Source organism: Drosophila kikkawai, chromosome 3L (assembly GCF_030179895.1).
Source record: "Drosophila kikkawai strain 14028-0561.14 chromosome 3L, DkikHiC1v2, whole genome shotgun sequence".
Lineage (NCBI taxonomy): Eukaryota > Metazoa > Arthropoda > Insecta > Diptera > Drosophilidae > Drosophila > Drosophila kikkawai.
Window position 1 is genome coordinate 2233943 of NC_091730.1, and position 286257 is coordinate 2520199.

Genomic DNA, 286257 nt, shown 5'->3' on the forward strand with positions numbered 1-286257 from the left:
TCCTTTTCTCATCTCTTTTTTTCACTTTGCTTTCGCCATTCTGATCTACTCTTTATTCCTTTTCTCTTTGCTCTTGTCGGCTGCGGAACTAGTTCCGCACTTACGATCCAATGCGATCCAATGCAAATGGCGAAGAGAGCGTAAACTTTACTGGATTTTTTAGGGGGAAATTTCAACTTTTTGAGATTTTTTAGGGAGAAATTTCAGCTTTTTGGGATTTTTTAGGGAGAGAGTCAAAATTTTCATCTGGTAACACTGGCGAAGAGAGCGTAAAGAAACAGAAGAAACAGAAGAAGAAGAAGAGAAACGAACACGCCAAAGTGAAAATTGACGCGCTGCTGCTAAAAAACGTTTTTCGTCCTATAAAAACGTTTAATAAAAGGCAAAAAACCAACGAATCATTAAAACTAAGTGCGTTTTATGTGAAAACAATAAAAAATTCATAAAAAACTTGGAATTTTCAACAGTAAACTGAAAATTAAATGCTGCGTCTCCTTTCCTCCAATTACAGGTGCCGAAATAAACGGGTGTCTTCCGAAAAATAACCATTGCTAACGGATTAAGCTAATGCAAATCAAATTAAAACTTAAATTTGCGATTAAAAAACTTGAGACTCCCGTGGACATGGAAGGCCGCAGGAGCCGCAGCCGCGATATTGTCTTGGCCAACAGGATCGTAAGTACAGTATGCAAAAGTGGAACGATTTCCAGTGGCGAAGGAGAGCGCAAAGTGAAAAAGGAAAACAAAGTGGTAAAGTGAATAACTGACGCGTGCTGCTGCTAAAAAACGTTTTTCGTCCTATAAAAACGTTTGATAATACCCAAAAAACAAACAAATCAATAAAACTAAGTGCATTTTATATGAAAACAATCAAAAATGCATAAATAACATGGATTTTTCTACATTCGACTAAAAATTAAGTGCTGCGTCTCCTTTCCCCCAAGTGCAAGTGCCAAAATAAACGGATGTCTCGGTAAAAACTAAATTCAGAACTACGTCATCAACAAATAACCATTGTTAAAGCATTTGACCAATGCAAATCAAATGAATGCAATTAAAACTGCGATTAAAAGAGTTGAGACTCCCGTGGACATGGAAGGCCGCAGCAGCCGCAGCCGCTATGACGTATTGTCCAATTGGATCATACTGGAACGATTTCCAGTGGCGAAGGAGAGGGCAAAGTAGAAAAAACAAGAGTCATCGTGAATATTCAGACGTCCTGTCGCTAAAAAAAACGTTTTAAGTGCGATTATATTAATAAAACTTACTGTTTTATGTGGGAACACTTAATAAAGTATTAAAAAAGTAAATGCAATTAATAAATGTGACTCCCGTAGACAACGGAGAGCAGAGCAGCAGCCGCTCCCCATTTTTTCATGTGTGGTTTGCTTGGCGAGTAACCTCTCTAAAAACTAGAAAAGTAAATGTTTTCTTTAAGTGTTTCGAATTAACATATTTAAAAACAATAAATGTAAATAAACCAAACTAATGTAAAAGTTAAATGCTTATGAAATATGCCAGAAATGGCAATGGATTGATGTGCGGTTCGCGTGTGTTTTAACGGGCTTTCCATTCCTTTCCCCTTTTTTTTTTATATTTTATTTTTTATTTTTTTTTTTAAGTGATTAATAAAATAATACATAAAGTAAATATGTATTTTTGTTCTTTTTTTTTTAAGTGTTTCGCTAATTAATGCGAAAAATGTGTAAAGTATTTTGTTAATTTTTTTTTTAAGTGTTTCATTAGTTAAAAGAAAAGTGTGTGTGAGTTAAAAAAGTGCCTCAAAATGGAAAGGAAGGAAAGAAACAAAATCGTAATCGTTGTCGAAATTAATTGTATGCTGTTTGTAATCTATTATGGAATTTGATAAGCAAAAGACGAAGAAGAAACGAAAATAAGAGTATCGGTAAGTGAGAAATTAATAATTTTTTAATATTGAATCCAGAATTAACTAAATATATTTATTTAATAATTTCCTGACATATATAAAAGTTGAAGAACTCTTATTTATATTATTTTATTAATTATTTATTATTATTTTTTATTTTGAATGTATTCTGGAAAAACAGTTTCTCAACTTATTATTTTTGTCTAAGAATTATTTATCATACCAAAGATATATTGAACCATTAATCTATATTTGGGCTAAACTTTGTTTAATATATATTCCCTCTCTTTGTTATTTTCCTGTTTTCCTTGACCTTAACCCCCAAACCACCTTCACCTTTCACTTTCGGCAATCAAATAGCAATTATATCCGCCCATAGTTCAAATATTTAACACCATTGCCTGTCAGGATATACTTCCCCAAACCCAGTAACCAACCGATTATGCAAATTTGTCTGGGTTAACGATTTCATTAAATGCCAAAACCGGCCACGCCTTATCGCCCTAACCCAACACCGACTACCCCTGTGTGGTCTGGCCAACTAATTTCAATATCATCCTTCGCCTCCAGGAGCCTGCATTAATTCTCGCATTTAGCATTTAGCCCAGAAAGCCGCAGGAGGCGTGGCATTGTTGATAAACAGCCACAGCAGAGCTTCCGCTTAGTCTGCCAACAGACTCGACTCGGCTCTCGGCTCATAACAAATCCCCCAGCCAGGGCCAGTGACACAGGATGTCCTGGATTCGGTATCCTGGTTGGGAGAGCTAGAGAGGTAGATATATGAACGACATCACACAGCCAAGGGGTCAATTTGGAGCGTATCAAAAGGGGGAGACAACAGTTTTATAAACTAGACTTTGGCCAGGCCTCTGGGAGTAGGAGGTGTGTGTGTGTAGGACGAAGGACTTCGTCTGGCCGGCATATTTATAAACACATTAAAAACGCTTCACTGGCAGGCTTGGGCAAGGATATGGAAACTTGATGAGTTATCAGTTGAAGTCACTGGGAAAAAATTATAAGAAAGAGGTAGGAAAGAATATTATTGGAACTAAAAAGCAAAGGATATAGGTATGTATATTATATAAAATGTTATTTTCAAGGAAATCAAAAATCTCTAAAAAAAAATCTTAAGCTTGCATTTCTCTCCTTATATTATTATAATAATATAAATAAAATGTTATTTTCAAGGAAATAAAAAATCTGTAAAAAATCTTAAGCTTGCATTTCTCTCCTATCAAGTTCTAACGTTATACCTTACTTACTATTAAAAGTAATGTTCCTCTCTAAAAAATAAGTCATTATTCTTGATTAAAGTCCTTGACTTTCCCCCAGTGTGTGTTCATTCGGGCCGCTCTGCCCCCTAAAAATTCAGAGGGAACTAGTCAAAGTCAATGTTTGTAGATGTGATGTGCTGCTGGTTGCGGGCGAAATCCCACAGCTTGTTGAAAAATGTCAGTTGCACATGAGACTGGCGGCGGGTGGCAAGGACCTCAGACCCCAAAAACCTCAAGAACCTCAGCAGTCAAGCCACCAGGGGGAATGTGGGATAGGTTCTATACATGCACACGATTTGATGTGTGAGCCAGTGATGAGGAGTTGCAGCAACTTGCAGCTGACGGTTGTTAAGCTTGTCAACATGAAGCGACAGTAAGTCGCAAAGGGGGTTTGGAGGAGGGAAAAGCGAAGGACATGTAACAATTGGAGCTACCCTTTAGCCTTTCTTTTTCCCCCACTACCCCTGGCCCGGTATCTCCTTTAGTTTCTCTCCCTCACCAGGTCAAGCCACACAGTTGACCCGGTTTTATCTAAAAGTCAACAGCTTAAATGCCATTTAACATTTTATGGGTGGAGGCGGAGCTGGAGGATCTGGGCGATTTGTAACCTTCATGTTAATACTCCGCGCCAACTTATTTATGTAAATTACTGGCAACTGCACTGGCACTGGCAATGCCAACTTTACGGAGGCTGCTGGCCGGGCTAAGATCCCCCAGTTGCAGCAGCAACAGCAGCGTTCATGTTTTATAATTAAGTCAGTAATTTAAGAGTGTCGTCCGGGCGTAGGGAAACTTTTTTCGCCAGCAGCTTTACTTGACTGCATTCCTTGTGGCTTGCAATTCGCTTTCTGGTTGCAACCAAAAGTTTTTCCCAACTCCAAAAAATACAGAAGGGTTCTGAGAGGGGTAGGGGGACCAGAGGTCCAAAGAAAAGCCGTGCGAAAAAGCGGAAATGTTAACAACTACTTTGACATTTGGTATGGCTCCCGCTCCGGGAGCTAGACATCCGGGGTGTTTGTTTGCAAGTTGAAATTACTTAAGTGCCAGCGCGACGAGGCGTGTGAATGCCAAACCGAGGAGTCCTCCTCCGTGTAACCAGTTCCGGTCCCCCGTTAGCCCGGCTTTGCCAGTGAATAAATGAGTTAGAGAGCGACTCAAATGGCTGAAACGGAGCTTGGCTTCAACTCGGGCAGCAGCTCATAAATTAATGTCATTGCATTAAAGCGTATTGGGGCCGGGAAGTCGGCAGGCGGACTGGTTTTCCGAAACGAAATAAAAACTGTGTTGCTGCTGCTGCTGCAGTGTCGAGAGTAACGAAAGTAACTCTGGCCCTGATGCAGCCAACTGTGAAGGACAACAGTGCAGAGTTAGAAAAAAAAAAAACAAATATATATGTGGCAAGGAGCAACACAGCAAGGACTCGGGTATACCCTGCATGCTCACTTTAAATGTATGTTTCAAAATCTGTTTAAAAAAAGTCTATACATTTTCTTACTTTCACTTTAAAGGCTTTTATGAATTTTTTCAGCAAAGAGGACTTTCTAAAGTCACCTATTCCACTTTATCTACATGCAATACCACATATTCATAGGCTCCAGGATTCAGAAAAACTAAAAAATAAAACAGAAAAAAGGGATTTAAACTACAAATAGAAAACTCTCTCAAGAAGCCTGCATATCTTAAAATCTTTATATTTTTTGGGCTTCACAAAATATTTTCTTTGTAGGAAATACTTTCAAAAATGAAATCCTTTTAAAGGTCAGCTGCCATCCACACTTACACACACAGCTTCCAAAAGGCTGCAAAAAACTCAGCCTGTGTGAATGTCAGGATGCACAAAAATGTTAGTTAAATTTCGTAGTTACATTTGTTGTGTGCCGCCAGCCTGGCAAAGAGATAGGAACACGAGCTGGCAACTTGACTGCATGCATAACATAGTGCATAAGTCAGTCAGCTTTCAAGGGGGACGAGGGCAAAGAAGTGGGGACTTGGCAGTCCTGGCATGACTTTAAGACTTATTGTTCGTTGACTATTTGGCACACAGAGTCGAGGAGTTGGCTTTCACACACAGTCTAAAAGCAAATGAAAAGCCCCGGCAATTTCGATTTTCTCTAGGATAGGAAAAATGCTGCACAAAACTGTTGCGAGTTATTAAAATGTCAGTCACACTCGGTTTTGATATTCTTTTGTTTTCCCCCACGCCGCTTCAGTTTCAGTTTCAGTTTGAGTTTATCTTTGGCCAGACTTCGGCCAGACCAGGGCTCCTATTATATCCTTAAGGTATGCATTAATTACAAGGATCATAAAGGCGGTGAGACTAGCACGAACTGCGAATCCCGAAGGTACACAAGTCCTCTTACTTTGTGTTACTTTCTGCATTTTACGGCCAGACAGGCTTGGGGTTCTTGGAGTCCGTATATATGCTGAGTATATATATTCTACCCACTCGCTGCCTTTATGGCATTTCCATTGTTGTTAGCCCTGTAATCAGGCGGCAAAATTTCGAGTGCATAGTTTATGCGAGCACAAGAAATATTTTTGTCTACGAAAGGCAAAAGGCTTTTCATAAATGGCAGCTGCCGCCTTAAAATTTCCCAGTGCGACGACGACACAGGGTGGCAAACAAATGACGAACTCATGTTGAAGGCTCATTTGTTTTATGGCCGACGCTTAGGCAGGCAGCTGATGTCCCTATCTACTTGCCAACTCGCATGCTGGCCCAGTTATTTGACACGCTTTTTAGCAGCCTTAACGGAAACCAAGACAGACAGCTGAGGAGTTGCCGTTGCTGCCATTCATTACCAGGATGGTGGAATGCAGGAGGAATGGGGGATTTATTGTAAAGACCACATACACAGCAAGGAATACCCTTGTACAGTCTAACTTCCCTAAGCCGAGACACTATTTGCCACTTGAGAAATTCCTGAGAGGTTTTCCACAGGCTCAGTGGGTCTTAACTGTGAAATATTTTAGTTTAAATTTGGGTTAAAGGAAGGGAAATGAATTTTAAAATGTAATATCTCACCAAGAAATCTATTTAATTGTGTGAAGAAAAAGCTTTTATTATATTTAAAAAATTCTATTAAAAATATATAAATTCTCTGATCATATTTTGTACTATTCTAAATATAACATTTATGTCGTTTTTGCTAAAGTCTTCCTGTTTTAGCCTTTTTATGCAAAATATAATTGCCTACTTTTTAGCGTTGCCCAAATACGAACTCTCTTCAAAGGCAGCATTGCGGCTGCTTTATCAACTTTATTATGCCCGCGCGAAAAGTGGCGAAATTAACAACAACGGAGTGTGGGTTCAAGGGGGAGGTAAGGGGCTGTAGCCAGAGGGGTGATGGCCATAAAGCTGCCGCTCCTGCGACCCCTTAAGACAGGACTCAACTGCAGGCCGCGACCGTTTTATGAGGCACACAAGAAAAAAAGAACAGAAAACACATACAAAACTGTTTCAATGTCTGTCTACCACGTTACTGTGCATGTGTGTGTGTGCAGGCACTGAGAGAAAACTGTTTATTTAATAAATTTGTTTCTAAAATAAATTGGTGTGGTAAAACCCCTTCAAATTCTACATAATGGTATATAGTTTCATCTGATTTACTTTAAGAATGACTTTTTTATTCATATTTCTATTGTCCTACTAAAGCTATATATCCTATATATCCCGAACTTTCTCCCTGTGTTTGTTTTTCGCTGTTCTCCTTGTTTATCTCGCTTTTGTTTGGCCTCGTTCAGCCAGACTCCAGCCCCTCATCCTTATAACCCCCCTCGGTCCAACTCGCAAAAGAGTGTCTTACTTTGCTCGGCTTTTTCGCCGTTTTCGCTGCTTTCGCAACTTCCAGGACGATTTTGTGTGCCTGCTTAGTGGTGTGCGCGGCGAGTGTGTGCCTGTGTGCGTTATGTTATGCATTGTGTGTGCATGTGTCTGGGTGAGTATCTGTGTGGCGATGCGTATTTCGTATTTTCCATTTCGAACCGCCATCTTTCGCCGCTGAGCGCCTGTTCCGAAATATTCCCAGTGTGTGGGTGTATCGCACACGGACACGTGCCCACGAAGGACACGGTGTGCGTGAGTGTGTCTCTGTGTGAGCCATGTTGCTGGCAACATATCCTATCTCATATTGGAGCAAAAATGTTGCAGAATGAAGAAGTGCTGCCTGCCGGCGGCCTGCCAAGTGTTTTCAAGTGTTTTGATAGCGGGACCCCCTAAGCCTCGGAGATTTTACTCATATGCACACATCATCTCGGCAATTTTAAGCCGCTTACTGCGACGATGATGCCGTGGCTGAATTTTCATTACAAAGCCAAAGGTGAATACAACTCGTACTCCTCGAAGCTAACACTCCTCCTTCCATTTTGAAAGTATATCCTTCGTTGCCGGCAAGTGCACAACTCAACTCAACTTCAAAAGGCAGACGAATTTCTATGGCGACTCAAAATGAGTCGCAGGGCAAACACAGATCATATCTTATCGGCAATCATTTTATGAGCAAAATTAATACGCTTCCAGCCAACTCGACTGGCAAATTTCTAGACGTTTTGTTCGTTCCCCAGGCAACCAACGGACGGAACGACGTCCCCGTCGACAGGCAACAATATATATGTATATAATGAGCCTGGGCAGGTGGTGGCAGGCGTGGTATCAAAAGATATACACGAATAGATACTTTTACACAAGGGGAAAATAAGTGAGACATGTAATATGAGTAAGCAATTATTAATTTGAATTTTCTCATATTTTGTATATTTTTTTTATTAATTAATTCAGGAGAATGATTTTTGATTTTTAGATTAATATTTTACTTAAAGATATATATTGTTTCAAAAGATATTTAATTTATGCTAATAATATGCAATATAAGAAATATTTTATTTATTTTTAGTTATAATTCAACGCTATTCACTTTAAAAGTATTTTACAAACTTTATCTAATAAGTTTTATTCAAGAAACTAAAAAATATTTGCATTCTAATATATTAATATATTAAATATATTACTAAATATTTTAAACCACCTTCTCCTAGTTTAAGCCACCTTTTCCACCTAAATTACCCTTTTCTCCCTGTGTAATGGCTGGCTCACGGCCAACGACATCGTCATGGAAATTCTTCATTAACTCAACTCTCGGGCGCTGAGAGAAAAGAAGTTTATGTTATTAAGAACATCGAGGCTTGTGGGCGTCGAATGATGGCTATATGGGGGCGTGGCAGCGCTAGGCTGTGTTGAAGTGGCAGCAGCTGTTGTTGTAGTAAAATGTGTGTTTTACTTGACAAGAAAGAGATAACGGTAAATGAATATGCAGCAATTTGCACGCCCACATAATGAGCAGGCTGAGGCCAAGGGGGCTCTCTAGCGGGGGGTGGAGGGGATATTCCGCCGACGGGCAGAGACTGAAATAATAACAGTAGCAGTGGAAAAAGCAACAGCCTCAGCCGCTAAACAAAAGTCGATAAACATAAACCAGGCGCGAGAGCCTGCAGACGAGCCCCGATAAGTGTGCTACACACTTTCCACAGGAAACGGAAATAGGGAGGGGGGCTTTACATTCAGAAAAATATAGATGTCGTCATAGACTTGATTCAACAGGAAGCTGGCTTAATTTAAGGCAAGGATTTTAAAGGAACCTAGGAGTAAATTGTAAAAAAAAAATCAAAAACATGCATTTTAATATCAGTTAATAATATATAAAGGTATTTTAAATATTAAAAGGGGACGTTAAATTGTAAAAAGAAAAAAAAAAACACAAGCAAGAAAAGATTTGAAAATATAAGTAAATCTATTTTTAAAATATTTATATTTTTGAAAAGGCACTAAATCCATTTTAATCCCAAAATATCTTAAAATTTCACAGTATTTCCTTGAATTCTTAAAAGTTTTTAAAAGAGAATTTAATCTTGTTTAAAGATTAGATTTAGAAAATATATTTTTATATTTTGAAAATATTTCTATAATTCTCAGTGCACTTCCAGAGTGTTTGAGGCAAAAAGTAAATTAAAACGATTTTAATTACGGTTGCCAAGACGATGAATGAAAATGTCAACGATACCGGGACGACAGCAGGTGGGCGTAGCGCCGTCGGGGGCGTGCCAAAGGAGTTTGCTTTGCAAAAGGAGTGAAAGAGAGCGGAAAAAGCGGAGACAACTCCTAAAAGCCTTTCGCTGTACCGCTTGCTGTGCCAGCAGTGTGTGAATTATCGCACATGTACGAACACAACACACACACATATCCACACACACTGCCTCCTGTATCCTGGCGAATAAAAGAGGGATTTTCATTTAGACACCGCTCTCTGTTGTTGTCTTTAGCTACTCGAGGAAAGTCACTGCCAAGAGCAACGGCAGCGAACTTAAACAAATAAAAGTGTTTACAGCGGATGGCAAAAAAGGGGGAGACAAAATACGAGGGAGCCTCTAACTTAGACAAACAAGCTCCATTTCTTTTTTATGAGCCCCTTTTGTCTCTGGCCGCTTTTCCGGCTTTTCGCCTCCTCAACCTATGCTTCTCTTTTTTTGTATACCTTATTAACGCCGGCTCACTCGCTCCGTTAAAATGAAAAGTTTTCGCGGCGAGCGTGAAATTTTTTTTAACCCACCAAAAAAAATATAAAAGAGATGGAAGCCTGAAAAGCCACCGAAAAAATGCAAAAAAAAAGGAGCACGCTCGCTGATTAACTTGACACGGCCAGAAGAGCGGCAAGGGAAATGCCGGTGAAAAGCAGGAGAAACTGGTGAAAAATTCGCGGTTTTCGAATGCAGCTGACAGGCAGCACCTGTCGCCGCTGCGGAAGTGTCGACTGCGAATTCAGAAATGCGAAACTGCGACAGCGGCCAGCAAACCACCGCCGCCGCTTGACATTTCCTTGGCGACGACGGAAAAGTCTTTTCGGGAAATGTTTTCGGTTGTGTCCTTGTGTCTCTTATACGGCGACTGCATTTAAGTGCGCTTTTTATGGCACAGCTTCAAGCTTGATCCCGCAGATAGCCAAAGTTTGTCCAGGGACTTATCTTCATTAATTTCCGCTACACTTTTTTAATGCCGTTTAACTCGGGTTTAACCCCGAAAGTATGCTCTGCGGTGAGTAATTCGATTTGTGAAGGGGAATGAAAGCGGTTTTCTTGAGGAAAACTTGTGCCCTAAATTAGACAATGGTTTTCTTCGGGGGATGTTTTTCTAATTGGAATTTTTGATAAGGAAAAACCTTAAATTGGGAAAATCTTAACTTGATTTAAGTAAAGTAATTAAAATTGAAATACAGTATTAATTAAATATAGTTAAAAATAATTTAAAAAGAGCATACTTTGGCAGCTTTTACTAAATTTTGAAAAAAAATTAAAATACGAATATACTATTTTAAAAATTTATAAAGAGGCTTCTTTGATTAATTACCTTCTCCAAAAACACTTCTTATTTATAGCCTTCTCCAAATTAACTTCTTATATCAGGGCTTGAAAACTGTGTTAAACTTGCAACACTTGTCGGAGATTTCACACCACAGGACGGGGATTATTTTGCATATTTTTATGAGCCACGAATATTGTTCACAAGCGACCTCGCATGCATTTCAACTCCCCAAAGTATTTAAACTTTTGCGCGAAAGCTGAAACACTTCACTCCAAACATGTTGACAGCTTAACAGGAAGTCTGCCTCAAGAAGGGAGCAGCAAGGAGGACATGCCCAAAAAAAGTTGATTCCTATAGCAAGTATTCCTCAGCATTTGCTTTCCCCCCACCGCTGACGCTTTTCCGCTGATAACTTTAAGGCAGAACAGAACAGAACAGGCCCAGAAAGTGTAACAGCTTTCGTGGCAAAAGTTTGCAATGCATTTTGATGTGCAACGCAGGGCCAAAGTGCCAAAAGGTGGCAAAGAACGAAACAGAGGGAGCGCAGACCCTGGTGTTTGAATAATTATATAGAGAAGATGAAAGGACGACCAAGGAAAGCGAAGCGAAACAAGAGCCTATGCAATCCTTTCACCTCAAGGCCAGTGACCTTTTTTTTTCTCGCACAGACACTGTTTAACAAGGACACAAAGGTCCGTACTTTGATCTTAAAAATCAAGCCCCAAAATTGACTCGTAAAAGGTATATATTAAGTGCAATTTTCTCACCTTTATCTGGAATGATTTTCTTGTTTGTTTTTTTCTTTTTGGCGGCAATTTTCGTTATGACCACAACTGGAGGTCCTTTTGTTCGCGTGCGTGTTTGTTTTATTGCCACAATAATCCCAAGAAAAACTCGACACCAAGTTTTCGCATAAAATTCAATTACGATTGTGAACTCATAAATTCCAACACTTGGCCGCCTTTTACGATTTTGCCCTTTGATTTCGCCGAAAAATGGCAACGGAATCGGAGTGAGAGAAAGTGTGCAACTTTTTGTCGGCTGACGCGGCTACTTTGTTAACACTGTTATCAGGCCACGACCATGGCAATAAAATTACCCCGTCGCGTCATTAAAAGTTAAGCGTCGTCCTTTTGTGCTAAACTGGCGGATTTGTTAAGTTTTTATGGCTTTCGTCTTCTCTTTTAGGAATTTCTCGCGTTGAGATACTTTTGCTTTTGGGCGCCTTTTCGGGTCAACCTTTGCAGTTGAAAGCGCGCAAGGAACTGTTTATCCTGGCGTTGTGTGCTGGCATTTTAGTCCTGGCCATGAAACTTGGTAAACGAATACGAAACTTGGCATCCACAAAGGCGCCTGCGCTGGATTTCCCCGTGTTTGGAACAGAATGTTTTGGGTGACTTTATGGACAGAGAGGGGGTTGGACTCAGGCTTCCAGTGGACATGCAACTGGTGGTCGTCCTGCCAATCGAATCCTCAGCGGACAACAACAGTCATGTGTAGCAGTTGTCGTGACAACTTGATTTTGATTTTGATGAGATACCAAGAAAGGCATCCCCCTTACGCACTTAATAACATTTTATTTTCCGAATTTTGGATGCTAAAGGCAACCTTTGAATCCTGATTCCTCACCATTTAGTTTGAAATCCGACTCTGATCTAATTATGCCATCGTTTAGCATTGCATACTTCTCAGGGGTCGGTGAACATCAGAAAAAAAAGAAGGGAAAAGGGAGAAACATTAAGGCAAATCCGCTTACAGGGACACAAGTTCGTAACTAACAGATACGGATGCGGCGGTGAGATGAAGATGATACCCGAGGGCGGCGCCCATTGTTTATGCAAGCGCATTAAGTCGAGGCTCAGCCCTGAGATACGTCTCTACGCCGACAGTTTGGCATGCAGATGCACTCATATAGATACAGATACAGATACGGATGCGGATTTAGATACAGTAGTCGGTCCTGCGGCTCACACCCACAGGCTGGAGTAACATGTTGCGGTTTTGTGAGCTCCAGATTGACCTGACCCTTGCATAAACAAGGTGAATCAACCGCAACTTGAAGGCGGTTCCAGCAGCTGCAACAGTTGAAACCCGAAACGAGCAGTCCTTAATTATAAACACAAAGAGAATTAAGATTTAAGAATATTTTTGGAGTAGAAAATGTTTATTTATTTATAAAAGGATTTATGTGAATATGTTAATTTATAATATTTTTATAAGTAGTTTAATAAATAACAAAATATTAAAATGACACAAAATCATGTTATTTCTTTAGCAAATTTTAAATTAAAGTTTTATAATCTTAAGAAATAATTTTCCAAATAGGAATTTTAATAATAATCCAAACAAAAATTACAAAAATACTTTAAAATTATCGGGAGGCCTCGCAAAAGTAACTTAACGATTTAAAATATTTTATTTCAGTTCAAAACAAGAAAGGAAACTAACTTCGGGAAGCCGAAATTTGTATACCCTTGCAGTTTGCCATAGGATCTTTCATTCAATCAAAAATCGATCATAACTAAGCCAAAAAAGCATCAAATTCGATTCGGAAAGCTTTTCTGTGCTTGTTTTTTCTAGGGTAACAAAACTGCATACAAAATTTCTAATTTTAAGATATTACAATTTTTCTTAATTTTTTCTGTGACAATAAAACATTTTAAGACCCCAAAAATACAAAAAAAAAAAATGAAAAATGTTTTTCTTCTAAACATGGCTAGATCGACTCCGCTTTTTGTGCTGATCAAGAATATATATGATTTATAGGGTCGGAAACGACTCCTTCGCTGACAAAAATCATAAAACCACTCAAGAAGATCTAAAATATTCACTTTCTTTAAATGAATATTTTTAAATATTTTATATGGTAATTTTTTTATAAAAAATAATCATAACTAAGCCAAAAAAGCATCAAATTCAATTCGGAAAGTTTTTCTGTGCTAGTTTTTGCCAGATAAACAAATCTGCATACTAAATTTCAAACTTTAAGATATTACAATTTTTGCTAATTTTTTCTGTGACAATAAACCATTTTAAGACCCCAAAAATACAAAAAAAAATGAGGAAAAATGTTTTTCTTCTAAACATGGCTAAATCGACTCCGCTTTTTGTGCTGATCAAGAATATATATGATTTATAGGGTCGGAAATGACTCTTTCACTATGTAACACACTTTTGACTAAAATTATAATACCCTGCAAGGGTATAATATTCCCTGAAAAATCCCAAAATCAATTTAAAGGTTAAATTTATGTTTTCATAATTAATACCTTTTAATTTCTTCCTGTGCAACCAAAAGTCATCGAGGCGAGAGTTGAACTCATTAACAGCACACCAAGGGCAAGTCGTTGTCATGTAATCCAATACCAGCTTCCAAATTGGTATCTCGTATCTCATAGATACGCGCCAAAATACGTGCACACGTATAAAAAGGGCTAATAAAAAAGAAGAACGAAAAATATATAAAAACCCGACTATAGAAAATTGAAACTCGCATGGATTTTTCGTGATTTTCCATCCACCGCCATGCAATCCCTATCCTTTTTATATGCCATCCATTTTATTGTTTATTTAGAGCATTGTTTAGCAGCATATAACCCGTGTCTATATATAGATAGCTATATATATTCTGCAGTCAGCGCTGATTTAATGGCTGTAAATTGAAATGGAATACGCGAAATGGAAAAAATGTTGGCCCAGGTGAAAAAATCCGTTGAGTTGATTTGCCAAAAAATATATATATGTTAAAAAAAAAATACTTATTGAAAAAGTTCTCGCAAAGAATTTAATGGAATAAAAGTTGGCAAAACGGATTTTGCATTTCATGGTTGTTGGCTGAAAATCCCCAAAGCTTAGCTCATCAGTTTTCTAGGTTTTCCCAATCATTTGATTATCCTTTTGACAATCCTTTTTTCCATATTTTTCTTTTGGGAGGAAAATTTAAAGGAAACACAAATGGGAAACATCTGGTTAGGAGCAATATTCCCTAAATTTATCTATCATCTCATATCCTTAAAGGATGCCCATGCCCCTCCTACCATTGCCTTCGTTTCGCCATCTTCTGTTTATCTTTCTTGTATCTTTTCCTCGTTTTTGCTTACATTACAAGCGGAAATTTGATTTGTTTCTGATAAATGCCATTTATTTTACTTGTTTAAGTCGAATGCCGAGTAGCGGCGAGAGGGACCCTAACTTGCCGTGAAATTCAATTGCCAAATTGATTCAGCTTTTGCGCTTCCATCGGAAAGCTCTTCTCCGCTTCCTCACTTCCCCGGCTGAGCCACAGATAATTGAATGATTTGAATTTTTATATTGAATTTGGTTTTATACATAGCTGAGCACACGCCCACTTTTCGGTTAACAGCGGACGTTTCATCATATTTGGCATTTGTGTGAAGTTCTTTTTTTATGCTGCGTGGGATTTTTCTATTAAAATGGAAATTGTAGGCAAATTGGAAAATTGCTTATCAATTGGCGGCGGGGCATATGCTTCAAGGATCAAACGGAGGCTAAAAATTGATTTCACACAAAAGCCCCCATAAACATATATATATTTTTTTGTTAGCCTCCCCCCCGCTGATATTTATGCTGCAATTAAGCCTTAAATTAAGTTTTTCGCTCTGCAACCAACTTAATTGAGTTGTATGTGTGAATTTCATTCCCATGGCAAGTCGGGGGTGAAGGTCTCCCCTTCGTTTGGAATTTAATTTAATCCACTGAAGCGTTACGCCGCCAGAAAATGCATAGCGAATTCTTCGTTCTTTTAATTGCTTGTCCAAGGGAATTATAGACAACTGCCCGCCCGCCCGCATGATGATGTAACATCTTATGGAAACAGAACCCTCCTTCATCTGCCATATACTTAATGATCTATCTGCCAAGGCAGACACAATGTCTGAGAGCTAACTCTACTCTACTGTTATCGAAAAGGAAAACTAATGGCAAGGTGCACTCGAGAGAACCTTTTGTGGCCAAACTGAAGAACAAAGCGCAACTATTACTTATTGGTTCGGGGAAGGCAACTGGAACGGCGCAGAAGGAAACCCTCTCAAGTGCCACCTTTGTTTCGCAATCGAGTTTCGATTCAAAAGCAATACAAACACGCACTGCGGGTGCCACTTCAGCCATACAAAATGGTAATGGAAATCGAAATGAGAATGGAAAATGGAACCGCTTGAGAAACTGCGTCACCATAAATTGTAATTACCCAGAATTCACGCGACCCGGAGAGTCTAGGAAGAATAATACCGAAAATAAAGTGTCAAGGGGCGTATGCAGCGACACTTTTCGAGCTCCTCCTTCTAGCTCAGCGCCCGCTGGCACCAGGTACTACCGCCTGCTGGTTAACGGTCTTTTGGAGTTACTAGGGATGGGTGAGTGGGAGGCGATAGTTGTTGGTTATATTTATATTTTCTCTAAGGAATGTTTTATCTCAGGATTAAATATATTTATATTATGTCTTGGAATTAATTTATAAGAAAGTTTATTATAATTTCAGACTAAATACTTTTCTTAATAATATGTTAAACTTGTTTATGTATTACAAAAAGTACTTTTTACAACATTATAGTCTAAGAAATCAAAGGTTCTTATGATTTTAAATAGCTAAAGAGGATAATCAATCCCCTAATCATCTAGTCTTCCCCCTTTATCCCCAGACTTATTTAGGTTAATATCTCCCGCTCCCATCCCTAATCCCTCGACACATGTGTCACATGACCTGAAGACGTTTACAAATGAATTAAGCCAGTCCATTGGTGGCTGCTCAGAGCGCAGGCGCACAGCTTGAGGTCGTGTCGTGTCGTGGCAGAAACATAAAGCGAAAAACTTCATGCCAGACACACTGACGCAAACCACATGCTGACTTTTTCCAATTTTCCACGGCTGCCCCCATACACCAAAACCCGGAATGTGAAAGAAAATACACCCAAGTCGAAGGGAAGAGCATTCCAAATGCAAAACGTGTGGCGACGGCGACCCTTGCACACGTTCGCATGTGTTTGTCAGCTGTCCCAGAACGAGACTCACTCATCACCAGTTCCATATCATCCAAGAGGGAAACTGCCTTCGAGGAGAGCAACAAATGGTTTAAAATTAATAACAAAATACAGTCGCTGACAGTAATTGAAGTGTGACATACTTTTAATGTGATTACGAGAGTCAAAACTTGCCTCGAATACTGATGAGATTACAAAGCGGAATGATGTGTCAACGCCACCAAAAGCTAATTAGTTTTTCCCCCATACAAAACCAGCGATGAAGGAATTACAATGTTGAAAAACACAAAAGAAGATCTTGTATTAAATTTAACAAGCTAATTTTGTAGTGAGAAGGAAGTTAAATGATTAACTCTGGTTCCTGAGCAGAAAGAAACCAAAAATTGCAGTAAAATCTCTCTAAAAACTATTCCCCAAATGCAATTCCTTAAACAACTGTCACTTTCAGCTCTCTCACATCGTTAAACCAAATCGCACCTTTTGCCTTGTTTTACCTGGAGGGAAAAACTCGGTTAGCAAAGGCCATATCAATAATTCGGAACTTGCGGTGAACATAAAAGTCAAGAACTTAATTTCCACCTGCTGTCATTTTGTAAAAACAATATTCTGTTTTATGACTTTTTTCGAGAGTAAAGTGGAGAGTGGAGAGTGGAGAGAGTGCCATGAACAACTTTTCGATATCCGTGGCTATATCCGGTCTCATGCATACACACACAGATGGGCAGGCGGCTGCCACTTTGTTGGCTTTGTGTGTAAAGTTGCAGCTTAAAGCAAATAAAATGCGAATGAAAATGTATTTTATGCATGTTGATGCTGTCGTCGTAGTGCATTGTTTTTGCAGGGAAAACAGACACACACACAAACATATATATAGTTTCACCTGCACACACAAGGGGCACACGTGATGTTTGCCTGCCAACAAAGGAAACAAAAAGGGAAAATGCTTCTGCTGTAAACTGCTTAGCTCTCAAGGAAGTAGCCAGAGACAAAGAGACAGTGTCCCCGAAGAGCTAAAGCCCAAGGATTGTATTTGGATTAATTCGGTGAAGGACCTAAGAGGGCTACAAGCTAGTTAAACAGATCAAGGCATTAGTCAAAATATTTACTTGGCATTTCCGGTGGCTAAGAAAAACAAATAAACAACTTTTAACATTTTATAAAATATATTCTTTCAGTTTCTTTTTCATTTTCTATAATTTAAATTATTTCCCTCCAAATGAAAACTCTTTCAACCACTGTTCTCATCTCGTAACTGAGGCTTATCAGGTATCTGAAAGATCTATTTGCGGTTATCTTGGTCTTGGGTTTGGTTTGGTTTAGTTTCTGTTTGGTTTCGTGTGCTGTTTATTTGTTTGCATGTCGGAGCAACCGAGACGTGGACGGGAACCGTTGTTCCAGCATCAGCGTTTACCCTGGAGTTGGGCAAATAAAGTCGTTAAGCGGAAGCTGGAACTCCAACTGAACTCGGGGATCTGGAACAGATCCGTGGGTGGGGGTAAGAGAGATACATATACAGGCGGCAGACCAAGTAGCAACTTGCATTATCTTGATGGCCACGTTGTTGTGTCGCCTGCTCCTGCTCCTGGCCTTGCTGTTTTCCTTCAGTTAATGCTGCCAATTCCGGGAGCAGAAGCATACCAACTGACATGATAAACAAGCTAAACATGCCCAAAAGCTGTCCCGGCTACTGGGGCAACTACTGTTAGGAGCACGGTGAGAAATTGTCATTTAAATAGGGGTTTTAATGAGAGATATAGGGGATTTTTTTGGGTAGTAAATTGGGTTAGTTTTAGGGTGCATCTTAAGGATCTATGGATTTTTTTATGTCTCATATCCATTTCCTCTTTTAATAGCTATTCTTTCTCTCTTAAAAACTTCTAGTATTATTTCTTTTATAATTAATTTAATTACAACTACATAAACTTGTACTAATTTTAAGCTCTCACCCTGATGTTAACTTTATTTTCGCTCTGTGAGCAAGGACCTGCTTATACTTGCTCCATTCTCAACTGACAGCTCTTTTTTCCTGTCTGTCTGTCGCTGGTTTGCACATTTATCCTGTTCCTGTTAGTGACACCTCCTTTGTCGCCCCCTGTTTTGTCTGCATGTCACTCTTCATTCGCTGCTACTCCCCTCCCCCCTTCTCCAGGTTTGCCCTCCTCCGATTTTCCCTCTCCAATTTTCCCTATGTGAAATTCAAAGCAACTGCTTGCATGTCCCCCCATTTTCCCTCTCACACACATTTGCTTAAAACGTGGAAATTGATTTTCTATTTTGTTGTTGGCGAGTTTTCCTGCTAGTTATATTTTTTTTTTTGTTCCTTCCTCGGTTTTCCTTCTGCGCGATTGTCAGTGTCAGCTACACGTGATTGAGTCTTATCTTTAGTTTTGTCACTACAATGCTGGCAGCTACTTTAAATGTCAGCACTCGATGGCGCAGACCAGGAGCCACCAACCACCTCTCCCTTCTTCCTCGGCGACCCTCATTCGAATCCATTTACCAACACGTGCTGTTTGGCGAATTTTCCGTTTTCCAGATGAAAACCAGGAGCGTGATGAAGGGGGTGAGAAAGGAAGGTGACGGTGGTATCTGGGTATCCCCTACTGCAGTGTCAAAAGGGGCTTAAAGGCACTCCCCTCTCTCTTTTTGTTAAGTGCAACACATGTCGGCACTTTGTGTTGGGATTTGCTTTAGAGCTTGTTTTAAACATTCCCGATAATTTCCAAAGGGAGTGCATAAAATTAGTAAGAGATGAAGAGAATGAGGGAATTCTTGAGCCAAAAGTTAGAACCCTTTAAAAAATGCCTTTAAATTTTATATTATGATAATAATTATTGCTTCAATTTCAAGGTTTTTGAAATATTTAATGAAATATTTGAACATCTTGAAGAACCTTTTCAATAAGTGTTTATTGTTTTTTCTTTCTAAAAGCAAAACCTTCACTCTAGTTTCCCCTTAAATTACCTAAAAGCACCTGCCCTTAAGTTTCCCCTCCTTTTTGTTGATTGAGAGTGTCCTCCCCCCTGGAAAAAAAAATCACTTTCAAACAATTTGCCTGAAAAATATTTGCTTACACATCAACAGGAAGTGCTTTTCCTTCCGGCCTATGATTTTCCATTTTTTTTTTCTGCCACCACAAAGTTTGTTTAAGCCTGAAAAAAGAAACCTGGCCAAGACGCAAATATGCAAAGACATTGCGACGTAGAAGTTTGCTGTCCCCCTAACACAATTTTTATGCTGCGTCCGTCGTTTTTTGGCGCTCTTGGGAGCCATTAACGAGGACCGACTGTTGGCCCACTCACGCACATTATGCCTCAAATTTATGTGATTAATAAATTTCCATAATTTTCGTATACAACGCGGACGAATGTCCTGTCTGTCAGCAATTTCAGAGCCACAACCTTCGCTTCGCTTCCTTCGTTAATGGCCGCCGAGATTGTCCCAGATGAAAATTAAAGATTTTTCTGTTAAATGCCGTGGCACATTTTTTTTTTGTTCGTGAGGGGTATTAAAATAAATATGCATGCTTAGTTCTTCTTGGTGGCTGAGCAAATGAATAAAAATTAGTTTGCAGACCATAAAAAATTAGGCCAGCTTAAGGGAGATCCCACAAGGAGAGGCGAGGCGAGCACTCAGTGAAATTTATGACAGCTTACGCACAATGCATAAATCCTGGCAATTGTGTGCGATTTTTAATGCTAGTTAAATCGACTGAAAATGACAGTTTAATGATTGACATGCGCCGCGGTTGCCACTGTACAGTGAACCCCGTTCGGGGACATCCTTTGTCTGCCCAGTAGCAGTGGTGGTTAGGCTAGGGTATGTTGGGATTTGGATTAAGATTGGTGAAATAGGACATTTTAGTGTATAAATTTCTATAATTCTTAAACGTTAGTATCGGATTATAATAAAATATTTAAAATTTTTTGTTTATTTATTTTATATTTATGTATATTTATTTTCGTATAAATATATACAATATTATTTATACCCCTGGGTATTTCACAGTCGTAACATTTCATGGTAATTGTTTTATTTTTTGCCTCCTCCGGGTTCATGAAACATTTCAAATGAATGTCAACTGTCTGTCTGTCCGCCCGAATGACGAATACACTCGTTAAAGGGCATACGCCGGAATGAGTCCGGCGATTCCGCAATTTGTGGAGCGGAACGCTCTACGTCAGGGGGTTAGTCGGGCAGCTCGGTATCCCGTTGCCCGGTGCCTGGTGCCCGGGTTTCTGGGTTCTTCTTCGCATAGTTGGACTGTCGGAGACCCCAGCACGCCCACTTGTCAGTTGTCAATGGCACAAAAGCAGCTCCGTACATCGTCATCGTCATCAGCATCGTCATCGGCATCAGCATCAGCATCGGAATCAACATCAACATCAATGTCAATGTTTATGACAGGCGCAGAGGATTAGCGGGTTACCCATTCGGAACCGTTTTAACCCTCCGTGCGGATGTTTCTGGGAAGGGTGGAGCTTGAAGTTATGCAAAATGCGCATAGTTGGAATATGTACACTCGGAGAAATTAGCATACGATGCGGTTCAGTAAGCCGGAAGCGTTCGGCTCTGTTAAATTCAATTTATGATGCATCGCGGGGATATTTGATAGATATATGTGTGGGATAGTGTGTCAAAAAAGGGATAGGTTTTCATGGAAAACTATGGTATATTTCAAGTTTTTGTATTTTTGTAAAAATTCAGAATATTGATCGAGTGTTTTTACAGGAAAATTACGTAAAATAATAATAGATATCTACAAAAAAAAAATGTTGAAATCCTTCTGAGCTTTTCTTTACAACTTATTAAAGCCTTTTCTAGTGTTCTTTATATTTATTATTATTTTCCTCAGGCATTAATTTACAATATTCCCTTGTTTTTACAAATTTTAACAACTTTTTTAAATGATTTACGATCAAATTTACATTTTCTCGACCTGTAACTTCAAGGTTCTCCTCTGCCTCATTTACTGTCTCGATTTCGAGCTCCCCCCGACTGAATTGCGCTTGTCAATCAGCGGCCCCTTGTTGAGAATGACGAAAAGTGCATAATGTGGGGGTCACATACAACTACCATAGTCAGAGGAGAAGGAGGAGGAGGAGGTATCCCAATGGGTGTGGGGTGTGCGATGTGTTCAAGTGGCCTGCGGAATAAATCATGCGTGCTGACCGAACGACCTCCCACTGCCGAATTCCAACTTCAGTGGACTGCGGACTACAGACGACAAATGCGACCACACTTGAAGCTACATTAAGCGAGGAAGTAACGAGAGTTCAGGACCCACAGAGAAAGAAATAATTGTTAAAAAATATATAATATAAAATTTATTAGAAGAAATATTTACAGAGTTCAAGTTTATAGTTTCCTGAGGGTTAACATAGTCAACAATAAAAACGCTTGTGAAAATAGGAAATATTACCTTTTTAAATATATTTCTTAAAATATTCCTTACATTTAAAATTCTATTAAAATGTTTAGCTACGAAAACTATATCTAATTTAACAGCAAAACATTTTTATAATATTTTTTAATTATTTAAAAGTTACACTTTAAGTTTATGTATGAAACCCAGTCTTAAATAATTTTCCCCGTGCACTCTGCTTTATATTCTCCCTCCAATCCCCGCCTCAATTATAGCTGACTGATCTTATTGTTGATAAATGCAGCATTTCATTCTCTGTACAACCGCAGTCTCAGCCAGAATGCTCAATTGTTGTCTGTATGTGGCATTAAAATTCGACAAAAACTCACTTGAGACAAATTGTGAATATGTTTCGAGAGGCGGGGGGAAGCAGCGTCTTGAAGTGCGCTTAGCACAAATTTCTGTTTTGTTATGGAAAATGTTTTATTAGCAGTTGGAGGAGGAGGCAGAGGAAGACTACTCTCTTGGGGAGGTTGCATGGAAACGAAACTGTCGCGTAGGCGTTTGATTCGAGCCGCTAGATGAAGATTAATTGCGTTCCACACAAAAAGAGGCCAACTGGGGGGGAGGTCACTCCACCTCATCATCATCATTCCCTCTGATCTGTTCTTCTTTGTATATAGGAGCCATAATAGTATCGAGTTGCAAAGCCTGTTAACTGGAGCGGAATAAGCTTGCAACATTTTAGAGAGCTGCACACGGGGTTACCTTTGACGACAGCGATGACATAATCTCATCGCGATATGGCGACCGTGAGATAAACATCGCCGAGGTATCATTACAAGGCCCAGCAAGAGAGATTTGCAGTCATGGCAACCGAACGGGGGGAGTATCTACTTTGAGGGTTGGAAAAGTCAGCCAAGTGTAAAACAAGCCGACAAGCACACGTGGACAGGACACACGCCGGTTTCTGGGGGAGAGACTAGCACTCACCATCCCAGCAGTCAACAGAAATTATAATAACAGTAATTACCAGCAAACCAACAGACCATCAGGGTCCCCGAACCGAAGGAAGGATCATAGAATGGGGGGAAAACGAAAGTACTCCGGGAAAACTTACGTGTTTCCTACAATCAAATTTATAACTCAAGTGCAGGACACCAACCCCACGACACTAAAGCAACAGGAAGTGGATGTGGCAACCACAAATACACTTGACAACGGAAATTTGATAAAAAATATCAATCTTATAATTCTCAAGTGGGTTTTTGGAAGATTTTAAATGAAAACCAGGACTACTTTAAGCATTTAAATTAATTCATTGAATTAATATTAAGGTTATTTGTATAAGAGAATTAGTTATATGGACTTAAAAAATGATTGTTTACAGTTTATAAATCCCAACTTATTATTCAAGAACCCTTTTACAGACTTTCCACTATTAAGAATTCGGTTTAAATATATGTTTATTTTATTTTAAGTTCTTTAAACATTGTTTCACTTAAAACTCTATAAATTATAATTAATGTTCCTTCACCTGAAATACATTATAGTTTTACAATGTGATTATTTTTATCTCTGTACAATATCAACCCCAAAAGGAAAGGATTCGAATCGAACTAGGAATTGAAATTGGAGTCTATATAAAAGTTAGTTGCATGTTTCGCTTGTTGCAGTCGCCGTTGATAAATGAGGCCACGTGCCTTATCAGCCGGGAATATAACAAGCAGCGGACGTAGGATATGTAAAAATAGAGCAGCCCTTCCTAGGGATAGAGAAGAGGAGAGTGAGATCACGTAGCCCCCCCTCGAAAAGCCGTCGAACCATACCCCTGATTATGCAGCCGGGCAAAATAGATGCGAGCTGAACACGAAAAGCAATTTGTAAACGACAAATGCAGACGAGGGGCGAGTCACGGGTCGGCCACTAATGTGGCATGCAAACACACAAATGCATTCAAAATAACGCCAATAATAATAAACTCGAATCGAAAGTGCAAACAGTGAACTTTTCAAGGAGACAAATTGGCAGAAAAGATAGAAGTAACCCTCATCTTTGAAGGCACTGAGGGAAAAGTCTTGACAAATGGAAAAAATTTTCGTAATAAAAATATTTAAATGTAAATATTTAACTAAAATCTACATTTTAATACATTAAAAATATTTTACAGTTCAAAATGATTTTTAAAACATGAACATGAATTTTTCTTTTAATAAATTAGTCCTGAAATATATTTTCTTAGAAGATAAAATCAAGTTGGAACTAAAAAACATCCTCTAAAAAATATTTACAAATTTTTCCAAGAGCTCTTTGTTATTTTTTTCAACAGTGAAGTCCTTGAAGAAGCCCTTGTAAGCTGCGGGCATCCTTATCCCCAGGGACTTTTGGTTACTGTACCGCAGGAAATTCTATCCTGTCTGCTCTTCTCCCTCACAGGACTCACCTTTTATCGGGCTTTCATCAATTTGATGGTCTTCTGCTTCTATTTTTTCCCTACTTTTACCAATCGAACAAAGCGCGTGTCCTGAGAACGTTTTGAATTAATTTAATGCCCCGTGCCCGCCGCCAGATGATGGCCCAAAAGACCATGTCGCGTCAACATCATAATTCAAAAACTTCATTCGAAAACATGACGTTTTCATTTCGGCACGCGTCTCACCCAGAAAAAAAAGTTCCTTTCATTCATTCATTTGCCGGAGGGTTGAAAAAGTTATGAAACGGTGTGAAACTCGCCAGCGGCGCTTGCATAATCATAATTTCATTTCGCCTTTAAGTGCTGAGAAATTGTGTTTATGTTTAGTTTAATTTGCAGTTTTCAGCCGAGACGAGGGTGAAGTCTAAATGGGGTTCTGACATGCAAAAAAATAAGGAATAACAGAACTGAGAAGGTTAAGAAGGCACTTGAAACTATTTTTAATGAGGCCTCGAAATATAAAACTAAAAAAAGAAAAAAGAAATGGAAGGCAAGAAAATAGTGAATAGTAAGTCTCATTTTATTTATACTAATTAATGTCTGAAGTGGTTGCTACTAGAATTTAATATTTTTAAATATTCTAAATATTTTAAATTCAAAAATAAATATTCTAATAATTTCGTAAGTGTAAAAACTGCAACAAAGACCCCCTTCCTTTTCCAAGACCGTGGCTTTTAGTGTCCTTTTGGCTTAGTCCTCTGTCAGGCATGAAATTGCTGGCCAAAGCCACCGCCACCACATAGGGTGGAACCAGACAGAGTGCTGTCTAGTTTGGTGGTTTCTAATAGACCTGATTGATGACTCAGCCGGTTGGCATATGTTCTGCCAAAAGTTTAAGCCCGGTAGCAGCTGCTAAAAGCCGCTTCTCCCCTGGGACCTTAAGCTTTAAACTTAAAACCCAAAAAAAGAAGAGAAAAAGTTGAGGCTCTAATGCCACATAAGCTGCCATTAAGGCGTAGCCTGTCAGATCCACACGCTCACCTTCCCCAGGATATAGCCATTAAAAGTGAATAAAAATCAATTTAATAATTTAAGCTAAAGACTTTTTCAATTAAAGGCAGTGACAGGAGACCGCAGACGCAGACTTAAGCCGCTGCAGGACATCATAGTCGGCAGGACACCTTTTATGGATGTGTGGCGGGACGGGGGTGTGGTCAGTCGGCAGAGATGAGGCAATGGAGCGGAAATCGAAACCAATAAATTTCACAAGTCTGGGAAATTATGAAAATCCTAATTGAAGCGAAGAGGAGGAGAGTATATAAATTTCAAGGATGTGCAGGTTGCCGCGTCTTTCTTTCTGTACCTGCAAAGAGGATATTCTATTTTTATGAAGGCGTTGGCTGCTAATGGCATTGCTAATTGGTGGGCAGGCGGCTATTTTTTCCTGGTACAATAATGCGGGTTTCCTTTGATGAGATCTTGGAACAGGACACACACGATTAAGGTTTTCAATAAATGCTAACCTTGAGTGAAATTATGGCAACTACAAGGTTAAATATAATCAAAAATTAAATAGTTTTAAATATTTTCAAATATTTTAAGTATTTTGAAATATTTTAAATATATTTTAACACTTTTTTAAATATTTTTAAGTATTTTTAAATATTTTTAAGTATTTTTAACTATTTTTAAATATTTTTGAAATATTTTTGGAGTATTTTAAAATATTTTTAGTTACTTTTAAATGTTTTTAAATATTTTTTAATACTTTTAAATATTTTAAAATACTTTTAAATGTTTTTAACTACCTTAAAATATTGTTTAACATTTTTAAATATATATATAAATATTTAAAAATCGTTTTAAACCTTCTTATCCTTCAACTTTAGTTCAATAAATATTATAAAAAATATTTTCATATAAATAAATCACAAATTACAATTTAAATCTACCATAAATCAAACAATATTTTCCACTCAAATAAAAAGGAATAAAATATTTTTTGAACCCTATTCACAGGCTCCCTTCAATATATATTTGCCTACCGCTTCAAATTGGAGCTGTCAATTTTTTAAACACCAAAATCTAGATATAATACCCCAGCCATAGAAAACTTTTATCGAAAAAGGCTGAGGAAAAAAATGCAGAGGAAAATCAGCAAATAATAAGCAAAGTGTCGCGCTTGATTTATGTGATTTGTTTGGCGCTGGTTTTCGGAGTGTAGGTGCCAGGACAGCCAGGACTCGTGTGGGTGTGTAAATGTGCCTTTAATGGCGCTTTGTCATCATCAACATTTGTCCTTGCGCCGAGTGCGTAGCCGGCAGGCAACAGGATATGATTTATGTCCTCCATTTCTAGGCGCCTCCACACATATGTGTGTGTAGTTTGCTGTGTGTATGCTTTTTTCTTTTGTAGAAAAAACCACAGAAAAGCCGCAGCTAACTTGGCTTACTGCCTGAACTTTTTCCGCCTTCTCCTAACACTGGCCTAATGACAATTTTTCATATGATTTGCTGGTTCACGGACTTGCCCCATTTTCCAGATAAAGTCCCAGCTCCTAATCATAATTTATATACACTTTTTGCTTACACTTATTTTTGTGTCTTGATTTATGCGATTGCTGAACTGAATGTTCATCTGATTCGATTTTAATGTGGTCTCCTAATGATGTTGAAGTTTTTCGTGATGGACTTTGATTTGGACCCTTGAGTGCATCGATGATTGATTCGATGGCATTGCTTCAATTGCAGTCAGCTTAGAAATGCATTTTTCTTTATTCCCTCGACTCGTAAATCATATTTCTCTTGACATTTCAACCCAGTCTCAATTGCCATCTTCTCGAAGGAGAGATTTTACTTTGTCTCATTGTTTACATAAGCCAATTTGATTACGCTCCGTTGACGATTGAATGGCAAGCCAATCAATCACAACTATTTCCGACTTGGCCCAGAAAAACAATGAAAACTGAATAGTTTTTGCAATTGAAATGCAATCTGCGAAGGCGACAGAGGAGGAATCTCTGTTTGGGTCAATAAAGTAATTGAGACTGGCGTCGCGCTGGCGGAGTGTGAAGAGCAGAGAATGAAGGATGAAGGGCGGCAGGATAAGCAAACAAACCCAAAAGGGTTGCAAATGGATGCGGGCTCTGTCTGCATTTATGCAAATGATATGGAGCAAGTATACACAATCAGATACAGTTAGCTGCTCACAATTAAGTGGGAAAGCGGTGGGAGATAAGAGCGTGATAAAAATATTTTTAAAATGAATAAAAATGGGGTTTAAAGGTCCTGGAAATATGCGAATAAAGAAGAAATTCTTCCTAAATTTAAATAAAACTTTACTATATTTAATTCCTAACTTTTTGATATTTTTAAACCTATTCTTATAGTTTTTTATATATTATTCCTTGTTGCCCATATAATCTGCTCTCTGCTCACGCTGCCACCTCTATCTGATGTTATTTCATTTGCGGTGCCATTGGGCTGACTGAGTGACAGAGAAGTAAACAAAATATTTACACAGGGGCTGAAACCAGCTCGCATTTAAAAGACATCAACACGAAAAAGGGTTAAAACGATGCATTTGAATTACCAAAATAAACAAGAAATACGAAAATACTTTAGAGAGCTGCGATTGTTGGACTAAAGGGGTTAATTGGACCGCTTGCCATCCAGCAAAGAGATACAGGGACAGGCTGACTGACTGACAAGTCCCTCTGCCTGCTTATGACAGCTGTCTGAAAGTTTTCTCGTGTTCCGAATTTCAAGAGGAATTATGATTGGGGCGTCGGTTCATTAAACCTATGACGCTTCATATTTTCTTTTAATTTACTTGCCAGGAGCAGCAGGCAGCAGCATTGTTTGGGCCCGCCTGCTGACGGAACCATTTAAATTGGCCATTGTGCCAAAGGATATGGTTGATATATGTATGTATGAAATACAGGTAGTCAGTCCCGTATCCTGCAGCTGCCCTGGAGAGAGAGGCTTGAAAATTGACTTTTCTGACTCTGATTGTGTTTTGGGCTGCATGTTGCGGTTGATACAAAGGGAAAACTCATTATTTCTCGTTTTGTTTTCCATTGCAACGTCATTAACGGTTGGTGTTCCTAGCCTGCTCCTATAAATTCCCCTCGGGCTGTGCCAAAAAACATTTCATTTCGGGTCTATGTCGTTGAGTCCTTGAATGTGCGACAATGGAAACCAGCCAGGACTCACCCATCATCCCAGACAGCGGCGCTCTCAAAATGTCCAGACAGTCAGGCACTTCTTTTTGTTCCCTAGATCCCTTGTCTTCTTTTTATTTTTTGCATTGTTCCAGTTTTTGGCATTGTTTCCTAATTTTTTCCACTCGTCGGGCAGCCTTGAAAAATTTGAGAAAAATAGTAAGGAATAGGAAAGTAAAGGAGTCTGCAATAGCAAGGACACTCTCATTGCTTTCCACTTGAAAATAGCATTAAGCGGATTTCGCTGAGCATCGTAGGTTTATTTTTTGTTGTTCCTTCAAAGGAGACTTACAACAAATCTGGGATACATGTGACATTTTGCTGGGGATAGGTGAATCTGATGAGATAACAAGAGGCGTGGAGGAGGAGAAACTAAGAACTTTCTATACACAAAAACATCTTGCAAATCCGGGAAAACCTAGAGGAAACTTTTCCTTTTGCTTGGCAAACAAATCCAAGTTCACTTAATTTCACTAAAATGTCCAGTCCATATGCTGTGGGGTCCTTGAAGATAACTCAATTTCCACTGATTACCCTCATGACTCACATCAAAAAGGGGGATTATCTATTGCTGCATCTTCTTTGTTTTTTTTTGTTTCTGGAAATTTATATGTATATATTTTTATGTCTAAATTTCATTAATTCCAAACAAACAGGAGGCGCCCATATCGAAAATTACAAGTCGCACTTCCTGCAAATGGGAATGAAGGAAAATATCAAATTACATCCTCATCTCTCCTCATATTCAAATGTTCCGAAAAGGGACAAGTCTGGCCCTGGCAGCTGCTCCGAGTTTCCGAGACGGGGCCATTAATTTCCCGGGGAAACGGACGACAAGGCGACTGCCTAAGTAAAGGATAACAAGCCTAACGACTGCACATGTCTTCATCTTGATTATGGCAAACGCACACGTACCTCTCCAGGACTCTCAGCCTCTTGTAAATGCACCTTTAAGGGTCGCGCCCGAAAGTCGCGACAAGAGAGGAAGGGTGTCGTGTCCCGTCTCGGTTTCAGGTTTTCCGAAAGGAACCCAACCCGAGTTCAGGGCATAGAGGTATATTTTTTATGCTTAAGCTGCAAGTGTGACATTCTCACTTGGCCATGACACCTACTGCGAGTGGAGTCCTCGCATCCTTTTCGTTTCCTTTTTGAGAAATTGTCACACATTTGTTTTTTCTCTGGGAAATATTACACGAGTCCCCCCCCAGCCTTTTCTCCTACTCTCTCTCATTTCTATTTCTTTTGATTTGTGTTCCCATCTTTTGTAGTTCATTAATCTTGGCTGGGTTTTCCTTTAGTTAAATGAAATTTCCAAGTTCATGCGGGAAAATTGGGTCACTAAGGCAGTCGTTACTTGGCTAGTGGCGGTCATTAAGAGGCAACAATCAAGCCCGAGGGGAGAAAACTATTTAAAAAAGAGGGAAAACTAAAGATTAAAAAATGAATTAGGAAAGGTGATATAAGGAAAATGTTTTCTATAACCTTAAATGAATGGAAGTTAAAGAAAATCTTTAAAAATCTGTAATTAACAATGTTACTTCATGGTTCCTGCCAAAATCAACTACAATTTTCTATGGTAGAACTACCATTAATTTTCAAAATTTTAAACCATAAAACTTATTCAGAAAATGTACACCCCTCTTGGCTTTGACATTCGAATAATGATTTGTAACCTCTGAGCGCTATCATCCAATTTGAAATCTGCTTTGTGTTCCTATCGTTCCGTAATAATCGCAAAAATTCGGCAAACCCTCTCGAGAGTCCTTAAAGCATCCAGCAGGCAGCTGTTGGCACTCTCGGGATGCTATCTCCTACCGTATCTCTTGACAACCCAAAACAAAGGAAAACGGCACCTTCAGGGTGCTGGCTCTCTATCATCTATCAGATTTTCCGATCGCGATAACGCTTCACTACTTCCGGGCTGGGAAAAAATGGAAAACTGGGAAGAGAGGGACTCTATAAAAAAAAGGTTCACAACCGCAGAACGCCACTTGGGCCGTTCTTCACGCTACGAGTTTTCCAGTTTACCATTTTAATGGGCATGAAAAACCCAACCACTCGGAGTCCTCGTCCTCGTCCTATCAAAAATACACATAATAAAAAAAAATAAAATAAAAAAGAAACCCTCGTACGCCAATTACGATTTATTTGTCTGTTCTGAAGTGCTGAGGTAAATAAAACCCCGATCCTACCTCCATAATGCGGCGATCCGAGGTCGTGTTCCACCTTATCGAGCACTCTGTGCTCTCTCTAGTTTTGTGGTTGATTTCTGTAATGCGGTTGCTCTGCATAAATTTATTCGTTCTGCTTCGGATAAAACAGGGTCACACTTTGCTATCAGAAACTGGCATTTTGTCACGTTTTTTATGGGTTCCTGGCTATGGGTTTCCACAGTGCTCCGGCACTTTTCCAGCGATTAAATGTATCGTGCATCCAAATATGCTCATTTGAGGAGCACTTGGAATCTGCCTCTCTCTTCTTTTTAGTAATTGCCGTACAGGAAATTAGTTATTCATGTTGGGTTTGCGCTTAATTTATGCATCGCTATAATTGTTTGTGCTGCTGGAAAATCGTTTTCATTGTTCGGAACGGAAAGTTCTCGTTAATGTGGGCGTTATCGGAATCATTACGTAGAAGTGAAAAGAAAACAAACACCATCGTCTAAGGGGGGAAAAAACTACACATTTGATATGTAACGAAACGTGTGAGAAATTCCCAAAAAATGCAGCGGGCTTTAGTCTTGTATTTTTTTTTTTTTATCATAAGAAATATGGTAGACTCCGCCCCATTTTGGGTGAAAGAAACTTTGGCTGACGTTTGATAAATGACTGATTGATCGGGAAGCGCCGGTATGAAAAACTAAGGAGAATCGGAGATTTCTTCGGTGGGCAGACACCCAAAGCCATGTCAAATAAAATTATCGGCGGGACAAGTTAATGTCCTATAAAATATGAATACCAAAAACTTGAAGCTAAATCAAAACACAAATTAACAATGAAAATTATTCAAAATGCTTCATGTTAACTCCCTTACTCCAAAGAAAAATAAACCCAAAATGATTTATGACAATGGGGCGGGCGTAAAAATAAAAGGGGAGAAAGAAAAACCGAAACGTATAAAACGAGAACACAAAACATTGAAAATCAACCAAAACGCAAAGCGAAGCAATTAAAAGAAATCCGTTGAACTTGCCGGCAGTCGTAAACCCAAAAACTGGAGAAGGAAAAATGGAAAATGGACAAGCCCCGAAGGCTTTGACAAGAGCAGAAAACAATTAAACTAACATTTAATGGTTTTCACACATAATTCTACGAGTCTTGTATAAAATAAAGGATTATCTAAGAGACCCGAAACCGAAACACTTGGAAACCACATAGACCAGACCACCCCTAACAAATCATTTATAAAACATAATTGCTCCAAGTCACTTGAGAATCAGAGTTCAGAGATAAAAGAAAAAAAATGTGGAAAATCTTAACAAAGATCCCCCAAAGCCACACAAAGACACCGCAGGCGATGGAATATTATTTTAGAATAATGATGGGAGATGCTTTCCCGATCCAAAGCATCTATAACTACGTTTTTAACACTTGCCCAGCGACCGCCTGTCGAGCCCAAGACCTGTGTCGTCCCAGTCAATAAATATACATTTACGAGTATTTTCCTTACGCGCTGCGACTATAAATTAAATCAGGGGAAAACCCAACAGCAATAACAAACAGAGAAATCCGAGACAGAGACTTCTCCCATTTATATTGCTACCAATAATGAAGCCATTACTGCAGTCAATGCCTAAGTGCAAATGGCCATTAAAAACAATTTAAGGGGCGGATCGGCCCATTTTCCCCAGCGAAAGCATTTAGAAATATTGCAAATTACTGCAAATAATTGACAAACATTAAGAGTGCCCAACAGCTGGGAAAATTTACACAACATTCACTTAGGAAAAATCAAATGCAGGAAAAATCCCAGACAGCGGCCCAAAATTGATGTTATTGTGATGACAAATCAACCTCGGGAGCCAGGGAAAGCTTTCTATCTAATGAAACTGCAATTCACAACGGAGACGCAGGACTTTCCCAGCTGCTCATGTCGTGGAGGGTGGGAGGAAGGGGGTTGCACTTGATTTATGTGCGAGGTTTCGCCCATTGAAAGTGCTTTCTCATCGATGCCGTGGGATGCTTTATTAAATGCTGCAACTCAAATTCAATTTTCGCAACTGTTGCCAAAATATCAGCTTAGCTAAGTGGAAGGTCAATTGCACGAGGGGGTGGAGTGCCTTTGCGGGGCGGAAAATTTGAACATTTGTTAAAGCGACTTATTAATGTTATAATCTAATTATAAATGGCAGTTCTGGCTCTGATTTCGGGGTACACATAAAAAATAATTTGCAGATGAGGGTGCAAAGTGCGGGTAATATTTCTATAGTTTTCCTTTTTTTTCGAGGGGTAAAATATAACCAAATATGGGATTAATTGCAAGCTGGCTATAGGTTTCACATAAAAAAGGGATTTTAGTTTTTTTTAGTCTAGAATGATTTATAGAGGTATACGATCAGGTATTAGCTGCAGCTGTTCTAAAAGTTACTAGTTTTATGTTAAATAAAACTAAAAAGTATGTCTTATTTTTATATATTTTTTATTTAGGATACAAATAAATATTAGCTAGATTAATTAAGGATTTTCTTTCTGTTTAACTAATCCCAATAATGTCAAACAATATTTAGACTATTTTCGTTTGTAAATTTAATTACAATACTTACAATATTCTAATGTTTTGCTTACCTAAACTACTTATTAATTAAAAGAAAAATACCAGTTCTTCATTTCTTTCATCTTAAAACCCCAATTTAATAACAATTATTCTCTACAAAACCCAAAAACTTTTCACCACTCACCGAAAACAGTTTCAATTAAGTCGAAACTCGAAACTGAAGCTGATTTTGGTCAAGCCACAGAAACTCCTGGCGACAGGACTCCGCCAGGCCACGTCTATTGATGCCAGTTTCCTTCATCCTTCCGACGAGCTAATTAAGTAAACAAAAGTTGGGGAAAACCAACCTCTGAAGCCAAACCGGAGCAGCTCAATTAATAATAAAATGCGAAAATGGGAAAAACGGGAGCTCGTAAACAAGCCACAAAAAAAGAAAGAAAAACTTGAACTCATAATTTCCGGAGGTGCTAATAAGTTGCAAAATTATTTTCAATGAAAATGCAGGCTAGGAAAATGGGCGGGTGCGTTGCAGTGCAACTTGCCGGGGCAGCCGCAAAGTATAAAAAATTGACTTCAATTAAAGTGCCATAGTTGCCTGTATAAACAGCACACGGAAAAATGAAAAGCGCAAAACGAGAGTCGAAAGGATAATGATAATTACGGCCAGCCAAGGCGGGGGGCAGCGGCGGGTAGGTGGTGCTTTTCCGACTGCGCTGGTGAATGAGACTGTAAAGTTTTTGTGTTTATTTTATGCTCGTGAAAAAAAAAGAGACCGAAAAAGCGAAGCCAAGAGGATGAAAGTTTCAATGTAGTGCGGCTGATAAAGAGGAGAAAGCAGAACAGGGAGCGGAAAATCGGTGAAGAGGGGAGACCGGGACCTATGATAGTGGAAAATGCAGCAGCCCCAGTGGGTGGGGTGGGGAAACATACGATTACGAGGACGTTAAACAAATAAGCAAAAGGCAATGTGTAAAAACAGCACAGAGAACACAGAGGCAAATGAAGAAGCCAAAAGTAGAACGCGCATCATGGACGCACATACTCGAGTATGGGCAAGGACTCATTCAGGACATACGATCAGGATCAGAATAATAGGACTTATAAGAAGTATATATGTCTATGATAAATATAGAAATTAAATAAGATTTTTTGAATAAGTTTTCCTAAAAATTATGAAAATTTAACTTCTTAGAGAACTTTACGGTTTTCTTCAGAGACTCCAAGCTATTTATATTTTACAATATTAATGTTGATTATTATATTTCTTCAATAACTTATATTTTACATGATTGTAATCTTTCCCTTAATAAACTCTTTAACCTTTGTTAATAAAAATCTAACCATAACTATGCCCACGCCTTCTGTCAATACAGAAATGAAAAGTCAAAACTTGGCTAGGGCTTCTGTCGCTGCTACTAGCTGCCCTTTCTGATTCTGATTCAGATTCAGATTCAGTTGCTGCTGCTGCTGATTCTGCTCCTTTGCTGTCCATACTGAATGACTCGCCAGCGGGCCAAGTTCTTCGCTTCCCTTCACCCCGTGTGCAACCACCACCCACTGGGGACTCAACTTGTTGAGGAGTGACGGATTCACTCACTCACTCGCTCAGAGACTTTTCTACCCCCGGGTTCATCGTCAGTCTGTCAGTCACTCAAACTCGCATTTCATTCCATTTCCATTTCATTCACTTTGCCTCCGCACTGCCCAAAACAGCAATGTCTTTTGCCTTTCGCTGCTCCCTTTTGTTTCAGTGTAGTTTCCGTTGGTTGTAGTAAATTTTTCTCATTTCGCTTTTTGTTGGAGTGGTTTTTATACCTTGGAGTCGTAAGAGGTAAGGGGTATGCCTAACTTGATGGGTTTATGGGTGAATGAAGATGTAAATAAGTAAGAATTGTAATTTAATAAATTTTAGAACTTGATATTAAGTCAATTACTGAAATATTTATTAAAATAATCATGGTTTCTATTGATCGCCATATTAATTTTAAAATATATATTTATCTCAGGATCTATTAAATTTAGAGCTGCTAATTTTAGGATGCAGTTTATTTACAGGCTGAGAAAACTATAAAAACTATAAAATCTTAAAAATTTTAATTTATCACAAAAAGTTTTAATAAATAATTTGAACTATTATTTCCTAAAATATTTTAATATATCCTATTCATATCTCGGGATCTCTTTAACCTAGAGCTATGAATTTAGGGATAGAGATTCGTTGTATCCTAAACGAACAAATTCATATTACATTTATTTGAAATTAATATTTTCCTTAAACAATCTTTTTATAAAGCCTTTTTATTTTCTAAATTAAGTAAGTATTTATAAGATCATAATAGATCAGTAAATATCACTTGTTTAATCATAGCTAAAAACCTTTAAAAAGTATCTTTCAAGACGCCTAAAAGTAGGCAACACTCTTTATTTTAAGAGGTATCTCCTAGTCGCTTATTCCATTACATCTCGTTCCTACTTCTATTTGTGCTGTTGCTGTTTTGAGTGTTCCACAGTTCGCACGTGTGTGTGTTGGTGTGGTTTGAGCAAGGCAAATGAAGAAAAACGAACTCAACACACACACACAGAGGCAGAGACACCAACAGGGGAAGAGAGAGAGGAAAGGCATAGAAAGAACTAGCGGTAAATACATGAACAACGCCGGCTCGCCTGCCTGCCTGTCATGAAATTTGTATCTCAGCGACTGTTGCTGCTGCTGCTCTATCCTCCCCTTGCCGCTTTTCCAGCGCTCGCTCTCTCTCACCTCACCCCCGCCACTGCCTATTCCGCCTCTGCCTCTCCTTGGCTCTCCGCCTCGTGCTCATTTTCCGTTGTATTTTTTCGATGCACTCGCTCCGTGGAATTCATTCCCTCTGCGCACTTCGAACCGATCGCTCGCATAGCTCCCGGGACTCGAACGCCGGACTTCGACTTAGTTTTTCGACTTCGACACCGATTCGAAATTCCTTTTACGCGCTAAGTTATTGAACACACTTGAAGGGCGTCCATAAAGTTGTGGAAATTACGACTTTAGCATATTGTGTTTTGTGTTTGTTGTCCAAAGACCAAAGTGTAAACAATCGAAAGAATTACGAGGAATTCTTAAAACTCACAAAAACAATAGCAACGAAAAAATGGGTCGCCTGTTCCAGTACAATCGCTTTGGCGCCATGGATAATATCCAGAAAAATATTAGCAAAAAGGATACCCAGCAAAAAAACAAGATGGTAAGTTTACCTTGGTTTTAATAAGGTCTAAGGGATCGTATTTTTTAAGACCTACAAAAAATATCTTAGGGGATCTGTGAAAATATTTTTATAGATATTTTTTAGGAAATATACGGGAAAAATAATAAATATTATTTTAGGAAATATATCTCTTAATTTGTACCAAAAGTATCTATAGAAAGATATTATTAATGACAAAATATAATAAAATATTTTAGATCTATCAATCCTTGACATAAACGCGCTTAAATCTATTTTAGAGAACTATAAACCCTCTAAAAGGATTTAATGGATCTTTTACGATCTTCATTTTAAGCTTTTTCACAAAGATTTTACATAATCCGCTTTACAGTCTTTCCCAAAAACTTAAGAACATTATTTTTGAAAGAACTCTCTTAAGGAGTTTAATGAATAAGACCTTTAGGCCTCAGAATAATTGATTTCCCATCAAGTTTTTCAATCTTCAGCTTATAAAGGATGCCTTTGTAAAGCCTTTTAGAAGACAATAGAAATTTAAATGAAATAAAAGAAGAATAAACTACAATAAATTCCACTCCTGAGGCATCTTCACAAACATTCAAACACTCTTTTCTGTAGTTCCCCAAAAGCCTATGTCACACACTCCCCACACAACACCCACGCACACACTTGGCACTATCTACAGTGAACTCTAGCCGAATTCAAAACACGAACGACAACAATTAAAATGATTTAGTGTCACAGATAGCATAGACAAAGCCCAAGCGCAGCATAATAAACTCGACTGTCGCCGTAAATCAGTGGGACACTAAATCACGCTGAACCAAATAAATATGATTTGCATAAATATATATAAAACTAAATACGATCAGAGGGTGGGACTCGCAGTACTGTAAGCCGAAATCAGAATTCAAATAAATCAAATTGTAAATGCAGCCAGATTTGCCAAGTCTAGATAAGCCGAGTAAACAAACCCAAAACCGAACCGAGTTGGGAATTGAAATCGAAACATATGTTTGGGCCTCATAAAGATAATGATTGATTTGACACAAAATGCATTTCTATTTACCAACAAGGCGCATATGTTATTTGTTTTAGATATGAGATAAGCGCTAACTAGGCTTTATCGTCTAGCCGCGATGCCCGACTGTTGATATCCCCTCAAAATTTAGCTTAATTAAGACAAACTACCTGGTTTACCATGGCTACCTGTATGCAAAGTCAACTTTCTTTGGCTAATCTCCTCTTTATTTGAGAAGCTGCAGTTATAAAAAAAAACAATAAGCAGCAGCAGCATTTATCAAAATATTTGTTTAAAAGGAATCTCGGAGTTTGTAATTTCAAACGACAGTTTTTGCCGTTTTGCCTCCTCTGCATTTTTCATTTTGTCATTTTTCACTGGAATTGACACCCATCTCTCGCCTTCTGTATTTCCCGACTCTCTGGATTCTTTTTCCCTTTGTTTTGATCTATGAAAATCTGTCTGCCTTGACGTTCTTTGGCCTTTTTGAATAGAATTTTTCATGGTGTAAGTGTAGGTGTTGGCTGTTTTGGCTCCCAAAAGGATTGTTTCTATTGAAGCTGGAAGAGTGGGTGTGGTCGCAACGGGAGTTGTTTTTAACCAGAAGTCTTGAGTTGTACAAAAGACTGAAAATTACCAAAAATGTGCATTCAGAAGTCTTTTATTCAAGGGTCCAAGTGGGGAGTTAGTTATTTGTATCTGAAAGATACTTAACAGATAAAACTGCAGTTATGTCTGGGATATTCTTTTATAAATTGCTCGTAAACACCATTATTTTAGGAGCCACTTCCTTTGGTATCTGCTTTATAAAAAGCTAGTTCTTCTGGCATAAATCGCTCGACACCTCCCTCTTACAATCCCCCCTCTAATATCCGCTTTCGTTATCAAAATCTATTACCAGACTTCGAGTGTTTACACAGCGAACTGCATGTGCTGACAAACGATTTCAATTAGCCGGTTCGTTCGCAGCAGATAAAAGGCATCATCTCGTCTAGCTCGGGTCAAAGATACAAAACGGAATCGTCACGAACTGCAGAACTCAGACAAGGACCGAGTGAGTGAGAGTTCTGGCAGCAGAACTAATAAAATTGTCACACAACTGTTGTCTGCAGTGACCATATGCTGTCTCTGGTCTGTAGGGTCTAAAGAGAGGGAGGGGCCTGGAAACGAGGGAACTCGGACTGCAACCATATTGCTAGATTAAAATCGGAGGCAATTAAGCCCAGGCCAAGATAAACATGACTTTGCAGCGGTCTTATTAAAGGGAAACTGCACTCATGGGGTATAACTTCAGTTGAAGTTTTTATGATTAACCTAATTTAATTTGCTGGGTTAATTATGTGTGGTTTATTAATTAATAAAAAGGAAATATAGTTGAAAAATTCAAAAAAAATTCTAAATATATATATAAAATATAAATTATTTTATACTAAATTCTTTTAAATTGTATAAAATCATTAATTTATTACAATTTTGTTGTTGCTTATATTAATCATAATTTTACAATCATTAGTTAAACCACTTTGACAGCTAAATATAAGCAAAACTGATACATCATTTCATTTCCACTGAAGTATAATTTACACAAATTAAATTCCCAAAAGCGTGGGCTCAACACCCATTAATTACCAGAAATTTATGAATATTTTAAGCTAAAACTAAGCACTCATTAGTTTCAAGTATTTAATTAAAAAAACCCAGACAAAAAATGTTAAGCTTTCTATTTTTGCTAAATTCAAGATAAATTGAAGCCAATAAATTTCCGCATAAACTGCACTTTTGCCTAGACAATGCATACAGGCAATTTTAGATTTTGAAAAGTCAGAAAGGCCTGAAAGCATTTTCATCTCCTCTCCTATAGCTCGTGGTGCCATGCTCTGGTGCCTTCAACGCCCCGTCTAAGTGGATTTCCTCGCCCAGAGATCCCCTTTTGATGGGCCTCATAATTCTCGATGAGGAGATGCGCAGCTAAAATTAAATCAACTGCTGGCGACGATTAGCAGCAATGAGCTGAGGCATTTAAAATTCGTAGAGATTTTAATGCACTTTTCTCCAGCGGAGAGAGCAGCCTCCCCTTTCAAGGGCAGTGATTAATGTCCATGTGCTTGCCGTGTTTGTGTTCTACACATGTATCTACATGGTGTGGAGGCTCTCTTTGATTTTTGGTTTCTGGCTATTCTAAGGATAGAAAATTAATTGCAAGGCTTTTAAGTGCATTTAATTAGGAATTCACAGGGCCCAGAGACGAGGCCTCTTGTTGACTAAACCAAAGATTTATCGGGGAAAACCGCACTGTACAATATGTATATATAATCTGCAATCTGCAGCCGGGACAATTGATGAGCATAATTAAATGGCATGGCATGCATGGCCGTAATTTATGCTCCATATTTTGGGGCCCTGATGCTCTGCTCGCCTCGCCTTTTTAAGTAAACAACAATTTCACTTATTTTCATGCCGTCTGCCGCCTCGACCATCAACTGTCTGCATTGTTATTTTTACGCTCGACTCGATATAAATTTCGCCCCTCTTCGACGCATGCCACGCCATGAAAATGTAATGCAAATATGCAAAAAAGCTTTCAACGGGATCCCTCTCTCTCTGCCCTTGTTTCCTTCTATATTTTCTTTTTTTCCCTTTAGTTTTTCCGCCCCAACCCTTTTGCTTTTTCCGACTACAAATAGTTTTTGGTTTTGGTTTAGGAGAGAGAGGCTAGCCAACATCATCGTTATCACCAGCACGTTGTCCGTGTTTGAGTTTCATATGGCTTCCCGGCGAGGATTTGTGTGCATTAGACTAGACTAGACTCGGTGAAAACTATTTACTAGAGTCTTCCGGCTCACCCTGGACAGAGGGAAAAACTTTTCAGAGAGTCTCTACGTATCTCTCTAATTAAATTGTTGGCCAGTGATAAATTCCTCAAGTTTCGAATAAGGAAAAACCCCATAAAATACAATTAAAATTTCAACAATTTTCATTTGCATTTAATAAACCCATCAAAATGGTTTTTTAAACACGCATAAAAACCCATATCCCAGAGAAACAACTCAATTCGTTTCACATTTCAATAACTTTTTATGTGACCCAATTTTTTACACCTATAAAAATGCCACAGAGGCGGCCATAAAAAATGCCAGAGCCCGAGTGAGTCAATGCCACACGCCACATGTGTCTAAACAAAGGATTTTCCAAAAGTTAATTGTAATAAAACAGAATTTACAAAACTCACCGAAAAAAAGCTGAAACTATAAACATTTTTCCAGGCATATAAAACTAAATTAGTGAGAAAATCATTTTACGAGGCCTCAAAAAATCGAGGGAAAACTTTGGGGGGAGAAGAAACGTGTGTGTGTGCGGGACGTGTTTTAAAAAATGTCATAAACTACTCACAAGTCCATGTATCTCTGACATTTTGAAAGCCCCGACACGTGTGTCCGTGCCTGGGATCACTTTGACTAGCGTTTCTGCTGTCAAATTAGCTGGAACTAAAAGCCATATATATTCAAAAAGCCCTAAGAAATATTACTAATTCTTGTTCCAAAAATGTCTAAAGGAATTTTTGAAAATTTCATAGATATTTAGAGAGGGTGGATATGAGAGTCTTAGCACAACAGCTGTCTCGGCAATTGCCCAATTTGAGTATTATTATTATTATTGCGGTTGCAATTTAAAAGCCATGAACCAGTAACCAGTAACCACTGTTTCCAAGGTGGAAGCTTGTGGTGGTGGGGTGGTTTCCTCTCAAGCAGCTGCTTGAATTTTCCATTTTCAGCTCTCGAAAATTCAGGCATATGTCGATACAGGGACCTCAAGTGGCGCACAAAGGAAAATATATTTCAATAAATTCATCAACTCACTTCGGGCACTTCAACTAATTTCTGTGCCCTCCTCCACCCGCGCTCTAAATGCACAATAAATGAAAATTTAACAACTGTTTTTATAAGACAGAACCGACCTCTTTCCCCCGAAGGGTCTGCTTCTCTCCACTTTTGTGTCTGTCTGTCAGCTGTCGAAGGTACCCCGAGTTACCTGAGTTTTTATTGTAACACATTTTGATTACGAAAATATGCTAACACCTCGCTGGCCAAACAAAGAGCCAGCCAGCTCTGGGGTGCTGTTTCATCATCAATTAGAGCTCAACCTTTCCGCAGGGCAGGATCAGAATATATCAGAATGTAAAAGGTATCAGAAGGTAAAGGTAGAGAGAGGGAGATACCAAAAATGGAGGCCCATGATTATTGCATTAGCAGTCACGCCATCAAAAAGAACAGGGCCAAGAGCAACCAACACACAGACACCTTTTGGGTCACTACTACCGTATGCTTGGATTTCATTGGGATTTGGGATTTTTCGGGGCTCCATTATCATTGAAATTACTGTTGATTCCTCTCTTTTTTTTCTTGCATAAATTAAAACCCATGTAGCCATTAAACGCTTGTTGGCCCATTGTGTTTGATTTAAGCCGATAAAAGGTACACTTTGGGGCATTTTCACGCCGCCTTTTCCCCCCAGATTTATGCGTGGCCACCACATCAAAGAAAACTCTTTCGACCACGGCTCGTTGGCTTTGAATTAATGGTCAGTGGCCAAGTAGATGTGGCAACATATAAACAAGATTTTCAATTGTTAATGCAAATCAGAGAGAGTGTAGGTTGCTGCAACGGAAGTTCTGCCTTTGCACTTCCTTTGTTTTCCTTCCACGCCAAATTCTAATTTATGGAATGTGTTGAATTATGAGGCCCCCAGCCACTAGCCATCGAATTCAATTTGGTTAAAGAGAGAGCTCTACCTGGTTCCTTTGTCCATTTTCCATTGAATGCTCATTATTTTCGGTATTGCTCACTGAAGTGCTTATGCGTGCCAGAGGATCCTGGGGGTTTTTATCCTTTAGCAGGGGTTGTGTGTGAATTGCAGGGAATTTGCTGCACTCAAAAAACAGGAGGATGTGTCACATTATTACAGGATGAATTTATTAAATAAGATGACAAAAATATAAAAAACTATATGGTTTATGAGAAAATATAGTGATAATACCCTTTATTCGAGGAATTTATAGAGAAATCCTTAAAAATCAACTAATTTGTAAGCAAAGATCCTCTTCAAAAGTGTTAAAATTACACCCACCAAAATCAGGATTTATTTAAATATTTTTAAAGTTGACAAGGATAGGTGTTGAAAAAAAAACCAACCCCTCCACAGTAGCTGCATATGAATATTTTATGGGCGAAATGAAAGGCAAATACGAGCAGGGAAAACAACGCGCTGGCAAATTGTACAACAATGAACAAGTAGAGCAAGCGCATTACAAGGATATCACAGCAGCAGTGACCCAAAAGCATTAGCTGAAAAAAGGAGGAGAAGGAGGAGAAGTCGGGTCTAGAATGAGATTGGCCTAACAAAGGGAAAAAGCAGAACAAAGCCAGGATAATGGACCACCTCTCACTCTCTCTCTGTGTGTGTGTTATCTGTGTGGTTGTATTGCATAAGAGCATCCTTGGTCCTTCGCGTTAAATGGGATTCCCCGGGACCGAGATAAGATTTATAGGGACACTTTTTACAAATTTTCCAAAACCAAAAAACTAACACAGAAATTGTTCCTGTTTTGTTTAGCTACGCAATGCCATCAAATGTCCAGGATACTCGGACATCTATGGCCAGTACAATGAGGACTTGTCCTTCGAGAAGAAGTGCCAACAATGGAGCCACAAGCTGCAGTTCCCAACCGCCGCCGCCGAACAAGAGCCAAACCAGAGTCGCACGCATAAGGTCTACGATAGCATGAAGAATTTTCTGCAGCGCAAACTGTTTGCTCAGCCCAGCTCGCACAAGGAGAGGGAGATCCTGAGCGAGGAAGCCACCAGCGATTATGATGAGGTGTGTATTTATAGATACCATATCTTTAAGCATAAATTTCTCTCAGAAAAGGGTTTATAATTGCCCTGGCCGTGACTTTGAGAACTCCTTTTCTTACTCTTTCGTTTTGAATATTATTTTAATGAGTTATTTTCCTTTTCTTTTTAGCAGGACCTTCTCGACTCCTCGTACCAAGCCGACGCGGAGGAAGAAGAGGAGGAGGAACGCGATGCCGATTGCAGCTGCAGCTCCACATCCGGCAGCTCGGCGAGCAGTAACCCAGCCACGCCTAAGAGATCGCCCCAAAAGTCCCTGCTCTCACTCAACTGCTGGCAGAGCAGTCACCCAAGCAGTGACTCCAATCCAGAGGAGGAGGAGGATGATGACCAAGAGGACTCTGATGCCGGAATCTCCGACTGCTGTCAGTTGCTAGCCGAGAACTCGTCGAGTCGCCACAGGACACCGCTGCCTCGGTATAGCAACGCCAATCAAAACTCCGATGAGGATGAAGATGATGATGAGGAGCCGGAGCTGCTGCAGTGTGCTTGGTATCAGCCCAGGATTACGCCCAAGGCAGCGATAGATCATCTACAAAAGGCCACGCCCGGCAGCTTCCTTCTGCGTCGCAGCACTCCCCGGCACTTTGAGCTTCTCCTGCGCCTGGAGAAGAGCAGCAAGGTCAAGACCTACCCGGTGCAGTCCACCCGGAATCAGATGTACCGCCTGAAAGGAGCCAAGAAGCAGTTCACCAGCCTAAAAGCCCTCATCACCCACCATTCTGTAATGGCGGAGCAGCTGCCTCTGATCCTGGACATGCCACGCGAGCGCCATGTAGTGAAGCCGCCGTCAGTGCGCTATGCCGATGACTTTGAGCCACTGGAATCGCTGCAGCTGCTGGGCATCCTGAAGAGCCTGCAGGCCAGGAGCATCGAGATATAGGAGTTAGTCAATAAGCGGGGTCTACCGGGGCGGGCTAAGTAATATCGAACTGCAAAGGGAACGATAGGTGAAATTAGGGATTTGTTTTTCTATGTCTAAGTACGTTGTGATATGGCCGAGCAACCCTCGGTCCTAGTTGTTAGCTATCATCATAGGGCCACTACCGACTAAGCGACATATGTATATTGTGTGTAGAGGTATAAGTTTTCTATTACGAATAAAAATCAAACAAAGGCATTCTGCAAAAACGCAACCCTCGAGTTTATTATTGTGTCCACACCCCCCGTCAATCGATGCACTTCCTGCATCCTAGTGGAGGGTTGTCCTGGCGAGGAAACAGAGGCTTCACTTACATGTGATTAGCGATTCGAGTGGCTCTCATTAATTTTTCAAGTGCGGCTCGTGGAGCACTCGACGCAATGCGACCGGCAACATGTTGCTGGCAACACACTCTTTTGGTGGCATAAATAATTACAGTGCTTACATTTAGTTAGTTTACAGCAGTGACAGGATGGGGAGAATGCCTTTCAGCATGGTTAAGTGATGACATTACAGGCAATTGAATAAGTTATGGTGCTCCACAGAGAGAGATTAGCTAACTGTTATCGAGTGATATAAATTCGGAGGGGAAGTGAGTGATAAATATTTGTTTAGTGGGTCTAAAAGTATGCAATGCATTTTAAGCGGCATTATTTGTGTAATCGGAGAAGGGCTAATGATACCCTGCAATAATAAAACTAACAAAAATCTAAATCTAAAAATCTATAACTAATTATTTAACAAATGTATCTAATTAAAATTAACACACTTAATTTAAATATCACTTACCACATTTGTTCTTCAAAGTTATTTCCAAGGTTAATTAAAATTTTTTAAATATTTTATTTATTTCTCTTTTATAGGGTATTATTTTAATTTTCATTTTACACAAGATAATAAAATAACCACCAATGACTCAGATCCTGTTATGTTGAATACAAAAGTTATTTGCTGAATATTTTTTTTTCTTTACGAGAAATAAAAACACAATTTTAAGTTAGTTATTCAGAAATCCATATTGAAGGACGACCATGACCCCGATCTATAAGAAAACATAAAAATAAAAACATTAAAATACTATACATCAGATTTCTTAGCATACCTAAACCTGTGATACAATCACCATGGGGGCAATTAAGGACCAGAAAGCAAACCAAAGTCTTTATTAAACAATTCTTGACATCAGATTTATTGCATACCCTGGTATGACGATGCCATAGCAAGACTTGCTAATATAAGAAGAACACAAACTAGTAACTAATTGTTTAACATTTTTATCAAATTAAATTAAGCACAGATCTTTTTAATTTTATTTGTCACATTAATTCTTACAAGCTATTTCCAAGGTTAATAAGTTTAACCCAAAAGGTTTATAATTAACAACGGTATTTATACATTTTTAAATTTATTTTTTATGATTCATATACATACATAAAGAAACATAATTATTGTTATTCTTGTTTTTAACCTTAACGAGGGAAAAAAGGATGTAAATCGCATATTGCAGGGGGACAGCGTCTCGGGCACACAGTAGGATTCCCATTGGTGTCTACGCACTCTATACAGATAATATGATTAACTTTTAATTAATAATAATATAAATAATATGTTATACTTACTCTTAGGTGCTCCCATGGCAACACTAAGCCATATAACAAATGTACAAAATAGGACAACACACTTCATGACGATCTTGGCGACAACTGTTTTTCAATTTGAAAAACCATAAGCCAAGTAAACTTGAAACCTTAGTACAGATTTTAACTGTAACTAATGGTTTAACATTTGTATCTAAATAATTTAAGCATACATCTTACCAGCTCACGTTTTGTCCATGTCAAAACTATGTACCATTTACAAGAGGTAAAAGATAAAAGTTACTGAAAAAGACAAAAAGTATGCTTTTATTTTTCACAACAACCTCGCTGCATAGTAATCCCCAAAAGCAGGCATCAATTTAAAGTGCAAGAAATCCTTAAAAAAAATATAAAAACAAAATAAATATGGAAACCCAACTTAATTAATCCCGTTTTAATAAAAAACATATCCAGTATCTGTCCACCAATATTCCCAAATGTCAACAAGACCGCTAAATAATTTCCGGGTTAATTGCGCTGGGAAAAAGCGAACCAGTTTTTCAACGACTGCAAATGATATTCGATATTGTTGGCTCAAGCCAAATAAAGGGGCAAACAATTGGCAGGCAAGTGAATAAAATATATATATTTCAATATAAACTACAAATATTCGCAATGACAGGCGGACAGAGACGGGGTCATAACCCCAGGGGCATAAAACAAAAGGCCATTAACAATAACGAGAGTCCGGGTTAAAAACATTTGCAAACAAATTACAAATAAATGGAAATGCTGACAGCATTAATAACGTTACAACATTAATAAGCGAATCGAAATGAATACAATGAATTAAAATGGAAAATGTTATAATTATGACAATAAATTAAGCCACGGGGATTGGTTTGCCCTTAGTTTATTTATTTATTTATATATTTATATAAGCGGTTATCGTTTCATTTCGATTTAAATCGTTAATTGGCTGGAAATTGGAGAGACTGAGAAATGGGGGAATATTTCAATGAAGCTATCGATTGCATTTTCCATTTTGGAAGATAATATTGTATAGAATATTGACCGCCCTGAATGGGAAATATATATCTTCCATAATATTATTGTGTCCTAAAACCACATCTCAGTTTGTATTAATCTTGAGTTCCTACCCAGCAAACAAAAACGTTCGTTTATGATATTGAAAACGATAGTTTTGCGGGTTTCAAGCGGACAAAACATCCGATTCAGGCTCATAAACGATAATAAAGTTTATCACCTGTCATGGATTTTGTGCCAGAAAATGATATAATTTTCGGAATCCGAATAAGATTTCGATTGCGGACCTTTTACGATATTATTATCGGGTGTAATCCTGAGAAATCGCCATACTATTCCGCTATTCGTCCGTTTGCGGTCCGTTTTTGAGCATTTAATATTTTTAGCTGACATTTTCCGATTCTAACCGCACTAAGTCCACTCTTTGTCCCTTTCGAAACCTTTTCCCCCTTTTCACTTTTCCAACTTTCAAGTAATGAAATTCCCATTTAAAGTAAAAAAATGATGCTATAGCTCTCTATGTCCAGGCATATGTGAAAAATAAACATTCAGCATTCTCGCTAATGAAGTGCTTTCATCTGCAATGTATGCTACCTTTTTTCATTTTATTTCTATTCCCCACCTTTCACTTGAACTGTTTGCATAATTTTTACACCCGTTTGTTTAGCTTTTCAATGCTGACAGTTGAAAAAGGAGCGAATGGGAGTGTGTGTGTGTGTGTCTGTCGCCCTGTAAATTTCATTTTCATTTGTGTGTATGCCTCACTAATTACGAAATGGTTGCAATAACTCCAGAGTAAGCATTCGAAAATGGTGTCCGGGGAAAAAGTAAAAGCAAACAATGAGTCCATGCGGTAGGTAAATTAATTAAATGGAAATTAGTCTGGGGTTAAACAGCTAAACAAAACAATTTAGAATTTTAGAGAATTTAAATTGGAAAGTGAGGGTAAAATTAAAGTGCTTATAGAGGTGAGAAGAGAGGAAATTTCATATATCTAACAATATTTAAAATAGATTTTAATATTTTTAAAATATTCTATAACTTTATATTTATGTCTAAGGGGTTTTACGAATAAAATAGTTAAATATTCGCTAAATAATATAAACCTTTTACAATATTTTAAGCTTTCTTTTAGCCCAAAGAACATATTTTTATTAATTAAATATTTCTTTAACCTTCAATTCTTTTTTGGTATTAATAATATTATTAATTTTAAAGTCTGTTCTTCTATGAGTACACAATATATAATTTGTTTATCCTGTCAGTTTGAATGGCAACTCCTTTGATCCCTGCAATTTGATTACATTTGCCTTTGGACCGACCTCATTAACCAGCCATTCATTTGGCCCTATTCACATCCTCAGCCACCTTTTACCACCTTATTTAACCCGCAGCTAATTACAAAAAGAGCTCTTCTATTTGAATACCCCAAACCCGAACTCAAATCCGAATCGAAATCGGAATCGGGAATCGGGAATCCTGGGGGAAAATCAATAATCGAGGACGAGTGCATCCATGAATGGTCAATCATTCAGGATGCACAGAGGAAAGAGATTCAAAGGAGCTGAGGGATAGGAAGAGACACAGAGAAAGAGGAGCAACAGCAGGAAAGCAGGACAGGACAGGACCCCCAGCGATGAATGGCATTTGCAATGATGTTGCCTGGATTATCTTCTGTTTATATGGGATTTATTCAGGGAAAAAGGGGAAAATGTACGGGTAGCTGGGAGCTGGTAGCTGGGAGCATGTGTTGCCATGACGGCCGCCGTTGCCTTTGTACTCCTTTTGTTGCTCCGGATGCCGGCAGTCTGGCATTGCATAAATGTTTTGCCTTTTAATTAGCACGCATTTCCGATTCGACATTCTGCATTGGCCTGCGTTTGCCTCTTAATGCGCTTAAAGCAGATCCCACAGATCCACATCAACAGCCGCATATCCCTATCCCCCAGCCACATCCTTTGGCTGCCCCGATAATGATGGAAAATAGTGGCCAAGCTGAGGAGAAAATTCAATCAGGCACAGCTTCGAACTTGCAGTCGTTGGTAATGCAATCAGAACAAGGCAAGACGGAGAGCTAGAATATAGAAGAATGCACTGAGGGAAAATAGAGGAATTTTTTAGACTTGAAGTTAGAATTAAAGTTGGAATTTGTTTCTATTAAAAGATGAGCTTTGTTTAGGATATGAATTATAAAGTTTGAACAAAGAAACATTTAAGAGTTTATATAATAAATTACTTCTATTTTCTTGAAGTGCCTCTTGTTAAACCACCAGCTTCTAGCAGTATGGCGGAAATTATGTGGCACTCGAGTGTCCAACGAGCCGTGACCCGAGTATGATGCAAGTCCCAGAAAGAAGTGTAAAAAATTGTGTCAGCAGGGGCACGCACAAGGAAAAGGGATAACGCAGTGCCTGTGGCTGACTGACTGCCCGACTTAGCCTTATCCTTATCCTGTTCTGTTCTACGTGATCCTGCGACGACAGCAAAGCCAGAAAGTATGCAACAAGCAGTGCAAAGTGCACTCAATTGTTTAGCTGCCCCAGGGTTCTAAAAAGGGTATGGAACGCAGGGTTTTCCCTTCTTTCCTTTCTTTCTTTTTTTTTAGATTTTTTTTTTAGAGCGGTAAGTGGGTGGCTTTGTGGCACACAAACTGTATAAAACAGAAAATCAGTTGGCTTTCGCCCAAGTGCATATTAAATGCAGCAGGGAAATCACCTTTTAGGGGAATTTACTTTAATACATTTTCTTGAAATTAATTCTATATATTTGCACACTTATTGTATGGGTTTTGTGTAAATATTGACCTGTAAACAAATGCTGCTTGTGTCACAATAATTACCCCAACTCTCTCTCAAACTATTTAGGAAAACAAACAGAAGCAATTAAAGAGATAATTGACCTAAATTGTAAAGGCTTTTTTGTGGAAAGCACTTTAGTATTTAAATGAATAGAAAATTATAACAAAATTGGATTTTATTGAAAGCTTAAATACACATTTTAACTTTAAGCAGCATTTAGTATTCAGAAGTTTTTGATTTTAATTAAAATTTATAATTAAATAACGTACCAAGAGTTAAGCTTTACTTCAAGCTTGCTCAAAATTCATTGTAATTGCTTTACAAATTCCTATCTCAAGAAGTTTATACATCTTAATGAATTCCAAATTTAAATCTATTGTTCAATTTCTACTTGACATACTCCCTCATACATAATAATCCTCTTATAATATGATTTTCAGCAAAAGCTTTCTGAATTTAAATTCCTTTTCTAATTGCTGGGCAAATATTTCCTTCTCAACTTGAATTTCGTATGGTTTCTGGCAAGAGTTTTCTCGGAATTAATTAATTATAATGCCACCCCTGTTTGCTGGCGAAATATTATCTTTAACCGATAATGAGGCTTTCATGATTTGCATCCCCAAAAATAATTGTCCGTTTCCCTTTTGTTGCCGTTGAAATAAATCAAAATCCTCGCATACACATGCCTAATGACATGTGCCTGGGCTCTAAACTTTTATCTTTTAATTTTGTTAATTTATCGATATGTTCTCTGCTCCAGCAGCAGCTGCCCCTGTGGCCAGGCAAACAATTAGTGGAAAGGAGCAGCCTCCTCCTCCTACTCCTCGTACTCCTCAAAGCAACAGTAACACATGGCATTGACTTCACCCACACCTCCCCTCACATGATTTACAGTCTCAAAGGCCGCCGGCAAAAGTTAAGAAATGAAATTTCAAGAAAATTGCACAAACAACAGGAAGCTCGAAGCTCCAAGGCTGGAAAAGAGCGAAAAAGGTGGAAGGAGGGGATGCTTCGAGGGCATTGAGCCAAAAAAGGAAATATTGTAAAACTCTGGCTATAAAGCAAATACACGATACATATCATCCCAGTGATCAGGGGGTTGGGTATGGCACAAAAGTCGTTATCTTAATTACTTTTATAGCTTCGATTTGGGGGGCGAATGGAGCAGCAACAGTGGCGAGATGCCCCAAAAAATAAGAAAAACAAACAACAGAGACATGGCAACCAAGAGGGAAAAATGTGTGTAAAGAGCCACAGGAGTTTAAGGATACCCTGGAAATTAAGTTAATGAAGGAAACTTTAGAAAAAACTTAAGAAAAAATAACTAAAAACAGGTCTTTAACTATATTTAAATTCCTTATAAAGTTAATTTGTATTTAGAGAAGGAAAATTGTGTGTGAGAGCCACAGGAGTTTAAGGATACCCTGGAAAATAGGTTGATGAAGGAAACTTTAGAATAAAACACGAATGTTTCTCTTAATTTAAATTCCTTATAAAGTTAATTCGTATTTAAAGAGATTTTCTAGCCAAAAGTCCTAGAACTTTGCCTCTTTAAAACCACTTGAAGCACTCAGTCAGCCTTAAAGCAGCAGCCAGGATATCCCCTACCCACCCGATATGAGCCACAAGGATGTTATGACACACATCAGATATGCTAGATGCTGCTGCCTCATTACCCCATAGAAATCTACACATATTTCGCACTTCATTAAGTCACATTTTTCAACCGTTATCGTTGGTGGTGTGTGTGTGTGCCTGTGTGTTTGCCTAGTTTCAACACCAGTTAATTAACTACTCGCGCACATATGTGGGTGGGTGGGGATATATACTATATATATGTGGTAGATATACATAGACCTTTATTCAGGTTACTAGAGCCTGTCCTTGAGTAGAAAGCGAATATCCTCTGTGATGAGCTGGCGGCCTGCTTAATATTTCATAGCCAACTCTGGTTCTTCGCTCTTAAACTAGACACTTAATTAACATTTTGAATGGTTTTCCCCCTAAGCCAGAGCCAAAATCAATTTCCCTTTTCGTTAACGGAAGCTCGAGTCCGGATATGAAAGACGAATGCCCGCGGCGACAATCGCGGCAACTTCACGGGGGGCGGGGAGAGGCAACATCACGACCTTTTAGTGGAAATTATTTTGCCATTTTCCATTTGCCTTTCGGAAAAGCTTTTCGCCTTTGATTATTTATGTCGCCTTTTGTGGCTTGCACAGGGAATAAAAAGGGGGTTTTTTCTAGCTAAAATTTAAAGTTATCAAATCAAATCAATTCTACATTATTTTACTATATTCCGAGACATATTTTTTTGCAGTGCAACATCAATAAACTGTTGACAACTTGAAAACAACAGCGAAATAACTGTTTGAAGGTGGCTAAACGGGGTCTGAGAGGTGTCTGGCACTTTGTTTATGGCAGAAAGCTAAACTTTTAAGTCGCCATCGCCATCACCATCACCGTCACCGTGGCTTGTTAATATTGAGCAGCGCATTATTTATGGAAAACTTTTCACCAAAACACTTTCGTTCCCACCTAACTTTTAACGAGTTCTCTTCAGTTTGGTCGAGTTACTTTTCCATAAATCACCGGCAATTTTCTCACTTCAATTCCTTGAAGCTATAATTGGGGTAGAGTGGAGTAGAGAAACCCACGTTCTTGGCCACGAGCAGACCAACCATAAGCATTTCATTATTAGAACACAAAAATGTTTAAAATTTCATTAAATGGCTGCGTTGTCCAGCACCAAACAAACATGGCCAACTGGGTCCCAGAGCGTAGTCCGTAAAAGCAGGGGGAAAAGGTTGTTAAAAGGACCTATGAAAGAGGGGATACTCTTTGAAAATATAAGAAATATGTTTAAAATTTTAAAATAATGTAGTAAATTATAAGAACAAAGGCTTTTATAAACTCCCTAAAAGCACTTTGATTTCTGTATTCAAGAAATAATAAGTTATTAAACTACTTTTGTAACAAAACTCTTGATAAAATCAATACTCTCCCCCCCAGAGGTAGTGTATAACCAACGCATTGTTGACCGCTCTCACACCCTCTGCTTCCTCCTGACCTTTGGCCCACAGCTAGTTTCAGCCCCTGACCGCATAATAACAATACCCAAGACCAACAACAATGGCAACGAGAACAACAACAGCAGGAGGAGGACCAGCAGACGGACAAACAATTCATAAAAACGTTTAACACAAAACGCAAAAGTGAAAAGCGCCCCACAGCACAGCCATTGCCCAGAAATGAAATTCCCAGACGAGCAGGAGAGAGCACACAGGATACAGGATACAGAATGCGGCGGGATACGAAACGATACGATACGATGCTGATGATGGGGAATATCCCTGGTTGCAATCATAATGAGCAGCAGCAATTCGAAGGCCCCACCGCCACCCCAAACCGCCAGGAGCAACCACCGCCAAAGTGGTCAGCAGCAAACATTGCAATTTCATTTAATAACAAAATATTTGAACAGGAAAAGAAATACCCTCCAGAGGTAGCAAAGAGTTGAGGCAAATTATTACGTCTTTATGCAGAAATTATTTATGATTGCTTTGTCTAGACTTGGCGGCGGCGGCGGCGACGCTGGAAGCCACACAATGCACCGGAATTCCGGGACCGGGTGAGTCCTTGCAAAGTTAGCTGGGTAATTTATGTGCCGATTGCTCATACGACCTGTGCGCACCAAGGCTAAGGTGAGAGGTGGCTTACCGACAAGGAGGTGAACACCGGGGTTGTTACTGGAAAAAGATCTTAGAAATACAAGGATACTTTTAAAAGTTCCTGAAGGACAACCAGAATAATTTTATTAGCTTTAGATATTCCAAAATTAGTTACAAATCAAATGTGAACTATGGTTTCAAGGTCACTCTCTCTCTCTTTGACATTCCGAAATTCGTAAGTGTAAAAATAAGCATGATAATTTTAGTTACAGTTACAGATCAAATCTGTACTACGGTTTCAAGTTTACCTTGTTTTAAAGTTTTTCAAATTGAAAAACAGTTGTCCCCAAGATCGCCATGAAGTGTGTTGTCCTATTTTGCACATTTGTTGCATTTCTTAGTATTGCCATGCCACCTTATGGTAAGCGTAACATATTATTTAATTAAAAATAAATGATTTAAAAGCTAATTATATTATCTATAGATTGCGATCCTGAAAGGTTCCGGTGCTCCTGAAATCCGAATCTATCAAATTAAAGGATTTTCTTACTTAAAATAAAATATTTTGTTTCCTTAAACCAATAAATAAATTAGAAAAGGGAATAAAATATAAATGAGTATGAATATACTGTAATATCAATAAACATTTTGGTTTAAATAGCACTGCGTAGCAAACTTCTGACTAAGAATATAATACTTATATTATAATTATAATAATACAAATTATAAATGTCTTATATCTAATACACATATCAGTTTATGCTAGTTAAGTAAATCAAAGACCCATGCTAAATTTAATTCGATACATATTTTAAACAATTAGTTACAGTTAAAATCTATACAATGGTCTTTTAGGAGACTTCGGATTAAAAAATCAATCCTTACAAGGCAGCTGAAAAGTAAAGTCAACTTAACGCAAAAATCAAGATCGCGATGAAGTGTCTTGTCCTATTTTGCACATTTGTTGCATTTCTTAGTATTGCCATGGAAAAACCTTATGGTAAGCATAACATATTATTTATTTATAAATAAATGATTTAAAAGCTAATTATATTATCGTATATTATATAGGTTGCCCAGGAGAAGGGTTCCGTTGCAATTATGTCTTAATTTAAAAATTTAAATGAATAAAGAATTAAAGCAAATAAACTTCTTTGTTTCTTTCAAGAAATATATGAATTAGAAAAGAGAAATTGACGAAGATATATATTATTCTTCGATACTCTAGATTTTTATTTTTCGTTAATAAAAACAATGCAGCAATCAACATTTCTACCTAACATAACAGGATCCAAGTCTTCGGTGCTTATTTTATAACCCAAAGCCTTGTGTAAATTTTTAAAATTAAGAGACAGAATCCAACACTTTAAGGCTAACTACTTTAAATGAAGCCACCGAAGCTATGGAAAAAGTGACTGGCAATTGCATTGGGTAAATTTAATTAACGTCGCATTGAATTTTAATCAAGTTCATTCAGCGAATGCGACACAACACGTGACATTATTTGCATGCGAAATTAACCTGTGACGGGACAACGGCTGTCGCTACTTTTTCACGCGTTATCCAAAGGATTCGATGGCAGGACTGGGGACTGGGGACTGGGAGGTGTTTTTAATCAAGCTTTCCGACTGGTGAGTCTCTGTGTCTGTTAATAGATTGAAAATGTGATATTGAGGGCCACCGAACTTTACTATTTTCGAGGGACAAACCATTGTTCAGGGCCAATCAGTGGCAAATTGTATATACACCCTGGGAGAGGGTCTCTGTGTAATCATTTCGTTTATTACGGGTGTTCAATTTTCTGTTTTCGAACATTAACATTAATTAATTGACATTAACATTAATTGAAATATGATTTCGGTGACAGACAGACAGAAAGAGTGATTTGCAAGGGTGTGTGCCCATGATGATGATGCCAAAGCAAATTTGATCCCTGACTGGCAATGTATGCAAAATGCAAAATGCAAAATGAATTCATGACACGTCCTTGCCAACCCCCCTGGAAAACTGTCCGGAAACTGTCACTTGAAATACAGTTGCTGTGGCAGAAAGTCAAAAAGTTTCTCTGGCTCTCCTCTCCGGACCAATATGCAAAATATCAGAGAGATATGCAAAATGCTCAAGCCCCTCTAACTCCAGTGTCAAACATTTTTCGAAAACACTTGAAAACAAATTCAAAATAAAATGAACATGTGCATTTTGTGGCAGAAAGTGTACACTGAAGGGAAAAATTTCATGAAAATGTAGCAACAATAACTTTATAAATGCTTTTAAAAAGGTTAACTTTATTTTTATGGTTCATATAAAGCATATTTTATATAAAATCTAATTGATATTTAATTTAAATATTTTTTTCCCTTACTTTTTATTTTTGAAACTGGTAAAAACTATATATTTTGCTCACTGCACACATGCGTGTAAAGTTTTTGAGCTGTGTGGCAAAATTCAATTAACTTGTCCGGCTTGATTGAAGTTGCAGCTTTAGTATCTGACAGATTGTAAAAGTTTCCTCCTGTGTGTGTTGTTTGCCACACAAATTTTTCTCACTTCTCTAAGAGAGGTGGCATAATTTTAAACAGATTTTAGATTTGCATCATTTAAGTGTCAGGGGAGGGGATTTCTACCCTGCTCTCATTTTGAAACCTGTAAGAGCTGCACTTCTTTGCTTTACGGTCCAGTTAACCGTTTGACATATGACCGTCATCATTTAGCGCATATATCTCTCCTGGAAGTCTCTCTCTGCTCTGTTCTGCTCTTAAAAACCATTTTAAATCACGCATTTTTCCCCCCTTTTTCCATCATCTCTTCTGGCCGGCTTTTAAGCCCTTTCCCCCTCAAGTGGCCTCCGTTGGCAGCCCATTGAGGGGGCGTGTCAATAGCCCAATGCTGCATTTAAATTGTCCATTCCATTCCATTCCATTTGAGCGTTTACGAGATGCGGACGATGTGCAGCAATTTCTGAAGCTTTGCGGTGGCCGCACAGTGGGTTGAAATATGACTGAAACCCAATAACATAGAAAAATGTCAAGAATATTATATTTTTAATTCCAAAAGGAATTCCCTTGGCTTGCAACCATTACAAAGATCCTTTATACTCCATCTTACCAATTTAAAAACCTATTTCTTAACCCTTTTTTTCCATTTCTAACCACTGTACTCCAGTTGTCCTTCCACCCGCTAGCATTGCAGTGCATCTCCCCTCCTTTTGGCCACAAGCAAATGCACTTTCCTGGCCACGACTAATTTTATGGCCCCCATTCTCGACAGAAGAAACTTTGTGTGCGTCTCCGGGCTGCTCATTTCTTTTTTTAATGGGCCCCAGCCTGGTCCGGGTCTGGACTGGTCTGGCGGAGTGATTCCTCTTAACTCTTAACTCATAATTGCCAGCTTGGCCAGCGCCGTCTCGGCCATTATGACAATTGGCAATGCACCAAAAACTGCAAGCGGGAAGGCAGAGGGCCAGCTCCTCCTTTGATGCGTGGCCATGAAAGCCAGAAGAAGAACAATTAAATGACAAGCCAATTTAATGAGCAGACTTTGGGGATGGGGTAGGTAGGGTGGATGTCTTGTCTCAGTTAGCGGCTTAATGGCCAAATTATTGTCACTTTGAAGTTGGCGCCATTAAAGGTTAAAGCCCCAAGACGGAATTGAGGAGTTAAACTATAATTTAGTGAATTTTAAGGGTTAATAAAGGGTTTTATTTAATATTGAAAAAATTAAATATTAAAGTCTAAGTGGGTTGAACTATAAATATATCTTCAAATAAACCCTAGAGTTGCTTCTAGCAATATTCTGGGTATTCTATGGTCTGTTTCCCCTTTTTAATGCGATTATTCAGCTGGCGATGCGTTGCTAATTCCCCAACGAACCCAAAACAAAGGCCACTCACGCGTGTTTCCCCAAAAAAACCGCTGCAAAAGCTCACCGAAAAACCATACTGCGCTTAAATTGTGACTTTAAAATGCCAGCAAATATGTGGAAACAAATAAATACTTTATATATAGTTGACTAGGTTTTGTTTGGCCGCGTATTTTATTTGGTGATTTTATTTACACAACACTTTGGCACATTAATCGATTCATGGACTGGCCTCCGGCATTGACTTTTCACATCATTTCGTTGAAATTATTTTGCATTATTTGTTGGCTATTTTTTGGGCGGTTGGCCAGCCAATCAATGATGGTTAATTGCATTCCGAGCCGTGCTAAAATTGCAATTAGTTGTTTAATTAAGTTGGCAGCTTCTATGAGAGGAGATAATCAGTATCCACACATTCAGTGGGTTATGAAATAAGCCGGCATTTGATTAATTCATTGCCTAAACGGATCAGCATTATCCAATCATCTGCTCCGTCTAGCGGCAATTTATTCAAATGATAACAACCAGCCAGCAGCAGCAGCAGACAGACACCCAGAAAAAAATTCACACAAGATTTCCTTCCACAAAATCCCAAAAAGGGGAAGCCCCAAAACATAAAAAATCTCGGCTATAGAGTTGGGTAAATGTTGTTAACATGGTAACCTGCGCACACACACAGACACACAGTCAGATTCTGGAACGTGAAGCTTTTTTAATTTGCGTATTTTAGTCACGTTCAGGTAAATCTCAATTGAATCGAATGTGACACCGGATGTGAAAATTGTGCACATTTTCCAAGCATTTTGCAAGGGGAAATCCAAAAACTGGGCAACTGTGGAAAGGAGGGAAAATGCTCCTGCTATTTTCCTCTGGATGGATGGAAGGCAAAGCACGAGACACAAACAAAGATCGCATCAGTAAGCATGCTGCGAAATGTTCCATGCCGAACACTAGGGGGAAAACACGTCGTCAAATCTATCTTATGGCCAAGCCATGGACAGCAGTCGATGAATGACTGGCATGACTCGGGCTCTGGGCCCTTGCTTTCCCCCAAAAACACTCGAAAAAATGGGTGAGATTTTAAGAAATATATACAAAATATATGTATAAATTGTTTATTTGTGCGAAGATATAATGGGGTTACTGATATTTAGTTGTTTCACAAGGGTGAACAGGTGTTCAGGTCATCACACATGATGGTCAGGACGTCCGCGAATTTGCAGGTTGATGCTCTGGCCTTTGACATATGGAGTGCGTTCTTCCTTGGTCATTAGCTGCAAGAACACCGCCTGAAATCCCGCGAATCCAGCATATCCTTGGGAGCTTAGCTTCCAAATTTCACCAGAACGATCAACAGACTCCGGCAAGGACATGCCCGGCGCTCGGGGTTGGTCAGACGCCTCTCGTGGACGAATTCCATAAATGCGTTGGCCTTTTTCGGTGGCATTTTCAAGAGATTATAAAAGGTTTAATGGAATAAAATAGAAAAATAATAATAATAAAATTATTATTATTTAACTTTCCCTTAAAAGTGCATCTTTTCTCTCAGTGCAAAGAGAAATCATGGATATCGTTGTAAACAAAGCGTTTACAGGACACAGCATTTCGCTCTAGATTTTGCCATTTTCAAATTCCCATTGACGTGCTCCATGGGTACTTTGTGTCCATGTCCATGTCCACCTGGCTGTCCCCTAATATGCCGCACCTGATTTTTATGACGACGCTGTCTGCCGCCAGGTTGAAGCATTGAAAAAGGTGTTAAAATGGGGGAATACATATCTCGGCACGCACTTTGCGAGGCCGTTGTTGACCCAGGACAGGTGGCAGGAGCAAGGATACACACACACACACACATCCTGTAGCCTCTTTGCTTTTGCTTTGATGTCGGAGTGTTGGCAAATATTGACTTGGCACATTAACGGCAATTTGACCCGGGGCCAGACATGCAGATACAGCTCCAGCTCCAGCTCCTTTTGTTGCTTTCCTGTGACGACGATAACTACCGGATCCTGGAATCGAGTTAGCAACTTGGCCTGGGTCCTGTATATAATTACATTGTTATTTATTGAATTTTCGCCCCAAAAACATCGGCATCAGCATCTGAACATAAACAACCACGTCAACTTTTGGCCGTCCGCAAAAATTGTTTAGCGACAAATTGTCACAGGCGCTGACAAGAGTTCACATCCAGTTCGAAACTCGCTCTTTGGCCAGAGGGACAGGCGGGCTGACGCACTCGCTCACTCACTGACTGACTGACTGACAGCCCAGACATGATGCGCTGCTGCCGCAAAATATTCCACAAAGTCAACAGCGGCAACACAAAATGAGGTCAACCATGAAAATTGCACCAGCGGCAGCAATTTCTCATTTTGAGTTTAGCAGGAAGACCAACAAAAACCAAAGTACGAGAGTGGAGCTCTGAAACAACCGAAAAAAAAAAATAAATAAAGAAAAGAATTTTGCGATGCAGTTCACCAGGGACGGAGTCACTGAGAAAGGGGGGTTTTTGAAACTATTTTAAAAAATTTATTCAAAGAAAAATTAAGGTTTAGGAGCTTTGCCATTTATATGAACTAATTTTAAACGATATTTTGTGTTATATTTGAAAATTCTTTTAATTTGTGAAAAAAAAACAAGAAAGGAAGCTAACTTCGGCACGCCGAAGTTTGTATACCCTTGCAGATATTATTTCATTACATTTCAACTATACTTATAATGTTTACAGTTTGACAGTTACAGTTTTACATTCACACCTTTACATTTTCTCTACATCTACCGATCGCTCCTATGGCCGCTATATGATATAGTTGTCCGATTTTCATGAAATTTATACCAAAATTCTACAATAATAAAATAAGCTTATATCTCAGAGTAGATGAAAATACGTTGAAAAACAACGAAGTTATAATTTGTTTCCTATTAATTTCCCGATCGTTTCAATGGCAGCTATAAGATATAGTCGTCCGATTTTCATAAAATTTTTACCAAAATTCAGAAATAATATAGAATGGCCATATCTAAAAAATGGTGCAAAAATGTTAAAAAACAGCAAAGTTATCATTTTTTTTCGAAAAATTTATCGAACATTTGTATGGCAGCTATATGATATAGTCGTCCGATCCGGCCCGTTCCGACATATATAGCAGTGAGAGTATATAGAAGACTCTATGCAAAGTTTCATTCAGATAGCTTTAAAACTGAGGGACTAGTTTGCGTAGAAACAGACAGACGGACAGACGGACAGACGGACAGATGGACAGACGGACAGACGGACATGGCTATATCGACTCGGCTGTTGATGCTGATCAAGAATATATATACTTTATAGGGTCGGAAACGTCTCCTTCACTGCGTTGCAAACTTCTGACTGAAATTATAATACCCTGCAAGGGTATAAAAATAATAATAATTCAGGGTTGCCACAGAAATTTCTTTGGATTTGAAATTAATGAACAAGGCATTTAATAATACCATTTTATTTTAAATAAATCATTGTGTTAAGTTTTCTGTAAAGAATATAAATTTCTAGAATATTTTTGCACACACTTTTGAATAATATTTAATAATTGTAAGGTTAGACCAATTTCTGTGTTACCGTTTCTCGTTTATAATTATTTTCTAAATTATTGTTTTCTGTTTTCTTTGAGATTTATTTTATAGAATATTTTTACACACCTTCTTTGAATATAATTTAATAATTTTAAGCCTAAACCTATTTTTGTGTTACTCTTTTTCGTATTTAATTGTTCTGTAAATTATCTGTTTTATATTTAACCCCCAAAATATCCCCTTAAATCCGCCCCTGCTTTTCACTGAGTGGCAATGTTGCTGCCGTTCTTGTTGCTGTTGCTTGTTCCTGCGGTCGATCAGTTGCTGTTGCCGCATGTTTTTGGTGTAGTTACCGCTCTGCTGCTGCTGCTGATGCTGATGCTGATGTTGCTGCTGCTGCTGGTGTCATGTCGTTCATCAGCGTAACAATTTTTATTGCCGTTCGGACCGCAACTTTGTTGTCGATAAAATTTTAATTCGCTTTGGCTTATATTTTCTTATTATTTCTTTTATGTGATTTCAATTTTGGCTTTAGCGAGAGAGAGAGTAAAAGTTTTAGTGAAAATATAAAGCAGATTTTGTAATTAAAGCTTTTAAACTATAAAAAAAAGTAATAATTGACCTCTTATTACTTTTTTTTATAGTTTAAAAGCTTGAATTAGAATAAAGAATATATATTAAATTACATGAATTAAAGGCTGAACATTTAGATAATAGATATTATATTGTCATCTTCTGTGTTTATCATTATAGTTTTTGTAGGTTTTCCTTTTTTGAATCCTTGAATAAACCAAATTCCCTGGTTAAAAACTTAAACCCTTAACATTCCTGGGCTTTAAGGGCATTCTTCATTCGATTCGGACTCATTTTTGCATGCATCCTTCGACGTCCCTGTGCCAAATTGATTTATAGCGTTCAAACACGTTTCCCCCAAAAAACCATAAAGAATAAAAAAAGGGAAGAGGTCCCACAGCCGCAAGGGGAAAACGACACCACAGCAATCACGTCCCCAATTATAAACACAGCTAATTGTTGCCCCGGCAAATGTTGCATGAAAGCGTTGCAAATTCTTAATAACATGGCATACAAATTTTGTGCTAAATTGTCAACATTAGCAAAGGGGCAGCCTCATCCAGTCTCAGCCAAAGATGCAACAAGGGACAGGGACAGCAGCAGCATCAACAATACACACAGCAACAACTTTTGACACCGAAGCAACAATGTGTGGCACAAGTAGATGTTGGTTGATTCTAGGGGCCACATTTATCATGGCTACCGATTTTAGCTGTGCACGCTTTTGACCTGCCCAAAAGCCTAGTGGCAACGCGCGTGCCACTAACAGCAGCAACACAAAAAGCGCAGCAGCAGCAGCAACACCAGAAGCAGCAGCAGCAGCAGCCACAACAACAGCAGCAACACAATGGCAACACGAAACCCTCGGCGAGTTGAACTTGCTCAGTGATCTTTGATCTTATCTTGGCCAACAAGCAGCAGGTAAAAGTGTTATATTGAAGATAACCTGAGCAAGGCACTGAAAATAATATAATAATATAAAGAATAAAATTAACAATATTAAAAAAAAAGGAAAAAAAATATATTAATAATAACAAAATAATAAAAATATCAATAATAAAATATTAAACAAGGGAAAAATAAAAGATTAAATTATTAAATTTTTATTTATTAATAATAATAATAGAAACAAATAGTTATAATAAAAATAAGAATAATATAATATTTAAAAAGGGGAAAAATATAAGACTAAAATTTATTTGAAAAAAATAATATAAAAAATTTATCAAATTAAAGCTATTTTAATATTAAAACTTCAAACAATTATTTACCATTTCTTAAATTTGTAAAGACTATGTAACCATTCCAACAACTAATACTTGTTTTCCTATTAATTCCTTCGAACAAATACTTATTTTCTTTGTTTTTTCAATAATTTTCTATATGTTTTCGAGTGCCGTTGCCTCTGCTGATTAATTGAATTTTCACATTTTTCAAGCCCTGCTTCCACTATCCTCATTAATCGTTTGCCCCGGCCTTAAACTGCGTCTCCAGATGCATAATATGGTCACGCCCCAAGCATGTTTGCAAGTGCCACTTTTGGGTTGCACTTCCTCCCTCTGTATGCCCTGCCTTCCCCTCAATTTATTGTTGCCTTTTTTTAATGCGTTTTTAAAGTGCACGAGCCACGCCCACGGGGCGTATGAAACGTTTGCAGTTATTCAGCATCTCAGTGTGGCAGTGGCAGTGCCAGCAATTAGCCAGCGAATGTCATAAATGAACCAGCAAGAGCACACACACACACAGTACCCAAACCCACTCTAGGGCCACTTTCTGCGGCTGTCAAAAAGCTGCGCCAACTAATGACAGTGCGATTGGAACTGGAATTGGACTGGGACTGGGACTGTGTCTGTAACTGGGACTTGGAGTGGCAATGGGAATGAGCTGTGGTATCGGGGGATGGGACTTGGACTTGCTTGCTGGCCAAGATGTAAATGTAAGCTGGGGCAAAATCGAGGCAATTACACATGCAAATTGCCGGAGAGCTCCAAACCTCAAAACTGGAGTCACACCGCGAAAGCGAAGTGAACACCATAAATCAGTTGTCAGTTGCCAGCAGATCTCAGTTTGTCTAAGCACACGTCAAAATTGCAGTCGAGGGGGGAGGGATTAGGAGAGGGAAATGGAAGTCTGCTGGCCGGGGAGCTACTTCATTAGCAAGAGAATCATTAGCATCTATTTTTTTGGGAGGTAATTATCAATTGTTGAAAGCTAGGTTTTTGGAAAGAATTTAAACGAGGCGTTGTTAAAAAAAAGGAAAATATTAATTAGGAAGAGGGTTAAGAGGTGTTTTTAATGATTATTAAAATTTAAATTAATTTAATTTATTAATTATTTAATTCTATAGAAATTAAACTTATAATTCTTACTAAAAAAGAAAGAATATTTTAAACTCAGCTTTGGTTTTAAGAGGAAATATTAATTAAAGGTAGTTTTAAACAATGTTTAATCACTAATATATAAAATATTTAATTAATTAGAAATTAAATACAAATTAAATTATAATATGCAAAACAACAATTTATATTTTCAGGTTTAGAATTATTTCTAAGAATCCCCAAATGTAGGCCTCTAAGTAAAAAACTTTATTTCCATTTTTAAAAAACTGGTTCATCCTCCCTCTACCCTTCACTCCCACTTATCCCCCCTTCCACTTATCCCCCCTCCCAATGCCATCTCTTGGCAACACACTCAGTAACCGCGGAATCCATTCCATTGCGGCTTTTGGGCCCAGCGACATGTTGCCGGTGTCCAGGAATTGCTGCTGACGTCGACGCGGCGACAAAAAACACGCTGCCAAGTGATGCGGCGCCCAGCAGCAGCAGCAGCAGCATCTAAAGAATCAGCAACACCAGCAACAATAGCAACATTAGCAGCAGCAGCAGCAGCAACTAGAATCCAACTTCGTGCTTGTTTCCGGCTCGTGTTCGTGTTTGGCTTCGGCTGCTGTTGCTCGTGAGCTAAAGATGTTGCCATAGTTTTTTTTATACATTTTTTTTAGATATTTTTTATGCTGACTTAGGAAACCCCTTCGAGTGGCGGAAAAGTCCGCTGGTTTGGACTCGTTAAAGTGCCAACATGTCCAGTTTGCTTATCAGTCAACCTCGCTTTTTTTTTCCGCTTGTCATAAATTATGAAAAACTGTTGCAGTTTTATGGACGCCTTTTGTTTACACAGCAGGCGGCACACAGACGCAGTCAAGCACTGTGAGAAAAAAGTACTAAATGTAGCAGGATAATAAGAAAAAAACAAGATTTAATTTGTAAGCTTGGGTTTTCCTGGGGCTTATCTTTTCAACCTTTTTTAAATTTTCTAAAAATTTTTTTAGTCGTAATTTAATATTTTTAGGCTTAATTAAAGAATTTTCCCTCAGTGCACTCGAATATTTAGTGTTCAAACGGAAGAATCACGCGTGGTCGCGACGATAACTCATCCAAGTCACGCCGTCTGCCGCGGTCTCCGGATCGTTCCGCTCGCCTGGCCCTTGGAGTTCATCTCGCGGCTAGTAGGAGCCTCAAAACCAAAAACCGCCTGCCACTTCCTGCCCAACGCTTTCCCCGGGTTTCAGCTCCACCCACTCTCACTCCCACTCGCACCACGCATTGCAAATCATTTTTGAAATGCAGCAACGCACGCTAGCAATGAGCTACGTTGGAAATCCAAACATTTTCCCTGGGCTCCTCTCCTCCACCTCCCGGAAAAGTATTTCTATTTTCCTTCTCCTCCTACTGCTGCTGCTGCTGCTCCTCCTGCTGCTGATTCAGTGGTGCGTGTTGGCAGATGCCAAACATTTTTAGATGCGACTGCGAACTGAGGCTTGTAAATACTTTTGCCAAAGTGGAGACGCGGGATTTTCTCAGTTTTCAGTTCTCGTATTCGCGGTATTTACTGTGTTCTGTGTTTGCTGCGATTGGCATTTCTCCGGCTGGAGCAGCAGGGGGGATGGGGAGTTTTCCTCACTCAAGACGGAAATGAGCAGGGCAAACATTTTTAATGCATTTTTAATTAATTTTCTGCCGCGTCAATGGGTGGGTTTTGGGTGTGTGTGGTGTTGGTACAAGACAAAGTTGCCACTTTAGTTAACAGTAACTGCGGGGAAGTACTTAACTTTTAAGCAGTGGGAGGGTAACTTAATTTATTTTATTTAAATTAAGGTTTTTTAATATTTAAAGAGGTATTTTTCAAAACTATTGTTACCTGTTTCTTAGAGTTTTTTAGATGCTAATTTGTAGGTTTTTATGTTGTGTTTAAAAGGAAATATTTCAAGAAAAGTGGGAGTTAAAGAAATTACAATTTAATCTATAAAATAAATATTATTTATAATGCAATAATTTACATTTTCTTGCATATTCCTCTTCTCTCATCTTAACTTGTTTTAAAGGCAAACCCCCTCCTGAATCATAATTGCAATAAGACGTTTGCCAAACACTCGTTAACAAACGTAAAAATCAACTTGTGATTGGTCTGTTGGCCACTAACCCTAATTGAGCCATCAATTAATTAGTTGGGGCGAGGCATAAGCATTTGAGGGAATAGTGGGAATTATCAATTTCAGGCCAGAAGTGCGCATTAAAAATTATGAAGCCTCGACGCGGATCGTAAAAAGCGGGTCTTAGCCTTATCATAAAAGATAACAAACCGCTGCTGGCAGGTCGTAAACGCAATGTGCCTGTGGAAGCTGGAAAGTGGAACGCATTGTGCCGCCTTCCCACATGCGTTCCACAAACAATGTCCGTGTGAATGGAAGGAAACTGGTTGCCGCTGACGGAGTGTATGTGTGTTGTGTATGTTGCTAGTGTGTGTGTGAATGTCGGTTGTTGTTGCTGAGGCACAATGGCGGTGAAAATAATAAGAGCTTAAGAAAAACAAAAAAAAAAATATTTTTTTGTAAATAATAATTATTATTAACTAATAATTACATTTATAAAAAAAAGTGGAAAAATCATTTCGTACCTTAACTTTTAAATTAAATATGCAGATTTTTTAATCCTATGAAAACTTTTAAGAAAAAACTTTCCAAATTGCAATTACTTATTTCTTGACTTTATTATAGGTTTTCGAATATTATTATTTTTTTCAAGACCCTCTTAAAATTCTTTTATTTCTTATTCCCTTAAAAATATGTACCCTTTAACATTCCCTTTTTCTAATTGCTACTTTATTGCTACTATTTTGCCCTCAACTGTATATGTACGACTCCTGCTGCTGCTGCTGCCTGGCCTATTGAATGTGCATCAAAATTTATGTGGCCTTTTTTAGTCGTTTGCGTCAAGTCAGCGGAAGCGAACGTCGTCGTCGGAGCAGCAGCAGCAGCAACATTCGCGGCAGCAACGGCAACATCCAGCAGCAGCAGCAGCAACAGTCGTCGTGTCGCATGTTGCCATTCGCGTTGTGTTTGCGCGTTTCGGTGTAAAGTCGCATTGAGAGACAGGTTGCCAGGCGGATTAATGTTGCAGCCTATTTCGTAACAAATGACAACAAAAAGTAAATAAAATAAAGTGTGTGCTTGTGCCTAGTTTAAGCCATTGCGAAACAAGTGGATGAAAAAAAAAACAAACAACAACTTTTGTGGTTTCAAATTGGTGGCAAGAAATTAAAGAGAATTAATTGATTTATGCCTGTGACCTTTGAAAGTGAAGTGCCACCTGTGGAGTCACAAGGAGTTGCGGACAAAAAATACACAATAAAAGGTAAATTTTGAAGGTATAATAATTTTTATTTTAAATTAATAAATATACTTTATAAGTTTAATTAGAAATCAAGTTCTAGGCAGGAGAAAACTTCAAAAAAGAATTTTTTTTAAGGGGAAAGGAAAAGGAATTTAACTAGAAACCTATAAAATATTTTATGATCAAAGCATAAAGTTCTGAAATATTATTTTTTTACTTTTACTCTAACCATCTACATACCATTAAACATAGTTAAATCTGATTATTAATTATATTGCACATAATTATTTGTGTATATATTTTATGTTGTTTTGCTAGTGCTTACCTGTGTCATTAAATAATTATGCAATCATCTCAATGCTAGCGCCGAAGTTACCTGTTGTAAATTAATCAACTCGTGGGCCGGCATAAAATATGCAAATTAAATTGAGGAAGCCGGAGATTGTTACACTTTGTTGGTCAGCAGCCTGCAGCAAACGTGTTTTGTGGTTTTTTCTTGATTTTATTATGTCAAGTTACCCGTTCCTTTTGTTCCCAAGCGTGAGAATATTCACTGGGCATTAATTAGTTGTAGGAAATCAACGGAAAGCCATCGGCTTGCATGTGATTGTGGCCAACTAATTGCTGGCGATCCTGTGGAGAACTATAAACACGCGAAAAATAGAAACTATTCTAGGAACCGATTTGCCCAGGTATGTGCGAGTGAGTGTGTGTTTTGTGGAGTGTAAGTAGTCGGGAACAGCATAAATCACACCCCCGCCACTCGACAGGCTTTAGCCATGTTTGCACAGCGTGGTACGAGGGTCCACCTCTCAGACTCATTCCACAGACTCATTAAGGTTTTAATTTACAAGTTTAACTCGAGATTTAAACACTGAGATTTATATGCGTGCCGCGAGAGGCAATAATCAACGGCAACAACCCGCAATCACGTACAACAACGAAGCGAAGGAACGAGTGTCCACCTACGCAAATTGGTTAAACAAACCCTCAATGAGGAGGCCCGTGTCGGAATTGTGTCGGTTCGTAATCGAATATGCAACTCATGAGGGGAAACTTTAAGACAAAACATGACAACAACAGCAACAGGGCAACAACTGCAGCAACAACAGAGATGAAGATTTGCGCAAACAAACAGACATTAAAATCATTTAGTCGGGTCTGGAGGATGTTGGCTTTGGGAATTAATTAAACTGCAGAGCAGCGAATGGGATAATACACCGTTTGGAAGAGGGAAAATCTTAAGAAATGTTTGATTTTTAATTCAAGAGCCTGCAATTCCTCTCTTAGGATGCTCTAGGCTTCTCCAACAACCAACAATGCCCCTTCAAAGGGTACAAAATACCCCAAAATTACAAAGTTGATTAAGCTTGCAGGCCTGATCTAACACCACAGCAGCAACATCAGCAGCACCTGCAAACTAGCAACTAGCAACAGTAACTATCGACCAGCAACCTGCAACTGGCGAGGACTGGAGCAACACGTGCATGTGATTTGGAAGACAAAAACCGTTCTAATTTCTCAACTGTCAGCTGAGAGAGGTCTCCACTTGGCCCGCGGCAACGGGCAACTTGCAACTTGGGACTCTTGCAACTTGCAACCCCTCTCGTTAGCCTGGCTGTTGCCATAGCAATTATGCAGCTGGGCCTCACAAAAGAAGGTCGACATTGCTGTTGCTGTGTTGGTGTTCCGGCTCTCTTGGCTTTTGGTTCATGTCTTCATTTTGGACTTTTTTGCAGCAACTACACATGTTGCTGGTGGTGTGCTCGAGCAGCAACAGCAGCAGCAACACCAAGAGCAACATGAACGCTTTTTGTTTGTTTGTTTGCATTGGCCAGCACTTTTGGCCCTTGGCGCTGCGATGTTAACCCTAAACCTAAACCTGGCCGCCTTTATTAAGCCAAGTCACTTGCTGCAACGCCAGCAACAGCCACTGCAATCTGGGCGCTCTTTTTTCTTAATAGTTTTTTAGCTGCAAACTAGTTTTTGCCACGGCCCTCTGGTGTTGACGTCGCCTCTGGTTGGCTCGCTCGATTTGGTTTTCCATCGTGTTTCCCTGCACTGAGAGGAAAATGTAATTTCTATAATTGAAATCAGAATATTTCAGCGTTTATTTGTATTATTTTTTATATAAAATGTATAAAATTAAATAATTTCTTTTGTATTTTTTGGAAAATGTATTATATTTCAGTCTCTAAATAATAGAAACAAATAATTTTCAACTTAATTCTTAATTCTAGTTAAATACTTCTTTCTGTGTACTGTCCCCCTCCTCCATAATTTGCAGCGCTTTAATTTTTCCTTTTTATTTGCAACACTTGTCGTTTAAATGCAGCAGCAGCAGCACCAAAGTGTGGCCAATAAATTAAGCGCAGAGCCAAAAAAAAAGACCAAGAATCGAGACACACGAACAGAAATATCATCAAAAGCCCAGGTTGTTGGGGGAAATTATCTATGTGGTTCTCAGCCAAAGTAAGGAAGGTCTCGTCCGAGTCCCCAGACCCAGCTCCCGGCTCCCAGCTCCCTGCTCCCGGGCCTCCTCTGCAGTTGCCAAGTTCCGTGCACAATCGCAACAAATGGCATTTTTATTGATATTTCGGTCGGTTGGCCTGGCAGCCGCATGTTGAAATATGCGCGCCACCTGTTGATTTTGTTTGGCGATTGCCAGAGGAGTAGGTGAACCTATACCTGAAGATATATATATATGTATATAGTTGGAGCTGGCGGGGCTGCTCGTGATTTGCGCTGCAAATTAAAAGCGAGGGCGATGCATATAAATAGCAATTTGGACAGGCGAATTAAGGTAAACGACTGCAGTGCACAGCAAATCTCTTGCAGAAATACCAACCGAGGAGGCGGTAAAGCAGAGCTTGGAGTGCTTGGAACGCTGAGTTGCCCTGTCACATAATGGCTTCGAATTATATCAACAGCGGCGTGACTTTAATTTTCAACAAATTAAACAGAGGTTGGATGCCGGGCAAGTGCAATAAGCAATCAACTAACTCAAACAGAAGAATAATTTAGTGGGCAAAATGGGGATAAAATTGTACACGGAAAAAGTAGAGGATGCTTTTTAAAAATTAATGAAAAATGTTAATAAAAAAAGTAGAGAAATGTTTATTAAAGGGAAAGTTGATTAAAAAGTTTATTTTTATATAAAATATTTGAACTTCTATTATAAAAGGGAGTATATACCTTTTACTTTCACAATTTAAATTAAAGAACCCTTGAAACTTGCACTAAAATATTTTAAAATATATCCTTTATTACAATCAATTAAAACCCCATTTAAATAGTAACTCCTAATGTGTAATAAAATGTAAATATTTCCTAAGAATACCCTTTAATAGCCTCACTTTTTATTAAGGTTCTCCGGAACCATCAGAGTGCAGCCCTCTGCACCCCTCGAAAACTGGAAACTTTTAACTAACGAAACTAGCGACTAAGTAAATTCCAAGTTTATCAGCTGCTCTGCCTGCCTGCCCACTCAAAAAGTAACTTTATCTGCATCAATTAAAGGTTTTTCCAAGTATTTACTGGATAGTGGATTGCATTTTCGTTTGCTCTAATAAGATAAGCCCGGAAAATGCATCGTATATAATGTCGTGGCTGTTGACAGACGTAGATCTAGATAAAGAGCTGATAAGCAGCAAATTTGACAGCCATAAAGCAAACGATTCCAATGGACAGGTAGATATATATAACCTTATATATATATAGTGCAATGGGAACTCAACTCGGGAGCGGGGCAATGAAATTAATGAAACCTGTTCTTCGAACGAGGCTTCTTTATTGTTCGCCTGTCGTTTAATTAAAAGACAATCAAAAGCGGCAGCCGCAGCTGGATGGCTCAGAGACAAAGGTGAAGTGGAAAAACGTATCCAGCGGATGCCAAGAGTTCATCAAAATCAGGAGCAAAGTATCGCCAGAAACCAGATGCACTGGAAATAAAAGGTTAGAATATTAAGTAATTAATTAAGAGAGGATTTTTGTTTATATTTTGTAATTGTAAAGTCTTTAAAATCCTAGGAAATAGTTTTCTAATATTCAAGATCTCTTTAGAAATTTTCAATATATTTTTTATAAACAGAATATTATTTCTAAAGCCTAGCAGAACCCCTTCTATTTTCTTTGTGTAAAAGATCTGCGATCTTGAGATCCCAGATCCCAGAGATTCAAACCCAAAGGGGAGCAGTTGATGATGATGATGGGGGGACAGGAGTGCAGAGAACCTGCTGGGGGGATTTTTCTCTCTCTCATTTTTTTTTATCGACATGTTTATGCGTTTCGTATGCCCCCGAACAAGAAGTCCAACAAATGTATAAATATTTACACGAAATATTTACGATTAGGAGCGGAGGGACGACCGCAATATAGCCGCCTCTTAATGAAATGCTAACGATATTCATTGGAAAAATCACAAGCGTAACGGGGCCCGAGGTAGGGGGAGTCAAAACCAAACCGCAGATGCCAGTTATCCAGCCATCCAGCCAGCTATCCCAGATATCCAGCCAGTCGGCCAGAGTTTACATTTCAGAGCGTTGCAACAAAGGAAAATTATGTAAATGCTGGGAAATTGTTTCGAGGGGTTTCACCTCCTCCTCCTCCCGGCGGCGGCAACCCGGCAATTTTCACCGAGCATTTTCGGCAAATCAATTTCAATTGCCAGGCCATCGGCCTCCGGGGGCGTTTTAGCCAACGCGCTGCTGGGGGCGTGGCGCAAGCCGTGGCTTATAATAATAATTGAATACATTGGGGCCTGCAATTGAATCGGGGCCATACCAGGCCAGGCCAGGCCAGTAAGCCATTCGCATTCGGGCAGGTGTAACTTGGCCAAGTGGAAATGCTTCGGTTTAATGAAAATGCTACTTTGTTGGCAGCAGCCTGAGGGTTATGGCCAGGCCATAAATGCAATTGGGTTTGCTTTGAGTCTTGACTGGAGATCGCGACTGGAGATGTATTGGTTTAATCAGTTTTATATTGGAGATATCAGATGGAGATTATTAATTTTTGATTTATTAATTAAAGTGCTAAAATTTCTAAATAAAACTGACGATAATTGTGAAAGATTTCCCTTAATGATTAATAAATAAATTCATAGTTAAAGAAATGTAATAATTATATTAAAATCTGGTTCAAAGTTGCTAAATTCCTGATATACATCAAAAAACTTTATAGTTAGCAACAATATTCATTCTCAATTTCCTTCACAATATCACTACGATATCTTTGTCTTGATGGCAGACCTTGTATTTCATCCAATTAAGGCTTCTCTCAGCTTTAAGATTGCGTTCCCTTTCCGAATCAGGGTTAAGTACTCGGCTCATTTGCATGCCGTGCAATCCTGCAATTATCCCATCGCCATCTCATATCCCATCATGAAAGCGACCACACAGCGATTTCATTGGATGCTCGGCAGCTCATCACCGGATCCTCCAACCGGATTCCGTTGTTTCCTCCCTCCTCCTGGGCCACCGTAATAACTGTAACTCTTCATCAAAATAATGTAATTATCCAAATTGTATTCCTTGAAATTTGTTTACATCATTTCTGTAGGAAAAGAACTAAACGAAGGCTGTCAAGGGGAACTGTGAAATACCCTAAGATTAAATATTTCCAGAATTCTATTTATATTTTTATAAAGTTTTATCAAATATATATGTTTTCTTGTATATAAAGTTGGTCTCTTATTGTTATTAAAATATTTAAATAAATAGAAATAATGTAATGATAATTATTTGAATACTACAATTTGGTCATTGATGGCCCTAAAAAATGAGTGTAGATATTACCTAAAATAATCCCCCCTCAAAGTTAGGGTATTTCTAGTGGAAAAAATTCCATCAGCATCAAGCAATGCTAAGCGGTTCCCGTTAAGAGCCACTTGAAGTGGGGCTAACACACACTGACGGACATAAAGTAACACACATGCATATTCCATGGCTTGCGGATGCAGCAAAGCTTCTGCTTCTGCTTCTGCTTTTCTTCTTTTTTGCTTTTTTCTGCACTTTTCCGAACCGACGCTTTGGCAACAATTTCATTTTAGCGCCAGCAGCAGCAGCAGCATTATCATCATGCAACCTCAGCCCGGCAACACATCATCTGCATCCCTGAGTTTTGTGGCATAATCTTCATTATCATTAAAGCAGAGGAGCAGAGGAAAGCGTCGCTAAACTGTTTAACGTTCTCCCCGCTTTTTAACAATTTTTACCCGAAGCTTCCGCTTTTGCTTTTATCCCCCTTTCTGGGCTAAGGACTTGGCAGGAGCAGATCTGAATATATGTGCATATATGTTTACATTTTAATTGCATTGCATTGAAGCAGTTTCTTCTTTGCTTTATTTTTCTCACTCAGCATAGTAACATATTCTGTTAAACACCTCAAGCTGTCACTGAAAAGTGGCATTTGACGGTGCGGGAAAAATTGAGCCGGAAGAGCTCTTAGCTCTGAAGTGAGTGACCCATTAGAGTAAAGTGTGTGCCTCCGTTTCGAAGAGCTTCAAATCGATTGGGTAGTTTACAAGGTCCATGTGTACTTGGGAGAGTGAGGAAAATATATATAAAACATATAAGAAAAAATTAAGATAGTTATATTAAAATATCATCCTAAACCTTTCTGATTATATAAACTTTTTCCAGCTTAACCTTAAAAACTCATTATAAATTGTGTGGCGAATTAGTAAAGCTAGTTAATTTGTATTAGCTACAGATATCAGGTAACAATTTATATATTTTCCATGGTAATATGGTTAAAAGAGTATATGAATAAGTTCGCATCGGCGTAAAAGTCAGTAATTGCGAGTCAGCAGAACAGTAAAGACATACTTACAACCCAAACACGAGATCGATATGAAGCTACTTGTCCAAGTTTTCACACTTCTGATCTTAGCTAATTTTGCTATGGGGGAAAAATGGGCTGGTATGTAATATTTATATATAGTCAAGTGTTCTTAAGTAAAAGGAAACTATTTTCGTTACAGAGGATTGCGGTTTTAGTAATAGTAAGAGATGTGGAGGACGAAAAGATGGGATTAAAAATAGTAATTAAAATACTAATGTCGCATTCAATAAATTTTGATAACAACATTACACAGAAAAAAAATCCGGGATAAAGTCGCCAAAATCAATCCCAAGTGGGCATGATTTCGAGCTAAGGTCGGATTTTCTTAATATAAGAACGAACATACTTAATTTTTTCAATCTCGAAAATTCTTGATTCAATCCCGCTAACCTTAAAAATTTCAATCCCAATTTTTCTTAATATAATCTCAAACATTCTTAAATTTTAATTTAAAAATTTAAATTTAAATTTAATTAAAAAAAAAAAAATTTTTTTTCTCGATTTAGTCCCCGAAATTATTAATTATTTTAATCCCAAAAATCCTTGATTTAATCCCTCTAAAGTTCTTAGTGAGAAGTTTTTATTTAAATCTGTAATTATAAAGCTACAAATGGTTATTAAATTAATTATATTAATGTATAAATCTTATTAAAAGCCACTTAAAACTTACTTTTCCTAGTTCCCGGTCGGGATTCGAACCCATGTCTCAGAAATCACAGACCGTCCGCTTACCAACTGGGCCACTGAGTCAAATCAAAAGCTAATGTCGGGAACGCGAATACATACAGTTTCAAGGAAAGAGCAAAAATGTTATCTCTCTCTCTGAGCTAAAAATAGATTTGCTGCTCTCACCAAATTTTTAAGAATATTTAGGCTTAATTCAAGAATGTTTGGGCTTATTATGCCTCTATAATCCCAAAATGAGATTAATTCAAGAATTTTTACGCTCATTTTGTCATTTTAATCCCGAAACGGGATTGATTCAAGAATTTTTAGGCTTAATTTGTCATTTAATCCCGAAACGGGATTGATTCAAGAATTTTTAGGCTTAATTTGTCATTTAATCCCGAAACGGGATTAACTCGACTGTCTAACCCCGAATCGTACTTAAAAATTTTAATCCACCACATCGAAAAAATCAAGAAAAATATTCTTGATTTTTTCGTTCTACCATTTTTTCTGTGTAGTTTTGATTACATTTTCACCAGCTCAAAAATCTCTAATTAAAGTGTGTTAAAGTGACTTTTTGGTTTTTCTTTTTCTTTTCAATATCAACTTATTCCATTTATAAAATTGACTTGTTTAATGTGCGACTGCTTTTCCGATCACTTTTCCCATCGTCTGTCGGTCTAATTGCTTTGAACAATTTTCGGACTCTGCTTTCTGCCACTTTGGGAATACTATTTTCCATTTTCCGACTCCATTTACCCCTCTTCATGGCCCGTCCAGCAAGACCGGCTGATTCTATAAACTTTTTGCCAGTTTGACCTTGAAAACTCATTATAAATTGTGTGTCAAATTAGTAAAGCTTGTTAATTTGTATTAGCTTCAGATATCAGGTAACAATTTATATAAATTCCATGGTAATATGGTTAAAAGTTTAATTAAATAAGTTTGTATCGGCGTAAAAGTCAGTAATTGCGAGTCAGCAGAACAGTAAAGACATCATTACAACCCAAAGACAAGATCGATATGAAGCTACTTGTCCAAGTTTTCACACTTCTGATCCTAGCTAATTTTGCTATGGGGAGGATAGTGGGATGGCCTGGTATGTAATATTTATATAAAGTCAAGTATTCTTAAGTAAAAGGAAACTATTTTCGTTACAGAGGATTGCAGTCTTAGTAAAAGAGGATGTAAAGGAGGAAAATATTGGGGTTAAAAATAGTAATTAAAAAACTAATGTCGCATGCAATAAATTTAGATAACAACGCTAGTTTTTAGTAAATTTTCACAGGTGAAATATCTGTAATTAAAGTGTGTTAAAGTGACTTTTATGTTTTTCTTTTCAATATCAACTTATTCCATTTATAAAATTGACTTGTTTAATGTTTCTGCTACTTTTCAGCATTATAAATTGTGTGGCAAATTAGAAAAGCTTATTAATTTGTATTAGCTACAGATATCAGGTAACAATTAATATAAATTCCGTGGTAATATGGTTAAAAGTTTATGTGAATAAGTTCCCATCGGCGTAAAAGTCAGTAATTGCGAGTCAGCAGAACAGTAAACACATCATTACAACCCAAAGACAAGATCGATATGAAGCTACTTGTCCAAGTTTTCACACTTCTGATCTTAGCTAGTTTTGCTATGGGGAGGAGGAAATGGGAAAGTATGTAATAATTTTATATAGTCAAGTATTCTGAGGTAAAAGGAAACTATTTTCGTTCCAGAGGATTGCAGAGTTAGTAAAAGAGGATGTAAAGCACGAAGGGACTGGGGTTATAATTTGGATAACCTTAGTTTTTAGTACATTTTCACAGGTACAAAAATCTGTAATTAAAGTGTGTTAAAGTGACTTTTTTGTTTTTCTTTTCAATAAGTTGTAAGTCCATTTATAAAATTGACTTGTTTAATGTGCGACTGCTTTTCCGAACACTTTTCCCATCGCCTGTCGGTCTAATTGCTTTGAACAATTTTCGGACTCTGCTTGCTGCCACTTTGGGAATACAATTTTCCATTTTCCGACTCCATTTACCCCCTCTTCATGGCCCGTCCAGCGAGAGCGGCTTGTCAACAACAATAATAATTGTAATAACCAACCCGGCGACGAGTATGAGCCAATATATACATGGCCGACTATTAAGGCCATGTTCTGCCAGGGAAACAGCCTGACAGCCAGGCCAAGTTAACAGAGGGTTCAGAGATAGGAGGAGCAGCAGGGGCAGGTGAGGCAATCAAGGCACAAAACTTTGCTGCCAACGATTTACTTGGCGAAACGTCGTGTGGGGCGCCGTGTTGGCCGCGAACTCGTCTCGGCTTAAACTGGATATTGTCCGCCAAGAATAGAGTCCCAAACTGTGGACTGAACTTTCGAGGGCGGCCTGTGGGCCAATGGAGAATGTGTGGCTATTAAAGGGTAGGTAAGAATGAGGGTAATTCAGGAGGGAAAATTAACAAACAAATGTAAATTTGTTACAAAATACGAATTTTTTATTTAGCTTTGGTAATAAATACTTCAGTAATTATAGAAAAACACTCCCCGAAGAAGGCATACTCACTCTCCTTTCACTTAATCTCACTTTATTTTCAATTCATGTTCGAAAATCCTACAATATCGATTCTGTGATCGCTTCCACTTAACCCACTTAGTGAGATCCAAAGAGATCCAGGCAGGGCAGATATATAGGCGAGAGAGTGGCATTACCCAGAGCAATCGACCGAAAATTGCCCGACTTGATTAGCAATTCCAATTAGAAGTTTTCTCATTTCTGACAGGCTGAGCGACAGGCATGGAATAAGCCCTCCTTCCCCCCTGAGCCCCTGGCTGGGGTAATCATCATTATGATGTTCATCTGGCATGCACAATAAAAATAAACAGATCATAAATAATATATGAATTCAATTCATATCTAAAAGGATTTGCGGTTAAGACGCCGCCACGCACAAATATGGCCAGGAAAACGAGTTTTCTCGCAAGGCATGAGAGAGAAGGAGCTCAAATTGGTAGTAAGAAGGGGTTAAGAAGAGATCACAAACGACGAAAAAAAAAAGGAAGAAAAAGAAAACAAGAAAAACACGAACTCACTTTTTGCCCCGTCGCATCATCATCGTCGTCGTAGTTGTTCCTCTCTGCCGGCGATTTTCCAATGCCGGTTGTGAAATTTCTGGCCGGGCTGCGAATGTTTCATGGCCAAGTTAACAGGCGCTCAGCATAGCCAACCAGCTCCGCAGCTCCGATCTAGCCAAGTTGAGAGATAGAGAGAGAGAAAAAGCAAGGCAGAGACCGGAATGAAAACCATCATTAAGTTGTGTTTGCGGCAACATGCAACATGCAACGTGCAACTAGCAACAGCAGCAGCAGCCGCCGAAGTTCAAGTTCAAAGCCGGGCCACAACGAGTTATTGTTTCCCGACAAGATTCTTTCCACTTATTACACAAGTCATCAGTCGTTTCCCAGTCTCTCCACCATCATCTTCCTGGCTGTCATCTTTGACATTAGCCGGGATCTGGGCCCCCCCGTCCCTCTTAACGGTCCAAATTGCAGGAGGCGGAGTCGCATCATTATCAACTGATTGTGTGCACTGAGCACCACCAGCTACCGTATCCTGTCCGGGACACAGACCCAATTCCACCGGAAAGCAATGCCTCTGAAAGAGAAAAAATTTTATATAAATACAGAAAAGAAACGGAGAAGTAGTACCGGGGCAGACCCCTTCTTGACGGCACTAATTGTTAATTAATGGAATGCAGGCGTGCCGAGAGCCTGCCCCTGGCATTTCGGTTTTCTTGTCTGGAAATTATTGCCACACTTTTTCATGGTCTGCCAGTCATGTTTGGCGATCAGATAGCACAAGATTATGACTCTGGGGGAATGAAATGACTAAATCTTTGGGATATTTTTAGAGTTTCCGGCTAAAAGGGATAATTGAAGGGAAAGTACTTGAAGAAATATCAAGGTTATAAAGTTATCATTACTTAAGAATGGTTATCTTTTTATGTTTTTATATACCTTAATTTAAGGCTTCATCTCAAGTCAGAAACATGTCACTTTAAATCCATTTTTCTTAAACAATCTCTTAAAACTTTAAGCCAGAAATTCAGCTGGCTGCATTTTTGCATTCTTTGCATTTCCCTGAGATGTATCTCAAGGATGACTGTCAAAAAAGTAACTTGGAAAATTCCCAGAACAATTCGGAAAGTCATTCCTGAAAGCTTTCTCCCCCGCTTCGCTCATTGATACAGTTCTAGCAATTTTTTTCCTTTCAACCGGAAAGAGAATGAAGATGCATTCTCCTGTAAGGCAGACAAACATATTTCATTTTCACAGTCAACGAGGCAAAAGTTTTTCAATCTACCCGGAAAATGTGTGGCACCTTTTGCCCCTTTTGCCCCTTTAACCCCGGTGGCAAACTGTGTCATCAGACGCGCATAACTTTTATTGAACTGTCACCTGGAGAGAGGAGTGGCAACTATCCACGTCTATATACGAGATATGCACATTTATATGCATCTGGTTTGGGCAACCCAAAAGGTGACAAGTGCCGAGTCGAAAGCCGCAGACGGAGTTCGACTCGTTCACATAAATTATTACACTCGCCCCACGGCGACGATCAAAGTGTTTGGCTGTGTGTCGATATGCATTTATGATTGCTCTGTGACATTTGCATAGGACACGCCCGCCTGCGCCTTTCACCTTTCACCTGTTGAATAAGAGAGGGGTTTACTTTGATTCTCTTAAGTTGGAGCTTGGGATGGATGGTTTTCTTCCGTGGCTTTTTGGTATTTGCACGACACAATCATTAAATAGCCATGGCCAAGTGCTGACAACCACAAGTACGGCAAAAACACAGACTCGAGAACTGAAACGGAATCAGAAACAGAAACAAAAACAACAAATTACAAGCTCACATTGTCAGAGTTGCACTTTAGGCGACATAAATTTCATGTACGTCGCCATGACAGAGCAAAGCAGGAGGCAAAAAAAAAAAAGAAAAGAAAGCAGCCAAAGAAGAAGACTAAGGGGAGATCTATCCCAAATAGGACGAATATGAATACTCTTTTTTACAAAATTAATACTTGGGGAAAAATCTACAAAATTGGAATTTAATATTATAATATATTTATTATAAACTTTCTAATGTTTTCAAAGCGATTTAAGAAGCGCTTTTTAAGATATAAACTTATTTTATTCAAAATAAAGTTTATTTTCTATTTCTTTATTTATTTTGAATTCAACTTTCTCTAGAATTTCTAATATTTTTCCTTTTTTAACAACCTCTTGGTTAAAATTGCAATATTTATTATGTAAGAGTATGAAAATAAGAAGACCAAAGGCTGTCACAGCTGCAAAGGCAACAATAACAGCAGTTGCAACCAGAAGGTGTCAATGTACAATTGCAGCAACAACAACAAATACAACAACAACAATGGCAATGGCAACAAGGAGCTGGCACAACAAAGAAGCCATTGTTGCTGTTGTTGCTGCTGTGCTTTTTGTTGCTGTTGCTGTTGCACATGCCAAATGTGGACAAAGACACGACGCCAAGGAGCTCGCCTTGGACACAAAGGTCTGCAGGCTATCTCAGACACTGCAAAAATAAAAGGACTTTATTCAAATTATAACGAAAAATCTATTTAAAGTTTAGAAAATTAAAATTTTCAATATAAAACACATGCCTTACCATGCTTTATTTATGTTTGGTTTCAAAATGAATTATTATTTACTTTTCAAATATATTTTTCTTAAATAGAAATACCTCTAAACATAACCCTTAATAATCCATCTCCTTTTCCGAGATCGACTACAAAGCATTTCTCACCGTTCTATTGACACACGCAACGCTCGCCTTGGAATGTTGCCGCCGCCGTCGTCGACGTCGCCATCGCGGTGTCGCAGGCTTGTGTAATTACGCGAGTCGCATTAGCACAACAAATCGACCCCACAGAGTTGCATTTAATTAGTGGCTCCTGAAGCTTCCTTTGTTAGGGAAAGGGGAGAGTGGGTTCGAAAGGAACGCCAACATGTCAAGCGAAATTGTTGGCATAATTCATAATTGAACTGCATTCGTGGCTGCCACACGTTCACCATGCCCCGCACGTCCCAATGCCAAGTCGCATCCTTCCGTTGGTCCGTCCTCTGTCCTTCGCTTTGATGGCTACATAAATTTTGTGATAGGTTGTGGCGCCCAACGTCGGGCCCCTGTTGGTCTCTGTCGTGCCCCGGTGATGCACTATACCACTGCTTACCCCTTTTCCCAGGAGCTCTTTGCTCTTTAAACTGCTAGTTTTATACTCTATCGGAAGGAGGGTATTATGGGTTTATGAAAGAAAGTTGTAGAAGAATAGGAGGAAGAAGTTTTAGGAAGTTAGGTGATTATTATTTAGTAACCAGTTAGAAAAACTACACAGAAATCTTATCTGTTTTTAGAGGTATATTTATATTAATAGATTTATCATTTAACAGATTTATTATCTATCAGAAGGGTATTAATTATTTCCCTTCTTTCATTTTCTACCAACTTTAAAGAGTATTTAAAACTTTATTACCCTCTCCCAGGTTTTGCTTGACTTTAAAGCACCATTGTTAGAGGAGTCTTTTAAATATTTTGCTGGCTTTTGTCCAAAGGGGCGCACCTACAACGTCGTAGGTTGTATAAGTGGCGGTACCGTTATTTCCTCGCTCCTCACAGTTGTTAGCCGAGTATTCCATTACCACAACTCACATGTCGCGCAGCCCAAAAGCAGCCCACCCAAGTTATTGTTTCTGTTCGGCGTGGTTTGTTGAGTATCTTTAACTGTGACTGTGTTTTGGCCGGGTTCAAAGACTGTTGACATTCGCTGGCTATATATTGTTATTGCGATTGATGCGGCAACCACATCCGTTTTAGCTGCATGTTGGCTGTCCATTGATTGACATAAGCGCTTTAAAGACTTTGCCCAGTGAGTGTCCATAAGGTAAGCGACTTTGGCAGCAACGCTGGATTAGAGATGTTGCAAAGGGATTGAAAAATTTGATATCTGAGAATGATTTTCTGATTCCTTTATACCCTTTGTGCTCTAAAAAAAACTGTAAAACTATAACCAAGCCAAATGGGAAACTGAAAACACTTTACACGGCAATCAAACTTTGAAGACTAGAACTATTCCAAACGATTTAACAATGAATTCTGCAACAAAATCTCCTTGAAAAGGGATATACACACAGAGGAGTAGAGGTAATGGTGGGAAGTAGCGCATAACCATAATATCAATTTCAATAAACTAACAAGAAAATGTGCGAGATGTGAGCGGAAGCTGACTACAGTATATGGGAACTTATGGAGCGCACAGAGGAAGTCGAGGATATGAAGGTTGTCATATGCCAAGAGACACACACACACACACTGTAAACGAAGGCAATAAAGGTGGCTTTCAATTCCCAGCAAAGCCAAGAAATAACAGACTGTGGCTGGGAATATTGAAAAGATAGCGGGTAAGACACACACTTGCCAGTAATATTTGCCAAAATTCAGGGCAAAGAGGGTTTCAATGTTTGGCAGAAGGTTGTCAAGGATATAAGCATTTTATTCGGAAAGTAATAAGAGATTTGAAAAATATAAAATAATTTTTTATGGCTTTTCAAAAAAGAAAAGCATTTAAAAATATGTTCTTAAGTCAAAGTTTATAAATAAGAAACTATTTAAATAATCTAGTAAACAATTGCCTTGAACTATTGTATCTAAAACTAAGTAAAAGTTCAACTTTTCTTTTTCTAAAAAAGAAAATATAACTTTAACAAACTTCTGCCTGCATTTTCCTATATTTTTTTCCACTCGGTTTCCAATTTCTTGCATAGATAAAATACCTTTGTTTACCACAAAACAAGTAGCAATAAAATGTAAACTTTTTGTATAAAATTTATTGAGCAAAACTTTAACTCGATTTCTGTCTTTGACTAGTAACTAACTTCTCGTTTGAAAATGCAAAAGGAGTGTGTGTGTGTGTGGCAATCTGCAGATATTTTGCAGCTTATTATCCATGTAGCCAGTGGCTTCGACTTGTGGATAGATGCATTTGGGTGTATGACAAGCTGAATTAACATGTGAGACACAATGCTCACACTCGGTCCAGGCCAGTCACTTCTTGTTGTCACTTGACACTTGGCAGAACTTTGTCGGCGTACATTTGTGGCTGCTCCTCCCGGCCAGCATGGCGTATACTTGTTAAATGCAGAGCAGCAACACAGAACAGGCCAGAGAACATCTCGCCAGCAGCAGCAGCACCACCACCAGCTGCCCCAATGATTGTCCTACCCCTCATGCTCTCGGCACCCTTCAATGTGGCAAGTTCCTTTGTTGCAAAGACGGCTTTGTGCATTGTTTAAAACTGGGTAAAGTGATGCAGCAACGGCTGGAGAATAATAGAAAAAAACTGATGCAGGACAAGCAGACCTTTGGGGCAAAGTTAAGGTTCATTCTTCTACGATTCAACCTTAACCCACATTCGGTTTTCAATTAACAGGCCCGTAAAAGCTTTGAAAATTAATATGCTGAAAATCTGGAAACAATTTGCCAACTAATAGGAAAGGGTTTAAAATCGCATTAAAAGTTTCTTTGCCCAAGAACTATGGACACACACAAACATATAGTGTATATATGAATATTCTTACATGTAGAGAAAGATTCAATGAGCGCCAAGTTGTGGCTAGAAACTTTGCAGTCAGAAAGGCTTAAAGCCCTTTTCAAAAGTGGCAGCAGCTTAAAGTGGAAACTTTTTGGGGAGCCAAGGCGAAAAATGTTGCACTGGAAAAATAAGTCAAGAAATCATCAAGGATGCTATTAGCATAGGAGACCAGAAGTGACCGAAGTTTGTGCCCTCAAAGAGCGGCTAAAAGTTTAACTGGAATTTTTTGAAAGGGTTTCAGAGAACTTTTAACAAGCTCCTTATGGTTTTTACACAAAGGAAATAGGGTTTTTTTTTTATAGTAAATATTTCTATATTAGAGAGATTTATCCCAAAGTCTCCTAATATAAAAAAGTAAGTAAAGTGATAAATAGTTAATAAATATATTTTCTAGAATAAAGAAACCTTCAATTAATTCTCTTTTTTGTGCCACCTTTTTAGATGCTCTAAATAGTTGTGAAAAAAAAAACTTTAAAGAATTAACAAAACACGCACCACACCCATGGCCATGCAGGATATACGCCTACGCCTGGAACCGCAGCACAGTACAGTCACATTTTTAGCCTCTGCCTCGTCCTGTTCCGCCTCCACATCCTCCTCCAACTCGTCATCCCAAACAGCTGAGACCACGCTGATTGAGACAGCTGAGAAGTCACCACCATCAGCAGGCGGCAGGTAAAAAGAACTAGAGTATCCCTTAATCATCGTCTCAAAGTTTGCACCCCCGTTAAGCCCTGATATCATTTGTTAACCGCAGTGAACCAGCTGCTGCTACTGCTGGAGCAGTGACAACGACGACATCGCCGCAGCATTACTTCCATCATCATCATCATCATCCACCGGCACAGCAGCAGCTTCGTCCCCCAGTAACTCCGCCTTTGCATCCGCAGCACACACATCCGCATTCGCATCCGCATCCTTACCAGCAGCGCCGCCCTGTGGAGCAGCTGCAGCTGCTGCACAGCCACCACGATGCCCAGGAGCTGTCCGGACAGGAGCCATCGCCCTTGCATCCACATCCGCATCACCTGCGCTCGCCCAGCTCCGAGGAGGATAATTCGCCCACTGAAATGAATAATTGCCGTCGTTTGGTTGATAAACCGCCGCTGGTAAGTCCTGAAAAAAAAACACTGGGGGAAAATAAGGCCTGGGAATAATTTTTAGATGTTTAAAAATAGTTAAACTATAAGCTAAAAAGCTTTAAATATATATTTAGTGAAAGAAAATAACCAAAAATATATTTAAAACTTGGAAAATACTAGAAATTCTTAGAGTTTCAATAGGATAGAGAGTTTTCTTCAGTGTTTTCCTCCTCGCTCTCCTTTCGCTTATCAATCCCGCTACTTAATATTAACTATTAGCTCAGGTATTGAAGCCAGGAGAGGGCGGCGGAGCAGGTGGGCGAGACAGTAGTCCGGAGAGCAATCATTTTTTGTATTGTGGCCAGGTTCCTTTGAAGCCCAGCCTCCCAGAGCTCGCAAATTACTTTGCACAGAGCATAAATCTGCTTACGCTGATGATTTGCCAGGGAAATGGAGAAAATGGTTGAAAATGAATGAAAATGGATGAAAATGGTGCCTATTGAGGCATAGGGTCGGTCTGGGCTCCACTTAATGGCAAAGCAATGCAAAGTAGCGGCTGAAAAAAAAGAGGAAAACTTCAAATTGAGACAACATTAAGGGGGGGTGTGGGGAATATAAGTGGAAAATCCTTTGCCTGGCAAAAACTAAAATTAAGTGTAATATTTCAGTTTTGCCTTTCTGCAGTTGCATCTTCAATTTTCGACTTTCTTTTGGCTAAAATCGCTACTTTCAATGAATTGAAAGGCTAGTTGGGCCTCCACAATGATTGAAGTCCACCTGAAATGGAGTGTTGTTGTGCCCACTAAAGCCTGCAGCCGAAAAGAGTTCATTAAATTAATTTGCACAAATGCAAATTTGCGACTAACGGCACTTTGGCACGCGCCACTAACAGAAAAGCACTAACTGCACACAACTAAAATTGGACAAAAAGGGAAAGAGCACTGGGAGAAATGTTTGAAACTATTTTGGAAGAGAAATATCATAAAAATTAATCATATTTTTCTTTCAAAAAATTTCAAACATTTTTGGAAGGTTAAAGGTTGGCTTATTTCTAGAAAAACTCTTTTAAAGATTCACTTTTATAATGTCTTTCTTTAAAAATTTAAATTGATTATTAATTTTTCTGATAAATAGGCAAAATCTTAACCTTAAATATATGTAATTTAATTTTAAAAATTAAAATTCCTTTTGTTTAAAATTAATTAAATATATTGTCTTCATTTTCAATGCCTTTCCTTTCTTCAAATTATTTCCACTATGATTTAAATACCTTCTCTGCTCAAGATTTGCTTTAAGATGAACCCAAAGAAGATGCCAAAATTAATCTAAAAACTTTTAATTGGACGCATTAATTAGTTGCCTTAAAAAATATATAAAACCCTCCTCACTATACTCCAACCTCCAGCGTGAAGGCTCTTCCCTATTACCATTTACAACTCGCAACTTAAATAGTTTAATGACAGCCCGTCAAGGCGCAGCCATTTTCCTTTAAGTGCAGTGCGAGGAGTCCTGCCCAGGATGTGAGGCAAATGGCAGTCAAATGCCGTTAACTTACTGACTTTATGACACATAAATCGCAGCAAAAGGCGGCAACTGCAAATGCAAATGCATCCGACAGCTACGTGTTTTTAGGCCTAGGCAGAAGGCTCCTTTCTCCTACTCCTCCTGCCCCCCGAAGGACAATGGAAAACTTTTCCCTGAAAGTAGGCAACCTGCAAAAGTTTTCCACAGATAACGAAGCAGCACTCCTCCTCGCAGGGAAAATCGAGGAGAGACAGAAGGAAATGCGAGAGAAAATCAAATGGCTGCTGCCGCTGTGAATGCTGCTTAGACACGTCTATTGTGCCTTTTGTCTGGGAAATACCTGGGAAAATCCAAAGCGAATCCCAGCAGCCCCCGCCCTCTTGTTTTATGCATACTTTATAGTCGGGATTTGTCTGCCCGAAGGGAGTAGTAGTGGTAGTAGTGCTGGCAACTTGTCCTTTTTCTCGAGGAAATTTGTCTTGAAAGTGGGTTTAATAAGAACAGAAGAGTGTCCTTTAGGAGGATAATTTTCAATCCATGTTTACTTATTTTCTGGAAATATATCTTGAAACAAAATTCGTATTAACTTTGAATTTAATAATTTTATTTTTCAACCAAATTCATGTCATCTCTGGCTTATTGCTCTCGTTCTGTCTGAGTCCCTTTCGATGCCATTAGCATAATGGGGGCATTAGGTTGGCCCCAACGCTCTGATTGCATACTTAACAACGGCCAAGTGGCGAGAATGCGCCAATTTAATTAGCTGCAATTGGAAATTCACTTGAACGAACCTCCCGGGCAGGCAGCATCTCAATAATCGACCGGGCAAAGAATTTCCAACTTCAATTCCAGGCCAGGCGATTTCGCTTTCATCTCTCTTTCTCTCTCCATAAAATCCACATAATTATCGCAAATTACGCGGAAATAACCAAGTCCAATTTACGTTTAGGCTGTTGGCTAATTGCGAAACGCAATGGGAAAGCATTTGAGCGAAGAAGGAAACCCCAAAGGCAGTAGAATTAGCCCCAAAGTTTCCCTTTTCAGCTTCAACTCGACTCCTTTCAAAGTAATTTGCCGCAGAAGCCAATGGTTTTGGGGGGGCGTGGCAGCAAGCCCCTCCTCTGTTTAACATTTTATTGGTAACCAAAAATTTTACACATCAATCTCGGTTGTTGTTGTTTGTTGTTTGTTGGAGGCGAGAAAAGTGGGTAGAAGGGAGGGACGTTGTTGCGGTTCTTCTGGTTGTGAGGGAAAGAGCTAAAGTGTGTTTGATGTTCGCCGGATTTTCCGGGGGGTGGGGAGCTAAAAGGGGGTTGGTAGTAGGGAGTGGACACTCACAAATCCCTGAACAACTGCACCTGACCTACCAATACTGGTCAGACACACAATGCCAGAGTACCGAATTCGCCATTATCGCAATGCAAAAACTTTGCCAAATTGGCAGACAACATGCAACATGCAAAATGTACGACTAGCAGCGGTTACACTGAAAAAAAAACAAGAGGGTTAATAAATAAAAACAGAAAGAAATTTTGTGAAATTTCTTTAAAAAGTTTTCCAGCTTTAAGAGACGAGGAATAATTTGGGAATATTCTTAATATTTATCATTTAACCTACCTATATTTTCTCTCCCTGCATTTGCAATCCTTTCACAGGTGAAACGCCTCACCATGGGCATCGGCCTGCTGCGAGGCACCGAGGACAGTCGTCCATTGGTACACAGCACCTGCGGCTCCTCCCTCAACTCTGGCTCTGGCTCCGGCTCAGGCTGCGGCTCTACACAGACCATCTCGGATGGCTATGTGAACGAGGCCATCTGCGATGGAACGCCGGAGAAGTATGTGGCCAGCAAGTTTGGTGACTCCTGCCGCCAGTCGCTATCCGCCCTCGAGAGTGCCACGCAGCGCCTGCAGGTGGAGCTGCCTGCCAGCAACAAGAAGTATTTGAGGGAGACGTGCAGCGGTAAAATCACTGAGAAAAATATTTAAAACATTAACTAAGAAGTACAAATATTTCCCTTATCTTACAGCCAACTCCAGTCCAAAACTGTTTCCCGCCCATGGCTCTCTGCGTTTGGATAACCTCAGCCTGGCCGAGCAGCAGGAGCTGAAGGGAGCTGCTTGGTTTCAGGCGGGCATACCAAGAGAAATCTCTTTAGAGGTCCTTTCGAGGCAGAGTCCTGGCGCCTTTTTGGTGCGTCAGAGCAGCACCAAGCCAGGATGCTTTGCCCTGTCGCTGAGGGTGCCACCACCTTCGCCAAGAGTGGCTCATTATCTGATCTTAAGGACACAAAGGGGCTACAAGATCAAGGTGCAACTGGGGTTCTATGTATAATATAAGAAATAAGATGCATAATGTCTTAATATTACTAAGCGTTACGCATCTTATTAAGCTTTGATGTTAACTCTCTTTACTCTCTTCTTATCTTCCTTCTCTCTTATATCAGGGCTTCACCAAGGAGTTTAGCTCCCTGAAATCCCTGATCACCCACCACTCGGTGATGCCGGAGCTCCTGCCAGTGCCACTGACGCTGCCACGCCCGCCCAGTGCTCGTTCCCAGCGAGCCTACGATCAGGATCGGGATCGAGGCGGCAGCATCCAGAACGGAAACGGAGGCGGAGGGGATTTTGAGATGTACGGCTCGCTGAATGACTTTCGGAAAATGATGGCCGATTTGAATGTGTGACCGCCGCCGGGCGCCGGGCACTGTATACTGGACACTGGACACTTAATTAATTAAGTAATTATGTCACGTTGATTGAATTAAGCGGCGCGGCTTGTCACATTGTCCGGGTCGAGACAGGATAACAATCTGTTTAATTTGCGTAATTGGCTGTGCGGACGACGGTTGACGTGGCTACCGATGAATAGGCTCCATCCCGCCCCTGTGTGTGCACCTGTCCACCCATTGCTGTGTCCACCTGTCCACCTGCCCCGTCAGGTGCTACAAAAATTGCACAAATTTTTTTATGAAAATTGATAATAAAATCAGCATGGAATCGCGCACGAATGTGCTCAAAATCATTTTTGCAAAACTGATTAAAAAGGTGGAAAAATACGCAAACACAGACACCCAGAACGAGCTGATTATTATTTTTCTGCGTTTTCATCATGATTTTTCCATGATTTTTTTTCGCAAGAGAGAGAGAGAGTGGCAGGTGCAGCAGACACAGACATCTGAATGGGGCAGCCGGATTAAATGTTAATGTTTTTTTTTCGGGAGTGCATTTGATGCCCACAAAATAAAGGAATACAACTAGATAGATAGACTTGAATACATATATGAACTTGATGATATCAATCCATGTACTTTGTGTAATAAAGAACAAGAAAAAGAAAAAAACTGACTTTTATTATATTTATTTTAAAATATAAGATATTGAATTTATTCTAGAATTTCTGTTATATATTTTATTACATTTGTTTTATTTTTAATATTTGTAAAAACCTTTTATAATCTCTTGAAAATGCCACCGAAAAAGGCCAACGCCTTCATGGAATTCGTCCACGAGTGGCGTCTTACCAACCCCAAGGGTCTGGGCATGTCCTTGCCGGAGGCTGTAGATCGTTCTGGTGAAATTTGGAAGGTAAGCTCCCAAGGATATGCTGGATTCACGGGATTTCAGGCGGTGTTCTTGTAAATAATGACCCAGGAAGAGCACACTCGGTACGTTGAGAAAGCCAAGAGCATCAACCTGCAAATTCGCGGGCATCCCGACCATCCATTGGTACGAATGGATCTGGCTAGACGCGAGGTTGAGGATCGCCAGAAGGAGATGAGGTCGAGCACAGAACGGATGGTATTAGAGGCTCTTAAGAAGCTTTGCGTTGCCAAATGTTAAAAGAAAACGCTTGTTTTAAACACTTTATTCTGGTGTCAAACCATCTGGGGTTCGTGCGGAGTGCTTTTAGAGAGCTTTCTCACTGGAAAAACTTCGGAAAATTCTTGAAAGGACCTTAATAAACCTATAAACAGCATTTTCACACTTGACAAGCATGTCAAACATTTATTTTCCCGTTGATGTTACCTTTTAGTTTCCATTTTGGTTGCATAGTGGCGTTTTTGTATGAAACAGGACATGTTTGATGACGAAGAGGGTATTTCGATGTCGAATTTAGTTCGAACTGTTATACTTACGATATAAAATTGGTTGGTCTAAATCGAAATCGAAAATTGTCAATGGAAAACCTGTTTTCCTCTGCTGGAGTTTTCATGAAGCACTGAGCTCTCTGAAATAACAGTAGAGGGTGCTTTATACAGCAGAAAAAGTTATTTACATATGTAAAAATTATAAGTAAAATATTTTTTGCTTTTAAATTAATTAAGCAAAATAATAAAATAATAATTTTAAGTCTTAGAAAATCAGAATTATTTTCATAAACCAAAAATTGGGTTTTACCTAAAATATAGTTCATATTTTCTTTGCTAAATCATTAGCTTTTGTCTAAAATTTCATAAACTAAAATTTAAAAATATTTATATTTATAATTAAATTTAAAAAATCAACAAAAATCCTTCTTAAAATCACAATCAATATCAACAATTAATCAGAAGACCACCCTTTCCCACGACCATTCACCTAATTCGATGACATCTCGATTACGAAAGCAAAGCCACTTGGCAGCTATCCTAGATTAGGTCACAATTTGACTTCGGAATGACTGTATTCCGTTCGTCTGACTTGGCCAGGAGGAAACGCAGCGGGCTGCAAAATAATTGTCTTGTCAACTTATGGATTTCGCATTGTTTGGCCATTTCGCCGGGACATCATCAATCAGGCGGACAAAGGCGTGCAACCTAAACACACACACACACACACCGACACAAGAGGTCGCACAAGGACCAAGGACCCTCACGCACACACACATGCCACTTACGAGTGGCACGACCATCATCAGAGTGACGGACAACTTCCAGTTTTCGGGGCTTACTTCATGAAAACGAATAAAAAAAAAAAGAAAAAAAGAAAACGTCGATCAACTCCCGAGACATGACCAATAAAAAAGGGTTTGCTGGAGGCCAAAAGACGTTCGTTTCTTCGTTGGCAACAAAAATTTGGCAAACTTGAGCCTAATTAAAATGCAAAACAGTTTCCTCTAATTTTAATTTTCACCCTTCGCTCTCAAGAATCTATTTTTATATTTCACCACCAAGGGAAATGTTGGCAGTGAAACAATTTTTATTAAAATTAAAGCAAATCTGTTATTGCCGGAAAGGTAGGGCAGTAAGGACTGGTGGGTGAGGATTGCTATGCCCTATTTTGTGAATGATTTCCTGTAGCCAGTGTCCACTGTACTCGGACTTGTATCTATTGGCATATTGGAAAAGTGCCATGCCACGGCGACCTTTTTTTTCGGTCCCTTTTTGCCGGCATCTTTTTGCGCCAGAAATTTTCCTTGGCTTCGTTTTTATTTTTGTTGCTTTAGCGCCTGCTGGATACGTCTTTTTAGTTTTTTTATTATTTTTGCTGGGGACCAGGACCTGGTCAGTTTGCCATTTTTACATATCCCAAAGATATAAACTGGGAGAAAAATATTTAAATTTATTGGAATTTGAAGGGAAATATACTTTAAAATTGTATTTAATTTTACTACATTTTATTTAATTTTTTTTTATAAATAAAAATTAGTGATAATTAGGGGATTCAACTAAAAAATAAAATTTAAAAATTATATTTAATGCAACATAATTTTATTTATTATTTTTTTTATTGATTAGAATAAGAATTAGAATGAATTTACAATTTATAAATTTATTTAAAAATTTGATAAATTTAAAGTTAGGTTTATTTATTATTTTATTTTAATTTTTTTAATTTAAAAATTAAGTTTTTAATGGGTTTTAAATTTGACTAAATTTGATTTATGATTACATTATTGCTTAGAACTAAAATTACCGTAAATTAAACATTTAAAAAAAGTATTTTAATATTTCTAGAATATAAACAAATATTTAAAATACATTACTTAAAAAAAATATTAAAGATAATTTGATAGAAAATATTTATTATTAACATTTTTATCATATATAAAATATCTAATCTAATAATATATATTTTTTTTTGTAAAAGCTATATTAGTTAATAAATAACCTTGGGAAATGTTTAATAAATGCTTAAAAATTTCTTAATATATTTTTTAATATTTTAAGCATCCCAATTTCTCTCTCTTTCCATATACGAATACATTTCGGACATACTTATAAACGCACGTGACCATAAAAGTGCGTCTGTCTGCCGCCCCAAAGGATATTTTGTGTATTTCGGTCATGTAACGGTAAAAATTGTTTGCATATTGTTTCGGCCAGGCCAACACGGCCATTGTGATTGTGCGTCCCGCTCTCAATATATCAATATATATATCCCAGAGTTCCGGTGTCCAGTGTCCTCGTGTCCCTGTGTCGCTGTATCGGAACGTGTGCCAGATTGAATGAGGCAAATGAAGCGATCGTGATGACGACCAAGAGCCAAGGCGAAGAAGGCGGCAGCAGCAAACTTTCGTTTGTTAAACAAATTAAAATAAAATATATGTGCGAGAGCAGGTCACGCACGTGCGCCTGTGGCTATGCAACGATTTCTGCACACCAACACACACAAACACACAGGAACACACACACTAAAATACTCAAATTAATGGCCGGCAGCACCATAAGTTATGCAGCTGCATATTAAACGTCCGATTGCGAGCCTGATTTCGATTCCAAGTCGCAGGAGCAGCGGGGCCTAGCTTTGTGGCATTTACACCAATTATCGCACACACACACAGGGAGGTCCTGCATGTTATATCATAGCTGGTCGGGAGAATATATGGCATTGCTAATGGCCGATTTTCACACGCCGGCTTGAGCAGGTCCAGGAGTAAGAGTCAGAGTGAGTGTGAGTGTGAGTGTGCGTGGTGTGGTGTATGTGTGTGGGCATAAACAAACAACCAACTGGATAGATAGATAGATGGTCGGATAGAGATGCGAATGGGGACGGACAGGATATAGATGGGCCCCTCGGCGTCCCTGCATTTGCATTGAGTGCGGCCATAAATCAGTTTCATTCAATTCACTTAAGGACATTTTAGGTGCTAATTTCAAGCAAGAGTCAGTGACAAGCAGGTCAGATAAATATTTCTCGGATAGGAATCGATGGGGCTAAGGCCATAAATACGGATTTTAAGAAATACTTTCTCCTGTTTTAGGCTGTTTAAATAGTTTATTTCCCTTAAAACCCCTTTGAAAATGTTCTCCCATATTAAAAGCTTCTTTCTACATTCCCCCAGGATATATACTCCCTCAAGACTTTCCACTGTAAACAAGGACATGGGAATGCAAACTTTTCCAAGGGAAACCACACACCAATAGCTCTCACTCGGACAGAAATCTATGTGTATCTTTTGGCCTCCGGTACTGATTGCACTCAAATTGATTCTTGAATACATATTTGCATTTGATTATTTGTTGCTGGTGATTTCTATGCAAAATTAGACCAGGCTTTTTGCCAGTCTCTTTGAGCGTTTTGTCTGCCTCTCTGATTTCGACTCTTGAGTATGAGTTTGAGTGCTGGTGGCACATTTCATTTGATTACATTTCCGTTTCCAAATTGTTGGGCAAACACACCATCAGAAGGGGGAGACCCACAACAGGTGCGGTTGAGGCTCATCTTGCTACTCCAATGAAGCTTCTGATATGCAAATGCCTTCATTTTGTCGCTATAACGCGTAAAAATCTGCTAGATTCAACACAGACAACCAACCTCACTTCCTGTTCTCGTGTTTGTGGTCTGCAAGTGTCTGTGTGTGTGCAACCAAAAAATAAAGCAAAAAAAAATGGTACCAAAAAAGTGAGAGACGGGGTGAGCACGTAAAGCAAAGTTGCACTTGCGTAAAAGTTTCCTCACCCGTTTGTTGCAAATAAATTAAGTGCAGGCGACGTTGAGGCTTATTGGCACAGCTTTCGCTTATTTTGTAAACAGCACACAAATACACAAGTATCTGTGATGGGTGCCAGGAGAGGGGGTGGTTAGGGGGCAGCAGGAAAAGCGAAGCAGGTGGAAAAACCTCCCACTGGAAGCGACGTTTCCGCTGTCAGTTAAGTCAAATAACGGCAAGAAGACACGTAGCTGTTGCCGCTGCAGTTGGGGAAAAATTCTTAGAAATAGTTTTTAAAATAAAATAAATATTAGTTTATCAATTTGTTAATATTTAATATTTAAAATAAACATTACAAAGATTAATTCAATATTTTTTAGATTAAAAACAGTGTTTGGCCCGTAAATTGGGCTTGAAAAATATATAAAATTAGTCTAGAAAATAATAAATAAATATTAATAAATAAATAAAGTATAATAATAGATTTATTATATTTTCTGTGCCATAAATATAGAATATAATCATAAATTGTATATAAATGTCATTGATTTCACTTTTTCTTTGGGAAAAAATATCTGAAAAACATAAAATATCAAACCAAAAAATACTTATAATTTTTTTTTAGATTTATTTCCCACACTATATTCTCTCAGTGCACTATTACAGCTAGCTGTGTTGAGGTAGGTCTCCGGTTTCAGGTTGCTGCTTGCATTCGCAGCAGTTGTCAATGGCCGCATGGCAGACTTTATCAGAACTTCCTCAACCTTATTCCAATACGGGGAAAGCCCCGGGAAAGTGGGCGTGCCAGCGGAACTTTGCCGAACAAAACGGAAGTGAATTGTTTCGTGTTTTCCTCACTCTGAATCCGTTTCCATTTTCAGTGCATTGCCTTTCAGGTTCAATCAGGCTTCTTGTTTTTCTTGTTTTTTTCCTCCTTTGGAGTAACTGAAATGAGCTGATGGAATCGATCCAGGGAACCTACTGTTCTGTAAGCAAAATGATGAAAAATCAGCCATAAATAATGCAACAGTCACTCATGCAAAATGCATAAATATATGCCGTAGTTAATTAGCGCTCACAGATTTTTAATGGCGTTAATTGCACGGCATAAATGACACTCCCAGGCAAACAATATAAACGAAGCAGCAGCAGCTCGCATTTTGTTGTGTTAATAATATTGGGGGGGATACTGTCGGAAAAAAGAGAATTTAATTAGCCACAGTTGCAGACGACCACCGGGACAGGCTTAAAGTTCAATATTAAATTGAAAGAAAAAACTGTTGTCGCCGCATTTTTTGCTCAGCTGAATGAAACTTCAGCTTAAAATCCCATCAGAAGTTTTTTCCACCTATTTTTTTGTGGAGTGTGCTTTTGTATTAAACTTTATATATAAATATATAAATGTATGTTTGTAGGTGGTGAAAAATTGCATTGGTTTTTTTAAAGGAAAATACTTTTGATTTCTGTCAGTCTTTTCAGGAAAATAATTGAAAGTATATGAATGTGAAGGGGATTTCTATAATTAGATTTATTTTTATGAAATTGTAGAGACTTTTGTATAAAGTTTTTATTGTTTAATAGGAAAAATAGCATAACAAAAGAGAGTTTTAAATGAAAAAAAAATATTTTAAAACTGTTAAATTTGCAGGAATTGTAAAAGATTAAAACGTTTTAAGATAAGACAATGTAAAATTAAACTTATAAAAAATTTAAGCAAGGGAAAATTAATTTTTAAAAAGGTTTAACCTTAAGAAAAGTATTTTTATTTCAAGAATATAGTAATTAAAGCTTCCAAAAAAAGGTATAAAGGTATAAAGAAAATATTTCTGTAATTAACAAAAAATAAATAAGAAAGGAAATGGTGTAATAAATAACTTTTATTACAAATTTTCTCAAACTTCCCCTAGTAAAAATAAATATTTCCATGAATACTTTCTCCCCCCAGCAAATTGGCCCGAACTACTTGCCCCATTTCCCGCACATTGTCACGCTTTTCCCGATTTATTTTCCTCTGTGACATTTTCAGCGCAGTTAGCTGTTAAGTAAATTGTTGAAACGCATGCAGCTATCATAACTTGAATTCCACTGAGAGAGAGAGGGTTCCTTGCAGGACAAACTTTGCCAAGAGGAAGCGACAGTTGATTTAACACAAAGTCACAGACACACACACACACACACGGCCTGCACCTGTCGTCAAAAGTTGCATAAGTCATGAAAGCCAAGGAAAATGGGGGAAAAAGGCCAGAGAAAACCCGGACCAACCTGCATTAAAAATGTCAACTCGAGTGATTCTCTTTCTCTCTCTGGGAGATTCTAAATCCGAACATCCTCGAACTGCAGATTTATGTGAGCTAATTAAATTTAATGCGCTTTGTGTGCTCGCTCTTTAATTTTTGATCAACTTTTTGGTGCAGGGAGAGCGGCCTTTCAATTTAAGAAAAAGTTACAGTCCGGAAAGGAAGGAAGGCGAGCTGGGAAAAGTTTATAGGCTTGTTAGGGAAAAGTTTCGCTGTGTGGCGTTTATTTTCGGCAACTGCCAACGCAGAGCAGAGCAGAGCAGGACTTGGGGCAGGACTACACGCAGCCAGCAACAAATGAAATGAAAACGTGTCAATTTACTTTCTGACAGGCCAGACACAGAAACAAAAAACCCCTCCAGAAGATCGTTGAATTTTGGTCTCTCTCTCGATTTAATTTCCAATTAATTTGTGAGGTCTTGAGGCTCTAAGTCTCAGCTGCAGCTTAAAGTTTTGTCTTTTTTGCAATTGATTTGACTTTGTCTGTTTATGATCGCAACCCTTCACGGTCTTATTTATTATTTCGCTTTTATATACACATACATTTCTTTGTGGCTTTGGATTTGCGGTCCCTTCTCACATTTTTTTTATGGCCATTTGACTCGCTTTTATTGTCACTCGGCCGAGGAGTGGGGTATAGCTGGTAACTGGGAGTCACTTGGCCACTTTTGGAGTTGTCTTTCGGCATCATAAATTGCGCCACGTCGGCCATTTTGCGGCTTGCTGAGACATTAATTTGATGCCATTGCTAAAATGGCCTGCTCACCGCGTTTCCGTTTCCGCTCTCGTTTCCTTTTTGAGAACATAATTTATTTGCCATTATGGAAACTTCACTCCCTGTTGATTGGAAACTTGTAACCCATATGGTTATATATATATACTTTTCAATTTCAGGCGAGGCGGCAGAGCATAATTCCAAGTGCAGCTCAAGTTATGGCACAGCCAAAGGAGCAGCATCTTGTATATATGTTTGTGTGTGTGTTTGCGTGTGAAGGACGCAGGAAAATGCCAAACGCAAATGTCGCCAATATCCCAATGGCAATCGATGAAAATTTATAGAAAATTGCGCACAAATAAAATTTTACGTTTGTTTGCTTTTTTCATTTACGATGCCGGCTAGCTGAGCGGAAAAGTGAGAGAGAGAGATCTACCTCTCTCTCTCGCTGGCTAGCTGCCTTCTTAACCTGTTTTCCTTGGCCTGGCGGAAAATGCTTTTCCTTTTGGCTTGACTTCTGCTCGTCAACGTGTTTTCCTCAGAGCTGCAGCAAAAGCGATTTGCATTGTTGTTCCCCAGCCAGCGGGTGGGAATCCAATCCCATTGCTGTTAATGTTTACGATTGTCGTTTTCAATTTCAGTTAATTGAAACAAGGACTACGCCGCAGTACATTACATTAAGGGATTCGACACACACAAGGTCTCTTAGTAAACATGACAAAAATTTAGTCTTCTTTTTCCAAGTTTTTGTATATTTTTCTATACTTTTTCTGGCATTTTCTTTATTCTCTTTGCGCTGAAAATTATACTACAGTATTTTACTTGGCTTAAGGAGAAGTGAGTTTTTAGAGAGCATTTTATTTGCAGCTTCTGGCCATGTGAGCATCAGGTTTCCGGAAATGTCCAGTTGGCAAAATAAAAATCTATCCCGCTTTAAATGGATTGAAGTTTAGGGTGTCTTCTGCCTGGGGTACCACACCGCTCAATAAGTTCCCGGCCTAAGAAGGAAAAACACATTTTTTTCTGAAAATTTAGTTTTATTCATCAATTTAGTTTTCATCTACGGCTACACACTCAGTCCAGCGCTTCTCCAACCTTTCGATGCCATTTTTGGAGAAGGCTGAACTTTTGCCCTTAAAATAGGCCTCAGTATCGGCAATCGCCTCCTCATTTTTTCGATATCTCTTGCCTTGGAGGTGCTTTTTGAGATCTGAAAAAAGCCAGTAGTCGCTGGGGGCCAAATCTGGAGAAGGGAGTGCGGTCGGCAGTAGTTCGAATCTCAATTCGCTCAATTTCATCATTGTTGCCACAGACTTGTGGCACGGTGCATTATCCAGTGAAACAGCGGTTTCTTCTTTGCTATATGTGGACGTTTTTTTTCTTGATAGCTTGGTCCAGTCGATCCAGCAGCTTTATATAATATTCGCTGTTGATTGTTTTACCTTTCTCCAGGTAGTCTATAAACAAAATCTCATATGCATCCCAAAATACGGACGCCATAACCTTACCCGCCGATATTTGTGTTTTGGGACGCTTCGGACGGCTTTCACCAAATACCACCCACTCAGAAGATTGTTGACTGGATTCTGTAGTGTAGTAGTGTATCCATGTTTCGTCCATTGTTAAGTAACGGCGAAAAAAATCGGTCCCATTGCGCTTCAACATGCTTAAAAACGTCTCGGAATCATCAATGCGTTGTTGCTTTTGGTCCGGTGTTAGCAATCGCGGCACCCACTTTGAGCAGAGCTTTCTCATATCCAAATATTCATGGAATATCGCGAACACACTGCCTTCTGATATCTTTGATGCATTAGCTATCTCTTTTAATTTAAATTTGCGTTCGGCCAATACAATTTTTTGGATTTTGGCGATATTTTCTGGCGTAACTGCTGTTTTTGGGCGACCGCTAGGGTCAGCGTCTTCGGTGTCCACACGACAACGTTTAAATTCATTGTACCAGTCCTTGATGGTTGATTTTCCTGGAGAAGATTCCGGGTAATGCTTATCAAGCCAAATTTTGGCTTCTACCGTATTTTTTCCAATCAAAAAACAGTGTTTAATGAGGACACGAAATTCTTTTTTTTTCCATATTGTAGAAAAACTCAAAGGTTGTTTCACTTTAAAATTTATAACTTGAAAACACGTGGTCGCAGAGTTGTAAAATTTGTACACAAAGCTTATGATAAAAGACACTATCAATAAAAAATATCGATGTTTGGTTACTACTGCCCCGTATATGTCAGGCCGGGAACTTATTGAGTGGTGTGGTATACACTGCCATCCCCCTAAGGTTCGGATTTCGCAGCGTACTCTGTAATTAGGTGAAACTTTAAGTTTTCAGCAAAAGCCCAGGGGAATTATAACCAAGCCAACGGGGCAAGTGAAAATCATTTTGGCAGTGAGAAAAATATGGGAATAAAATTAGGAGATTTTATGTAATTTTTTTTTTTTTTTTGTAAGATATCTCTTGTATTATATATTAAGATATTAATATATCGAATTTTTAAAAAAATTGTATCTTTAAAATGTATTTTTTAAGAAATATATATATTTTTCTTATCACATTTTTTATTTAAGAAGTTTATAAGTTACTAGTAATTTTTTTATTTTTATTATGTACGAAAAAAAAACAAATAATGAATATTTAAAATGAAATTGGTAACTTAACTTTATTTTTTTCAGTGCCTTGTTGTTTGTTAACATTTTTTTTTTGTTTTAATTTCATTTTTCTTTTTTTTTTCGTTTTTATTTTTATTCTGTTTCTGCTGCATAAACAAAGAAATTGTTCTGCCGCTAATTAACTCAATTTAAAATTAAACAACTTTAAACTCGATTCATTTGGGCCAGAGCTCCGGAGCTGGCCTGGCTGTTGACCGCATGTTATTGAATGGCCGGCAAGTGTTGGCCGGAATTGCTAATTGCGGCCAGGTCCAATTGAGTAACAAAGCAGCCGCAGCATCCTGGTCACACATCGACATGGACAGATAACACACACATATCCGCAACCCGTGGCAAAACGCATTCCTGGTCACCAAACAGACTCTCGGAATAGTGGCAAAGCCACCACCACTCACAGGGGCAGCCCTAAGGGCTAAGCGGAGAGTGTCTGACACAAAAATTGCATAAAAATAAGTGGTATCTGATAGCAAACGAGGGAAGCGGTGCGAATTTTCCACATCATTAGATGGCCAGCTGGGGAGTTGCCCTGCATATTCATCACACGCCATATTAATCAAGCTGAATTCCCGCACTTCTCCGCACAAAAATCACAAAAGTGCCATGGATGCGTGAAAGGGTAAATCGCCAGGACGAGAGTTGTAGAGGAGCCTTTATGAATGAGCCAAGGAGGAGCTTTCACTAGCCGGCAAAAGCTGGAGCAGAGTAGTAAAAGAAAAACGTTGTTTACCCAGGTTATTTTTGGACTGACTTCCAGGAAAAGCTCTGCCAGGAAAATACTGGTAACAGTTGAGCAGAAATTATGGCGAAAAAAAGCTTAGGAAAATAGGTTGTGAACAAGAAAAGCTTTAATTGGGCAAAGAATTGGATTGGAACCTTAATTGTAAAAGCTTTTACTTAACAATTTAAGTAAGCTAAGGTAAAGTAAATATAACAAAAACAATTTAATTTAAATAATATATTTATTCTTCTAAGAATTTAAGGGATATTAAGTTGTGAATTCAATAAATTTAAACCCAATGATTACCTCTATTTTTTTTCTTTTTTAGTTTCTAATAAAAAAAAGGATTAATTTCTTTTTACTACATTTATTTAAAGCTTTAAAAATGTTATAGAAATTAAATAATATTTATTTTTTCCCAGAAATACATTCAAACATATATTTTAAATCATAAAACTAATCTTAAATAATAAATGCAGCATTCAAATAAAGGCTTAAACCTTCTTTCCTTGACTTTTAAAATAAGAAAATGTTTTAATCTATTTAAAAATAGTTTTTAAAACAGTTTTTCTGTTCAAAAATTCTTTCTTATATAAATAAAAATTAAGTTTATGAGGAAAGCATACAAAAGACGAGGCACTCAGGTTAGCTATAGATACGTTTAGACAATCACATGCATATGGGAATATACGGCACATAAAAATAGATAACAGATAGGCACAGATAGCACATACATATATTAAAACTTGGAGATACGGTATGGTATGGTGGAACCTTAAGGAACCTTCTTGAACTTGAGCAGGCACTCGTAGAGGGTCAGTTGCTTGGTCTCCGGCAGCAGCATAAACACCGTCAGCCCCACCACAAAGCTCAAGCCTCCGATTGTGAAGAAAAACACCGACACGGTGATGCAGTGCTGGAAGGTGGCCAGCAGCAGGCCCAGCTGGAGGAGTTGCTCCAGGATCAGAACTCCAGCCAGGCAACGGGCCTTGTGAGCAATACTAAAGGCCTCCGAAGTGTAGACCAGAGCGGGTATTGCCACGCCCCCGGCCACTATGACCTCAAAGAGAAGCATCAGAAGGGCTATGGCCTGCAGATTGATGTCGTAGAAGGTCTTCTTCACGGACTCTAGATGCTCAAAGACCCCGCCCACCATCACGATCACAATGCCAGCGAGGAAAAGGGACAAAGAGCAGAGTTTACTTCGACCCTGCCAGTCCACGACAAAGGCTCCGACCACACTGCCAAAGAGTCCCGCGAAGGCCAGCCAGTACAGGCAGTTCATATCGCACTCCAATCCATGCCAGCTGACCACCAGGAAGGCCCGATTGTAGCTTAGGGAAATGGCCATAGTGGCGAAGCAACGCAGCAACAGGACCTTGAGAAAGGGCAGCACACGCCGGGCCCATGGTCGCCAGCCCGCTTCCGACTCCTCGGGCTCCTCCACAAAACGCTCCCAGTCCCGGGCACTATGCAGCTGCCGGCAATCCTCCCTTAACCTTACCAGCTCCGTGGAAGATTGTCCATGAAGAGCCTTCAGGGTCTCGCCCACAGCCATGTCTCTCTCCTGGTGCAGTAGAAGCAGCGGTGACTCTAGCCTATGGGATAGGGCTAGGAAAACAGCTCCAAGACCCAGACCAGCCAAGGCTACGCCGTGTAGTTGATCCACCTGCAAGCCGTATCCCTGCGACTCCAGTGGCTCCAGGTTGCGCCAAACTCGGGTGTAGAACACCTGAACGCAGACGCCTAGCCATAAGAAGATGCGCTCACAGCTGACCAGCATTCCACGAATGGACTTGTGAGCCACTTCTGAGCCTGTGATGAGAGCCTGGATCTGGGTGAGGCCATAGGCTGCACCTATGCCCACGCTGCTGTAGCAGGCGGCCAGAAAGTGTTGGGGAAGAGAAGTCACAGTCAGAATGCCGGCCAGGATGAGCAGAAAGCCACTGGAAATCTGAAAAGGGAAGAGAGGTTGTAAGGAGATACAACTTAAAGAATATTTATAGTTACTCTGAGAGCCTTTAATTAATTTTTAATTAAATTTTTCCACTCCCACATTCACTTGGTAAAAACCCCGCAATCGATCGATCAGCCCTCGCTTACCGCTTAGCGCCTATCGCCACTTAATGGCCAATGCAGGTTGAGCGCGATCGCCTTATCAGTTTATTGGATTGATAAGTCCCCTCTAATGGCTAAGTGCTAATGGCTGCAGTATCAACTAGTGGGAGTTTTTTTTTTTTTCAGTTGAAATCACGGCAGGATAACACAAAAAATGAATTAATCTTTGTCACTAACAATGACAAGCAAAATAGCTCAACTTTGGCATTAAATAAGATGTTAAAGAGTGGGCAAATAAGCTAATAATATTTATAAGATAATTTTAATATAAATTAAACTTACATAAGCCACATTCTTGGTGACCCTTTGGACAAAAAGAGCTGCCAGAATGGCACCCAAGGCGGCGCCTATGAACCAGCTCATCATCAAATTGTGGGTATTATTGTTGTTGAGGAACTTGCCAGCAGGAGTGTCGAAGATGGACCAGGCCAGGCGCATGCCACAGCCCACAAAGATAATAGAAGCTGATTGGGAAAATTATATTATAGACTTCCTAATTTATTGAAATTTTTTAAAATTATTACCTGAAGCCATTGACTGAAACTGCAGGCGATATCGCCACATGAGACGCAGCCAGGACAGCTTTCCCTCCTCCTCGATCGTTGGCAACATGTTGGGCATTCTGTGGCCTAAATCACCGCTAGCACACTTAAGTTCTTTGGTCTTAACAATTGAGCTGGTTATGCCGTTTCCGTTTATAATTTGTTGATTGTTTACTTGACACTTTTTTCATTGGAAACGCCGCCTTGTTGTTTGTCTACTCGAGTTTGTCATTATTTTTGCACTTTCTGTCACCGATCCGATACTCGTCGTTCCGGGCCATAAATTTCGCACTTGCCGGACCGCCAACCGACCGCCGCGACGCCTTTTGATAAATGGCGAGCATCGGGCGGTTATTGAGCGAGCGAGCCGCTCGCCAGCGGTTCCAGAGATAAGATAAAGAAACCTTTTTTCTGTCAGCCACTTATCAGCCTGATTAGTGGATATAAATAAATTAATTAAATTTGAATATATATGCGCAACCGATCACATGTATAAGTGGAACGTACTTATGCCTTTATGGCCCGGCCCAGAGTGGTGGACAGGTACATAATAAAGTTTATTGATGTGACGAGTAAAAGTTGAATAGCCAAGAGCTACTAGTGAACTAGTTTGTTTTTAGAAGTGTATCTTTAAATGTGATTTGAATTTAAAATACAATTTTAAAATATTTAAAAATACTGCTAAACTAGTTTGGGCCTGAAAATGTACCTTTTAATAATATTTAAATTTAAAAAAAAATTTAAAATACTGAAAAATAATTAAATTTAAATTTTAAAAAATATTTAAAATAATTAAAAATACTGCTAAAGTTATTTGTGCCTGAAAATGTATCTTTTTATGAAATTGAAATTTAAAATACTAAATAGTTTTTATACCCTTGCAGGGTATTATAATTTTAGTCAAAAGTGTGTTACATAGTGAAGAAGTCGTTTCCGACCCCATAAATCATATATATTCTTGATCAGCACAAAAAGCAGAGTCGATCTAGCCATGTTTAGCCGAAAATAAAAAAAAAAAATTTTTTTTTTAATTTTTGAGGTCCTAAAATTGTTGCAATTGTCAAATAAAAATTGGAAAAATTTTCAATTTCTTAAAATGTGAAATTTAGTATGCAGTTTCGTTACCCTACAAAAAACTAGCACAGAAAAGCTTTCCGAATTGAATTTGATGCTTTTTTGGCTTAGTTATCGGTTTTTGATTAGATGACAGATCCTATGGCAAACAGCAAGGGTATACAAATTTCGGCTTCCCGAAATTAGTTTCCTTTCTTGTTAGTTGTTTAGTTTAGTTAGTTGTAGTTTTTAGCTGAAATTGTTTCTTTTAATTAAATTAAAAATTAAATTTCAAATAAAATATAAAAATACTTTTTAGGGTTTATTTAATATGTTTATTTCATATTAATATCTTAATTTTCTTATAAAGTTTATATTTTTTTAATATTCCCTCAATTTTTGCAGTCATGAATTAAGTCTTTATATCTTTTATAGACTAAATATAAAATTTAAAATAATTTTATACATTAATAAGCTTTAGTTATTTATAAGCTAATCACTCAGTTTTATAGCCAGAACCACCCCGAGGTAGTAGTTCCCATTTTAAAATACTTTTTCTTTACTATATAAAGTCCATCAAACATTTATGATCTCTCGAGTATATCTTATCGTAGTTGTATGGGAACCGACTTGATTGGTCTTTGGCCATATAACTTTTACCATTTAATCACTATATATATACCTCTATATATACCTCTATATATCCCTGGTGTTCCCCGAAGTCTAATTGCTCCTCATGCTGATCCGCACAATCGCGAGAGAATTCAAATCTCGACAGTCACTTCTCCGGCGATAAGACAACGGCAAACACGCAGCACTGCTCCCTATAAAGATTTCCGATTTATTCCCTAGCTATATCTAGGGGCTAGTCTTGTTTGTTGTGGCCTACTTTTAGGATGGCGGGATCACAAACTCCTGAAACCGAAACTGCGCCTGCAACAGCGTAGTGTCCTTGGTCTCTGGCATAAACCAGACGCTGCCCAGGAAGCTGGCCAGCAGGAGACTTCCCATGGTAAAGAAGAACATCTCCACACAGTCGCTGCCCACGGCTGTGGCGCTGAGATCGACTTGGAGGATCATCACCTGGACAATCATCTCCAGGACATAGGCCAGGGCTATGCACTGCCTCTTGAAGCGGCGGGGAAAGGCCTCCGAAAGATACGCCGAGCTGGGGGCAAATCCTATGCCCGCAAACAACTGGAAGATGAGCAGGAGCCACAGGGCCATCCGCATGTCCCCGAAGCGAAGCAGCTTGGCACCAGCAAACCTGCTGGCCAGGCCGAAGGACAGGCCTCCACAGATTACCAGCCCCAGGAGCAAGGGTATTTTTCTGCCCAGTGAGTCCAGGGCAAAAGCACAGCTAAAACTGCCCATGAGTCGCAGGAAACCGAAGAGGACATATGGTCCTGAGTTATCCCTGTAGACCATGTTGCTGGTGATAATCAGAGTGTAGGCCACCAGCATGCTGCAGCTCATCGCGTTCATGGCTCGCAGTGCCGCCAGCCGGAAGAAGGCCGGGCAGGCCTTTCGCCAGCTCAGAGATCTATGGTGGGCCAGGTAGGTGCGATGATCGCTCACCTGGTCGTACGTCTCCGCCGTCACTGCCCGGGGTCTCTGCAGCCGGCTCAGCGCCTCGATGGCTGCCTGCTCATCGCCCTGCTCCAGCAGATCCACCGGTGACTCGATGGAGAGCAGAGTGGACATGACCAAAGCCAGGACACCTAAGACTGCACTGATTGCTCCCTGGAACTGCTCCTCCGTGAAGTCGCCTTCCGTGTCCCAGCTGGCACTGCACACAATTTGCACAAAGATTCCAATATTCACAGGCCACTGTTCCGCCGCCGAGGTGGTGGTTCCTCTCTTGTAGAAAACGGAGAGCTCACCAGCCATGGCCAGGGTGGGGGCTATGGCCAGGCCATTGGCAAAACCATTCAGATATCTTGCAGCCAGCAAGGCATTGAGGTTTAGCTTGATGGCAGCCATCACAACTCCTCCGATCAGGACAAGCAGGGAGCAGAATTGCTGGAGGAGATGAAGGAATATAATTATTATATATATTTAATAAGATTTATATTTTAAAATTAAGAGAAATAAGTCCAGAACAATGATCTCTATATTTCCACAATTATTTCTCTGAATAAATTAGTAAAATTAGTAGAAATATGAACTAAATACTACTTCACTTCTATTCATATCTTTAAAATTAAAAATTTGTTTTCTTCTCACCATTAACAATTTATATGAATATTTCTGACTGAAGAATCCACCCAAAAGGGCCCCAAAAATGGCGGCTAAAAACCAGCAAATACGCAAATGATTGTTAACTTCCAGTTCGGCAAACAAGGTGTCAAAGCCAATGCTCCAGGCTATATGAAGACCTCCGGACAGAAAGATAAGTGCCGCTGTAGAAAACAAAAAAATTAAAAATTAAAATTATTATTTATCAAGTATTTGCCATAATAAACAAAATACTTATCTCAAAGCTTGTTATTTGTTAATAGATAAGATTTGTAGTGACAACTTGTAGAACGTTTTTAATTCAATGCTTAAGGTATTGGCAGGTCAAGGCACCTAGACTTTATAGTTTAACCTTATACCAAGGACTTTTAAATATTAATTAGAAAAGATTTTCCTTGGGTAAAAATTGAGAAATCTAAATTACCAAAAATTGTGATAAAAAAACGTCACGATGACAGTTTTTTGGCAGGTGTTGGGTCATATCACCATATCGTTTTGATATTATCAAATTTTAGATTATAAATATTACTACGGCACAACAAGAAGTGATTCATTTCCATGAGGGAGTTTCTTAAAGGCAAGAAAATAATAAGCATTTCCGGCTTTTAGTCAAAATATCAAAGTAATTTTTAATGCTTTTCTAGCCTTGTCAAAAAAAGTCTGAATAATGTCAAGTTAAGCATTTAAATATTGATCATTTATAAAGATTTCCAATAACTAAATTACAAGTTCTACTTTAGTAGTTTTGCCAAATCTTACCTGCTCCTACTGCATTTGCCTGGGGCTGATTCCGCAGATCTCGATTGCAGCAGGGACTCCTCTGGCTGCTCTGCAGGATCAGCTCCCGCTGCTGGCCACCGGCACTGTCAATGGGAATGGCCTGGAAACCATCGTTGGGCGAAGGTCTGGGATCGGTGTCGGGCATCGGGCACCCTCTGTGGTCGAACTGTCGAACAAGACTACACATTTTTGGGTTTTGGTTTTGGGTGCTTGAACAGGTTCGATTGGAACTCTATCTATATCTATCGCCGACCTGCTTATCTTATCGCTTATTGATTGATAAATAAGAGCTTAGGTGTGTGCGCTATATGTTGGATTTTCCTATCTCGGAAACGTAGTGCCTGAGAGCCGAGCATGTGTTCTAGCAGGGATTTGGTGCAGGTACGAGGTAGGTCTACCGAAAAGGTACTTTCTTTTACTCACTCTCTCTCTCTCGGGGTTTAAAACTCTCCTCTTTTCTTGTTGACAGTTTATATATGTTATCAATAGCCGAAAAAACAACAACTGAAAAATACAAAGCGACGAGTACTTGTGTCGAGTTATAACAACTTTTATTATCTCCAATTTCCAATCTCTGATTAATCACAGAACAACAAAACCTAGGAGCTCGTGGTGAAGAACCTGCTGAACTTGTCCTGGGCCTCTCGCAAGTTGGTCCCCCTGGTCTCCGGCAGGCAGAAAATCACAAGGAAAAAACCAAATGCATAGAGTCCTCCCAAGGCGTACATGTATTCAGCTCCAGCAATGACACCCCAATCGATCATTCCAATTATAATGAAGACCAGCATCTCCGCAACGAAGGTAAAAGCTATAAAATGCTGCTTCACCCCCAAAGGATAGGCCTCGGCCAGGTAAGGAGACGTGGAGGTGAAGGCTATACCAGCGAAGAGCTCAGAGAACAGCGTCATGATGGCAATTCCGGTCCACATGTTATAGAAATTGTACTGAGCGGCAATCACGAAGGCCAGGACACTGCAGACCAAGAGCCCTAGGATGGTGGGCTTCTTGCGACCCGCCCACTCCATGCTGAAGGTGGCAATGAAGTTGCCCATCCACCGACAGATCCCAAAGCCAATGAGCCACTCCCAGGTGCCCTCCAGGCTATACCAGCTGGCGTAGGAGGAGCCCAGGGTCAAGTACAGGAACATGTTGAGGCTCAGGACATTCATACCTCGGAGGAACACCAGCCGGATGAAGGTGGGGATGGCCTGGCAAATGCTTTGGCCCATCGAGAGGTCCTTGTTGTGAGCCAGGTACCGCTTGTGCTCCGCCAGCTGCTCGAAGGTCTCGTTGGTCACGGTGTAAGGTCTCTGCAGGCGCCTCAAAGCATCGATGGCTCCCTGTTCATCGTTCTTCTTGGCCAGCATTATCACCGGAGATTCGATGCATAGCAGTGAGCCAATTAGCAAGGCAAGCAGTCCGTACACGGCGCTCAGGACTCCCCTCATGTTCTCCGGCGAGAAGGAGTTCTTCGAGGGATACGTTTCAGAGGTCCAAGTGGAGACGTACAAGATCTGCACAAAGATGCCCAGGCCCAAGCACATCTGCTCAATGCTGGCCGTGATGAGGCCGCGCATGTAGGGCACCGAGACCTCTCCAGCGAGGGCCATGAACGGGGCAAACACCAGGCCATTGGCTATCCCATCCAGGTAGGATCCTGCCAAGCTGGCTGAGCCATTGTTCTTGGTAGAGGCAATCACTATGCCGCCAATCATTACCAGAGTGGAGCTAAAGATCTTTGGGGAATGGAAAAAAATTAATTATAATAAGTGTAAAAAAATTTTTGGACTTACCAGGACATGCTTCTTGGCCACTTTGTTGGCGAGAAAGCAGCTGAGTACAGCTCCAATGATGCCGCCAATGAACCAGGCCAAGAAATTATGTTTGGTGGTGGCATAAAACAGGGTTCCATGGAAGCCAATGCTCCACGCAATGTTCATGCCTCCAGATAAAAAAATTAGAGCCGCTAAAGATTGGGTTTAATAATTTTAAAGGATTATTAGGAGGGGTTGGAGAGAGATTCGTTAGAGAAGGTAATTAAATGGATAGATCGATAGAGAGATAGAGATAGGTAGATAAATAGATAGATAGACGATAGAACATCGATCTACCCTGTAAATGATTTTGTTCTTAAGATTTTTAATTTCATAGATGATGTAATTGTATTTACTTATTAAGCTCTTTATATATAATTTTCTTCTATCGACCCTGACTCACCTCCGCCCACAGCATAAGATTGTGGCTTGTTCTTCTGATTACGACTGTACCAGCTGCCATTCACCGCCATATTCACGGTCTGCTGTGAGGGATACGATGGTGGTGGTGGCGGTGGTCCTCCATAGCCAGTTGTTGATCCATAGTACTGAGGCGGATAACCCTGTTGTGGATTGTATCCCTGATGTGGTGGATATTCCTGCTGTGGTGGATAACCCTGCTGTGGGGGATATCCCTGCTGCTGTGGTGGCGGATACCACGAATAACCTGGCTGCTGGCTATGTGGCCAGACCCCAGAAAGTCCTGGCTGAGGATAGCCTGTCTGAGGAAATCCCAACGGTGGTGGAGCACTAGCAAAACCCATTGGCGGGGGCTCTGGTGCTGTGAACTTGTCGTTTCCCATTTCGTCTCGGTTTTCCTCGTTGCTTTTTCAGAAGGCAACCAACCTCGCGTATGAGCAATGTGCAACTGACTGACGGATGGTCTGGGCCAATGATTATAGCCATTTGGCAATGCGACCAAAAATAATAGTTAAACAAGGGCCAAGGCTTATTGGCACGACATTGATAAGAGCGGCAAATGGTCAGTGATAAGCACGAGGACGCTGGTCTACCGAAAAGGTACTTTCTCTTACACTCTCTCTATCTCGTGTCTTTCCTTTACTGGAAAACAATGTTTTCACTTTTCACTCTAAGGAAACTGTCAACAAAGCAATCGGTTGACAGTTTATAAATGTTGTCAATAGTAAAAAAAAACAAGAAAGGAAGCTAACTTCGGCACGCCGAAGTTTGTATACCCTTGCAGATTGGTTTTAATATTTATGTCATAAATTATAATGCCGAAAACAGACACTAAACTGAGTTACATACCATTTTACCTATACTTATTATGTTTACAGTTTGACAGTTACAGTTATACATTCCCAGCATTACATTTTCTCTACATCTGCGGATCGCTTCTATATGATATAGTTGTCCGACTTTCATAAAATGTATACCAAAATTCTATAATAATAAGTAAAGCTCATATCTCAGAGTAGATGAAAATACGTTGAAAAACAACGAAGTTATAATTTTTTCTATTACTTTCCCTATCGTTCCTATGGCAGCTATAAGATATAGTCGTCCGATTTTCATAAAATTTTTACCAAAATTTTGAAATAATACCAGAAGCTCATGTTTCAAATTAGATTAAAATACGTTGAAAAACAACGAAGTTATAATTTTTTTGATTAATTCCCCGATCGTTCCTATGGCAGCTATAAGATATAGTGGTCCGATTTTCATAAAATTTTTACCAAAATTCTGGAATAATATAAAAAGGCTATATCTCAAAAATGATGGAATAATATTGAAAAACAGCCAAGTTAAAATTTTTTTTCTAAAAATTTATCGAACATTTGTATGGCAGCTATATGATATAGTCGTCCGATCCGGCCCGTTCCGACATATATAGCAGTGAGAGTATATAGAAGACTACATGCAAAGTTTCATTCAGATAGCTTTAAAACTGAGGGACTAGTTTGCGTAGAAACGGACAGACGGACGGACAGACGGACAGACGGACATGGCTAGATCGACTCGGCTGTTGATGCTGATCAAGAATATATATACTTTATAGGGTCGGAAACGTCTCCTTCACTGCGTTGCAAACTTCTGACTGAAATTATAATACCCTGCAAGGGTATAAAAACACAACTAAAACAGAAAAATACAACGCGGCAAGTGCTTGTGTTGAATTATAAATACTTTTATTATCTCCAATTTCCAATCTCTAATTAATCACATAACAAAACCTAGAAGCCCATGTTGAAGAATCTGCTGAACTTTTCCTGAGCCTCTCGCAAATTGGTCCTTCTCGTCTCCGGCAGGCAGAGGATCACAAAGACAAAACCAAATACATAGAGTGCTCCCACGGCGTACATGTATTCAGCTCCAACTGTGGTACCCCAATCGATCATTCTAATAATAATGAAAACCAGCATCTCCGCCACGAAGGTAAATGCTATAAAATGCTGCTTCACACCCAAAGGATAGGCCTCGGACAGGTAAGGAGACGTGGAGGTGAAGGCTATTCCTGCGAAGAACTCAAATACCAGCGTCATGATGGCATTTCCGATGTTGTACTCGTATCTGTAGATATTATACTGACCGGCAATCACAAAGGCCAGTACACCGCAGACCAAGAGTCCCAGGATGGTGGGCTTCTTGCGACCCGCCGACTCCATGCTGAAGGTGGCAATGAAGTTGCCCATCCACCGACAGATCCCAAAGCCACAGAGCCACGCCCAGGAGTCACTCAGGCCATACCCGTTGGAGTAGGAGTAGACCAGGGTCAAGTACATGAGCTGGTTGATGCTCAGGACATTCATACCTCGGAGGATCACCAGCCGGATGAAGGTGGGGATGGCCTGGCAAATGCTTTGGCCCATCGAGAGGTCCTTGTTGTGAGCCAGGTACCGCTTGTGCTCCGCCAGCTGCTCGAAGGTCTCGTTGGTCACGGTGTAAGGTCTCTGCAGGCGCCTCAAAGCATCGATGGCTCCCTGCTCATCGTTCTTCTTGGCCAGCATTATCACCGGAGATTCGATGCATAGCAGCGAGCCAATTAGCAAGGCAAGCAGTCCGTAGACTGCGCTCAGGACTCCCCTCATGTTCTCCGGCGAGAAGGAGTTCTTCAAGGGATACGCTTCATAGGTCCAAGCGGAGATGTACACGATCTGCACAAAGATGCCCAGGCCGAAGCACATCTGCTCAATGCTAGCCGTGATGAGTCCGCGCATGTAGGGCACCGAGACCTCTCCAGCCAGGGCTAAAAACGGGGCAAATACCAGTCCATTGGCTATCCCATCCAGGTAGGATCCTGCCAAGCTGGCTGAGCCATTGTTCCTGGTAGAGGCAATCACTATGCCGCCAATCATCACCAGGGTGGAGCTGAAGATCTGTGGAAAATGGTTTAAAATTAGTTCAAATATTTATTTAAAAATAATTTAAATTGAATTTATTATTATAATATAAGGACTAACCAGGACATGCTTCTTGGCCACTTTGTTGGTGAGAAAACAGCTAAGCACAGCTCCAATGATGCCGCCAATAAACCAGGCCAAGAAATTATGCTTGGTGGTGGTATAAAACAGGGTTCCATGGAAGCCAATGCTCCACGCAATGTTCATGCCTCCAGACACGAAAATGAGAGCCGCTAAGGATTGGGTTTAATAATTGTAAAAGATTATTAGGAGGGGTGAGAGAGATTTGTTACAGAAGGTAGAAGATTGATAGAAATATAGATGGATCAGTAGATCAGTAGATAGATAAATAGATAGACAGATAGATCGATAGATATATCGATTGACAGATAGGTAGAAAAATAGATAGATAGAAGATAGAACATCAATCTACCCTGTAAATGATTTTGTTATATATATTTTTGTAGTATCGACTCTGACTCACCTCCGCCCACAGCATTTGATTGTGGCTTGTTCTTCTGATTACGACTGTACCACCCGCCATTCACCGTCACATTCACGGTCTGCTGTGAGGGATACGATGGTGGTGGTGGCGGTGGTCCTCCATAGCCAGTTGATGATCCATAGTACTGAGGGGGATAACTTTGTTGTGGATTATATCCCTGATGTGGTGGATATTCCTGCTGTGGTAGATATCCCCCCTGCTGTGGTGGATAACCCTGCTGTGAGGGAAATCCCTGCTGCTGTGGTGGCGGATAACCTGAATAACCTGGCTGCTGGCTATGTGGCGAGGCCCAAGAAAGTCCTGGCTGAGGATAACTTGGCTGAGGAAATCCCAGTGGTGGTGGAGCACTGGCAAAGCCCATTGGCGGAGGCTCCGGTGCTGTGAACTTGTCGTTTCCCATTTCGTCGTAGTTTTCCTTGTTGCTCTTCCAGAGGGCAACCAACCCCGCGTATGAGCAATGTGCAACTGGTTGACGGATGGTCGGGGCCAATGATTATAAGCATTTGGCAATGCGACCAAAAATGATAATTGAACAGGGGCCAAGGCTTATCGGCACCACACTGATAAGAGCAGCAAATGGCCAGCGATAAGCACGAGGATCCTTATCTTAATGTGTTTGTTGAATTATATACAATGCTATACCCTCTAGGGGGGATGAATATAAAGGTGTTTCGGTTAATATCTGATCGCTAGAGTTTAGATAACACCTGTTTAATAATACTATAAGAAGAATTACTATGTGAAAATATAGAGAATCGCAATAAGTTTAAAATTAAACTAGTTTTATCTCTACATTTTGATTTAGAAACGTGACTTTTTTTTAATTTACAGGGGGGTTCCCTCTTATCTTATCTTATCTTAAACTACGTTTTAAAAGTGCAATAAAACGTATACATTTTTGTTAAATTGAGTTAAATAGAGTGAATTATAAACACACCCCTTTCCAAGGGCCTTCACAACGGTGGCTAAAAGTTTTCCTTATTAATCAGAAGCCTTGAGTCATTGACATTATTTATGGCAATTGTAAAGTTTTGAAAACTTTGATTAAAGTTTACACGGGTCTTGGGTTATTTAACTTTTTAAAGAATATTCTTTTAGGAAGGAAAATTGATTGGCAGAATATTTATTTATTTAATAATTAAATATTATATTTATTAAGCGATAAATAAACCTGAAACCTATTAAGTAATATTTTTTTCGATTTATGAATAACTAGATAAGGATCCTTTATATCAGCTAAGGTAATTCCCCTTTTGGTTTTTCCCAATTGACCCAAGTATTGGTCATTAAAAGTAATAACATTTCGTGGTGAAATTGGTCCTAAAAACCGAGTTCTTTAAAAATTAAACCACTTAAATTTTTGTTTGTTATTTGAAAGCTTTTTAAACACATTTTATTTTAAATTTGTTTCGCATTTATTTATAAGTTATAAATACTTTAATACACACAATTGTTGTCAATATTTTCCTCCATCAATACTTCTTTTGGCTTATTTAGGGATAAGCTGAAGTACCTTTAATTTCCGTAGATACAATTTTCACATTTTCCCTCAATTAAAAGCGCATATTAATGAATCGACTGAACTGCTCCTGGGCTCCCCGCATGGTCATCATTCGGGTTTCCGGGAAGGAAACGCAGCCCAGGATAAAGCCACCAATGTACATGCCACCCATAATGTAGAAGTAGTTGTATCCCTGCATCAGGTTGTAGTCGCACACCTGGATGATGAGGAAGACGAACATCTCCACGATAAAGGTGAAGGAGATAAAGTGCTGCTTGACACCCAAAGGATAGGCCTCCGCAATGTACGCGGAGCTGGGCGTGAAGGCGATGCCCGAGAAGAAGGCAAAGAACAGAATGAGGATGGTCACTCCACTCATGTAATTACCAAAACCGTACCGCCCTCCAATGCCAAAGGAAAGGCAGGCAGCAACGAGCAGGCCCACCACCATGGGCTTCTTCCTGCCCAGGCAGTCGGCGGTGAAGGCAGAGATCAGGGTGCCCAGCCAGCGGCAGAAGGCAAAGGCAATGTAGAAGCCCTGGGCGCTGCTCAGTCCATAGCTGAGGTAGATGGAGAGCATCAGCGTGATTATCACGAAGGAGGAGAGGCTCATGGCGTTGAGGGCTCGCAGATAGGCGAGTCTCAGGAACGTGGGCATCGCTTGACCAATGCTCTCCTTCAGAGTCATACTCTTGTTCTCCGCCAGATAGCGCTTGTGCTCCGCCAGCTGTTCGTAGGTCTCATCCGTCAACACGGCCGGCTTCTGCAGGCGCCGCAGGGCATCGATGGCCCCCGACTCGTCGTTGTTGGCCAACATTAGCACCGGTGACTCAATGGTCATAAAGGTGCCCAAAAGCAGGGCAAGGAATCCGTAGATGGTGCTCAGCACTCCCTTCATGTTCTCGGCCGTGAAGTCGTTGTACGTAGTGTAATAGCCGTAACTCCAGGAAGTGCTATAGACGATCTGCAGTAGAATGCCAATGCCATAGCAGAGCTGCTCCGTGCTGGTGGCATTAATGCCACGCTTATAGGCCACCGAAACTTCGGCGGCCAGAGCCATGAATGGAGCAAACACCAGGCCGTTGGCTATACCGTCCAAGTAGCAGGCAGCTACGGTTCCACTTCCATTCTGGTGGGTGCAGGCGATCACCAATCCACCGATTGTGACCAGAACCGAAGCGAATTGCTAAAAGAAGGGGAATAAAGGTTAGTAGGAGCCCTAGCAAGTGAGCAGAGAAATTCTTGCTTACCAGAACCATCTTCTTGGGCACCTTGTTGGTCAGCCCGCAGGTCACAAGAGCTCCAATGATGGCGCCAATGAACCAGGCTATAAAGTTGTGCTTAGACGTAAGATAGCCGATGGGTCCTCGGAAGCCAATTGCCCACGCTATGTTCATGCCTCCGGAGATGAAGATTAGACCAGCTGGGAATGGAAAAGGGAAGTTGAGGCTATGAAATCGATTGAAAATACCAGAATATATGACCCTTTGTCAACTAATAATTCATTTAAACGTTTAATCCGCTTCTTATAAGTATCTAAAAATATATTCTTATATTATTTTTTTAAGTGTTTTCTTGGTACTCTACCCTGTATCTAAGCTAGAACCCGTTGGGAATTCTAAGCATCGATGCGAGGGAAAAAACAAACCTCGATAATCGGCAATAGTTCTTTTTGTTGTTTTTATTCCAGTCGCTTTTTTATTTTATTTATTCATTGTTGTCCTTTTATTTTTATATTTATAAAATGTAATTTTTTTGTTTATTATATTAATTAATTTATTTTTTTTTTTTTTTTTGTTAGAAGCTTACGTCACTGTCCCTAATCTACTGATATTCCTGGAATATCAGAGCGTTTTCGGGCAGACCAGATAAGATTATCATCATGGTCTTTTTTGACGAGTTACTAGCTTACTGAATGCCAAAAGTCAACTCACCTGAGCCTATGGCATTCGCCTGAGGCTTGTTCTTTTGGTTGTAAGAGCAACATCCTCCGCGAGGAGGCTCCACTCGAGTGGGAGGATCCCGCGGAGGCTGCGCTGGTGGCGGAGGAGGTCCTCCATATGTGTGTGCAGGAGTCATCTGTGGTTGTCCATAGTTCTGGGCTGGATATCCTGGCTGTGGGTATCCTGGTTGTGGGTATCCTGGCTGCTGGGGTGGTGCTGTGAAAACCACCTGCTGCGGGCCTCCAAACTTGTCGTTCTGCATTCTATTCTTTTCACTCTTTTACCGAAGCGAACCGTCTTCGCAAGAGGTCGATTTATAACTGGGCACTGGATCCGCAGGCCGAATGATTTTTATATTTTCACCGAGATCGGGCCTGGCCAACTGATACTGGAGTGTGGAGAGCTTATCGCAGGTGCCAGGCATTGATTAGAGGGGACAGGCTACATAGTAACGAGTGCGAGCGCCCGATAAGGACTCTTATCGCAATGTTTGTGAATAATGGTAAGCCGTATGGTATATGGGGTGGGAGTATATACAACCCACTTGGGATCACAGCGAGTCTGATTTGGCATAGAAGTGTGCCTGTCAGCCGGAGATGTGGGTACTTTCCCCCGTAATGAGTGGACACCTGTGCCAAGGTCCATGACAGAGGATGAATCATACTCCATAAATGATTCTTGGAAATATATTATAGCTAAATAACTTGGTTTATGGCTTTTTATTGCTCGTTACTTGGAGTAAAATTGCTCAACAAACAATTTTAATTTTCTAGCAAAAAAGATATTGCCAATTAATCTGAAGAATGGGGCACCCCCTGAATTTTTAAAAAGCCTTTAACTTGTTTGAGGTTAAAATCTGAATCATAAAATGTTTATCGTTTTTATTATAGTATTTCCGGGAAGTGGATGATTACTGTTTTGTCTTTAAATAAATGGTATCACTGGCGATCTAAGGAAAAGGCAACTGAAATAAAACAATCATCAATCATTTTAAAACAGTTAAATTAAGAATAACCTTTTGTTAACTTTATAATTAGTCATAAATTGCCTTCTCTATAATGTATTTAATATATTTTATATTCAATAAAACATCATTACCATGTAGCATACAGGGAATTTTATTTATTTCAATTTCCATTATATATTTCATGAAACTGTTTAATATAAATTACAAAACTTGAAATATATCTTTAAAACTTCATTTACTTATTTTTTCGACCTGGATTTTCGGTTATTAACCTTTGGCCCGTCCTTGGAAGGATAAAAGAAAGCATACAGTGTGGAGCCCAGCATCATTACATTATAACAAAAGTCCTGTCATGACAAGGAAAACATATAAATAGATATTATACTTTAGAATTATTTATTAAAAGATTGAAATTAACACCGTTACCAATATGTTTTTCTTGTTCTTTATTATAAAGTTGCAGGCTGCTCCAATAACTCCAACAATAAACCAGAAAACAGCTATGGCTAAAAGCAAATAAATCAATTTTTTGTCATTAGAGAAATGTTATAAAAATATTCTAGGAATTTTTTTCGATTCCGATAAGATAATCTCACCTGATTCCCACGCACTTGACTGCAATTTGTTACCCCTGATGCCTTTGGCTTTGTCATCCCACGTGGACCTGGTCTTCTTGTTAATTTGACTCATTTTCTGTGGCTAAAGAACACCTTTCAGGGCTTTGTTCAAATTAAAACTGAATTCCTAGAGGTTGTGACAATATTTGTACTCAATATTAGCTTATTTTATGGCCAGTAGTTGACCATTATCGTGGCGTTTTAGATAGAGAAACATAAGTGGCTCGGGGAATACATGCAAAAAAATCTTTTTAGATTTGCAATTTTATAAATTTTTGCACTTATATTAATTTAAACGTAAATTTTGTTTAATATTTTTAATAAATTGGGGGTATTTGGAAACGTTTATTTAAGTATTTTAATATATAAATAATATTTTAAATACTTTTCATATATTTTCTATTTTAAAAAGTTTTTTTTTATATTTAAATTTCTTTTCTTTTGATTTATTAAAGATTTTTGAAAGGGTATTCCCAACTTCAGCGTATAAAAAAGTTAGATTTTTTCAAAGCCTCTGTTATCACTGTTTACTTTTCTATAATTTCAATTGCAAAAAGGGGATTTCCCCTTATAAAAACACCTACTATCCACCGTTACCCACAGCACTGACCCCATAAGCTTCGATTAGTTCACTGTCATCATATTTATTTATATTTATTAAACACTCAAAAGTCCTTGTTGAACCACTTGGCAAACTTTTGCTGCGCCTCCGCCAGAGTGACGAGTCTCGTCTCCGGCAGACAGAAGATTCCCAGGAGAAAAAACACCATGGACAGGGAGCCCAACACCTGAAAGTAGGTCGCAATCCCCTCCAGAGAAGGAGCAAAACTGCAGAGTAGCAGTCGCGTGATCAACTCCATCACATAGACCACAGCCACCAGGTGTGGCTTCACCGCCAAAGGAAATCCCTCCGTAAGGTACACAGCCGAGGCACACTGACCCAATCCCGCAAAGAACTGCAGACTCAGTAGCACCACCAGAGCGGTGATCATGTGCGGAGTTCGTCCAAACAAATTAGCAAAGGCAAAGGCAAAGGAGCCCGTAGAGAAGGTGCCAAAGAGAGTGGGTTTCTTGCGCCCAGTAGTGTCCATGAGGAGCACCACACAGAAGCAGCCACACCAACGCAGGACCCCAAATACCACATACGGCCAGGCCTGAAAGCTGCTCACCAGCTGGCTGGCCGTCTCGAAGAGAGCACTCCAAATGACCAGATTGAGGCACAGGGAACCCAGCAGCCGGTGGGCCAGGATCTTGAGCAGCGGCGGCAGTCCCTTCTGCAGGCTCAGCCACCAGCACATCTCTCGACTGGCGGCCACATACAGTTTGTGCTCGTCCAGCCGTAGAAGGGTCTCGCTGGTTACCATATAGGGACGCTGCAGGTGTCGCAACGCCACCACCGCCCGCTGCTCGTTGGAGCGCATCAGCAGGTGCACCGGTGACTCCACACACAAGGTCAAGGCCAAGGCCAGGGCTATCACGCCATAGATAATGGAGAGCACGCCGTGCACCTGATCGGCCACAATGGCCACGTTCCACTCTGTACGCCACACGGCCGTGTAGATAAGCTGCATCAGGATGCCCGTGTTGGTGGCCAGCTGCTCCACCGTGGAGGCCAGCAAACCACGGATGCCATTGACCGCGATCTCACCCACAGTGCTGAGGGCTGGGACAAAGACCAGGCCATTGGCCAGACCATCCAGATACCGGGCGGCGATCACAGCGGAAGAGCTCTCGGGCCAGGCCAGAAACAGGATGCCAGAGGCTATCACCAGGCAAGAGCCGAGGATCTGTTAGGTATTTATTTTATTTGAAATATTTCTGGATATAGGAGTAAACCTACTCACATATATCGGCTTCTGGGGCAGTCGGTGGGTGCAAAAAGCCCCGAAAATGGCTCCCAGAGTGGCGGTGGCATACCAGGCCACCTGCATGTGCACCGTAAGCAGGAGTTGATCACGATGAGCGGAATGCACGGCGAATCCTGCGCCCCAGGCCAGGCTCATGCCGCCGGAGATGAGGACAAAGGAGGCAGAGCCCAAAGCATTCCACTGCGAGTGATTTTTGTGGCCCAAACGGAGGAAGGTGACCACTGGCGGTGGCGGTGAAGAACTGGCAAGCGAATCCTGCGCCGGCGACTGGCTCTTTTTCGCCGACATTTCGGATCCGTTTACGCGGCGGCCGACCCAATCACCTCTATTTATAAGTCGCCGCCAGGGGATCAACGTTTTATCAGCTTATCAGCCCCTGCATATCCATAACCATAACGGAGGCAATTGCTCTGGCAGGGGCCATAAAGTCATCGACAGTAGCAGGCAGGCATCAATCGGGACAGGGAAAATCAATATGCTCACTCCCCCATTTAATTAACACTACTTTCACGGGCATAAATCATATCCGGAGGGGGTTCTGGCGATAGCTAATCAATGTTTTGGTTCCTGGGAAGGCTACCTGTCCGATTGCGGCTCAGATTGCACACGTGGCGATAGCTGGAAGCGACTTTCAGGGGGTTTTGTTGTAAATTTCTATGTTTTTAAATTCAAAAGAAATTTAATTAATTTTTGTTAAGCGGAAATTATGTAATTATTAAAATTTTTAACGCTTAAAGCATTAACCTGATTAATGACATATTTTTTGTGGCTCAAGTAAATGAGTTTTTTTAGCTTAACAAAAAGAGTAAATATAAATGTACTAAATTTTTTATAAAATAATATTTTAAATAATTCCTTAACTCTATTTAATTAAAAAATAAATTGATCAAGTTAATAGTCAGCCACAGAAAAAAAATTTTAATTTTAAATTTGAAAAAAATGTTGAAAATATTATTTATTTATTTTAAATTTAATATTATTTATTTAAAATTTTAAATTTGAAAAAATAAATTAGAAAATATTATTTATTTATTTAAATTTAATATTATTTATTTTAAATTTTAAATAAATAAATTATTATTTTTTGTATATTTTTTTTCTAAAATTTAAAATTTTAATTTTTTAATATTTGATTATTTTTTTTTTTTTTATTTAAAATAAAAAAATACATTTTCTTATTTTTTTTTTCATTTAAAATCTAAAATAAAACAACAAAATATAACCTTATTTTCATAACATTTCCCTCACTCGTAGTTTTACTTTAGCTTTTACATTTAACTTTTTACTGAAAATCCTACAAAAAATGGCACATTCAGCATAATGGACTTTGAAATAACAATAAAATGTAATTAAATTTGTTGTCAAGATTTTTATGCATAACTTTTTATGCTGTTCATTACTTTTTACAAGCTGTAGCTCTCAATCTGCGGTGGCTAAATATTTAAATTAAAATTCTGAACTTACCCAATGGAATCTCAAACGAAATCAGATCTCCGGCATCAATTTCCAGATACGTTTTGTGTGGCTAAACGAGAATTTCTGCCGACTGGCAAGAAAATGCAGGGGAAAAGCGGAAGGAAAATAGGGAAACCCCAAACCCAGAGCCTCTCGCTGGCCTCCCCTGTCTGGCACTGCATTGCGGCAGGCATATTAACTCCGGCCAGCAGATTAAACACGGCCAATATCATTGCATTTGCCGCCTGGTTTATGGGCTGAATAGCTGGCTGCGACTTTTCCAACCAGCGGATTTCCATTCCCGACTCCCAACTCCCGACTCGTCGTGAGTATGCCCAAAATACACGGCATTCGTTCACATAAGAAAAGTGGGGGGAAAATGGCGCTAAAACTTTTATCGCAGGTGCTTTCCCGGCCTTCCTGTGAGTTTCCCGGCCTAGCTGGGTATAGTTTTCAAACAGAACTTGCCGCCAAGTTGGCGATAGTGTTTGACTATGTGCGCACAAGCCGGGGTCCTGGGCGTTAAAATAAATTTAATTTTATCGCTACATAAATACAGGCTCTCGAGTTCTTGGAGTTACCCGAGTTTCCAGCACTTTGTTGGAGTTGTCCCTCAAGTGACACTTCCGTCCGGCCGGCAGGCCATAAATCCCCAAAGGAAGAGCGCTCTTTGAAGTATTTTCTATTTTCTATTTTTTATTTTCCACTTGGATCCTGTGCGCACCCACATATTAATTAGAGCCCGCCGCCACTTCGGCGATCATTTGAATGGCCAACACTTTTATGGCCACTCAGGCGAAAATATAAATAAATGTTATATTGATCTGATGCCGTTTTATGGCCCAACAAAACACAACACAGCACAACACACAGAGAGAGTCAGCTGAAATGGGCAATTTTCCATTTTTTCCCAAAGCATCTTCAAAGATTTACGAGCTTTGGGAGGCGGGAAAAAAAGTGGAGCCACAGCGAAAAGAGGAAATTGTTCAAACATGAACACGGTTTTAGATAAGAAGCATCTGTTAGCGATTAAGTCCCAGCAGCAGAGCACGGCCTAGCACTTGTATGTGCATATCTATCTATTAATACAACCGCCACTTGAGCCTATGTAACAAGTAACCCGAAATATGACCTCCTGTGAGCGGTCTGGGTTTGTTCAAGATATGCGCTATCGGGTTGCCTGTGTGCACCCTTATCTCACTTAAAATACTTCCCACGATCGGGAACTGTCCGATGCGTGGGTCTAGAACTAATATCTAAATGTACATTCTCATGTTAGCTATATAAGCTAGGGTTTGAATGGAATAAAATCAGTTTCTTACAAAAACTCAACACATGAAGACTTCTCATTTATTTGGGGTTTTCAGAAATGGAAACGAAAATTGTATAACATAAACTTGGCTAGAAACAAAAGGCCAAGTGGAAATTTCTCTCTATAAAATAAGGAAAGCGCAGACTGTGTCGCAGACATGTGAGTGTGTGTGTGGCAAGGAAATTTGCGGCGGCTGCTGTTCGTCATATTGCGCATACGCCGCGTGTGCATACGTAATTTAAAATGCATATTATGCCAGCAGCCCCATGATGCAGAGGATATATACACACACACACACACAAGACTTGGGCTCTTTCAATTAGGACAAAGTTGAGTGAATAAAATGCTCCAAGGAGGAAATGTTTTAGCCAAGGACAAGGCCTCACCTCAAGAGTCTCACGTGTTGCCAAGTTTTCGGCCAACTTTTCAGTCAATATTTCATCGTCAACTTTGACTCTGGGCCATCGATCGGGTGGTGGGACGACTCCCCTTCCTAAGGCTGCCATAAACAATAAATCCCAAGTTAATGTACTGAAATAATAGAGTTTTTCCTAGGCTCCCAGTAGTTTGTTTTTGGCCTGCGGAAATTATGTTTATGCAAATCCCAATAAAACGTCAAGAAAGTCGGGAAGTCGGGGTCCAAATTAATTTAGTGCGTGCCCTGGATGAGTCCTCGCACAAATCCTGATTAACTCTGGTTGCTCCTCTGAAAATAAAGAAGACAACAAATGTGCACTTTAGTCAGGAGCCAGAAAGACAAAACCAATTGTTACAGCGCACACACGCTCCGCTCTCGTATATTAATATATGGTGTCTATATATCCCGGCGAGTCCTTGTGTCGGTTAATGCAGGCTAATAAATTTCGGCGACATTTGTACCTTTTGTGGAGGCGTGGCATCACGGCACATTCTTCCATTGTTAACACGAGGCGGAGGCGTCACAAATTCCCAGCCTTTTTCCTTGCTGTGTCCTTCGCCTTCGTGAAACGTCAAAGATGCCTGAAAAATGGACACAATTCATTCGCAACAGCAGCCGGAGCTGGAAAATGGGAAAAGGAAAAGTGCGGAAAAATCCCAGAAGGGGAATAGCTGCAGCAGCTCCTGAAATTTAGTTGTTGGATCGCTCCGTTCAAGCAAGTGATTTGTTTTGCTTCGTTTGGCAACAAATCAGAAGATAAACGACATCGATTGCGGCAAAGGACATGGCCGTAGCAGCAGCAGCAGACCCAAAAAGGATTCGCCAGCCGCAAATTATGAGTCCTGACCGGGTACACATTTATATTATAGTATATATAATATGGTACACAAGTTGTGTGTATATAAATGGCACTCAATGCCCTGTATAAATACAATTTTAAGCCAAACTAAGCGCCACATTGTGTGCAATTAAAATTGCATTATGTGTGTAAACATTTTGGCAATTTTTGGCAATTTACTTTTTCGGAAATATGTGTGCAATTTTTGTTCTTTTTGTTGTACACCTGTCGCAAATTTTATTACTCTCCTGCCAGAAGCATTTAATTATATACACAGAACACATATAAAGGTTAAAGTTTTCACAAAAATAATTGAAAACGATTTGAGTTTAAATTATTCAGAGAGGAATAACATGAATATTTATTCATCGGGTCATTGGCACTTGCCTTTTGCAGAAATCTTTCTGTTTCTCGATTTATTTAAATTTAAATTTAAAGAACCTTTCCTCTAGGGATTTTCCTGCTGTAAAAGCAACTCATTTGCATAAGCAATAACAAAACTTTGGGCCATAAAGGTTGATAAACTTAACGCGAAATACAAAATGTAAATGAGTTGCCCGCTCATATATGGGTTATCTAATTAAATGTTATGTTTTCGTTGGAATACAAGACACTTACAATGTTAATTTAGCTGCTCGGCGGCGTATCTTAGTGGCCCGGATGGTTTACACTTTTAACGAGCCACTCAAACTTTAAGCCATGAAGAAAGTGTGTGTGCCAAGGATAATAACTTTTATCACACCTGCCATAAACCCGGCCCACACTAATGGCGCACATAAATCAATCATAATTGTCCTTGTTAACTGCAATCATGAATATTTCCTCGGCGTGTGCATAAAGCAAATGACAGTCATGCCATATACATAGCCATCGCACCGTCGCACATAACATAACTACACATCCCACAAACACCAAGGGCCCGGAATATCCTTTGCCAGGAATTTGAGGCACTGGGAACAATCGGGGGGCTAAAAATTATATGTGATAAATTGGTTTAGAAAAGAATTAAAAGGGATGAAAAATTGTAGGATGTTTCACAGATTATGGTTGAAATTATTATATATTATCTGCAATATATCTAAGCAAAATTTTATTTTAAAATATGGCAAAATATTTAAAGAATCCTTTAATAAATGTATTTAACACTATTTTTTATGAGATTAAAATCCTAAAAGTTCCTGATACTTATTTAAATATATTTAAAATTGTAAACTCTCAGGTTCTTTATTATTAATATTTCCAACGGATGGCTTTTATTTAACACAATTTCCAAAGTGACCGTCCCTTCATTTTTACAAAATCCAACATAAATCGGTCTCTTATCGATAGCTGGTCACACTAAAAAGCGCAATATACAAATGAGATGTTTACAAAATATATATTTAATATTTATTATAATTATATAATTAATTTTAATATTTATATTTCTATTTTTGATTTGTTTTAATATTTTCTCCCAAATTAAACTCCTTCTAAAACGTTTCTCTCGGTGCCTTTCTGTGTATGTTGGCCCCGATGTTTGTGGGCCTAATTGCTCCTCGGATTCTGGCCATGGATCCGACCCGAATTAGGCCCGCTGAAAGATTGCATCAAATGAGGTTTAATTAATTTTCGAACCCACACCCGCAACGGGTATTTGACAGGACACAGGACACGGGAGTAGGAGTAGGCCATTGTTGTTGGGCCACAGACCCAATGTGTTTGCTTTAGTTAATTGATTTTCTTTCAGTGCGTTCCATTTGCATAACAATCCACGGGCGCCGCCCTTTCAAAACCAAAAGTGAGTCGAGGGGGGAAAAACGAAAAGTGACCAGTGGAAAAGTGAAAAGTGAAAGCAGCGAAAAGCCAACTGGTTCTGGTATTTGTGTTGTGTTTTAAAACTGAAATTAGAACCCATCAGAATTGTCATTGGCACACTTTAGTTCAATTTCCATTTAATTGGTTTTTTACTCCGCTCCGTTTTTTCAATGAAAAATTTAACATATATATATCGCTGGTTTTGATGACTTAAATGCCGTCTAAGTGGTTAAATTATGGAATTAAAAATTTTAATTGGTCGCAGGTTGAGGCCTCTCCACATTTAAATTAAAAAGAAGTGTAAGTATTTATGAACGTGTGTAATAATAAATGTGTGTGTGTGTGGGGCTAAATTGCTTTATAAATAAGCAATGAGCTGTGGGCTTTAATTGCGATTTGGTTCGTTGCTCTGCCAGGACTGACCTTTAAGCCGTAAATAGTTGACTGGGCTTAAAGTGGGGGGTCTAAGTTCAAGGATAGGAGAGAGAGTTCGAGAGAGGTTGCTGGGAATTTTAAAGCGCCTCCTCCGACAGGCGAAAATGAATGGGTTAATCAGGGCAAGTCAAGACTAGCCTGCACGTACGCCAGGACTCACGATTTGCAGCTCATTAGCAGCCACAGGCTGGACACATGTCCAAACTGCTAAGCGGGCTCTAAATCACTGACACACGACTATCCAGGCCTTCGATTCCGCTGCCCGGCTCAATTAGTCAACAATTACCAGCGACGACAATCCAAACTGCTCTGGTCACCGGTGGAGGAGCAGCTGGAGGCCCTGGATTTAGTGTTGTGCGACGTGGCAGGGTGGCCTATCTCAGGTCTAATGGCTTATGAGTAGTCACGTGCCCGGGATGCCAATGTACTCTGGCAAGGAGTACCATACATAGCCCAGTCTCCTTCCTGAAACTCCCAACTCTCGACTGGCTTTTCCCCTTTTGCTCGCTTGTCTATCATCGTGTGCGAGACACGGCAAGTTTTCTGCGCAAATTTAAATAATTATACAGGTATTAATCCGGCAGATAATTTCCTGCTTTCACTGAGAGAAAAGTGGGGATTTTATAGTGAAACTTGATCAAATTTTTATCAATTTAAAAAATGCAAACTTACACAATTTAATAATAATAATATAATAAATAATAATTTAAATAATTATAAAGGAATTTTTAAAAAATTAAAAAAAAAGATTCTTATTTGACATAACTAATATTAAGTTAAAAAGCCTTAAAAAAAATTGTTAAAAAATATTTATTAATTTTTTGAAGGTAAATTTCATAACTTATTTTTAAAAAATATTATTTTTAATTTTAAAATAAAGTCGCAATGTTTGAAATAAATATAAATTCATTTCCTAAAGTTCCCTTTAATTCCCAATTTTAAAATAATATTTAATTCAGGACTTTTTTCAAGTGAATAGCTGAAAAGCTCTGGCTGAAAACTGGGCCTTTACACCGCTTAGCGGTTGTGGTCCTGTTCCCGGACAATATCCTGCCATATCCTGCCAGAACCCAGCCGCAACTCTGGCAAAGCTCACCTTGTTAATAAAGTCAAGTGAATGCGCTTAATCAACACGTGAGAAGAGCGGAGACTGGCAAAAGGATGCGCCTGACTTCCTGTCAGATGCAAATATGCCCACTCACACACACATATATTTTTTTTCTGAAGAAAAATTAATTAAATAAACTCGTAAACTTGGGGGTCTTAACACACACACATACATACACAAAAGGGTACTTTTGTGCAGTTGAAAAAGAAATTTTCCGTTTCATTTTGTTAAGGATTTTCCATTCGGCGTCTTTTCGTTTTGTTTGTATTTTTTGTATATTTTTTATATAATTTTTTTATGCCCGTCAAAAGCCGAAAAAAACGCGCTGGTCGACGGGCACAAAAGCCAAACTCATTGCCATTAAAAACGCATTATCCTTTGTGCCTTTTTATGACTTTTCATTTGAAGAGCCCGTGGAGAGGCCGATGGCCCTCCTGGTTGCGTGTTTATTTGCTGTCGAGCTGTAAAAGGAACTCAATATGATAATGCATACACATCCAGCTGGCAGAGATAATGCCCAGCAGCAGCATCAGCATCACCCATATATATAAACTCGCAGCCGGATAAATCTAATGAAGAACAATCGCATAACTCATGGCCAAGACAATATTAAAACGCGCTTGCCAAAAAAAAATAAGAATACAACCAGAAGCCTAAGCAAAGGCAAAATATTTACAAAAAGAAATCCCAAATCTGTTGTTGTATTTCAACTGGGATTTGCCAATTTAGGCGCCTCTTTTGCGATTGTCTGCCAAAAAAAAAAAGGCTTACATTGGGATTTTTATTTGATTGCTCAAATGAAAGCAGAAAGCCAAAATGGAAAATTGCTTTGAATCTGAAGAGAGGAGCCGAGCCTGGAGCCTGGCAGCCCGCCCCTTGGGGCTCTCAAGAGTGGGAATAACTCGAGTATAATCATTTACAATGCCGCCCAAATGGATTGCCATCGAGAATTGAATTATCCGCAAATGGCACCCAGTCAAGGGGGGCTGCCTCTATAGCGTTTCGGGAATTATAGTTCAACGATAACAGTTGAGTGATTAATGCAGAGGAGTAAGAGTTTTATTAATGTTTATTCCTATAATTGTTCTTAATTCCTTTAAAATAGGAGTAATATTGATGGTATCATTATTAGTTTTAATATAAGTATTTCTTTCCTTTAAAAATCTTTCCTACAACCCATATAAACCCCACCCTTAACTCGAAACAACCCATAAAGCTCAAGTTTATTGCCCATCTCCTTAAAGTAATAATCGAAATAACCATCAGAAACTAAAAATCACATAGAAAATTCCATTAAATAAACTCCTTTTTCAAGTGGATCCAATAAGACAAGGGCTAAATAATCCCAACCCTTTCGACTTACTGCAGCAGCTGCTGCTAGCCCCCAGAAAAAAGGGTTCAAAAGAGGAAATCCATAAGCCTGGAACCCCAGCCCCGATTTGGGGGACCCTCGTAGATCTCCCTAGTCATGGTAGTTTGTGAGATTTTCTGTGTGGCACGTGCATTGAACCCGGCAAATTAAAAACAGCATAAGTAATGGGGACTGAGAAAGCGCCTGAGAAATGAAGGGAAAATGAAAATTAATCGACAACGCATATGAATTTATAATAATAAAAGAAAAACATACACACACACGCGAGAGAGAGCATTTCCTGCAGCTGACTATCAAATAAATTCCCCGTACCAAAAAAAAAAGGGCCAAGACGCCATTTCCATTCATAATTCACAAGCATAAATTCTGGGGGGGAAGGTAGCCAGCCAGCCAGTTACTGGGGAAGAGTAAGGGGTAGCACCACACCTGGCTTGTTTTTGGCAGCTGGGTGTTAACGTGCCACGTAAATTCCAGCTAACGATGCACTTTGCACTGGCAATCCCACCTGCGCTGCCACAATCAAGTGCAATTCATTTTGGCCACGTCAGCAGGCTCTCCGGACTGGATACACGTAGGGAGATGAAGGTCTCTTTTCAGAGAACATGGCTTAAAGTCACCTCAGGATAATAGGCCTAAAACTAAGCCACAAAATGAAACTATTTTAAGAACAAATATTAAAAAAGTAAAACAAATATAAATATATTTTCTCCCTTTTACTTTCACCTTCATCGGCAGCTTGCCTAATTTTCCAACCCTTCTTCCCTCTTTTCCCCTTTCGAAGAATGAAAGTAAATAATTTATGTTACAAATTCCCAAGTAGGATTAACACGGCAATATGCAGATTCGCACAGCTCAACCCTAAAAAAAAAAGGGTCAAGGCAAATTTTCGAGTTAAATTTCAGTAGGGGTCCGGTCAGTTTGTCAGTGGGATTAACACAGTTTTCGCCTGTGCTAAGCCTACGTATATTTATATAGTTCTTCCATTTTTTTTTCGGGGAAATTAAATTGAGTCTGTTTCTTTATAAATGGAAAAACATTTCCAGGCACTTGGCAAGGCATTAGTCCAGACATGGGGCCCAACTTTGTACACACATTTGCACATGCAAATTTGTTTTCTCTTTGTTGACAATTATTGAGCAGATGACAAATGTTGTTCGGGGAAGAGAAACACACACATTTTTTGAGACCTTTATGGGGGGAAATAAGAGTTGATGGATTGACTTGGCAAGGTTTTGGGTTGAATCTAGGGTTTATTGAGGGAGTTTATGTAAGAGAGAATGTTATTGGGCGACTAAGATGATGAGGAATATATTACTTAGCTCAGTAAAGCTAATTATATGAATGTTTGTTGATCCCGAATGAAACCCCAAAGGTTGACATTCAACCAAGTTGCAGAGTTTCCCCCAAAGGTTGTCGAACAACAAGTGATGGGCTTCCATTTCAGACTTCCACAAACAAATGATCATTGCATCTTATGTCAGGGCAGTGGCACTGCAGCAAACAGACATGGAGCGGTGCAGTCATGCCAACTATTATGTACATTTTACTTACACTTCCTCGTTACACGTCCTGCAACAGCCACCAGCAACACTTGTGCATGTGCTAACTACCGAAACAATGTCTGCCTCTGCCCCACTGTGTCTGTGTGTCCTGTGTGTGTCTCTGTGTGGAAAAAGCAAGTAGTACTAGCAACAATGCCAGCGATGACGATAACGATTTGCAGTTACATGTGTTTTTCACCATTTCCCGAACGAGTCTCGATTTTGGGGCTGTCTGACACATTGACAGCCATGAACAAGAAAGAGAGATAGCAATGAGGTTAGGGGTCTGGACTAAGGGATACCCTTTAAAGGGGAATAGTAGGGGAAATTTTTAACTTTAGAAACAAAAGTACAATAAATACAAGTTTCAATCTTAATAACTTAAAGAATAAAATATTAAATAAAATATATTGGGAAAAAATCTGATATATTATATTTTTTTCTAATCAAAAAAATACTTATCGGTGCAGTAACGATATATTTATAATAATCGAATAACTAAAAAAATTTATGAATTAATTAATAAATAATTTATATAAGAAAAATGTCTGATATGATATATATCGATAACAATATTGTGCCTATCATTATCCTATCGATAAAATACTTATCGGTGTACTAACGATATATTACTACTTTTAACTCAAATAAAATATGTTGTATTTTAAAACATTTGTTAAGAAACTTTTCTTTATAGCTTCTAATTTGCTAAATATTTCGAATATATATAAATTTAAAATATATATATAAGCTACCTATTTTTTATGAGGTGTAAAAATCGATAAATCGTTAAATTAAACGATTAAGATAAACGATAACCCTTCATGCTCTCCACATAAAAAATCAAGAGTAGGTATACCCAAAGCATAGACAAGCGTTTGAACGGAATAGATAATGCAGAGCAAACGCTGGCAACTTTACGATAGCGTTAAATTAGACATCAGCTTGGCAAAGTACACACACACTCAGTGGCACACACACGCTACACACAGCACTGGCAATCGCTCACACAAACAACAACATTGATGGCTCGTCGAGTTGCCAGATGGCAAAGTCGCAGCCATAGCCGATGGCCCTTGCTTATCAAAGAGGTAAAAGTGCACTGAGATTTACAGATATAAAATATAGAAGCAAAGAAATAAGTGCACTGAGATTAAAACATATACAATATAACAACATTAGCTATCTTATCAAGAACAGTTGAAAAAAGACAAGAATAGAAACTGATTCTTTAGTATAAATAAATTATGAGTAATATTTACCATAATCTAAAAAATTCCCCCTATGCTTACTAGCCAAAATACAATACTTAAAAAGGGTTATAATACCTCCTATTTCTCTCAGTGCTTTTTGGCAGGCTTATAAGCAGAAACAACAAGCTAGCTCCCTGACGCTATCGCATTAACTATCGCTATCGCCGCGCACTTCATGTTGTTCCAACGCCTTGCAGCTAGCTGCAGTCGACAACATTGCAGCTATCTTACACACAGTGGGCGCGGCAACGCCCCCATGCTATGGTGTATGGTTGAAGGCAGACCCTGCCGCACAGTGGGCGTCACGCGGTGCTCGTTTACATGACGCAATTGCCTGGCATTCATAAGCCATTATCAGCGCCAAGTCATCGGCAAGTCTTAGAGCAAACAATGCAGCTGCCATCCATCAACCGGGCTCTGGTTATGGCCACAGCTCCAACTGCTACTGCTCCTCATGCTCCCTGCTCCTGCAATGCACTGCATATATGGCCTTATCATTTCCAGGACGACACAGATCTGCCTCCATGTCTCTTTGGCCCGCCCAAGATGTTTGACTTGCGGCGGTTTATGGCTTTATATATATATATATAGAACGAGTGCCGGGCCCACGCACTGGGTTGCAACAATTTTCAAATAGGACAGAGTTGAAACAAGAACATAATGTTTGAAAGGGTTTTTAAATAGGCTAAGGAAATACTCTATAAACTTTTATAAATTATTTAATTACTTAAGTAGCTTGTAATATAATTATTTAAATAAATTAATGACAAGTTTTAGGTATACTTTAAGATATATAACAGATATTTAAGAAGTCCTAGAATTTATATCAAAATTTCAGCTATTTATAAACAATTTCTACAACAAATAACAAGGAATCCCAAATAGATAACTTTAATCTCTTGTCTAGTTTCTTGAGCACCATGACGAATCGCTTTATAAATATTGAAAGAATTGTTGTCCACCAACGGATAACAATAATCACACATATATTTTTGGCCAGCCGATATTTGTCTTTGGCAAACGCAGTCACTTATCAAATATGCCGCTTCTGGGCTACTGTATAAATATATTTAGAAATAAACTTTGCCATGCGTCAAAGTCCCGTGAAATGTTTGGTGGAAATTCAAAATGAAATTCTGTGCCAGGATCGGGGGAAGGCATCAAAAAAAAAAAGGACCTAAAAAAGTGGCAACAGAAGCAGCATCAGCGAATAAAACTTTTGGCTGTTTTTATAAATGTTTATTTAGCGCAAAGCAGCAAAAGTACGAAGCGATTTCATGGATAAAAGACGAGGGACGAAAGGACGAAAGGCAACTCTGCCAGAAAGGTGAATCAAGGAGGACCGAGGTCCTTTTGTTGTTGCTCTCGGTATTTGTCTTAAACAAGGATATAAAGCAACAACTCTGGTGTTGAGTTTTCCTTTTGGCTGTCCTTTTTTTATTTTATTTTGTTGCTTTTTCTCTTTTTTCCCCGTGCTCCTTGTGTGCCTTCAACAATAATTTTGCTACTTAGACGGATTTTTCTATTTGTGTATCAACGTTTTATTTGCTGACAGGTGTAAAATTGCTTTAGCTCCCCGGACTTTAGTAGGAATTCGACATTTGGAAGGATTTTTCTTTTGTCTTCTTTTATGGCTTTATTTCAGAGAGAGGGGAGGGGAGAGGGAGGAGGGTGAGTAAAGGATAATTGCCTGGCGCCAGGCAACAGAAGCGATTAGTTTAATAGTTGGCCATTAATGCTGCTGCCTTGGCAATCATTCGATTTGTATCTCATTGCCGCATTACGCATACGCCATGTTGTCCACATGGCTGGCATTAATCAAAGCGAAAAGGGAAGCGAAATGGAAGGAGGGGCTACTCCTCCTCCTCCTTTGTACATATACATTTTTCCTACTCTTTCATTTTCTCCTATTTTCCATAATAAATATTGTCTGCTGCACTTTTCCGCGTGCCATACTCTGTGATGGGAAAAATATTTTACACATTTCTGTAGCGTCAGGGCCAGATGGAGAGCGCAGCGCACACATCTCTCCTTCAACCTCCTGGAGGCTCTCAGTTTTCTTCGTGTGCGAGTCCTTCAATGCCAGCAATTTCCCCGTGTTTGCTTTTGGCATGCACGTGCAATTTTTTCTCATTTCCTTCGTCTATATCGAATATGTTTTGATAAATATGCACAACTTGAGTTTTTTTTGAAGTACGACAAGGACTGGCTGGCTTCGCTCTCTCCATCTATCGATCTGGGTTGCTTGCTGTTTGCCCAATTTGATTGCTCAAAGTTTGGTCCTAGCCATGTGCAATTTCTTGTGAGGCTGTTGTTGCCAACTTCAGCTTGTAATGACCATATCAATAAATTGCTTAGAGCCAAGTTTGCTGGCTGAGGGTTTCGGTTTTCGTATTTTCTGGGAATTATTAAGATATCAAAATACTTTAAGGACTTGCCAAGTTCTAGGAAATCATGTTTCGCTTTCAGGAAACTCTACACAATAATTAAAATGACTTCAAAACAATACACAATGTCCTTCGATTTCAACCACTTTGGCAGCCATAAAGCAGGCCCCTCGCAAATTATGAACCAATAAAAGAAGGGGCATAATAAAAATAAACCGAATTATAAGCTCAGTTCAGCTCAAGGAGCCAAGCCAAGATGCAGCCAACAGTCAAAGTAATTTTTGACTGAAATAATAAAATTAAATTAAATTCATTTCAGATTGCTGCCACACAGCAGCCAAGGCAAGGCAGCAGCAGCAGCAGCAGCAGTGGCGGCAGCCTCTCGCGCCAGTGTTTATTTAAAAAAATAAATTACGTTTTAAAAGCATCATAATTCAACGAAAACATTGCCAAGCAGGCAGCCAACAAGCAGCAAGGAGTAACGAGCTGGCTGGCAGGACGAGGCTCCGTGGCAAGGACTCGTCTTTGCCTCGCTGGAAATTCATTAAGCATGTTATAAATGCTTTAAATTTATAAGTAATTGTAAAGGTTTTATGCGGTTCGCAACGGTTTGAACGTGTTTATCATCCCCAAAAGCTGTGTGGAGAGGGCCAGGCCACGCATTTCGCAGTAATTTATTTAAGAGCCAAAATAAACCCCAGAGTCCATCCCTCGGCCCACGGCAAACCGTTTATCGCAAATAATTGTTGGCAAATATTTGCCTAAGTAACCTCATTCGGGACACCAGAAATTCGAGTTGGTTTTGTGGTTAGTTTTTCTAATTGAAATCCTCAAACCCAACCCTTCAATCAAACTTCGTCATCAAAGCTAATGTGTTCGCTTAAAGTGATTTGTTGGCTTTCGTTTTGAAGGAAATGTTGAGTTCCCTGACTTTTCCATGGGCCATAAAATAATTCTAATGCCCCGAGGCCATTGCTTCACTCAATTTCAAATCAAAATATCAATATTTACTTGTCCAGTTTCAGGAAACCAACACACACACGCGTCGTCTGAGGCTGTGTAAGCTTATCTATTTGGATTTATTACAGCCATTGTTGTTGTTGTTGTTGTTGCTTCTGGCTGGCTATCAAACTATTTGCTTATTTATTGGCATCGTATTGCCATTGTAAATAATACGTCTGATTTGCATATCAGACGGGGCATTTCATTAGGCAAAACTGCGTTCTTTGTTGAGGAGTAGTATATGCGTTGATTAATACCCTGAATCTACCATAAATTCTCACTAGAAATTAAATTCTTACTAGAAAAGATTCTTAGTACTAATCACCTTTTGATTTGACTATCAATTACCAACTCTCCGATAACTATCAATAATCATAAATCAGGAAATTAGAAATATTTCTGATTAAGAAATTCACTTAGCCAAGTTTCCACCTCAATCATAAAAGTGCCTTGCCTGGGAGAGAGAAAGAGCATTTGATATATTCGCCTCTGAACTTTTGCCAAAATTTATGTTAAAGTATTTCCTGAAGCATTCCAGAAATTAATGGCGTTACTTTTAAAACCTTTTATACACGTCAGCGGGAAACGAAGGAAGCCATGGGCCCACGCAAGGCAGAAACTCGTAAATTTGCGAGCTATAAAAATCAATATGTTAATGGCAAAAAGTTCGTGTGTGTGTGTGTGTGTGTGTGTGTGTGCTGGCCAACGAGACTGTTGAAATATAAATCCCATTGTCAACAATGGCCAGCAGCATTGACATGCGACGATGGAGGACGGATGACAGCCAAACGGAGAACAGAGAACATCGAATGGAGAACATCAGACCAAAGAAGGTCGAACATGTGGATGGATGGCAGATCGATGGATGGTTAAAGGGAGAAGCAGAAGCAGGACCACTGGCAGGACACGACCGCAGAGGCAGCTCTGAGTAAATACAATAAATACACATGCGGACAGATGGATTCACCAGCAGCTGCTGTGAGACTGCGCAAAACCTCATTAAACTGTTAAATCTTTTGACAAGCCAACAATTAAGAGTGCGAGGAATGTGAGCATCAAGTGCTAGGTGGGCAAAATATTGACCAAGCAAACAGCCAAGGCCGGCGGAATCCTCTTTCGATCCGGAACCAAGCCAAGGACTGTCTGCTAAATTTATGCAAACTTATGCCGGGCGATTGTGACCCATTCACCCCCCTTCCCAGCAGCACCATGAGACACTCTACGGGGGGGCCGAACTTGGGGGAATCAACTCAAATTGATTTATGGATATTTTTAGCCGCCGGAACGAGGCAGAGTGAGAGAGAGAGAGCGGTGAAAAGTTTAAATCGTGTTGCGTGCCAAACGCAAATATCAAAAATCGACATTCGACATTCGAGGCGTGGTCGCCCGAAACCGCTCGAAAATTATAGCTTTCAGTTTGCGCGCGAATTGTAATAAATTTAGAAAACTTATATACACATTCAACCCACTCCTAGACCCACTCTCTCGTGGCAACTCCTCACCGAAGTCGTCGTTTTCATAAACTTTGCCGCGCAATTGCAGTTTAACGTCCCCGCTTGGGCGCCGTAGTCAAACGAGCCGCAACTAGCAAAGGTCGTTAACAGCTGGCACGGCTTAAGCCAACGGCCAAAGGCTGCAATTCCGAGAATCCAGAGCAAAAGGCGAAAAAAAAATGGAAATGGAAGCCAAGGAGAGGTGCAAACAGGCGTGGCGCTTGAAGTGCCAAGGGATGTGAAGGCAGGAAGCTGCCTGCGTTGACCTCGACCATGGAATACACTGCCACGCCTACCAGCTGAGGCACAAGACCAGCCCGGACCATCAGAAATATGGTAATGTTAATAAGATGCCTGCCAGAGAGGAGACTCTATGATAAAGCAAGGATAAATAAAGGAAAAATAAGCAAGTCTGCGAGCAATTGAAGTCTTAGTTTTTAAGGTCTTAAAAGTGATCAAAAATGGGGATAGACTACTATAATTATAAATTTTAGACTAGGAACATCCTTGTTTACCCACCAGACACCATTCATTATCCTTTCATCGTTAATCCTAGGCATGCTTAGCGCCTGTCTGAGCTCAACCCAAGAACGATCAGGATCCGAAGCAAGTCCAACCACGCCCACTGCTCTCCTCAGTTGCATTCCCCGCGAACAACATAATAACACCTTTCGGCAAGGAAGAGCCGAAGGACCAAGAACAAGCCACCGCTCGACCGGGTTAAGTAACCAAGAGAACTTGGCACGCAATCCAAGGCAGGCTTAAAGGTTAAGCATTATAATTTGGTTTACCTTTTTCCACCGCTCGTCGTGGGTTGAAAATAGTTGCAAAAAAAAAAAGAAAAACTTGGATAAATTGAATTAAATTGAAGGCGGCAGCCCGGTTCCTTTGGGGCATTTAAAGTGCCTACAATTTGGAGGGGCCTCTAATTTATGAGGCCCCCTTTCCTGGGGGGGTTATTTATTGTAAACTGCTGGCGAATTCCGAAACACAGAAACGATGTTAGATCGATATGGCCAATCGATGGCTACGGAATGGCTCGTATTTAATAATTCCAACATTTATTTGATGCCAACTTTGCTGTAATTGTAGCCAGGCCCTAAGCCCGGGCTTGGGATTTTCCTGGGGCAAAAGAGACGCTCTCGGATTCGGGTATGGGGGATGATGGGCGAAAAGGGGGCGTGTGGTGTGAGTTCCGCTTGGGGCATTGGCGTGCCAAACAAAAATATTTAACACTTGTGCCATAAACTATTGTCAGGCTCGGTTTCGGCGGTCGGGGTGCTCGGTTGGGGTTTTATTTTTTGTTTTTCTGGTTCACAAGGGGTTGGAAAACATCCCCCGCCCGCGTTGCGGCGTAATGTAGGTCGGGGTTGGCTCTGTTTTTTTCAGCTTAAAAAACGTAAACAATAGTGCACAAAATTAAACCAAATATAAAGATGATTATTTACAGCTTTTACGTGTGAGTTTACGCCTGAATTGTTTGCCATCGTGGCTTAAGTCAATGTTGTGTGTGTTTGCAGATATTTCGCACTCTTTTTTATATTTTGTATTTTGTGTTTAACAACTGCATTAAACTGTAATTATATATACCTTTTTTTGTTCAGGAATCTGCACAAAATTTGCATTGATTCGCCGAAATATTTTCGAGAGAAAGAGAGGTGGGAAATTAAAAGCGAGTGCCAGCGAATTGAAAATGCAAACTACTGAAATTAATTCATTTGCCATAAAATATTTTGCTTTTATTTATTCGCACATTTCACTAGTGTGAATGTGTGTATTTACAGGGCACAAATATTGGCACACATGCGATTTAATTTCACTACACACACACACACACACAGAGACACATAGTGTTACATGGTCCTGGAAAAAAAGGATTCAAAAGGGTGGCTTAAGCTGAGGTATTTTTTTGAAAACTCTCTCTGGAAATCCTTACAATCTGCAAATGATTTATTTACTTTTGATAACTGAAATTGTATTTTAAAAATATTTATATGAACCTAGGGGTATTACGTATATATTTTTAACGAAACCCGATCACCCTGTTCAAAGCTGATACATTTTTTATGGACTCTCCACCTTTACGGCACTCAATCGCAGCTGCAAGAAAAAATCGTCTGTCTGTATGTTTGTAATTATTTTGTCATTCGGTAAATAAACCAAGTGGGAAGACTCCTATGAATTAAAGTTGTTAACTAGAAAAATACCCTGAAAAATTAACTAATAATAAGTTTTCCTTCTATTTAGATAACTTTAATCTTTGTAATCCATTTTAAACAAATATCTTTTGTGTTAAACTAATAATTTCTTTGTGTTACATAGTCTTTCGTGAAGCCATAATACTCGCCGGTGACAGTTGCCAATTGAGTACACAACAAATTTATCCGTCCATAAATATTTTTGCAGTTTTTTTTTTTAACGGCTGTTGTCGCTGTCAAATATGTTTGCAATTGTGTAAATCGTTGGCTGTGTTTGCCCAGCACAAAGGAAGAGCAAACAATTTTTAATGGCGGCGTGATAAGCTCATGGCAAACATAAAAGCTCAAAAACAACCAATAAGAAGTAGCAGAAAAATATGTACAAAAAAGAAGGAAAAACCTCTTATACAACTGCAGTCTGATGATAATTGTTTGCGGCTGTTTTGAGTGTTATAAAGTCAGGGACAAGGTGCTTAAGAAAATGGGAAATCATAAATATAGAGACTTTCCAGAAACTGATTTTTATAAGTTACTTTTTAAATGATTTTTTAAGAGAAAAAAGTTAAATAATAATTTAGAAGTAGAAATTAATATGAGAAAATAATATTATAATATTTTTAATGTAATATTATGTCTGTTTCCTCGTAGTATCCACTGTAGGCTAGAGGGAGAAGGGAAATAAAAAGGGAATATTACATAAGAAAGACTTCCCCCCAGAAGGTTACCTGTTTTAAGTGACTTTTTAAGGGGAGAACATTATATATTAATTTTAAATAACTAATTAGAATGCAAATTTATTATTTGAAAATATATATTTCATAGTCTGTTTCTTTATAGCCTCCACTGTAAGCCAGAGAGAGAGAGAAACCAAGGACCTTTCAAAAAATACAAAATGACATAAAGAAGGACTTCCTATAGCTGATTCCTGTAAGTCAATTTTTGAATGATTTTTTTAAGGGAATTTATTATTTAAAAATATATTTCGTAGTCTATTCCCTCGTAGCCTCCACTGTAAGTCAGATGGAGAGACCAAGGACCTTTCAAAAAAGAAGGACAAATGACATAAAGAGGGACTTTCTAATAACTGATTTTTATAAATCTATTTTTAAATGAATTTTTTAAGGGAGAAAATTATATATTAATCTTAAAAATTATAATTAGTATGAGAATTTATTATTTAAAAATATATTACATAGTCTGTACCCTCGTAAGCTCCACTGTAAGCCAGAGGGGAGAGACAAAAGGACCGCCCAAAAAGGACAATGAGGCGTGGGCGTTGAGATTCCACTGCAGTGGCCTCAAGCAGCTGCCAAGTGTGTGCCCCACCCCTCACGCTCCTTACTCTTTCACACATATACTACCACCATAGTCCAGCCGTCTCTTTCTCATTCCGGACTTGTGTCTGGCAGGCGTGCTCATTACGTAATTAATTATACGCCATGTTGTGCAGCCTATGGCCAAAAAGTGGCAGTGCGACTAAAACCGCAAACATAATGAGATAATCTCTGTACAAATAGCGCATATGCAGGGCTCCTACGTCTCTGTCTGCAGGTCCTGTCTCTCACTCTCTCTCTCTCTTATCCTGACCCGGAAAGCGAGCCGTACGAAGTGAACTTTTGGCTTTAATGGCACTGTATGTGCTGTTTTTAATTAGCAGCGAGTGCGAAAAAAAGGCGCCGCAAGAACAAGGAGACCAGGAGCAGGAGCAAGAGCAGGCCCACAAGGAGCAAATGCAACACTTTATATGCATTTTTCTTTTAATTCCCATTTTTATATGGCAACTGCGACTGCGACGAGTGCGAGGCCGGAAATTTAGGTTGGCATTTCTTGCGGCGCAAGGATGCGAGTCCTTCTTTCTGTATGTGTGTGTGTGTGTGTGTGTATATAGCTAGTAATTAGAGTGGAAAAAAACACGCAATTACCATTATGTGCGCCGAATTTCGTTTTACGATTCACAGTCTCAGAGAGCCCAGCCAACTGAAATAAAAGCGAAAACTGTAAAAAGGACAATAACAACACACAGGAGCTGTGTGGACTCAACAAAATCAACATTCTACAGTGTCTCCGCTCTTGGCTGACCTCAATTTATTTTTAAATCCAAGTCGTTTAGCTTAAAACATGCGCCAGAGATTTCCTTTGCAGCTGCAACTGCAACTGCCACCGAAGGAATCTTTCACTTGCCATTTGCCTGGCTCTCTCTTTCTCACTCGTTGTGTCCTTGAGGCAGGAAAGCGGGGTCTTTGAGGGGTCTCAGGGCGTGTCCTGGCACACTTGATACGACTTTAAGGCTGGCAAGGCGATTAAATGGCTGACACTGTGTCCGTAGGTGCGGAAAGTCCTTCTGCCATTGATAGCCATCATTAGCTTTCAAGGAAGTTTGGGCATAAAATAAATCTAGAAACTACAACAAAATTAGGAAATTAATTACTTGAGAAGCGAGATGAACATATATCTTAGATCTAAAATCATCCTTTTCTAGGCCACAGAATTTTGTTTACATATATTTTTACTTGTATTTAGCGACTAGAAATTAAATATTTGCATTTCTTTTCCTCCAATAAATTCATTTTTTTTATTTTTTAAAGAGAAAAACTCATCTCTTTTGTATTTTATAAATTAAATTCCAACAATCTTATCTCAGAAATGGCATTTCTGGTTAGCAAACAAAGAACTCTCCTTGCTGCATCTTGGTAGCCAGTTGTTGCGATTCAATTTACATGTCCATCACTCCAAAGTCCTGTCTCAGCCAAGTCAAGTGGCCTTCTCTCCGCCTTCCTCCCTCTTGGCTATTTCTTTATTTGCCAACATTTATCCATCACTTGTCTGCAGTGTCTCGCCCCGTCGTAGTTTATGGTTTGTTGATGGATTCCGACGCTGCTCTCTACGCCCGGCAATCGGATTGTCAAGACCCGGGACTAGTGGCCATTCCGGGTTACAAATCCCGACGACTCTCCAGAGGCTCAAGGTCAAGCTGTGAGCGACATTTATGTGACTCGCGACCCCGTCCTCCTTTGAATATATATAGTATTTTCATTTGGACCGCATGCTTAACAATTCAGCACATGCTTTCCATGGGTTTTCTTGTGTGTTTTGGTTTTCTGGCCATTTTTGGTTATACGCAAAGTGAGTGCCACCCCGCTCCGCTCCTCGGTGGGTCCATAAAAGTGTCTCCATCTCTCTGGGTATCCATATCCCTTTTTCGGCCACCAGAAATCCACCGCAAACTATCTTCTGGTCGCATGCTGGGCAATAAAAGTGTCCCAACTGGCCGCAGACACTTGTATGGGAGTCCATGTCCTAATGCCATAAAAAAGGGGGCCATGCCAAGCCACAAGCGTGGAAATCTATGCTGGGGAAATCCAAAGAGGTGATGCACGGAGAGAAATTAATTTTAATAAAATTTTTGGATGATTTGGGTATTTTTTTTTTAATTTTTTGAAGAGTATTACAACTTGTACTTGTAAAAATATTAATTAACATACATTTTAAAACTTAAAGTAATTTTATTTGTATTATAAAGAGATTTTCTGAAGGGTTTTTCATATAAAATGTTTGTTATATTATCCAAATAACCTATGGAAACTTTTTCACAGTGATACTAAAACTTGTTCTATCTTAAATATTAATCAAACGTAATTTTAAAAATCTTAAAAAAATATTTCAGGGTTTTAATTAATTTTATTTGTATTATAAAGAAACTTTCTGGAGGGTTTTCCGTTTGAAATACCTAAGAGAAACTTTTTCCAAGTGTTTCCACTCTTTCCACACATGTAGCCAGACACAGGCTTACAGGACACAGCTGCCCCAGGCCAGGCTTATGTACTTAGAAAAGCAAGACTGACAATTTCGGTTGGGCCAAGTGCTACCCCACCCTTCCCGTTGCACCAAGACATTCGAAGAGTCCTAGGAAAGTTTCCTAAAAAGGGGAAAGAGAGCAACGCCAGGAATGCCCAAGTCCCTGCCTGCTTAGCGGTTGCGGCTTCTGCGGTTGCAACTCTAATATGTCAGCCGAAAAGTTCGCAGGAGTGATATAACAGCTTCGAGGACATTAAAAGAGCAAAAAGCAGAGACTAGAGTTTTAAAGCAAGTTCCCAAATCAATCCAACAAATTTCCATTTCGAAATAAGAAAAGGCAAAACCAAAACCATTTTTTGCCGTAGGCAAATAGCCATTTTATGGCACAGTAATTATGCTAATTCCGAACAAAGTTGTGTCCGTTATGAGCACGAAATCGAAAAAGTTTCAATCAACCTGTAAAAGTTGCAGCCAGCTTTGGAGTTGCAACTTCCAGAGAGGTGAAGGCAGACTCTGGCACAACATCCTCTACCACAACCCCACTTCGTGGCAATAAAACGCTTAAAATGTTTTTCAATATGCCGCAGCTTAACCCAAATCCCAGCCTCTGAGACACCCTCTTGACCCACTTGGGCGAGGTGTTGGGTCTCATCTTCAGATTGATCCATTGATTGCGCGTAATTAATGATAATTTCTGCACCCTTCTTGGGAGACGTCAAAGCCACGGGATCCAAGCACTTCATTACCCACACAAATTTAGTCGGGGGCCCGCCATTATAATTGAGTGCAAAATTATGCATTGAAGCCGCACCGATATCATCGAGGGGCCATAAAATAACTAATAGCCTGCCCGCAGGCCCTGAACAGTTGGTAAGCCATGGCTAGGTAGCAGTACCAGGACCTTACCGTCCACATTATAAACAACACGGCCAGCCGGGCGATAACATGGCCGCAACAACAGCGACAACGTTGGCCATAACAATGCCAATGCTGGCTAATAACCGACGGCGGCCATGTGCAAGTTTGCTGGTTTTCGGAATCCTGGTTAATGGACACGGCGTCCGGCGGAGTGGTTCCAGAAACCGATTCCCCAACACTTTCGGTCACCTTAATGTGACCCAGTTTGTGGGTGCTAAATGGACACGGTTTTTGGACTGTTTTACCTGGGTTTACCTGAGAGAAATTGATGGGGAAAGGAACGTTAGGTGGGGCTTTACTTAGAATATCTTGAAAGGAATTTGTGTCAAGAAAGGAAGCATTACAAATTATGACAACTCTTTCTGGATATTTAAAATATTTTAAAAATATTTTAAAACTTGATTTTATGAAATATAAACTATAAAATATATTTTAAAACACATTTTTAATCATTTAAAATCAGCCTATTACCTTTTTCTAGCCAACGAAATCAATTGCTAGAACACAAACCAAGTCTCTAGCAAATCCCCACAAACTGAACAAACTTTCTTTGGTTTAGCTTGGCAGAGATGACAATATTTTCTGTGAATTTACGCTGCACACTTGCCGGGAGGCGCCACACCTAGCCAAGGGTCTCTGTATATATACATCCTTGCTCCCCTGATCCTTTGTGGTCTGGCAATCATAATGCAATTCATTTGCCTAGCGCTCCTTGGGGCACCGTTTTTGGTAAACGGCAGAGATTAGGCGGCATTAAAGTCGCAGGCAAAACAAACAGACCAGATGAAGAGGCAATAAAAAGCGGAGCGGAGAGCCAAACACAAAAGCCACAAAGGAAGTTAAGGGAAAATAAAGACCCTGTGACTCTGGACATTGTGAGAGTCGTGGTTGGGAATCAGTGGAGCAGACTGCAATAAATTTACAATTACGACGGTCACTTGAAAATTATAAGCTTTGATTCAGTTTCTCGGGCATTCTTCTCTCCTCGGTTGTATTTGCTGTTTAACTAAGCTTTTTGATTTACAGAGCAAATGCAGAGTTATATTTATGTTTAGCAATTGAAATTATAGAATAAAATTTAATTGATGTCAAAGGATTTTATACTCTTAAAATTATAATTGAGCTATTTAACCCGGGAATATATTCTAAATGGAAGAATAAACCTGCATTTAAATGCTTGATTTTAAATGGGAAGCAGCCCACGTGGCGTATACGCAATTTTCATAATAATAATCTAGCTATTTTCTTTAGGTTTAAGAAGAAAAGAGTATTTTAAAGTATTTGTTTATATTTTTAATTGATTATTTTAGAGTATTTCAAAGTATTTGTTTGTTTATATTAAAAAAGGCAACCACCCTGGCGTATACGCAATTTCCACGCCCCTAATCGCACAGTGTTAAGACATCTTATTTAGCCAATTAGCTCCACGAGCTCCACGGGCTAACAAATTTGCACAGCTCATCAGAAGAAGAAAGAAGGCGAAAGTCTTGGCAGGAAGTCTTAGCCAGGTGCTTACAAACGCTTTGCAATTATTACCGCGCTGCAAAGTACGCAACAATTTATGCACTTTTAGCTCGGCTGAGGAAAATCCCCTTTCGCCTTGCCTTGTGCCCATTTTCCTGTATTTTCCTCGCTGCCAGTGTTGGGGCCTGTTGTTTGTTTTGCACTTTTGAGCTGTGCCAAAGATTTGCATTTTCAATTTGTACTCCTTTTTCCCTCGGCTGCCCCTCTCGAGCTTTGATTGCGAGTGGCAGATAGAGATGAAGACGGATGGTAGAGAGATTACTCTGGCTGCCAGGGAGATGTGCTTATATGCAAGGGTTCACAGCATCCTTCGGCTGAGCCTTGACAAAGCGGCCACTTAACATTCAAATGTGAAAACAACATCAAATGCCGTGTTCAAAAATTCAACATTGTTATAGAATTCCAAAGGCTTACAGCCGCTTGCTCGCTTTCCCTGTTCGATAGCCCCTTTTTATTTGAGCTTTTCTTTTTTTCTGTATTTTTTCCTCTGCTTGTTTTCATTCCCGGCCTAATGGCATATGTAAGTGGCGTCTAAGCTGGGGCATTTTGTTTACTTGTAGCTTTCCAAGTGGGTGGGGTGGTGGTGGGTAGAGGAAAAATCTCAAGTGTCTGCCATTTCCCTTTGGCTTACCCCCGGACCTTTGCCAATACAAATTGACATGTTATGCCAGCAATGAATTGGGTAATTTTGAATGCGTTTTCCAGCACAAATTCAAAGTGGAAAAGTTTCTCACATTTTTCCAACATTTTTCCTGCATGTAAGCAAAATTTGTATTGTGTCTGCTGCTGGCTTTTCCATACACAGCCAGAGAGGTAGAGAGGGAAAATCATAATTGTATATTAAATTAAAGCTTTTAGACAGGCTATTGAAATATTTATTAAATACAAATAGTACTAGGAGTTTGCAATAAATATAATATTGATGGTTATTGTCAATACACTTGAAGAAAATGGATTTGACATGGGGATAATACATTGAATTTTAAATAAAATAAGCTGGACTTTTTCATGCACTTTTGCATATTATTTATTTAAAAAAAAATTAAAAGAATGTCTAAAATTAAGCATTTTTTTCTTAAAAAATTTAATAATTAAATATAGTTGTTAAAATATAAAATTAAATATTCAAATAATTTAAAATTCTTGTAAAAACCTATTTAAATAAATAATATGAAAAAGTGCATATAAAAACTTGTCCTTATTAAATTTTTTTTAAAAATTGATTTAAAATTAAGCATTTTCTTGAATAAAAATATATTAAGTTGTTAAATAATTGAATTAAAAATTTTAAAAATATGAAAACGGTTCTGAAAAATAACTGCTTGTTTTATTGGACTTAAAAATCGTTCTTAAATGAAATATTTTCTTTATTAAAAACTTCTATAATTAATTTGGTTGTTAAATAATTATTTTTAAATATTTAAAAATTATAAAAATTCCCTAATATTTCCCGTGCCTTTGCATTCCTGTGTGTGTGTGGGTTGCCACTTTGCTGCACTAAATTGCATTTAATTCTGAGATTTGCCCGTTGTGGTGGTTGCCTTTGGGTTTTCCCTTTTTTTTTTTTCTTTTGGTGGCCTTCACCCAAATAAACCAGCGAATATGCATGTGTGCCTGGGTGTGTTGTGGCTGTGTGTGTTTGCCTAAAATTTATGTGTGAACACAATGCTCACCGACGCTGCTTGCTGGTTGCAACAAAGCGCAAAAAAAAAGAAAATATAAACACAGAAATTTTGCATATTTCCGAGCGGCTTTAAAAATGCGCGAACTCGAAAGAATTAAAAAACTTGCAGCGACACACACTCGCACGTAGGAACAACATAATAAAACGTTTGCATAATTATACCCTAGGGGCAGATGGGGGTTATGCTGATCTTGTCAGAGGCAGAGTAAATATTTGGAAATATTTAAGGAATATTTTTAAAGGATGTGACACAAAAAGCAGTGCATTTGCTATCTTTAATATTATTTTTATCATTTCAAAATTAATTTAGCAGGCCAAAGTTCAACTAAACTTGGCTAAAGGTTATTTTACTTTAATCTCCCATTTTGCATACTTTGTTTTTTAAGCCCAAAGACCATTTAAAATTCGTTTTTAATTTTTTATGATTTGACGCCATGCAAATGAATGGGTTGAGCCGCTTTTGCTATCCTTTGGAATTTGGCCCCGAAAAAAGAATGTGTTTTACGGCCTTCGAATGGAAATGAAAATAGAAAAGCTAAAAAATACTTTCGGTTTTTTTTTTTTTTGTTTTGCGATTCGTGTGTTAGATCAGAAGTGTAACAACTTAATTAACTTAAATTGGGTTTGGGGGACACTGCGCCGGATTCCTTTTTATGTTTACGACTTTTGGGTCGGCGGGGGCCAAAGCAACCGCGGACTTTTGCGTTGACACATTTTCCTTGGCATGCAAGACACGGACAAGTTTTCCTTGCTGGCGCTTAAAAAGTTTCCACCCCCCTTCCATCCCCCCTGCAAATAGGAAAAGTCTTTGGGAGAGGATTTTCCCGGCTAAGCTGTTGAGTTGCCAGACGCGGCATTGAAAAGCAAGAGCGAGGGAAAGTACTTTGACGAGATTTGCATAAAATTAGGGATTATTGTTAGCAGGATTCGGGGAATTGCGTGGAAATATTGAACTTTATGCGCATATTGATGGCCAGCAATCCTTTGACACGAGTCTGCAAATCCCGCAGCCTTCAGTCCAGCAGAAATCCCTCATCCTTACCCCGCCCAATTTCATTAGCAAATATTTGTGGTCCAAGTAGCTACGCTTTGAATTATGGCCAAAGCCCTACTGTGGCTTTGGCCTGGCCAATAAATCAACTCAAACACACGCACACCGAACCGGGACACGAACAATTGTGGCCATTCAATTTGATTATTCAATTGCAAAATTCTGACAGCAGCCGAGGAAATGCACACAGATGCATTGTCCAGATACCGGAGGATGCCATTTACCAGATACCAAAACACTGCCATAGTCTAGGACAAAGGAAAGGACTTTCCACGGATAATGACATTTTAAATGCAAAACACTTGTCCGGAGCTCTTGAATTATTTCCAAAGGATGTGATTGAATGCTGAAAATGGTGTAGAAATGTTTGCTGAATGGTTTAGGAATGGGTTTAGTACTTGGAGAATTATTTGAAATAGAAAATGGGAGTTTAACTATTTTAGTAGAGGTTCTGGAAAAAGGTATTTGAAATAAAATATTAACTGGAAAATGATAGAATCTATTAAAAAATTATTTTAAAATTATATAACTAAAGGAAGTTCATCGTAAAACAGTATATTTATTAATTATCTTTAATAAATATTTGTAAAATATACTTTTTCAATGAATTATTACCATTATACCCAATATAAAACCTTATCTCTAAGTATGTTATGTAAATAAACCTGGATAATTGAATGCATAATTGAGTGCTTGTCCAGATAAAGCTCCTTCTGCTCACGATCCTCGACCCGCTCTCCCTTTTTTTGATTACTGGCGGACCAAGAAGAAATAAGAATTTATGGAGCCAGCCGCCCAGGAAAGAAAGTTGTCTCTCTATTAAAAATAAATTATAGACAGGGGAGGCCGGGAGGGGGCCGAAAAAAATTGTATTTGCCTTGGCCACGTCCGGGGCCATAAATTTCCACAAAACAAACTGACTTTGTGGCTGAAATTTTAGGTATCGGAGGGAAGGCAGGCAGGCAGGCAACAGGTGCACGCGTGCTGCTGGCCACATCTAGGAGCCCGGCTGAAGGACTTCCGGCCAGAGGCTGGCCCTGGCCCCTTGTCTGCTGTTTAATGCATGCCCTTTTCACATGGATTCGGGAACTGGTCTTGGGCTGGGCCCCCAAAAAGCTATAAATCACAAAAAATGTTGTGCTCTTTTGCATTAAAATTTACAACCTACTAAACAAGACAGACGTCCAGAGTTGGCCGCTTGACATGTGCACGCGCGCCTTATATTCGTTCTAGATCGAGTTCGAGTTCGAATTCAAGTCTCTGGAATGAATAATTGCGCATAATTCAGGCGTTCATCTTTCGGCCAAGGCCCAGAAAGCGGCTTTAAGTCCTTTACTCCTTCCAGTGAGCCCAATTAAGTCCGCTGTGTGTTTGCTGTCGAGCCAATTACACGCAAATCAGGCTTGTTCGGGGGTCTCAGTTGTCAGACAATTAGCGACTAAGGCGACTCAGCTGGCAAGCGACTTTGGTCGTAATCAATTGGGCGATATTGAGTTATTAGGCTTCATACCCCTGGATTTCTACGGGGGGAGGAAGAGGGTGGTAGTAGCGAGTTTTCCGCAAAAGTCCCTGCGAGTTGGGTTACCCTCAAATAGCATTTAATGTGGCCTAATGCGAATGGCATTGACATCCGTTTCACTGGGAGAAATACAAGTAAATTAAAAATGTAATTTCATTTAAATACTAACAACTAATAAAGGTTCTTAAAAATATATATTAATTATAAAATAAGATATAACATTTGTCATAATATTTTAAAAAGAAAAAAGGTCAAAAAGCTAAGCTTAAAAAATTTAGAACCCCTTAACGCGACTTTAAAATATATTCTTTATAGAAAGAAATATATTATTCTTGTAAAATTATTTATTAATTCAAATTTCGTTCAGTGTAAAAGCCAAACGAAAGTAAAACTCTCTCTCTCTCTGGCTAAAGGCACTCAACTGTTAAATGCGACAACGATGATGACAGCCATTTTTGGTAACAGAATGTTTGGCTACAACTTTTCGCGGCCAATTTTGTGGCCCACTGACTGACTGACTCTGGGAAGTGGAAAAGCCTGTTCCTGTCACTGAGTCTGCTCTACTTCCGCGTAACAATGACAATTAAAAGAGCTGGTAACAAAAGAAAATTCCCCGTTTATCGACCAACTGCTTTCTTATTTCGACAAGTGTAAAGTCAAAAACAAATGTCAGCTGTTCTTTTACGACTAAAAGGGGTATATAATTTCAAGTTCTTGGTCTTTATAAGCCACATATTCCGCTGATTTTGCTGCACAGCCTCGTAGTTATCCATCATGAAGGTACTTCTCACTCTGATACCTCTGCTCCTGGGGACTATAGAGTCCAAAGGAGACTCGGCACAAGCAAATGCCTATTGTCAGCCGCAGTTGTGTGATTTGGGACAAATGCATGTGGCCTGTGAATATTATTCAAAGGTAAAAAGGAGCTCCTACAGAGAGAGAAATCAGAGCTAATCCAAAACCTCTTAGTTGAAAGCGGAAAACCAAAGCTCCTGTCCCACCAAGGAGACGCGTCTGGTGTACTTTACCATCATCAAGGACAAGGTCCTGGAGCTGCACAACGAGCGTCGTTATCGCCTGGCCAATGGCAATGACTCCCGCCTGCCGGAGGCTGCCCGCCTTGTGACGATGCAGTGGAGCCCCGAGCTGGCCATCCTGGCGGAGTTCAATGCCCACATGTGCCAGCTGGAAGAGGACGATTGCCGCAATTCGGCCCAGTTCCCGCATGCCGGCCAGAATGTGTTTGTGGTGAACATGAATCGGCGAGTGCCCAAGGAGGAGATGATCAAGCTATATCCACAGCTGCTGGCCAATGCCACCGAGGCCTGGTGGTCGGAATCGGACAATATAACCGCCGCGGAGATCAAGAGATTTCCCTGCGAGAAGAACAAGCCAAAGTGAGTATGGTGAAAAAGTGTATATATACTTCAGAGTCTTTATTTACTTGGCAGAGGATTCAGCCACTTTGCCAACATGGCTGTTGAGGGCAACTCGCATGTGGGCTGTGCCGGTGTCCGCTACGTGATAGACAACATCACCTACTTCAAGCTGACCTGCAATTATGCCCGGGCGCCGGTATGCGGACAGCCGATCTACCAAGCCACCCAGGGATGCCAGGCGGGCAAGAATTCGCAGTTCTCTGCCCTCTGCTCGCCCAAGGAGCTCTTCCTCTGAGCGGAGCTGGGTTTAACCGATCCCAGGAACACTGCTCATCCATCCATTCATCCAACCATCCATCCATCCATTCATCCTGTCCAGTGAAATCCCAAACGACCGGCTGCTCTTGCAAAATTCAAAGAACTCTCTCTCGCAATGGAATTTCTGCCAATTTCCTGTGATGAACCAGGCCCGAGGACATTGGTGGGCCTGGCAGGAAGTGTCGATGGTGGAGCAATTACCTGCATAACGGCAAATAGCTACACTGAGAAAAAATGTGTGTGGAATTTATAAAAATAGGAGATATTAATTAGGAAGATGGGAACTAATAACAATAATATAACAAATAATACTAAATCAAGAATAATGGAATTATAAAAAAATATTTTTCTTAGTTTTCCTAAATTTTAAATAATTTTTCCAAGTTTATTTTGAGGTTCTTGGGGCAAAAATTCTAGTAAAAATGCCACTCACAGTCATTTCTTGCTGGATATTTGCCCAGGACTTCCTCTTTAGTGAAAGAAGGATAAAAATCCCAGTCAAGTGATGCAATACCCTTCATTATCGCAGCTACCCTACTCCCTTGGAGGGGTGTAAACAACTTGATTAGGGGGATAGACTTGGCTCGTTTAATTTAATTTTATTTCTGCATAAACTTTATAGCTTGTTTAGGATTTGGTATTTAATGGCCAATCGAGTGGGGCGTTCGGGTCATTAACCGACCCGATGCAGTGGGAAGTCTGGAAAGTAGGGGGAAGGAAGGAAGGACCCCCTGCTAAGTGGATGCTGTTGCACAGTATCGTAAAAGCTAACTACCTCAAAGTGCTTAGAACACGTGTTTTTCCACTGAAAAAGAGGGAGACTCTGATACTGGTTGGTATCTATAGAAACCAGAGATGGTTAATTAAAACTGGCCCCGTTTCAATGTTCATTATCCGATTAGCACTCTCCCCCCGGGCAGCTTCATTATTTTATGCGACTTCATTTGATTGAAATGCATGGGAAATCGACTCCGCGGCAGCTGCTGCTCTAGGATTTGACTTGGATTGCCTTTAACTGGCCACCAAGTGGTGGTAGCCACTCCCCCCGGGGATTTTTCCACCCAACCCTCCCCACCATTCGCATGTCTGACACCTGGTAGGATCGAAAAAAAACTAAAAGTCACCACTTCCGCAGCACATAAATTTGAAGCGTTGCTCGCTTTTAAGGTTTCCTGCCCTCCCTCAACCCCTACTAAAAAACAGCGGAAAAAATGCAACAAGCTGGGTGTGGAAAAAGCTTCTCTTTTTCCCATTCTAGTTTCTGGCTCGTTTTCCTCTCGCATTGCATGCCAAATTGTTCATGTAGTTTGCAGTTTTTGTTTCGCCACAATTTGTTTTGCTTTGGTTCGCTTTTCACTATTCACTATTCAGTTTTTTAGTTTTTACTTTTTACCTTTTACTTTTTACTCTTTTATGTTTTTCGCGTTTTCCGCTTAAGCACTTGAACTTAAAGGGAATGCTGGCAACAATTTATCAAAGTTATGGCCAAGGATCTCAGGAATCCGGATCTAGAGCAAATGTTTGCTACCCATCATCGTGCGCACACATAAATATCTATTAAAGCCCTTGAAGTCCCCCGGATGCAAGTGAAGATTTACGGGTTTCCAGCAGCCCCTGATAATGGTGCATTAGCGTGCAAAGCGTTTTCGATGCACTTCCCACGGAGACAGTTCTACTTTCTACATATAGAGCACTTTTCCTACCGCTTTTCCACCCGCTTTTTCTTCTCCCTTTTTCCACCAAAGTCATTATCATTGTCAGCACGTAAGGCTGCTGCTGCTCGCATGTTCGATGTGTGTTCTCGGTCTGCGAGTGTCTGGGCTCTCGCGGTTTCCTTTTTGCATTATTCCTTTGACCGCACTCTTTGTCTATTTCTCTTTCTATCTCGGTCTCTGTCTCTGGGCCAGACACACACACTAGTACACACCTGGCCAAACCTCCCGCCTCCTCTTCCTCCCAAAAGGTAAAGTGCCACTTGAAAGACTTTGCTTTTATGCCTCTGAGCTATGGGCTAAAAGGTGGGATCCCGTTTATTGGGCCGGAGTGTTAGCGTAGACGAGGCTTTTAACATTTTGGCCTACATTTTTAACGAATTGGGCCTAGAGACGTGTGTAGGAAATATGGCTAAAGCCATTACAAAATTAATTCGTAGGCCTAAAACAAGGGAAATAAAAATAAAATAAATATAAATATATATGCAAGCCTGGAGCTTTGGATACCGGGTTCCTTAGTGGGGAAAAACATAGCATACTTTTCAGAGGTTCTTTATTTATGTAGTATTTTTTTTAAGTAAGAAAAACCTTGTATTTTGGGTAATCATGTAAATATCAATTTTTAGGATTTAAACACGGGTCTTAAAGATCTTTAAAAAATCATACCATACTTTTTGGCGGTTCCCCTTTTTTCAATATTTTTCTGATTAAGTAAAAACCTTGTGGATTTTGGAAAATATATAAAAATAATTCATTTCTCAAAGTATAATATTTAATAATATATATTTATCAAAATATATTTAAATAATTAAAAGATTTCTGAAAACCTTGTCAATCTAAACTCTTCAGAAGCTCATAAAGCTCATCTACAAGTACCTAGTCTCTGCACCTTTCCTTGACTTCACTTCTTCATCTGAAAAATTTGCATTTATAGTTGGACTTTTAGTAACTTCCACCTGGCACTTCTCGCGGCGCTTTTCAGCTTATCGGCTCATCGGGAATTGCCTTCGAGCTAAGTAAATCGCTCCCTGCACTCATCATTCAGCTGGCGGTGGTGGCTCTCGAGTCTTGGTTATTTTTATTTTTATGACTTCAACTTCCCCTGGTAATGGGTCTCGGTTTACGTTTATTAGCATACTTCGGCAGCGGCTTTGGCCTTGGCTCAAGGTGCGTTTAATGGCGGACATCTAGTTGCCTCGGCCGGCACTTTATGACTTCATTAGGAAGCCATTTACGAGTATGTGCTTTCGAGATGCTACCCGCCCACTTTCTATACATATATTTATATACATATATTACCTCGATCCAGCTGTCTGCGTCTTTAGTCGTTCTTTTTTTCCTCTCTGAAGGCCAATTGATTTGTTATAGACTTTGGTAACACAGCCAGGTGGCTTCGGGAGAGGTGAGGAAAAGTGGCAAGTGGCGGAGAGCCCGGAGCTAAAATCTAATGAAATTTATGCAGGCGCTGCATTGCGGCTAAACATGAATGGGAAGCCGACTCCTCTAGCTGGTGTGGTGGCAACTTTTACCTGGCGTTGCCAGTTTACCATTAAGCCAGGTGGAAGTGAGTGTGTGTACAGATGAAAAAAATCTAGTAAAATTCTAAATATACTTTAAAAGCAAAAAAAAGTATTAAGTGTAAAAAGTGGCATATAAATCCTTAAAATATTTTAAAGAAATCTTATTAAAATTATATCTACTTTATATATTTTTGAAACCTAACTTTTATAATTTATTTCAAGTGTTCTTCTGACCTAGTTCCCTAAGCTGGGAGAGGGAAAGTAGCCTTCGTTTTTATGAACACTCTAGGAGCACCTTTGTCTCGGCTAGAAACCCACCATCGATGGCCAGCTGGAGCCAGATTGGCGACCCGCTTTTCCACTGCCTTCCACCACCTTCCACATGCCATTTGCCACTAACCAAATCCTAGTCCCCAGTCCCAGTCGGAACCCTATCCGAGTTCAGCATGTGGAAGTAACAGTTTAGCGCTCGAACAAGCCCCAAGTTGCATGGAGTTTGCACTTTTCACTTGCTCAGAGCAAAAGTTTCTCAGTTTCGCAGTCTTGGCGGCAGCAAATACAATTTGTGCTCGGTTTCTGAAGAACACAAACAGCTTAAAGTGCTCCACGAGATGAGCAGACTGATATACAAGGTGTCAGTCTCCGGGCAGGCAGACAGACAGCCCAGAAAAGCCTCAGAAAACCCCAGAAAGAATGGTGGCAAAGGAAGGAAGTTGAAGCCTTTTCAAAATGCCAAATGATAAATGCATTTTTAATGGTCCCAACCGAGACGGGAAAGGCGGTAAGCCGTTTTAGAATTTCCCTTCTGCTCTGCCAGGATGATTAAGCTAATGCTTTTGCTCCTTGTAAAGTCGACGCATTCGCGTTTCAATTAACCGCCGGCTGGCAGACGAACAAATTGCCAACCCCAGAGCCCACAGTTCCACTTCCAAAATTCGGAGTCGCAAAATAAATGTTCGACACGTGTGTGCGTTAATAAATTGCTCTAAATTTAACCTTTTGGCTGGGGCAGGGCAATTGCCATAGCTTTTATTTGTGCAATCAGGCCGTAATGCAATGAACCCTGCGTTGTTGCTTGCCCCCTGCAATTGTTTTCACTCGCATTCCTAAGCGGAGCTTCCATTTAATCAATATGCCAAACACAAAGGCAGCAGAAATTGAAAATAAAAAAGAATAGAAAACAACGTTGTATCCAAAATTGTGGCTAAACAAAAACTAAATGGTAAGCAGGGGCGTTGGACGAAGGTCGTCCGCCTAAAAGCATGCCACACAAATTGAAAATAAATGCTAGCGATACACAAAAAACGCCTCGCTGACCATTTTAATTTACTAAGTTTTGATGATGCAAAAAAAGGGGGAAAAAAAGAGAAGAAAACAAAGCGTTACGTGGTTATTTGATTCATAAAATGTACACACACAAAACCATAGATTTATATATATGGAGAGATAGATGAAGCCAAAGCCAAAGAGTTGAAAGCGGTGAAAATGAAAAATAGCTTAGCATACGAGGAGGGGGATAGTTATTGATATTCCAACGGTCGGTTCTGCCCCTGGCCAGCACCTGCTAGCAATCAATTCATAATCCTGGGTGAAAACACCACCAGGAATGGCTATCCAATGACCAGGAGAGCAGGTCAAATTTATGAGCAGCTCCACGGAGCAACCCAGAGCAATGTCATTAACTGGCAGAGGCGAAAATGAACCGAAGATACGGAACTCTGGAACTCTGCTGATGAGCAACGAGGATAAATGAGCCGTTGATGGCCAGCCATAAGGATGCTGTACGGTATAAGCTGGTGAAATTGCCATAAAATTACTAACGAGTTGATTAGGTTACTAAAACGAGAGTGCTGCCCTGATGGAAATTGAAACGGAAAACATTGCCAGAATGATGATTGTGGCATAGGGTTTTTCGGGGTGATAAAAGGGGGGTTTTATTTATTTGGAGGTTTAAATTGAAAAGTGGAGAAGATACGAGAAGAAATTTTGGAAATAAAAAGTAATAAATGTCAAGGAAAATAAATATTTAAAGGAATTAATAAGGATTAACTTGCATTTGAATTAAAAATAAATGGAAAGTGGGAAAAGTACTAGGATAAGTTTACGATAAATAAAAGTAATAAATGTCAAGGAAAATATATTTTTAAATTTTTTATTGAGATTTACTTGGTTTCGAATAGTTTCATATTTTTCTATTTATGTTATTTTAAATCTTAAAAATATAAATCCCCTTGTATCTTTACCCCTCTTTAGCTATAATTTTCCTTAAACCATAAACCTTTATTCCAAACTGCCAAGCAGATAATTTCCCATGCTCTGGGCTAGGAAAACTTTGGCCAAGAACAGGTGCAAGAATTCCGCTTTGGTTAACTTTTAATCAGTGGCTCAGAGCGGCTAAGTGAGAGGAGAATACTTTAAAAGTTTAATTGAAAGTGCAAAAAGGAATTTAATATATATATATATACATTTTTTTCAACTCTTCTGCAAATGATAAAATCGCTGGCTGGCCTTCTCCATTCACTTATTTTTCCTTCGCCACGCTTTCCACTCTCCAATGGGGCACTTTTCCTTTGTCCTTGCTTCCACTTTTCGACTCACAATTATGAATTTTTTATCTCTTTGTCTTTCTGTGTTTGATTATTGCTCATTTTCCGCGCGGCCAAAAGGAACAATTTATTAATAACTCTCAGCTAAAAATGCCAATGAAATATAGTTCTAATTGCATTCAAATCAAATAGCCTCCGGGCAGCAGAAAAAGGAAACGAATTGTTGATAACAATATTCGTGATGTCAAAAAAAAAAATATCCAGAGAAAAGTGGAAAACTCTCTCTTGGAAAGCGGAACATTCACACGTTTTGCCGTTGCAGCAGCAGCAGCAGCAACCTTAATAGGTGAAACAATGGACCCTAAACAAAAGGCTCTGCGGCAGGCGCAGCAATTGGATAAGGACTAACCCCCTTTCCCCCCCTGTTTTGGATTTCAGGATTTCAGGCTATTCGCTCCATTGTTGCACTTGTCTGGCGATAGACAAAGGCCCCACAGAAGCGGCTAATGTGTTGCACTTTCTTTTGCATCCAGGATACAGACAATGCATTCTATATATATCTGTGTATATATCTGCAATAAGGAAATAGGTAGCCGGAGCTGATTGTGTTCTATATTTAGGCGGTGCCACGCCCCTTATCTGGGTCCTCGTCGCTGCTGCTGCTGCAGCTGCCCATTGTTTATGCCACGCGCGTTGATTCAATAAATTCCCGAGCACGTGGACGCGACTCTGTTGGTTTTTGTGGGGTAAAGAACATTTTATGCCATTGCACTGGGTCAACAATGTGAGGGGAAATGGAGGGGGAGCAGGCAGGAGGAGCAGGCAGGAGGAGCAGGCAGGAGGTGCAGGCAGGAGGAGGATTCAGGAGGAGGAAGAAATAGTTTCTATAAGTTTTTTCGATTATTTCTGTTATATAAAAGATACTAAAAAACTTTATTAAATATTAAATAACTTTCTTAAACTCAGCTTAAATGTTATTTAATTTTCTTGTTCTTGTTTTTTAATAATTTATCATCATTAAAATGTCTTTCTACCCTTTTTATTGAAATTTTTTACACGCTTGATTAGCAATTTATACGCATTTACACTCGCACAATTATTTCCCTCGATTATCCTGCTGCACTCGCAGCTTCCTCTTCATCCTGGCAAGAAGCAGGAGGAGGAACAAGACCAGGACTAGCAGCAAGAGCAAGAGCAGCACCAGCAGCAGAAGAAACAAAACGGGGTTAACTCGTGCACTTAACGGCAACTCGAGCGCCTCGAGGACGAGGACAACATTATAAATCCTTGGCAGGCATTTTGCAAGTGGCAGTCGCAACTTGTAACCAGTGGGATGGCCCCGAACTAACCACCCACCCACCTCCCCCTTTTACTTCCTCTCCAGGACCTCGTTTTTCAACCATCCTGAGCGCATTACGTGGCAATGTAAACGTTCGGGGGTTTTCCACTCAACTCTTCTTTAGTTTTTTTTAGTTTTTTCGGCAGTGTTGTTAGACAGCTCACACACAACTCAATTTAGTCAGTTTTTAATGAGGAAACCCAGTATGCACCACACTATCATCATCTCCTGCCGCGGCCCTTGAGTACCCACTCTGGTAATAACCCACCTCACTGCACCCACTTACACTTGGGGAAAGTTTTGGGGAAAAGTCTTGAGAAATTGAGAATTTGTTTAAATAATTTTAGGATTTCCTAGAAAACTTTTTAAAGATAAAGGCTTAAGGATCCTTTTTAATTTATATTATTTATATTATTATTTGTTTCTCCTAAATTTATTTCCCAGTGTAAGCCCCGAACCCATTTGCATTCGGTAAGCGGTTATGACTCTGACAGGAGTCGAGCTCCGATGCAGCGTGCTCCGGGCTCCTCAAAGGAATTCGCCTCGATGTCTGTCATGTCATTTATTACCGCTATGCCTCCTTCTTCTTTCAGGACCTTGCTAGGACATAGCTCCCCCTCTACCCCTCATCGCACTTACCACCCCCTTCCGGCCACGCCCGGTTGGCATCCGTTTTGCGCTCAATCGTTAGACATTTCCGTTGCGCTGTCCCTTTTTAGTGCGACGCTCGGCGAGTCCTTTGTGTGTGCGCTTGCCACCATCCTGCGCCTGTCCAGTTCGCGTCCTGTTTCTGACTCTGGCTTCACTGTACCGTAGTACAGGGAGTACTCTCCCCCTCGACGCTTTGTTGTTTGTGTAATCGCATAAAGATGGCTCAATAACAACCATGGGTAGAGTCCTTTGGGCTGCGCCAGCAATTTGTGGGTCAAATTGAATTTGTATTGTGCCCGGGCAGCGCAAAATTGATTGAAACATTTGCGTGAATTTATGTCCTTGAAATGATTGGCCAGCCGCATCTTTGAGTCCCCAAGTCGGAGTCCTCTGCTGACCGTCGTCCATCTCAGTGCCAATCTGCCGGCGTCCTGTGCTTGGGTCCTGTGCATTATTTATGGGATTAGTGGCCTCAGACCATTCGGCCAATGGCCACGTGCCAGGACCCAAGCCCAAGCCCAAGTCCAGGCCTCTGCTCTGGCCTCAAAACTGATTAGGTTCAATGAGGTCCTCGGCGTGTCTCTGCTGGGCAGTTTTCTTTAAGGCCTGCCTCCTTGTACGGCTTCATCTATTTTTCACGCACATTGCCCAGCAAAATAAAACAAATTTGCACTTTAATATGCGCCAGAGTTGACCTTGAGCTGAGTTTCAAACTTGCCAACACACACACACTCACACGGGTTGTGTCTGTCTGCATGTGGTGTTGTTGGGGGCAACAAGTTGTCTCGTGTGTGTGTGGCTGGAAATCTGGCCAACAGACTGCAAAACAGCACGAGCTAAGGCAACACTAGACAGCAAGCTAGGGGGGTTTTCAAGGGGGAATTATTAAAAGGTAAATTTAATTAAATGAATTTTTGGTGAAGAAAGAAAATACACAAGTTGTTTAAATTGTTAGATAAATAAATTATGAAATCATTTCAGAAACCCTCAGGGTTCTTTAGAAGCAATTAAAATTATTAATCTAAGATTAAATTAATCAATGCCTAAATAAATCACCCAACAAGGATAATTTATATACATTTGTTGATTTATATGTATATTTAAAACAATTTCAGGGAAGGGGAAAATAGATAAACGCAGATAGATTTTTTTATCTACTATTTCCTTTCACTGAAATTAGAATATTTTGTTAGGAAGTACACCTATTATAAATATTTTTATTTCAATGAAATAATTATTTACGTTTTAAAATCGTAAATAAATAATTATACGTTATATGTATATTTATTATTTCAAGAACTCCTTTATTATTTTTTTTTTTACTATTTTCCCAACCCCAAAAATTATTATATATTTTGTTAGCTAGTGAAATAATCCCAATATCATCCTTCAGAGCTTTTATATATTTCCAATTATTTTATTAATTAATATATTAATTATTTTATTAAATATTTATATTTTATATACAATCCCCATACCCTTATAATTTTTATTTTGTTAGCCAGTGTAACGTGGCCAATATCATGCTTCAGCCTCCCCATATATATACATAATTTTTAATTTAAAAAATGACGTTTCAGATTTCTGCTACGCAGACATCCTGTCGGAGGGGGGGTGGTGGGTGGAAGGTGATGCTATTTTGGTGCTGCTTTGGTGCGCCTGGCAAATAGTTTAATTTCTTTAAGTGCCCAACACGGCGTATGCGTGATGGCGTAATGGCGTAATGGGTGCAACGCCGGCAATGTAGGCTGCAGCAGAATTTCAATTACAAAATGTCAGACAAGCCGCAGATAACGGGGCGGCAGTTGTAGAGCTTATCAAGATGCCAGGGGGTGTGAGTGTGAGTGTGTTATCATTGGCATTGTAAAACAAGTCACTTGACACACACAAACACACTCGCAAAGAAGTTAAATTTGCTGCTTTTGTTGTCAGTTGTAAAACAATGGCCTGGAATTGTATCCTTCGAGTGAGTGTGCGTTGTGTGTGTGGTGTGTGTGTTGTATCTTGTATCTTTTTGTTGGCTCAAGTCAATTGTTCTGCATGTGTCGCACTTGGGTGTGCTTGGGTGTGTGTGTGCCTCTTTATTTACGTGTTATCTGTGCCCATTTTGGCCCCAAGGCACACGCCCTCTGTCTGTTTTCCCGTCTGTTAAAATCTGTTCTATCGGCACTGCTGCTTTTGCCACTTGTCTGCCTATTGCGTTCTGATTGTTTGCATAAATTGGCATAATTAAACAATGCTGCAGACGAAAACCCAAGAGTTTCGGGAAAGTTTTAGCTAATAAGAGAGATAAGCTGAAGAAATGAGAAGACTTATTATAGGATTTTAGCGATTATAAACAAACAAATAAGTCTGGCTACATTATAATTAAATTAAAATCTTGAAAAATTGATTAAAATTCTTAAGAAATATATTTTTATTGGGTTTTAATATTGATATATTTTTCAAAATAATTTATTATATATTTTATACCATTTAATATATATTTTTAAGTCTACAACAATTTAATATATATTATATATAAATAATATATTAACATATAAAGGTGTTTGGCTTTATTATAATTAATTTACACTCCTAAAAATACAATCAAACCCCTAAAAAACACATTAAAATGTTTATAAATTGTATTTTTATATAATTTTAATATTAAAATCTTAATAAAAAATATATAATATTAATTTATCTACAATTTAAAGGTTGTTTTAAAACCAAAATAAATTTTTAAATAACCTTTAATATGGCAAAGAACTGGCACAAATATTTCCATTTCAATTTCGATTCCTTTTTTCCCTCGGCTATTATAAAAGGAATTGCGTAAATTTCTGTTTTCTTTTCGCTGCGACCTTTACGCGTGTCCAGTCGTGCAAAAAAAAAGGAAAAACAAAAACAAGGCAAGTGCAGGGTGCGAGGATTTCAGGCGAAGAAAAGCGTTATGTAATGGGCCAGCGTGGCGTATACGCAATGTCGGCGGCGGCGTTGTCGCCTTGTTAGCTGGCCTTTTGCCATTCATTTCCACTTCCACTTTTTTTTTTTGTATGCACTGCTGGCTTCCATTATTTGGCTTTAATTGCTGCACTACGTGCTTTAATTAAAATACAATACAAGAGCAGAGGATGATGTGATAAGTTGCTGGCTTAAATTTCATAACTTTCGTATGTTCGATGGATGGCTTTGTGCGTTTGCCGCCTTTTCCATAATTAAGCAAATTAACTGTAAATAAAAATGAATTAATTGCGTGCGCCAATCAAAAAGCAACTTGTTAAGTGCCATAATTTCTTGTCCCCCCCCCACAGCCCCCCCCCCCCCCCCCCCCCCCCCCCCCCCGAAAAAGAGAGAGCTTATTTATGCGCACATGAACAGTGTCTCTGGCATTCGTCGTAATTGGCTCACCTTTAATTTGATGCGAGCAGGTGGTGGTGGAGGCAAAGTGTAATAAATAAATTAACATAAAACAAACGCAAATTAATGAATGAATACATGATTGCAGGGGAGGGAGGGAGGAGAAGGACGCACCTGGCCAGAGGCAGTCGAACTCGTATAAATATTATACAGATTTCTGTATAAATGGCAACTGTCGATCAACGTCAATTAGTTGCCAAAATGGCTAAGGCAATTTCCCATTTTCTTTCTAGATAATAATTTTTGTTTTCTTTTGGCCCCCGCACGTAATGAGGGCGAGGCAATCCCGGTTCTGGCCAAATGTAAATTGTAAGCAAATCAATCAGCCAGTCAGCCAGCAGCAACAGCTGTTCATGATTTATTCAGAGATGAGGAGGAGGAGCTGCTGAAAATTTTAATAATATACAAAGTCTGTTGTCAGTCAGTCAGAGAGTCTCGAATTGATTTTCTCTGAATTCTCATTTAATGTTCTTTCATTTCCCCTTATTTATTTATGCGACACACAAGGACAAAGATTCTAACAATGTTTGAGTCGAGGAAGGAAGGGTATAGCCTACTCATAAAAGGTAACTACATGTGTGAGAGCCTTTCACTGGGAAGGATGTTTTCCAGGCTATTTAAAGGTTTCCAGGAAAACCAATTCTTATTTATTTACAACTCAAGTAGCTATCTTTTTCCAAGACCTAGTGCCTTTGGGCTGTAAATTTTAATTAAACACAGTTCATGTCAAACTCGGACTAGGAGTATCTGCATAATTTATGGCAACTGGAGAGAGTTCTTGGCGCGGAATACAATAAATAAAGGCCGCATCCCCAGCGGAAATAATTAACACGAAAGGCTGCGAAATAACTTGGTTAGCAGTTTTCCATAGTTTTTCCACAATGAGAAACAAGAAACGAGAACGAGACCGATAATGACGACGCGACTTGGCCTTTGTCAGCAGTTTTTCTTGCAGAAATTATTTCTCGTAATGAATTAATTGATTTGCGGTTTCCATGGCAAAGGTGAATGAAATATTAAAGTCAACATTTTGTGGGGGGGAAAATGGAAAATGGGAGATGTGAGGGAAAAGCAGAAGAGATGTGAGAGAAAAGTGGCAACTGTCATTGGCATCTGTCGCAGCTCGATTTGCATGGTGGCTTGCATATATTTAATGGCCCATAGGGGTGCTCTTAAGGGTCCTTGCACCCACACACACACACAGCTGTCTGGATAATGTGCAATTAAAGTTATTTTAATTTATTATTCACCATTGATCAGCAAACTTCACAGGCATAAATCATTGAGAAATTGCCTGGTTTTTCTGCAGTTATGTTGCATTTTATTTAATTGCTGACAGGACACATTAAGGCGAGTCCTTGAGCGAGTAAAGAGTATAATAATAAATACTCTTTCGCAAATAATTATCAAGAGTAAAAATCATATTTACCTGATTTCTTACACAACTCAACCGTTTTCAATTAAGCCGCAAATGCAATTAAACCTGCTCTGGGTGCTATTAAGTAAACCCTTTAGCACTAGGATCCTGCCGAGCGTATTCCTGCTTCGCATAATCCTCACACTCTCTCGCCTCTCTCACACATTAATTCGGTTGTCGCTATATCCGATTAATTACGCCCCCGCCCCGAATGGCAGGTAAAATGAGTTATGCTGCAGCAACAACCTCAAATTATGTTTGCGGAAATTTATGAGTGGGTCAGGCCTGGATCTGGGAGATCCTTGCTGTGTGTATATGAGCTTGGTAATTACATTTTTTAATAAGCAGTTAGCATAACGAGGACATCAACTAATCGCCGCTTAACATCTTGGCTTACAAAGTTAAATAACATTTTGCTGCCGCATTTTCTTTGCCAGTTTAATAACTTAATGCCAACGCACACTTCCACATTTCCACCTGTTCTCTCCTGGCCGGTCTAAGCGAATTTAATAAGCTTAATGCGTCGCCAGGACAAACAGGCAGCGCGAACTTAGATGAATTTCCCAAGATATGCTGGGCACACCCTCAAGACACACACACACACACTCCATGCGAGTGACTTGTGCGCCCAGCAAATGCAATTAATTATAATTTTTAATTAGCTCGGCAGCAGCCACACACTCACACACACACTCACACAGAGGGCCCGACTTTCACAATAATAAAAGCGAAGAAAGCTGCAAAATTCTATTTCATATTGCCGACGCATGACGCGCCTCGACACGCGATTAATAAAGGGGGCCAAGCGGCGGAGTCAAGTGCCCAGCCTGAAGGCGGTAGGAGGAGGTCCTTGCCGGGTGGGGGGGCGTGGCCGGTACAAGCGACAGGAACAGCGACAGCAAGTGGAAGGTATTTAGTCACGCGGTAAGAAATGTTTACTTTTATTAGCCGGGCGAACAGGATTAAGGTTCGAGAGAAACAGAGGTGAGCAGAGGAACAGGGGAATATATGGGGGCTGGTAGTGAAAATTGGTAGGTTGTCCTTAATGGGATGGACCTTGATAGGTGTAAATAAATAAGGATGAATTATAAGAAATTAAACGAATTGTAATATAAGACTTTTGGTAAACTTTTTCTTCTTAATCATTAAATGAGTCCAAGAAAATCTCAAAAAAGGGAATTTCTTAAATAAATATTTATTGTTGCAATTTTTTTAGGGAAAGCTTAAAAACCAATAACTAAGCCAAAAATGCATTAATTTTAATTTGGAAAGATTTTCGGAATTAGTTTTTCCTAGATTAGTAAATCTGCATACTGAATTTAAGATTTAAAAAAAAAAAATTTTTTTGTTAATTTTTTACAATTTTAATGATGTAACCCCTTTTAAAATTTCGAAAAAATTTAATAATCTTTTTTTTCATCCTAACATGTTTAGATCGACTCGGCTGTTGATGCTGATCAAGAATATATATGGTGTATGGGGTCGGATATTACCCTTTACTGCTTTTTGAGCTTTTTAACTGAAATTATATTAAATAATTTATAAATTAAATAAGGGAATTAAAATTTAAATATTTTTAATTTTGGGGAAAATAAAGACTAAAAAATATAATATTTAAGCCAAAATATATAATACTAATTATTAACCTAATTATAAATTAATTCAGAACTTAAATTAATAAATTAATAATAAATTAATTTGAATTATTAAATAATTATTATATATAAAATATTAAGAAAATTAAAATTAAGATTCATTTAAGAATTTTAATCTTTAAAATACAATTTAAATAATTTGTAGCTCTACCTTTTCCGGTTGTTACCCCTGTCAAGGTCCACCCTTTTCCACACACATGCCGCGGCAAGCTGATTGTGGATTATAGCCACGCCCCCCTACCCCGTCGACCATCGCCCTCGCTCAGCTTTTTGGCCACTCAATGCGTTGTTTACGTGCGAGTGTGAAATACTCATTTCTATTTCGCTGTTGTTTATTATCGTGAAACGCCCGAAAGGATGATGAAAGCGAGTCCCGCCAGCGAAGGTAGTAGGTGGCATGGTGGGGATTCCGGGCACCGAACACTCCGCAATCCATCAGCCAGAATGGCTTTAATCCCCCCGCAGGGCGCCATGTCTGTCTGTCCGTCTGTCTGAGTTAATGCCGTCGCGTTGGATCCGTTTAAGGCATTCCGGCGTAGGTCTACGGTTCGCTTCAGTCGCCGGATCCGGTGCGTAGCCTCGGCTCCCAAGGTCATCTGTCGCCGGAGCAGCTGCTAAGGCGCAAATTAGATTTGCCTGAGCCAACCGTGCGCCGAGACAAAGCCGCCAAAGCCATGACAGATCAGGGCCAGGCAACTCAAGAATACACAGGGAGAGAGATGGAGAGATTATAGAGAAAATAGATATATTTAAGAATTAATTAGAGGTTTAATTAATTAAGAACATTTTAGAAATTAAAAGAAGGGTTAAAGAGTTACCTAAGTTTTTAAAATATTTTTTATCTATGAACTCTTTGACTTCTACAGTATTTTTTATACCTAATTTGATGAATAATTATATCTAAAATATTTTCTAATAATTTGTTTTTATATTAGTTAACAAATTTTACTGTTTCACTTCCCTTTTAAACACAATCTTAGCCCATTTTAAATTTCCCTCCGTGCAGAAATTACGCTGACAGTGGAGCTATGGGGAAAATTAGAGACTCGAGTCGAAGACTTTGTCTCGTTGTTTGTTGCTAATTAGGCAAAAATTACATTTTAAAAGGCTGTCGAGCGTAAAATGGAAAAAGTTGGCAACCCGAGAGCAGCTCCCTCTCTGGGCTTCTGCACTTGCAGCTGCGAAGGTCCTGCCGCACACACAAACACATATAACTTTTAGTGGCTCCGCCCGAGTTGCGTTATAATGACTATGACAGGGACGTGATGGTGCAGAGATGCTTGTCCAGTGGACCAGGGTCAGGTTAGGAGTCGAGATCCTTGGCCACCGGAGAGCTTGTGTGCATGGTCGATTTGCAGCCGCAGCTAAACACAGTTGGGCCAACAAATTGTGGCCATTTCTCAGCCAGAATTTATGTTATGCACAAGTGAGAATGTTGGCCAGCAAACACGCACACACATCGCCCCCGAAACGCGCTAATTTAATTGAGACAAGTGATAAATTCAATTGGGGACATCGACGCAATCATCGTTAGCAGTTGAAAAATTTAAATCGCAACAATTTGCGGGGTTCCCCCAAAAGACTGAAAATACAATTTGATGAAAATATATTTTCCACTTTTGACACAATTAGTGGCCTGTTTGGTGGAATTTTCCCACCAAAAAAAATATATAAAAATAAATGTGTATACAAATATGCGAAATTTATGCCCGAAAATCATTCCCGGCTGATGCCAAAACTAAGCCAATAAAAATTTCGCACAAAAACGGAATGACAGGCCGCCAAAAATGTCAGTGGGCCATCAAAAGGGATTGACGCCAGACTCTGGGGACACGAGGACGAAGGACGATCATATATATATGTATATGATGTGGGATTGGGTATAACAAGAAGCCAGCTATTTGCGGCATATTTTACACGCTTTTCTACTTCGTTTACACGCACGAACCGGAGGACGAGCCAGGACCTTGCTCCACTCTGAGGAGGGAAATCGAGGGAAAGGCAAGGGAAAATCGAGGGAGAAGCGAGGAAAAGCGTCGGAAAATAGATAGAGCGTCGGCCAAAGTATTTGATGTGCATGTATGAGTGCGCATATAAAGTGAAAACATTTACACATGTTTGATTTATGGGTCAAGTGTGTGATAAAACTACAAAGGCGGTCGCTCGGTCGCTCGGTTGCTTGGCTAAAGGACGTAGCCAGGCGAGAGTCGAGTCCTGAAATCAGAGTAAATCATGCAAAATACAAACGCAGGCGAACAACAAAATTATGCAGTCACAAGGATGTGCGAAAAGTCGCAACTCGACGCCGAGAGCGCGCCAAAGTATGCAATAAAATGTGACGGAAAGCGGGTAAGGACATGGCACATTCCGCCATAGTTCCTCTCCTCTCCTCTTTGGTCATAAAAATTGTATTTCAGTTAAGTGCCCAGCAATTGGACACTGTCCGCCTCGGAAAAAGGTCCGGCTTAAATGGCATTAAATGCACACCAGGGCCGCAGGATTTTTTCATCGCAACCCGACAGCTCATAACTCGAGCTATGGCGGGGGAGATAAAGAAGAAAATATGAGGAATGTTGAAGCCTTTGACTAAGTGATTTTAACAGATTGAGGCTTTGAAAGGTTTTAGGGATTTTTGAAATATTTTCTTAAAGGTTTTTTCTTCTTAGAAGAATTATTAATTAATGCAAAAATATTTTTTAGAATTTTTAACTTTTATCTTGGCAGTTTTATCTCTACCTTTGATTTTATATCTACTTTTTAGACCTCTTAAATTTTATATTTTAATAATAAAATTATTCTAAAGGCTTTTCCCTCTTAAAAGTTTTACTAATTTATTTTAAAATATTTAATTAGAATTTTAAACTTTTATCTTGGCAATTTTATCTCTACCTTCAAGCCTGGTAAATTTAATTCCAGCTTGTAAGGACATTTAAAATATATTTCAAAATGCTTTTTCTTCTACAAAAAATTCTTAAAATATGAAATAACAATAAATACAAATTTCCAACAATTATCTATCCAATTTTATCTCCTCCTTTAAATCCCAACTCTACTTTTTAGCCCTGGTAAATTTAATACCTTCGTTACTCTCTCTCTGATTTTGGCGATCTCTTAACCCAAACACACACACAAGCTGGCACACACACACCCATAATGTGTGTCAGCCGTATAATTGCATTTAAAGCCATCTGAAATTGACTAAGAACGACGACAGTTGCCAACAAATCCAGTTATCTTGTGGCGAATCTCTCGGATCAGAAAGCAATATAGATTAACGATTATGACAGCCATGGTGCAACGTAGTTGCTAAGAAATTCCCTTATAATTGCACTCACAGCTCACCAATAAAATTGCCAAAGTGGAAAATTGGAAATGGAGAGAAATATATGCGAAAAAGAAAACAATTTTGCATTTGGAAATAAAATGGGGAAAAATAATTATTTACACAGCAATTTTGAGTGCAACTCTGGCAAATGGCAAGAATAAACAAGAGGACAGCCAGGACAGGCCTAATTTATGTGAACGAAATGCCAAAAATTCCATTTGAGACAAAGACTCTAGAGAGAGAGAGGGAGAGAGCGGGGAAAGCTGGAAAAACAAAAATTGAAAATGACAAATTGCATTAGGAGGGTGCTTTTTTGGAAAAAGGGTTTTTGTTTTATTTTTCTTGTTTGGAGCAGAGAGAGCTGAAGAGCAGGAGGCCAGGAGGAAATGTTGTTGACCGCAAAAATGGCACAGAGTCAGCCCCACTCGGTTATCCATTTATGAAGACAACAGCAACAATGTCGCACATATTCAAAAAGCAATTCTCGGCTAAAATGGGCCCTGAAAAAGCCACAAGAACACACAGAAAAATTAAAAACGAAATTCCAGTTGAAAAACAAAACCAAAAACAACAAAGCAACATAACAAACAGACATTCCCAGAACCCGTTTAAACCGATTTCCTAATCAAAGCCATATTACTTCCCCTAACCCTGCTGCACACACGGATATATATTTAGAATTTAACCCCATGCAAAATTTAATTATGAGCTAGGGAAGCACTTTTTGTGCTCGGCTTGAAATATAATTAATTTGCTATTTTTAAAGGCCGAAAAATGAGAGATTTAGCTGAAAACTGGCGCCAAAATAATTGCCAAGGGAGCCAGCATCCCCACTTTTCCACTTTTCCCATGAGTAACCGCAGAAATTTCATTACATGTGTAAACAATATAGCCAACAAATTTGGTTTTCCCCTCTTTTTTTTCCTCATTTTTCTCATTTTACTCTTTGTTTTTTTAATGCCAGAATATTAAGAGAATGTTGGCATAATTATACTTATTAATAAGGCTGTGTATGTTGAGCACTAATGGGGGGGAAAAGTGTTGTTTTCCTGGGCTTCGGGGGCGGTAAAGTTTGTAAACTCACACAAAACTATGGAAAAGGAAGAGAAAACTTGTTGGGAGCGCAAAAGGAAAAGCAGTTGAATTGCTTCAAGGGGAGTTTCAATTTTTAATGAATATTTAAAGTTAAAAAAATAAATAATAAAATACTTTTAAATATATATTTTATTGTATTTTTATTAATTCAATTTTTATTATTAATTTAAAATTTTAATAAATATAATTGCATCCTAAAAACCAATAATAAAATACTTAAAAATATCTTAACACTGAAATTAATTAATATAGTTAAAAAAATATTAAATATAAAATACTTAAACATTTTTAATAAATAAATTTAGCAAAAAAAGCTATAATAAAATACTAAAAAATATCTTAATATTAAAAAATAATTATATTAGCTTTAAAAAACCAAATATAAATTAGTTAAACATTTTTATTAAATATATTTAGTTAAAAAAAAACCAATAAAAGAATATTTAAAAATATCTTAATATTTTAATTGCTTACAAATTTAATTCTTATAATTAGAATATATTTTAAGCTAAGTAACACTCCAAGTACATTAACTTTTATTTATATGGAATTTTCCCCAGTAACAAATCAAAGGGAAAACCCGGCCGAATTGTGCATTTAAGCCATCACACAGTGGTCGGGCCCATAGGCCAAAAATAAAAAAATTGATTTTGAGCTATTCAAGCGAAACATGGTTTTTCTATCAGCTGATTGTCCAAAGTTTACCATGCAATACGGTCTACTTGGAATTTCTAACGGGACTTTCTGAAAATAGATTGACAAAAGCGTTTTTGTATTCATGCACTTTTAATTTGTCAGCAGTGGAGTGCACAGACCAAATTTAAAAATGTAAACTATAATATAAAACGCTGTTGAACCAAAAAAAATTGGACTGGATATGGTAGATAAAGGTATATACTTTATTTGTACAGAAAAATATATATATAATTTGTGTTGTGTTTCGTGTAAATCTTTGTTAAAAAAGTGCGTCTTTTTAGTTCGTAAATGTTGGGTTTACGTAAAGTTTTAAGTATTTTCCCCCCGTTGCCCCCAAATGAAATTTATGTGCCGTCATTAACTGATATTTAAAGATTATAAAAATGTTTACTTTAGCTGCGGCTACCTGCGGCTGCAAATTTGCCATTACAAAACAAATTACCCTAATTTTTTAGCCAATAATCCGGGTTGTAATAGAAAATCGGGAAAAAACTTTAAAAATAAAAACGTCACCTGAGTACCTCGGAGCACTTATCCTTTAGTGAATACAATACATTTTTTTGATATCTGATGTTTTTGTGGACAGTTAGGATAGGATGTACACCGAAAATAAACTTTTTTTGTGGGGACTCAGGAGATTCGCTATTACTCGTAAGCATGTAAATATTTTTTAATACAAAAATTAAAAAAAAATTGCTCAAATGTTGTGTTATTATATGGTATTTAATTCATTCAGCTATTTTTAGCCGTTTCGCCACAACATTTTTTTGAAAAGTAGTGAGTTTTGCACCCAATTAACCTTACCCCCCTTAAGCTGTGTAAGTTTGTTGCTGGACAAAATAAACACACAATATATAAGTGCATAATTTTTTTTTTACTTTTGGGCACTTATATTTCACCAACGTTCTCATTAAGAGATCAAAAACTAAAAAATTAAAGTTAGGTCTTGGAAAAAAATAGTTTTATAAAAATGTTGTATGGGAGCTATAAGATATAGAGATCCGATTTTAACCAAATTTGGTAAGAATGCATAAACCTGTACCAAACATATAATCTGTGAAATTGGTTAAGATATCTTGAAAAACAAAAAAGTTTTTCATATTAAGTATGGATTTTTAACAGATTGTTCCTATGGCAGCTATATGATATAGTCGAGCAATATGGCCAATTTTTTGTGGATATACTTAAAACATTTTTCTAGATTTTTGGTGAAAGTTTCATAGCGATAGCACATCTAGAAGTATTTATGGCCGCTGCTCCATACAAGCTCGACCACTGTGCATCACTTTGCTGCAATTTAAATTGGCCATTGGCATTCGCTTTGACAATGCCACAAACACGCCAATATGGGGCGGGGTTTGGATCAGGAAAATAATGTACGATATTCCGTTTGGCAGCTGGAGGACAATATTCGGCAATGCCTGACATGGCTTTGGTCCTGCCAGGACTCGCAGTCATGTCAATAAATTATGTACTGGATTTTGCCAAAGACACACACACAGAGACAGGGGCACAGCCTCGTTGCCGTTTTGCATTTGAAGCCTTAGACATTTGATTTACGTTCAATATGCGAATTTAAATTGCAACTCTTGGCCGTGTGTCTGCAGACAAATAAATGTTTGCGACAGAGTCAAATAAAATCAAATCATATTTCGCATTAAAAATGTACGGGGTCTCATAATAAGGACACACATAAAAGGCAAACGTGTTTGCTCTCCCGTTTTTTTTCGAGACTCAAAGTGAAGTGAAATTCCTTGCCAAATTGCCAGACTTTTTTACGAACGTTAACGTTAACGCTGATCCTGCCTCCTGCCTCGGGTGTGTAGTGTAGTGTGCTTTTAGGCGGCGCAGGAATGCGGCACACAGGGAAAATTACGTTGACAAATGAAAATGTCACAATGATGATAATTTATTTTCCCTTTTGTCGATTGCCTCGGACTCTGTGTGTGTGTGTGTGTGTGTCCTTTTGCCCAACTGCGCCACATTCCCCGGGCATTCCGGCTTTCATCCGGACAGCTGTGACCTGAGCTATGCGCAATTAAAGGTAATATCCCGACAATTGCTTTTGGCCCGCAGATATGGAGTCCAGAGAATTTCGCTGCGACTTGAGTGACACTTTTTGGTACAAGGGAATTATAAGAAAGTGTCAGAGATGTCAAAAGTTATATTACAAATAATTTTGGGATTTTTAAAATATATATTTCTAAGTAAATTATTCTTTAGAAAGTATTTTAAAATAACTCTTTAATCATTATATTTATTTACAATAAATTCTTGTTACTTTTTATTGCCTTGAAGTTGTATTACCCATTTTTTAGGATTTTCTAAATATATTTGTTGTGTTATTTATTTCGTAGAAAATATTTAAAAGAACTCTTGAAACATTTTATTTATTTAAAATAAACCCTAGTTACTTTTTTATTGCCTTGTTTTTTTTCCTCAACCCATTTTAAAGCTTCCTGTGACAATCCGCAGTTTTAGCTTCTTATGTAGTCCATCCATCTTGCATACATGTAGTCCCCGTAACCAGAGTATTCCAATCACCGTCTTCATCATCTTGGGTAATACTTTCTTTCCGGCGGAAAAGCGGGTATAGGAGGGGCTTTCCGCTTTCCGCTTCATGTGCCTTATGCGTCTTATTCGCTCCTTACGCTTTCCACTCAATTCGGCTTCATGGTTTGGAGCGGGGAGGAAAAGCGAGAAAAGTGGGAGGTTGTGCGCTATTAAACTTTTTGGCATGATATTACCGCTATTTGCCCGTGCCAAGGCACACACACACATATACAGATACATACTTACTTGTCATATAATAAACTTTTATGTTAACGGCTTTTGATGTCTTACCAAAGCGCAAACAGAGTCCTACCACACATGGCCCAATGCTAAGCGTATTGCACGATGAGAAAAGGTTCATAAATTTGAAAGGAATGTCCAGTGGTCAACTTTTAATATAATTTTAAGAAAAATAATATCATAAAATAAAGAAAATAAATATTAAATTATATTTATATTTTCTTAAATATATTTTACTTGCCTTTTAAATTAGTATTTATTTATTATTCTTACCTCAAGAAAATTAAAATAGATAATTTAATGATAAAGGTAAAGTCTTCATCTATATATTTTATATATTTTATATATATTTTTTATATATTTTATAGTTTGTATATTTTGTATATATTATATATATTTTATATATAATTTATATATATATTTTTTTAAATTTGTTTATGTTTTAAATATTTTCTATATATTTTTTAATAATAGTAAAATATTTATATTTATTCCTAGTTATGACCTAAGTTCAAGCTCCTTCTCTCCAGAAAGTACCCCTTACTTTCCTCGATTTTTCTCAGTGCTTAAAATCGTAGGCTTCGTAGGGACAGCTGCCAGCCAGGCACTTAATGCCCATTCTTCTTGCCGTCAGTTTTCCGGCCTTTGCATTGCGGCTTTATTAGGCTGAAAAATGGAAAATGGAATATGCTGCCGTCTTCGGCCCCCCGAAAAAAAAAAGCAAAGAAACTTGCAATCTCCCAGGGGGACTCCTGCCTCCTCCTCCTCCTCCTCCTCCTCCATTCCTTTGTCTGTGTGCTGGTGTTTGTGTGGCCCATTAAAATTCCCTGGCTAAATGCATGAATGGCAATGGAAAATATTTGCATAAATCTTGCCGGGATTCGCTCAGCATGCGGTCGCTCTGCTGCTCAATTTTCCCCCTAAAAAACCCTGAAAAACCCACACCAAAATCAAAGAAAACAACGGCTTTTGTTATACATATTTATATCATTTGATGGTAGTAACTAAAAAAACGTTTATTGAAAATTTCCATACCGATTTCCATATTTACGTTACGCTACCTTGCTTAAAAATTAAAAACAATTTCATAATCTTTATAATGCGTTTGTGTGTAGGTGTGTGTTATGTTTTGCTGCCACTTTTGTTTGCAACAAAAGTCAACAAAGTTTGCTGCTTTACGGCTTTTGTTATATGAATATTACTTGCTATTTTATGCTTATAACATATATTATTTTATTTGCTTAACTGCAATTATTTCCATGGTTTTGTGTGTGTGTGTGTTTCGTTTTACAGCAACATTATTTTACCCATTAAACATTCATTTACATGACGCGACTAATTTTGCATGCGTTCGGTTTACATTTTTAATATCGATACGTACACTCTAAATATACCATATATATATATATATATATATATATTTTTATATATATAAATGCCTATAAATGTTCATGACTACCACATAAATACTCGAGTACTTGTTATAGTTTATTCATATGGCATATATGCTGGTTTATTTACAATTTTGATCAGTTAAACTCTGGGCCCCCCCACCAGACAGTGGCCATACATTTTTAAATGTGGCACAGGACGAAAGAGTCGTAGTCCTGGCCCGGCACATGGAAATGCAAATATTTTGTTGACAAGAGTGAAAAGTGACTTGCCAGTTGGGGAAAATGGGTTTCAGGAGGAGTGGGGGAAATGCAACCGGACATGCCGAAATGGTAGCTCTAAATTTCCCTAGGAGCATCGAACCCATTTCGGAAAACAGGAACTGCCACCACATGACTTGGGGGAAAAAATACTTTTAAATAAATTGTTGTTGGCTCGTTTCTGACTGGAATTTCTCAAGGCAAAGTGTTAAAAATTTGTTTAGGAACCTTCAAAGAAGTTCGTTTGGAAACGGGTTAGGTATATTTACAAGGCTTAGGCTCTAGGCTATACAGGACAAACACACGAATCCTTAATATGTACAACAATCTGAGTAAACTTTCGCTACATAATATAACTATTTTGCTAGGCTAAGAGGAGGATTTAGGAAATATCTGGAGATTTTAAAATATTATTTAAAGAGTCCTTTATATACAAACGGGTTTTGTGGAATCATCTTCCTGGCTTTACCCTCCGGAATAAATTATTTCCTTGCATAAATAATTGCTTTAAAATCTACAGGTATTTTCCTACTCCCCTTTTACACTTTAAATTTCAATATTTTGTTAACCAACTAGGCCTGGCTCTAGCAGCAAACCACTCGAGTATAGTTCTCCTTCAACTTGATGATTCCTTGAAAGCGCCCTCCAGTTAGCCAAGTTCGCCACTGAGCCGGGCGCAATTTACGTGAGAAGTTTATGTACATGGCTCTGATTTCCGCCTAACTAACTAATCCCCAGCCCACTTAATTAGAAACACGCTTACTTACAACTTACGAGGGAGCAGCACAGCAGCAGCAGACGGAGCAGCAGCTTCCTCTCTCCCCTTCGTTAGCATAATTAGTTGGTATTTTTTACCGGAAAGGTGGCTAGCTGCCTTCCCCCCTCTTAACTTGGGCTATAAATCATTTGTGCTGCATTTTGGGGGCTGCAGCTGCATTGGCGGTGGAATTCCAGCAGGGCGACATTAATTTATCACCGTGCAATCCGGCTGCCATTATTGACACCGACGACCGAGGAGGAGGTGGAGGAGGAGGAGGGTACGCAGTTGGGTTGCGGCTCCTTGGGGTCACTTGGTCGCAGCCTGTCTTCCTGACGACCTCCTCCACCTCCACATCCCTGCAGGAGCAGCGTGGAGCAGGCCTCCAACAATACGAGGGCCGCCACCATTGTGCTAATTACCCTGACCGCCTGACAGGACCAACAGGACGCCAAGGCAACGGCTGCCGGCGCCGCGTTCGTTTGCATCGCCTCCGGTCGCTCGCCTGTGAGGGGAAAAGCAGGAAAGGAAAATGGAAAAGCAGAGACAGAGGTGAAAAAGATGGCCGCAGATTTGACATGAATGAGTAGCAATTTGTAGTTTGTCGCCGTCACAATAAGGGCTTTTACATTCAGAAAATAAAGTGGAGGTAAAAGCAGGGACTTAAGGTGGGTTTTTTAATACAATTTAAGAGATTTTTAATTTGCTTTTAAGGGTTTTAAAGAATTTTCAATAAATCAGACTTGACTTTAGCAAGGAAATTAATGTTAGCATTAGAAAAATAAATAATTATATTTTTATATATTTAATTTAAAATATTAAAAGACTCTAAACTTAGTTAATACCTTTAAAGAGAAAACTAAAACGTAAATGAAATACTTAAAAATAAAATTATTCAATTTTCCAATAATAAATTCTCTCTCAAATCTGAAACATATTTCCCCCAGTGTCCTTCTGACCACTAGTTCATAAATTGCTTCAAAGTTTGGCCAACAAAGAGCCAGCGAGAGCTGCAAGTTTAATGCATACAAATCGAGGTCAAGCAGATGCATGAATGTATAATTCACATTATCAAAACTTGAGCATCCAATTAAGGCGGCTCGACTCTATAGCCACAAAAGGAAAAGCAACAAAAAATAACGAACATGAGAAGGAAATGCCAAGGAAATGCCATGAAAACTCACCCTGAAGGACATGGACGCGTATGCTGGCTATCTCCGTGTTCGATGGATAGCACGAGTATTTGCCAGAGTGCAGGAGATCCGCGTCGTAGATGAGCAGAATGGACTTGGTCTCCTCCGACTTGATGGTTTTGAATTTCAGCCGACCGCCGGAGGTTTCCTCGCTGAGCACCTGCGTAGAGGGGAAAATCAGAAGGAAAAGCGGCAAGCGCCAGGCGGCCGAGGTTGTCATATTAAAAGCGATTTTCCCTTGTTGCAAAAAAGTTGAAACCCAAAACCCAAACGGAGAGCGAGGAGGCAGGGGCTAAGCTAAATGCAAAAGCATGTTTTCTCATAAGCATAAAAGCCAAAATTAAATACGTTACGTATACGACGCGTAAACAAACGCGAAACAAACTCAGACTGAAACACTGGAAAAAGACAGTAACTTATTCTAGAGTTACAAAAAAATATAAAAAATATATTTTTAATTTAATAATATTCAATTTAAAAACAGATTCTTAAGATATTTTATTTAACAGAAATTTTCAAAGCTAGTTTTTAATTTTAAATATTTCTTTCACTGTTTTCGAACGCCCTCATACTTGAGAGGCGCCAGCCCAGAGCTCATAAAAGTTAAAAACGTTTATCCTGCAGCAATTGGCTGGGCGTGGCCCGCCCCTATTGCTCCTCCTCCTCCTGCTACTTCGTCTCCCCGGCTTTTTGCGCTTTTTACTGCGCACAAACTCAATTATTGCAAGATAATTTGGCACCAAAAAGGAAAACCTTAAATTGGTTTTTCCCCTCGCCCGCAGGAGTTATTTTTTCGTCTCCCGTGCACTGTAAATTGATTTTAAGGGATATTTACCTTATCCTGATGATACCAGAAGATATGGGTCGGCGGCTCCGGGCTGAACTTGATGATGCAAGTGAGATTTATAGTGCTGCCCTTGTCCACGTATAAATCAGGACCTCCCAAAATGGTGGCCGTGGGCACTGCAGAGAGATAGAGAGGAGGATGTGGCGCTTTATTACAGTGAAGCTCCGGTTATGCCATCCATTATGCAGTGCATCCCCCATTTCCCCATTCCCTTTATACATCCGACAGTTTCGAGCTCTGCTAATCACTCGGTTACGTCGCCTAATCAGCGCCATTCGCAGCAGCAGCAGCGAACGCTGTCCCTCTCGCCTCTGTCGAGTTGTGAAATTCCAAAATTGTTTGTTTTCCCAATTTCCCGCACATCGGCCGGGGCGACCAGTGACATGTACCCGTGCCACAAGCCTCCTCCTCCCGGCCACTACCACACCCACTCCCACGATTTTTGATCAGGCCCATCCGGTGTCCAGCCGTCTCGATTGTTGGAAATTTCCATAGCCCAGAGTCCAGAGGCTCGTGTTCGATGTGGGAAATGCTGTGCCAGTCAAAGTCAGCACGTTAAATAATCGATTAGGGCCTGTCAGCCCGCCGGAGAATGGAAAGTTTTTGGAAGCGACAAGGCTGCACAAAGTTGAGAGTGATTTCAAGATGGGTTATGGCTCAATTCTGGCCAGCTTTAGAGGCGTTTCTATAATTTAATGGGCTCATAACATTTTGCTTGCTTTTTTGTTAGTTTAAGATGTATATTAATGGTGTTTTCTTTAGTAAATAAAATTATTAAGGAGTTTTTAGAGACATTTTGTTAGGTGGCTAATAGTTTGTGTTGAACCTTTGCATACTTTTCGACGCTTTTTAAAGGGATTTAATATCTCTCAAGAGTTATTTTAGTTAGTATTTAATAAATTTAGAACAACCTTTAGTAATATTTTAGATAATTCAATCAAGTTAGTCACGAATTACCTGCCTTTGTCTCTAATTTGTTACCTTAATCTTTAAATATACACTCTTTTCCTTGACATTTTTGTTTACTGTTGAGTTCTCAAGGGGAAATACAACTCTCACCTTGAGTGTACACAGTTCATTTAGTCTGCAGCTGTTTTTCCGCATAACCCGGATTACTCAACGCACGTTTCCCAGGTAGTTTTCAGTACCAAATGGAAATGCAACAATATCAGGTGTTCTTTTGCCTCAGCCTCCTCGGCCTGCTCTTGAGGCTGAGAACGTGCCGGGCCATAGATTTCTGTGACATTCCGTCCTGCCAGGAAAAGACACACATTGGATGCAACAACAGCCTGGTAAGGAAGATCATTAGGAGGTGGCTAGCCAAGCAACCTAATTCCCACCTGGGTTTCCGGCAGATTTTCAATGTGGACAAGTGCCTGCGCTTCAATGGCCTGGTTAACATGCAGAGCTTCCGTCAGTACCTGCTGACCGAGCACAACAAGTACCGCCAGGATGTGGCCAGCGGGCGGTTGAACCACCTACCCACGGCCCAGAAGATGCCCGAGCTGGTCTGGGACGACTATCTGGCCCTGCTGGCCGAGTATCATCTAAAAAGCTGCCAGATGCATCTGCCTACCAACTCCTGCGTGGCCACCGATGACTTTCCCCAACCCCGTTCCAACTATGGAGAAGACTTCTTCCCCCGACCCCATAAGCGGCAGTCTAATGTTCGCCCGTTGACGGGTCTCATTGAAGAGTGGATGGACGAGATCTACGAACTGCAGGCTTTAGACTCGGAAATGGCGGGCGATAACATTGCCAACATCATCACCGATCGCTGCACCCACATGGGCTGTGCCGCCGGCCAGGACTACGACCTGTGGAATGTCCACTTTGCCCTCGTCTGCTACTACAGCGCAGGACCTCCGCCGCATGGAACGCTCTACGAGCCGGGCAGCTTCAATGTCAGTCTGTGTGCCCATGGGAAAAGCCAGGGGTACCCAAACCTGTGCAAGACCCTACCCCTAAATCACTGAGTCTGAGAGCCGGAAAAATAAATATTGCAAAGGCTTTGGGTATAATTAAATGTGCGGCAGCACTTGGGCAATAAGAGCGAAAAGGTAGAGATGAAAGTTTGGCTACTTTGGTTAGAGTTTCTATCTAAAATACCTTGTAAAATAAATATAAAGTAACCTTGATAAAAATCATGATCAAATTAAGGTATTAGATAAATATACAAACTGAACATTAAACACCACAAATTACAATTAGTTTATAAGTTTATGCAAAGTTTAGTTTAACAATATAATTAATTAGGTTGCAATTTCAAACCTTACCTTTTCCCTTAAATTAAATTCTATGATCAGGTTTAGTTTCCTTCCATAATTATAGCAATTTCCAAAACAACTCTATCTCTTAGTTAAAGTCTAGCAATTTTCCAACGCCAGCACCACCGGGAGAGGAAAAGTGAACAAAAAATTGCGAAAAAAGGTAGGAAATAATAGGTGGGGAGACGTAACAGTAACCGTAACAAGCTGGCAAAGTTAGTGGGTAAAAGCTTGTTGGAAAGCAATTTGTTCGTCATGAGCCAGAAAAGTGCTTGCCCCGGGGCGCCCCGCACTTGACTCCACAAACACACACACACCAGGAACCAGGAATGCTGTAAAATATTAAAAAATAATATGCATGCATGGCAGCCCTCCAGAACACCTCTCATCTCTCTGGTTTCCTTCTGGTTTTTTAATATATATTTTTTTTTGTGGTTAGTCTTGTCACTCAGCCAAAAAGTATGCAACGCTGGAAATCAACAATTCACCAACGCCTCACCAATTCATATCTCACACTAACCAGCCACTGTCTGAATGGGGCCAAACATTCCGGCAAACTCGTCATCGCTGGACTGGTACACCCGATCGGCGGCTATATAGAAGGCGTCGTCATTATAATACTGCTGCATCATGTTACTCGTCTCGGCGTCAATCAGATCTGATGGTGGTGTCGGTGGTGGTTGTGGTGGGGGCAAACCAAAAACATAAACAAAAGACAGAAATAAAGCAAACAAAATGTGATACCAAAATAGAAAATCATTCAAATAATTATAATAAAACCCGGGCTAAACTAATTAACTAAAGTACACAGCCGAAAATAGATTGCGACACGCCATATAAATTTCGGTGGCCTAGCAGAGGCTCAATAAATAATTCATTCGTAATTCGATGGCTATTATTTTAAGAGAGAAAAACTTTAAGTTTTATTTCATCAAATTGTTTTTCCAATCACGATTTCAAATTTGTTATTCTGGCTTTTTCCACTCCCCGGACTGGATTGAGAGGGGCTTGTTAGCTTGTTTGTTTGATTTAGAAAAACCATAAAAATAATTCGGGCCACAATACAAATACGTTTTGTGGACCCCCTGGATTAAAGAGAAATGAATGTTGTATAAATTTATGACCGCCGCAGTTTATTTTCCCAGTTATCTACAACTTAATTCCTCTTGTATATATATGTTGTATATATAAATGTTGATATCCGTTTATGTGCACGTTAAGCTGGGGGGTTCTTTCTTTTTTGTGCCAACTCCCTTCAGTCCATCAATCTGTCTGAAGGAATTTTTTGAAAATTCCTCTGCCATATTTACCGGCAAAGTCGCGTCCTGTTTTTATATCCTGCTGCGACGATTGCCAAGTGTGCATAATTTACACGCTTGGAAATTGCATGAATATGCAAGAATGATACAGAGAGGAAATATGTGAAATTCCCCAACCGAACGGGGGTCCTGTCGATCTGAATTCCTTCGAGGACGCAGGCAAAGGGAACTCCTACTCAAAAATTTAACTTTATGTAATTTTATTAAATTTATTTTGAGCAATATTTTATATAAAAACTCCAGTAAGCAAGATTTTATTTATTCCACGCATATCTCTCAATTACCAAAAGAAAGTCATAACTCTGACAACGTGATTTTTGTGTTAAAGATACCCACTGATATCCTATATAGTACTTAATATTCTGCAAGTGTTTTCGACTGAAATGGGTTCTTTTTTATGAATAAGGAAGAAATATTTATGTTTTCTTATGATATTTCTTTTATATTTCTATAAATTTAGTAACTTTTAGGGTTTCTTATCTTAAGATATTTCCCTTAGAAATAAAATATTTATATTTAAAATATTTTAAAAATTGTTTTGAGCTGGTTTTCTTATAGTAAAACTCCCCGATTAAAATCTCAACAAACTTATTTATATTCTAGAGTAAACTATATACCATAAATCATCCTAAAAATCTTAATTATATTATTATTATTATTATAATAATTATTTATACTCACCCACGATATTCAAATTAACCGAATAACTTCGCACCGGCTGCGTGGATATTTGGCACTCGTACACCCCGGCATCCCTTTGCTGGGCCCACTTGATCTGCAGGGTCCACTCGTCAATGTCCCGGTGATAGGAGGTCTGGAACCGCTGATCCGTTGTGTAGGTGTACGTGCCCACGGTGAGGATGTGCAGGTCACGGTGTCGTATCCAGGCAACCTGCAGAGAGAGACACACAACCAGTACACATTAATACCCTCTTGAAAGGACTTTAAAGAGACCAGGAAACCACACAATTTATGCAGCTCTCGGATAGAATTTTCATACAAGTCGAAATTAGTGTGCGGAACGCATGACAGACCCGGAAAATGATACTCCCCGCACCTTGACATCTTCTGACCATTTTCCGGCTCTCTGCAGAGCGACATTCACTCGACATTGCCCACTACATTTGATACAAATTTTTTTGGGTTTGTTTTTGTTGTATTTTTGTAGTATTTTTTTCTGGAAGCAAAGGCTCCTTGTTTATGCGGCTAACTGTCTAACCAATAACACACACCGACCTACAGACAGACAGACAGACAGACAGGCGTAGTCGGAGTCAGAGTCAGCCAACTGTGTGGCATCCATCTGTGCAGTTCCACTTTCCTGCCTGCCCGAATGTCTAATTCTGCATTGGCAGCAGAAAGAAACTAATAAAAAAGCTTAGACTATTAAATACCCAGCAAGGGATAAGGAAAAGCATAGCCTACTTTTTGGATGAAGCATATAAATATTTTACATATAATAAAACAGTTCAAAAACCCTTTCTAAAGGTGAATGATCTTTTTCATATTATTATTTATTTAAGTCTAAACCTATCAGGATTCAATATACCCTTCTTCTCAAAGAGTACCCCTTAAAAAAAAGAGAAAATCCAAAAAAAAAGGCGAAAAAAATGGGGAAAGTAAACTTTAGCCTGGCCATAAATTTACTGTTGGCCAAAAACCGAGCTCGAGCCCGGGCCCAGGCTGGTTAACTAGGGACCGTGTGTGTCTGTGTGTAGTTTACTGATTGCGGAAGCGGATTTGGCCAAGAGGAAATCTATGACCCCTCCGCAGTAGCAGGGACTAGAGAGCCCGTGACCGTGGCCAAATCGCTTAACGTAATCAACGTTTTCGGGCCTGCCAACACCTGCAAACTTTCCCAGCTGCTGCTGCCATTCCTGGGCGGCCAAATGGGCAACCAGAATATCCATATACATATATTTTTTGGCAAATGCGTGCAAAATATTTCCGCATTGTGTCTGCGGCAAATTGACTCGCAATCCCCCTTTATTATTTGTTATGGCAACCAATTTAATTTTGATCGTTGAAATGCAACACTTTTTCGCAGAACTTGAGGCTAGGAAAGGGAGACTTTAATTGGGTCGAGGGATCAAGTGACGCCATCGCCAAAAAAAAATGGAGGAGTGAGAAAGGGTCGCTCATAGACAAGTGGTCAGCATGTGTGTGTGCGTCTGCTGTCACGTATTACATAATAAACTGGCAGCAAATTTAATAACCCGGCTCACTGTCCTCTGTGTCTTGGCCATATCCAAGTGGATATTTGGTGACACATTCGCCACACTTGCGGCAGCCCCATTTCCGGGGCGCTTTGTTTATTAAATGTAAATAAAAATCAAGATTATTAATACGAAATGTTTTCGGCTGTTGTCTCCCTATTTGACTTTCTTTTTTTTTTTGCACTGAGGGAAATTGTAGAAATATAAAGATTTCTCGGGGATGAAAATTATATTCAAAGCTAAAAAAAAAATTTTTTTTAATATTTTATTTATATTTTAAAATATTTATAGATCTTTGAAAACTCTCCTGATTTGTATTTACCACACAGTCAAAAAATGAGCTGTATAAAATGTAATTTTTTTTTTAAGATGTACAAGATAAATTTATAAATATGAAGAAAAAATTTCAGGAAAGTAAATTATTGTCAAAAAGACTTTAATTTAAATTTAAAAAAAGATTATAAAATCCCATTATTATATTTTAAAATATTTATAGCTCTCTGATATATTTTCAGGCTTAAAATCACCAGTAAATTAGTGTACAATTATGCTGTAAAAAATGTAATATTGATTTAAGATGGAAAAAATATATTTTTATACTTTTAAAATATTTTAATAAAATTTTTCTTTCATCAAATTAATTGTTGTATATTTTTCCCTATTTCTTATATATATTTTTCGATTTATTTTTGAGTTTTTCAGTGATGGAAGTTGAATAAGATATATTTTTATACTTTTAGAAACCTTTTTACTTCTTTATTTTTTCTCCCATTTCTTATATTTATTTTTCTATTTATTTATTGTATTTTTCCAGTGTTTTCCCCCCGCCACTCACCGTCTTATTGCCCAGATGCTTGACGCGACAGCCAAGATATGCGGATTTGCCCACCAGCGATGTGATGTTCCTGGGCATCGTGAGATCAAAGTACGGCTCATTCCATTTGTGGCCGTGCGGATAATGCGATGGCGGAGAGTGTGTGGGCTTCGCCTCGGCGTTATTGTGATTGTTGTTGCTCACGGATTGCCGCTGGTAGCACACGGCTAGCCCTGAAATCGGTAAGAGACATATTTATATATATAGAAAACATTTGTAAGAATACAGATAAGATGTGCCGCAAAGACAGCTTCAAGTGGGAAAATATTGGGTGAAAAAAAAACAAAAAAAAAAATGGCATGTCATAATGCGACAAGCACCTGCTGTCAAGGACACGCCTCCCCATTTTTTTTGGGTTTGGTTTTTGGGGCAAATAAAAATTCAGGAAAAAATAAAATTGCTACAAAACTGCACCCTGACATGTGTACACTTTAATTAAAGCGATGACACAACCCCCCACTAAGGTTGATACCCTCGTTTTTGTGGCAGGGTTCTCCGTTTCACGCTTTTCCCCGCCCAAAAAGAGTCACTTAAGTGGCCTTCGCCTGGCTGACTCTGCGAGTGCCGACCATGTGGAGTGCCAGTTGCCATTTTTTTGTTGTTGTTTTGTTTTGTTTCATTTTATTTTTTCCTGTTTAGTTTAGAGTTTAGTTCGCATTGCGAAAACACGGTTGTTGTGTTTCATTCTCATTTATGGCCGGCTGGCTGGGGTTAATTTTCTAATTACTCGACGCGACGCCAACGACTTTCTATGACTTCGTCGTCAGCAAAAGCGGAAAAGCTTTTATAGCCCCCACTCAAACCCCTGTTTTTTTAGGAACCCTTTTTAGCTATGGGAAAATTGTAAAATTGTAAAACTGTAAAACTGCAAAAATTTCATTTCCGCCTAAAAGGAATCTAGGAAAGAGAAGGGCAAAACAAAGGCAAACAAAACAAACAAATAACAATCTAAACTGACTCCCAAATGGCGCAGCTCATAAACTTTGCCATTTACGAAATGAAATGGGTTGCGTGGGTCCCCTTGGTCCGTGGATATTTTTCACAGAGTAAAAAGTTAAATAAAATTCCAGAACGCCAATGAAAAATCACTACAAATTATGAAAGAATTGGCCAATTCCCCTGAGTATATATATTTACAAGTATACACTCTCGATATATGCAAAAAAAAAGGAAAAATTCCAGGTGGAATAAGAAAGCATTTCCCTGGTAATTGAGTCAAGTATTTGCCGCAGCACAGCCACCGAAATGGAATTCAGCCACAAACCGAAAGCTGAAAGAGGGAAATTCGAGGCTGGTTGTGAAGGAAATGCCTTTGGTTGGAAAATGCATTCAATGGCCACCTGTAATGGCATCAGTCAATGCTCATTTCGAGAAGATGCACTCGGGAAATGTTTATTGAGTAAAAAGAGAAGAGGAAGCTTTTTTGATTAAATTGTGAGTTATTGATTTTTTGTGGATATTTTAAAGGTCCTTTTGGAGAGTTTTTATTTATGATATGTTGTAAATATTAAATATTAAATTAATAATTTCAAAGGGAATTTTTAAACACACAGTTTCCTTTAAGAATATTTCTTTATTAATTTAATATTATTTCAATTAAAGTAATTACCACATTTTCTTTCTCTGTGTATGTCGAATTTCGGTCTGTTTGCCAGGCATCTGGCCGGTTGTCGTTTAGCCAAGACTTTTCCCAGTAACCAGTTACCAGAAGCCAGGAACAGACCAGACCGCAAAACTTAAAGAGCTGCCGGCCAGCCAGAAGCTCTACAAGCGCCTTTCAGGGTTTTCCGAAGGCAAGCTGCCTGTCCGGAGGAAGGAAAAAACAGCAGGGAAACCCGCTCCCCCTCCTTCACTCTTCACGAGGCAAACACTGCAGGAGAGTGAATGCAAATACCAGAGCTGCATTGGCATGCCGGGCGCATATGCGTATTGCTTTTATAAAACAGCAAATAGCAGGCGAGGGACACACCGACCACCACCCTCACTGAGAGATTGTTTGTACGGACTCGTTAGCCAAGCTTTTGTGCTTCGGCCCGCTTGAGCAACTCATTTATTCATGGCAGCAATTTAAGAGGCGGGCGCTGAAAGGCTGCGGGCAAATCCAAAAATGCAAATTATTCATGACAGAAATCATGACAACAAAAATCATGGCAAAAGGTCAAGGCAAGGTATATCCTCTCCCCTGCGCAATCTGTAACCAAAATCGGAACTTGTGCAATAAATATTAATGCTTTGCGATAGAATTAATTTCGGGCAATAAATCAATTAGTGGCTACGCGCAGGGGAGCATGGAAATATCACGTATTCGCCGGGTGGGTCGTTGACAATCTATGATTGATTCGCTCTAGGTGGGTGTCCTGTTCGCCGGAAGGTCCTTTAGGACCAACTGTTCTCCCTCCCTCCCCCTTTAGTCCTGTTCATTTGCATACATGCACATGCAACGAGTCCCCTGGGCCCCATAATGAATCATTCGAGCGGCTCTCTCATTTTACGCAAAATTAGCCTTGGCATCCGCCGCAGACATCGTCGCCGGGTAACGGGAAAACAATTGCAGGTCCAGGTACACACGATAACGATTACGATTACGATTACGATAACGATTACAATTGAGGGGAGCTGGAGCCAGTGACTTGGTCTTGGACCGCAACTACAACAATGGCGCAGAGCCATAAAACGCTTAGTCCTGGCCATGTGCAAGGGATTACTCTTGTAGATGTGTGTGTGTACACACACAATGTATGCAATGTATGTGTGTGTGTGTGTGCCGCCCTGTGTCTGTTTAATGGCCTTAAATATTTATAAAGCTGGCAGTGGGCAACCGCAGCAGCAGCAAACGTCGGAACCGAACCAAGAGCCATGAACCCCGGCTACTGGCTGCCGGAAGGGTTAACGATTAATTGAAACAAAGTTCAACTGCTGCGGTTAAATATGGAATATATGCAGGGGGAGACTCTGCATATATTCGTTGGTAAATTACATAAAGTTTGTTTATCTGTTTGGAAGGGGAATTTTGGTTGATTGTGGTTTATTTATGAGGGTTCTACACGAGCTATATGTCACTACAAGTAATTAATTTGTGACATAAATTATTCTATAAAATTCCAGGATACAAATTTCCCTTTACAACTCTCAAAATAATATAATATTATTAATAAAACACCTTTTTTTTACCCCCGTAAAATATGTTCCTTATCGAAATGAATTATTTGCACACCGCAACGAAATCTGAAAGACTTTCCTTATCACTTTTTCCACACCCTCAAACCCCGCATTTTGTCCTGGCAGACAGAGCGTATGAAAAGTGTGCTCATCGTGGCATGTCAGACACGGGCGGCTTTTGTATTCCTTTAGGTCCTTGCAGCCAGGCTACCTCAATTAAAGATAAGTATCAAAGTGCATAGTAATCAGGAGGCAGCCAGGCGAGCGACGGGCCAATGAGTAACACGAAGCCAGAGGCGGATTTCAGTGGAGGAGCGGGACGCAGGACGCAGGACGAATGCGGAGTAAGCACAGCGAAGTGCCTGTCAAAATGATTGTCTTACATGCATTACCCTCTTTCCGGGACGACGTCCTGCTGCTCCTCCATCACTCAAACATTTTACGTGGGGTGGCGGTGGGCCCACCTGGCGTATGCGCAATTTTTTACCTGTCTGCCTCTTCTTTAGCCTGCTTCTCAGTTACTTGTTACTTATTTTCGCTCGCTTTCGCTCTGGACTTTTTGGCTGCACATCGTTTTTCACAACAGCCACAAAATGTAAAATTTTTGCGCCATTTTTACTGCAATTTATGCACATTGGCAGGGGCAGGTGCAGGGGTCCAGAGGAAGGGTAGATGGAAGGGCTATGGACGGCGAACGAAGGACGTATTCGAAATCCCAGTCCTGCGGCCCTCTTTGGTCATTGCTTGTTAACACACCCAATGGGAGTTATTAATGTTTGCGGCGCTTTATTTACGGCTGCCAGGCAGGAATTGGGGCTGCCAGGCAAAGTCCTGCCTGCCCAGCGAGTCGATTTTTTACGGCTCCCGCAGGCTTCGAAGGATTCGCTGACAGGCAACAACCAACAGCATGCTTCCCGTTCTCCCTTTACTCTCTTCCCCATCGGTTGATTTAAATTTGGTGTAGTTAATTTTTAACCCAATTTTTTACTCAGCGATTTCTTTATTTATGTTCACCCGCCCTTTTAATGTTGGCTACATTTTATTGCCAGGCGTTATGAAAAAATTCCAGGCTTACAGTTGCAGGATTCAATTGCCAGAAGAGTTGTTTGGAGGCTTCCTAGAGCAGGAAGTATAGGTTACAGATTTTTAGGAAAAGTATATTTAAGAAAATATACTTTACTTTACTTTTTAGGTATTTAAATATTTTAAAAATATATTTAAGAAAATATATTTTTAAAATATTTAAATACCTAAAAAGTAAAGTAATTCTTGAAAGGAAACTATAAATAACAACTTTTGAATAATGATTTTTAAGAGAGTTCTATTTATTCCAAGAAGTTAGGGATTAAACATAATAAAATACATAAAATTATCAATGAAATTTTATATATAATTTTTTAAAATATTAAAAATTATCCACTGTATTTCCTATTTTTCCTATTTAATCTTTTCCTCACCCACCTTTACTTTTCCTGCTTAAAATCCATAAACTTTCTAGGAGTGCCTTCCATCATTTTTAATCAGTTGAAACCTTTAACAAACATTTAATTCCACTTGGCCCGCCTTGGGTTTTAACTTTTTTTAACCCGACTTGTCACATTTCGCCTCCTCAAGAAAGTTTTCCACTTCAATTTCTTGTTGCTCTGTGTGTCATTTGCAAATCAAATTGTAATTGAAGAAGTTGGGTAAGTTGTTCCATTTCTGCTTTCCCTTTTCCTTTCTCTCTCTCCTGAGCTTTCCCTACAACAATGCCGGAATGTCTTGAGCAGTAAAATATTGTTCGGGAAAATCCTTGGAGCGGGTGTGCCTGCTTTTGTGTGTGTGGCTTGTGGCATATCGAATTCTGATTTTAATCCTGCCTGCATTTGTATGCAAATGTGGCCAGAAACCGAAATCGGAATGATTCTTTACAATTTGATTTGCCGCTCACAATGTTTGATTTGGCTTATTGGAATATAGATAAATTTAGATCTAGAATAAAGATGGATATTTCTATAATCCCAAAGGGGTTCACAAGGGTTCAACTTGAATGTATGGTATATATGTCAATTGGTTAATGCGAAAAATCAATAGAAAAAACCTTTCCAGGAAGCAATATTGTGGCCTGATTAAAAATGCATAATTTCCATGTTAAAGTTCTCCGTTGGCAAAGAAGGAACGTCACGCATTGTCTATTTATGCTTCATGCGGTTAACAGTGAGGGGCATAAATATATGGTGAATTGAAAATTTGTATAAATAAATTTTATATATATTTTATAATTTTATTTAGAAGTAAGCACTGCAGTAAAGGAGTCATTATTGAAACCATTAATTAAATATATTCATAAAAAATCTTTGCGAAATAAATTTAATGATTTTTTAACTTAGTTATGATATTTTTAAATTTTAGTTTGTCCCAAAAATTGTCATTTAAAAATATGCAGAATATTTAATAATATTTTTTAGAGTTTTTAAGTATTAATATATTAATGTTTCATATTTTTCCAGAAATATTTCACTTAGAAGTACTTCTAATATAGAGTGGAAAATACAAGGAAATTTATTAAATTCATAATAATAAAGCAAAATAAATATTAATATTAATTAATTTATATATTAATAAAATATAATAATAAAAAATTAAAATCAGGTCAAGACCCTTTAGATATATAGTTAAAATAAAATATTATTACCCAATTAAATCCTATAAATATAACCTTATTCCTATTAAAATTCCCCTCAGCTTTCCCTATTTTTATGGCCACTATTTTATGCCCCTGCACCTACCAGTTGATGGCAATGTGAATGACCAGGCCAGGTCGACATGCAAGTGCCCCCGGTTGACTCCTACCATATATCCCCCATATATTTATATTATACCCCCTGGTCGGTGTACTCAGTGTGCTCTTCATTGCATGTGGCCCGGTGGTCTTGGAGCTGCATTTGCCATAACTCACATTTCAGGCAGACCGACCCGACCGCCTGCCCTGATGTTCATATTAATGTGCATTTGTGCTAGTGTTTATTTAAGCAATTATTACCATTCAGCCATGTCATCCGGTCAAAAGAGGCGTGCCAGCATGCCAGCGGGGCAGGAACGAAATGCTAATTAGATTTCGCTGTTGAGAAGGAACCAGGACGACATCTATTAAATGGCCATAAATTGAAATTGAAGCCAGAGCTGGTACGAGAAATGAAATATTCGCCTGACACGCAACATCAACTGTCAATTAATGTGGTTTCAGCCCAATATTGTTTCGCTTTCAATTAAACTTCAATCGGGCTGCATAAGCGGCTAATAGAATTCGATGGCGACCGAGGCCGAGGCCGAAGCAGAGGCCAAAGCCGCTAATCGCATTATATAAAAAACATTCTTTGTTTGTTTTCAATTTAACAAGTTTCCGAGGAATAAAAAGAGCAAACGGGAGAGCAGCGAGTGCGAGTGTGGGTGGGTGAATATATTTTTTAACAAAAATATTTGCGCAATTCACACATCAAACGGGAGCAAAGTTTTTTTCTCTCTTTTGGAGATGGAGAGATTTTTCTGTTTGATGTTGTGTTCGGAGGCGGAAATTGCACAAATTGTAAAGCGCCACTTTCCGGTCACTCGATGTCTGCCCTACTCTTTCTCTCTCTCTATATCTATCTATATCTCTATATCTATATGTATCTGTGGGATCCATAGGAATCTGGGTGTATATTTTGGTGTTAATTGAATTATATTTGCCGCACAATTGGCCACTGCAGGTGCAGTAGCCTTGGGTATATGTTTTGTTTTGATCAGCGGGCCGGAAATGGAAATTCTATCCAGAAATATAGATACTTTTACTATCTGGCAGAGACACCCAGCATTTAAGGCAAAATAAATGCACAAATGAACTGAATAAACAGGCAATAAAGCTGGCAAATAAATTAAATTAGCTGGAATCACATTTCAAACGAATCAATTAAGTTGGAAATTAATCGAAGCACACTTATGCCCCCATACACAAAGCTGGTCATTGATTATTATTTTTTTTTTTTATAATTTAAAGAACAATACGGGCCATACAAATAATTATTAAGAGTACAAAGGCGTGGGATTTAAACAAAGTATTAATAATTCAAGGGAGATATCGAATTTACGTGAGCTGTAAGCGATATTAACCAAGTTTACATTCATTAACAGTCAAATTAAATGGTATTTTATAATAAGAACAGAGAGATGTTGATTTTATAATTTTAAATTTATATTTTAAGGGTATTTAAAATATTTGTTTTTGTTAAAAATAAGTAAAAGTATAAGTAAAATATTTTTTTTTGTTGTTGTAGCAACTTCTTAATTAAAAAAAATATAATTTAGGTAAATAAGTGCAATTTTTTAATTAAAGAAAATATAATTTAGGTATTTTTTTGGTTGTAAATAAATTCTAGCAACTTTTTAATTAAAGAAAATATAATTTAGATTTTTTTTTTTTTGTTGTAATCAAATTCTAGCAATTTCTTAATTAAAAAAATATATATAATTTAGGTTTTTGTTTAGTTGTAAATAAATTGTAGCACCTTCCTAATTAAAAAAATTATAATTAATGCCTTTCTCCGCTTGTTCTCAGTGACATAAACATATTTTCTTTGCTGTAATCCCCTCCATGTAAGCCCCCAAATCACATTAGCCAAGCTCTGAGGGCCACACCTAATCATAGTTTGAGTATTTTGACTGCTTGACATTTGCGCAACCTTTATCGGGCCTTCGAGATCGATGTTTTATTCATGCCACTGATGACCCGCACCATAACCCGGCCGAGGAGCTCATTACAAACAATCAAAAGGCAATAGGACTTGGCATAGACCAGCCGCAGGACGAGCTCATAGTTTGAGGGCAATAAAAGCAAATAGGCCCCAAAATCCCACACTATAAGCCACACCACACACACACACGCATGTGAAGAGAGAGTGCCAAAAATAAATGAAACACTAAAACTTAATTTGGTGTTTATGCCAAAGGACAGCCCCTAATGACAACTGGCCCTTTGTCTTGGTCCTGGGAGGATTAATAAAGCAAGTTCCAGGAGGACCGCTAATGAACTGTGCCGTTAAGATCCTGTCTATGAACTCGAAGCAGGACCATGGCCAACGGGGCGTATGTGTGATGAGCGTCTGTTGTTTGTTTTGTTTGTTTGTTTTGTTTATTTCTCGCTCGCTCGCTCTCTTGTATAAATTATTTGAGCAAACATTTGGCGCTGATTGCCAAATGCCTTTGGCACCGAGAGACATAAAAAATAATGAAGAAAAATAACTTAAAGCGACGGACTATAAAATAAATGATCCGGCAATGGGATCCTCAGTGTCTCCGCTCCGCTTCCGTTTCGCAGACGTGCATAAATTGTGTGGAAATTTGTGGCCAAAGTGCCCATGGCCTGCGGTCATACATATACATAAACATACCATATATCCGTTCCCGTTCCTATGCCGCCGCCGCTATATAGCCTGGCAAATTTGTCGGTCATTTGCATTTGACTTGACACAAGACACAACACACAGAAGGAGCTATGTAGGAGCTAGGAGCAACCCCCTCTTGTCCTGTTCAAAGTTTTGCTTGCCCATTTATTATGCTTCATGTATGACATTTGTGGAGCAAGAGAGGGGTAAGGGGGAATGGTACTCCGGGGCTGAGCATTTGGGGAATTACCCGAAACCCGAAAACCCAGACCCCAGACAAGGACAAATAAATCAAAGCCTGCTTTTTGCCATTTTATTGGAATTGTTGGCCAAATTTTATTTCCCCCACGCAAAAAAAAATGTCATCAAATGGATTTGTATTTTTAGCGCAAATTGCATAAATCAAAAGTTTTGCTTTGTCAATTTTTTGTTGTTTTTTAGCCACTTCCTTGGGCCAAACTTTTGATTGCCTTTTCAGATGTTTTCATGTCCGAAGTCTTCAAACACTTGGACAGAAAGCCGAAGAAAATAATAGAGAATGGAGCTGCTTTTGGAATTTTGCATGTTTTGCCAGCTGTAAGCCGCTTTGTGACTTATGAATCATAATTAAATAAATTTCCATTTAGCCTGTTGACACATCTGAGTGCTCATTAAACAGCTAAATGGCTAGGCACTAAATCAGAGCGGCTTTATACTCTGTTTATATTGTTCGCTGCACGCTCCCATAATTTATGCCCGCTTCCCAACTAATATCATATTAACTTGTTTAAATTCCGCCACAATTTATGCAATGCCTCTCCTTTAGGCCATAATTTTGCCGCTTTTCATTCCATTTCGACCATCAAATCATTTTCCACAATCAAATTCGTGAAGCGTTCAGGGACAGAGTCAGTCTATATATATATGTTATAGTCTATAGAAATTTCATTCTCTGTGGTTTGTAAATGAGCGTGTGCCCAGCGATTTCCAAATCATGAAACATAAATATTTTATATTCCATATAATGTCATGTGGGGAAGGTTTTAAGACCTGCTAAGCATTTTACGGCAATATTTAAATTATTTATTAGGTTTTTATGCTTGAAAAATTAAGTGGAAAGACACCTCATAAACATTTTAAGAAGAGGCTGGGTTTTAAATTTATTTTAAGGGGTTTTTTTTTTGCAGAGCTTAAATGATTTTATTTTTAAAATAATAATATTACAAGGGTTTTTTTAATAAATTGTATTCTATCTTAACTGAAGATGAATAAAGTTAAGTAAGAAATATATAAAAATATTTTTTATATTTATTTTAACATTTTAAAGAGACTCTGTTTCTTAAATTTATTTTTAGGGTTTTTTTAACAGGGTTTTAGTGGATTTTTTTGTGAAAAAATAATATTTATAGAGTATTTTTGAATAAATCGCAACTGAAGATTAATAAAGTTAAGTAGGATTTTTGTAAAAAATATTTTATAAATTTTGCTTAATTTATTTATTTTTTTAAATTATAAAATTAACTACAAAATAAACCCAAAAAATATAGAGACACCCTTTAAAAGCCTCCCATCCATCATGCATCCTCTCTGTCCCAAAAATCCGAATAATTTATGCTACTTTTACCGCTCACATGACTTTGTACATTATTCTATTTATGCGTGTATTTATGCTTTTATGAGCCGCCAAGCGAAATATGTTGTTGGCCATGTTAGTTTTACGCGCATTTAATGAGCGGGCCAACAACAGTAACACAGAACAAAGCACAGCTCTTTCATTGGCCTGTCAAATGGCTGAAATATAATTATAAAAAATAAATAGAGAGATATAAACAGAGAGATATATACATTTTGATAAGTTCATAATGGTGGATGCTGGAAACTAATTCCAGTTGAATTTTAATTAAGCCATAATGAATGTGGCAGGCATTAGTGCGAAATTAATTACGGCCACCAAAAAAAAAAAAACTAAGCGTAAATGTTGCCTATATCTCTCGCCGGACTTTAATGAGCCTCAGATTTGACGGGGAAAACGGCATATTAAACGTAGAGGCCGAAAATAAAGCAGAGCCAAGGGAAAACATTTTCTTTTTCAGCATTATTAATAGGCACTTTGGTGGAGGTGAGGGGGCCGGGGGGAGGCCAGCTATATTACGAGCTGATGAAGACACGTTTTTACATTTTGTATATTGACGTTAAAATTAGATGCCAACTTGTCGTCGTCGTCGTCTCGTTGGCGTTTTTCCGAGACCCAAACAACGCGTATCATATTTTAGCTGCTGATGGAGATGGCGATGGCGATGGCGATGATGATGATGATGCTGATGTGGGGGAGGTGGAATAGAGCTAAATGTGTAAGGCTAGACTGGGCTGAGAGTTTGGCTTTTTTTTATGGCTTTCTTAGAACTGATTTTTGGGTGGATTGTGATAGGTGTTTTGGTAGGAAAATATATATTTTTTGGCTATAATATAAGGACTCTAAAACAAGGGGTGGTATTGCGATATATAAAAGATATATTTTTTATTTTATAAATTCTAAAAAATAATCTAATTCTACTGTTAATAAAATTATACATTTTCTATAATTTCAAAGAGTTATTTTATGATTTTTAAATCATTTTAAAAGCTTCCTGGAGCTCCAAAATTTTATATTATAAATTCTACAAAATAAATATAATTTTACTATTAAAAAAATGATTTTTTATAAATTTTTTACAAATTTAAATGCCTAATTTTAATTGTTTTTAAATAATTTTAAATGCTCTTTAATCTACCAAAATTTGTATTTAAAATATTTCTTTGATTTAAACCCTAAGATTATTTATTCATAATACATTTTCAAAGATTTTAGCTATATATTTTAAAGCCTTTTTTAATGCTCGCCTTTAATTTATAATTTCTGTAATATCTCCAACAATATCATCACTGACACTCGCAAGGTGTCTGTGCCTAATGCGGAGATGATATATGACCGCCATGCACTGTGACACAAATCAACATGTTAAATAGACTGTGAGTGCACCACCCACCACCCACTCCAAACCTTCGGTTTGGGGTGTATAATATTTTTAGCTCCTCACTCCTCCCTCCTAAATCCAGAAGCTGTTTTTTGCGGTGGTCTCCTCTACAGCCGCACCCGGCTGTTGGTACTGCTCGCCCGCCTTGCAAAGGAAGGGATACTTGAGGTCCAAGCCCGACTTGCAGCCAAAGGACTTCTCCTTGTACAGGGGCCAGTCGCAGATATAATCGCTGGCATAGTTGCAGGCCAGCAGAAAGTGGGGCTGTCCCGGGGACTTGTCGAATCTCAAGGCGGCGCAGCCCACAAAGGTGTTGTTTTCCCGGGCCATGACAGCAAAGTGGCCAGCGGAGCTGGATTTGGATTTGAGATGAACAAGAAATTAAATCAAGGTTATGGCCCCAAAGGAAATGCTACCCACTCTTCCAGCTTGCCCTTGGGAAAGCGGCGCACATCCTCTCCCGTGACATTGGCACTCTCATCCCACCAGGTGGCGATAACCAGCTTGATGAGATTCTCATCCGTGTGATTGGTCAGATCCAGGAGACTCTGATGATCCGTGTGATTGGTCAACTTCAAAAGACTTGCATCCGTGTGATTGTCGTCGGTCTCTGCCAGCTGAGTAATGTTGATCAGGGCCAGATTCTGGCCAGAGGCGCGGAATTCCAGGGTATTGTGACAGGGATCGTACTGCAAGGCGCACTGCTTGACGTTCAGTGTGGCCAAATACTCCAGTTCGTCATGCCACTGCAGTGTGGCCATGCGTTCGGGCTGGGGCAAGTGCTTGATTTTTCCCGAGGCAAGCAAGTTGCGATAGGCATTATGCTCATTCAGGATCAGATCGTGCAGGGCAGACAGGTTCACCACCTTGGCATTCGAAGGACACTGCTTGCTGAGGGTCTACGAAGGAAGAAGGTCCTTTTAGGAAACTCTAGAAAAATCCCAAAGGGATATGAACTCACGCCCTTGTTGTTGCAGGCAATGTGTCTTTTGTGTATGGGGCACAAGACACTCTGGCAGTAGTCCATCGGCGTGGAGGTCTTATTATCCTGGCAAAATCCAGCCTGCAGGAATACGCCCAGCACAACGAAGCCCACTACTATCAACTTTGTAGACATGCTGCCAAATCGCTATCTTGACTGTCCATTTGCCAGTCGAGCTCCCCTTTTATATCGTCAAAAAAATCCCCAGTTGCTTGGACAACTGCCTTTCCCAGACGGGCGAGCCACTTGGCACACAGCTGTGTTTTTCTGACAGTGCAACTTGAGTCTAACTGCAAACTGGAACTAAGCCGGGCTAACACAGATACGGGAGGAGGTTTCGGGTTCGATGGGATGACACCTGCTTCGATCCTATCAATGGCAGCTGCACAGGCTTTCAGCCACCGACTTATGCCACTTGACATATCATCCCACTTGGCCCCGAAAAAAAATCAGAGAAAGAAATAAAAGCACAGAGAGAAGCCAAATGAAAACGAATCCTTAAATGTGAAAATTCCTTTCATAGTGCAATTTAAACTGCAAACACACACAAAAAGAAATAGAGAGAGGGAATGGGCAGCAGCTCATTCATGGCAAGACCAAGGAAAAACAGAGATGCCAAAAGGAAACGAAAATATACGACGGAAGGGTGGGGAAGAGAGGGGGGTGGGGAAGAGAAAAAACCAGTGGGGAAAATGCCGCCATGTCCTTGTCGTTCATTTTCTACCTCAATTGAAATAGTTTTCTCCTCGGCTGCAAAAATGATTCTTGTTGTTGTTGCTGTTGTTGTTGCAGCTGCAACAGTTTTTCACTTTCATTACCGGAGGAAAGGCGGCGAGGGTGGTTTGAGAGTTGAGGGTTTTCATATATTTTTTATAAATATTTCTTAATATTTTTAATAGAATAATTAAAAGAGAAGAAGCTAGAAGAGGTTACTTTATATAAAAAAAGCTTTAAACTAAAGTAAATAAAATAATAAAAATTAAAATAAATATAATAAATAGTTAACTATACTCATCTCTCTTTCAACTAAAATAAATTCTCAGGCAAACCTCTATTTTCTACAAAATCTTAGGTAAGTGCAAAAGCACTCTAATATCTCCATATTTATTTGGAAAATTCTTCAAGCAGACTCAAGTCTCAAGTGGAATTTTCGCATCAAAAATTAAGTAGGACTGCCAACTGGTGAAGCAACTCTTGCCACATAATAACTCATTCTCTTTCATTTTACTGGGTGTTTCAGACCTCTTTTACCCCCACTCTATCATCCCTCTTTCACCCCTCTTTCACTTTAAATCTCCAACTGTCTCTGAATGTGTACTTTTGTGTGTGCAACACGCAATGACAGTTCACAGCGGACAAAAGTAAGCCAAGTCCAAGAGTGAAGAGCAAGGATGGAGAAGGCTTTTGCTCCAGATAACAGCAAAAGATTTCTCTCTCCTTTTGTAAACACATTTAACCATTATTATTTATTATTACTATTGCCATTGTTGTTCTTGTTGCTCGGCAATTTCATTTCTTGCCAGCAGAACGGCAAGAAAAAAAGGACACAAACTTCAAGGGGAAAAAAAACCAACCAACCAACCACCACCCACCCATCCACCTGAGAAAACCAGGCTAAGGTCAGGAGCTTCAGTTATCCAGTTAACTGCCAAGCGGGTGGGGCAAGAGACAAGAGAGAACCAGGTGAGCTGGTCAGGTAAAGGCATCGGCTTACACTTGCTTTTCACTTAATTGGATTTGCCTTGGCAGCGCCTCCTTAGCCGGGGCTAATAATTGCAGTTTGTAATTATTTCTACCTCCCTTTTGCGAGATCCCCAGGATTAGGAAGGAGGGCTGCACTTGCAAAATGTCAATTGCAAATTAAAACTTTCCCGGGGCTTAAGACCCAAGACCCCAACAAGCACTATAGTTAAGTGTTGTGATCAGGAGGCAAAACATCTGGTGAAAGTTTTTCCTAAAAATAAGGATTTCCAATTATTTGTTGCTTATAAAATTCTATACTTATTTTGTACCAAAAAAAAAGTATCCTTTTTATACACTTTACTACTTTTAACGAGAGTCAAAAACTTAAAGAAAACTTTGCGAGCGCGAAACAATTTCAATTTGGTTTAATTTCCGAATTTCCTCCACTCACCACCGGCGTCCTTCGATTGGGGTTTTCTTTTTGATTGGCACACAGCGATGGGTGTGAGCAGGAAATTGAAATTCTCACACATTCGCACACACATTAGGGGAGGAAGTACATCCCGTCGGCACTTTGCCAGCACTTATTTGCATATTTTAAGTAAAAATTTAAGTGCTAAGGGGCTGTGTGTGAAGTGTATAGAGTGTGTGAAGTGTGCGAGCTCCCTTAACACTCTTTCTTATTTGCTGTGAGCTTGTGTCTGTCTGTGTCTATGTGTGTGTGGCACGTCAATAAAACAATGACAATGTCATTTACTCGACAAAGTCTGCAGTTCCTCACTGACTGCAAACTGTCACTTGGAGCACTCTGAAACACAGTTCTCCTGCTCCTCGGCCAAAGTCAGTCCCATCCCGTCTCGTCTCGATTCGCCAGTCAACTCAATTCGCTTGTCCCATCGACGGGACTTGTCGGGGCTTCAGTTTATGTCACGCATTATTAACACACGCCCCAGCCGGCCGGGTGCAACGTGGCGTATGCGCAACGACAGTTGTGAGTACTGAGAGGCAAGTTCCTAGCAGGAGGAGTTGCAGCTCGGACTGGCACCAAGTCGTGAGCTGATTGCTAAACGCATTGCCAGTGTGTGCACAGAGAGAAAAACAAAGGGATTATAATTCCTCAGGAAAATTTAAGGTTTTAAATATTTTTGGGAATTTTAATCTAGTAAAGGATTAGTTTTAAATTGAATTTTATTATTATTTTATATTAATTCAGTGGAATAAAAGCTTAATTTTAATTAATAAAAAATTAAAGGCTATGTATTTAAACATAAGTTAAATTTGAAAATACATAGCTTTTTATATATATTATAATTTATAATTTAAATTTAAAAATATGGTTTTATAAATTATTTGTTATTATCTATAAATTTTAAATTGAATTTTATTTTGTATATTATTTTAGTGGAAAAAAAATTAATTTTAATTGAAACAATGAATACAACAAAATTTAGGCTATGTATTTCCAAATTTAAATTATGGTTACAAAAAAATTCCTTAAATATATATTTAAATTTTAAAAATATTTTTTGTATATTAATTTAGTAAAAAATATATTTCTAATTGAATTTTATTATTATTTATATCAATTCAGCAGAAGAAAATCCTAATCTCCCATACAATTTCCAAATTTAACCTCTTGAAAACCAATTCTCTCAGTGCAAATATCTGCGTGTGTGTGGCTGAGATTTGTTTGGTTCGCAAGAGGAAAAAGGAGCATCGGCAGTAGAAGCAATCGGAACGGCAGCAAAAATATTGTCCTCGCCTTGCCCGTATTTACGTTTCAAGATTTTTTTCTCTATTTTCCTTTCCGGCACCTGTTTTTCTTGTTGTTTTTCTGGGATTTTTTGTTTTTGCTTCTGCGATTTGGTTGTCCGCCTGCGCTTATGCAATGCTTTTTGGCACGTTCCGCAATGCCTGGAACGTGTCGGGAGGTGCCCATATGTGTGTGGTGTGTGTTGGGTGTGTGCCATGCAGCTGTGTGCGGCACTTGCACTAATGAAAAAGTCCTGCGGTTGGTCCTTGCCACTTTCGTGGCAGTTTCTTCCACCCGAAAAAAGCTTTGAGAATTCCCCTATGGAAATGTGGAGACCACATTTTTGGGGTAAAAGTGTCTTTAGTAGGGAAAACGAGTTCCATTTGTTATCGGTGGGGATTGCTAATGAATCCCAGTATCAGCACACACGCGTGGTATTTCATTTACCCCACCACGAACTCCATTCCCAAGGTCACTGGCTTCCCGGCCTCTGTGTCAGCCGTCTTCTGGGAGTGTTGTCAAGCATATTGATGTCATTATCCTACCTAGGCTACAACAAAGGACCCATCACATCGGCCTAGACAATTTTCGGTTAGGTTCGTCCCCTGGCAAATACCAAAGGCCCGCCTCCACTTCAAGTTCCTCTCCCCCTGGCCATCAAGTGCAATCGAGGGAAACGAAGACAGACACGCATCGCGCGGTATGTGCCACAAGCTTTTGGGGGCCCCCTCCCTCTCCGGGTTGTAGCAATTCCAGCAGGGCGACAGTTGGAAAAATAAATGGTCTTGGGAGCTCAAAAAAATATATATAACATTTAAGGGATTTCAAGATGGTTTTGAGACTCTAAAATAATATATAAAAAATCGATATATATATATTTTTAAGGGTTTCTATATCTTTTTATATAAAGAGAAGCTTAAATGGGAATTTTTATGTAAATGTAAAAAATTTTTATGTAAATTAGCAGAAACTATATGTCTCCTTAAGAAAAAAAATATTTTTAAATGGTAAGCTCCCTTTAAATTTAATAATAAATTTCTTAAATATATATTAAATATTCTGTCAATATAATTTATAATTTATTTTGTATTATTATTATTTTATCAAAGGGTTTCGTACCTTTTTATTTCTTAAAGGGAAGTTTTTTTCCAAAGAAAATCAATAGAAAATAAAATATTAAGAAAAAAATTCCTTTAAGGGGAGCAAATTTTAAGTATAATTAAAAATGTCTTAAATATATTTTAACTAATCTTTTAATCAAATTTATGATATATTTTGTATTATTATTATTTTATTTATGTCCCTAAAGAACTAACAAATCCTGAATATCCAAATTTGTTACTAAAATTAACATCTCCCCAGCAGACTTTTTAATTTCCCAGACATTTATTTTTTCCTACAACCTGATTGATGTCTGTGAATATTTTTGAACATGTGTTTTTTCTGTTAGTGCACAGAAAAACACACACTCGCACAACAATTTCACCCCAAAAAAAACACAATTCCCTGGCAAACACTGCCAGCTTGATGTCGCCGTTGTCGTTGTCTTTGTTTCGATGTTGTCGCCGCGGTTTTAGCCCCCCTTCATTCTCATCCCTCCTCCTCCGACCTCCCTGTTGTCTGCCGTGATTTCTTGCCAACTGATTTTGTGATTTTCCCAGGAAGAGCACCAGCCAGGCGTCACCCAGCACTTGGGTGATACGGTGGAGGCTGCTCATTAAATTCGCAGAGCTACGCTCCGCTTATCTGATTGTGGCACAGACAATAATGATGGGGATCCCGTCAGTGTATACACTCTGTACACTTTGTGTACCCTAATTAGCCGCCTGATCTTTAAATTTGACTGCACTATAAAGCAGCATATGCCAGAGCCAGTAAATACAAGTACAAGTTTATATATATTTCAACCCAGACGCCCCCCTTCTGCGTTGGCATAATTGTTATGTTGATTGCGAATTTGCAGCGCAGCGAAAGTAAATTCCCCAAATGCTTGCTAAACAACGCTGATGATGGTCGTCGAGGGGGGAAAATGGGGAACTCGAGACGCACTTTTGACATGCAAATTTTATGCAATTTTTATGTCCTCACAGTGGGGGGTCCTTCTTGGTCCAAAGTCAAGTATGGCTTAACCACTTGGTGACGATGTTTCTGCTGCATTTTCATGTTACCACTGGCAGTTGTAATTAATATAATTTCTGCTTTTCATACGCATAAATTTTGAAAACATTTTCACCCTCTGCGTGCTGTGCGTGACTTTTAACGAGCGCTTGAAGCCATTTTGTACTGCAATTTGAGCTGCAATTTTTCACACTTGACAACTGACCAACTCAACCCCTTTTTCCTGGTATTTTCCACCATTTCTCGGGGAACTTTTTTGTTGTATTTTTTGTGTGTGAGCCGGGAAAGCCTTGGCAGCAACTAATTAAGAAAATATTTGCCAAGCTCTCTCGGCTGGCAAGGGCACAAGAAAAATTTGGAGTTACTTGAGTGGACGAATAATTAAAAAAAAAAAAAATACTTATTATGTTTTTAAGGAAATATATTTTAGCTTAAATACTAAATCAAAGTTTAAAATGTTATAAAAATTTATTGAAAAAATGTAAAAGCTACTTTTTACTTTTCTTTCAGTGCAAAAAGTATATGGCCAAGCAGGCGAGCAATTGCCGCACTCCGTCTGCTGAGACCTGCTGCAGTTTGGTATTGGTCCCTGGACCAACCTCAGCTACATCCACAGGATGCCCCGCAGGATGCTCTGGCACAATACAATTCTCAAGAACCAACATCTTCGCCGAGGCAGAAAATTCGGCCACAACAAAATGAAATTTTTCCCATACTCTTACGGCCTAGAAAATGGATAAGGAGTCACACAAGTAAGTAAGAAAATTGTTTGATTTCTGTGAGAACTTGGCTAAACTATCCTAAGATTAAAGACAACCCCTATTTGGGGCTCGTAGAGAACCGCACAAAGTTTTTTCCCTCAAAGTTTTCCACAAAGCTAATGTACCCCAATGGGATTCCACTTTTCCTGGTTTGTTTGGCCTTCTGCCTGCTTCGCTGCACATCAGCTCTCCTTTCACATCCTTTCGCCTTTCTACTTTTTTTGGGGCAGCCTTGAAATGGGTCAGGTGGGAGGGTCAGTCAGAGTCTCTGTTTTTCAGGTGCGAATTCACATTGGGGAAAAACTGGACGCAAGATTGTTTTAATATTGATGTAAGGACCTTGCAGAAACATTGCCAAAAGGCATGTTAATCCTCTTAACAGGAGTTTATTTTACTTGGAAAGCTGTTTGTCCTGACTTGCCTTGAATGTTTATTATTTGATAATATTATTTATATTTTAATGGTAGCAGTTTCTCTTAGTGCATCTCATCTAGAGCCTGCCTCTGATGGACATTGTTCATCAACTCTGAGATGCATTCCTCAAAAGTTGCCTCTTCCTCGTTTAAGTTATTCAGAACCCAGAACCAAAATGAAGCTATAGTCAAGGTCACTTAGGAGAGGGGTGGCCATAGCCAGGCATAGTCTTTGTGGGTAACATTATTCTGGGAAAGGGACTGGCTTTGTTCATGCAAATTGAAGTGCGTTGCCTTAATGATGTACAACAGCTCTGGGTGGTGGGGTTGGGGTTTGGATTTTATGGTTGTTTCGGCAACGGCATGGCGTCAGTGTAAACAAAGCTGCCACATGCAGCGCCGCAAAAATTAATATTTGTATTAATAAAACCAGCGACAACAGCAGAGGAGGAGCAGAGTATAGCAGGCGGCAGATGTGCGGTCGTAAGTGTTTACATAACATGTTTTGGATGCCGACACATAAACACTGGGTGAGAGATAAGCGGAGAACGTGCCAAACACCAAAATGCTTCAAATAGATATGGTAGGAGCTGTCCTTCCTCTGCCAAAAACCATTGACCATTCGTGGTACGTGGAAATCGGGGAAAAACCGCCTGCAATTGAAGCCATGCAGCGAACAATTCAATTAACCAAGTTTACTCTCTTTTTTCCCCGCTTTGCTTTTTTCATCTCCATCTGCTACTTCCTCGTTTTTTTTTTTTTTTAGTGTTTGCCCCTTTATTCCATTCCGTTTGCTGTGTGTTGGCGGTGACGTCTCAATTTTAGCCACACCGCCATTGCCGCAGGCCAAAAAGGCAAGAGCGATTGGAATGTCCGAGCAGCATTTAGAGAGAGCCAAAGGACAAAGGGGTGAAGATCTAGGAAAATGGTCAAAACAGTGGGTAGTCAGGGCTAAAAAGATACATTTCGAGGGGTTTGCTTGGAAGACAAGTTAAAAATTCATTTTTAAACTAAGAAATTCTATCCAAAAAGTTCTTCTTGAAAACTACAAAAATTTTTAAAATTTTTATATCTTTGGGAAAATAATTTTGTGATGGGAAATAACAAAAACTCGCTGAGAAAATAATTTAATAATAACATTTAACCAAAAAAAACCCTACAAATATCAAAGAATCTTTTAAAAGTTCCCCTAGAAAAGCCTTATCATCAATGATTTTCCCAACTTCAATTTCCTTTCTGACTTTTCCAGCTAGTAATATCTACTCATTTGATTTTCTCCCTTGGAATATCTACTCATTTGATTTTCCGGCTAGCATTTTGTAGTGCAAACTTTGGTTAAAATGGAAAATAGGGATAGGGGGAAAATGGCATGCGGAAAATGGGAATGAAAATCTAAGGCAGCAGTAACAAAAGCCAAACGGCTTAAGTTGTTCATTTTTTTCGCACTTGCCGCGCTCAATGCACCCATTGTTCGCTTTCCTCTGGTAGCTTCCCTCTTTTTCGCACTTCGGTGCTCCTTTGGCAGCCTCCCCCACACACGAGCACCACTCCTGGCTCACCCAACCACCCACACTATCCCGCGAATTCGCGGCGTGGCTCTACCAACACCCAGCAGCAGCCACTTGGTATTGCATTCTGGATTCCGTCTCCACTTTATCCACTCGAAAAGGTATAAAATGGGGTATATTCACTACGAAATGATTTGTAAGCATGAGATATTTCTATATTCATCAGAAAACTAGGAATTTTTTAGGATGATGAGATTTTAATATAAGGTTTTTGCTGGGATTTATTCCACATTTTGTATTATTTGTGACATAAAAAAACAAAAAATGTATAATTTTTCTGGTTAATAAAATCTAGTAAATTCAAAACAACCAAACAGAAATTTAAAATTTAAAGTACATTAAAGTACACATTTTAGAATTTAATTTTCAAAAGTTTAAATGTGTAAAATGTATAAAAACTATTTTTAAAATTATTTTAAAGTTTTTCAATATGAGTTTTCTACTTGTTTAAAATCTGTCTGACTTTTCTGTATATATTTAAGATATATATTATTTATAAATATATATTTTTCCAAGTCATTACAGAGTCTTTGCCCTTTCCTCGTTCCACTTTTTGTCTCGCTTTTGTTTTTTATTTTATTTTGAAGCATTTCGCTGGAGCTGTTGGGAAATGGCATTGAAGGGAAATAAAACTTCACACTATTACTGCCACCTTCTGTGCACTCTCTTTCCCTCTTGCTCCCACTGGTTGGTTACTTAGGTATGAATGAAATGCAATTAAGTTGATGTCGAAGAGGCTTTAGAATGCCTGAGTGAGAATGTGGAGCCATAGAAAGTCTACACGGTAGAGGAAAAGTATTCTAAAAACAACTAGATATGATATACAAATATTTTAGAATTTTATAATAATATAATATAATAAAAAAAATATTTTAGAAATTTATAAAGAAAATTTTAGATTTTTTAGATTTTTTCCATAAGGTTTCCTAAGATCTTAAAGGTTTTTAAGCTCCTGTTATGATCTTATTAAGATCTTTTCAGCTTCCTTTCCTAGAATAAATATTTCCTATAATTTCTCCAAGTGCAGCTAGGAAAACCACATTGAACAAAACAACACCTGATTATTGACGAGAGTCCTAGAAACTGCTAACTGTATTTGAGCCGCCGAATGAATGCATTCTCAACGGCCATTGAAGTGGGTGCCAAGTGGTTACGTGGGTGGCTTCCTTGGCGCCTGTCCTGATACAGCCATCATGTGTGGCTCGGACCTAATGAAGTCGCTCTAGTGTAGCAGTTGTCATGCCAGCTTATTTAATTAACTCAATTGCCGCCGACATGCTGCACATATTTCAGCTGCTAATTAAGTGCAGCGTGCGACTTCAGCTGCAACTGCACAGCAGCGACTCTACTACGACTTTGTGTTTATATGCTTATATATAGCTTCTATGTAGCTCCAACTGCAGTCACGACAGCTCGATCTGCAGGCCAGGCAAATATTATTAAAATAAACTAGGAACTGGACTGGCTTTTCCACACTCCTAGAACTCTACCAGTGTTTATTCGAGGCACACAGTGCTTTGGAAAAGCCAGCTCTTGAGGCGTATTCAACTGTGAAAAGTAACACGGATGGGAGGGAAATTAAGGAAGTTTCTTGGAGAGGAAGTATTTGTATTAAATTATGTAAAGTACTTGTAATTTTAAATATTTTTTTAAAAAGAAAAGAATAGAAATTAATAGAAACACCAAAGAGTAAGAAGAACCCTTTACTTTAGAAGACAATAACTGGGCTAAGTTTACATTTTAAATGTAAATATTCTTAAACTATATTATTACTCAACTTTTAATTATAAAAAGTAACCAAATGACTTGTCTTTTCTTTCTTAAAATGTCCTAATTCTCCCCCCAAAAATATCACTTTATTTAGGACTTGTTTTTGTGACATTTCTGGCCAGAGTGTTGCCCAAGTTTAATGAGCCACTATGCCTGGCTATATACTTGGTGCGAAAAACTGTCAAAGAATGGAGAACTGGCAAAAGTTTCACTATACACTACACACTACACACTACACTACACACACACACCATACAATACACACATGTTGGCCACGCCCACACACTTAGTGGGCTGTCTTCATAATGGCTTTTGGTTTTAGGAGGACTGAGGAGAAGGTGGCCGAGACAAAAGCAAAAATTTGCGGCTACAAGTTCATTTATCATTTTGCTTGAGTAATTGAAATTTCAACGTTCTCGGGCAGAGCACAGGGCTGGGCAATCCAGGAGGGGCCCACTAGGAGCAGCAGCAGCATCCCCCAGCAGCACCCAAGTGGAGTCGGGAGCCAATACATTAGATGCTTCCGTTGCCTTTGCCGCCTGTCCGGACACATCTTTCGCTTTGAACTTAATGGATATGAAATATATAAAAAATGTATATACACTCCCCGACACCGGAGACTTGCCCCCCCACCCAAAAGGGAGGAGGAGGAGGAGACCCACATGCAAAAAAGGGAACCTCGCTCAAAGTCACCAAATGGCGAACGGAAACTCATTGAATGAGTCTCGCCTCGAGTCTCGCTTTTCTTTTTCACCTCTATACAATTTTTTTTTTGTGTAAATCGATTGGGGGATTACTTTCGGGGCATCGCTTTTCATTTTTACCTCGTTTCACATATTTATTTTTGGGCTACGGGATCGGGATTATCCCTCGGGTGGCCGCCTCTTAAAGCTCTTTGGGCCGTTTGCTTACGCATCGTCGCACAAATGATTTATAAGTTAGACAAAGGGCAAAAATTGAGGCGGCACCTATGGGTATATATATATATGTATTCTTATAGCCAACCTTTCTACCACCCACTGGCGGCACTGACACAAAAATGAAATCATTTGACCATAAACATTGAACTAAATTCAAAATCAATTTAGCGAAATAATAAAATCCAGCCAGGATCGAGAGCATGTTTGTCCTGCCAGCCTGCCAGCCTGCATGTCTCTGTTGTTGGCAATTATGTCAACAATCGGCTTGAATTGGCTTTGAACGTGCCGCAGACATATGGCATGTACTTGTAAATGTGCTGGAAAAATGTGGAATATTTCTTAGATGATTTTCAAGTGCTTCATCGATGGGATTAAAGAGGCAATAAATAAGTTGGAAATTGAAATGTTTGTTCAACACTTATTGCCAAGGCAATGCAGAAAGTCTCTAGTATTTTAGTTATATTATAATCTTCTTAAATTTCAAGTTGTTTTTGTATATTTTTCATACATACCCCTTTTCCATAACCTCTATTTACTTTTTCCCCTCCCCTGTTAAACCATCCATCTCAATCAATCTTTTTCTTTTTGTGCAGTGCAGCAAACTTGGCTCGAAGAGCTTAAGTAAAGACCAAGTAAGAAACTGGCTAAGTAAACTTGGGCAAAATGTGTTTTTATTTTTGTGACTCGGAATCTGTTGACTTTAAAGTTGAAAACTTTGTGCTGCGATATGCATACAGTAACGAGCCATAAAGATGCCATGAAAGTTCTGGCCAACTCCGCCGACAAATAGCCATAAATAAGTGCCTGTAGTGGTAGTAATGGTTGTGATGTTTTCTGTGTGTGTTACCTATTGGCAACATCAGCCATTGTTGGCCCAGAACGGCGACAACTGCAGCAGCAGTCGGACTTACAGTTGGCCTGGTCTGGCCCAGAGCTTATTTATGCCGCCAGTTTGCCAGTTTCAACCTCAGCAGCAGTAGCAGCAGCAGCCGAAGAAGCCAAGAAAAAATGGTAGCCAAAAGTCAAGTGAATTTCCTCAGCACAAACACAAAGATAGAATGAGAAACAGTGAGAGAAAATGTGGTTTAGAAAAGAAAAATATACAATTTATGAGAATTATGAGCTAAGATATTTTCTAGAATTGCATTTGATAGATTTTGAATTTAAATAATTATATATTTTCTATTTGAATAACTTAAAACTTGTAAAAAAATATATATAATATATAAAAATCAATAACTTTCCCCTTGAATAGCTTTGGTTTCAGTGCACAAAACTACGACTGACACAATGCCATGAAATGTAGTTTGTTATGAATTTTTGCTACATCCTCTACGGGTTTTTGGGGTTTTCTTTCTGTTTCCCTATATATATATATTCTTGTGTTCCTTGTTTTTTGTTGCTGTAGTTGTTGTTCCAAAGGAGCGGGTCGCAAACACATCCGTAAACAATTTGTTCATGCTCCTATTCGCTTTTATTTTTTTTCCCCTCAGCTTTTTCTTGGGGCTCTTTTGCTGCTCTCCCGATAAGCAAAATAAAGAAATGAACGTCGAGGAATTGAAAATAGGCAACCCTATTACAAGGGATACGAACAAAAACAATTCAAATGAACTGCCAACCCAAAAAGGGCAGGACACGAGGAGTTCTGGAATTTTTCAAGTTGCGTTTCCCCATTTAAAAAAGGGTTAAAAAGGGGCAATCAACGCTCTGGGTGGCAATTGGCGGCGTTTGGCGAGAAAGGGTTAATCTGGCGCGTGCCAACGAGTTTCCAGTTTCACGATTTAAAATATGGAAGATCGTTAATCAAAGCGATTATGATCCACAGGAAAAGGGGGAAAAGGAATTCTTTAATCTGCAAACAGCTGCAATTATTACTATTTATACCCAGGGGTTGAGGTTGTTTAACATATATATTCCTCAGATATGTAATTTACACCCTTTCACACCCTTTTCGTTTTAATTAAGCCAACTATCTGGAAGCCATAATCATAATTGAATGCCTGCATTCCCGAAAATCCCCATTTTGTTTAACATTTCAATGATTTGTAATCCATTTAATGTAATGCAGAAAGGGCACTTAATACTTTATCAGCTGCCTGGCAGTTTGAAAATCCTGCAGGGACATCATTTTGGGTTATTTGAATTATTGCCAGTAAATTAGTTTGTAATTTTGGTTACAAGGAGTTTTAAGCTTTATATAATAAGGGATTATGATTATTAGTTTAAATGAAATTATTACAGGAATATTTTAGCAGGATTAGGAAATTAGTTAATTGATCAAAAGAGCTTGTGGAGAGTTTATTTATTTATTTAGTTATTTATTAAAGATAATAGTATATTTGCAGATTAAAAATTCTAACTAAAAACAGTGTAAACGAATTTTTAAGATTAAATATATTTTTAAATCATTAAAGTTTATACTTAAGTAATAATTCTAGTGGTAATATTACTTATAAGACATTTTAATATAGATTTAAATATTTTTAAATCCTTGAAAATGTATTTATTTATTATATTATTAACGTTTTCTAAGGTTTTTGTACCCTGAAAATCTCTTACAGAATTTATAATATTATTATAATAATTATATGATGTTTTTATTTAACTAATTATACATTTTTAAGCCTTTAAAGAGTATAACCAACTACATAATTCCAGTTGTTATATTACTTATTTGACTCTTTTATATAGATTAATATATTTTTAAGTCCTTTGCTGATTTATTTGCCTCAATATCTCCCCCAAGTAACTTACATTCCCCCCTCCTCCCCCTCTCCCGTTGACTTTCTTACATTTTTTAATAAATCACATCACAGAAGAGACAGTAAATAATTGCATTAAACTGTTGCTGTGACTAGAAGCAAAGAAAAGTCAGTGGAAAACGGGGGAAAAATGTCTGCTGCCCCGGCCAATTGGCTAAGTTTATTTCCCTTTTTTTTTTACTTCCCTCTGCAGCGCATGTGTGTGAGAGTTTGCCTGTGTCAACGTAATTTTCTCCTGACTTTTCTTTGCTCCACTTCAGCTCCCATTCTTGTTTGCCATTTCATTTCCATATGCACAAAGCAAATAGGCAAACAATTTGCGGGGGGAGGGAGGGTTGGTTTAGAAAATGGGGGCGTGGTGGTGAGTGAATGTTAATACAGGCCCGATACAATTTTCCGATGTTTCCTTGGTTGTCTTGGCAGCCGGGGTTAGGATTCCCGCTTGGAGGTTCGCAGGACTGCAGGAGGCTCCCTGGCAGGATCGCCGGATTGAGGGGCTGTGGCATCTTGACAGCCAACAACTCACTGCTCAGTGACACGTGTGAAATGTTATGTACTGTCGAGGGTTAAGGGGGGGAGGGGAGTCAGAAGGGGGGTTGGGGTAACCGAAGGGCTCGATTCCAAGTTTTTTGACACATACAAGGGGCGAACGATGGCAAATTGGAAAGTCAAGCCAAAGTTGACAGGATTTGCGCGCTAAAGGATTTTCCCGGGAAATATAGCGAATAATACACGCAGAAAAAATATATATAAAAAGGAATTTGGAATAAAAGAAAATTTAATTTTGATTTAGAGAAAAATGTGAGTTGAATTTACATTAAAAAAAATATTTTTAAATTTTAAAAATGTATTTTTAAATATATTTAATATATATATTATACATATTTTTAAATATATATTTTGTAATATATTTTAAAACTTAAAAAATATATTTTTAAATATATTTATATTTTTAAATATATTTTTAGATAATAAAGAAATAGAACGACAAGACATATTTGTTTAAAGTTTCTTAGCTAAGAAAATGTTCCTTAAAAAATAATAAATCATATAAAATATTAATTTTAAAATTAAAGAATGCTTTTTTCTTTATTTATAAGTAGTTTGAATCCCTTTTTTTAATTTTAAAGAATATTTTATAATATATTAAATTATTAAACATATTTTCCTTCTTCAGAATGAATTTTCTGCTAACTTTGTGGCATCTTATCTTAGCATCCATCCAACTTTCGCCTCATTATTTATATTTTAAGGTATTAAAAACTTTTCTTAATTCTTAAAAAACTAAAGCAGTCTAAGAACTAAGATTATTTACCATTTTATATAATATTTATAGTGCCTTAACTATGATTTAAATTAGCCTTCGAATAACCCAGCTCTTAGCAAACAACTTCCACTAAACATTAAATAAATACAAAACCCATAAAGCAATATGATGTATTGTTTCTTCCTGTACACATGTATATATATATTTAGACTGTGTGTATGTGTGTGAGCAGGAAAACGGAAAAGGAATCTGGAGCAGGAGCAGGAGCTGTTAGGAGCCGCAGTAGCAGGATAATCGACTGCCTGTCATTGTGTTTACACTAAATTTCAATTAAATTTTGAGGCCTCCTTTGACAACTGACAGTACATGGAAATCGGGTGAGGCTTTTCCGTTTGGAAAATTCAAGTGTCTCTATATATACATACATATATAAGGGATAAGCGCAAGAGAAACAATTGCAAATGCCACTTGCCACTTTTTGGCAAACGACAACAAATCTCGGCGAAAAACTTTCGAAACAATTTTATTCAAGAAAATTGAGCCACTTTTGCTTAGCGCCCACAACACAAGCTTGAACAACATGCGGAAAAAAGAAAAACCCAAACAGAAAACTGAAGATGTAAAATGGAAAGCGTGGAAAAGTGGACGGGGATTTGCCAACTGGATTTAAAATGGAAATTATTTGAGGAAAAACCAATTCGCTTTATTACTTTGGGGCATACGCAACAAAGTAAAACAAAGGCAGTCAACGGTAACGGTAAAACAAAACCCCAGAAGCAACAGCAACAACAGCAACAACAATAACTAAGAAACAACAAACAACAAAAGCAGGCGACCATAAAAATTAATGCAATAAAAACACATGGCAGCCGGTGGCAGGAGCAGGAGCAGGAGCTAAAGCCCTAACAAAGGACACAAAACAATGGCCAAGTTGAGTTGAAGCGGAATGGTGAAGCAATAAGCAGACAAGGATGGATGGCAAAGGACACAGGTACATGTTATGTATGGTGTCGGGATCGATAAGTTTTCCGCCCTATTCCTGGCTTTTCATGAGCCAGCTTAGGAATGTGACATCGAGTGTGAAAAGTATAGAAGTATAACCTACATTTATTAAGATCATAATGGGTGGGGAAATATATTTTTAAATATTATTAAGCCTACTCTGAGATAATTGAAATATATTTATTAATTCTATATTAGTATTTACTATTTACAAATTATTTAAATCTGATATTTGTTAGGGTTTCTTCAAATATTTCCCATCGTAGTTCAATATTTGCCAAAGAGATTAGATATTTTATGTAATTTTGCATAATTTAAGTTAATATGATATATATTTTTATATACTTTATATATTTTGTCAAACATACAAATGTTTACTTTATCAAAAAAATTATATCAGAACAATTTAAAATGTTGTTAATACTTTTTATTGATTTATTATATTTTGTTATATTTTTATAAATTTTTATATTAATTTATATATCTTTATATATTTATATATATTTATATTTATATGTTTTATATTATTTATATTACCTATATTCTATTATAGTAACCTCTCATCCCTACACCTTCACTCCACATATTTTACATTTCAAAAGGAAAGTTCACTCTCCCCTTTTTACCTGCTGATGTATCACTCTGTTGCCATTAATGAATTTTGTAATATGAGTCTTTTGAAACATTAATTTCTTGACATAATTTAGAGATGGGTTCAAATGTGTCATAGAAGGATTTCTCCTTCTATTTCATTTTCAAGAAAGCCCCTTCAACTTGTCGTCCTTTGTGCCAAAGTCTGGCTGTGCCAGGCTGAAGGAGTAGGTAAAGACCAGGGCAAGGGAAGCCTGCAGGACTCCTTGGTATTTTTTTTTAGCCTCCTCTCCTTTTTTTATTGCTCTTGGCAGGCACGCAATTAAAAGGACTTTTGCTACTCATAAACATTGCGCCGAGCCTGTTGCTGTTCGCCTGATTGAGCTTACAGTTTGCGGCTCATAAAGTCACCGAGTGAGTCTCGGGCATAATTACACTTTTCAATTATGCATAATTATGTGTAGAAAGCAATTTGTGTGTTTGTGCTTGGTTGGCGCGTTTAAAATTTAAAGTGCAGTGACACCGCCACCTCTTGGCCTTAACCCCCAAGCCAGCCATTCCACGACAGCAGCAATCCTTAACCCCATAACCCCCCACACTGTTCATTCCTCATTGGAGCTGCTGCTGTTATGCGATATGCCCTTAAAAACGACCCCAAGCGACCAGCAAGCGACCGCATTTGTTTGCCCTGGCACCATGTCGCTCTCTTGAATTTTTACACAGGGAAAAATTTAAGATAAAAGTGATGAAAGAAGATTTTCCCGAGCAATGTAATTTAGTATAAATTAAGATAAATATTCATAAATTATATTAATTATATATTACATTTTAAGGCACTTAAAGTTGATTTTTTCTCTTGGTGTAACCCATTGCTTTTCCACTTTCTCTGTGCTCTGGTCCTGCTGCGGTTGGCAGTGGCCATGTCAGAACAGAACAGCGGCACAGGACTGCAAGGACAACGCAGCAGGCAGAAACATAAATCAGGATTTTCGCAGCCCGAACCACAAATGTTTTTAAAAGGATTCAGCGTGCGGCAGCAACAATAACAACCTTGAGGCGGGTAAGGGGGGGCTCCCATATAGGCACATGTACATATATATACATATATATTGCTGATAATCTTATGCATGCTTAAGCAGGATACGGAATATGGGATATACTAGGGGGGAAATTCTGTAGGTGGAAAGTAGAATAAAAGCTCGAACTTACCCGTCAGGCAGCAAAAAAGTGCCGTCCACAGGGTCAACATGTTGCGATGACCCAACTCCTTCTCCTTATTGCAGTCCTCTGAGCTCCTCCCTGTATTCCGCTTTTATTACCTTTTTTTTGTAGCACTTTATCAGGTTTGTTTTGTGTGCTATCAGTTCGCACTTTGTTTGCTTTTCGAGGCTTTGATCTATGGCAATCTCTGGGGAAGATATATATTTTTGTTTTGATTTCCCTCATTCACACACTACACACTAGGCTTTTTTGTCTCGTTTTTTAGTAGACCTAGTGGCTACAGAGAGAGAAATTTTGGGGTCTTATAAAAGATATTATTTATGGATAATTTAGGAATTTTACTAATTTAAAAAAAGGTTAAAATAGCTTTAGATTTATTAAGAAGAAAAATATAGTAAAATAAGACAAAACTCTTTTGGTATAGATCTTTAAAAATTTGAATTTTAATAATTAATAAATAGAAAAAATTCTAGAAAATTTTCAAATTCTAATAAAATAAATTGTATTAGAAAATATTCTTTGAAAAAATCTTTATAATAAAATAAAATTGATTTGTTAAATATCTAAATTGTTTAATAACTTTCTTAAATAATAACTCTAGATTATTATTATTTAAACATTAAATTAATTAATTTTTCTCTCTGTAGCTATAGGTCTTTCTCTTTCTCTGTTTTTCGCGTGAATTAAACACTTGCAATGACATTTAAAACACTTAATATCAATGGCAGACAATTTAATCCTTTAACGTTCGTTTGTTGAACTTTTTCTGCACTGTCCTTGTTGCTGCTTTCGTCCTTGGTGTTACTGCCGCCTTTTTTGTTGCTTTTGCTGCTGGTGCTGCTGCTGCGATTGTTGCTGTTGCAGATGCATTTGCTCTTTTTGGCTCCTGCTAGGCCGGAATAATATTTTTTTTTGTTGCCGCTGCTGCTCGCTTCGCATTTCCATGAAACGACTCTTTTTATTTACCATCCGCCTGGAACCTACCCAAAAACTGAACAACAAAAAATTGATACTCGTCTGGGAGGGGGGCTGAAAGGCTTTAAAAGGAATTTCATTTGTGCTGCTTCTGTTATGGAACATAAATTGATTAAATTGGGCTTGTTTGCCTGCTTTGATAAGCCAGATTTTTGACTAAAACTTGCTCAAAAAATTTCCTAGATTTTTTGTTGTTGAGCAATAAATGAAGAGCAGGAATTATGGATTGCTTTTTTCAAAGAAAGATATTTTTCTTTAAAATGGAACAAACTTTACCCTCTCCTTAAACAAAGTTTAGCCTAAAAATTAGAGGAGGCAACGCCTAACACTAAATTCTTCTTCAAGCTCACAGCGTACAATTAATTATGGTTAATGCATAAACCAGAATCAGTTATTGGCCCAAAGTTGGGCTTTGTCTTGGGTCAGCTGCTTGCTTTTGAATATTTCATAAGCCAAACTTTGATGGCATGTGTGTGTGAGTCTTGGTATCCGAAAATAGGAACCCGCCCCTCGTCTGGAGCCCAAAATTATGAGGAGTATGTGGCAAACTGTTCAAGTCACGCCTCTTTTTTCCCCCATTTATGTAGGATATATGAGAATATATATCCAAAGGTGGCTATTTTCGGAGACCTGCTGCCATCCATTTACTTTGGCATCAATCAATTGGAACGCACGCCTGTCCCGGGGGCAAAACTTCTGCTGCTACTTCGGCATTTCCCTCACATCTAATTTGTTAAACATTTGCCAGGGAATTGCCTTTTTCACACGCCCTCCTGGAAAATAGTGTGTGTTTGTTCTCAAGGATGGCCCTGCCTTTCTCTAGGAATTTTTTCCCTCGCTGTGTGAAATTAATTAAAACTTAATTAATTGCAGACTTCACAGGGGCGAGGGGAAGACACAGACAGACTAATGAGCAGGGGAGTGGATTAAGGTCCGAGTTCAACTGCAGCTAACATGCAGAGAGAGAAAAAGGTAGGAAAATATATAGAAAATAATAATAAAAGTTGTGGATTTGCTCCTAGATATTCTTTGGATATCTTATTAACCCGAAAATAATCTTTAAGTATTTTTTTTTAATTTTTTGATGCAGAAAAAATATAGTAAAATATTTATAAAATAATAAAAAAGTGGTATCGTGTATCCTTGATATTCTTTGCATTTTTTAGTATATTTCTTGTATTTTTTGTCTACATTTTCTCTCTCTGCCTGATGCTCTGTGCGACTTCAATCACAAGTGGCTGCTGCTGACATGTTGCCCCCTTCTACAGTGCCTTCAGCCGAGTCCTGTAAGGAATCCTCGGCCACTTGTCACTGTTGCTTCCGTAATGGAATTAGAGAGGGCACGAGGGCGTGTGTGTGGGTTCGCCGAGACGCTGGCTAAGAGTGAGCCTGAGCCTGAGACTCCTGCCAACGTCAGCAGTGTCTCTCAAAAGTGTTAACGCACTCAATTGCTCTGGCTCTAGCTCTGACTCTGCCTCTATTCCACTGCTATTATCCTGGCTAGCATTGCCCTGGGTCCTTCGTTCATCTTCCTCCTCAAACTCCCCTTAATTGTTGGCGTCTGCACTTTGTTGCTCGGCTCCGGGGCCAGTGTCTGCTCTAATGCTTAGTATCTGTGATTAGGAGGCAACTTTAGTTCCGGGTGGGCTTAATTTACCCTCCGGCCATTGTTTGTGCTTCATTGTGCCGGAGTATGCATATTTTATTGAGGAAGGTTCACCCATTTTATGGGTTATGAAAGGAAACCGAAACAATTACATTTTGTTTGGGGATTGCAGCTGGAAATTCCACATAAGCTGGTTGGCCTTAAGACGTTGATATACCCTCAACAATTGTGAGTTTCCCTTACGCGAAAAAGCCAAAGTGCTTGGCACTTGACAATCTTCTGTTGTCCTTGGCGAAAAGTTTCTCATCAACAAAATGCAGTCGAAATAAGGGAAAGTTTTTTGTCTTAAAGAAAGTTGAGTTCCTTAAGCAGCTACCACAATAAATACGATAAAAATAAAAGGAGGTTCCTTGAGTATAGGGAAAAGGGAAAAACAGACATATTTTTTGAGGATTTTATATATATTTTTAAAGAGAAAAATGTCTGCAAATAAAAACATATAATATAAATTAAACAAAACTATGAAACTTAACTAATCTTCTATATCTAAACGTGCCCTTAATTTGCTTTTTAAAAAATCTTTAAAAATATATTTAAATACCAAAAACGTATTCCAAAATTCCCTGTTTGTTTTGAAAACCAAAAGTGCTTTTCGATTCTTCTGGCAGCTTTCAGCATATTGCGCATACGCACTGTGATCGGCGGCGGCATTGAATCTGTCGTAAATTTCCCACCACTTTTCCGCACCGCTGTTTCCCGTTAATATTTTATGTGTTTTCTATTAATTTTTGTCACATTCTTGGGGCCCCAAAAAATATTGGATTACACAGAGAAAAGTGTATTAACGTTCGATATATTCTTGTGTTGTGTGTGTGGTGTGTGTTTTGACGCGGTTCACTGGCAGATCAAAGATAGTCCCTCTGCGCATTTGTTTTGTATTTGTTATAATTTGTTAATTTGTATTTTTGGGGGCACTGCTAAAAATAAAACAACTTAATTTGCTGCCTGCTAATGAGAGGGGGCCTGGGGCTGGAGGCCGTTGTGTGGGCGTTTAACACTTTTATAATTTGTTTGTCGCAGACGGGCAGCTTCCCATTCTTTTATTCTGGCCAGCAAACACGCACTCTGGGATTTTTTTTTTTTGTATTTTTTGTAATTTGGTTTTGTTTCATTTGGAAATCGTATATAATTTTCGGGGCGATGTCGTAAAATATTCGCGTGCCGAGCGCGTTTTTAGAATTAACAACAGTAGCAGCAGCAGCAGTTGAGGCGGCGGCAGTAACTGTAACAACAAAAAAGCGACAAAAGGTCATTCAATTTTCGACTGCCGGCAATGAGGCAATGAGGCTTTTCCTGCGTTTTCACACGTTTTCCAAAATTTACGACCCAATTGTGCCCGCACTCACACACACACACTCGCGCACACCCACTGGTAGTAACTCTGGTCTCAAAATGTCGCGTCTCACGTATATTTTTGGGCCTTACATTTTCCACCAAAACACTTTTCTTTGGACTTTCACGCGCTTTTCCGCCTCTGTTGTTCACCGTCAATGTCGCGCTGAAACTGAAACAGAAACTGAAACTGATTTTCCGCTGCCAGTGGCGCAAGTTTCGGGGACTTCAGAGGGGATTCCCGAATGGCCACACGAGTCTTTATCAGTCGGGTTCTTGGGCTGTTCGGCTCGGGAAAACTCGTAGGAAAAGGGGGCTGGGAAACTCGTGTGTTGAATTCGCCGCATTTCACTCTCTTTTTCTCTTTTGTTTAGCTCTTTGTGCTCTTTTGAAGGTCTAACAATAAAATGTTTCAAATAGTTTCAGAATTTTGCGATAAATTCTGGCGGAATAACTTAATGATGGCGAATTATGGGTTTTAGCGAAATTAAAGTTTATTTTGTTATTATCTTTTAAGGGCTTTGAGTGGATTTTTTATGGTGACTGAGATTTAAGTTGGGGAAATTAAATGGAAATTAAAGGTAGTAACTCCATTTATACGATTTATACCTAGACTTATGACTGAGTTTTAAATGATTTAGGATGTAAACTTTAGAGGGGAATTTTGATTATTTAAAACCTTTTTATCATGGCCATAAAAAGGTGTTATAACTATAAACAATTCGTGACATACTTATAGCTTATGCTAGTGCTAATCTATGTAGGTTTATGTCTGTCAGGGGAGTTGGGGATTAAGGCTAGCTTGGGGTTGTACATGCTTTAATTAGTGTTGAGTGTTGTTTTATAATATTTAAATAAATACGAAACTATGTAAATTTTGTGAACTGTATTAGCTACAAACTATAATTAATGAATTTATCTATTTTTTGGTTATTTAATCTAAAAATTATAGTAAAAAAACAGCCTTTTAAATGCCATAGAACTTATTATTATTAAAATAGCTTATTCTTATAATTTATTATAAAAAAATAATAATATCTTTATAGTTTCTCTTATTCTGTAGCCTCTGAAAACTTGAAGATTCAATTAAATAATTTTTTTTAAATTAAATTTAGAATGAAAATACAACCTTATTAGTAATATATAATTTATTATAATTAATATATTTTAATATTTGTTGAGAAAATATATTATCCCTGCAGTATTCTCTCTTCTTCCGCCTCAGATTTATAATTGATTAATTGATTTTTATTTAATTTATGATTAAAATACAACCTTATTAATAAAATAGAATCTATTATTATAAAAATAGCTTAATATTTCTTGATAAAAACCTTAATCCTTACCGTTTTCCCCCTTCCTTCAGCCTCAGACAACATCTTTAGTAACCCACCCAGCCTTAGGTCAGTTTCAAAGAGAAAACTTCTTCCGCTTAAGCAAAGAGCGCGCATGCACTGCCACAAAAAGCTTAAGTTCTCTTTGCTTAACCCAAAGTTCTCTTTTCCCTCTTCTACGGCGAATTCAGTAATGTGGCCAGCAGGCGGGGATTTCAATAAAATACACTCGGAGTTTGCACAAAAAGAGCTAATGACAATATAAATTCGCATGCATGGCAGATGGGCGATGGGAGAAGCGCGCCGGGTTCCCTTTTTTCGACGGATGGAAATTCGGGAAAATCGGGGGAAAAGGCGGAAAGTGAGGAAGCTCAGGAGAGGGGCAGCTGACAGCAGTTATCGCTGAAGCGAAAGGCAGTAATTAGCGTAAATTGAGTTGGTAAAAAGCGCAAGTGTTCAAAATCCGCCAGTGAGCAGTAGCAGGCGTCACCCCCTCTCCTCCTGGGGGAAAACCCAAAGGCCACCGCAGTAGTTGTCCCTTGTTGTTGTGGTTGCCACTGCTGCTACTGTTCCTCCTCCTCCTTCTCCCTGCTACTGCTGTTGTTGATTATGTGGCAATTAGTTGTCGCTTTTGTGGCAAGCCGCGCGACACTTTCAATCAGAGCTTCTTATTCCGACAGCCCGCTAATGCCCATCCAGGTGGGGCTTAGTGAGCTAATTAAACAAGCCGATTACCTGCCACTCTCTGCCGTTATCTCAGCATCCCCTTGACCTTGACCCCGCTTCAGAGCCAGGATAACTTTCTACAGCCCAGGCCACCATCCCACAACATTTCTCCAGTTATCAACTTTCGCCACACATATTGTCAGAGGTGTTTAAAAACTCCTGCCAGTGTGTTTGTGTGTGTGTGTCTGCTTCTCTGGGTCACTGTGGGGTTAAGTGGGCGACAGGCCGGGGGCGGGGCCGTAGTCTAATGAGCGCCACTGGCCCACCGAAGTCTTGTCGGGTATTAGAAACTTTGCGCCATGGCAAAAAACCAAAAGTTTCCAATTTGGTTGCACAGAAAATATTGTTGCAGAGGAATTTGTGTCATTTCTTTAAAAACAACGATTTGAGGATGCTCTTTGGTGGGAAAATATTAAAGTGTAGTTGCTAGAAAAATAATAAAAAAATGTTTTTAAATTAAAAACAAAATCTAGAAGCATTAGAAAATATATAAAAATTATTTTAACATGAATTTTATTCGTAAAAATGATTTAAAAGATTTTTTTTCTATGACTAAACTTTAATGTATTTCGAGGTGAAGTGTAAAAATATTAATATGAAAAATATTAATAAATTATAAACAAGCTCTAAATATTTTAGAAAATGAATTAAAGTAATTCCTAAACTAATTTCATTTATTAAAATACTTTAAAAGATTTCTAGACTTCTTTCTTGGTTGATCTTTAATTTATTTAAATTTGAAGTGTAAAAATATTTATATTTAAAATATTAAGAAATTAAAAAACAAGCTCTACATACATTAGAAAATAAATTAAATTAATCTTTACTTGAATTACATTTATTAAATTAATTTTAAATATTTCTAGACTAAACTTTAAATTACTTAAAGGTGAAGTGTAACTCCCACTCTTAATATAAATAATTCTCTCATGGCAAAACCCACCTGGAAAAACACTTTAAAATATTCCCCCCACATGATTGATGACTTTGAAGTGAAGCTGAAGTCTTACTGCTAAATGCCAAAGTTCTTTCAATTTTTTCGTACAGATTGTGTCCAGCCCTTTTGCCTTAGCTTAGCGACCCGTGAGGAATGCAGTTCATTTCGGCTGAGCGTAAATTTTATGATTTATGAAAATGTTCTACGATTCTAGGGATATTTCTGTTCTGCTCTGGCTCCCCCAGCTAAACAGGAGGGCGTCATTCCGCCCACATTGTAATACAATCAGGATCTGGCTCGGAATTAAATCTGCTAACCGAGTTATCGTCGATGGGGAGAGGGAAGGGAGATGGGAATGGGGATACAGGGGACGCCCTGTTCTGGGGCATTGTTGCATATTCAACAATTGCAACTGCAAACCGACGAAGTAATAACAAATGCAAATTTTAAGCTCAAGAATTTTCAGTTGCAAAATTTGTACAAAATTTATACATTTATATATATATATATATATATATACATTTTTTCTTTATCATATTTTACTTATTTGTGGAAAAGTGTAAATGAGTTCTCCTTTCCTCTCTGCCTTTCCCCCTGACAATTGAATTTGTTTAAATTGTTGCCTGCTGAATTTCTAAGGTCCATGCATCAGCAATCAGGCAGGATAAAGGGGGGAAAGGACTAGGGCCAGGAGCACCCACTAAACTTGGAGTAGGAACACATTGTCCTCGCTGCGAAGAGCCAATATAATCAAGCGGCAGCAGCTGGCAAAAAAAAATGAAGTGCCAATGTGTGGGTAGATGGGGGTGTAATGTGCACTGGGAGAAAATATATATTAGATTTTGTTTTAGGTAATTAATTGGAAAAGAAAATGTAGGAGACAGGTCTAAAATTTAAGGGAAGAAGTAGGCCCTTCCACTGACTCTTAACTATTAATAGTTAAGACCTAAATTTCTTCCCAATTTCTATCTAATTTTCTCTCAGTGCTATTTATAGGAGTGGGGACAGCAGGCTGCAGGACTCGGGCACTGATGAGTTCACTTCAGTGAGCAAATGAAACGATATTGTTGTCAATTTAGGTGCAACAAAGAGCAGCGGCATGTCCCTCGTCCTGCTAGACAAGGACAAGACAGAACAAACAGCATGCATTATGAGAGTGAAAGAGAGGGAAAGGGGAGAAGCGATAAAGCTAGACAGGGACGGACTGATGGCTGGCGAAACAACAAAGGCAAACAACAACAAATTGCATGTCCTTCCGCCTTAGGTTGCAACACACACGATACACAACACACAACACCACACCACACTACACACAACACAATATACAACGCACTCATATTTACTTTGTTCGGAGAGAGTAAAGGATCCTGTTCCTGCAACTCCTGCAGCTGCAGCATTAATGAAAACTGCAAGCGACCTGACACAGATACACGTGGAAATGCGGGGAAATTCGGGTAAGAGGCAAGCAGGACACGGACACGGACACGGACGAGGGCGAGGACGAGGACATCCTGGCTGCACCTTTATTTACCGAAAGCGTGGAGGAAAAACGGTAGGAAAAGCTTTCCCTGAATTGGACAATATTTTTAGCCATTTTCAGGGTCTGATTTTCCTTAGGGGTGATCTAGGATAATTGCCAACTAAACTGGGCTTAATGGTTTGGCAAGGGTCTCCAATTTTGGGACAAAAGTGGCTCCTACAAAGTTGCATTAATAAATGCTTGAGCTGGAGATTTTTCAACAGACTTCCTTTTATACCAAAATTTAAAATAATTGCTTGATAGGTGAAATTTTGGCCTGAATAAAACCTGGCCAAAAGGTAAATAGTTCAATGGCCATGTAAATAAACCAAATCGTTTCGAATTTCCAACTAAATTGAGATGGATGTGAACGCAGTGATTTATCTGAAATATCAACTGAAACCGGTTAGTAAACAGTTTGCATTGCCTGATAGCTGTAGAAATAGATTTATATATTGAATATATATATATTTTTTGACATAGATACACATTTTAATTGCATGGACATTTTTGACTGTATCTCAGAATTGAATCAATCGATTTTCCAGTAGTTTATCTACGTTTAACTGCGATTGAAACTGAAAGTTTTTAAAATAACCAGGGGAGGGTTTTAAAAATTAGAAATAAACCAAAGAAATATAGTTAAAAAGTAGCCTTTGAAATAAATTAAAAAAATATATTTTTTCTTAGTATTTCCTACTTACTCTTATAATTTTTTGAGGCCGGATAATAGTTTATATTTTAAGCCAAGTTCCTAGAAAATTCCTCCAAAATTCCCCTCTAAATTATACACAAATCTTGCATAGACAGAGCTGCATTTATTATCGATAGATGGGTTGATAAATAGATGGATCAATAGATAAATAAGTTAAATAATTTAAATAAGTTAAATAAATAAATAAATTAGGCTTTAAAATTACGCATAGACTATACTAGACGGACAGCTAGCTGAGCAGTGAGCAGTGAGAAATGGCTTTATCCTGTGTTTGGCTCTTCCTTCGACGAATTCCAGCTTTTCCCCGAAAAATTAGAGCCTGACAACCTCAACGCCCTGGGGGGCAAACAGAGATTCGGCTGCCAGTTTCAGCTTTTCGTTGACCAATTTGGCGATTTTGGGTGTGCGTCGCCACACAAACTCGCGGGTGCGGTCGTGATTGTCCTTGCTCTCCACCTCCACCTGATGGAACGAACAGCAGCAGTCAAAACGGAAAGCCAGTCGAATGCCAAAGGTTAATTTGTCAAAGGCTGGACCATTGGACTCACCTGCTTGGGCTGCTGCACCTTGATGGACATCAGGGTGGCCCGGTCATCCAAAACACTAAACTTGATGCGTCCGATCATCTCGTTGGTCCTGGCCGTGGCGCTCTTTACGCTCCTCACGCTGCCCTTCTTGAAGGACTTTTGCACGCGCAGGATCAGCGGGCCCAGGGTGAACTTGGCCTTGATCGTGGAGTTGCGTCCCTCGGCATCGCTGATCACCTTCACGTTGCCCACTCGCTTGAGGGAGGCCAATCCGGAGAGGCTACCCTCGGCCTTCTGCAGCTTCTCCACCTCGGCACCCGCCTTCGAGGACCCCGCCGGCTGATTGTAGTTACCAGATTTCAGGCCGGACGCCTTTTTCGTGCTGTTGTGCTTGTTCTGGCTGTTGTTGTTGGTCGACGAGGACTTCTTTTGACCAGATTTTGGTCGGGACACGGTGCGCGTTTCCGCCTTTGCAGAGGTAGAGGTAGAGGCATCGGCAGGGGCAGGGGCAGCAGGGTCCTGCGATTCGCTGGGCTTCTTTTCCACAGCTTTGATGGCCAGCTCGGACTGTAATTGCGTCAATTGCTCCTGCAGCTTCACCGCAGCCTCCTGTGCGGCCTTCTCCTGATTGCTGCTAGTGGAACGAGGTTCCGAGCGCGTGTTCTTCCTGGAAATGGTGGGGGTGAAAATTAAAGTTCAATAGTCGGAAAGCTTGAAGTTGGGTTTTAGTGAAGCTGGGAGAGGCTTTAAAATTGGGTTTTTATTAAGAAATTGGATTTATATACAGGCTTACCACAGGTTATAAGTTTAGAGATGTGAAATGTTAAAAGGTTTCTAGGGGTTAGTTTATAAATACATTTTTTTGTAGTTTTAATTTACTGAAAATCATAGTTTCACTTAACAAATATCATATATTTGTTATTCTAAAATGAATTATAAATATTTTACATTTATTACTCTATTAATTACCTTTATTTATGTACATTTTTTAACTTATAATAATATACAGATTGGACTTCAAGATTTGTATACCGAAGGCTCCTTTTTCCTCAGTTTTCCTGTTGGTTACCTTACCTTGTGTTGCCTGCCCACTCGGGCAGCTATAACGTCTACACAAGCAATACAGAATTGCCTGAAAATTATGTTTAGAATATTTCTAGGATTTTAATATCACAATCTAAGAAACACTTAAAGCTTTAGTTCAGCAGACATAAATTTATTTATGCTTTCCCAACAATGATATTTTACAAATCAATATCCCAAACTTTATACCACACGAACTTGTATTTCCCTGAAATAAGAAATCCCAACTTAATATATTATAAATATACCTTTAAAGCCCTTTATATTTATAGATGGCAAAGCATTTTTGTATGGAAATATAAGCTAATTCCTTAAATTCTTTGTGCGAATTATTGTTTTCCAATTAAACAGTTTACTTTAAATATCAAACTAGTTATAAGCCTTTCCCCAAAGCATTGCCTTAATTCTAATTAAAATACAAAATAAGGCAAATTAGTCTTTAGTTTTCAACTTACAACTTCTTGTGACCTCCAATCTCGCTGGTGACAATCTCCTTCCTCAGGCTACCCTTGAGACCCACAGGCGAGGCCGATCGTCCTGCCAGACGAACCACAAAGGGATCAAAGTTATCCGCCACGATGCGATTGATCCTCGAGAAGATGGCATCGATGAAGTGGTTGTGACGGGTCTGGAAGGCATCCGAGGACATGTCGATGACGTTGTTCTTCAGGTCACCTGCAGGTGGGTTCAAAGGGTGGGGGACAAGGCCGAGGGGAGGCAGAAAAATGTTCACATTAGTTCGGTTCAGCTGAACACAATGAAAGTTCAATTCGAGGGCGGGGAAAAAGGCAGTGGGCGGACATTGTGGTGAGAGAGAGAGACGGAGTGAGTGTGGGTGTTTGAGAGACTTTTCCACAGGCATTTGCTTTGTTTTCCACCTCTAATTACATTCGGGTGTGTGTGTATGTTGCCCAGTGTGTGTTTATCCTGACCACAGCACACACACTCGCATACAAAACCCAGTGATTATACGGTGCGTGTGTAGGGGAGTGTTTTTGTGTGTGTTTGTGTCGGTGGCAGGGGTTAGCAAATAATGTAAAAAAGGATTTCTGACATCAAGGACTCTTTCCCTACCAAACATGCAGGTCAGTGTTCACAGGATTCAAGGATTAATATCAGTCGCACGAAGCAATTTACAGCAATTTCCCAGTCATAAATCATTGAAACTTTAGTGTTAATTAATAGGGTGCTTAATCATCTGATAATTAAGTGATTTGTTGTTGCTTTTTAATATCGCAAAATAATTATTAAATATTGATTTGAGTTGCTTGAGGAAATAAGTCATAATTTATGAAGGCTTTAAGTTGAAATGAAGTGGGAATTATGAGGAATATAAAACGATAGTTTAATCTTTATGTTAACATTTTTGAATAAATAAATTAATATTTAAATAATAAATTAATGGAAAATCATTTAAATTTAAATTATGATGGTGTTATTCATCCTGGAATATCAAATGGTATTAATTTAAAAATTTTATTTACAATTAAACAAGTTTAAAAAAGTGTTAAGTAAAACCTTAGGGTATTTAAAATATTTAACTAATTTATATAAATATTTTTTAGGCTAGAAAAAAGCTAGTAAGCCTGACCTCTTATGCCTGCTTTATTTATAAATAGATTATATTGCCTAGAATAGTAAACCCGTGTTAATCACTGGACAAGCCACAAAAGGAAAACTATTGACAACAAAAGTATACCTCTTGAAATATTTATAGAACCAAGCCCCTATAATTAACAATTTCTATTTAACTACCACAAAATAAAGCCTAAAAAATTCCATTCCATTTTGAAGTTCTCTCCCTTCCAGAGTTTATATTTAATTTTAATTGTTTACTAGACCTCTAATTAGAATTTACTTTCCCGGAAGACCCAAAAAATGTGGGGAAAACCCTTAGTTGGCGGTCACTTAACCCCAGAAATAATTCATTTCCGAGGGTGTCACAGTGTGACATTATGTGCAGCGATTCGCCAGGAGGCTACCCAACCCCAGCCCCCAGGACCTAATCCTTGTTTCCTGCTTATCGCGGTGACCCATCTCCCCGCCTGCCTTCTCTGGGTCACTGTCTCCGCCAGCGGATATAATCTCACACTCGACCGCCGTGGGACGTGATGAGGTACTAATGTACTTTTTGCATGTGGCTTACCCCACGCCCCCTTAAGTACTACTCGCCCACGCCCAAGCTATCTTTATAGGGTTCAGTTTTAGCATTTGCCCTTTTCTCTACCCGTTAATTGAAGTAAAAATTGTAGATTTAAAGCGGCATATTCTAAAATAGATAATCGTGTGGGAGGAGGGTGAGAAAATGCACAATTACACAGCGGATAAGCCCCAGATATCTGGCAACTAATTAGAGCGAATGTTACGGCTTCGGATGGATGATGTACCGTGAGATAGTACTTACATTACAGTAATGACAGAAGCTGCTAATGAAGGGTGTGAGAGTAAGAGAGAAAGAGAGAGTGTATAAACAGAGATAGACTAAAAAGATAGATAGACTAAAAAGAGATAGACAGTAAGACAGACCCAGTACCTGGCCTAAGGTGACGCTTGAAAGTATGCTACGGATAGTGAGAGACAGAATAATTTCCCATTAAAAAATCGCACAGCTTATTTCATTTCGCAAATTTATTTAAGCAAATTTTTTGTGTTGGTTTTTGTGGTTTGTTCTCCGTCATCTTGCTTTTTGTTTTTCTTTTTACAATAAATAATAAATAAATAAATAAATAAATAAATAATAAATTACAAATTAAATGACCTAAAACGCAAAGTTTAACAATTCTCTAGATTTTTCATTCATTGTTTGTTTTGTCTTTTGTGAAATTTTGCGCTGCCTTTCAAGCGTTCAACTTTTAGCTACAATTTTATAGATTAAAATGTTTTTCTTTTTATACAAAATTTGCGTTATTTACGTTTGGAAAATTATGCGAGCCGAAAAAAAGACAGAAAGATAAAGCCAAACATTTTACATTTACATGTTTTTTTCTTTTCAATTGTAAGCCAAATGTGTGAAAGCAAGAGAGCGATAGTGCGTGTGTGCTGCGTGTGGGTGTGAGTGCATGAGAGAGACAGACATAGATACATAGAGATAGATAGAGGGAGAGAGAGCATTACATCATGATACATTATTCCGAATCTGAACGTTTTAATTACACAAATAAATAAATTTGGGAGATTACAACTAAGAAATAAATAAATTACACTAAGTGAACAATTCTTAATTTGCTGATGTTGTTGTTGTTGGTGTTACATCAATTTAGCTAAAGAGGGTTGTGTGTGTGTGTGTGTGTGTGTGGGAGAGAGACAGATATGTATGTGGATGTGTGGTGAGAGCGAAGGAGAGCAAGGGAAGGCTTTCTTTGTGGAGTTTAGCTTTCTTCTAGCAATTCTTCTCTTGCTCTCTTATCCTTCTCAGAGTTCTTCTTTTTTCTCCTCCTCTTCATAATCTCCTTCTTCTGCGCCTTCTTCTTCATCATCTTCTGCTTTTTGTGTTCTCTTTTCAGGGATTTTTCAACAAAATTGTGCTGGGCATTAAACATAAGTTGCTGCTGCAACTGCAATCTCTGTTGCAGGTTGCATGTTGCTCTGGTGCTTTATAGTTGCTGTTTTTTTTCTTTTTTGTCGTGTGAAACAGTCCGTGCGTAAATAACTCAACAATTGTGCGTTGGGAAAGTGGGAAATTCGGGTGTTTTTTTGGGGGAAAATTGTGCAGTTGTTGTTTTGCAGATAGTTTGACTAGCACCAAACTCTCGATAAATAGCAGCCCCTAGTGGGTCTAGGGGTTGCATAAACGTATTTACTTAACTCATTTGTTTTTTCTTTGTTTTTTTTTTTGTTTTGTTTAATAAATTATAGGGTAGCGAGGGGTGGTGGGGGAGGATAGTCAGTGCAGGCAAAGATTGCAAAAGTCCGGATCGCGTCCTGCCCCATTAACGAGTGAAAAATGTCTAGAAAATTCGCTTTCCTTTCTTGTTTTGATTTGTTTTTTTTCTTTTGGGGCTTCTCGTCGTCATTCTTTGTTGCTGTTGTGGGTGTCCCTGTCTTTAGTTGTTGTTGTTTTCTGGTTGTGTTGTTCAGGTTTTTGTTGTTGTTCAGCAATTTTTTATGTTTTGGTTAATGCTTCAGCTCTTTTTTGGCCTTCTTGGAGGGACTTGTTGATTTCTTGGCCTTGGTTTCTTTCGTCGCCGTTTCCGACTTCGATTTGGACTCACGTGCTTCGCGGGCCTCGATGATGTCATCGCCAATGATGTCATCGTCGTCGTCGTCATCATCATCATCGGCCTCCTCGTCATCGGCACCGGCGATACCTGTAATATCACCAATTTCATCGACTCCATCATCAATATCATCATCATCATCGTCCTCGTCCTCGTCATCATCATACTCGTCGTCCTCGTCGTCGTCGTCGTTGTTGTCAGTGTTGTCGGTGGCGCCAGTGGCAACTATCCCCGGAGCAACACCTGCCACACCTGGTGTGGCAAGTGGCCCCAAGGTCGCCGCACTGGCCACCAGATTATTATTATTGTTGTTAATGATGTTGTTGGTTAGCGTGTTCTTGGTGATTGTTGCTGTTGATGTTGCATGTTGCAGTTGTTGCAGTGGCTGCTGCTGCAGCAGCTTGTTCGTTTGTTTCTGTTGTTCGTCAATTGCAAGGGTGCTACTTAAACTAGTTGTGCCACCACTAACACCATCTACAAGTGCGTCTTCATCGTAAAAAACATTTTGTTCACCTTCGTTGTTGCTGCTGGCAGCCGCAGCCTGGGCCGGAGCCACGGCAGCGGAAACGGACTCATCGGCGGCATTTCCGGCGGCCAAGGGCTCAGCCGCATTTCCGGACTCGGCGGGCAGGTCAACGCCATCGGAAATGCCAGAGCTCACTGAGGAGGCGGCAGCAGGAGCCACTTCGGCCAGGTTCTGGGCAGGAGCGGCGGCCACCGAGCTCTGCTGAGCGCTGGCGGCGGGGGCAACCTCATCATCATCATCCTCATCATCGTCATCTGAAAAGGATTAAAGGAATTTCATATACAAGATCTTAATCGGTTTGATTTTTACCCACCTCCCAGGATGTCATCGAACAGCCTGTCCAGATAGTCATCATCATCATCATCCTCCTCATCATCATCGCTGGCCGTGGCCGCCGGAGCAGCCTGTCCCTGGGGCGTGTCATCCTCCTCCTCATCATCGTCATCCTCCTCCTCGTCATCATCTGAAAGTCCCGAAATCAAAAGAACTTTGTTACCCAAAGGAGAAGGGACCACACGGGCGGGAGAGTCACAAAAAATTTCGGTTAATAAAAGCAGGTCAAATATATCATTTTTGGCTGGGTGCTCATTGCATTTGCTCAGTGGTTCATACAGTTCGGTGGATCATACAGTTCATACAGTGGTTTACAGTGGTGCTGGTGGTGGTTGTGGGTGCTGCCAGGTGCATTCAGTGTTCTAGAATTTGATTGTATCGCTAGACCTACCATCATCATCATCGATCAGATCTCCCAGATCGGGCTCATCATCATCGTCCTCGTCATCGTCATCGTCCTCATCATCGTCAGCGGGAGCCACCGCCGGAGCCACCTCGTTGTTAACCGTCTGCTGGCGGGACACAGCTCGCTCGCTCCTCGAGAGACGCTGCAGGGGCGATGCCTCGATTTGCAGCAGCAACGCGCTCAGCACGCACAGCAAAATCACGAACTTCATTTTGTGGGATCTGAAAAGGGGAACATTTAAAGGATGCTTGTTTAGTAATTGTTACAAAATTTTGAAAATTATTACATTTTGGTTAAAATATATGGGACAATGTTAACGATTTATAGGATTTCATATACAAAATAAACCTTTTGTTACTTTTTCAATTAAATTTTAAGAAACCGTCTTCAAAATTTACTTTTTCATGGCGCCCACGGGTCAACAGAGTTTGAAAACCTCTCTTAAAAGTCTCCTTAAAAAACCCTTTATCCAAAAAAATCTCTCGATATTTCTGTGAAACCCCACTCCTCCCCCTAAATTTTTCTCCGTGCAATCACTTTCTTTTTTTAACAACTGAGGAAAATTACACATTTAGTGGTACACAGGCCTCGGTCAGCAGTTGTTCGCTCGGTCAATAAGCCAGCCACTAAAGAAAGCAGACAAAGGAGCGCCGCTTGAGAGTGCGAGTGTGTAAACATGTTTTTGAGCTGCGCCTCAAAGCAGCCGCCGGCGAGCTGTTCACATGTCCAGTTTGCTGGCACTTGACATACAGCAGCTACAACTACAGGCAACAGTTGCAACACCACCAACAGCAGTAACATCAGCAACATCAGCAGCAGCACCAGCAACAGCAGCACCAGCAACAGCAGCACCAGCAACAGCAGCAACCTGAGCAACAACAACACCTTTTTGGACAGCTGCAGGCGCCACAGTGGCAGGTGAAGGTAAAGCGATGAGCGAGTCTTACTCTCTCTTAAAGGTAACAGGGGAAAAAGGTTCTTGAAGGAGAATCTATATATATATTTTATATATTTAAAATATTTAAAATATTATATGTATTTTATATATTTTTTTGCAAGCAAATCAGATCATATTTGATTAATTTTTAGATCTAGGAAAAAGGTAGGAAAGTAGATGCCTTGAATATTTAATTCTAGATTTATTATTATCATAAAATTATTTTATAAAATATTATATATTATAAATATTGATTTATTTTGTAAGAAAAGTAGATTTTTAAGATCTTCTTGGGGCATTTTTTAGATTTTAAAAAAGGTAGAAAAGTAGTTGCCTTGAATATTTAATTATATAATTATTATTATCTCTACAGTTGTCTAGTTTATTTTCCTTCTTAATATTTTATCTGAAAGGGGCATTCTTCTTTAAAAGAGTATTCCCAAATTCGTTGAACTCTAATCCGCCAAAGCTATCATTGTTGCTGCCGCGCTTGTTGCTGTTGTTTCCATTTCTGGTGGCTTTTTAGCCATGACAATCAGCACGACCAACAGCCAACGGCAATAGCAAACAACCGCAGCAATTGTTGCTTCTGCTGCTGTTGTTGCTGCTGCTGCTGCTGCTGTTATTGTCGCAGTGTCAAGTGCGGCTGCTGCGGGCTCAGTGAAAGCGACTTCGACGTCGACCGAGGCAGCTACAAAACGCAACTGCGTGGCCGCTTATTGAAAAATGAGCAAAGCGCTTTCTGGAAATCAAGTCCAGTGCTGATAAGCAAACGGCAAAGTGGCCATAAAGCAAAGTGAAAACCCAGTGACCCACTGGCCAACTGCAGTAGGAGTAGCATCAGCAGCATCAGCCACAGCCACACAACACAACCTGCTGCTGCGACTTTGAGTGGATTTTGTCTTCGGGTTTTAGGGCTCAGTTTTGATAAGCCGCCAAGTCGCTGGTTTATGGTCTTTCAATGTCTCAAGTTCCTCCAAGTGAAAGACAGCCAGCACAGCTCGAAGCAACCAGAGCATCTCGCACCGGCTCCGCTTAATTAAAAGTTTCACGGAGAACAGAGTCAGCTACCGAACGGTGTTTATTAAATACCGTTGCTGTGTGCTCCTCCAGGCAAATACCTAGGAGATTCTGGGTTGGCATGTAGATGGTGTTCCGAGTTCCAGAGTTCTTTAGGCATAAGCAAGATGACATATCACCTGCCTCAGGAACAGTGGGTGTTAATTACTGGACAAAATATGAGACTCTTGAAGAGATTTGATTACAAAAGTAATAGGGAAATAATGAGATTATTTTTCAAGAAGTTTGTTTTATAAAGATTTTAAGATTGTTTGCTTTGTGTTGATTGTCTATTAAAGCTATTTTTATGTAGGTATTAGCAAAATTATTATCAAATATTATTATATTCTTATATTTTACATTTCTCCTACTGAAAACCACTGTTAAAACCCCTTCTTCTTCTTGATTTTCCCACGCTTAGATGCGTCCTTCTGTTTCAAAGTACTTATAAACTCCTGCCTATTGAAGTCTTGAGGAAATTGCATTTACTTTTCACACCGTCCCTGCTTATATATCCTCCTCCTCCCGCCGCAATGCACTTTTATCTACCATTTTTCTCACCGAAACTCGGAGCATTTCACGCGTCATGCCGCAAGAAAAGCTCCGCTCCCTCCATAGAATTTGGTGGAAGGGTTGATGGCTTAAAGGGTAAAAAACCTGAAGGGCAAGCAACAATGCAATGGAAAACTTCTGACAAGCGTGGGACACAAGGAGAGCAGCGAGTATGAGTCGGGGGTAAAGTTTTTGCCCTCGAATCACTTGCCTCTGTCTTCCTCTCCATCGGGTTCTTTTCCTCCTCTGCCAGCAGCAAGTCTTGTGCTTCTGCTTTTGGCTCTTCCTAGTCTATTGTAGGAACTAACTCATATGGAACGCTGCTCCCACTATACAATATTTTAATGCCCCCATAGAAAAACGCAGCTAACCGTGTGTGCATTCTACATTAATATTCATGTGCGTGATGCTGATGGGGAAGAGATACTGGAGTTTGATACACTAAAGGGAAAGAAGGGTAAAATAAATCCACTAAGAAAGCCTGAAAAGAGGTTAAGATTCACTAAAAGTAAAAGAAACTACTATGTTCTTAGAAAGTTTATGGGAATTAGTTCCCGAAAAACAAGTAACTCAATTTTTCAGAATTATTTTAGAGTTTTTGAAAACAGTTTCACTGTTTTTTATTAATAAAAAATAAGTTTATGGGAATTATTAGCCAGAAAACAATTAAATAATTATTTAGAAATAATTTAGAATTGTTTAAAAAGTTGTCACTTCTTATTTATGAATATAAAATCTAAAAGGTCTTTAATAGGAACCTCTATCTCTATCCAAACAGAGAATATCTAATTTAAAACCCCAAAATTCTCCCCCAAAATTATTTACAGTGCATTGGCGTTGTGTTTGCTGTGCACTTGCACGTCACACAGCCAGCAAAAATTACTTAAGCTCCACTCAGGGGAGCGTCTGAGATCGGAGGAGGCGTCGCTTCCAGGGCAGGGAAGCTATTGAAGGCGCTTGCCTGAGGCGAGGCAGCTGCCACTTGACGTGGCGACGTAGTCCTCCTCCTGCTCCTCCTCCTCCTGGCCAACGCCTGCTATCCGCATTGTCATATCAGCGTCATATCAATAAATATGCAGGCACCCACAAAAGGCCACGTGCAGACGGGATTTGCATAGACTTTCCCCTCCCGAATCCCTCTGGAACCACACCCATGTTCACCTGATTTCATCCTCGGGTTCCTGGGTTCCTTCTTTGTGCTAGCTTGTCTCATATGTTTGCGGAGCCTTGTCTTTGCAGCTGCGTTGCAGTTAATTTTCCAAGACAATGGCCCACGAGGTGGTGTGGAAAAATAAGCTTTACACGTGCCGCCTCAACGGCCACGCCCCCCCATGTCCCCTCTGTAAATTTCCAGTAAGCGTTTTTCTGGGCGCAGCTGCAGCTAAGAGATTTTTTTTTTTTGCTGAAGAGGGTTTGTAAATCAGAGAAAAGCGACAGAGAATAGGGAATTGTTTCTTGAAGAGAAGTGCCATTTACCTTTTTTTGAAGAGTATGCAAGGGGAGAAAAATAGAATCGATAAATAACAAGACAAAAAAAATTAAGAAAAATTTAGTTGACGGATTTTTGAGAAATAAATATATATTTTTTTAGTATTTTAATATTTTTTAGAATTTTTTAGAGAGGGTTTTTAAATCAGAAAAGAATAGAGAATTGTTTCTTGAAGAGAAGTGTCATTTACCTTTTTTTTTTTTAAGGGAAAATAATCAAGAAAACAGAAATTAAATATTTAAGAAATATTTAGCCAAGGTATTTTTGAGAAAAAATATTTTTAAATTATTTTAAAAATTTTCTTCTTCACTAAAGAAATAACTTTTGTAACCAAGATTTTTTTAAATGATTTTCATTCTTCACCTTTTTGACTTTCAAAACCTCTCTCCACCTGGCTCCAATTTATATCATTTTGATAGGAAATTACCCCATTTTTTAAAGTGCACTCTCTACGCAAGAAGTTGCTATCGTTGTGCCCTGTGTTTTTCGTGCCCCTCGGAGCATTTCTTTTTCGCATGCATTCGCACGTCACTTGAATTAGGGGACTTTGTTATCGTCGCGTCAGCGCCACCTGGCGGAACAAGCTGACAGCTCCGGCTGGCCAGGGGTTTCCCCGCATTTTCCTCTGCTGACTGACAAGCTGCATAAACTTGAAACTTGGTCCAAGGAAAATAAAGCAAAGAAAAAGTGTACAACGAATTGGAGCCACTCGAATTTCGTGGCAGACTTTGCTCTGTTAATAGCTTGTCCTTGCAGCAAGTTTCGTCTCCTTGAAAAAAAAAAAACATAGAATGTGTTTTGTTTTGGCAGCAAAGTGCTGCTGTGTAAACACTGTAAACTATAACTTGGCTGATTCCAATGGAGCCGGCCAGGAAACACTTAAATTAACTGCTTCAAGTCGCTCGAATGTGGGTCAGCTGGGCAGAAGAAACCTGAGAGCCACGAGAGAGATGATTACTCAACTTGGTCCACATACATAGTATAGTTTTCGGTTTGGTCTGCTGACCGCAGAGCTCCAAACAACATCAGCAGCAGCAGCAGCTAGAAGCACATGTGAAAATGGAGCAGGGCATAAAAACCAGAGGGAGAGAAATGGTTCTGTATTGTACTTGGCCCTAAATTGCCGCAGATACAATTTATGACCCGGCCAGTTAAGAGTCCGACTCTCGGGTACAAGTTGCCTTCCGCAGTTGAAAATCAATTAAAAGTTCTTGCCCAAGACGTTCTGGCCAAGCCAAGGCTGGGCTTTATGGCTGGTTTTATTTCCTTTTTTTTTTTCTTGGGGAAAAACTATGCATGCAAACGCTTAGATTTCCCACAGAAACAGAAAAATAGAAATATAAAACTGAGGCCGGGTTAAATGGAACAGATCGAAATCGCTGGTAATCCTCTACACTTTCACACTGTTTTTAGTCCAATGCCAGAGACTTGACTTTAAGAAGTAGGTGAGAACACTCATATATATGATATTTTCACTCGCCAGAATCGATGATAATCCTTTGAGGCTTAGCACAGCTGCTCAGATGAGTGTGAAGTTTTTGCAGAAATTAATAACAGTCTAGTGAACTTGAATGTATATATGCTGATTTTATATAAAAAGCAAAAGAAATTCCCTAGGCTTGCCAAGATATTGTTAGATTTCACAAGTTTTTGTGGCTTAAAACCAAATATTGAATTTAGCAATTAGATAATGCATGAAAATCTAACACTTTAAGCTTAGAGACTTTGATAGATTTCAAGGAAAATTACTCTCTCAATTAGCATAAGAAACTTGGCTTTAAATTTATAAAAAATATGTTTTCAAAAAGCTGTGTCTACTAAAAATATAAATAAAATATCAAGAATGCTAATTTAAAGACGTATTTGATTTAGTTTCAAAAATATTTAGAGCTGCACACTATTCCCATAAGTTTAATCCTCCAAATCTTCTTTAATGCTGCACTTTAATTTATAAAATTTATAAAATATAAACCAAGCTACACTTAGTCCTTCTTGTTAAGGCCTTTTTCCAGCCTTGACTTTGTAAAGCCCATGAAAAATGGTAAATATCAAGGAATAATCACTGAACTGCTTCAAATGAGCGTATAATCCTCTCCGCTGTTGCACCGATTTGTTCCGTTTTAATTTTTATAATCCAAAGGCTAACCTTGCTTGACTAACAATTGATCACTGATCGTGGGCACAGAACCGATAACAACCGATATTTAATTGAATTTAACTTTAGTTTCGACCGATCTCCTCGAGTTGCCGCTGAAGACTGTCGCTGGCTGATGGCTTTTGGGATGGTTTTGAGTTTTCAGTGGGCTTGAGAGCCAGCCCTCCCCCCCCCCTTGGTTCTTGAACGGTGGTGGTTGAGGCTTGGACTTTCTTTTTTTGTGTTACTGCCGCTCTTTACCTGTTTTTCTGGCAATTCGATTCGAGTCGATTGTAGATTCTGGCCTGAGCTTGGGCTCTGCAGCTTTCGGATTTTCGAATTCAGTTCTCGCTTTTCCAACACCGCCGCGCACACAACTGTCTCGCTCGACTGACCGTCTGCAACTGATCGCTGGCAGGCAGCTCCGCTTACCAGCTTACCCACTACCCACAACTTACAACCTGGCCAAGAGTCGAAGCTCGCTGGAGAGTGCTCTCTCTGTGCGGCGGCTCTCTGAGCCCGATTCCTCAATTAATTTGACGAGCTGGGGCTGGTCCGGTCGGGTCTGGGAAAGTATTTGGCACACTAAGCGGCCAGCTCTAACAGTTAGCGGCTTGTCAGCCAGCCAGCCCCTCCACTGGCAACTCCCGGCTCCGGTGAGTTATGATCTAAGATTCCCGATCGAAGATCCAGCCCAGTCGAGTCTCGTTGAAGGCAGGCCAGTCTGTCTTTTATGGCAGCTCTAAATAGAACGAAGAGTGCTAATGATTATCTATTTTAATTTAATTTAAAGTCAATCTAAATATATAAAGAAATTACTTGGGAAATTGTTTAAACTTTCCTATTATAAATTAAAAGATTTTTGTTAATTTTTGTAAGTATATTTTGTTGGCATTTCCTAAGACTTAGTCATGTCTTATGATTCACTTTTAGTAGGAGACTTGTTATGATTATTTGAAAATATTTCCTGGAAATTTTGAAGGTGTTTAAATTATAAATATATTTATATATAACAATATATTTAAGTATAACGAATATATTAACATCTTAAGGCAACTAAAAATGTAAAGAAAGATATAGGCAAGCTTTGAAGAGGTGGGTAAACTATGAATAACTATTAGTTTTTGGTATGACAAATTCTTAATTTAAATTCTAATGAGATTTCTCTGACAATTCCTAAGCAATACAAGTAGATAAATTACTGTTCTAAAGGTAATATATGTATTTTTATTTATAAAAAAGAAGCTAGAGGCCTTGTTTACAGTTTATTTAATTCCCAAAAATAATCAAAATTCTCTTTATTATCAGCAAAAAGCTCCTCTTAACCTTTGTTTATTTTTTCAATTAAATAAAACTCCTGCCATTCCCCATTTCCTCTCTACAATTTAGCACCACTAGCATTTATTTTTTTGCCACCTGGAGTTGCGAATCACGGACTGCTAGCTATATGGCGCTATATTGATTTTATTCAGTCATCGTTCCGCACCCTAACCCCATTCCGCATTCTGCCGGCCCCGGTTCCGATCCCCGATCCGGGCACATTATGCATATATAGACGCCCATATATTCACGCATTTACATACGCGTATGTGGGTAAAAAAATAAAAAAAATACATATAATAAAAGGCATTCCTCAAGTGCTAATTTTCTGCTTCTTCAAAGTGAAATCGCAGCGGGGCGGCGGCAGTTGGAAAAAGAGTAAATACTTTTGATGGAAATACATCCGATGATAGATTGAGGTGCAATTAATTCGATTCGCCGCCCTGACTGGCGTTTCATTTTCAATGTCCGGGACGAGGAAAATTGACAGTCACTGCACTGGCATACTCAAAGTCAAAGCTTTCCCACAAAACTCGGGAAAATTCAGTCATCAGAGGCAGAGACGTTGGCCAAAGGCAGCGGCAGAGACGGCAACGTCAGCCGAGGCAGCGGCGGCGGCGGCGGTTCCAACAGTAAAACGTGTTCTACTCGTTTATGGCCTCAGCCGCTGCTTCTTCTTGGGCAAAAGTTGTTTTTACTGTAGTGTAGCTGTCTATAACTTTCTTCGCAAGTTGTTGCTGCTATTGGCCAACTGGAGTCGATTTGAGCCAACTTAACTGGCTGTTTGGAGGGCACGGGGAGAAATTATGGGCTTTAACTAAAAGAAAAAGAGCCTAAAAGATTGAAATTTAGGATTAATATTTAAATTAGATTTAAACTTAATACATTTTAAGAGCTTAAAAATTTATTAGAGTTTTATTTCAAGAGCTACAATCAGTTGATGTAAGATATTAAGTATCTAAAGCTTAAACCAGTTGGGAATTATAGATTTAAATTGAATTTAATTTAAAAATGAAGTTCTGTTTATGTTTTTACCAAGAATTCTAGCATTTCCCAACCTCTTAAAATCTCTTCTTTATAAAATTCCACATTTCCCCTTTATTTATTATTTACAAAATATTCAAAAAATCCCCTAAAGCAACCCCTTTTTTCTCCCTGTGTATAGTAAGTCTCTGCACAGCATTTCTGTTAACAGGTCAGTGGAGTTTTCTTAAACTTAGCCATCCAACTTAGCTCAATGCCGAAAGACAGAAACCGAAACCGAGACTGCAGACGCTTAGAGAGACTTTTGCCATCGTGCCGCAGAATGTTACGAAATTTTATGTAATGTGCCAAAAAAAAAAAAGAAAAAATCCCAAAAATATACAGAAAAATCTGAAAGAAAAAAAACAAAAACAAAGCCATGCTCACTGAACACAATGCCCAGAAAACTTTCATTTCAAGGCAACAAACAACACTCTGCGCTTGGCCAAACTTTAACTATTTCCCAAAAAAAAAGGGGGAAGACGAGCCGAGCAGAGAGGCAAGTTCAAAAACCATATAATTTAACATTTTAATGGCTTAATACACTCTGACATTTGTTCGGTTTTTGGGGTCGCCCAGGTGGCCAAAGATTCGTAGTTTCCAAAAACCCAAAAAAGGGAAAACAATCACATCAACACTTGACATCTAACACAGACCACCTCCCTTTGGTCTAATCAAAATCCTTCTTCTCCTAAATATTTCAGTTAACAAAAGCGGCCTGGCGGGAGGGGCTATTTTCCTGCTCCATTTGACTAATTAATTTCTGGCCAACTTGCTAGACTTTGGCTTGAGTGTGGCGCACGGCGGGGGGCGGCTGCTAAAAGTTTTTCCGGTTTATTAATTTTGGTTGCAGTTGTTGTTGTCGTTGTCGGTGTGTTGGCACTTTTTGTTGCTGTTTCGTTGTTCTGCTGTTTAGTTTTCCAAGTGTTTTAGTTTTCCTCAGCCCGCTGAAAATCTTTGCCAGCGATTGGCAGCTCTAATTGAACACTAGACACTTGGCAATTAATAATGCAAGTCAAGTGCTTAAATGTTTTTGTTATTAAGTTTTCATTTGAAAAGAGCAAGGTGGAAAGTTAGACGATGGTGAAGATATAGAAAGATATTAGTCATTATAAAACAGGAATAATTTAATGAAATCTTGCTTTACCTTTTTAAAAATTTAAAAATCGTATTCTTAATCCTTTTACTTTAACTGGCAACTCCTTTCACCCTTTCACCTTTCTGCCAATACACTCCTTTCGCTTTAACTCTTATCAGCTTACCACTAATTACCATTTCAGCATTTACCGTTCACCGTTCTAAGCCATGAAACTCCTTATTAACGCGGTAATACCTACAATCCCCCGCCCACGTACATTGTTCATTTAAGGCTCATTATTGCTCGTCGACGTTCATTCAGGGCAATCCAATTATCCTCACTACTAACCAACAACCTCCGTCGACAATTAAAGGCATGAAATTATTTGATTACCAACGTTTTGTCGCTGTCTCAACCGAAATTTCGCTTTTCTTTTGAGCTTTTCATGAGCACACGAAACAAAGCGGCACGAATTTTCTCTGTTTTTCCGCCAGCCACGTGTGTGTTGGTGTAAGTCTTTAATTGTTGTTGAAATTGGTGTGGTTTTTGTTGGTGTAGTTTCTTATTTGTTGTTGTGATTTTTTGTAAATTGTTGTTGTAGGTGAGATTATGCATGAAAGCGTTTGAATGTGCTTGGAATAATCAAGTATGGCACTTTTTGCAAGGGGCGTGGCCAAAAGGGGGGGCTAACGCTGCTTTTCACACGCGCCAATTGTCAATAAAATGATGGTGATGGGAGTCCCCTTTCCCCCTTTCCCCTTGGGGCTGTCATCTACTAATCGATTTTCAAAAGCAGCTTATAGTTAGTGGCTAATAATGCCACTGGCTGTTGCTGCTGCGGCCACTAATAGTGCTCCTGCTGCTGCTGCTGCTGCTGCTACTGTTGCTGCCACCGATGTTGCTTCTGTGCCAATTGGTGTTGCCGCTCTGTGCGTGCGCTGATTAAATGCAAAATGCGTGCGGGCAATTTAGAGTTTTTTTTTCCCCTTTTTGGTGGTTTTTGGTTTTTTTTGTTTTTGGTTTAAAGTGAATTCAAAATACTGTATGCCAAATGAAAAGCGTTGGACATTGTGGGGGATTTGTATTTGGATTTGCGTTTGACGCCGCGGAATTTCATTTGCGCATTACATTCAATTTTTCATGCCGCCCAGCACTGTCGCCGCCTTTTGGTTTCATTTCGTTTTTCGTTTTTATATTTCTATTATTTTGTTTTTTATGAATTCATTCACGTACCCAGTGCACAATAGGCAACTCAGCTCGAACTCTCTTGACCGTTAAGTTCATGCAGGGAGAAAAAATGGGGTTAAGATGGGACTAGGGATATTTTGGAGGAACTAGGAAATAAGATATTGACAAGGAAAAAAAATATAAAAAATATATATAGAAATTATAAAATATATAAGAATTTAAATTTAATATATAGAAATTAAAAAATAAAACAAAAACATATCCAAGAACTAATTTAAAATAATTAAAAAATACAAATTAGAAGACGAAATTAGAAACAAGCTTAAGATCTCAAGAATCTTAAATAATTAAATAAAAAGAAATGTTTGGCTTAACCTTTTGAATGTTAAAAGGTAATTATCAATGATTTTTAACTTCCAATTAATACTAAAAATATTTATAATCAATAGATGCATATTAAAATTAACTAAAAATAATAATAATACTCCTACCTGTGAATCTCTTATTGAATCAAAATAAATAACAGTTTATTTATATTAAAATTGCATACAATTAACTTTCATTTTCCCTTGTGGCCAGTTGACATTTTCCCCCTTCTAGAAAACTTAACAAATAGTTAGTTAAATAAAGGGTCTAGTTTTTCTCTCCGTGTGTCTCTTCGACCGCCTTTGTCCGCCTCCAAGCTCATTTCGCATTCAATGGGCGAACGCATCCATCCATCGAACGAAAGCCAAGACAACCGAAGCAATTTCAATACAAGCGAACAAAATCAACGGCAACAAGAAATGGTAAATGAAAGTGCCCTCAAAAGGTTTTCTAAATTTGTACCTCCAAGTGCGCGCGAAGAAGAGTTTTTTCCAATTCCTTCTCACTTTTTTCTCTGTACGTTTTTTCGTATTTTTTACTCTGGCTTTTGAGGTTGGGCTTAATTGTGTCGCAGTGCAAGGAATGACTGACTGAGTGAGTGAGTGACTGACTGACTGACTGAATGACTGACTGACTGCAGAGGGAACTCTCCGGCTTTCAATTAGCGAAAGTCCGATATGCATATGAAGCTGGTTCTACCCAAATCGGAATCGGAATCTGAAACCGAGAAACAGAGAAAGAAAAAGTTGTCGTTAAAATGCCATCTAATGAGCTGTTTATGCCTATTTTTACTTTCAGGTTAGCGGCTTCTATTTCTTTAGCAGCCAGGGCCAATAGCCAATGGCCAATAGCCGAATGGCCGATGGCCAAGGCCTATTCGAGGCTGACAGGTGAAGACACACAGAGAAAAAAGGGAGCAGTAGGTAAGCCAAGAAATCATTTTCTTTACATTTTTATTTTTATTTAAATTTAAAAAGCTGTTCAATGTATTTTTTATTATTTATTATGCGGTTTATAAATCTACTTACCAAGTTCTAAAATTATAAGAAGCTACAAATGTCTTGAAATAAATAAAATAAAATCTATAAAAAGTAAAATAAATAGGTATATAAAATAAAATGAATAAAAATGTAATTTTAATATTTTGAAAATATTAAATACTATATTAAATGATTAAAAAATTGTTCAAAATATTTTATTATTTACTAATTTAAACATAAATTGTAAATCTAGATATAAATAAGTTAATAAGCCCTCTGCAAGATCTGAAAAATTAGCATTTTTTAAATCAATATTTTTACATGCAATTTTTTTAAGGAAATCGAAGCTTAAAAATATCATAACTAAGTCAGAAAAGCATTAATTTTAGTTTGGAAATCAGTTTTAAGTTAGTTTTTGTAAGCTTAACAAATCTGCATACAAAATTTACATTTTTGAAAAAATCAAATTTTTATCAATTTTTGAAAAAAATGACAGTGTAACCCCTTTTCATTTTTTCAAAATTCTCAAAAAATTTATAAAATTTTTTTTTTGTCTTTAAATGGTTAGATCGACTCTCCTGTTGATGCTGATCAGGAATATATATGGTTTATAGGGTCGGAAATGACTCCTTCACTGCTTTGAGAATCCAGGAAGGTTACGAAAAAGCCCAAAAGTAAGTACACTTATTTTACTTTAAATTCCAAAAATAAATTCTAAATAAATTTTTCTCTCAGTGCTCTTGACTGGACTGAGAGCGCGCAATACCGCTCTCGCACAGGAAGGGAAAGCTGCCGATGTAGGTGAGCTCTTGTTTGTGTATGTGTCGGTTGTAGTCTTGTTTTACAGCTTCAAAGAAAAGCAAAAGTCTGAGGCACATTATGGCCAGAAATTGACATTCTTTGCCCCTCTCGGCCGAAAGCCCCTCCCTACCCCTCTCTGGGCTCCCAGCTAGGCTGCCCCTGCAGCATCGGCAACACATCGAAAACAATTCGAACAACAACAAAAAAATAACACAAAATGAGAGAAGAGAAAAAAATACCGAAAAAAAAAACTGGCTCCAGGCACTTTCTCTTTCTTTCACTGACGATAACGGACGAAGAAGAAGGGAGGGGGATGGACCCCAGCACAACAAAAACAACAACAACAACAGAAATGGGAAGCACACACAATCATCGGCAAACATCGACAACAAATAGAAAAAACAACAATCGGCAATCGTCAATCGGAGTAAATAGAGCAATTGCTCTTGTTGTTGCCCCAAAGCAATTTATAATTTATTTATGCCGCCAACACACACGCACACACACTCGCACACACATGGGTTATTGCCTGATGCTGCTGCTGCGTCTTGGTAATTGACACTTTAAGGCATTGAAATGTGGGCGGGGCCCCACAGGCGACAACTACATTAACAAAATACCATTTACGCTCATAAAACTGTCAAATTGAAGTGTCGACTTGCCTAACACGATGATGAGGAATTATGGCCCAGGGAGTGGGGGTGATAGGGGGAAGAGGGAAAGGGAATTTTGGCCAAATCAACGTCACTCCAATTTGATTCGAAAATCACACGTACTGTGTATGTTTAACACAAAGTTTATCTCTGGGGGAAATTTTAAATGTTATTTTGAGAATATCTCTTTGGCTCTCAAGGGGGAAAATGTTTAATAATAATGTGTAAGTGGTGATGAATTTAAAAGGATTTGGGTTACTTAGTTGAAAACAATTAAGTAATTACAGTATTAAAGAGTAAAATCAGTAGTAAACTTTAGTATATAACGTGCAAAGAAACACATTGCTAAGAAGATTCAATTAAATACTTAAAATAGTATATTAAAAAAATGTAGAAAAAAAAAACCAAACTATTGTGGCTCATTAGTTATTTTTGTTTTAATTTATTAAAATTTATTAAATTAATTTTAAGGCTTAATTAATTTATTTATTAAACTAAATCCTCTCTAAAAGTAAACCAAACTAACCAGAAAAAAGATATATTATTTAAAATATTTAATTAAAAAGTTAAAATATAATATTTCAAAAAATTAAAATTTAAAAATTAAATTCATTTAAAATTAGTTTTTTTTTTGTTTGTAAATTTGGTGTTTAATGCTTTTAGTAATTAATATTTAATATTAATATTAATATTTAACGAGAAAAGTCACACGTTGTTTAGAAGATTTATTTAAAAAATTGAAATAGTATATCTAAAAAATTATAGAAATAAAACTAAACAATTGTACATTGTTAAATTGCTCATTAATTTTTTTTTTTAATTTTATTTAAGGCATTAATTAGTTAAATTAAATTCTCTATAAAAAACTAACCCAAAACAAACTAAAAAGAGACACATTATTTAGAAGATTTTATTTAAGAGCTCAAAAAGAAAATCTAAAAAATTTAGAAACATAAATAAACAATTCTGGCCCATTAGTTTTTGTCTTAAAGTGTTTTAAATATATTTATTAAATTTATTTACAGGTTTAATTATTTAATTAAATCCTCTTTAAAAACTACCCCAAAAACACACCAAAATATTACACCCCAGCAGCTTTAATCTTCCCCCTAAGCTTTAACCTTGCGGCTACTTTAAATCCCATGGTTAAACTTAATCCAGAATCAACTCCCTGCAAGTTAAAGTTTATAAAACTACAATAACTAGAATTTGATTGGCACGCACAGATACAGATACTCCCCTTCTGCGACGGCTGTCGGTTTCCGCTTGGCTGGCAAAAGTTTAATTTGTATCTTTCATCTCCTGTCTGGCCGTAAAAGTTGCTTCTATTTCAGTGGCGCGAATTCACTATGAAACACTCCATCACCTCCCCCTTCGAAACAAGCCATATTTTAGGTTCCCTTTTCCCTTTTATGACGACGCACACAACAGAGCCAGAGCATAGAGTTGCGAATTTGACATTTACTATGTGACAGCGAAACTTGCGGAATGGAATTCCAGTCTTCCGGCTACCAACTCGCTGACTAATTTAATGTTTTCGCTTTAAAAACCAATTTGGTCACGAGGCCTTTAGCCGAAAATCAATGCAAACGTCTGTGTGTGTTCGTTCGCTAATGAAACCGCAAGTTTTTGGTGGAAACTGGAGATACCAACCATTTCCAATCAATAAATCAGCTCAGAGCACAGCGAAGGCTTCCGGAGTCCCCCCTTTCCCTTGTCAAATTCAATCAGAAAATTTAATAAATATGCAAATTTTGGCCTGGCCGTGTAAAATTACATGGTACACGAGAATTTTTCGATTATCCTATTGCAGGGACAGGAGCTTCAGGGATTGAGGGTCCTCCTTTGATGGCCCTTTAATTGTCATATCATATGGCAAAGTCATTAAATCAGGGGGATAGTTTCGCTGTCGCCGGGGAAAAACGTGACTCAGCTGTATGAAAAGCTTGACATTGCGCAATTGGTAGAAATTCGTGACACTCGATTGAATTATGCAAGCCCCGAAGCCAGGCAGAGGCCACTTAACACACACGTTTAATTAAAGTCACTTTCTTTTCACACATCCGACTTGCTCTGGCTTCGCTTTTTGGCTTGCAAGTTTGTTTTTCACTCGGCGTTGCGTGTGCTGGGCATTAAATAATGTCATTTGAATTAACACCCAGCGGCGGGGGAGGAGGGAGGCATTAGCATAAGTTCGAAAGCTTGAAAGCTAGCATACTCTCGGGCGACAGGTGAAAATTATAACAGGGGAAAGGTGCACAGGGAATAAATATTAGACAGAAAAATATATATGAAACTTGAAATGGTGAAATTGAAAGCTTAAAAATTTAAGGAAATTTTTAAAGGTATTTTAAATATTATAATAATAAAAATATTAAAGCCAAAAAATATATTACAAGCTTGAAATGCTGAAATTTAAATCTGAAAAGCTTAAATAAATTTATAAAGGTATTTTAAATATTATTATAATATTAAATATTCAAACAAAAAAATATATAATTAATTAGAAATGGTAAAATACAATACAAATTTAAAGAAATCTATAAAGATTTTTCAAATGTTTAAATATTAATAATTATTAAAACAAAAAAAAATATTTTAAACTTGAAAGCTTTCAAGCTTTAAGCTTAAAATTTTTAAGAAATCCATAAAAGTTTTTGAAATATTATAATAATATTAAAAATTAAAATACAAAAATATATAATAAACTTGAAATGGTAAAATTTAAATATCAAAAGTTTCAAGAAATCTAAAAAGTGTTTCAAAGACTAGAAAATTCGTTTAAAAATATATATTTCAACCAGACTACATTGGTCTAAATTTCTTCACTATCTTACCTTAAAAAATTTAAAGAAAATTTATTATAAAAACCATCCCCATTTTCCCACAGTGCTTTATAAATTTCCACAAATAAATTGCGTGAGGCGTTGGCGTTGGCATGACCACTCGATGTCTGTCTCGCCTCGCGGCTGTCCTGGCTGTTAATAAGGTAAATATTTGCTAGACCTTTCAGGGTGCTCCACCTTTTCCCTCCCAAAAAAAAAAAAGAACCCACGCACACAAATCTCAGCCAGGAGCAGGACCTGAGCTTCAATTTTTATTCCAAACGCAAGAGAGTGAAATTTAATTTGCATTCTGAAATGCAAATGTGCGCTCGACAAACTGACAGCTGTTTGGGCCTGTGTGTGTTCCTATTCGGTGTTTTCTTCTAATTGGATGACTTTGGTTTTGGTCAGTTGCATTTGCCAGCCGAAAATGGAACCGCCGCCACAGGAGCTAGGGACTCGCACTCCATGTGGAGGGAGTCGAGAAAGGCAAAGGAAGTGAAAGGTTTTGGGCCGGGCAAATGTCTGAAATCAAATGTCAAATCCACATTGACTTGACGTCTAGTGAACCGGCCTAACCTTGCCAGACCCGAAGCGACCTGATGTCCGCCCTCTCAACTTCTAGAGTGCACTGGAAGAAATAATTGAATTAGCAAAAAAAATTTGGAATTAGGAAGTAAAAGATGTGAAAAAGAGAGTCTTCTGAGCAATAGAAAATATTTATAAATATTTATAAGACTCAGATTTATTAGCCAGTTTTCTTGTTAAAATTTAAATACTTACTATACTTTTTCTCACAGTGCCTCAATCTCCTTTACCTGTGTCTTTGCCATGTCTTTTCTTTACGCTTCTCTTGCTGCTTATTGCCTCGGGGCTAAGCTGAAATCTTTGAGGATTTGTTTGTTGCCCTGTCCCAACTGCTGGCTGCAAGTCCTCCGAGTCCTGTTCTGTCCTGGGCTATCCTTCCAGCTCTGTCTCTGTCCTGGTCTCTTGGTCTGCTAGCCACGAAAGGAAACCCAAACTTCCGGACGCAAATTCGATTTTCGTCGCATTTTTTTTATTCTGTTGATTCCAATTCAATTTTCCCGGCGTTTAAGCACGGTAAACAATAATTAGATGTGCCCTGGACTGATACTATACCCACAGCTGTGTTTATATGCATGTCTGAGGAGTCACTCTAACCCCCTTGCCAAATGCAAGCCCTCCCCCCTTTGCGGCGGAGCCTGCGGTTTTGGCTCGACCGCATCTTTAACGATGAGATTTTGGTCAGGGCACTTCGATTTGTGCAAAGTGCAGAATCAGTAAAATTAAATTGGATTTCCATTGTGACGAAACTGGACAGCAGGCCAGAGAAATTTGCGGTCACTCGGCTGGTATATCTTTCACTTTCCTGGACATCGGGAGGCGGGGAACCCTGGCATCTTTGGCCATTTCCCTCGGACTGAACTTGGCCGCTGGTCAGTTGAACTAATGTATTTTTAAACGCTGCCACAACAATTGTCGAGGCATGGGAAGGATGTTATAATGGGAGCTTCGATGGGGCTTTTGCGGTCGCAACTCTGCGGGAAATTACAATAGGAGGGAGGGATTTATGGAGCATGAGGCTTTAAAGATAATAAATGTTGAATAAGGTTTTTATTGAATTTTGAAAAAACTGAGTGATTAATAAAAACACAGTTTAACAATATGTTATTATTAAATATTAAACATTTTACTTGTGAATTTGGATATAAATTACTTAGAAATTACTGGCTTTTTGTGGCTTCTAAAAGAAATGAAAAACTTGCATTCTTTAAATCTATACTTTTAAATGTTAATTTTTTGGTTCAAATCAAAATTTAAAAAATTCATAATTAAGTCAAAAAAGCATTAATTTTAAATCGGAAAGCATTTCCTTGTTAGTTTTTCTTAGCTTAATAAATCTGCATCTAAAATTTACCTTTTCGAAAAAATCAAAATTTTATCAATTTTTGAAAAAAATGATGAGGGGTTACCCTTATAAAATTTTCAAAATTTCAAAAAATTTAAAAAATTTTTTTTCGCCCAAACATGTCTAGTTCAACTCGCCTGCTGATGCTGATCAAGAATATATATGGTTTATAGGGTCGGAAATGACTCCTTCACTGCTTTTGGGAACTTCTGACTGAGCTTATGATACCCTGGAATGCTATAAAAAAGTAAGTAAAGTTAATAAATTCTTAATAAACAAATACCTTTAAACACTTTTGAATTTTTATTTCCTTACAGACTAAATGCCTTTTCTGATTGTTTATAAAAGAAAATATAGAAAACATAAAGGTAATGTAATTTACATTTATTTTCTATTATAATTAGAAGTTAAAAGATTTTTTCTAAATTGTTACTTGAGACAAAGTTAGACTATTTTATATATTGCATAAGTAACCACAAATAATTGCTTTAACAGGCTAGAAAAAAATACATTTACCTATATTTAAAAGTGCTCTCCATTGCATATATCTATATATACTTCTTTTCACCATAAAAGGTTTTTAATTTCACACACAAAAAGTAATTTCAATAATAGCCTTTTGAAATCCGCCCGAGGCGAGTGCGAAACGCCGCTCATCCCAACGACTTGAGTGTGATATCCTTTTATTCTTTAATGATTATTCCTGCAGCCCCATTTTCGCTTATCGATAATCGGGCCATTGTGTCCGATAGGCGGCGGCGGCGGGCTCCTTGTGGAATTGAGCAATTGCATGGAAACGCAATTATTCGGCGTATTCACTTTGAGCAATGTCGGCTCCCTCAATCTCTCCCAATCATAATTATTATTGATCGTATTTCAATTTATTGGTATATTTTTTATCCGTTAGCCAAGTCCAAGCTGGCAACATTGTCAACGCTTCGCGTTTGTATTGTTGATGATTTTTCAAATGCGCTTAATGACATCGGGCGTTCGGGGCTCCCTTTCCATTTTCCGCTTTTCCCCTCTCACTTTTTTATACCCCATTCCAGCAGTGTTTTTCCCCTATTTTCGGTACATCTTTTGGTTACACTGAGGGGAAGGTTTTTATGATACATAAAAAATTAATAAAAATATATTTAAAAATAATTTGAAAATGCTTGCTTTTAGTGGAGAAAGTTTGTATATTTTTTTAGTAGATTTATTTATTATTTATTAGGGTTTAAAATTGTTTTTAAAGCTTATATATTTAATTTAAATATATTTTTTAATTTTAATTATAATTTTAAAATGCTTGTTTTTACTAGAGAACATGTGCATATATTTTACTACATTTATTTATTATTTAATGGTTTAAAATGGTTTTTAAATCTAATTTTTCATCTTATTTAATAAACAAATAATTCTGATAATAAATATACAATTCCTAAAGCAATTAAAATAATTATTTGGAAAGCCATTTGAGCTCTATAAATCATTATAAATACCTTTATATTATCAGAACTATTAAAATTAATTTATTAATAAACTAATAAGCTCGTATTTGTTTATATTTATATAGAAATCGACTGTTTTATTCCTCTTCTTAATTTTATTTTTAATTATATTTTAATCACTATATTTTTCTTTACAGTGCCAGCTTATTCGCCGCTTCTTGAACCATCCGCCTGATGGAGGCTCCGCTTAATGCATATGAAATGGTAATTACGCATACGCCGCGTTGTGCAGCGGAAGCAGCCAAGTGAGCCGGGGAATGAAATCGAAGTGCCAGCGCCACTTATTGCCGCTCATTTATCTTATTAATAGCTCTCCCCGTCTGGTGGCACAATTTATCAAATGACTAAAAAACTGGAATTTACTTTTGTCGTTATCCTGTTGCTAATGCTCTGCTGCTTTTGTCATTTCTATAATCAACTTGGAGGCAACTTGGTGAGACGCATTGACTGGCCATCGGGCAGCGCGTTTTGACAGTCGTCCTGGTTGGTCTAGACAATGTAATTGTCGACAGCAGCGAATCGAGAGCGGGATCCTCCTTGGCTCCTTTGACCTCCTAATAGCCTCTGTGTGAGCGGCAGTAAATCAGTTGGCTGCGCATAAATCACCAGGTCCTGGCCAAGGCTCCCCAGCTCATATGTTGCGGCTTTTAAATCACAAGGTGTCAGGCGGGGAAAAGCAACGAAAAGCGAAAAGAAAATAGAAAAAGCAGCGGACTATTTTTGATGAGGGTTCGGAATAAAAGGGGAAGGCATTGGAATGTTGAACTAACCAGGACACAGGTCGCAGGCAGCAGGCAGCAGGCAGCAGGCTCGTTTGTTTATTTATTTATTTCAAGTGTCCGAGCAGTCGGCCGACCACTTGTCACAGACAACCGTGCGACTTGATTTATAAACATTTACATATCACAGGACTCGTCCTTTATTTCGTTTTCATTGAGGGAAATTGGAAACCAGGATACCCTAGATTGGTAAGTAAATTTAGGCTATAATTTGATAAAATATAAAGATAATAACATACCTAGGAAAAAGGATATCTCTTCCAACTAAACCGAAAAGATAGTTAATTTTGATTTACATTTTCCTAGGTATTTAATAGTCTATAAACTCTTGATTTGTTTTGTCATTTCTCTCACTTTTTTCTTCTCTTTATTGTTGCCCAATTAGGCGCAGCCATAAATTCATGCGAAAATGGCCAGGAGGAAGCCGGCGAAAAAAAAAAAATAAAAAGGAACTAACTTCAGGGGCTGCGCTCTGCAGTGCCGTTAATTAAAAAGTTTTTTAACAAGTTAATTGAAATAGATCTCGATTGGAGTTTTTATTGATATTTGGCTGACGTTTGGCATTTGCCGCGTTTGCTTGCGAAAGCGGAGCGAAGCGAAACTAAATAATTAGTTTGCTGGCCTCTTTTGGCGCAAACTTTCCGGGGGCCCACTTGAATCTGGAAGTTTGGGACGCGACGGCGACGGAAAAGGACTTTTTGGCCAAGGGAAGGAGCCAAACTGTTTGCCAACAACTCGAGCACGAGCCACTCACTCACTCACTCACTCGTCGGGCGAAAACTTAACACATTATGAGTTGCCGGGCCCTGCTGACTTTCCCTGGAAATGCATTTGACATTTGCGCCGGAGCAACAGCTGCTACATAAATTAAAAAATGTAACAACGACGGGGCCCAAAAGCCAATACAAATAAGGCAGCAAATAACAACCGTGACAGGAGCAACTTGTATTGAGGGGACCTCTTGAGGGAGGAACCTTTTGCACAGCCTCCGGGAACAGGGCATAAATAATATGTACAAAAGAAAGTTTTTGTCAAAGCGCCCCAAGTGGCACTCGCAGCTCACCCTTTTCCCAGATAAGTCTGCCCGAGCGCCCCAATCGGGAAATCAATAATGATTTGGCCTAGCTATCGGCTGTAAAATGAATGGAGGGTTTTTTCCCGGCCAGTGACTAGGTTTTACCCTTTGAAAGAAAATATTTAAATATTAATTGAATAAAAGAATTATACATTTATTTTGTATTAACAATAAGGCAATTGTAAGTATTTTATTTTAAACTAATTTGAAATTACTTTTTTTGTAAGGAAAATAAAGATGAAAGAAAACTAGAATTACTATAACTATCTATAAATATTGTAACCTTTATAATTCCACAAATGTTTACCCTTAAGAGAAAAACATTTAAATAAATATTTTGATATAAATTGAATAAATGAATTATTATAAATATATTTTTTATTACAAATACGGAAATAGTAAGTATTTTATTATAAAGAAATTGGAAAAAACTATTTTTGGAAAAGAAAATAAAAAGGTAAGAAAATATAATTACTGTTTTTGTCAATAAATATTTTATTCCCTTTGCAATTCCACAAATTTCTGTCCTGCTGTTCATCGAAATTATTGCTTTTTCTTTGATTTATTCTCAACAACTTCGAGGAGCCACAGAGATTCCCAGTCAATCAGGCAATATACGAAATTCCAGCAGGCCCACTGCCTGGACTTCGCGGGATGTTCCGATGCCGCGGCTCCACTCACACTTGTCACCGTCGGCCAACGAATAAATTCCCCCCTTTCGCAGATGAAATGACAACCTGGAACCGGAGTGAACAATGTGTCCTCGGACAGGAGTCATTAAAAAGTTGCCACAATCCCCACGGTGAGGGTAAAATTAAGCGAGCCATTTGAATGGCAACCATGGCGACAGCGTCGAGAGCAAAAGACTTGGATGGTCATCAAAGTAAAGTGTTTTCCAACTTTTCTTTTCTCTCGGCTTTCCCATCGTTGTTTTTTTCCCCCCTTCTGATTTTCGTTTTTCTTTTCTATTTTTTTGTAAACTTTTGCGGAGCTTCGCAGCTGCTCCTGCGGCGCTTGTTATTGTTGTTATTTACTATTAAAGTTGGCAGGATCGTAAACAGCTTGCGGCCAAAAAGGAAGAGCCAAGAGGAGCGGGGGAGGGGAGCTGCTGCGGATAGTTTTCCCCTTTGATACTTTGGCTCTGCTGGTGATTGGCTTTCCCAGCTGTAATTTCGCAATTTCCGGCTCCATGGCCCCATGCGTGTGTGTGTGGGCTCAGCTTTATTACCAATTAAAGTTATTCAATTGCCGCGCAAAAGTTAAAACGCTGCGCTAATTTCATTTCCCTCCTAAAACGCACAAATGCACTGGAAAAATATGGTGGAGATAAATGAAAATGTAAATGTTATATAATTTAAATATATATACAAATAATAAATAAAAATTATTTGAAATTATAGGTAAGTTTTTAAGCAAAACTGTATGTAAGCAGTTTTGTTAATTTCATGAATTTCATGCGTTTTTGGCCGAGTTATGAGGGTTTTTCAGATTTTTTGCTTACATTTTTTATAAATTATAGGTAAGTATTTTAGCAAAACTGAGTATGCAGTTTTGTTAAGCATAGAAATGGCAACTCAGAACAGCTTTCCGAATTGAATTTCATGCGTTTTTGGCCGAGTTATGAGGGTTTTTCTCATTTTTTGTTGATATTTTTTATAAATTATAGGTAAGTATTTTAGCAAAACTGAGTATGCAGTTTTGTTAAGCATAGAAATGGCAACTCAGAACAGCTTTCCGAATTGAATTTCATGCGTTTTTGGCCGAGTTATGAGGGTTTTTCTGATTTTTTGCTTACATTTTTTATAAATTATAGGTAAGTATTTTAGCAAAACTGAGTATGCAGTTTTGTTAAGCATAGAAAGGGCAACTCAGAACAGTTTTCCGAATTGAATTTCATGCGTTTTTGGCCGAGTTATGAGCTATATAGCAAAATAGCTAGATGAGCATCACTGGCAGTTAATGATATGCCATTTTGTCCCAATAATGCAATATAGCTAGATGAGCATCACTAGTATTACCCGAGATTTTATAGCCTCCCAATATAGCAATAGCTAGATGAGCATCACTGGCAGCTAGTGAGATGCCATTTTGTCCCAATAATGCAATATAGCTAGATGAGCATCACTGGCAGTTAATGAGATGCCATTTTGTCCCAATAATGCAATATAGCTAGATGAGCATCACTGGTATTAACCGAGATTTTATAGCCTCCCAATATAGCAATAGCTAGATGAGCATCACTGGCAGTTAGTGAGATGCCATTTTGTCCCAATAATGCAAAATAGCTAGATGAGCATCACTGGCAGTTAATGATATGCCATTTTGTCCCAATAATGCAATATAGCTAGATGAGCATCACTAGTATTAACCGAGATTTTATAGCCTCCCAATATAGCAATAGCTAGATGAGCATCACTGGCAGCTAGTGAGATGCCATTTTGTCCCAATAATGCAATATAGCTAGATGAGCATCACTGGCAGTTAATGAGATGCCATTTTGTCCCAATAATGCAATATAGCTAGACGAGCATCACTGGTATTAACCGAGATTTTAAATAGCTAGATGAGCATCACTGGCAGTTAATGATATGCCATTTTGTCCCAATAATGCAATATAGCTAGATGAGCATCACTAGTATTAACCGAGATTTTATAGCCTCCCAATATAGCAATAGCTAGATGAGCATCACTGGCAGCTAGTGAGATGCCATTTTGTCCCAATAATGCAATATAGCTAGATGAGCATCACTGGCAGTTAATGAGATGCCATTTTGTCCCAATAATGCAATATAGCTAGATGAGCATCACTGGTATTAACCGAGATTTTATAGCCTCCCAATATAGCAATAGCTAGGTGAGCATCACTGGCAGCTAGTGAGATGCCATTTTGTCCCAATAATGCAATATAGCTAGATAAGCATCACTGGCAGTTAGTGAGATGCCATTTTGTCCCAATAATGCAAAATAGCTAGATGAGCATCACTGGCAGCTAGTGAGATGCCATTTTGTCCCAATAATGCAATATAGCTAGATGAGCATCACTGGCAGTTAATGAGATGCCATTTTGTCCCAATAATGCAATATAGCTAGATGAGCATCACTGGTATTAACCGAGATTTAATGCAAAATAGCTAGATGCGCATCACAGGCAGTTAGTGAGATGCCATTTTGTTCCAATAATGCAAAATAGCTAGATGCGCATCACTAATGCACATGAGCATCACTGCCATTATGTCCGATTTCATTGCCCCCTAATATTGACATATAGCCAGATGAGCATCACTGATGAAGATGAGCATCACTGATGCAAGTGACCAAAATTTTTCATTCAATTTGGCCGCTTTCCAAACAGGGGTAACAGGCGAACAGAAACCAGCAGCAAGCAACTGAAAACTGGTATAAACTGTTATAAAAACTTTTGGGCAAGAATAATAATTGGTATAAACTGTTATATTTCATTTTATGCATTTATACCTATTTGTTGCAGACAATAACAGCTTGATGGCAACAACAACCTTTTTACAACAACATCCCTACAGCAGCCCATCCAAATTTCCGAACATTTCCATGCAAATTGCCCGTTTCCCAAATTGGGGTAACAGGCGAACAGAAACCAGCAGCAAGCAACTGAAAACTGGTATAAACTGTTATAAAAACTTTGGGCCACGAAAAACGTGCCAGTGTGACCATATTGTAAATTTTGTCCAAGTTTCGAACCATTTAAGAGTCGGCGCACGTAAGCGGAGACTCAAACCTTTTGAATCCAAATTTAGGTGTTATTTTACAACTGCACCTGGGCACACTGAAACTGATCGTCGTTAAATTCAAATTCAAATTTGGCAGTTAAATTCAAATTCAAATTTGGCAGTTAAAATATTTTAAAAAATTTTCAAAATTAAAAAAAAAAATTTTTAATAAAAAAAAAAAGTTAAAATATTAGAAAAACAATTTTAAAAATTCAGGAAAACTTTTAGAAATTTAGAAAAAAAATTCAGAAAATGATGTTAAAAATTAAAAAAAAAATTACATTTGGCTTTTAACAGATTTTTCCCCAAACAATCCCAAGGCCCCCAAATAAATGCCGCTTAAACCACACAATTTCACATTGATTTCCCTTTTTTTATTGATTCAAATTTGTTTGTACCATCAATTACATTTACACATTTTTAGTAGTAGTAGTAGTAGTAGTTATAAATATTCCAATACTTTACGCCTGCTGGGCTTCAGCTAGCCCGAAGCCAAGATCCGACCACTGCCATTCGCTTGAGCTCCGCCATCCCAGCTGCTTGCTCCTCCAGCTTCACCACTGCCGATCCGATGATCATCAATCAACAATTACAATGATGACTAGGATGAACTTGTGCTTCGCGGATCGCTGTGTCGTTGGTCCTTTCCCTTGGTTTTTGGTCGGGGTGGGTGGTACTGATGAGCGATGGCGATGGCAATGACGATGGAAATCCGGTAATTGAAATGAGAAAAACAGAAAATTAAAAACTAAAAAAGCCATAACTCTGTCAAAAATGCCTTAATTTGCATTCGGAAAGCGGTGTTATGTTAGTTTTTATAAGGTTAACAAATCTGCAAACTTAGTTAAAAATTCAAAATTTTATCAAATTTTGAGAATTTTAATGATGTAACCCCTTATAAAATTTTTAAAAAATAAATAAAAATTTTTTTTTGCCGGACATGGCCAGAAAGATGCGCCTGTTAATGCTGATCAAGAATATATATGGTTTATGGGGTCGGAAATGACTCCTTCTATGCGTAATGAGCTTCGGTCTGGAAATAAAATACCCTGAGGGGTATAAGAATACTAGGACTTGTGTGGTTCCCATTTTTAATTTTTAATATTTTTAATTGATAAAGTAGACGGGAATAACTTTTTAACAATTTTTCTCTCTCTGCACGACTGCAAATATGCAATGCACATATCTATTTTATGCTGCCGTTTATTGTTTGCCCCCTCCCAAAAATAACAACAACGGCTGCTGGCATGCGGGCTTCGGGCTTTTGCATGTTTAATGCGTCTAATCAACATTAAGCCATGTTTTGGCAGAGAACGCAGACCGCATTTCCCTAAAATCCCCCCCGCTACAGCCCTCCCTGTGCTCATCGCATTACCATTGTATTCGGGGGTCAACCGCTGCTGCCATCACCCACCGCCCTCCCCCCAGAAAAAGATACAAAATTCAGATGCAGATACATCTCTGTTGTATTTCGTTGTTGCTGTCACATTTACATAATTTCATTTGCAACACACATGCCGGCTCCCCGCCGGCCGCTGCCCCCTTGGGGTGTTACATGTGTTCGCCTGGCGGCAAATTATTACACGCTTTTATTAACAAAAATTATGCTCGACTGTTGATTTGACGACTCATCGGGAATGGTCGGAGGATGATGCTCCAGCTGCTCCTGGTGCTCATGCTTCTCGTGCTCGTTCTGCTTCTAGAATTCGCATAAATATTCATCAGTTAATATCGGGGGCCTATAAATAGATGCAGGCCGCACTCGTAGCTGAATCCTGGGTCAGGATGTGGTCACAGGATCACAGGGGCAACGACCACAGACGATGGAAATTAATTAAGTGCGGATTTTGTGAGCTCTTTTTGCGCCTGGAAAAGAAGAATGCGTAAACAATATGAGACGAGGCTGTGGAAAATTATAAAAAAAGTAGCTAAGAGTTTGACCTTAAAATTATTGATTTTAAATCATTAACCTTATAAATTATATATATTAAATTATGAAAAATATAAAACTATAAACATGTGGAATATATTTCAGACTGCAACCTTGATTAACATACAAACCTACCGCAGTAATTAATCCTAGCACCTCCCTCTCAAGTAAATGTAATACCGCCCCTTTTGCGGCCACGCCCCTGTTCGATAACTGGACAGCCGCGACGATGACGACGACGATGACGATGACAGCGATACACGGGCCACTCAATCTTGTTGAGTAAGCACCACTAATTTGTTTTTAAGGTCGGCGGTATGGTCACTCCGAAGGCCACATTACCACCCAAAAACCCTTGCTGCTCCTCCTGCTCCTGCTCCTCCTCCATCTCCTCTAGCAGCCACCACTTTGCATACTTTATTGACCGCAGCAGAGTGTGTGTGCGGAGAAGAGGTGTGTGTTTCAGGCTGGAGAGTGCGACCACAAATACGCTTTTAAGAGGCATTTTCAAGAGGAAGGCAGCTGCGACCTGTCTGCAGGATCCTCATGCAATTTGGCTATTAAAAATCATTAGCAAAAGGGAATTTCCGAGCCTTCGAGGCAAATTTGAGGTGTGTGTGTGCACTCTGACGAAGCAGGGCAGCATTGTTGCAGCTCCATTGCATACTTTGTGGCGTTTTGGCCAGGCATTTTCATTAAAATGCCAAGCTGGAAACAAAGTTCTTAACGTCACTTAAAAGGGGGAAAGTCGTGGCTAATTTTTTAAGAATTTTTTCAATGATTTTTCCTTGCTAAAAAATCAAATTAAAACCTTTGCCAAGTATACCTTTTCTTTCTGTGTCAAATTAATAATCAATCTCACATATACAGCGCCTCCAATCAGACTCACCAACAAATATAAAACATAGAACATAGAAATACAATCACCCACTTATAAAGATGTCTTGCTGGGTCCCGGGCTTATCCCAAAGTGAGAGCGAAATAACCCTGGAGAAGAGCGTCTTCCAGGAGGAGGCTAGCAATGACTCCCAACTCGAAGAGTCCTATCAGCAGCTGGAAAGGATGAAACAGCGTGTGCTGCAGATGAAAAGTAAGTTAGTTCACACTCTAAGCAAGGAATCGGGATCAGATCAAGTGCCCTTTCAATCGGACAATGCCAACTTGAGGGAGATCCAGCTGGAGACCTTGCAGGGCTTCCAGCAAATCGAGGTGGTTAAGAGCCGCCTCAGGGAGACCACCGAAGAGCTGAGCTTGGTGAGTGAGCGGATTGAGGAGTCTAGATGTTGCGCGGATAAGCTGATGAAGCAGCTGGACGAGGTGCCCAAGTGGATAGAGGAGCACAAGCATCAGGTGGAAGTGTGCCTGGAGCGGCACAACGAGCTGGACACCAGCTACTGCAGCGACTTGGACTACAGGTCCCAAATACAGCCACTCCAAAGGACACTGAAGAACTTGTATCGCGCTAGGGTAAGTTAATTTCATTTTAAATACATTTTTTTAAGCTCTTAATTCATATCCTTGCCCTAGGTCCCCTTGAGATGTTACAAGATCGAGCACATGGACATGAGAAACCGCTTGAAACGAACCCTACATTTGCTGCACCAGACCCGCCGGAAGCTGATGCATGCCATTCGGAAAATGAATAAGACCCTGGAGTCGGCCAAGACTTCACATATGCTGATCTCCCTTGTGGACCCACCCGAAAAGCTGAAGACCGTCGAACATCAGCTCAAAGAGCAGGAGAGTGGCTTGCTGGCCAGACCCTCCTGGATTTCGCGACTGCCCAAACTCGAATATGAATCGACGCACTCCCTAAAACAATTGGTCACCGAAATCACACACAATAATCGGAACTAATTGAGCAAAAATGCATTTCGCAAATATTTTGATAACGGATTTTGCAGCCATTTAAACCACAAAAACGCAATTAGCCGTAAACGTAATTAACCAAAACAGAATGCCACCTCAAATGCACTAAAAAGTAAAATAATTAAAGCCAGTAAAACCACAAAGCGGATGCGTAATATTTATGAATTTGATTTTGAATTTATTTCACAGGAATATTAAGCATACGCCATGGGGTCAAGGGGTCACTAAGAGCCAACAGGGGTTGCGATCTGGGGAAAATTGATGGCCGGCATGTCTTTGACACCTCGGCGGAGCTTCATTTCAGGTTGACAAGGGTTCTAGGCTTTCACCAGCGAATTTCCCCCGAGAGAAGCAGAGGGAAAGCGCGGGGGGAGCAACAAGTTTGTCATGTCCAGGCCTTAAAGAAGACCGGAACTGCCAGCCATTTTGGTTATCAAATTGTGCAAACAACGGCCCAAGTTTGTTGCCAAATTAATTGGAGGGAGTCACCTCCCTATTGCCCTTCACCTGGGTCTCACCTTTTGCCAGGGAAAATGTAAAGCGAAAAATTTAATTTAATTAGTCGCCTTGGAGTTTTCACAGCCTCAAAACTTGAGGCTTTAAGGCCCAAACTTTTATGGCCGCTGTCGAGCAAGGATATTGGCTGTAGTCCTCCGGCCCCCCCAATTCGCCCTTTATACCGGTAATTGCACATTGACTGCACATGTCCTGGCTGCCAACTCCCCGGGCCCATTGTCCCTTTGTTACCTGTTCCCGTGTGAATGCGTCGCATAGTTGTGCTCGACTTGTTCTGACCCTGCGGCCTATTCAAATGGTTGAATGCAAGGACTCACTAGGTGAAGTTACGCCCTCATTAAGGGTGGGAATATGTGTTTCCTAGAGGGAAAACTATATATAAAAGGGACCAGAGCTATCTCTGGCATATTTTCTATGGTATAATCTCTCTCTCAGGACCCATTTTCACTCACTTACCTGCTCAATTCCTCAATTCCTCATCCATCAATCAATCAATTCATTGTGGCCGAGCGTAAAAAGTTTATCTGCAAACAAATTGAAAATTTTAATAAAAATTCTTGCGCTAAATTACGCTCAACAATCAAAACCCCACCTCTAGGAATGCCCAATGCCCAGTCCCAGTCCCAGTCCCATTCCCAATCCCTGATCCTCCTCCTCCCTCTTGGTCCTTGTCCAACTGTTCGCTTAAGTGGTGTTAAGTATTTGAAAATCTCTGCTTCGGTTTTCCGCCCGAATCGCCTGCTCTTGCTCCCCCGAATGCCTTCCGTTTTATTGTTTTACGACAGTTGGTCGAATACTTTGGCTAGCTAAAAGTTTTGCCCTGATGGTCATCCAATTGTCTGTGATTTACGGAGGCTGCTACCAGGACATATCCCCCCTCTAGGTAGACAGACAGTCAGTCAGTTGGCGGAGCGTAACCCACAACAGAAACTGCAAGCCAGCATTTAGTGGATATTGATTTATAGCTCGCTGAAAACAGTTTAGACAGTTTATTTATTTTTATTTAAGAAAATTCAAAGGTAATTGTTAAATTAGAGTGCTAGTTACTAAGACCTTCAAGAAGCTATAGCTCTCAATAAATTAATACTAATTATTATAATTATAATTAGCTTCAATTATAAATCAAATACAAACTCAAATCTTCTCGTAGCTCTCGACTATCCCCTGAGCCCGTACATCCTCCAGTTTTCGCTGACACTTATCCATTGGGGTGACCACGCACAGGGGTTTTCTGCCACTAAAATAAGCACTGCTGGGACGGGCATAGCTCACTCTTCTTGAGTCCAGCCAGGCGGTGATCTCGTCCAGACACAGACACTGCCAGGGGTTGCCCTCGAGGCTAATATATCTCAGCAACTGCAGATTCTGTGAAGCCTTCAAATCCGGCAAGAATGCCAGCCGATTGTTGTTGATCTCCAGGTGAGTGAGACGCTCAAAGGTGTTTAGGATCTCGGGCTCAATCTCCTCCAGGCGATTCTCTCCAATTGTCAGCAACTGCAGTCGTCGAAGAGGGGCAAACATGCGCAGGTCTAGACTTACCAGCTTGTTTCTCCCCAAGCGTAGTTCTTTGAGAAAAGGTAGGGAGGAGAGAGCCAGAGGATGTAGATCCGATATATAGTTGTTGCTCAAATTCAGGTGAGTCAGCTGCCGGAGTATAGTGCCGCCAAAGACTCTTAAACCCAACTTTTTGATATTATTTCTGCTTAAATCTAGTTGCTCCAAGGAGGTGAGATTAGCAAAGAGCTCGTCTGGTAAAGAAGAGATCTTGTTGCCCTGCAGCTGCAGGGATTGCAGGGAAAACAGACCCAAAAAGGCCCGGGGATGGATTTTGTTAATCTGATTGAGCCAGAGATTGAGGGTTTTAAGGTTTCCTAGTCTGCAGAACACAGAGTCATCCAGAACCTTCACATTATTTGAGCTGTAGTCCAGCAGCTCCAGCGGGGGTCGTTCATCTGGTGACATGAACAGGGTTCTTTTGATGTCATACAAGTTGTTGTTGGAAACATTAAAAACCCTCAGCTTGGGCAGGGCATAGAATATGCCCATGTCCAGGTTCTCCAGCCAATTGCTGTGCAGGTGAAGCTCCTCCAGCTTGGGTAAGCCACGCATGCGGCACCATTGGAACTTGAGAAAATAAACTATGAATATACAAATCTACAAGAGACTTTCACGAACCACTCACATCTCTCACATTGTTGTTGCTTATGGACAGATACCTCAGATTCTTGTTCTCTCCCAGAGTTATATTCTCCTGCTCATTGGTGGTGAAATCTAGAAAGCGCAGCTTCTTTAGGCCACGAAAGGCATCGGGTTCTATCTCAGCAATTAAATTGTTGGAAAAGTTGCCATACTCCAGATCAGGGAGTCTGTTCATAACCTTTCCTGTTATAAGCTGTATGTCATTGTAGCTCACATCAAGATTGGTGATTTTAGAGGCATTGGGAAAGTGCTGCTCCTGCAGCTCCTCCAGCTGGCAGTGGGTGATATTGAGCTCTTGCAGAGCCTTAAAGTCGCGCACTCCCCGCTCTGCCAGGGTAAAACCATCAGCCTCGGATAGATCTAGATGCAGTAGCTTGGAGAGACTGGTAAACTCCTTCTCCTGATCCTCATCCTCAATGCCAGTGTGTTCGTTTACCACCTTGACTCTGAGCCAGTTTTCGCCCACATAGCGACTCAGTTGCTCGAAGCTTTCGATCTCGCGGCACAGGTGACTGCCTTGTCCTAGGTCCTCGCACTCCTGCAGATCCTTGGCCAAAACCAAGAGGGAGATACTGAGACTTAGAAGAACTCCTCTTAACAGAACATGCACAGCCTGCATTTTGAAGTAAACTGGAGAGACTTCGAGTGCAGTTTTGGGTTTATTTTTAATCAGAGTAAACTTGTTTTGGTTCTGGTTTTGTTTTTCGTTTTTCAAGAAGCCGGTTTCCAGGCGGCAAAAACCAGCTAAGGTGACGAGCTAGTGAGTGTCTTTTATTTGATAACCTATGCCACCTGTAATTCCTAAATTTTTCTAGAAAAAAACCTCAAATTAAATCTTAAAAATTAAAATAACCATTTATAAGTTGGACACATTTATTTAACCTTCAAGAAATACATAAAAAGAATACATAAATATCTTTGTTTATATAGAAAAGGGTATTTTTATAGGGTATTTGTATATTTCCAGCCAGCTTAACAATACAAAACGTAGGCTATATATATGCTTCTCTATACATAAGACACTCAGTTAAGGTTTAAAGTACATTGTTTTATTTTCCTTTAGTTTAGTTCGTTGGTAAGCTTCTTCGTCAAGCCAACTTCCTAGTAAATTCATGAAGGAAGCTGATAGATGGCTAGAAATGCTTTATAACTTAAGTATAAGAGCTATATGAATATCTTGGCTACGCCTGAGTTTTATTTTATTTCCAGTTGCGGATTTTCCATAAACGTTAACAAAGGAGTTCCGTAAGTGCGTTTCCATTTCCATCAAAAAAAGCATTTGGTTTCGAAGACTAGTACGCGACAGTTCACAGGGAAGATACAGAGAGAGAGTTACAGCGGTAGAAACTGATTCCTAGAAGTCAAAGCAGCCATTGGCCAGCTCAAAGCCACAGTCGCAGCACCAGTCGCACGAGTTCTAAAGCATTCCAGGGCGATCTGTCTCCTGGTTGCCTTGTTTCTCAAAGAACATGGCATCCTTAAAGAAAGAGAAAAAGAGTAATGATTAGTGGGGTACATTTTAATGAACAAAAAGACCTTTAGCTGGGGGTTTAGCCTACGCAAACTAAGCTGGGTTCCATGAAGTTACCTCAGCTTCAACATAATCTGCGTTGCAGTTGCCGCCCCAGCTTGAATCGATAAAAGTTAACAGAATACAACTGAACCAGAATAATATTAATATTAATTTATAATCTATATTTTATATATATATAAATAATATTATTAAAACTACTTACAATCAGGAATGTGGCGCCCAGCAACACCGCCTTCATGCGCACATCCAAATCCAGCGGAAAACTGATGCCAAAGAAGTCTGCATCCGTGAAGATTTCACGTGCCAAGCCTGACCACTGCTTAGAGATCTTGCCCACCTTCTCGCCCGTTAGGGAAAGCACCTAAAAAACACATAAAAATTATACATTAACAATACAACCCTTAAAAAATCAAACAAATAAATAAAACTCACTTCAAACTCCACATCTCCGCACAGCGAAAACGTGCAAAAAGGTCCCTGAATACGCAACACTGTATCCCCAATGTGATTCAGGATACGGAACGAGGGCGAGCAGATGGACCACTCCTGCTCAATGGTGCCAATGACATTGCCTGGCGGTGCCGAAACCTCAATACTCTGCAGGCAGCAGGGAAACAGGCACGAAGAGCAGGCCAAGGGACGATGCATATGGATCACTTCCTGCTGATAATTGTCAAAAACACGCATGTCAAAGGGTCGCGAGGGACCACAGCAATTCCTCGTGCAACAGTCATTGTCCTCCACCGCGTAGTAGACCTTCTGGCCGAGGGCATTCTTGATCGAGAACTTGTTGTTGGTCTCGAAGCCGGTGAAGGCCTCGAGGAGCTCGACCTTTTGCTTAACCAAAAGCTGGTCGATAGTCGTAAGGTACTCCAATCCGCGCGGACAGTTCGGAATTCCGGAAGGTATACTCATCCAGTCGCCTGGAAGAGGGGTTTTAAGAGGTTAATATTATATTTTTAAATTATATATTTAACCCAAAAAATATTCCTATATTTATTATAGTAAATTTATAAATTTATATATATATTCTTTAGCTTAATCTTCTTGTTGAAATTGAATTAAGTCTTCACAACAAAAGGGCATCTCGTTCAGCTCGTTTAGTCGCCAGTGTGTCAATTGGTCAATGTCGCCGGCACAATTGCTCGGCCTCTCTAATTGGAGGCATTACAATGGAGACCACCCCACCACTACCCCTATCCACCGCAATTTCTGATAGAGAAGCCTCCCCCAACAACAGTCTTTTATGCTAGCCTCACGACTCTGGTATCTAATCTCAGCAAGGAAGATATCTTTTATTACGATTTTTATTAAATCTTTAATTTCACAATGCAAGGCAACCTTGAAATGATTTGCATAATCAGAGGGATTACATACTTCTAGAGGGAAGAGTATAGCTTAAAGGTATTTTTATGAAGATACAGTAAACAAATTTATATGAAATTCTCTTCAAAAGCATAGACATTATTAAGATAATATAGAGAAGTAATAAAGTCATAAAAAGAATGAATTTTGAGGCTTCTACATTTAAGCACTTTAAATATAGGTTCTTTGGTAGAAAATTCGATTTAAAAAATAAAGGAAATTCACTTTGGAAAGCCGAAATTTGTATACTGTATAACAGTATACTGTATAACAGTTTGTCGTAGGATCATGGCATCAAAAATCAAGCATAACTAAGCCAAAAAGGTTTAAATTCAATTCGGAAAGCCGAAATTTGTATAACAGTATCCTGTCGTAGGATCATGGCATCAAAAATCAATCATACATAAGCCAAAAAGGTTTAAATTCAATTCGGAAAACTGTTCTGTGCTAGTTTTTTATAGGTTAACAAATCTAGATACTAATTTTTAAATTTTAAGAAATCAAAATTTTTTGAAATTTTTGAGAATTTTAATGATGTAACCCCTTATCATATTTTGAAAAAATTAAAAAAAAATTTTTTTCTTTTGAACATAACTAGAAAGATTCGCCTATTTATGCTGATCAAGAATATATATGATTTATGGGGTCGGAAATGGCTCCTTCACTAAATAAAACAATTATACCCTTGAAGAAGACCAAAAATATTTGAATTTTTTAATACATTAAAATTTATCCAATTTTTTTATAAATATTTTCAAGGGTATAAAAATTAACCTATCAGGAAATAATAAACTATATATTCGAATCTGTAAATTAGAGAGTGGCTACTTAAAAGGCTAAAGATCTACAACTTCCCTGACCTTTTCTGGTGACAATCCTACCTTTCGAAGGAAAATTTATTGTTTTTCAAAGATTATACAAAGATCAAACCTATCCTTTAACTCTTATGTTCTTCAGATCACTCCCTTACATCCTCCTAAACTCTTCTCCCTTCACTTATTTACCCCCCTTAGCCCCCCCACTCACCTCCTATCCTCATCGCTAATGTAAAACTCGTAACCCTTCCGCTTGGCCGACTTGTTCAGGCGCATCGTGTGGCGCAGCTTCTTGGGCAGCGGCCTGTTGGCCTCCCGGCAGACCAGTTGCCTCAGGGTCTGGGATCTCGAGCAGAGGTGAGTGTACTGGCTGTACAGTGAGTGCCAGATGAAACGCAGCACCTTGGAGCCGCTCTTCACACCACCGCCGCCGCCCCTTGTGGCATCTCCTCCTCCCGTGTGGTTTTCCCCGCTCAGATCCAGCGTGGAAATGCAATTCGAGACGCCACTTGTTCGCTTTTCGGTGGACATTATTATAGACACTTTAGACACGACCGCCTGCTCTGCTGCCCAGAGATAAACTAACTGAGGCATCAGACTCGCACGACGGGGAAAAATCCACGCCAGGCCCATGGACAGCGCGTTTTAAATGCCGCTTTTGTATTATTTTATTGGTTCAATTAAGGCGGACGCGTCGCCTTCCGATAAGCGCCAAAGACCTGACGGGGTTCTCTCGGCCTATTTGGGACGGATGGACGCACGTGTAAACAAAAACACATCCAGCAGAAGGCGAAGATAAGAGCAGTGACTGGAGGAGGAGGATGAGGAACCTCGCTTTGAAATCTTTTACTCTAACACTCGGAGATTTGTCTAGGTAAATATTTGCATCCCACTTTGGGTGTTTTGGTTGTGAGTTAGATGGCACCCTTTGTTCTTTTTCGATCTTGGACAGAATCTAGTCTCTATCTTTGGGATGATGGGTTCAGGCTGGCCTGCACTTGGAGGAATTATGAACCCCTCAAGATTGGACCTTATCTGCGATGCAGGGCAATGACACGAGGCTCGTACAGAGATGCTTCTTTGTGCTCAGGTAGGGGACTCTGCCAGAGAGATAGATAGGTAATAGGAGATACAGGGGAGGGGAGATCTTTACAAGGAACGAGAAGAACTGTTCTAGTTTAAGTACCTTGGAAATGGTTATACAAATTCGGCGTTAAAAATTTACTTATGCTTTGCAGATCTTCACAAGGTCTTAGTAAAACTGTTCTACTTGATTTTAAGTATCTTGGAATTGGTAATCAAATTTCAGAGTAAGAGATTTGCTTATGCTTTCTGAATTACCTTTGTAGCTAATGAAATAGAAATGTTGTCTCTTCTATTAATCACAAGAAAAACATTTTAAAATTATAAAAGCTAGAAATATAGTACCTTAAAAAAGTTCTACAGGTGATGGGACAAGTATTCCTATAAAAATTATACCCCTAAACCCTTTTGAAGACCCTAAACTGTCATAAATAAATCCCTTTAAACTACCTTCAACTCAAAATTACAAACAAAACAAACCGGTTAGGCCTTTTATGTAATAAACCCTAAAACCTATTTATCTATCTATTAATAAAAAAGAAAGATAGTACTACCAATACATTATCAAGCCCTGGAAAGTGTCAAGAACTCGAGTTCTAAAGATAATTAGACTCTCCTCAAGTTTCTTTTATATATTATATATATTATATCTTTAGTAAACCCTCTCTAAATCACTACCCAATCATGACTCAATTTTAATCTTTTCGTTACTCACCCGCTGGTCCGCCTTGTCCCATTCCTGCTGGCATGCCTGGACCACCCATTCCTGGTCCCATTCCTGGTTGCGTGATCACTGGCTGTTGCGGCTGTCCCGGTGGATATCCTCCAAAACCCTGCGGCGGTCCTGCCGGACCTGGTGGATATCCTCCAAAACCCTGTGGCTGTGGTGGTCCGCCACCCATATATGGCGGCTGTCCGGCTCCATAAGGCGGTGCTTCTCCGTAGGGCGGCATCTGTGGAACTGGAGCGTAGCCGCCTGACTGATGTTGACCAGGCACAAAACCCTAAAACGATCGAGAGTTGAGCAAAGAATGTTCGATTGGGGGCGTTGTCGTGGTTAGTTATCGGTTATTTGAAGTGTATCGAACGGCGTTGTTTCTGCTTATCACAGGCACTTACATGGGCTTCACGGGAGATTGTGTGGAAAGAGTCAAGTGTTACCCATTGAAATTTATGTTTATATCTACAATCTCTTGGGTATTTGGTTGCAAAATTAATTTAATAATTTCTTGATTATTATTTGTTGATTATTTAATGTTTAAAGTTCGTCATGAACAGAAAAATCCCATAAATCCCACTCTGGTGTACATTATTTACTTAAGTTATCAGTATTTCTTGACTTGAAGAGCTAACTTTCTGGGTCATTTATATGATTGGAAATGTATAGCCCTTCCTTTTAGTTGGAAATTTATAAAAATACATATTAATTTTAAGGTTATTTCTACGTTATTTATATTTTTACGTCATTAAAAAAGGCTGACTCAATGCTTAAGGAAGTAATTATAAAGTTTTAAAAATGTAAGCTACTTTTCTTGGTTACAAATAAATAAATAAATTAATTAAAAATAATAAATATTATTTAAATAAAAAAATACAAAAAAATTTATATCCTTTAATTTGTTTTCTGGTTAAATATTACTTCTTTATTATATTATATTAAAGCCAGAGCAATTAAATATTGATTTCCTTATCCAACAAGATTTTCTGTTTAAAAATATGGAGCATTGTTTTTCCAGTTGTTTGCATCCACAGAAAACATTTGTTTTGCAATTATTTGCACGCTGCTTTCGCTGGCTTCCCATTAAGCCGAATCAAGCTCATTGTTATGGCAATGCAGACGCGGATGACGTGTGATTATGGTTTAAAAATAAACACAGTGGGCACTTTGGGAACAAAGTACTTAAAATATTTTATGAATGATTTATTTGATTGATATGAAAATGGTAATTTATAAAAACCAGTTTCTTAATTCAGCTTTTCAATTTGTGGAGTAAAAAACTTGGCACATTCTATAATTTAAAGTGAAAGTAATAATGTATTTCTATTTTTTGTTAAAATATTTAATGAAAAACTAAAATTGGAAACGAAACGAGTTAAATAAAATCGTGACCCTTATCTGAATGATTTTTAAATGTTTAAATTAAATATTTAAATATTAATATAATATATTCTTAAATATTTAATATTTATTTCTTTATTTTGCATTTATTTACAATTTATTTTATATTTTTTTTAAATTAATTTAAGCTAAATAAATTGTTTAAATATTTTAACACTTTTTAAATATTTTAAATAACTTTAAAGATAATTTTTCCTTTGTTTACAAACTAAAATCTCTGCAGAAATCCTTCTTTTCGTGTTCATATGTTCCCTTAATCGAGTGCCCACTGTACGCACCCAGCAGCTAATGACGTCATGACTGTTCCTCCCCCGAAATTCGCACGCACACAAACACAAATAGTAAATATAGAGACAAATTTGGAACTCACGTAATTCATGGGCGGCGGTCCCTGTGGATGCCCTGGCGGCGGCGAATATGGAGCGGATTGATGCGGCTGGGGAGGCGGATACCCGAATCCTTCGGCCGGAGGAGCATTGGGCTGGTATCCGGCTCCAAAGCCCGGGGGCGCGTATCCCCCCTGGTTTACGTTGCTCTTCATTTTCGACGCCTTTCCTGGTGTCCCTGTGCCACGTTGTTGTTGTTGTTGCACTCGCTGCTCCTCCTCAGCGGAGTTATCTCGGCCACGCCCCAAGCGAAATCGCAACAATATTGCTTTGTTTCGGAACGTTGCGGCTTTTTATCTTATTAGTTATTAACTTTTTGTTGTGATAGAACAAAAACAAAGTGGTTGTCTGGTTGTCAGTTTAAAATGCTTAAGATTTGCCAGAAAAATAAGAGATTTCCGTTACATCGGCAACTTGTCACACTTAGCAGTGATGCCACTTTTTTTCTTAGGTCTGGTACTTTTGGTCGCTCGTTAACGGGAAGTCTGGCGTTGCCAGACTCTTCGGTCCGAACTGCTTGCGAACTGCTTACTTTACACTGGGAGAATAAAACCTTTAAAAATTAGGGAAAATAATGTTAAGAAAATAAATAAATAAAATATAAATAATATAAACAAGAAAAGTAAATACATAAACAAGAAAAGTAAATACATAGTTACTTTTCTTGTTTTAATTATATATAAAATATATAATATACATTTTCAGTTATACAAAATTTCGAAAAAAAAGTGTTATATTTTTTAAATGAGTCATTTCCGACCCTATAAATCATATATATTCTTCATCAGCACAAACAGGCGAATCTTTCTAGCCATGTTTAGAAGAAGCTTAATTTTTTAAATTTTTTTCAAAAATTCGCAAAAATTTTAATTTTTGAAAATTAAAAATTAGGTATGCAGCTTTTTTGAACTAATTAAAACTAACTCAGAACCACTTTCGAAATAAAAATTAAGGCATTTTTAGCTAAGCTATGACAGATCCAATTTTAACCTGAGAGGGTATACAAAATGTGTCTTTCCAAAGATATTTTTCTTTCTAATTGATAAATATAATGCAATTTTTTCGATTAAAAATTCTTTTAAAAATAATCTTAAGATTCAGTTAAATCCCCATAATAATAAAGTGATAGTAAAGTAATCTTACCCATGCCACATTTTCTGCTCCTCGCGATAACCTTTTGTTCTTATCTGTAAAGAGCGCTTAATAATACTTATAAAAATAAATTAAAATTTTTTTGAAAATATTTTAAATTGTAGAGATTTGAACATTTTTAAATTAAAATTTTTAAACAAATTTACGAGGTAACTTTTAAATTTTTATTTAATAAACTTAAAAGTAATTTTAAAAATGTCTCTTATATTTATCCTATCATCACATCCCCATATTTTGTTCCCAAAGAAAATTAATTGCAGTGGCTAAATAAATTACAACTGTAGGCAATTACAAAAACTACTATAAAAAACAAATTTTAAATCTATTTGAAAAATCTACAAAATATTCCCTTAAATAATGGCTTGCTCTATTATTAAATAGAAATAACAGGCCGGCGGTATTTGAGAATCTTACAGAAAAAAATCCATTTTGTATGCCACACTAACACTGGCACACCCTCACCCTCGCTCACACACACACACACACACACACACACACCGCACAGTACAGCCCACATTTTTTTCTAATGCGCAAATTCGCAGTGCGAGGGTGCGACAGAGAAGGAGAGAGAGAGTGAGGGGTGGCTGGCGAGGGACAGGGAGGGGCATAGAGAGGGCGGCGTAGTTAGCGCGCATAAAAAATGGCGGTTTCCGACGCAAGTAAAATGCAAAAAAAAGTGGGTAGAAAAAAACTGCGGACAGGGTGAGCTGGCAGTCGTTAGAGTGCGAGAGAGAGGGTCTGTCGGGGGAAGGACAAAAAAAAATGCTAAAACTCAGTGTATATAGAAAAAAAACGGCAAGCAGAATCCACCCCATTTCCATGGACATCCAGCAGACGTCGACGTCCCTGACTCACACTAATACCAGCACACAGCACAGTAATTACCCATACAGATGCAGCGGCAAATGGAGAAATCGTCATCATCATCATCATCGTCGTCATCATCATTACATTAATAGTGATGGGAGGTTTTTCCCCACATACAGCGAGAAAAGCGGAAAAATCTGAACTAGATTAATTGAAATATAATCGATATTTGTTGTGAAAATTTGTTAGAAATATTTTAAAATTTAAATTAAGCTCCAAATTGTTTTTAAAGATACTTGCTTTTAGTTTATCCGTATTTGTTTTTTACATACGTGAAATATTTACTTGTTTTGTTTCATTTTAAAAATACATTATAAACATACTTATAATTTCTGTAATAGTTTCCTACATTTTTCAGGATTTTCATATTTTCCCCTTGGTTCCTTTTGGTTATAAAATATCCTAATATTATTTTTAATAATATTTTTAATAATATTTTTAATATTATTAATTATTTCCCTATCTAAAACCAAACCAAAATAGTTCCTGTGCATCTGGAAATCAGTGTACTTTCGAGGTCCTGGCAAGGCATCCTGAAATGAGCGCTTAATGCGCGCTATTTGGTTTGTGTGGGTGAGTTTAGCACATTCAATTAGTTGACTTTGCAGTGGCGGCAAATCCAGCATTCAGCATCCAACAGCCAGAATCCAACATCGAGCATCCAGCATTCAGAATGCAGAATGCAAAAAATAAAACAGCCGAACAGGAACATATTTGCGGTTGGCAACCGACCAAAGGCGGCACAAAAGCCAGCCTAGGCCGTGTGCGGCGGCAATTGTTGCTATGCCCGCCCATCTGCTTCTGATCCCGTTCTCCACAACCCCAACCCCCCTGGGGACAGCCAGCCCCTGACCTTTGCCATGGCCGCCACGCCATGGAGGTGGGCGGTAGGAGCTCTCAAAAAATCAGGCAAGCGGCAAGCAGAAAGCATAATACAACGGTAAACAGGCATGCGGGCTCCTTTATTAAAATAAAGGGAAAATAAAGGAGACTTGCTTAAAAAAAATATATATACCTTAAAAAATAACACAAATAAAATAAAAAAATATTAAATAAAAACCTGTTTCTCCCTGGTCTCCTTTGAGCCCTGCCCCACGCCTCATTAGCCTTTGTTTCGTCCTTAAAGCTGCTCTGTTAAGCATCGAGTTCCTATAAGCCTGAACTTTTGCAATGTTAATCGCTGAAGCGATCTAATTTATGGCTTTGTCCTGCGACAGCAGATCGAAAGGAGCCCGGCGGCCATAATTCAAGATTCCGAGATGCCATCAAGCAAAACCAGACCACCGATAGATCAAGATCCAGCAGATGTGCCTAAGACGAAGGGCCTATCAATCAAGCAACGAAAGGTGGAAGCAGCTCAAAGGGAACGTGTTTTAAATTAGTGAAATTAGTGAAATAAAAATTAAGAGAGGTCAAGCTAAAAGTTTAAAAAAATATATAAAATTAAGTGAATTCTTTTCGGAAAGAAAAATAAATACGAAATAAATAAAAAGAAAATATAAATGTTGTGTGAAGTCACCTCAGAACAAGTTCTCTTCAAAGGAACGTTTTTTAAATTAGTAAAATAAATATAAAAAAAAATATATATATATATAATAAATAAATAATTGATAAAATAATGAAAAGATGCTGTCATCTTAAGAAAATATGATCTTAAGACACCAAAAGAGGTCTCTACAGCAGCAACTAGGTTTTGTACTTTTAGTACTAATTATTTTCTTTTAAAAATAAATGAATAAAGACAAAGAAACAATTAAGATTTTATAAATAAAATAATACATAAATATGTACAATAACTAAAAAAAAATACGATCAACCTAAAGACGATATTAATCATCTTTAATCTACTCCAAAATCTAAGCCAAACTCTGATCCTAAAAAGTATAAGCTCCCAACTTGCTTAGCCAATTGCTTTGACCTGATCTTTTAAGCCATAAAATATATATAAAAAAGTTAGCTTTGACCTGATCCCATATAGCACAAAAATATAACCAATTTGAGCTCCTTCCCCATAAACCAACTCCAGCCACATTGCGTTGGGTCAGTAAAGCGTGGGAACATTGCGCGAAAAATCGAATAAAAATGTGTCAATGCCGCGAAAGGGGGAATTTGGCCTGGCCAACTGCAACTGGTCGTCAGTGGAGGACAGTGGCCAAATGCAGTGGCTGCTGGCCACTCCGACAGTCTGTTGTTGCTGGCCAGCAGCTGCGTGACCCTCGGAGAAGCGGCAGCGGGGGAACGAGGAGGTGCACATGTGCATATGCCAAATGCAATCACGATGTCGCGATTTCCAAAACGAATGACAGGAAGTGCGCGCAGATACACAGATACTGGGATACACAGAGAACGGATAAAAAAGGCAGCCACTGATGAGGGGGTCAACACACCTGGCCCAAGGCACTTCACCTTGCCGTGGGTCAGTTACCAACAGACCACAAGTAAAGGGAGAGAGGGGAAAGGGGAAAGGCAAGTGGCGAGAGTGTTTTCTAGCTAATTGCTTAATTACAATCCCGGGACAAGAAGGTCAGCCAGCCGGCTGGCTGTCCGGGGAAAAACTGGGTCAGAAAAGCCGGTTGGTTGAGCAAAAAAAAAAGGGTTATGCGGAAATCTTAATGAGTTTTCAGCCACCCCCCGCTTCCCGCGTCCTTGGAATGTTTTCTAATTAAAAGCACAATGACCCGTCGGCAACGACCTTTTTTCCTTTTTCCCTAAGAAAGGAAAGGGGGACTGGGGGCCATGCTAATGAGTTCGGCACGCACTTTGGTGTCCTGGAAAATTAATTATCAAGTGTTGAACTTGAACTTGGCCTGGCCCGTTTTTAAAGCCGGCTTTTATTGATTTTTTGGCCGCCCTTTCAAAGGGGTTGGGCGAGTGCAGAGTGGACCTTGTCTGGTAGCCACATGTCATGGCCAAAGATTTAAATCGGAACCGACAGCCGGTCGAGGCAGAGTCTGAGTGTGTTTTTTGTCCGATTTTTGCTTCCCCTTTTGGCGAACCCTTTTTTGTTTTTTTGTGTGTGCGCTTTGTCCTCTTTGGCCGAGTGGCTCAACCCTTTTTCGGGCGGGCAGGACGCTGGGCAGGACTTTGACAGGATGCTGGTCGCTGGCACACGGTAATTGCTTATTTAAGCGCGCGCCTTTATCCTTCAACGGGATGCCAGGATATGCAAACAGCGGAAAATAAATCTAAAAAAAAAAAAGTAAAACGCGAAACAAAGGACAAGCAAATGCCCCGTGTAATTACAGGACGAGAGGGGCCGGAGGTCCAGGGGCGGGGCAGCTGTCTAGCCGGACCATCCAGGAATATTCAGAGGCATCCAGAAATCCAGGAGCATCTCGAAATGAACTGCCAGCGAGGAGAAAGGATCAAGGGTAGTAGTGGCGAGCCACGGGTCGTCGTTTTCGACGTGCGTGCATATTAAAAATGTTTCCCAATCAAATTTTCGGCTGCTTTTGGTCCAGCCTGGACTTGAGCAGGAGGGGGTAGGGAAAGGGGAGGGGAATACACTCGGGAAATACTTTTTACAGAAGATAATTCAATTTACAAAATAAGGTATATGTTATTTTGATTCAGGAACAAGCTTATTTCTACTATTATTCATATAATTTCTCAGTATTTTAACCATATTTCTCGAAGTTTTTAATTCACTTTCGTTATCTCTACAGAAAATCATGAATTTTGGTACTATTCCATAGAATTTTCTTATCTTCTTGGCTTTAAATCTAAATTTTTTCCAGTGCATTTCAAGGCTACTCAATATTTTTAACCATTTTTCCCGATTTTTTTAATTTACCTTACCTTTACCTTCTTTCTCTAAAAAACCATGAATTTTAGTATCTTTTCACTGCATTTTCTTATATCTCTTTCTTTTAAAAATCTTTAAAAAATCTTCATAATTAATCTAAATTTTTTCAAGTGCACTTAAAGGGTTGGGCAGCTTTTAACTGTTCACCGAACTGTGAGGTCCTCGCTCTCCCAGTGAATAAAAAAAAACCCTTCCTCTATTCCGCTAAATAAAGAGCAGCTGTCGCTATCTCCGCGTCCATATCACCATCTCGGAATCTGAACGGTTCCTGGGGTCATCTCGCCACTCGACCTAACGGGGTGGATCCGATCGCTCCGCCGCCTGCCCTTCTGGGGTTTTCACAGACTATCGCTTCGGACCTCCGATGTTAGATGGGCAAACACTAAGCTGCGGACAGCTGGCTGGCTGGATAGCCGGCAATCGCAAACAACTTTTGTTAACAACTCAATAAGCATGGTAACAATTGCAGAAAAAGCAGCCACGAGACCTGACCGTTCCATAAATTATAACCAGTTGTCTCTTGGGTGCAGAGGAAAAAAATATATATATACTGTATAGGAATTTTTAAAAGCATTTTTTATTAGTGGTATATAAAACGGTATATCAGTTAGAATCTTATAAACTATAAACTAATGATTTAATGAGAATTTTATTAAGAAATTGAAAGGCATTTGTAAATTTTGCTTTGTTATTAAAAGAAAAATATTTAAAAAAATTTATAGAAATTTATAGAAATTAAATAAAAGATTAGCAACATTATTTCAAGCTTTTCTATATATTAATTTTAGATCGTATTACACTTTTACTACATTTTCTCCTTCTTCTATCTAATTTGTAACCTAAATGTAATACTTATTGTTAAAGCAAAAGGTTAATTTATTTATTAACATGTTTTTAATACCTTTTCTCTGTCCTCTTGTCTTAATTGGTTTTTATACAAAAGCCGGTAAGGCATTTTTTAGCCTTAATGACACTAAACGAAGGTGGACGACGACATGAGCTGGATATAGCATTCATTTATGTATAAAATCACCATAAGGCCGATACAAGAAATAACTGAAATTATTGTCAATTAATTACAAGCGACTGGGGCTGGTCTTTGACGCGTTTGACAGACGGTAGGAGTTGTCCATAAATAGCAGGCGTGCGACGTTCTCTCCAATATATATTCAAGTGCCTCAGGTGCACAATTGGACAGGGAGGGAGATTTTCAAGGGGTTTTCAAAGCATATAAAAAAGTTAATTAATAATAGATTATGAAGTATCAAACATAATATTTAATGCTTTGCTAAATAATTTCTAAAAATATTTAAAAACCTCAAATCGTTATCTTTATAATCCCTTTGAAATCACTTCCCCTGATCGCCGCCTTTTGGCCTTTTGCCAAGTGCGGCTTAGCTGCCTAAATGGCTCAAAGCGCTTTTGCATAGACCAAAGACCAGGCGGCGGCTTTGGGCCAAGAGAGCGGCAAAGGCGGCAACAATTGCTGGCATGTGAGCAGCCGATCGGAGTAATAAACGAATGTAATAATAATGAATTTTAATGTCGCGCATTAACAATTCTTGCATTTTAATTGGTCCACCCAGGCGATCGGAGTCTGAACCAGAATCGAGTATCTGTATCTGACTCTAGACTCTCTGTATCTGTATCTGCTTTTGAGACCGTGTGGGCTGGCATAAATTGTCGCTGTTGATATGATTTAGTGACATGGAACAATGCACTGGAATTTATGGCAAAGGCTCTCCAATGCTTTTAAGCGGATTATGTCCAAGCTCTGCGGTTTCAGTTGTAATTTGTCAGCAAACATGACAAAATCGACTAGCTCAGGCCGAAGCTCATTCTCATTCACATTCGCATTCATTCGAAATGTTCGTAAAATGTTAATGAATGCACAAATCATAATGGGAATATTTCTCTGCGATCGAAAAATATAAATAAAACGAGTAAAAAAGGAGGCGTTTCCCCAGCCATCGATAAGCGACAAACCGAGGGCGTTACCATGAGAATTGGAAGGGGGTTTCTGATCGGAGAAGAGTGGTTTCAAGGCGGTGGCACAGCTTCCATTAGGGAATCTGCTCAATCAGTGTCAACGATAAACTAATTTTTATAGCCCCACGGAGGAGTTATCTTTCTGCAGAGGGAGTTTTGGTTCTACAAGAGGCTTAGTTGGTTTATTTAAAAATAAATTTATGTAAGTTTAGAGAGGTTTGATTTATGAAAAACAAAGTATAAATGTTTTAAAAGAAGTAAAATTATTTTTTTTTCATATTTTGAATTATGCTTTAAGAGGTAGAACTATTTTTTGTACAATTTAAAGTCAGAAAGTTGAATTTCCCTATAAATTAATTGACACAAGTTCCTTAAAAAAAATATATATAAGTAAGAATTAATCAAGACAAAGTCTTACTTTTGACATTTTTCCTTATTTTTTGCACACAAAATATAGATAAAAACATTAGCAAACTGTTAATTTGATAATTACTCTGTATTAATTCCCTTTTTTAAGATCCTTATATTCTTTTAAGCAGGGTATTTCCTTGGCTTCCTCTTTGTACCAAAGACCCCACACATCTTTGCCTTCGTCCTGATTTGGAATCCTTATCTGCCTTTTGGCCAAAGCCATAAAAGTTGTATTTATTTGCGATGGCGCTACAAGCAATGGGTGGGATCTTCATTAGTGCTAAAATGGTTTTCCAATTTGTAGCCACCGGCATAACTAACGTTCCACCTAGCAACGCCCAAGCTGCTCCAGAGAGACCATTGACCACCGGCTGAGAGTGGACATCAGAGAAGGTAAGAAATATGGAAAAGGTAGCCAAAAGTTCTTAAAAAATATTAATATTAAACATTATTATTAAATAAAATTCTTATTAAATTATAAAATAATATTTCTGCATTCGTTTAAAAACAAAAAAATAATATATTTTATACGACTCAAAATAAATATGTTGTTTAAATGTTTGGCTTCCCTTAATTACAAAATATTTCACTACATTAATTTTAAACATTTTCCTTACCTAATAAGAATATTTTAAATATTTTTAACTAAAAAAAAGCCAACTGGCTAGCACTGCTGGCAATTTGCAATCGAATTATGGCCTTCAGGGAGATCGCCTTGGTTTATGAAGTCGTAAAGAGCACTCCCCCCTGCACCTGCACCTGCTCCTACCTCTGCCTGCCTACAGATCTTTCCCCTCTAGATTTTCCTCCTTCCCAGAAGAAGGCTTTCATCCAGAACAGAGCAAGTGCAGCGGAGGAGCTGGCGGCATCAGCATCTGTCACATGCAATTAGAGTGCGCACCACACACTAATTAACTGCAAGGCGGCCTCCGTTCACCTTTTGAAGTGAAAGGGTGAGTGCAGGCGGGCAGGTGGGATATCTCGGGGCCGTAAGCATCCTTATAATGTTGCAGCGCCACTCGAGGATTTCCCAGAGGCAGGGACACAGCAGTTTGTCAACAGGAGACACGCGAAATGAAAAGAAATTGCCACTGTCTGCCGCTGGTTTGCTTTTTACGCCTGGCAGCAGCATCAACGGAAAATAACCGGGGAAAATGTAGGAAAAGTAGTAGGGAAAACCACGAACTGGGAGGGGGGGGGGGTACAGGCCAAAGGGAAACCCGTGGAAAATGTAGAAAGAGAAACGCCAAGGAAACGCAGCCATCTGCACGAATTGTAATTGAAAAGATTTCCCTTGAAGGAATTACAAGAGCGTGGCGAGGATCCCTACCAGCTTTCCCGTTTTTCATCTCTAGGCCCTCCTCCTTCACCCCCCCTCCCCGAAAAAAGAAAAGCTACGAATTTAATAAGGACACCCGCGGCGAGTTTATATTGTACTTTGTGTGAAAAATAATAGTTTTCTAACCAGACTGAATTGGCCAGCGGCAAAGGCCAAAGAAATTTCCAGGAGTTTGAGGCTCGGCGGGTTTCAAATAATTTTATTAACTGGTATTTTACTCAGAGACCAGGCGTCGGCCTGAAATGCCCTCAAATATGCGGCTTAATGAAGAAATATTAGTGAGCCCAAAGGCGGCGAATGGAATTCAACTTTCAGCTTTAAGGCATTTTCATTTAGCTTACTTCCTTCCCTCCAACGCCTTTTTATCAGCTTCTCCTCGCTTTTCTCTGTCTTTCTGCGGTTTTTGCAAATGTGGCAATGGCAAATGGAAAAGCTGAGGCATTTTTTAATGAAATCCCTGAAAAGGAAGTCCAGCCACAAGGACTCGCGGATGAGCTACAAGTTGAAATTGATGGTGAAGGTGGGAGTACACGGTGATAAATGCGAAGGGAAAATGAGGTTTTTTGGGGGAAAACAGGAGGAAAACTTGCCAGGAAACTGTTTTACTAAAAATTTAAATACTAATTATAATTAAACAATAATTAATAAAATTATGAAGATTTTTGAAAGGTATTTATTTGTATTTTACTAACAAAAACCTAGAGTCAGAGTTTACCCATTGAAATTAATATAATTTAAGATATTTATAATTTTTACCCATTTATTTTAATAAATTTCTTTAATCCTCTTTCATTTTATGGTATTTTTTCTCCCAGTGTTTGCCTCTTTGGTGACTGTACATTTATTTCTATTTTAGCCCGGCTTTTCCCCGCTGAGCTTTTTGGCTGAAAACGAACTTCTTTTGGTTGGTTTGGCCTGCGTCTGCGGCATTTTCATTTGGCATCCGCGCCTGGGGAGCCATGGCAAGGAGGGGGGGTCAAACAAAGGGGTCAGTCAAGGGGCGTGGCTGGGGCAGCGAGAGAGAGAAGAAAACCCCTGGGGAGGCGCCAATGAACTCAGGTGGCAAATTAAAGTATTAAAATAATTACTTGGCCTCCGCCCCACACAGACAATGCAATTATGAGCTGCAAATTGAGGAGGCCGCAGGGACAAAAAACCCAAACTCAACCCAACCCAACCCCTAGGGTACTTTCCCTGCTAATGAGAGTATCAACAATCGATATTCTAATCAATGACAACCGCACAATCGATCAGGAACAGAAAGCCAAAGGCAACAACAGCGGCCAAGTGATCAATCGGAGCTCGAAGCCCTTCGAAATGAAGCCAGAACCCTGAACCCTTAGCCCTGACTTTTGTGTGAGGGGTGAGAGATCCTGCTGGGGTGCAACCCCTCACATTTTTTTTTTCTATAGGATAATAGGCTTACACTTTTTTGTCTCGTCCACTTTTGTTTATTGTGAAATTTGCTCAAGCACTTGAAACTGACAATTTCGTGACTCTGCTTTATTGACTTTCAGGCGGTTCCGTCAAAATCCCATTTGTTTGTCAATAAATTTGCAAAAAAAAAAAGAGAACACAGAACATGGAACATGGAAATCTGTGAAAAGGGAGGGAAATAGATATGGCTGGTATATCTCTTTTCCTGTTGCTATTTTTTGGTTCGTTTTTTTCCTACACTTCAACACTTGATTGATGTTCTCACATTTCCTGGCAGATTAATGTGGTTTTAAGTTAGTGGAAATTTGTTGTTTTTTATGGATTCTAATGAAGTTGTTTTTGTGGGGGAAATCTTGCGGAAAATGTCTCTATAATTGGTGGATAGTTAATGGATTTTTTTCGGGGTCTATTCATCAAGGGAATTGGTGGAGAAAGATAAATTAGGTGTGTTGATTTGTGGCCAAGAAGCTGAAGATGGTCTGAAAGTGGTATTACATCAATGGGAATTTATGTAAAATATTTATATAAATCAATTTAAATAAAATAAATGAAATATTAACATACTAGAGGTATTTTTGAATAATTTTACCACAAAAAAATCATATATAAAATAATAAAAAACTAAACAATAACTGCTTATATAGGAGAGTAATTAAAAATTAACACATTTGAAAATATAATTATATTTTGTTTTTATGCTTTTAAATTAATTATTTTAAATATATCAGAAACCAGATAAATATTGCTTAGTGAATATATAATATTAAAAATAAATTAAAATAATACATAAAAATTTTAAAAATAAATTTAAAAATTATAAATTATAGCAAAAAATGAGATTTTATGTTTAATACAATACAATACATTTGGATATTTTCGCTATTTACAATTTAAATAAATATTGCTTAGTGACTAAATGATATAAGAACTTTATTAAAATGAAAATGTAGGAAATAGTCCTAGCTTATGAAATAAAAATATTAAATAACAGAAAAGGAGGCACCGAAAATTATATTTAAAAGATTTAAAACCTTAAGAAATACATCCATTTCGCACGTATTTCTCCATAGAATTTCCTTATTCATTCCAAAATTCGCTTCACCTGATTTAGTACCCCCCTCGACAGATATATTCCCGAATTAAAACCCGATTTTCCTGGCTGCTTTGAGTCAAAATTTATAACACTAAATGGATCCGACAGCTTGTCAGTGGCAATGCGCTTTTAAGCCAACAAGCGTGAGCGAAACAAACACGACAACAACAGAGGAAAATCCATTTACATTAAAATTTATAGAGCATAAAGTGAGCGCTTTTTTATTTTAATTTCATTTCATTTCCAGCATCCCGTTCGGGCAGGATGCAAAAAAAAAATTGTTACAGTTTGACTATAAAATTACAACTTTTTTTTGTCTTTTTTTTTTTGCTTTGCTTTTGGCTCCTTTATTGTTGAAAGAGAATATGTCAGCATGTGATTCCAAAGAGGAGGATGAAAAAAATAACAAAATCTGGAAACAAATTTTAATAAAAACTCACCGGAAATTATGTGCGTAAGGCAGGGGGACGGGGCGAGGGCAGGAAACCTTTGCCATGAGGTATATATATTCACCTATATAGTACGCAGCAATATTGTTGTCAGGGAGATTTTGTTCAGCTTTTTTTTTCGGAATTTTCTCTTGTTTTTTTATTGGGTTTTGTTATTTTTTTTTGTTTGGTGTTGCGTTCCGTTCACTTCTGCCACACTATTTTAATTTTTCCGAGTCGCTTTTCTGTGCGGCACGAACAATTGAATTATTTCGGTACGAGAAAAGGCGAGGGGTGGACCAATTCCCATTAGCCGAGTGCCACCCCGCGATCATCATCGTAGGTACAGCCCGGGGGGAGTTTCATCCTCATCAACGCCTCGCCAAAGACCAGAAAAAAAAAAATCATAAAAAAAAAATCTGGAGAAAAAAATGTGAATAAACGGATCCTGGAAAAAATTTGTAGCAAAAGTTGTACGACGTGACTGCCGGCAAGTTTCTCGTTTTTTTTTTTACGTTCTATTATAATATTTTTTTTTTAGAAATTTTTAGACGACTTGATTGGAATGTCAGATAAAGTCAAATGGATTTCAGCGTAAATTAAGTTGCCACAAAAATGGAGAATTTCACCCAGGCTCAGCTGCTGGTTTCAGACGGAAAAAGTTTACAGAGGATAATGGTTTTTAATGGAAAATATTTAAGGGAAAAATATGGGATTATAAATATAGAGGCAACTGTGGTATATATAGTATAGGAAGTTTATAAATTGAAGTCATAAATGAAAATGTTTATATAAATATTTTAAAAATATTTTAAAAATAGAATAATTATTATTTATATTTATTTTGCGATACTAAACATTTTGGTTGCTACATTTTTTGGTTTATAAAAATTTAGGCAACTAATATTTGTTAATAAAATATTTTTAAGTCAACATTTAAGTTACTTTATTGTCCCAAAAAAATATAAAAATAAAGATAAAAAGTTGACCTATCAATAGAAATAAATTAAAATTTTAAAAACACTTTACAAACGTACAGCTAAAATGTTAACCTTATAAAAACCTTATAAAAATATGAAAAATATTATCTCAATTAAAATCCCAAGGATATGGCTTATCCCTCCTTATTAATCCTTCACCTCTAAACCTTAGTCTTAATTTAAACAAGGTTTCTTCATTCCTAAAACCTAAAAAAGATATAAAAAGTATAATATTTATGTACTCAAAAACCGGTTAGACCAGTTCTCCACCTTGACGAAATATTGTGGTATTTTTTATGAAAATATTTGAGCCATTTCGTATATGAATATCCCTGCAGAACGAATAAATTAAAACCCTTTTTTCGGGCAGCTGGACAAGTTTCGGGTGAATTCAGGTAGGAATTCAATTAAAAATCTGTGGAAATAGAAAATAGGGAAGGGAAGTAGGGCAGCAGCAGCAGCAGCAGCATCCTTTACATTCCCAACAAAACCCAAAACACGGAAGCAGCAAAAATAGAAAATATAAAACAGAGATGATCGCCACACATTGTGAGAACACAATCACGTAATATCGGAATAGCGACCGATCTGCCATTCATTACGCCGGCATTCATCCTTTCACCCTTTCGCGTTGACAAAACTGTTGCCTTCGTTTCTAATGCCGCAGGACTGGGTCCTGCGAAGTGACATTCCATCTAATTTAAATATTTCCAACGTCCCGACGACGGTCGTCCTTTCCCACGATTTATGTTTATGATTGAAGAAGAAAGGAGCTCCTTTTCAGGCTTCTTTGGCACTCGACAAGCGTTGCCTTAACCCCTGGCTCTATGCTAATGCAGTTGCCATAAATTCGGAGAGAAAGAACTTCTGGCTACAGGTTCCCCTATAAATATATATATATATATTCCATTCCCCTTTTCTTAATTCATATTCGAACGAGGCAGGCCTTTTGTCTGGCCTGCGTAATTGTTGTAGAAATTATTTACACATTTTTAATTGGCACTCAAGTGGTCGCGTACCTCCTGCTGGCTTTGAATTTAAATCGAAGGCCGAAGGTTTGCTATTAGCGGGATTTCTAAAGGATAATAATTGAAATGTTCTTCCTAAAATATTTTAAAATATTTTCCTTTAACTTTAAAATAAAACCCAAACTTTATTTCTATATTTATTTGTAGTTACTTTTGACCTACTCCTTTTTTTGGATTGATCTTCGCTGGCAGGACATCCCCCATAACATATCATCTGCTTTGCTGACTCCTAGAAAAGCGGGTAAAAATGTACAAAAAAAAAAAAGTAATTATGCCGACTAAGAGCTTCATCAGACATCCCATTATGCGGCCTGCACTCGACACAACAAACACACACACACTCACATGCTGCACTGTGGAAACAAAAGCTACCTTTGTGCCACAGCCACGCCCCTGGCCCCGGCCCCCCATTTTCCAGCGTCATCATAAATGTTTGCATATGAAAAGGGGGCGTCGGGGGGGTGTGGCATGCACTTGAGTTGAGGCATTGAAAAGAAGAGAAAAACCTTGCGTTGGGATTAAAAATGCAGTGCATTGAATTTGCACAGCCTCCTCTGTCAGGGTTTACCCCCTTTTTCCTTTTTGCAACAAATAATGATGCACTTGAAAAAGCCAGTATGTGTGTGTGTGCACAACAACAGCGGTAAAAGTTGCAGAGAAAAAATATATCATTAAAAGCCTCCCCTACTCTCCAAAACAGGCAACAAACACCCCGTTTTCATCCTGGGAGCATCGCTTTATTAGAGCCAAAGAACGTTGCCGTTGACGTTGCCGTTGCTTCGCTCCTTGCCGACATCCATGCCATTAATATTTCATTTAACGCTGCAATTGTCCCAAGAGCCTTGCCCCAGCCCCGCCCACTTACACCTACCTACGCCCCTAAATAGCCTTAAAATGTTTAATTCATTTTATGCGATTTCATTCAGCGCTGGTTTTAATTATGAGCGGAGACCAGCGATGACGCGGAGACGCCTGGAGCTGTGCACAGAGGGGGCTATGCACTGGGGGAAAATTATGATTAATATTAAATAAATCGAATTGTAAGTAATTTTAAATAAATTATAAACTATTAAAACTTGTCTTAAGCAGGAATTAAGCGTCTTGAAGCTTGAACATGGAAATAAATAAATAATAATAATTTTAATGGACTTTAAGGATCATAGAATCTCCGTAAAGTCTTTTAGAAAAAGGTTTTCGTGGGCCTTAAAATATATATACATTTGTTTTTATAAATTAAAATAAATAAAACTATAAATACTTGGAGTTTAGTATATATTGCAATTATTCTTAAACAAAAATTAAATAAAAAATAGTTTTAATACACTTTAAGGATCATAAAATCTGCTTCAAACTCTATAAATGAAATCTTTTCTTGCTTTAAAAAATATTTAACAAATTCCTAGTGTAAACCTTTTTATTTAAATATTTTAATTATATTTTTAAAACCTATATTTTCTGATCAGTGCACCTGTGTAGATGCCTGTCAACTGACTTGTGTAATTTGTGCATAAGTTTCATTTACTTTGGGGGCGACATAATCTTCAGTTGCTCACTCCGCCTGGCACCACCCCCGGCTAATGTCAGCCTTGGCTTCAGGTCCTGCCACCTCCAGTATCCTTATGCTTCTTGGGCATCTGCTTCAGGCTGCTGTGTCAGCCGCATTGGGCGTTGCCAGCTCCTCTCTTACTCGCTCTCTCTCTTCTCTCTCTCCCTAGAGAAATGCAAAAAATTGTCTCAATGGCCTTGCCCGGTCTGGTTTGGTCTGTGATTATGCACTTGATGTGATGTGCATAAAGCTGAATTTTAATTACGAGTAAATATTTAAACCATTAAGCTTGAAAAGTATGCTGCCGGCTAAGCAGCATAAATAGGGCTAAGACGTAGTGAGGAGGAGCAGGAGGGTGGTGTCCAATTGGTTGTCGCTGAATTTTTTGAGCAAGTAAGTAGTTATTTCCTAAGCAACAGAGAGGAATTAGAACGCACTTGGGGGTAAGTAATAAGGAGCCGGGAGGGGGAATTGAAAATATAATTATGAGGGAACTGTAGGTAGAAGGTGGTTCTGAGATATATGAATAGAAATGCCTGCTTAAAGGGTGAGAAAAATATTTATTAAGGTAAAAATATATACAAAAAAACCTCAAGTTTATATATGTTAGGTTTATAAATCAGTTTGACAGTTTTAAAAATATAAGAAAATTCTTAGACGTTCTTCTCAATAAATAACATATTTTAAATAATAAAACGCAAGTCAGAACTATGTTATTTTCCCGCCGTCTGATAGTATTATTTATATATATTTTATATAATAAAACCTACATCATTTCTATTTTATTTTCATGACTTCTTATGGTAATTTTATTCTTTTATATTTTGTAATATTTTATTAATAT

At 38.9% G+C, this 286257-nt stretch overlaps 17 protein-coding genes and 5 long non-coding RNA genes across 30 annotated transcripts; 9 read left to right on the forward strand and 13 right to left on the reverse strand.

Annotated features, from left to right (window-relative positions):
* The first annotated feature begins 295 nt into the window (after positions 1-295).
* On the forward strand, positions 296-89016 carry Egfrap (EGFR adaptor protein). The gene is made up of 8 exons (XM_070284934.1): positions 296-411; positions 512-675; positions 1736-1906; positions 83628-83861; positions 83944-84295; positions 87448-87754; positions 87822-88102; positions 88239-89016. The coding sequence occupies exons 4-8, from the start codon at positions 83689-83691 to the stop codon at positions 88476-88478; spliced, it is 1353 nt and encodes a 450-aa protein (XP_070141035.1). The 5' UTR covers positions 296-411; positions 512-675; positions 1736-1906; positions 83628-83688; the 3' UTR covers positions 88479-89016.
* On the forward strand, positions 36077-44488 carry LOC108071634 (uncharacterized). 2 transcript variants are annotated; one of them, XM_017162419.3, is made up of 3 exons: positions 36077-36443; positions 43054-43317; positions 43468-44488. In XM_017162419.3, the coding sequence occupies exons 1-3, from the start codon at positions 36351-36353 to the stop codon at positions 44233-44235; spliced, it is 1125 nt and encodes a 374-aa protein (XP_017017908.2). In that variant the 5' UTR covers positions 36077-36350; the 3' UTR covers positions 44236-44488. The 2 variants fall into 2 exon arrangements, with proteins under 2 accessions (XP_017017908.2, XP_017017907.2); XM_017162418.3 differs by having other exon boundaries at positions 36078-36443; positions 43465-44488.
* On the reverse strand, positions 45302-46039 carry LOC108071619 (uncharacterized). The gene is made up of 3 exons (XR_001770591.3): positions 45894-46039; positions 45474-45832; positions 45302-45316 (listed from the first exon to the last, which is right to left on the reverse strand). It is a non-coding gene; the product is annotated as an uncharacterized lncRNA (long non-coding RNA).
* On the forward strand, positions 72768-75101 carry LOC138928322 (uncharacterized). The gene is made up of 2 exons (XR_011444838.1): positions 72768-73937; positions 73999-75101. It is a non-coding gene; the product is annotated as an uncharacterized lncRNA (long non-coding RNA).
* LOC138928323 (uncharacterized) lies at positions 75465-76380 on the forward strand. Its single transcript, XR_011444839.1, has 3 exons — positions 75465-75627; positions 75689-76194; positions 76256-76380. It is a non-coding gene; the product is annotated as an uncharacterized lncRNA (long non-coding RNA).
* An 8691-nt stretch (positions 89017-97707) lies between the features above and the next one.
* Positions 97708-98413, reverse strand: LOC138928293 (histone-lysine N-methyltransferase SETMAR-like). Its single transcript, XM_070284995.1, has 2 exons — positions 98101-98413; positions 97708-97901 (listed from the first exon to the last, which is right to left on the reverse strand). The coding sequence occupies exons 1-2, from the start codon at positions 98411-98413 to the stop codon at positions 97708-97710; spliced, it is 507 nt and encodes a 168-aa protein (XP_070141096.1).
* A 2162-nt stretch (positions 98414-100575) lies between these two features.
* LOC108071588 (uncharacterized) lies at positions 100576-102835 on the reverse strand. Its single transcript, XM_017162370.3, has 3 exons — positions 102698-102835; positions 102456-102637; positions 100576-102009 (listed from the first exon to the last, which is right to left on the reverse strand). Exons 1-3 carry the CDS (start codon positions 102792-102794, stop codon positions 100831-100833), a joined length of 1458 nt encoding a protein of 485 aa, XP_017017859.1. The 5' UTR covers positions 102795-102835; the 3' UTR covers positions 100576-100830.
* An 18-nt stretch (positions 102836-102853) lies between these two features.
* LOC108071633 (probable metabolite transport protein CsbC) lies at positions 102854-107196 on the reverse strand. Its single transcript, XM_070284999.1, has 5 exons — positions 106766-107196; positions 105995-106170; positions 104658-105790; positions 104463-104592; positions 102854-103145 (listed from the first exon to the last, which is right to left on the reverse strand). Exons 1-3 carry the CDS (start codon positions 106971-106973, stop codon positions 104660-104662), a joined length of 1515 nt encoding a protein of 504 aa, XP_070141100.1. The 5' UTR covers positions 106974-107196; the 3' UTR covers positions 102854-103145; positions 104463-104592; positions 104658-104659.
* Positions 107197-107325: 129 nt separating this feature from the next.
* On the reverse strand, positions 107326-109688 carry LOC138928294 (solute carrier family 2, facilitated glucose transporter member 4-like). Its single transcript, XM_070284998.1, has 3 exons — positions 109004-109688; positions 108580-108752; positions 107326-108522 (listed from the first exon to the last, which is right to left on the reverse strand). The coding sequence occupies exons 1-3, from the start codon at positions 109401-109403 to the stop codon at positions 107386-107388; spliced, it is 1710 nt and encodes a 569-aa protein (XP_070141099.1). The 5' UTR covers positions 109404-109688; the 3' UTR covers positions 107326-107385.
* A 1040-nt stretch (positions 109689-110728) lies between these two features.
* LOC108071565 (solute carrier family 2, facilitated glucose transporter member 4-like) lies at positions 110729-112939 on the reverse strand. Its single transcript, XM_017162346.3, has 3 exons — positions 112447-112939; positions 112023-112195; positions 110729-111938 (listed from the first exon to the last, which is right to left on the reverse strand). Exons 1-3 carry the CDS (start codon positions 112865-112867, stop codon positions 110796-110798), a joined length of 1737 nt encoding a protein of 578 aa, XP_017017835.2. The 5' UTR covers positions 112868-112939; the 3' UTR covers positions 110729-110795.
* Positions 112940-113824: 885 nt separating this feature from the next.
* Positions 113825-116243, reverse strand: Srg2 (Sting-regulated gene 2). The gene is made up of 3 exons (XM_017162451.3): positions 115903-116243; positions 115219-115391; positions 113825-115154 (listed from the first exon to the last, which is right to left on the reverse strand). The coding sequence occupies exons 1-3, from the start codon at positions 116171-116173 to the stop codon at positions 114021-114023; spliced, it is 1578 nt and encodes a 525-aa protein (XP_017017940.1). The 5' UTR covers positions 116174-116243; the 3' UTR covers positions 113825-114020.
* A 1880-nt stretch (positions 116244-118123) lies between these two features.
* On the reverse strand, positions 118124-119651 carry LOC108071602 (galactose-proton symporter). Its single transcript, XM_017162383.3, has 2 exons — positions 119340-119651; positions 118124-119282 (listed from the first exon to the last, which is right to left on the reverse strand). Exons 1-2 carry the CDS (start codon positions 119649-119651, stop codon positions 118161-118163), a joined length of 1434 nt encoding a protein of 477 aa, XP_017017872.1. The 3' UTR covers positions 118124-118160.
* Positions 119652-149203: 29552 nt separating this feature from the next.
* LOC108071641 (venom allergen-1-like) lies at positions 149204-150524 on the forward strand. The gene is made up of 3 exons (XM_017162432.3): positions 149204-149378; positions 149433-149860; positions 149915-150524. Exons 1-3 carry the CDS (start codon positions 149238-149240, stop codon positions 150135-150137), a joined length of 792 nt encoding a protein of 263 aa, XP_017017921.1. The 5' UTR covers positions 149204-149237; the 3' UTR covers positions 150138-150524.
* Positions 150525-173379: 22855 nt separating this feature from the next.
* dpr10 (defective proboscis extension response 10) lies at positions 173380-218009 on the reverse strand. 4 transcript variants are annotated; one of them, XM_017162428.3, is made up of 7 exons: positions 217865-218009; positions 213787-213985; positions 183398-183609; positions 181028-181238; positions 176749-176876; positions 175905-176073; positions 173381-175225 (listed from the first exon to the last, which is right to left on the reverse strand). In XM_017162428.3, exons 2-7 carry the CDS (start codon positions 213824-213826, stop codon positions 174936-174938), a joined length of 1050 nt encoding a protein of 349 aa, XP_017017917.1. In that variant the 5' UTR covers positions 213827-213985; positions 217865-218009; the 3' UTR covers positions 173381-174935. The 4 variants fall into 4 exon arrangements, with proteins under 4 accessions (XP_070141037.1, XP_017017917.1, XP_070141036.1 ...); XM_070284936.1 differs by lacking the exons at positions 213787-213985; positions 217865-218009 and adding an exon at positions 192001-192262 and having other exon boundaries at positions 173380-175225; XM_070284935.1 differs by lacking the exons at positions 183398-183609; positions 213787-213985; positions 217865-218009 and adding an exon at positions 181381-181679 and having other exon boundaries at positions 173387-175225.
* Positions 177734-179030, forward strand: LOC108071642 (antigen 5 like allergen Cul n 1). Its single transcript, XM_017162433.3, has 2 exons — positions 177734-178052; positions 178116-179030. The coding sequence occupies exons 1-2, from the start codon at positions 177912-177914 to the stop codon at positions 178734-178736; spliced, it is 762 nt and encodes a 253-aa protein (XP_017017922.1). The 5' UTR covers positions 177734-177911; the 3' UTR covers positions 178737-179030.
* Positions 194816-196137, reverse strand: LOC108071640 (antigen 5 like allergen Cul n 1). Its single transcript, XM_017162431.3, has 3 exons — positions 195949-196137; positions 195408-195886; positions 194816-195339 (listed from the first exon to the last, which is right to left on the reverse strand). The coding sequence occupies exons 1-3, from the start codon at positions 196102-196104 to the stop codon at positions 195060-195062; spliced, it is 915 nt and encodes a 304-aa protein (XP_017017920.1). The 5' UTR covers positions 196105-196137; the 3' UTR covers positions 194816-195059.
* A 5127-nt stretch (positions 218010-223136) lies between the features above and the next one.
* Positions 223137-236657, reverse strand: ect (ectodermal). Of its 3 annotated transcripts, none has more exons than XM_017162426.2 (8): positions 236278-236382; positions 230080-230315; positions 229669-229818; positions 229343-229609; positions 228824-228919; positions 225068-225287; positions 223551-224196; positions 223137-223464 (listed from the first exon to the last, which is right to left on the reverse strand). In XM_017162426.2, the coding sequence occupies exons 2-8, from the start codon at positions 230303-230305 to the stop codon at positions 223315-223317; spliced, it is 1755 nt and encodes a 584-aa protein (XP_017017915.1). In that variant the 5' UTR covers positions 230306-230315; positions 236278-236382; the 3' UTR covers positions 223137-223314. The 3 variants fall into 3 exon arrangements, with proteins under 3 accessions (XP_017017915.1, XP_070141838.1, XP_070141839.1); XM_070285737.1 differs by lacking the exon at positions 236278-236382 and adding an exon at positions 236527-236657 and having other exon boundaries at positions 223138-223464; XM_070285738.1 differs by lacking the exons at positions 223137-223464; positions 223551-224196; positions 236278-236382 and adding exons at positions 224479-224661; positions 236527-236657.
* Positions 236658-248591: 11934 nt separating this feature from the next.
* Positions 248592-251945, forward strand: LOC138928274 (uncharacterized). The gene is made up of 4 exons (XR_011444788.1): positions 248592-248676; positions 248747-248797; positions 250060-250890; positions 251087-251945. It is a non-coding gene; the product is annotated as an uncharacterized lncRNA (long non-coding RNA).
* A 6347-nt stretch (positions 251946-258292) lies between these two features.
* On the forward strand, positions 258293-259482 carry LOC108071609 (golgin subfamily A member 5). Its single transcript, XM_017162391.3, has 2 exons — positions 258293-258919; positions 258980-259482. The coding sequence occupies exons 1-2, from the start codon at positions 258392-258394 to the stop codon at positions 259307-259309; spliced, it is 858 nt and encodes a 285-aa protein (XP_017017880.1). The 5' UTR covers positions 258293-258391; the 3' UTR covers positions 259310-259482.
* Positions 259483-260971: 1489 nt separating this feature from the next.
* On the reverse strand, positions 260972-262655 carry LOC108071564 (insulin-like growth factor-binding protein complex acid labile subunit). The gene is made up of 2 exons (XM_017162345.1): positions 262020-262655; positions 260972-261961 (listed from the first exon to the last, which is right to left on the reverse strand). Exons 1-2 carry the CDS (start codon positions 262653-262655, stop codon positions 260972-260974), a joined length of 1626 nt encoding a protein of 541 aa, XP_017017834.1.
* Positions 262656-262891: 236 nt separating this feature from the next.
* scramb1 (scramblase 1) lies at positions 262892-269683 on the reverse strand. 3 transcript variants are annotated; one of them, XM_017162438.3, is made up of 5 exons: positions 269323-269683; positions 267549-267837; positions 264003-264493; positions 263773-263931; positions 262892-263513 (listed from the first exon to the last, which is right to left on the reverse strand). In XM_017162438.3, the coding sequence occupies exons 1-5, from the start codon at positions 269491-269493 to the stop codon at positions 263454-263456; spliced, it is 1170 nt and encodes a 389-aa protein (XP_017017927.1). In that variant the 5' UTR covers positions 269494-269683; the 3' UTR covers positions 262892-263453. The 3 variants fall into 3 exon arrangements, with proteins under 3 accessions (XP_017017927.1, XP_017017929.2, XP_017017928.1); XM_017162440.3 differs by lacking the exons at positions 267549-267837; positions 269323-269683 and adding an exon at positions 265962-266296 and having other exon boundaries at positions 264003-264480; XM_017162439.2 differs by lacking the exons at positions 267549-267837; positions 269323-269683 and adding an exon at positions 265962-265980.
* Positions 269684-281950: 12267 nt separating this feature from the next.
* On the forward strand, positions 281951-282697 carry LOC138928371 (uncharacterized). The gene is made up of 2 exons (XR_011444899.1): positions 281951-282349; positions 282401-282697. It is a non-coding gene; the product is annotated as an uncharacterized lncRNA (long non-coding RNA).
* Positions 282698-286257: the final 3560 nt, after the last annotated feature.

Bases quoted from the DNA above. Each gene is read 5' to 3' on its own strand.
- LOC108071634 (XM_017162418.3), top strand. From the start codon at position 36,351: ATGGGTCGCCTGTTCCAGTACAATCGCTTTGGCGCCATGGATAATATC. The intron at 36,444-43,053 runs GTAAGTTTACCT...TGTTTTGTTTAG, and splicing joins CCCAGCAAAAAAACAAGATG to CTACGCAATGCCATCAAATG. The intron at 43,318-43,464 runs GTGTGTATTTAT...TTTTCTTTTTAG, and splicing joins CCACCAGCGATTATGATGAG to CAGGACCTTCTCGACTCCTC.
- Egfrap (XM_070284934.1), top strand. From the start codon at position 83,689: ATGGCCATGCAGGATATACGCCTACGCCTGGAACCGCAGCACAGTACA. The intron at 87,755-87,821 runs GTAAAATCACTG...CTTATCTTACAG, and splicing joins TTTGAGGGAGACGTGCAGCG to CCAACTCCAGTCCAAAACTG. The intron at 88,103-88,238 runs GTGCAACTGGGG...CTCTTATATCAG, and splicing joins AAAGGGGCTACAAGATCAAG to GGCTTCACCAAGGAGTTTAG.
- LOC138928293 (XM_070284995.1), bottom strand. From the start codon at position 98,413: ATGAGAAAGCTCTGCTCAAAGTGGGTGCCGCGATTGCTAACACCGGAC. The intron at 97,902-98,100 runs GTAAAACAATCA...TCCCTTCTCCAG, and splicing joins TATAGACTACCTGGAGAAAG to ATTTGGCCCCCAGCGACTAC.
- LOC108071588 (XM_017162370.3), bottom strand. From the start codon at position 102,794: ATGCCCAACATGTTGCCAACGATCGAGGAGGAGGGAAAGCTGTCCTGG. The intron at 102,638-102,697 runs GTAATAATTTTA...TTTCCCAATCAG, and splicing joins GTTTCAGTCAATGGCTTCAG to CTTCTATTATCTTTGTGGGC. The intron at 102,010-102,455 runs GTAAGTTTAATT...TTCCCTTTTCAG, and splicing joins TCACCAAGAATGTGGCTTAT to ATTTCCAGTGGCTTTCTGCT.
- LOC108071633 (XM_070284999.1), bottom strand. From the start codon at position 106,973: ATGTGTAGTCTTGTTCGACAGTTCGACCACAGAGGGTGCCCGATGCCC. The intron at 106,171-106,765 runs GTAAGATTTGGC...TGTTTTCTACAG, and splicing joins GGCAAATGCAGTAGGAGCAG to CGGCACTTATCTTTCTGTCC. The intron at 105,791-105,994 runs GTGAGAAGAAAA...CATCTCCTCCAG, and splicing joins ATTCATATAAATTGTTAATG to CAATTCTGCTCCCTGCTTGT.
- LOC138928294 (XM_070284998.1), bottom strand. From the start codon at position 109,403: ATGGGAAACGACAAGTTCACAGCACCAGAGCCCCCGCCAATGGGTTTT. The intron at 108,753-109,003 runs GTGAGTCAGGGT...CCCAATCTTTAG, and splicing joins ATCTTATGCTGTGGGCGGAG to CGGCTCTAATTTTTTTATCT. The intron at 108,523-108,579 runs GTAAGTCCAAAA...CATTCCCCAAAG, and splicing joins TGGCCAAGAAGCATGTCCTG to ATCTTTAGCTCCACTCTGGT.
- LOC108071565 (XM_017162346.3), bottom strand. From the start codon at position 112,867: ATGGGAAACGACAAGTTCACAGCACCGGAGCCTCCGCCAATGGGCTTT. The intron at 112,196-112,446 runs GTGAGTCAGAGT...CCCAATCCTTAG, and splicing joins ATCAAATGCTGTGGGCGGAG to CGGCTCTCATTTTCGTGTCT. The intron at 111,939-112,022 runs GTTAGTCCTTAT...CATTTTCCACAG, and splicing joins TGGCCAAGAAGCATGTCCTG to ATCTTCAGCTCCACCCTGGT.
- Srg2 (XM_017162451.3), bottom strand. From the start codon at position 116,173: ATGCAGAACGACAAGTTTGGAGGCCCGCAGCAGGTGGTTTTCACAGCA. The intron at 115,392-115,902 runs GTGAGTTGACTT...TTCCATTCCCAG, and splicing joins GGCGAATGCCATAGGCTCAG to CTGGTCTAATCTTCATCTCC. The intron at 115,155-115,218 runs GTAAGCAAGAAT...CCCTTCTTTTAG, and splicing joins TGCCCAAGAAGATGGTTCTG to CAATTCGCTTCGGTTCTGGT.
- LOC108071602 (XM_017162383.3), bottom strand. From the start codon at position 119,651: ATGTCGGCGAAAAAGAGCCAGTCGCCGGCGCAGGATTCGCTTGCCAGT. The intron at 119,283-119,339 runs GTGAGTAGGTTT...AATACCTAACAG, and splicing joins TGCCCCAGAAGCCGATATAT to ATCCTCGGCTCTTGCCTGGT.
- LOC108071641 (XM_017162432.3), top strand. From the start codon at position 149,238: ATGAAGGTACTTCTCACTCTGATACCTCTGCTCCTGGGGACTATAGAG. The intron at 149,379-149,432 runs GTAAAAAGGAGC...AAAACCTCTTAG, and splicing joins CCTGTGAATATTATTCAAAG to TTGAAAGCGGAAAACCAAAG. The intron at 149,861-149,914 runs GTGAGTATGGTG...TTTACTTGGCAG, and splicing joins TGCGAGAAGAACAAGCCAAA to AGGATTCAGCCACTTTGCCA.
- LOC108071642 (XM_017162433.3), top strand. From the start codon at position 177,912: ATGGAAATGCAACAATATCAGGTGTTCTTTTGCCTCAGCCTCCTCGGC. The intron at 178,053-178,115 runs GTAAGGAAGATC...GGTTTCCGGCAG, and splicing joins TTGGATGCAACAACAGCCTG to ATTTTCAATGTGGACAAGTG.
- LOC108071640 (XM_017162431.3), bottom strand. From the start codon at position 196,104: ATGTCTACAAAGTTGATAGTAGTGGGCTTCGTTGTGCTGGGCGTATTC. The intron at 195,887-195,948 runs GTGAGTTCATAT...CTTCCTTCGTAG, and splicing joins TTGCCTGCAACAACAAGGGC to ACCCTCAGCAAGCAGTGTCC. The intron at 195,340-195,407 runs GTGGGTAGCATT...ATCCAAATCCAG, and splicing joins CCCAAGGGCAAGCTGGAAGA to CTCCGCTGGCCACTTTGCTG.
- dpr10 (XM_017162428.3), bottom strand. From the start codon at position 213,826: ATGTTGACCCTGTGGACGGCACTTTTTTGCTGCCTGACGG. The intron at 176,877-181,027 runs GTGAGTATAAAT...ATCTCTCTGCAG, and splicing joins GGTTAATTTGAATATCGTGG to TGCCCACGGCCACCATTTTG. The intron at 176,074-176,748 runs GTAAATATCCCT...CCCTCTACGCAG, and splicing joins TCTGGTATCATCAGGATAAG to GTGCTCAGCGAGGAAACCTC.
- ect (XM_017162426.2), bottom strand. From the start codon at position 230,305: ATGAAGTTCGTGATTTTGCTGTGCGTGCTGAGCGCGTTGCTGCTGCAA. The intron at 229,610-229,668 runs GTGGGTAAAAAT...AATCCTTTTCAG, and splicing joins GTTCGATGACATCCTGGGAG to ATGACGATGATGAGGATGAT. The intron at 224,197-225,067 runs GTAAGTTGAAAA...CACCATTTCCAG, and splicing joins ATTGGAGGTCACAAGAAGTT to GAAGAACACGCGCTCGGAAC.
- LOC108071609 (XM_017162391.3), top strand. From the start codon at position 258,392: ATGTCTTGCTGGGTCCCGGGCTTATCCCAAAGTGAGAGCGAAATAACC. The intron at 258,920-258,979 runs GTAAGTTAATTT...TCCTTGCCCTAG, and splicing joins AGAACTTGTATCGCGCTAGG to GTCCCCTTGAGATGTTACAA.
- LOC108071564 (XM_017162345.1), bottom strand. From the start codon at position 262,655: ATGCAGGCTGTGCATGTTCTGTTAAGAGGAGTTCTTCTAAGTCTCAGT. The intron at 261,962-262,019 runs GTGAGTGGTTCG...TATTTTCTCAAG, and splicing joins GCAACAACAATGTGAGAGAT to TTCCAATGGTGCCGCATGCG.
- scramb1 (XM_017162438.3), bottom strand. From the start codon at position 269,493: ATGAAGAGCAACGTAAACCAGGGGGGATACGCGCCCCCGGGCTTTGGA. The intron at 264,494-267,548 runs GTGAGTAACGAA...CCCCTCTTCCAG, and splicing joins GGGACAAGGCGGACCAGCGG to GCGACTGGATGAGTATACCT. The intron at 263,932-264,002 runs GTGAGTTTTATT...TGTGTTTTTTAG, and splicing joins GCGGAGATGTGGAGTTTGAA to GTGCTTTCCCTAACGGGCGA.